General features: G+C 39.0%; 14 protein-coding genes and 3 long non-coding RNA genes across 74 annotated transcripts; 7 read left to right on the top strand and 10 right to left on the bottom strand.

The window, feature by feature from the left end:
* Positions 1-8667: 8667 nt before the first annotated feature.
* LOC110187026 (WSCD family member CG9164) lies at positions 8668-15012 on the bottom strand. Its single transcript, XM_020956391.2, has 5 exons — positions 14341-15012; positions 11090-11242; positions 10532-10658; positions 10105-10473; positions 8668-9916 (listed from the first exon to the last, which is right to left on the bottom strand). The coding sequence occupies exons 2-5, from the start codon at positions 11222-11224 to the stop codon at positions 9594-9596; spliced, it is 954 nt and encodes a 317-aa protein (XP_020812050.1). The 5' UTR covers positions 11225-11242; positions 14341-15012; the 3' UTR covers positions 8668-9593.
* Positions 15013-16651: 1639 nt separating this feature from the next.
* On the bottom strand, positions 16652-78737 carry Cngl (Cyclic nucleotide-gated ion channel-like). Of its 3 annotated transcripts, XM_086840847.1 has the most exons (20): positions 77932-78737; positions 54945-56546; positions 47736-48010; positions 40428-40472; positions 37268-37403; positions 37001-37204; positions 36198-36305; positions 35981-36121; positions 35760-35912; positions 35571-35701; positions 35283-35366; positions 34284-34437; positions 33819-34219; positions 28184-28540; positions 27778-27997; positions 26015-26221; positions 24121-25634; positions 23363-24060; positions 21447-21796; positions 16652-21358 (listed from the first exon to the last, which is right to left on the bottom strand). In XM_086840847.1, exons 2-20 carry the CDS (start codon positions 55095-55097, stop codon positions 20447-20449), a joined length of 6243 nt encoding a protein of 2080 aa, XP_086696973.1. In that variant the 5' UTR covers positions 55098-56546; positions 77932-78737; the 3' UTR covers positions 16652-20446. The 3 variants fall into 3 exon arrangements, with proteins under 3 accessions (XP_086696973.1, XP_086696940.1, XP_086697005.1); XM_086840814.1 differs by having other exon boundaries at positions 23363-25634; XM_086840879.1 differs by lacking the exons at positions 16652-21358; positions 21447-21796; positions 40428-40472; ... (1 more) ...; positions 54945-56546; positions 77932-78737 and having other exon boundaries at positions 21952-24060; positions 28190-28540; positions 37268-39656.
* On the bottom strand, positions 41192-45169 carry LOC147645170 (uncharacterized). Its single transcript, XR_015273461.1, has one exon. It is a non-coding gene; the product is annotated as an uncharacterized LOC147645170 (long non-coding RNA).
* A 7626-nt stretch (positions 78738-86363) lies between the features above and the next one.
* On the bottom strand, positions 86364-91659 carry Scamp (secretory carrier membrane protein). Its single transcript, XM_020956384.2, has 5 exons — positions 91252-91659; positions 90832-91056; positions 89966-90167; positions 89392-89521; positions 86364-88011 (listed from the first exon to the last, which is right to left on the bottom strand). The coding sequence occupies exons 1-5, from the start codon at positions 91312-91314 to the stop codon at positions 87600-87602; spliced, it is 1032 nt and encodes a 343-aa protein (XP_020812043.1). The 5' UTR covers positions 91315-91659; the 3' UTR covers positions 86364-87599.
* Rab18 (RAS oncogene family member Rab18) lies at positions 91551-93218 on the top strand. Its single transcript, XM_020956392.2, has 3 exons — positions 91551-92096; positions 92218-92650; positions 92710-93218. The coding sequence occupies exons 1-3, from the start codon at positions 92038-92040 to the stop codon at positions 92809-92811; spliced, it is 594 nt and encodes a 197-aa protein (XP_020812051.1). The 5' UTR covers positions 91551-92037; the 3' UTR covers positions 92812-93218.
* A 284-nt stretch (positions 93219-93502) lies between these two features.
* On the bottom strand, positions 93503-97985 carry LOC110187061 (uncharacterized). 6 transcript variants are annotated; one of them, XR_015272901.1, is made up of 8 exons: positions 97661-97942; positions 97459-97586; positions 97145-97389; positions 95812-97081; positions 94954-95746; positions 94613-94879; positions 94272-94479; positions 93503-94179 (listed from the first exon to the last, which is right to left on the bottom strand). XR_015272901.1 is itself a non-coding variant. In XM_020956448.2 (7 exons), exons 2-7 carry the CDS (start codon positions 97522-97524, stop codon positions 94084-94086), a joined length of 3078 nt encoding a protein of 1025 aa, XP_020812107.1. In that variant the 5' UTR covers positions 97525-97570; positions 97880-97985; the 3' UTR covers positions 93503-94083. The 6 variants fall into 6 exon arrangements, 4 of the variants coding, with proteins under 4 accessions (XP_020812107.1, XP_020812106.1, XP_086694433.1 ...); XR_015272898.1 differs by having other exon boundaries at positions 97459-97942; XM_020956448.2 differs by having other exon boundaries at positions 94272-94879; positions 97459-97570; positions 97880-97985.
* A 277-nt stretch (positions 97986-98262) lies between these two features.
* On the bottom strand, positions 98263-101340 carry pie (pineapple eye). 2 transcript variants are annotated; one of them, XM_086840439.1, is made up of 4 exons: positions 100924-101119; positions 99734-100065; positions 99520-99670; positions 98263-99466 (listed from the first exon to the last, which is right to left on the bottom strand). In XM_086840439.1, exon 4 carries the CDS (start codon positions 99422-99424, stop codon positions 98360-98362), a length of 1065 nt encoding a protein of 354 aa, XP_086696565.1. In that variant the 5' UTR covers positions 99425-99466; positions 99520-99670; positions 99734-100065; positions 100924-101119; the 3' UTR covers positions 98263-98359. The 2 variants fall into 2 exon arrangements, with proteins under 2 accessions (XP_086696565.1, XP_020812104.2); XM_020956445.2 differs by having other exon boundaries at positions 98263-99670; positions 100924-101340.
* OtopLc (proton channel otopetrin-like c) lies at positions 101279-113795 on the top strand. Of its 2 annotated transcripts, none has more exons than XM_020956444.2 (7): positions 101279-101413; positions 101998-104118; positions 107956-108753; positions 108819-108936; positions 109004-109100; positions 109160-109345; positions 109411-113795. In XM_020956444.2, exons 2-7 carry the CDS (start codon positions 102287-102289, stop codon positions 110715-110717), a joined length of 4338 nt encoding a protein of 1445 aa, XP_020812103.2. In that variant the 5' UTR covers positions 101279-101413; positions 101998-102286; the 3' UTR covers positions 110718-113795. The 2 variants fall into 2 exon arrangements, with proteins under 2 accessions (XP_020812103.2, XP_086694315.1); XM_086838189.1 differs by having other exon boundaries at positions 101279-101518.
* A 3773-nt stretch (positions 113796-117568) lies between these two features.
* OtopLa (proton channel otopetrin-like a) lies at positions 117569-142967 on the top strand. Of its 47 annotated transcripts, none has more exons than XM_086838862.1 (12): positions 117597-117669; positions 125201-125393; positions 126825-126958; positions 127311-127349; positions 134603-134713; positions 135995-136179; positions 136277-136440; positions 136699-136810; positions 136867-137027; positions 138888-140362; positions 141106-141454; positions 142099-142967. In XM_086838862.1, the coding sequence occupies exons 2-12, from the start codon at positions 125262-125264 to the stop codon at positions 142237-142239; spliced, it is 3003 nt and encodes a 1000-aa protein (XP_086694988.1). In that variant the 5' UTR covers positions 117597-117669; positions 125201-125261; the 3' UTR covers positions 142240-142967. The 47 variants fall into 47 exon arrangements, with proteins under 47 accessions (XP_086695222.1, XP_086694988.1, XP_086694773.1 ...); XM_086838647.1 differs by having other exon boundaries at positions 125201-125411; XM_086838565.1 differs by having other exon boundaries at positions 125201-125411; positions 141106-141466.
* On the bottom strand, positions 127735-136121 carry LOC147645169 (uncharacterized). The gene is made up of 2 exons (XR_015273414.1): positions 135980-136121; positions 127735-129778 (listed from the first exon to the last, which is right to left on the bottom strand). It is a non-coding gene; the product is annotated as an uncharacterized LOC147645169 (long non-coding RNA).
* Pop1 (POP1 ribonuclease P/MRP subunit) lies at positions 140570-151586 on the bottom strand. The gene is made up of 2 exons (XM_020956443.2): positions 148952-151586; positions 140570-141452 (listed from the first exon to the last, which is right to left on the bottom strand). Exon 1 carries the CDS (start codon positions 151485-151487, stop codon positions 148956-148958), a length of 2532 nt encoding a protein of 843 aa, XP_020812102.2. The 5' UTR covers positions 151488-151586; the 3' UTR covers positions 140570-141452; positions 148952-148955.
* A 1061-nt stretch (positions 151587-152647) lies between these two features.
* Mlc-c (Myosin light chain cytoplasmic) lies at positions 152648-156484 on the top strand. 2 transcript variants are annotated; one of them, XM_020956407.2, is made up of 3 exons: positions 152648-152863; positions 152986-153013; positions 155416-156484. In XM_020956407.2, the coding sequence occupies exons 1-3, from the start codon at positions 152861-152863 to the stop codon at positions 155826-155828; spliced, it is 444 nt and encodes a 147-aa protein (XP_020812066.1). In that variant the 5' UTR covers positions 152648-152860; the 3' UTR covers positions 155829-156484. The 2 variants fall into 2 exon arrangements, with proteins under 2 accessions (XP_020812066.1, XP_020812065.1); XM_020956406.2 differs by lacking the exons at positions 152648-152863; positions 152986-153013 and adding an exon at positions 154316-155331.
* On the bottom strand, positions 152742-154887 carry LOC147645168 (uncharacterized). Its single transcript, XR_015273417.1, has 4 exons — positions 154749-154887; positions 154281-154419; positions 153366-153549; positions 152742-153293 (listed from the first exon to the last, which is right to left on the bottom strand). It is a non-coding gene; the product is annotated as an uncharacterized LOC147645168 (long non-coding RNA).
* A 597-nt stretch (positions 156485-157081) lies between the features above and the next one.
* On the top strand, positions 157082-157853 carry LOC110187042 (shugoshin-like). Its single transcript, XM_020956408.2, has 2 exons — positions 157082-157506; positions 157581-157853. Exons 1-2 carry the CDS (start codon positions 157174-157176, stop codon positions 157719-157721), a joined length of 474 nt encoding a protein of 157 aa, XP_020812067.1. The 5' UTR covers positions 157082-157173; the 3' UTR covers positions 157722-157853.
* Positions 157854-159180: 1327 nt separating this feature from the next.
* On the top strand, positions 159181-161501 carry RhoGAP5A (Rho GTPase activating protein at 5A). Its single transcript, XM_020956390.2, has 5 exons — positions 159181-159459; positions 159531-160213; positions 160269-160746; positions 160805-160910; positions 160970-161501. The coding sequence occupies exons 1-5, from the start codon at positions 159360-159362 to the stop codon at positions 161133-161135; spliced, it is 1533 nt and encodes a 510-aa protein (XP_020812049.2). The 5' UTR covers positions 159181-159359; the 3' UTR covers positions 161136-161501.
* Positions 161502-161884: 383 nt separating this feature from the next.
* Positions 161885-163231, top strand: LOC110187035 (uncharacterized). 2 transcript variants are annotated; one of them, XM_086838098.1, is made up of 3 exons: positions 161885-161994; positions 162079-162464; positions 162533-163231. In XM_086838098.1, exons 2-3 carry the CDS (start codon positions 162088-162090, stop codon positions 163125-163127), a joined length of 972 nt encoding a protein of 323 aa, XP_086694224.1. In that variant the 5' UTR covers positions 161885-161994; positions 162079-162087; the 3' UTR covers positions 163128-163231. The 2 variants fall into 2 exon arrangements, with proteins under 2 accessions (XP_086694224.1, XP_086694153.1); XM_086838027.1 differs by having other exon boundaries at positions 161952-161994; positions 162530-163231.
* Positions 163232-166014: 2783 nt separating this feature from the next.
* Positions 166015-189664, bottom strand: Vsx1 (Visual system homeobox 1). The gene is made up of 3 exons (XM_086837878.1): positions 188666-189664; positions 174578-175374; positions 166015-168456 (listed from the first exon to the last, which is right to left on the bottom strand). The coding sequence occupies exons 1-3, from the start codon at positions 189231-189233 to the stop codon at positions 167218-167220; spliced, it is 2604 nt and encodes an 867-aa protein (XP_086694004.1). The 5' UTR covers positions 189234-189664; the 3' UTR covers positions 166015-167217.
* Between the last annotated feature and the right edge of the window lie 45498 nt (positions 189665-235162).

Raw genomic sequence — 235162 nt, 5'->3', positions numbered from 1 at the left:
TCCATTTAAAATGTGAATTTATCTCCGATTTTTGCAAATTTTCATGACCCCTTTTCCTTTTTTTACAAAAATGGGAAATTTCTGAAAAATTTGTTTTCGGCCGGAGATGGCTTTAAAGATTCACCTGTTGATGCTGATCAAGAAAATATATGATTTATAGGGTCGGAAACGGCTCCTTCAATGTCTCAGTGGCAAGGTGCTGACTGACATTATTATACACTGTTTATAAAAATACCAAGTATCGCATTTTAGCGATCGGGAGTGTTTTTTCTATTTTAGAGTAGCACGAGGTCTTTAATCCTTTTAAATTAAATTTAGTAATGCTTTTAGTTTTATTAAATAATAAAAATGTAGAGCCTATGAACCTTAGTTTGCACCAAGTATCATATACGCTATGGCCATATGTCGCAATAATAAATAACAATTAAATTGCAAGCCCAAATATGTTTATTTTTTTATAAAGCTATAAAACTATTTTGACGCTTGAATGAATATATTTCTATATTTCCTACAAACTTATGTTTCGTAAAACCATTATAAATAAGTAGTAGGAATTTTGTAACTGCATTAACCTGTAACGAGGTGCGTATAAAACGACCGAAAACCCGAACCAAAGTGGCAACAGTTTGTCGGCCAATAAGTTTAGCACCGCAAACGCACGGCAGTAAATTAATTTATGAATTAATATGCGCAGTCATTCATCAAATTATGCAACACCGGCGCCAGGAGCCGGGAGCTCTCGCTCTCGTCCTGGCCTGGCCTCGACCTAGGACACCAGAGGGAGAGGGAGGGCTGCCTCTGTCTTGACCTGCTCGCACACACACCCCCACACACACGGAGCGCAGTGCAGGTTGACACTTGGGCATAAATTCTTTATTAGTGTGAAAAATTAATCAAGTGAACTGTTATTCTTTTTTCCTTCTCTCTCTCTACACCAGTCTCTGTATCTATCTCTCTTTCTGTCTCGCACTTGTTTATGTTTGTGTTGATTTTCCTCTGCCGCCTCTGTGTGTGTGCAAACATATACATACGTATATATACATATGTACATATATATATAATTTGTTGTTTGCCTTTTTTCTCTGTTTATTTTTGTGGGAATTTAATATTTATGATGTGTGTAAATAGATACGCAATGCTGAATGCTTAATTTTATCGATTGCCGCGAACACACTTCCGAATTCTGGAGCAATTTCATTCAAATAAAGCATACTACTTTAAAACATGTTAAAATTTTTTTTTAATTTTAATATCCAAGCCTTGTTTTTCCCTACAACAACAATAATAACAACAATTTCATAACAACAGCATAATTAAATTTACAACAACAAAGGGAAAATAAATACATTAAATTAACTTGCAAATGTAAATTCAAATTCAAATAGACTATCAGTTCCCGTCCTATCAGTTAACCGACAAATTTGAATTTGAATTTGTTGTTGCCGGTCTCCTGCCGTTTCTGTTCGCCTGGTACTTGAAATCCAGAAATTGACGATTTTTTACTAAAAACGTCGATATTAAAGCCTAGTTTTTGCCTACAACAACAACAAACATAATTTGTACAACAACAACAAAATTCAAAAAAATATTAATTTAACTGCCAAATTTGAATTCAACAACAACAAACATAATTTGTACAACAACAACTCTTAAACAACAACAACAATTTAAAATTACAACAACAAAATTCAAAAAAATATTAATTTAACTGGCAAATTTGAATTCAACAACAACAAACATAATTTGTACAACAACAACTCTTTAACAACAACAACAATTTAAAATTACAACAACTAAATTCAAAAAAATATTAATTTAACTGCCAAATTTGAATTCAAATTCAAATAGACTATCAGTACCCGCCATATCTGTTAACAGCCAAAATTGAATTCGAATTTAATTAGACTGTCATTACCCGCCATGCAACATTTAAATACTGTGTGGTTTTAGTCAGCTTTTTAATTTTTCGAAGATCGTGCAGCTTAGGTCTGCTGCCCGAAACAGTATGCTTACATTTAATACCAACACAACATTTTTTGCCCCTCTCATGTATGCAATTAAAAGCAATATGCTATGAATTCCAATAGTCTGGCCGTAAAACTTAGCATCTTTTGGGCTTAGTTAATAGCAGCTGGAACTGAAAATATGTGGCATGTTTTTATGGATAGTGTAGATCGGAGCACAGTTTGAAATGCTGCCCAAAACAGTATGCTAACATTTAATATCAACATCATTATATTTTTCGGCCATAAAACTGTGCATCTTTTGGGCTGAATTATTAGCAGCCGGAAGTGAAAATACGTAGCATGCTTTTATGGATAGTGTAGATCGGGGCACAGTTTGAAATGCTGCCCAAAATATTATGCTAACTTTTAATACCAGCACAATATGTATTGGCTATAAAACTGCGCATCTTTTGGGCTAAACTAATATCAGCCGGAAGTAAAAAATCTTTGCATTATTTTATAGATAGTGTAGATCGTGGCCCTAAATCGATGCATCTTTTGGGCTGAATTAATATCAGCCGGAAGTGAAAACACGTAGCATACTTTTATGGATAGCGTAGATCGGGGCACAGTTTTAAATTCAATGGTGCTAAATGATGATTTAATGGGTCTATAACCAAACAAATTATAACACCATCTTCTCAAAAATGCGAATATTTTATTATATATTCGTTATGAAACATAAGTTAACAGCTAAATTTAAATTGACGATCATTTCGCAACGTATAAAAAACAATTTCCTAAATTTGTATATATGATGTACTCACAATTAATTTAACTTGGGGTCTTTTGTGGCATCTCTGATTGAATCCCAAAGCTTTACAAAAAATCCTCTGAAAGTGCCACCAATTCTGTTAATGGCTTTGATTACACATATCCAAGGCTTAAATCTCTCAGATTCATCTAAAAGCTTATTCGTATTTAATATTTTGGCTGGCTTAGGCTCAATTTGATTTCAAATTACTTGTTTTTCCCTAAAGTCACTATTTATTTTTTAGCTTAAAGGTAATTTATCAATTGTTTTCCTGCTGGTTTCGTTTTAATTTCGGAGTTTGGGCGCATTTGTCGTGGCCATTAAATGCAGTTTATGAATATTTAAATCAAATTAACGCCACCGCTGTCCATTTAACGCGGCTGGCAAACAATTCAAGTGGCCACCCCCCTCTGTCCGGGGCTCTCAAGCCCCTGAGAAGGGGTGAGTTTTTTTCTGGGGATTTCTACGAGTTGATTTTCGGTTCATGGGATCGGCGACAAATTTCCATTTAATGGACTGCAAGGCGTTAAGTGTTTTCGTAACCAGCTGAAAGAGAAAAAAATGAACCAAAGGACAGACACCTTCCCCAGGATTTTCCCTGCTGGTTTTCTTGCCTCGCCTCCCCCTCTGTCCCTGCGTTCTCCCTCTGCCCTGCCACTCCCGGGTCTAGTGCCCAGCCAAGGGTAGCATATAAATCCTATAAATCCGCCGCTTTGATCATTCGCCTCGGTCCAGCAAAAAGCCGAAAAGTGGCTAACTGGCAAGTGAGCAAGTGAACACTGATGGCTCAGGGATATATCAGCCATCGGCCGGGATATATAGCCAGGCAGCCAGGCAGCCAGCGAGCGAGCGACCGAGGTCAGAAGCGAGGTCTAAATCCGATAAGCAAATGTAGTTGTTGCCTCTTGAAGTGATTTCCTCTCGTGTCTTTGAGTTCTTTTTTTTTCCCTCATGTTTAAAGTGCTTTCCCTGTCGGATTAATTTAAGGCCTTGCAGGGGGGTGAAAATAATACAGAAAAAAAAGAAGGGAAAGAAAAGCAGAGGTTTTCCCCCACTGCCAATCACCTGTTCAGGCAATCAACTTTTCTTGCCATTTCCCCAGTCTGTTTTTTAGCCGCGCGTTCAACTCATTATTTTATGCACATTTATGTTATTTTTTTTTTAGACTGGAAAAGGGTGGCGTAAGCCAGGGATAAATCCTACTCCTTGCAGAATCCTGCGGGTTTCCAAGCAAATTGAAAACTGCAAGACATTTAAGTTGGGGTTTCTTAAAAAGAAGTAGTGGCTAGGTTTAATCTTTAGTTCAGAATTTGTCTTCTTTTAAGTTTTTAACTATTTTATTATCTACTTTAAATATATTTGTGATTGATTAATATCTTCTAAGTTAGGATTCATTACAAATATATTTTTAATTCCTAAAAAAAAAACAGGGAATACTCTTGTTCATTCCCTTTTTTATAGTATTTTTTCGGTCTTTATTCTGGTGGCAAGCTCTTACATTTTTTATTTGTCTAGCTGGTCAGCAGCGCATACAAATAGTTGGTAAATAATTAATGCAAATGAATTGCAAAATACTTTTCAAGGTTACTGCACAGGCGGCCGCACGTTTCGCCAGATACGGATTTGTTCTCAGGAGTTTTGGGTGCGTTTTTTATTTTGTGGGAAACGTAAGACACCGAAAGTCCGGAAAACTCTTAGTCGACATTAAGGCCCCGTAATTAAGACGTATTATCGCGACCAGAAGGGAAAGTGGAAGCACCATTTCCCCTTATTTGCTTTGTGCTTTTCCATTTCCATTTCTGCGACCGTTTCCGTTTCCTGAATGTATCTTTTTTCCTTTTTCCTTTTGTATTTTTTTGCTGCCAGACTGGCATCAATAAACCTGTCTGAGAACTGTCAGTAATAACCATTTAATGTCTGCCCGTGTTCCCATTCAATTTTTAACTCAAAGCTCATAAAAGATTCAGCAGGACGGGCAAACTCCGAGACGCCTGCCAAATACTCCGGAATTATTCGTTATTAATGCATTCGGGCAGGAAAAACACGGCATTGTCCGTCGCTCCCAAAGCCCACCTGTATCTGTACACATATATATATATGTATATATATCCATGGCTCTGGGTCCTCCACGGCGAGATCCTCCATTGAGTCGCGGAATTTGAATGGAACGAGCAATTGCGGGTCACAGGGACGCACTTCTGGCACTTTCTCCTATGACTCGGTTATCCTTACACAGTCGAAAATCATTACAAAAATATGTAAGATAGGGGATATATCTTTCTTCTGATTGCTTATTGAAATATATCCGACTTTTGACAATCGCCTTAGCGCCTTGGACTTTCTATACAGCCAAGAAAACCTTAAGTATATAAAAACGATATTTTCATATGCTAAATTTTTGAGTAAATCTAAGTTTTTCAAATAGCATAACTAAGCCAAAAATGCATTAAATTCAATTCAAACTCTTTCAATGTTTTTCAAGCTTCTGACTGAAATTATAGTACCCTGCAAGGCGTATACATTTTATTAAACTAGTCAAAATCTTTCTCTTTCTTCACCATCAAATGCTTTAGAAACTCATTTTAGTTTTTCAGGGCTTACAAATGTTAAAAATGATTAAAGAATTGCCTTTACCTCGATAGAATCGCAAGATGATGACATGACAATCTGCAGAAGGAAGGTACATTATTATGATATGATTTTGCTTTGCGTTTTTTAATAAGGTCGAATCAAAACCCGAATTAATTTTTCACCTAACCCAGACTTTAACAAAAATGTAGACTAAAAGGTAAACACATATATTTATAGTACAAACCGAAAGCAAAGGACTATTTGATTTAAGATTAGTTCACAGAGCTTGATCATATTTCCACACCCGTATATTTAAGGATAAGTAAAGAACAAGTACATAACATATGTAGGTACTTTCCAAGCCTTGCTCCCAAGAGAAACCCCTTCATATAATCCCTTTTAGAATTGTGCAGCTTTTCAGCTAACATTCAGCTATATAACTGGATCGGAGGAGAAGATACTTACAGATGGATTTGGCATGCAGCGCCGCATTTGCTCCGAACTTCGATAGGAGGGACTGTAGCGTCCTGGAAAACAACTGGGCGCTGACATTTTCATTTTATCCGTCGTCGAGTACATCGACATTGTCATGCAGCCGCCGACGAAATCCTCCTCCAGCTTGAACGCCCTGGAGGCGTCGAAAGTGGTTGGCGAGTAAATTTTGAAGCACTTACTGGGACAGGCTTAGCGCGTGTCCTGCATGCAGGACATACGAAATAGGTTCCGAAAAAAAATATATAAATACAAACGAAATAATGACAAACAGAGTCCTTATAAGACAGTCCTTTCTCTGACTTTGCCGCCGGACTGACTTTGATTCGTTTTGTTTTCTCTTAGCTTTCTTGCTTCGCTTTTCTTGTGTAGGCACTGCACTGGGTTTTCGCGGTTTTCTTCGATTTTCTTGGGCTTTCTTTTCGACTTTCGGCGGTTAGTTTTACGCTTTAAACGCTCTTAAACATACATATCTCTTTGTCGTGACGCGTTTCGGGAAACTGAGAAAAAAAGCACAGGAAAAAAATGTTGCTGTCGGGACAGAGTGAGGGAGTGAGAAGAATTTCCGTGGCGGCTGGAGAATTGTAATGAAGACGCGTCTCTCTGGGTGATTTTTCCGGCGGTTTTTCCGCCCGCTACTTTTGCTCGTAGAGAAACGGTTATAAACGGTTGGGCCTCGGCGCTCGAACTGAGTCAAGCGGGGCTCTTCCGCTTTTCCGCTTTGCCGGCTTTTTCCTGTTTCCTGCTGTTTCCTTTTTCCGCTTTTCGCTTTTCGCTTTCCGTTTCCTGTTTTCCGCTCGGCAAACGCACTGGCACTTGGTTATGTATTTGTGGGTTTTAGTTTGGTGTTTTTGCTTTGTATTATTTTTAGGGGACTCCCGTCGGTACCGTCGCGTACCGTTGCCGCTCAATCGCTTTGTTATCGAAAACGTATCGAACCGAACTTGGGGAATATATCGAACCGCCTATTGTTTACTCCGTGTACCGCCCCGCCGCCAGCTGTGCGCTCAACTATTGTGGAAACTAAACGGAACACAGATTTCACAACTAGACAAGCGCGCGTGGTGTTGTGATAAAGAATTCTATGATGAGTTTCGCTAACTTCGGAGTTTATTTTCAATGGGGCATGGACGACATGTTTTCATTATTTATCAGCGTGGGCGTGGCCAGCCCCGCCTCTGCCCTCGGACGTATCAAAAATGGCAGCCGCGCTTATATAATAAGCAAGGCACGGCCAGGTCCTGGCTCTCCCCAGCCTGGGCCGGGCCTCTGATTGGCCGCAGCCCGGACGTGGCAGCGCTGCCGGCGCCTTCGTTCAGCTGGAATTGGGCATCCGGCGGACGTGTCTCTACCTGGCGGACGCTTCCAAACTTGACGAAGCCAATGCCAAAGCCAAAGCCCAGCGGCTGCGCAGTGCCATCCGTCGTTGTTGAGGGTCGGGTAGCAACCCCCGGCTGCGAGTCCTGTGGCCGCTTTTGGAAGTCCTTACCGAGCCGGACCGGACCGGACCGGAGCGAAGCGAAGCGGAGCGGAGCGGAGCATCGCAATGCCCCCGTCGACGTCCGGCATATGGCACAATTTCTCCTGGCCTGGCTGCGTGTTTTTCTGTTTCCCTTTTTTTTCCGGAATTTTCTTCCTTTTTCGTTGCTGCAGCGGAGGGAGGGAATTTTCCAACGAGATAGAGGGAGAACGAGCCACAGCCAGAGCGAGTGAGAGAAAGCCGCCTCAACAAAAGGCAGCACAAAACCAACGCCAACGCGGCCGAACAATGCCAAAACACAGGGAGATGGGCGTACTTTCCTAAGGGTGGTCCTCTGCCGGATCTTTCGCCTGCTCCTCCTCCGCCAGCTCCCCTGCGTGCCCCTCTCTTGTTTCTGGGAGGGAATGGGCCTGGGCAACCGGGTCCTGGCTGAGGCCTAGTTGTTGCAGTGCAACTGTTAAAAGCATGCAGCATGCCAAATCTCCTAGAGGGTGTCCCGCGCCGCAAGGATAACGGGTGCTCCGAACAGATTAGTTTTGCAAAAAAAATAGAAAAAATTCTTGGAAAACTTATTTACAAAAATATTCTAAATAAATATAAAAATACCAAAAATAAAATAGGCTTGTCTTGTAATTAGAAGCTTGCCACGGAGTGAAGGAGTCATTTCCGACCCCATAAATTATATATATTCTTGATCAGCATCAACAGGAGAATCTTTCTAGGCATGTCCGGCAAAAAGTAAAATTTTCATCATTAAAATTGTAAATTTTTGCCACCAAATTGAAATATTTGTAAATTGAAAATCGAGTATGCAAATTTGTTAAAGCATTTTAAGCTGAGTTATAATCAATTTTCTTTTACCTTAAAGCCCGATTTAATTCATTTGAATTATTCGATGGAATGCCAAGAAATATATTTAACTACATGTAAAACCATTTAGCTTAAATATATTTGAATAAAATATGAAATAACAAATTGAAATGAAACGAATATTATATAAAATGAAATTATTTTTATTATGATTTTTATTTCTGTGGCATTATTAATTTATATATATTTTTTTTTGATATTTTTATTAAAACCTAATTATCAATTTATAAATTATATATGCTAACTTAACAAAATCTATAAAATAATTCATGTTTTAATTTCAATTCTGATTTACAGAGCCATCTGTATGTGAAAATATTATGTTTATATATTGGAAGCTTTCAAATTGCGTCCTTAAAGCTTTTCCCTGGAAAACTTTAGTCCTTAAAGTTCTATCAAAACTTTTGACTCAACTGAGCTTCCCAAAGCTTCTCTCAAAAAAGTTGCTCGTTCTTAAAGCTCCTCCTTAAGTAAGTAAATAAAAATGCAATTACTTTCAGTTTTTAAATCCACTTCATTGTTTCACATTCGATTTGTTGTTTTCGTTTTTTCATTGTTTCTTTTTTGTGTTTTACTTGTGTGTTTCTCGTTTTTGTACAATTATCTAATACGTTTTGCGCATCGTTAATATTTCACAAGTTATTGTAGAGTTCGTGTATAAAACTTTTTACAAGGATAGTCTAAATATGGGAACTCAACGTGACCAGAGGAGAGTGATGGATGCGCGGATGGGTTGAGTGGACATTTTAATTTCCTTCTGTTCTCGGGTTGATGAGCGATGAAGCACAACATGGCCTATAATGAATTTCATAAATTCGTTCAGGAATCATAATACCTTGTTGCAAAACGCAAGCGATCGTTACCTACATGTATTTCTATATATAAATCTATGAAGAGCCTATCAATATCCATGTATTATGCCTCTAAATACCATACCTAAGGAGTGAACAAAATTTGAACTAATGCGCCAAGCGAGCCAAGCGAAAGGATAACGATCGGAATTCGGCCTTCCCTAATACGTATTGGGTCTATCTATGGTCATGGGGATTTCTGGATGAGATCTGTGCCAAAGATCCAGCAATAATCTGTTAAGATGCGTAACGGCCATGCATTTAAATTCGTGCTTCTTGCTTGTGTTGCGAGAGAGAGCGTCTACAATATCAACAGGACTACAAAAGGACTTTCTTATGTCCTAAGCCAAAGACTCTGTAGTAATAAGACAGCTGGTTCTTGCTTCCTCTGGTTTTTAGCAAAACTTCAAGATCGCTCGAGCGGCGTTACGGAACTTTATCTTTGGTCCTACTTTAAGCCATGATGATGAGCAGGGAATTTTCGATTAATGTTCGATTCCGGTGCTTTGCAATTCCGGGTTATCCATTGTGCATCGTTGCATGTATTCGTTTAAGGATTTCTAAGGATTCTAGGGCTCCTGCCGACCCAGCAAGCCGTAGACAATGCGCCGACGGGCCTGTACCTCTGCCCGCATCGCCTCCGTGTACGGATCAAAGGAGAGCAGCCGCTTCTTCCGCCGGAAGATGCCCTCCTTGCGCATGATGGCGCAGCGCATCAGCGGCTCGTTGACCGGAAATTGCAGGAAGTCCAAAATGGAGCGCAGCTCCCTCTCCGTATGGTGGACCAGATCGTCGTAGAACACAACCTTGAGGCTGCCAGTGAAATTGCGCGCCCAACTGAGGTTCATTAGCTCCCAGCCCTTGAGCTTATTGCTCACGAATTGCTGCCAATCTGCAAGAAATAACAATTAAGATTATTACTATAAATACTAATGTAAATATAAATAATGATATTTCAGGCAGTTTTATTTGACTGCATTAACCCCAACCTAATTGCTCGGAAAACCCCTCATAATTGAACTGAATTGCCATGGGAATTGTGGCTGTTTGCCGCTCTCAAAAAATATATGCTGTACGTACATTTGCCCTTGGTCCGCTTGTACCGATCCGGCGATGCGAAGCCAATGTGACCGCCGCTCTGGCGATTGAACTCGGCTATGATCGCCTTCTCCGGATCACGGACCAGGAGTATTGCTTTCGAGAACGGGGCCCACGCCTTGCCGCCCCATTCGTGCGTCTTCACCAATAATACTGAGCTGTTGCACACGTTCTCCGCCGGAAAGCCGGTCTTCAGCAGGCCGTAGTCCTTGTAGATGCTGCCGGTTAAAATGCCCGTCGCCTGCTGGAGCAAATACCTGAGCCAGGTGTTGCCGCTGCCCGGAAAGCTGGCCAGAGCGGTGAGAGCGGGCAAGGACTGCAAGGCGGCGCTCATGTCACTGGGCAGGGCAGCTATGGCAAAGGGATGAATGTTAGAGCGAAAGTGTAAGACACCATATAGAGTCCTTACTGTAAAAGTCGGCCTTGTAGTCCGTGTAGTTTGGAAGATCTCGATTTATGTACTTGAGGTCGCGACACCAGCGGATGGCCATCTTGCGGCTGGGCATCGGGAACCGAGGACTATGAAAGCTGGGAAACTGTGAAGGAAAAACAAGTGGGGAAATATTATCGTTAATATTAATAAATACATGGAAAAGGGTAAAGTATTCTTAGGTTTAGGCCTTTCTATTCAACAAAAAAACCCTAAATAAGTGTATTCCAAGTACACTCCTTCAATGTTTTTCAAACTTCTGACTATAATTGCAAGACTGTGCTAGGGTATAACAAGAATTTTTGGACAATTTTTAACTGCAACATTATTTTAACACACATTAAACTGGTTTCTTTAGCCTCGAACCTTCCCTAAAACAATATATCCTTCACTCTGCATCCTAGGAAATATTTTTAAGCTTCTTTCTTTCTGTGCAACAAATGCGGAAATTCATGCTGCAGTGCCATTTCCGTTGAAAGAAAATTCTAAAATATATATTGTATTTTAAACACAAGTGCGTGCTGCTGGGTGACTCACCTCGGCGAAGCGTTCGATGCGCGGCCTCTTGGGATGCGAGCCGGGTATGTTGTTCATGGACAGGAAGAGGACGCCGCCAATGTAGATGATGATGGTCGCCGAGACACCGAAAAAGCGCCAGCCTTGTAGTGCCATAACGCCGTCTTTGCATTACTGAAACCAAAGATTAGCGGCATTAGTCGGTTTATTCGGTTTATTCGGTTTATTCGGTTTATTCGGTCTGCTGGCTGCAGAGACCCGCGTCTCCTGCTCATTTATGCAAAAATAATTCAAAGGACACGGTCGCATTAATGAAGCCAATTATCTGCCGGCCTGTGTGCCGCCAAAGACAAGAAAGGAACAAATAAATGGAGACGGAATCAATTTCAGTTTTTGTTGATTTTGTTATGACAACGAAACAAATGAGCTGAGCTGCCATCGGAAGCTATTTCCCTGTCCCTATCCACTAGACGCCGCTGCCACATCCACGAGCACCCTCTCTCTTACTTGGCCAACTTGGCGAACTTGGCTAAGTTGGCTAACTGGTCTCTTCGTCGTCGTTCACGGTCCGTCCGTCTCGATATGGCCTGTAACCCGGGACGGAAACAGGGCCGCACTTGAGTTTGAGTCGCAAATGAAAATTCAGGAAAATTGAGGAAACCGATGGGGTGCGTTTTTCAGGCAAGCCAAGTCGAAAGGTGGATGCTCTCTCATTATAATATAGTATGATATATTGAACATATGTAAACCATAAAATATAGATAATATCTTTACTTTACTTTACGTTACTGAATCAAGGTCTCTATACTAAGAACAGAATATTAATCAGAATTCCATTCATTAATATATCAAATAATAGATATCGAATGCTTCAGATATCAATCATTTGTTGATTAGATAAAATTGTTATTTGAAGCGTCAACATATTGATATTATCGTTAGGCTTAAATCAAGATACAAATTTTGTAAGCAAATTAGAAATAGTTGTCAGTTTGAAAACATAAAGCAGCCAGGAAAAAGAACAGTCTAAGCCGCACCGCTTAGCCTTGTTAGATTCCGATTAAAAACTTATTCTCGCTAACAAACATTCTCTTTCTGGTCTGTCCTGAGCCTTAAGTACCCCCAAGAAAGGGCAAAAAGCGCAGGCTAAAAAGGAAAGAGAGTAGAAATGCCTTGTCATGCCTTCAACGGAATTCCTTGAGCTGCATAAAACGCTCACGAAATCCGCAAAAGGACACCCCATCGTACACACACACACACACACGGACACACCAGTATTGCACACATACGCCGTAGACAGGCGGCTAAATGCGAAAATTTATGCAACAGCTGGGCAGAGGGCTGCTCCAAGGGTCCTCGTCCTTGGCCCGCCATATATCCTTGAGGCGCCGATAAACATTCGGCTCAGGCTGAAGGAGACGAGACGAAAACCTCAGCGGAAAGCCGCTAGATGATGATACAAGGATACCGCCCGGCAAAAAGCCAGAGAATAGGCGAAGGAACACCCCGGAACTCCTCGAACTACCCGCCAAGCCAAGCCACGCCGATGCGACTGATGATGGGGGATGGCCCTGCTGCTGAATGGTGCTTATGGTGCTGCTCCTGCTCCTGCTCCTGCTGGTTCTGCTTCTGCTTCTGGTTCTGGTGGTGGTGGTGGTGGTGGTGGTGGCCCAAAAACTAGTCCAACGCTGAAACAAGAAGCAAACAAAAACACACAACCGAGGGCAGGAAAAAATGAGAAAAAAAACGAGAGCGTAATAAAAAATGGGAAAGCGGAACAAACACTGGCAGAAAAGGGGTACTCAAAAGAGAGCTGTGTGAAAATTAGATTTATTGTTTTGTATTTATCAATAAATTTAGATACCAATTAGCAAGAATTTAAGTTATTATGTATATCAATTTATATTTAAATAAATAAAAATCAGTCCGAGAATAAAATAATATTCGTCTTTTTAATTATTTTCTATGCTATTTTTATTCTTTTACAGGGTCTTTTAATTTAAGTCAGAAGCTTTAAAAACATTGAAGGAGTCGTTTCCGACCCTATACATCATATATATTCTTGATAAGCATCAACAGGAGAATCTTTCTAGGCATATCCGGTGGAAAATAAAATTTTTCAAAATTTTTCAAATTTTTATAAGGGGTTACATCATTAAAATTGTCTATTTTGTAGCAAAAAATTCAATTTTTTAGAATTTTAAATTGAATAAGCAGATTTGTTAAGCTATAAAAAACTAGCATAGAAACGCTTTTCGAATGGAATTTAAAGCATTTTTGGCTGATTTGTGACATATAAAAATATTGATAAATATTGATTCAGAATATGCGAAAATTAGCTATGATTCGATTCGATTTTATAGTTTAAGTTGAAACTTCAAAGAAACATTTATTTCGGTTTCTCGAAGTTAATATCCTTTATTTTTATCTACATTTCTGCCTCAGAAATATATTATTGTATAGTTGTTAATACCCCAATGTTTTATAAATGATGGGAAAACCTGATCCATTTCTCTCATATTATATATATTTCTATTTAGTTATCTGTACAAGTTTGTTGGGAAATTTCAAGGATATATATTTTTTAAAGTCTTCACAGCACTAGGAACATTTTTTCTCAGTGTTAGTTAGCGACTATATAATGAAATTGCGAGGCAGCCGCCAAAGCGAAATAGAGAAATATATAAAAAAAAAAAAAAACAGAACAAAAAATTGGGCACCATAAGCCGAATGGGTTAAGGGTTGGGGGTTTTTTATCAAGGGGAAAAGACCTATGGGGGGGGGGTCTAAGGCCTGGCTATGATGGAGAGCAACAATAATTTGATTGTTTTGCGGCATAAATCAGACAAAAGCCACGCACACTGGCACAGCCAGGTGGAGAGACAACGACCCAGTCCCAGTCACAGTCACGGGTTTACATAATGATGGGGTTCCCCTCGCCCCAAAACCCCACCAGAAGAGGAACTACTCACCCCACCCCAACTCTCCCCATGAATATGCATTTCCAAAACCGAAATAATCAAAAAGATTGAAAGAAAACTATGCCCTCGCAGATCACATAAACAATGGGCATCTCTCGGATTCAGATGGTGCTTTGTACAAACACTTTCCACACGCACACACACGTGCGTAACAGTGGGAAATGGGAAATGGGTGTGTGAAAACTGCGAGGGGCCTTGTCGGTGAAATGTAAACAAATAATTTTAGGGGGCCATCATCAGCTTCTGGTGTTGTGATGTTCTGGTGTTTTCAAATGATTGTTTCTGACTTACCGATACCGATTCCGGATCCACTCCTGCGACGCGCACACACCCTCTCCAAGGCTCGCACACACACACCCTCCTCTCGCCTCTCTCCTCTCTCCTCTCTCCTCTCTCCTCTCTCTGCTCTCTCTCGGGCTACATGTCACACACAGCCGTTGGCAATCAGGGGCGAACTACAACTGCGATTTGCTGATAAACGGGCAATCACAGGGCCCATTCGCAGCGATTATTTGCTTGAAAATCGGTTCAACAAATTTGCACATCAAACAAAAAAAGAAACTAAACACGGCAAAAAAAACACGCACACACAATACAAATTGTTGCTAAAATAAATACGAAAATACGTGAATACAACACAAAGTTGATATTCGCGAATGGCAACAACAAACGGCAGCGGCAGCAAAACAAATGTGAACTATTTATTCCGTGCCACACGGCGCGCTCGCTCCCCTCCCGTCCCACACGTCGTATGCGCAATATTGGGGCGCAGCCGTTGCCGCTCAAAAACGTCGAGCGTGTCGCGAGTGCTCCGTGCGTGCGTTGTTTCTGCTCACTGGCCGGATTCGGACTCGGACTCGGACTCGGAATCAGTATCAGAATCGGTGGCAGTATCAGAGAATCAGTGGCAGATTCACCAGCACCACCAGCAGCAGCAGCATCGCACGGGGGATGATGATGGGCAAAAAAAAGCTCTTGCGGTGGTGTTCCCTGGCGAACTTGCAACACGTTCCGCATCAGCTGCGAATATAATCGAACTCTTATGCGCAGGTCACCTGAGTTTTTCGCTCTGCCAAAGTAGTCAATAGATGGCGACCGTGACTGTGTGCCATCCTTAAGGTCAGGTCAAAGTTTAGCCAGGCTCAGAACCCAACTGAAATCAAATAATACGGTATATAGAATAAGTAAATATAGAAAAATTGTATAAGAAATAAATACATCTGTTAAATAAGTATATATAATTAGTAGGAAGGATGGGAAACCCATGTTTTAAGAACCCTGCAGTTCATGAAAACTATATTTTTACATTGAGCTAATCGGCTTCTGATACTCTCTGCCAGGTGTTCTTTTACAAAGAAAATATACCCATCTATCTACCTATCAATATCTATTAATTTATCAATCTATCTATCTAACTATCTAACTATCTAAGTATCTAACTATCTAAGTATCTAACTATCTAACTATCTAACTATCTAACTATCTAACTATCTAACTATCTAACTATCTAACTATCTAACTATCTAACTATCTAACTATCTAACTATCTAACTATCTAACTATCTAACTATCTAACTATCTAACTATCTAACTATCTAACTATCTAACTATCTAACTATCTAACTATCTAACTATCTAACTATCTAACTATCTAACTATCTAACTATCTAACTATCTAACTATCTAACTATCTAACTATCTAACTATCTAACTATCTAACTATCTAACTATCTAACTATCTAACTATCTAACTATCTAACTATCTAACTATCTAACTATCTAACTATCTAACTATCTAACTATCTAACTATCTAACTATCTAACTATCTAACTATCTAACTATCTAACTATCTAACTATCTAACTATCTAACTATCTAACTATCTAACTATCTAACTATCTAACTATCTAACTATCTAACTATCTAACTATCTAACTATCTAACTATCTAACTATCTAACTATCTAACTATCTAACTATCTAACTATCTAACTATCTAACTATCTAACTATCTAACTATCTAACTATCTAACTATCCAACTATCTAACTATCTAACTATCTAACTATCTAACTATCTAACTATCTAACTATCTAACTATCTAACTATCTAACTATCTAACTGTCTATCTATCTATCTAACTATCTTTCTATCCATATATCCATTTATCCATCTATCTAAGGATACATAGCCCCTTATCTGAGTCTCTAATTTGATGCCATGATTTGAAAATAGTGAAATCCCCATTCCCATGTTAAATAATAGAAACATTTGATTATTTTTTTGTCATATTTCGCTTTCGTGTTTTGTCTCTTTTATTCAAAGTTAAGTTCTGTTCGCTTCGTTTATTTTCGTTCATATTTCACCTTGGTTGCATGGGGGATTTTGCCTCGGCTTGTCGCGGGTTTTTCATTTAGTGTTCGTTCGCAACTAATTCGATCGCATTCGTATCGCATTATCGCACTTTCGTATTATTTGCAGCAACACATCATACCTTGTGGTGAGTAAAAGTTGATATGATGCACGTTTGGCACACACACTACACACAAAGAGTGACAAGGACTCGCAACCGAAGGCAAGTGCGCAAGTTGATCTCTGCATTAGTTTGGTTTTTTTATAGTTTTCATTTATTTTTGTTTTTTTGCGGATCTTTAACATGTGCTAATTTCTTTGTTTCGCTTTGCTTTTTAGTTTTTTTTTGTTTGTTTTCATTTGTTATTTTAAATTATGTTTTGCATATAATTTTTACTATAAGTACATTCTGTTTTTTGTTTCTTTTGCCTTTTTGTTTTTAGTATCTGTCAACATTGCGAAATTAGCAATTAGGAGAAAAAAAATATTTGTATGTATGTTTATGCATTTGTATTTTTATACATTTATATAGGAATTTTATCTCTAGACTCGTGGGGGGGGGCTACCTTAAGCTAATGTACAAAAATATCGATAACTTAAGGACGAGCAATTTAAAATGTAAAAACGTTTAAAATCAACAACGACAACAACAATTCGCGCGGTAATATAGTACAAATACAGTACAGAGAGTAGCTCATTATCGGGGCTCAGGGGTCAGGGGTCAGGGGTCAGGGGCTGCATCTTTTTAAAAACAATGTAATCCCTTTGTTAATTTATTTAAACTTTAAAATGATCCATTTACACATAATTGACTCACAGAGTGTGTTTCGTTGGCTGACAACAATTGAACTGAGAGCGAGTGGTGCGAAATCAATATATATCGATCGATATTGATCGATCAAAGAGTTGCGGGGACTTCTTCTTCTTCTTCTAGTGAGTGTTAAAACGGTGGCTAACGGTACATCGATGATTAAGTGACGGTTACTGTTAGGGTTACGGTTACTGCTCCTCCGGTTGGTTACCGCCTGGCATCTCTCTCGTTATTATCATTAGGTTTATTTTTTGCTAGGTTAGATCTCCTCCATTTGTGACTATACTTTGGTTTTTGTCTTTCGTTTTCTTTGTTTATATATATAAAAAAAAGAGACAAAAAACATTTTTGTGGTCCCTGGCGTATGTAATTCAATTGAAAAGGGGTTTTCCGCGAAACGAAGCACCCGGTAAATGAACAATAATAAAGAAAGATCCTATAAAGTTACATCTTCTTCCGGCTCCGAACTACTTTGAATTACATAAGTTGTGTTGTGCTTGTCGTTTTTGTCTTCTTATTACATTTAGTTGGACTGCTTAGCTGGCTGTGACCCATTTTGGTGTTTCTTGTAGTGTAGTTTATTTTCTTCCATTTGTTTTTTAGCATTGAACCCATTTGAGAATTTCATTTCCTTGTTTCTTTAATTTCGTTTGCTTTTTGCTTAATTAAATTGGAGGTGGAAAAGCATCGATGAACTTATCGATTATACAGCACACCCCTAGAAATTAATCGTAGGCTTGTTTCTTGAGGTGGTGCCACATTGATAGGGACTTCGAATTGCGAAATTCCAGCTCCAATCTAACTTATGTACTGGAATAGACTAGATATTTGTGTCTTTTACGCTTGTTGGTGTGTGTGTATGTCTGTGGGTTTGTGTGCATGGTTGTGTCTCTTAGTGCGCTTAGTACAGTACGATAGTTATCGATAGTTTGCGGCATTTGTAGAAACTAGAAACTACGAAACTCTAGGGGGCGTGCCTGCTCTGTAGATGGGTTCTAAACTTCTTCCTACGAACTCTACAACTCTAGGGTCTGGCTTAGCATTTAGTTAGAGAGACAGAGACAGAGAAAGAGAGACAGAGAGAGAGAGCAACCTGAAATCAAAGCCAAAGAATCGTTATCCTTATCGTTACTGTTTCTCTTGCCTAGTTTTCAGTTGCATTTTTTAAAGGAAGGGAAGCTTCAAGCTTACACAGTGCGACAGACTCGAGTCTTGAACGGCACTAAACTACTTAAGTGCTAGAGAGTTGCTTTTCTTATAACGCGATAGTGTCTCTAGTTCGGGAATCGGATGAACAAAAGGATTGAGGGGCTATTAAGGGTTCAGGGGTTAATGGAGGAGGGCTAGTCTAAGTTTTCAATAGGTTCGACTAACGCTTCGATAGTCCTAACAGCTCGAACTGAGGTTCTTCAACAAGTAAATCGCTAATCTATGCATATTATAGGCTCTATATTTAGGTATTTGTATGCGTGCGTGTGTGTTGTTGTGTGTGTGTGTGGTGTGTGTGTGTGGTGTGTGTGTGTGTGTTTGTGTATGAGGTGGTGGCTTGTTCTATTTCAAAAACATTTGTCCGAATCGATTAATATTTAAAACGTTTTCTTAAATAGTTCACTATATAAGTTATTAAAGCTTTCGGTTTTCATTACACTAGTTCATATATAGATATATTACTATGTATATTTCTTTGTGTATATATATATAAGTACTTAAAATATATATGTATATATATGTGTTCCATAGTCTCTAACAGTAAGAGGTATATACATCTGTAGGGAGAGCCACGCCCCGCCGGCTTCAAAGACAAATAAATGAAATAAAAAGTACATATACAATGGCGGAAATTAGAAAACGCTTTCGATTACGATTCAGATTCAGATTCAGAATAATGGCTGACGATTGGACACGTCGGGTTAATGAACAAACATGGACGTTTCTCAGGACGGTTTAATGTGGGAATTATCGTCATTCTTACACGCTCACACGCAGACGCACTCACACAGCTATACAAAAGTTTGCAAAAAAGCTAACGAAAACTATTAAGATTAAAATTAAAAAATCAATTCAAACATGAGTTTCCCAATCCACCTTTGCATACTAGACACTTTCGGTTTAAATAGTTGTTTAAGTAAAAACAGTTTTTAAACAAATCCATCCTGCCATTATAACTGGTTTCTCAAATTATATCTAAAATTGTTTATAAGAAGATAAGAAAGAAGGAACTTTTGAGAGCAGTAGATTTTATACCCTTGCAGTTTGTAATTGAATAATCAAGCATAACTCAATCTAAAATATTTGCATATTTTATACGATATTTTAATATCAAATTAAAATTTAAAAATCTCATAACTAAAACAAAAAAGCATTAATTTCAATTCGGGAAGCTGTTCTGTGCTAGTTTTTATTGGATTAATAAATCTGCATACTCAATATAAAAACTTAAAATTTTTCCAATTTTTGAATATTTTGATGATTGTAAAAATTTGAAAAAATGGGCAAAAAATTTGTTTCTCTATTTTATACCCAGAAAGATTCTCCTGTTGATGCTGATCAAGAATATATATGCTTTATAGGGCTGGAAATGATTTCTTCCCTGTTTTGTAAGCTTCTGACTGAAATAAGAATACCTTGCAAGGGTATAAAATTCAGTTGAAAAACTAAAAGAAAATAAATTTAATTTAGGCTCTACCTTGCTTTAATTATTATTTTTAGAAAACAAACCTAAACTAAATGGAAGCACTGAGGAAAATAATGCTAAAATGCAGTAATCCTACCAGACATCGCTTACTTTCGGTTAATCAAACTATTTACATTTTCAAGAAAACTACTATTGAAATGAGTATGAAAATGAAAAATTTAAGCCGGAATAGGGGTCGAAGCACTCCCTCTGGCTATCTGTGTGTTGTTTCTCGGTTTTTTAGTAGTAGTTGTTTCGTTAATTCTACAGTTTTTGTGTCTCATTCGGGTTTTCCTTTGGGTTTATATATGTATATCTGTATATGGGGGATCGTTTGGGCTAAACATACGTGTATAGAATATAGCTCTCTATATGTCCTCACATCTCTTTTTAGGTTCTGTATATCAAATACATATAGTTGTTGTACCATTGTAATACTGTCCGAATTGCTTATTGGTTGTCCGCTCCTGCTGGAGATGGGAATGGGGTTGGAGTTGGAGTTGGAGTTGGGAACTGGGTGATGGTTTGGATTTGGATTTGGTCACTTCGTCGATTACAGTTCTCAAAGCTTGTCTTTATCACGATCGATGCTCATTGCTTTAAAGATCCCGCGTCCGATGCCATAGCGCAGGTTAAACTGATCCAAGCTGGAGGCCCTCGGCCGCTGGCTGCCACTCTGATGGCCCGCCGAGGTGCCCGCTCCGGATGCGGATGCTGATGCTCCTGCCGATGCGGCTGCTGCCCGGGCCATTAGCTGATCGTCCATATCCGTCTCACTGAACTCCGTCTCCGTGTCGCTGAACTTGCGGCGACGCCGCAGCAGCGTGCTGCAGTGCCTCAGCTCGCCGAGATTGTCGGGATTAAGCGAGTGACCGCGCTTCCGCTCCTGGCGCTCCATCTCGGCGGCCAGCATCTGGACCTCCCAGTCGTTGTGGCCCGCTCGATTCGTTCCCGCCACCTCCTCCTCCTCGTCGTCGTCCTCCTCGACCACAACTCTGCTGCGCCGATCGGCGGCATTATTCTCCTCCTCCTCCTCATCGTCGTCCTCCTCCTCGGCAATGTTGATCTTGCTGGACGAGGAACTGGAGCTGGAGCTCTCGCCAATGTCCAGAATGACGCTGTCCGCCAGCCGTGTGAGATTCCCAGTCACATCCGATACCATAACGCCGCTAGTAGAACCGCTGCCACCGCTGACCAGACTTCCTCCTGGTCCGCCTCCGCTCCATTCGCGGTAGCCGCCACCACGACTGCTGCTCCGCCCGTTGCCCTGCCCGGAATAGAAACTGGGGTGGCTCTGGGCATGCCGGGAGCTAAGCGATCCTGGTCCGCCGTAGTAGCTGCTGGGACAATTCAAGGCATTCGCCGAGGCGGCATGATGACGGCTTGGTCCACGACCCGGACCCGGAGATATGCTCCGCCTGCCGCCCTGGATGGGTGGCGAGGATGTGAACACCGTGTCCAGGGAGTCGCCGCGCTGCAAGAGTGCAAGAGAGTGGGGAAAGGTAAGACAATTTCGTGGAGTGGGTTTAGTTGAGGTCTTTTTGTGTCGGAAAACCACTTACCATAAACAGAAGCTCCGCCGAGGAGCCGGAACTGCTGTTATCCTCATCCTCGGCCGGCTCATCGTCGTCCACCGACAGCTGGGACATCTTCTTCTGTCGCCGGCTGAGTGGCAGGACCAAGGCGGAGGACGAGCACGTGGCCACGGGTAGCGTCGAAGACGAGGATTTCTGCTCGATGGAGCGCAACTTGAACTGCAGCTGGGCAATGATGGCATCGCGTCGCCGCACCTCGCCGGCCATGCTGGAGAACTGCGTCTCGAACTTGGAGTGCATCTCGTTCATGTGCGTCTTGATCACGTGATTGATGCCGCTGAGGATCTGATTGAAGTAGTCCTGCGCCTCCGGGAATCCTTTAAGATTAAGACGAGACACGATTAGTTGGCAATCAAAGGATAGCCTAAGCACTGGTATACAGAGGAGCGAGGATCAGGGGGCACAGGACATACAGGTTACAATTGTGTTGACGTGAGTTTTGCATTTACGGTGAGAAAGACATTCAATAGTATTTTCCAGAGCTTAACTACATCAAATATTTAAGTTTATAGGCTGTGGGTGTAAAAGCGTTTTATTTTTTAGCACTACATGCTATATATTTTTGTATATAGCTCCACCGAAGGCCGATATTAGTACTTTATGGCTTCGACGCACAACGTAGACGAAGACTGTAAGTAATACCACAGCAAATGATGGAAAATATCTTTACAAGTTAAAGGTCTGGCAATTAATTAACATTTGTATAACATTTCATTTGCAGTGACATTACTCATTATCAGTTATTGTTATTATTTTTGTATTATTTACACATTCTCATTCCAATTGACATTAGTAATACCATTACCATTACCATTACCAATAAGCATTACCAATACCATTATCATTACCATTATCATACAATTGTGCTCCATCAAGGACTCAGCTCGGATATCTATATATAACACTTATATTAAGGGTTCTTATTTACAAAAGCTTTGTTACATGCTCGGGGAATACTTTCAGGATCTGTCCATTCCATTGCTGATCCTGGCACAGTTTCTAAGTAATTAAACTCGGGCTTTATTGCCTTCAAACCTTGAAAAGTTACAAATTAACACACAGCAAAAGAGCTCTGCTTTGGGCGGGGTTTATATATACATAGTTTAAAATATTTATAAATTATAAATTAAACTCTGCTTAAAAAATGATTAATGGTTAATGTTTATCAAACATAAAGGCTGATCTGGAATATTCCCAACTTAAGTCTAATTTTTGTAAGCATTTTTAAACCGAACTGAAAAGATTGCAAATTTTAAACATGATTTCAAGACATTTGTACAGATTTTAGGCGTGTCCTTCATGCGAAGAAGAGTTTAAGTAATGCAATTTAGATTTTAATTAGGATTTAGTTAGTTAAGTTTCAAGATCGAATAGTTTGAAATAGAAATGTAGAGTTTAACAGAGTTTCCAAAAAAAGCAGGGCAAAGCGAAGAAATAGAGTGTCTGTTTAGTAAAAACCATATACAGAATAAGATGCGTAACGAGAATATGTATCTATTGTTTAATTATATTTATATTTTAAATAATAATTTCTGGTATAAAGTTATATATTTAGCATCTTATTCTGTATATACCTCATAGCTTTAGTGTTTTAGTTTTTGCGTGTTTGTGACTCCCAGACATGCACAAGTGTTGAATGTTAGAGTGTGTTTAGTTATGTATAAAGAGAAATGTAGTATTAGGATTTATACAGCTCAAATAGATAAAGCGTGTTTTTTATACATATATTTCTTGTTGTTTTTTTTTTGGGAGTGACAAGCGATGCTTTGCTTTGCGTTGCGTTGCTCTTGTTCTGGTTAGCGTTTTGGTTTCTGGTTTTTCTGATGGTGGGGTTCTTTTTTTCTTGCTTTTTGTTAGTAACGATCTGAAGCGGATATATTTACCTTCGTGATGCGGCCCTGGACCCTGTCCCAGTCCCAGTCCCTGTCCCTGTCCCAAGCCCAGTCCCATCGCACTGGTCGTGTTCTGCCTGAGCTGCAAATTCAAATTCAAATCGGTTGTGGTGGTGGACTGAGCATGGAACTCGCTCTGCGACTTCGACTCTACGATGTATGAAGCGGACGCGGATGTGGATGCCGTTGCGGAAGCGGATGCAGATGCGGATGCGGATGCGGATGTGGAGGAACCGGAAACGCCGGACGCTGAGGCGCTGCCAACGCCAGCAACGAGTCCGCCATCGCGCTCGCGAAACTGCTGCAGCTGGCCGGGATTGGGGTGCAGCAGCTCGAACGCGAAGCTCTCCTGCGGCGAATTCGTGGGCGTTACCAACGTCAACGTCGGCGACCAGACACTCGTCTCGACGCCGCCGCCGCCGCCGCCCGGAACCGAGGCCGGTGGCGGTATGGGTGCCGTTATCGGAGCCGGAAACGTTGCTGAAATCGGAGACGGAAGACCGCTGACCGGAAGCGGAAGTGGAAGTGGATACGCATACGCACTGTTGGCCGCGCGCGAATTCGGATTAGGAGTAGGTGTGGGAGCAGTTGCAGTGGCACTCAATACATCGGTACCAACAAGGCTAACAACGCTATTATTAGTCCCACCGCCGCCGAAGGGATACTCCTCCTTGGCACTGGCGGGCGGGCTGGAAAGAGTGGAATGGAAGGTTACACTCTTCAAGAGCTTACTGTGCCTAGCCACGTACCCTTCCACGGTGGGCTCCGCGGGCAGCCCCTGACCCTGTCCCAGTCCCAGTCCCAAGCCCTGTCCCTGTGCCAGCCCCCTTGAGCTGCTGCCGTTGTTGTTCGCTCCTGATCCCGATCCTGATCCTGATCCTGATGCTCCTGGCTGAATCTCCTCCTCCTGCCCGCCGTTGCCTGTGCCCTTCTGCAGCTTCTTGAGTATGCTCTTCAGCTTCCGTCGCTCCAGTGTCTCATTCGACTCCGGACTGAGTGGCAGTGGGACATACTGCAGCAGCTGCCTGGAGTTGCTGTCCGAGGCAGAGGCGGAAGCGGATGCGGAAGCCGACGCCGAGGCGGATGCGGATGTATTCGTGGATATCGAGGTGGAGGTGGAACTGGTGGTGGACTCATAGGTGCTGAGGAACTGTGAGTAGATGCCGGAGGTGTCGCTATAACAGCGATACAGCGACTCCGTGATGGGCACCCGGCTATCGGGGCCGGACTTGGAGCAGTCCAGGCTGAAGCTGCGCGTCTGGAGGGCTCGCTCCAGCTCGGCCAGCTTCTGGCGCTCGTTGAGGATCTTCAGGCGCTTGACGAAGGGCAGGCCGCAGTACTCCGGCGACAGATCGAACACGCTCTGGTAGAGCTTCCTGCGACCGCCATTGCCGCCCAGCTCGGAGAGTTCGCCGTCGGGCAGATGCTGCTCGGGCTTCTGGAGGCGCAGGCAGTCCCGTCTGGCGGAGGTGGCACCATTGGCTGTGGTCCCCATTCCCATTCCCATCTGGTTGAGCTCCCGCCGCTGGCCACCGGCTCCCGAGGAGCACGTGGTGCTGGATGAGCTGTGGCCATGATGATGCGATCCATGGTGATGATGATGATGCCGCGGTGAGCGGGAGCTGCTCCTGGCGCTGTGATGACGCTGCGGCGGTCGCGGGTGCTGCTCCATCTGCTGCGGTATGTTGCTCAGCGAGTAGTTCTTCAGCGGCGTCTCGGGGTCATCCGTGGGCGAGCAGTTGGTCAGGCTTGTGTAGCTGGAGGACATGAGCGTGGCCAGCTTCAGCTTGGACCAGGGCTTGATGGGTGTGCCGTCGGTGTCCGTGTCCGATTGCATTGGCGGCGTCGTGCCCATGGCCATGCCTATCCGATGACCCGGCGGCTTCACCACCCTCTTCGATATGGTGGCTATGCCAGGACCTCCCGCTCCTCCCAGGCCCAAGCCCAGTCCCGCTCCAGCCGCGATCGGATCCTCGTGCTTGGCCACCAAGGCTAGCGACTTGGGCGGCTCCTTCTTGGCAATGGCTCCTGTACTCGGACCCGGCGAGCTGCTGGACATTCCTCCGCCACCGCCGCCCTGCAGCTGCTGGATCTTCTGCTTGAAGGACACTTTCATAATGGGCTTGATTTGGGCCACCGTCAGCGATTGTCCTCCGGAGGTGGTCGAGCTGGAGCTTCCGTTGGCTCCGCCGGGTACTCCCACTCCCGAGGCTCCTCCAAAGTGCGAGTCGATCTTGCTGCTTATGTTGGGCGGCGTGTTGACCTGGGATCATCAGGGATTTGGAGCAAGGATTAGAGAAAGAGAGATTGATGAGCATGTTAATAGGTAAGATTAATCGAACTCTCATTATCGCACGCTTCTTTTAAGTTGAGCTCTTAACCGGAGACTTGGACTTAATTTACTTCCAATTTAATTAAATTTAATTAAGTCAAACAGAAATAAGTTTTCCTTATTCTCTGGTTAGGTTCCAAGATAAACTTGGCATTTAATCAACTAATTTCCAGTTAAAAGTAACCAGAGGTTAAGGAAAAATTACAAACAGAGTACTAAGTATCTTTTCCTAAGGTTTTGTTAACTAATTTTGGCTATGAGTTATCTGTACTTTTGTTTTGTTTGGTTTTTCGATTTAATTTTTGCTTTACCATGACGACGCCGGGTTCGGCAACGATGGCCTGCGGCTCGTTCTTAATTTTCAACTGCTGCAGTCGCTGGATCAGGGGAAAGCCTTCGCTGAACTCGCGTTCGGGCTCCTCCTGGATCGATTCCTGCGGCGATAACGTACACGTTACATGTGAGTGAGGTGGAGATTTCTGTGGTGGTGTGGACTTAACAGCTCGCTCTTCGCGATCCTAGTGCAAGACACATAAAGACACATACAAAACTACTGTTTAGGAGCTGGGGATTAATTACATACAACACGAATTTCTGGGTCTCGGGTCGATTAACCGGTTAGCTAAACGATAGCAAAACGTAAACGTGGAAACGATAAATGCAAATTAAAAATTATGAGATGTCAACGGGTGTCCGTCCTACTGTAATGTATTCTCGGATCTCTATATGTTTCATATACATATTACACATATGACACATATATGTATCTCTAAAGACAGAGCTCCTGTTCCGTTGGAAAATCAAAAATGGTACAAGAGACACACATGTAAAAGTCACTAAAGCGGAAGCAGGGGGGAAAACACTATGGAAAGCATCTAGTAAAGCTCGGAAAACAGGAACACCAGTTCTAAGGAGGAGTCTCTGTTTTTTGAAATTAACCGATTGCCTGTAAATTTAATGTTTAGGGGTTTGAGGTTAAAGGCCAATCTTGGAATTTTAATTTGAGATCTTCGCTTAAAGAAGGGTTTCTAATTGTTCCTAAATACTTATTGCATTAGTTTGTTATTTTTTGTAGTATTTTTTCAAAAGCCTTAATTGCGTAACGTGCTGAATTGCAAAGATGAAGAAGATCGTCGGGACTAGCACACTGATCTTATGTGAATTTTGTTTTTTGTTTTTTTTTTTTTTTTTTTTGGGTGCACTAACAACTTGTACAAACTGCATTACAATGGTTTCGAAACAATGTATACAAATGCCAGAGTCAAAGTCTGTGTTGTGTTTCTTAGTGTTGTGTGTGAGTGTGTGCGGAGAGAGCCACTGTAAGTATTAATTTATTAATTAATTAATATTTATATTAAATCCTAAAATGGATGCAACAGTGTTTGCCAGCAGGGAACTGTCATTAAGGTAGTTTGCAATTAAATAAATGGATCTTAACTATGCTTAAATTATTCGCATTTAAAGAATCACTATTAATGATATTTCTTTATGCACATTTTTTTCGACAAATCAAAGTTTAAAAATCTCAAAACTAAGCTAAAAAAGCATTAATTTCACATCACAAAACTGAATCATGATGGTCTTTGTTTGGATAATAAATCTGACTATTATTTGAAAGTTGCCAAAATTTCCCTAAAATTTTCCGAAGCTCAAAATGTGAATGTTTCTTGCTACCTTTAACAGTTCCCCTCTGAAGCTCAATTTCAGTTTATCAATTATTTTTTTTTTGTCTTCAAACAAGAGGCTTTTCCGACTCTGTACTGTGGTGTGTGTGTGTTGTTTTTCCATCTGTCAAGCTCTTCATTCACTGCTCTGTGTGTTTGTCTGTGGGTCTTGTGGGAGAAAAACCATTTAAAGCCATTTCCAGTTGGGGGGTGGGGAAATGTGAAAATGCGAAAATGTGGCAAAATATGTGAGTGTGTGTGTGTGTTGGTTTTTGGATGTCAAAACGAAAGTCGAGCAAAGGTGAGTGTGTGTGTGTGTGTGTGTGTGTTAGCTGTGGGTGTATAACCAGGAGAGCTGTGGTTTCCGGTGACTTGGTGGCCTGTGCCCGTGGCAGTGCCTCGCCTCTCACCTGTTTCTCCTTGAGCAGCCGCAGGCGCTGCAGGAGCGGCAGCCCGGCGCCAATGGGGCTGGGGGTCTTGTCGTGCAGCTCGTCCTTGGCCTCGGCACTGTCCGCATCCTTTTCGTCGGATCGGACGCGGGACATGCGCTTCAGCATGATCTTGCTGCCGCGCGGCGATGTGTTATGCAGTGGCTGCATCTCCAAGGACTCGTCGCTCTTTCTAGAGGTCCTGCAGCAGAGGGAATAATGGAAAAATATATAATGTAATGAGAGGATAAATCATATTTCATAGTAGAACCAATATTTAAAGTCAAACTGCTGGGAATATGAATGGGAAAACTATTTTAAGGCTAAGAGATAGCTTAAAGGAAATTAAATATATTTAGCAAAATATTTATATAAGCTGACAACTCACTCCCACCTGGACTTCTTCAGCACGTTGCGGAACCCCTTGACATCGTGCTTCAGCTTGTCCACGATCTTCTTGGAGGCACTGTTCTCGCTGCTATCGCTCTGATGCACCTGTCCCTGGTGGTGACCCTGGTGGCTCTGGTGGTGGTGCGGATGGGCGGCTGCATAGGCTGCCGCCTCCTTGTCACTCTGCGCCTTCGCGTACTTCTTGTTCACGCAGCGGACCTCCATTAGCCGCTTTCGGCCCAGCGTCTGCAGGATCTCCTGGGCATCGGGATAGTCCTTCATGGCAGCCAGGACATCCTCGCGGGAGAGCGAGAACAGCTCCGAGTAGCCCACCGAACGGACATCCGCCGTGCGTCTGTAAGAAATAAATATATATTTATATAAATGTAATAATAGAAATGACAAGAAAGTAAGCTAAGTTCGCAAAGCGGAAATTGCGAGTCATGAGTTCAAGCTAGGTTCCACCAGGCGGATACGTAATATGAAGTGCATATTACGCATACGCCACGTTTGCCCACCAAGCTCAACTTTCGCGTGAAAATTCTTAACTTTTTAGTTGTTAAGTGTAGACAATCACTAAGTATCTTTCAACAGTAAGTAAGTCTGAACAGTAAGTATCTATGACCACTAAGTATATCTGATAAGTTATTAACTCTGAACAGTAAGTATATATTACCAGTAAGTATCAATGAACATTAAGTAACTATGAGCAGTTAGTAACTATGATCAGTAAGTAACTATGACCAGTAAGTATGTATGTATGATCAGTTACTAACTTTGAACACTAATAAACAATGACTTGCACCTTTTGTACACAACACATTTCTGAGACTCGCCCGGAAGAAGTCACTTCGTTCCGGGGATGTTTGAACCAGTTGAGAATCATAAACATGAGCGAAATTTGTTTTGAACCAATTGAAGAGCAAGCTATTGAATTAAAATATGGAGTTATTCTTCAATAAAATTATACAAGAATCAAAGCTGGAGCATGGCGAATCGGTGGACTATATATATATACATATATATGCTGCCATAGGAACAATCGGACGATTTAAAGAATTATGATCATTAAGTAACTCTGAACATTAATTAACTATGAGCAGTAAGTAACTCTGAACAGTGAGTATCTATGACCAGTAAGTAACTATGATCAGTAAGTATCTATGACTAGGTAGTATGAATGTATGATCAGCTACTAACTTTGAATACTAATAAACAATGACTTGCAACCTTTGTAACACAACACATATCTGATACTTGGCCGGCAGCAGTCACTTCGTTCCGGGGATGTTTGAACCAGTTGGGAATCATAAACATGTCCGAGATTTGTTTTGAACCAATTAAAGAGCAAGCTATTTCAATGAAACTATGGAGTTATTCTTCTATAAAATTATACTAGTATATAAATCGGACCATGGCGAATCGGTGGACTATATATATATACATATATATGCTGCCATAGGAACAATCGGACGATTTATAGAACTTTGATCAATAAGTAACTCTGAACATTCATTAACTATGAGCATAAAATTAAATTCGGAAAGCTGTTCTGTGCTAGTTTTTAATATATTAATAAATCTCCATACACAATTTTAAACGTAAACTATTTTGAAATTTTTCCAATTTTTTTAAAACTTTACAGATGCAAAAATGTAATCATAAAATTGAAAAAAAAAAATTTCAAAATTTTTTTTCTGTCTGAGATGGCTAAATCGACTCGGCTTTCGATGCTGATCAAGAATATATATGATTTATAGGGTCGGAACTGGCTCCTTCACATCGAAACAAGCTTCTGACTGAAATTATAATACCATTCTTTGAACCGATATTTACCATATTTATATGAAAATTTGTTCTACAAGTCAAAACCTAAAAAACTCATAACTAAGCCAAAAAAGCATAAAATTCAATTCGGAAAGCTGTTTTGTGCTAGTTTTTAATATATTAATAAATCTGCATACTCAATTTTAAACTTAAACTATTTTGAAATTTTTCCAATTTTTCAAAACTTTACAGATACAAAAATGTAATCATAAAATACAAAAAAAAATTTCAAAAAATAGTTTCCTGTCTGAGATGGCTAGATCGACTCGGCTTTCGATGCTGATCAAGAATATATATGATTTATAGGGTCGGAACTGGCTCCTTCACATCGAAACAAGCTTCTGACTGAAATTATAATACCATTCTTTGAACCGATATTTACCATATTTATATGACAATTTGTTCTACAAGTCAAAACCTAAAAAACTCATAACTAAGCCAAAAAAGCATAAAATTCAATTCGGAAAGCTGTTTTGTGCTAGTTTTTAATATATTAATAAATCTGCATACTCAATTTTAAACTTAAACTATTTTGAAATTTTTCCAATTTTTCAAAACTTTACAGATACAAAAATGTAATCATAAAATACAAAAAAAAATTTCAAAAAATAGTTTCCTGTCTGAGATGGCTAGATCGACTCGGCTTTCGATGCTGATCAAGAATATATATGATTTATAGGGTCGGAAATGGCTCTTTCATATCGTAAAAAGCTTCAGACTGAATTTATAATACCATTCTTTGAACCGATATTTACCTATATTTATATGAAAATTTGTTCTACAAATCAAAACCTAAAAAACTCATAACTAAGCCAAAAAAGCAAAAAATTTAATTCGGAAAGCTGTTTTGTGCTAGTTTTTAATATATTAATAAATCTGCATACACAATTTTAAACGTAAACTATTTTGAAAATTTTCCAATTTTTCAAAACTTTACAGATGCAAAAATGTAATTATAAAATTACACAAAAAAAAATTCAAAATTTTTTTTCTGTCTGAGATGGCTAAATCGACTCGGCTTTCGATGCTGATCAAGAATATATATGATTTATAGGGTCGGAACTGGCTCCTTCACATCGAAACAAGCTTCTGACTGAAATTATAATACCATTCTTTGAACCGATATTTACCATATTTATATGACAATTTGTTCTACAAGTCAAAACCTAAAAAACTCATAACTAAGTCAAAAAAGCATAAAATTCAATTCGGAAAGCTGTTTTGTGCTAGTTTTTAATATATTAATAAATCTGCATACTCAATTTTAAACTTAAACTATTTTGAAAATTTTCCAATTTTTCAAAACTTTACAGATGCAAAAATGTAATCATAAAATTACACAAAAAAAAATTCAAAATTTGTTTTCTGTCTGAGATAGCTATATCGACTCGGCTTTCGATGTTGATCAAGAATATATATGATTTATAGGGTCGGAAATGGCTCCTTGACATCGAAACAAGCTTCTGAAATTATAATACCATTCTTTGAACCGATATTTACCTATATTTATATGAAAATTTGTTCTACAAGTCAAAACCTAAAAAACTCATAACTAAGCCAAAAAAGCATAAAATTCAATTCGGAAAGCTGTTTTGTGCTAGTTTTTAATATATTAATAAATCTGCATACTCAATTTTAAACTTAAACTATTTTGAAATTTTTCCAATTTTTCAAAACTTTACAGATACAAAAATGTAATCATAAAATACAAAAAAAAATTTCAAAAAATAGTTTCCTGTCTGAGATGGCTAGATCGACTCGGCTTTCGATGCTGATCAAGAATATATATGATTTATAGGGTCGGAACTGGCTCCTTCACATCGAAACAAGCTTCTGACTGAAATTATAATACCATTCTTTGAACCGATATTTACCATATTTATATGACAATTTGTTCTACAAGTCAAAACCTAAAAAACTCATAACTAAGCCAAAAAAGCAAAAAATTTAATTCGGAAAGCTGTTTTGTGCTAGTTTTTAATATATTAATAAATCTGCATACACAATTTTAAACGTAAACTATTTTGAAAATTTTCCAATTTTTCAAAACTTTACAGATGCAAAAATGTAATCATAAAATTACACAAAAAAAAATTCAAAATTTGTTTTCTGTCTGAGATAGCTATATCGACTCGGCTTTCGATGTTGATCAAGAATATATATGATTTATAGGGTCGGAAATGGCTCCTTGACATCGAAACAAGCTTCTGAAATTATAATACCATTCTTTGAACCGATATTTACCTATATTTATATGAAAATTTGTTCTACAAATCAAAATCTAAAAAACTCATAACTAAGCCAAAAAAGCATAAAATTCAATTCGGAAAGCTGTTCTGTGCTAGTTTTTAATATATTAATAATTCTGCATACACAATTTTAAACTTAAACCAATTTAAAATTTTTCCAATTTTTCAAATCTTTACAGATGGAAAAATGTAATCATAAAATACAAAAAAAAAATTCAAAAAATAGTTTCCTGTCTGAGATGGCTAGATCGACTCGGCTTTCGATGCTGATCAAGAATATATATGATTTATAGGGTCGGAAATGGCTCTTTCATATCGTAAAAAGCTTCAGACTGAATTTATAATACCATTCTTTGAACCGATATTTACCTATATTTATATGAAAATTTGTTCTACAAATCAAAACCTAAAAAACTCATAACTAAGCCAAAAAAGCATAAAATTCAATTCGGAAAGCTGTTTTGTGCTAGTTTTTAATATACTAAAAAATCTGCATACACAATTTTAAAAGTAAACTCTTTTGAAAATTTTCCAATTTTTCAAAACTTTACAGATGCAAAAATGTAATCATAAAATTACACAAAAAAAAATTCAAAATTTTTTTCTGTCTGAGATGGCTAAATCGACTTGGCTTTCGATGCTGATCAAGAATATATATGATTTATAGGGTCGGAAATGGCTCCTTGACATCGAAACAAGCTTCTGAAATTATAATACCATTCTTTGAACCGATATTTACCTATATTTATATGAAAATTTGTTCTACAAATCAAAATCTAAAAAACTCATAACTAAGCCAAAAAAGCATAAAATTCAATTCGGAAAGCTGTTCTGTACTAGTTTTTAATATATTAATAATTCTGCATACTCAATTTTAAACTTAAACCAATTTAAAATTTTTCCAATTTTTCAAATCTTTACAAATGGAAAAATTTAATCATAAAATACAAAAAAAAATTTCAAAAAATTGTTTCCTGTCTGAGATGGCTAAATCGACTCGGCTTTCGATGCTGATCAAGAATATATATGATTTATAGGGTCGGAAACGGCTCTTTTATATCGTAAAAAGCTTCTGACTGAATTTATAATATCATTATTTAAACCGATATTTATCTATATTTATATGACAATTTGCTCTACAAATCAAACCCATGAGTGAGACTTGTTTTGAACCAATTTAGGAGCAAGCTATTGGATGAAACTATGGAGTTATTATTAAATAAAATTATACTAGTACATAAGTTGGAGCATGGTGAATCGGTGGACTATATATGTACATATATATAGCTGCCATAGGAACGATTGGAAAGTTTTAAGAAAAAAATTGTAACTTCTTCAGTTTTGAACAGATTTTCATCAAATTTGATATATATAGCCATTATATATTAATCCAAAATTGTGTGTGAAATTTGAAAATCGGACTACTGTATTATATAGCTCCCATACAGACGATCTGATCTGACGATTTGATCCGAGCTGATCAAGAATGTTTTCAATGTTTTGCAAGCTTTTGACTGATATTATTATACCCTGCAAGCGTATAGAAATAGGACTCACTTGTTCAATCCATCCAGATTGAGTATGCCGATCTCTCCAAAAAAATCACCCGCCTTCATGGTGGTCAGGACCTTGCCCGTCTCGCTCAGCACCTCCAGGATGCCGTCCGCAATGATGAACATCTCGCGGGCCACCTCGCCCTTGCGACAGATGGAGTCGCCCGGCGTAAAGATATAGGCCTTCATCTTGAGCACCAGGTCGTGGAGGAACTCCGGCTGGCACTCCTGGAAGATGGTCACCTTCTTCAGCACACTGAGATTGACATGTAAGGCCAGTTCGGTTTTCAGTTTGTCGGGAAGCAGGCCCAGCGCCGTGTTTATGTCACCACCGCCCTGAATCCTGCCGCGGGACCAGCTATAGTCGTACCACCGAAGCACGCGACGCTTCATGCCGCCGGGCACCTGCAGGGATATAGTATATCGGTTACAGTAATATATAGTAAAAATAAAATTATATAAAGAGCACCTTGTGGTGGCGCATGTAGGTCTTGGCCCCGTCCAGAAGGCGCTCGAACTCCAGGCGATTCGCATTACGGTTCGTTATCACATTGCCCACCTGGCCGACGATGGTCGCGAAGATAAAAACACCAATCAAATAGCTAACGATCGTAAAAATATATCTGTTGAAAAGAAAAGAGAGAAAGGCGCACAGGTGTGTCGCCATCAATTAGTAGAGCACACACACAAGACAGCAGGAATAAGGATGTAACATATCTATTTTGTGAAACAGATAGAGAGTGGTTTTTGGTAAAGGCTTCATTCCTAGAGCACTTTTCTCTGTTAATTTTGATTGGGAAAATAAATAGATGTCGTATACAAATACTTAGTAACACACTTTTAAAACAGCTTTATATATCTATATAAATTTCTTTTGATTAAGGTTAAATAACTTTTAAGACAGAACAATTATGAAATCATTCTTAATAAAATAATTGTATGAGAAATCATCAAGAGTTCTTTAATTTGCTATCTATACATAATTAAGTTTATCTAAAATTCCATTAGAATTTTTGAATATTTCTTAAAATAACCTGTATTTTAAGCACACTCTTAAATTATTTATGAATAAAGCCACCACTCGCTCTCTTTTTCAAACACTTTCTCCGTTTTGCAAGCTCAATCAAAGTTTTCGAAAGTCAACAAAATGTTGTGTTTGCAATAATATTATTTCCTTTTCTTTTTTTTGAAGTTAGCCAAAGGCACAAATATCAATGGAATTGTTCAAGGCTGTCGCACGCTTTCGAAAACTTTGATGCCAAACGCTTTTAGGGGGCAGGGCAGAGTTAGCAACAGATCGATTTGAGGAGTTAGAAAACAAGAACGCCAAGGAATCCGAATCGGTGGACAGCCCCCAAACAAATTGCATGATATTCGCTCGATTTGATTGACCTTGCCTAAGGCAGTGAGTTAGTTACTTAGTTGCCTTGTTAGTTAGTTACTAATCAAAGTTGGTTGAGTCTCGTACCCATAGCTAGAGCCAAACTGGAGCAGTCGCGACTTGATGCCTCGCCTAGGTATTGATCGTGGGCCGTCCACCGAAAAGTTCGGTCTGATTGGTGGTTTGTTAAAGGTTGATTGATTTGTAATTAATAGTAATTAAAGAAAAACCTCCCATGCTGGAGATTTTAAATCATTCAAACCCTGTCTAAGAGCATGAAACATTTTATATTTCATATTTGAAGACCTGATTTCGAGCGGTTTAAAATATCTCAGCAACTATAAATATTTTTCAATATTTCAAGTTAATACTCACTCCGCATTCGTCTCCGGCGTGGGCAGGTCCCCGATGGTCGTCAGGGTCAAGGTCGACCAGTACAGGCTGCCCAGATACTTGCGGGTCAGGGTCGCATAGTCCCCGGGTCGATATGGATACACCCAATCGCCCTGCAAATTCCGAAAAGTTAGTTATATAATTATGATAATAATTAATGCGAATCCTTACCTGAAAACCCTCCGCCTCGGAGAGTAAAAAATAGAAACAACCGAACCAGTGTGCCAGTATTAACAGGATATGAATTAGGTTAACAACGCGCCATAAATTTGGCCAAACTGTTCTACTCTCTACGATGTAATAAAATCTCACAGATCGATAAACCTGAAGGGGTTAATTCGAGATTAGAGTTCAGGGTATCTTAAGCTTAAGTCTTAGACCCGAGAACTTACTTTAAAAAAGCGCGTAAAACGCAAGAGCGGATGTGTGCCCATCTTGAGCTGCAGGAGATCCAATGGTATCAGCGCTATCATATCGAAGATGAAGTCACGCGAGTGGACATAGTGGCAGGCCAGCTTCCTGTCGTCGTATACCTGGGAAGATTTTTCGGATAATATTGATTAGAATATATAAATACAAAATCCAATTTAATATGCAATCGATACTCACCATTAGGCCCTGCTCCAGATAGCCTGTGCGTAATTGAACTATTATATCTAGGATAAATACAACATCTGTCATCGAATCGCAGATGAGCCAGAACGTGGGCACAGCTTGCTGTCCAGGAATAGCGCCAGAATTCAAAATGAGAAAGGATGTTACGTTTAACGGTCGGGCAGGGGAACTCCGTGCTGTGTGCTCTTTTTGGGTCTATTTTTATGGCCAGGTCAAGGGTAATTAAGCGGCGAATGCAGTTGACAATTGCAAATGCGGGACTACTTTTGCGGCCGGGCTAAAGGTCAAAGTCAACACGACTCCCCCGCTCTAATCTGATGGCAAACATCAGCTCTAACCAAAAACATAGCTAACTGGGCCATAAACAAACATTTGCCCAGGCCCAAGCGACTGCGTGTCTTATAATTGAGTCATTACTAGGCAAAGACCAGGAGCAAACAGATAAAAAAGCGGATAATTTTGTCGGTCACACACACACACACAAGCACACACACAGACACAGGCAGGTGACGACCCGGGGACTCCCCTTTATCCCATCGCAGGGAACGCAGTTGGCCAACTGTCGTTACCAACTGAAACCCTTTGCCGCGTAATGACAAAAGGGTGTTGGCTTACACAAAGGACGAACAAAGGTCCTTCCAAGGGAAAAAGGCGAAATGGAAGTCACAATGAAAGGAAAAACGGTACGGCAAAGGCTGGACAGGGACATGAACAAAAAAAAATAAAATAAATAAATAGAAAAGCGTGGCAACAAGATAAGCCGCCTCTGAAGCCACCGCCGCCACCGTGGCACTCACCTGCAGTTCGGGAAAGCTCTGCCTCACAATTAGGGTCCATAGGTTATATAGAACACATACAGTTAACATCATTAACCAATAGAAGTAAAAATTCTCATCTGGATTAACGACGGATCGTCGTTTCTGCAGATAGCGTCGCCGTCGCTTAACACTCTTGTCGACGTCACCAGAGGCACTTTCTGAACCCGTGTCTTCAACAGTTTCCTGTTTATAGTTTGTGAGGTGTTAATCAGTTGATAATGTAGGAATTCAATCGTTATCTCTCACCTGTGTTTCGGGTATCTGTCTAGTCGAGAAACGCTTCAGGAAGGAGTCTTCGCGCTTGAGCGGTGGTTTCTTCTGTATCGCCGATGAGATTTGCACGGTGGTGCGCAGCTTCATCCAGCGTTGGTTCGATCGCGTCCTGTTTTCCGTTTTAATTTCGCAGAAGATTTACACAAATAGAGACGTATATATATAAATATATATAAATTGGGTCCGTTACAGGTTTCTTTAGGTTCTTTAGAAGAGAGGAAAAAGGGATTGTCTCACACAAACTACGGTTAGCTACCAAATAAAATGAGTTCCTTTAAGGATAAGGGGGTTCAAGGTTATCAATGGTTGGCAACTAAAGACAGATCTTTCCTACTAAGCGTGTGCTCACGTTACGGGTTGTGCCTTATACAGAGAGATAGAGAGAGAGAGAGAGAGCTTAATCACTTACGTAACACGAAACATCAAACACTTACGCTAGTCGGTGAACGGTTACGGGCTACGGGTTACGGGTTACAGGTAAATGGGTTACGGGCTACACAACACGGACTATGTTACGCATACTTAGTGGCAAGACAAGGATGGGGTATAAACCCAAAGGACCGTAACACAAAGGCAGGCAACGGTATTGGTAACGGTAACCTTAACGCTAATAGTAACAGTAACAGTAGGAGTAACAGTAACGGTAACGGTAACATTAACAGCAACAGACAGCTAAGAGAGAGAAAGAGAGATAGAAAGAGATAGATGGGCATGCGGAAATACATAAATTGTTATGGCTAGTCTTCGATATTTCCATTAATCTACAAATGATATTTATCGATATTGATAGATGTGCCAGGGAGTTGCAAACGAAATCAACTCAAACTCAAATCGAATATAGAATCAAATGTAATCAAACGAAATCACAATCATAGGCGTTATGCAATCGACGGGAAATGAGGAAAATTGCAATTGGAAAACAATTTGAGCGGCAGCAATAGCAGCAGCAGCATCAGGAACAGCAGCAGTAGCAGCAGCGAGACAGAGACAGACCAAGAGCGAAAGAGAAAATCAGAGAGATAGAGACAGGGAGTGTGAGAGAGACAGAGTGAGAACAGGTCTGGGGGGGCGGGGGGAAAGTGGCCAAGAATTTTCCGCTATCGATATAAATAGCTCTTGGCGGCAGCGGCGGCCTTGGGTATGGGGTTGGAAAAGTGTTGAACTGTCTGCCAGGTGTTTTCATATTCTTCTTTCTTTTTTTTTTGGGGGGGGGGAAACCAAGCAAGGAAAAGCAAGCAAAAATAAACAAAAAACTAAAAACTCGCTTTTCTCGAGGTGAAGAAATGCCCTTAGAGAAAACTGAAACTAAAAAGTTTTTCACAATTAAAAGCAAAGGAAAAAAAAATGAAAATGAAATCAGAAGGATTACACTCCGGCAGACCGAAGCTAAGGATACTCTTGCCCCCGGTGAGGGTATATAATCTCACTGAGCTAAGTCTTAAAAACTTCATTAATCACACTTAAAGCTTTAGACAGGCAAAGGAAAATGTAGAAGGAATAACAATTAATGTTTTTATCATTTGAATATTTCCTAGCTTTAAAATTATTTAGTATTTTTTTAGTTTAGTAAAACTGGTTTTTAAAATTAAATAAATACTATTTCCCTTATCAGGGCTTAATGATTTTCTCATTGGTTTAAACTCTAGCTGTTATAATTATATTAATTAAAAATGAAATAATAATAATCAATTTCTGTTGCTTAAATTTAATCAAATATGAAAGCTATTTCTCCTCTGAAATGTAAATAATATTTCCCCAAGCTGGCACACTTGAATAACGTCCTGATTTATGGTTTTCTCAGTGTTCCTTCCGTCTGCCATCATTTATAATGCTTAAAATGTTTCAAAAAAAACGAAGAATAAACAAAAAATACGTAAAAAATATATATATACAAAATATTGCAACCGTCATCAATCAGTAGTGATTGTAATTTATGTACTTTTAAAACACAAACCAAACCCGGACAGGCGGACGACAATTACCATACGATACTCCAGCGAGATATAGAGTGACGGGGCAAGAGTATAGCTAAGCACTACGAGTACGAGTATATACGAACTCGATCTAGGACTAGATCTACAAAGGACAAAAGGACTAGGGACAGGGACTTGGGTGCGGAGACTGGGACAAGGACGGGGGTTTACCACTTTTTTCAACTTTTGCTCAAGCCGCGCTCAGGGTCGCCATTCAATCATCTGTTCTGCTATAGCATCTAGGGTACTAGGTCTGATTCAATTTGATTCGGCTTGTATACATATAATATATATATAGTATATACACATGGTTTATATGTACAGTTGAGTTATTTTGGGTTTTTTGAAAGATGATGTTTTCTGATGCATTAATTGTTTTGTTTTTTTGTTTGTTTTGCTTAATTTATTCACAATTATTGTTCGCATTCAGCATATCAAATGTTTCATACGGTTTAGGGCTTGCTTTTTCTGGTATTATGTTTTTAATTCATCTCCTTAGAGGTTATTTTATTGGTTTTTGGTTTTGTGGCTAAATTTCATTGTCTCTAGATATTTACAGCGGTGGCTAAGTTATTACGCATACGTCGTGTGGTACACGATGAGGTACGAAAAACGAAAGCGATTGGTAGCAATGCAGTTTTAGCTAAACGAAAGACAAAACCAAAGGAAAACAATGATAGCTATAGGTGTATAATGTGGGTGTGGTTGTGGGTGTGGTTGTGGGTGTGGGTGTGGGTGTATGTCCTATGTCTCCTTGTTTGCTTTTTACAGGGTGTACTTGGGTGTACTTGGGTGGGTGTATTTTGGGAGCTGCGGTTTTGGACCTGCTCAAATCCCTCTACTCGCTATTATTTATATATATTATTTATATGTATTTTGGTATATGTCATGTTGTTAGTAAGTATATATATGTATGTTTCTGTTGCTGCTTTTTGCGGCCTATTCAAATGCAAAGCGCGCACATGCCGAGATCATCCTTATCAACGGCCATCACCATCATCATCATAATAATCGCAATCATAATCAAATCAAAAGCAGGACAAAGCTCGTTATGTTTCCATGTGTGTGTGTGTGTTCTTTGTTTGTATTTGTTGTGTTTGCGTGTGTGTGTGCAGAGACAAAACCGAGAAATCATATGGAACGCAAGAGAATAAACTTACCAATCGGAATCTGGATCTGAAGCTCCATCTCCGATACGCGATTTCCTAAACGAGTTTCGAAAGTTTTTCATTTTCATTGTCATTGTTTTGTTATTTGTATTTGTTTTGTGTTTGTTTTTCATTTTATTTTAATTCGTATATATGTATGTATATATATTTTCTTTCTATTTTCTAATAGCTATTTTCTATTTGCTATTTCCTGGTTGATATTGTTTTTCTGGGCTTAAAATATATATATATATTTTTGTTTTGTATTCATTTGGTTTTGATTCAATTTGTTGTGTGAGTTGTTTGATAGAAATAGATATATATATATATGAAGAGTATATACATATATTTTCGCAGAAAGAGAAACAGAGAAAGAGATAGATAGATAGGTAGAGAGAGGGGGTAAAGGGATGACAGAGACAGATACGCATACATATGTATATAAATATAGGGGCTTTTTTGGCCGCATTTCCCGCATTTGCCGGCGTTAGTTAACCCATGGCTAGCCAGCTGCCCAGCCCATTTCAGCCAAGCGGAAAAAGGCTTGCTGCACGATAAGATTACCCCGCTCACACACACACACACACACACACTCATATATATATATGTTGTACAAGTGTGTGTGTGGGTCTGACCCCATTGTTGTTTTGGGGTCAGCTGAGCCATTTGTGGACTTTCGATTTAATATAAATTGAGAATGAGCTTGTTAGTTTTGGCGTTTCCCAATTTCTCTCGCTCCTTCGATTTCGATACGATTCGTTTCGATTCGGGTTTGGTTTTTGCGTTTGGCTTGGGTTCGAAAAGGTTAAAGAGCTGGGCCTTGGGTATTAAATGGCCTTCTTTATTGCACCACAAATCATCCAGCGAAATGTTAAAGGACTCTCCTGTTTGTTCAGCGTGTGTGCCGAGTGTGCCGAGTGTGCCGAGTGTGTGTGGCCATGTGTGGTCGCCTGAAATTGTTATTGTTTAATGGCTGCATGATGTCCGATTTGGGGGCGCCCTGGGGTTAACCGGCGATTCGGTGCCTAAGCCGGATTTCAATTAACGCCTCTATCTCGATTTCTGGCATCACGTATTGTTCGGTTTTCAGTGCTTTTACACTCATTGCAGGGTATGAGAAGTACGTTAGAAAATCACAACAAACTAAAAGACCAAAAAACCTACAGAAAGTGTTAATAATTAAGCTTTAATATTATTTCTTGCAGATTTGCAATTGATTCTATATTTTCACCTCCACTCTGTTGCTTTTCAATCATTTCTGTATTATTATTTTTTTACTCTACTTTCAGCCTTTAGAAATATTTATTTCCTTAAGAATGTTGTCCACTTTGTTAGTTTAAATAGCCCGTCGCCTAAAGGTATGCTATGATTAGGGCAAGCCTATGACCGGGTATTCTGCGGTCGAAACACTCTACTCATTCGGTTTTCAATTTTTCTCCCTTCTGCTTTCTGTTTTCGATTTTTGTTTTTCGTTTTTGGGTTTTTGCGGCCATCCCAGCCGCAGGCCATGACCGGACGGAATGCTAAACAATCGCGTTCGGTACGCCACTTGACTGACTGGCCGCACATCATGCTCCACCAGATGGAGCCCACACACTCAAACACCACACACAGTGAGATGGAACAACAATTGAAAAATTCCGCCAAGTCATTTGGCCAACGTCCTGCTCTTCCTGGCTCTGCCTTCCCCCAGCTGCTGCTGGTGGGGATAAATTTATAACAGTCTGGGGACACTTCACACCCGGCGAAAGTGTATGAGAGCCACCATCAGCTTCCAGAGTGTCACGGAAATTCTCGAGGGAAATCTACTTGAAAAGCCGACAGTTTAAAAGGGATTTCCATAAAGGTATTTTTTTATATGAATTCTTATTAATGAATAATTTAAAAGGTTACACGAATAATACAAATTATAGGACAAAGTTATTTAAATGAAGATACAACTTCCCCCTCAGTGGCTCCCAAACAACCTCCTAATGGGAGCACTTTTAAAATTTGTAAACCAAAAAATTAAAAGCACAAAGCACTTTGCTCTGCAAGTGCACTCGTAAATCGCAAATTCCCCGAATTAGGTTTTTGTGACACCCCCCAGAAAGCTGTGTGTGTGCGGCTTATTGCCCGTGAGTAATACCCCAATTATTTTGGGTCATCCTAGTTAATGAGCAGCCCGAGAGAGAGAGAGAGCTGCTGACAATGCGATAAAAGCCAACAAAATATATATATCATCGCCGGATGTGAGCGGCATTTCAAGTGCTTGCAAATCAAAACACAATCGCCGGATCGAACAAATGAATTTGATTGCGAATCAGGAGTCGCTTGTGAGGGAATTACCTAACCGCAGCACCTTCAAGGGGGGAGCGGGTGTAATTGGTGTGTGTTGTGTGTGCCTCATGCATGCATCAAATACATACATACATTCACATACATCTGTATATCTATGCAAGTGAAAGGGAAAGGGAAAAGTTGGCGACATCAAATGGCAAATCGGAGGACGAGGCAGGACTCTGGCTGCAATTGGTGCATAAATTCTGGCAGGCTCCTTCATGGCCTTCTCGGTGGCATTCTGTTCACTTGGCGGCTCCCTACATAAATTTGCAATTTTCTAAATTCAAATTCTTTGTAAGTTGTCAGTCAGACAGGCAGAGAGAGGGAGAGCATGCACAATGCCGGGGAAAAAGGGGTGGATTTCGTTGGCATATGCATAGGCGCATATGCTGGTGTGTTGGTGTGTGCTGGTGTGTTGGTGTATTAGGGCTGGTGTGTTGGTGTATTTGTGTCAAAAGTTCGCCTACATTGCAGCGCCAGCAGCTTAAACATATCGATTCAGGCGCACACACACAACACACACTGACAAAAGCCACTTAAACTTTCGACTGTTTGCCGAGATTTTTGCCAGCAAAAGTTCCTCATATACTGGCCTTACTCATGCACAGAAAGAAAAAAAGGGGTATACAATTATAAAAGAATTTCCATCCCTAAAAAAAAAGCGTTTTGTTTTGTTACTCTTGGAACATGTCCATAAATATGTAAGAGAGAGAGTAACTAAAGAGGAAGCCATTTTTTAATTACTTTGAATTGAAGGGGAAAGAAGAACCATTGCGTAGATCCGTGAAATATAATAATAATAATATATAAACTATTTCTCCCTCTGTACCTAGACACTTGAGTGTGTTCGTGTGTGTGTGTTGGCATCAAGTTGTTTAGCTGAAGCAAACTTTTTAAGTTGCCCTTTGCCAAAAATGAACCGAAACTAGAACAGAAAGTGGTAAAATGTATATCCTTCCAAGACACCTCTTGTCCCCTCTAACCCGGGTGTAACTTTGTTGCGGGGTTAACTACTAGTACAGTGTTACCTCTGCTCCCCACCACAGTAACCATACATACATAACTTACGCATATGGCTAATAAATGCGAATTCGCGTCAACACTTATTAAATGCGTAAAACCTCTTTGCACGGAAGTTGAACGAAAGTTGCCCCCAAAGTTTGCTCACTTGACAAGGATTAACTGTACCCAAGTGAAAGAGAGGACAGTGGGGCATATGAGAGAGAGAGAGAAAGGGCTAGTGGGAGAGTGGGATAGAGCTAGCGAACGAGAGCGAGCAGGCGATATTGAGTTTCAGTTTTAGTTGAGAGTTCAGAGTTGAGTTCAGTTCAGTTCAGAGAGTTGAGAGTGGCATTCGCTTACACATCAATGATATATGGGTTATATTATTAGAGTTACACATAGGTTTCATACACTACGGATTGGGTTAGTAGGGGGAACAGAGACAGAGACAGAGACAGAGTGAGATGGGAAGTGAGAGGGCGTGAGCGGGCGAGAGAGCGGGGTTTGATCCAGAAATGTTGCGGTTAGTTGGTTGGATGCGGTTAGTATTTATCGATTGCTCCATCGATTAACATTTATCGGGAGCGGATCGAGGACCTTACTGGGCCAGGATCTCTCCGCACACACCCGCACAGGAGAGTTTACACACACATATATATGTTATATTATGGGATGCACAGAGAATACAAAGAAGAGAGCCAGAGAAGAATTATCTTTTGTACTTCATTTGTAAATTTCAACTCTAAGAATAATTATAATTTTAAATTCAATAATGTTAGAATATATCTTCTTTACTTTTAGAATATTTTAATTCTTCAACTTTTAAATATTATACAAAGTGTTGTTGTCTCTGCTCTGTCCTTTCTGTCTCTGTGCCTTGTTGGTTAGTCAATGGCTAGGACAACGCGTATATAGGCATTACGGATATAGTGTGGAACACTGGTACATATGGAATATACGAGGGGGGGAAGGGGTAAAGGGGGGCTTTCCTCTTGATGCGCCTCAGCGAGCAGTAGTAGGCCATCACGGCTCGCAGGCTCTTCCACTTCGTTGTCTGCTGGCCATTCTGGTTGTGGTTGTGGCTGGTATTCCCGTACTGATTCTGATTCTGCTTCTGGCCATGGCCATCCGGACAGAGCTCCTCGGGATGCTCGCTGATGAACGAGGAGAGCGTCTTCATGGCGGGCAGCGACCTGCCACTGCCAGTGCCACTCCCCACCGGCGTGTACGCACTCTGGTCGGAGGACGGACTGTTCACATGGAGGCGCACCTGACGCCGCTGATATGGATGAGGATGTGCCGGCGCCAGTATAAGTCTATCCCTCTCTGTGTACCTTAAACTAGTGTTGTTAGTGGTGCAGCCACAAGAATGGTGCTGCGCACTGGTCAGCGACGAGCTGCCGGATCTATATGTGATCCGATCCGATCCGATCCGATTCGAAAAGTGGTTATATACGATCAGACACGGTTGCCATATATATATGGTTAGTAATAGTTTTAATGTCTCAAAATTGACTGGGCTTCCATTTTGCCACTAAGTCTCCTCCAAAGTAGAATGATAAGAAAGGATAATGGATTTGAAATCACTTTGAAACGGGGCAAAACGTATGCTTTAACCTGAATAAATAAAATGCATGCTAAAGGAGGCTTCTTCCAGGTATCATAATATAAAATAATTCCCAAAAATATGCTTGATAAATAACTAAGCAAAATGATATAACTATATATTTTGGAATGTCTGTTTTTGTATTCTTCAATTCCAATTTCACAGTTTAAATAAGTGGAATAATTCAAAATTCCATGAAAAACAAACCAAATAAAATTGCCGTAAGGAAATGCAGTAGAAATATAGCATACTTTCCAGCGCCCTTTTCAAGTGACTTCAAATCGTCATTGAGCAATACAGAAATAGGCTGTCTCTTATATGTAGACTCTATCAACTAAATAAGTAAGTAGTTAAAATGGAAGCCATGTTTTCTTTTGATTAAATTGTTGACTCGGCCACATAAACATTTTTGGGGACAACCGTGTGTGTGCGAGTACGTGTGTGTGGGCGTGTGTATGTGTGTGGTTTGGTTGTCATTCTGGAGTGGATTCTGAGCCAAGGGATTGGATTGGAGTGGCGTCGAGTGGCATGGCGTGTAGTCGTGTGCTCGAAGATTAACCCAAGGAGAGTGCACATTAGCCCAAGGAGCTGGTGAAACTTCTTGCCCCCAGGGGACGAGTGTAACTCTTCCGCTTTTCCCTTTTGTTTTGTGGGCCAAGTTAATTAATGAAATCATGTACACACACACACACACCTAGAGAGAGAGAGAGAGAGAACACACACACACCAAGACGGACATGGACAATCCCGGCTAATTGTCATTGCTAATTTCCTTTTTGCCACCACCACAATGGCACAATAAACACAAACACAAACAAAAGTTGTTACTGTGTGTCATGGTGTGTGTGTGAGTGTCCTTGCGACAGCTCCTTGCGACAGCTCCATTCAACTGCAAAGGCAAAAAAGTTCAAGCTTCGGGAAAACCTCAACATTTACTGGGCAAAGGACACAGTGCGGTTAGAGATTGTAAAGCCTCGAAACGGGCTTTAAATGTTGTCTTAAATTAAAAATAAAATAATTATAAATGAGAAGGAGCTTAATGTGAACATATATTTCCTTATAAATTAATTTATTTACAAGAATTTAAAAACAAACCCATTCAAGGTGTTAGCTCTTTACACCCCATCCAGATTTAATTTAAATATTATACTGGCTTACAGCCCTGAAACGCACTGTCTGCTGTATAGAACTGCCTCTGGACAGATCTAAGGCTGCTGATTAGATTAACCAGAAGCCGAACTGAAAACTTTTGATGTTGCTCTCCGTCTCCTATTAACATTTACATTCCCATTCGCATTCACATTCACATTCACATTCACACATTCCCATTCTGATTTCAATTCCCCTTTCCCCTTGGCGTACGAAACTCCGGGAGACCGCAAAGGATATATAGGATATGCTGGGGACCTCATCATACAGACACACACAGTTATATACTGACATATACGGATGTGAGGGGGGGACTTGCTAATTGCTAATTTAATTTAATTGAATTGAGTTGAACTGAATTGAATCGGTCCGGGCTTTTTTTATTTGTCTTATTTTCTGTTATATATAAATTCTCTTTTTTTACCAGGACTGGGTTTCATCTGCTGTCCTGCGGATACGGATGCGAGTACGGATGTGATGTCGCTTACGGTTGATCAAATATGGCGTACAACAAAGCTGCCAAGGCGAACGAAGCCCAACAAAGTATGCTACACATTTATCAATTACGCTTACGGCACGTGTCTATATGTGTGTGAGTGTGTCTGTGCGTGTGTGTGTATAGGTGTGGGTCTAGGGGTGTGACTGTAGTGTGGTGTATGTGTGTGTAAGTGGGTGTGTGTGGACTGCAAGCAGAGCCGGATTATGTTTATGTGTTTGGTAACAACTTGGCACGATTTGAATAAATCATCTTTGTTATGCTCGTTTTTTTTCGTTTCTCTTCTTTTCTTTAGCTTCTTGAGCTTTTCCTCTTATTTTTTAGTCCGCTTTCAACTTGTATTTTACAGCTATTCACGTCTTGGTGTGTGTGCACTGAGCGAAATGGAATTTACCTTTGCTACAACAATTTTAGGTAAAAATTATATTATTTTGCAACTTAATAACTTATGACAGTTTAAATTTTTTAAATTCTTGGCATAGACCAACACAAGGAATGCTGTTTTATGGATAATAGTTCGATTTTAAATAGCTCTAGCTATTTGAAAGCGATTTTATATAACTCTATCAATTCAAGTATTTCAATTTATAGGTGATTTAAATATTTCAACAATTCATAATTGTAAGATGTTTTTTTAAGTTTTAAGTTTTTAAATCATTGTCCTTTTTCGCTCAGTGCATGTGTGGGTGTTTATTCGGTTTCGGCAATAGGAAAAACGAGGTGAGAGACCAAAAATCAAACTTACCGCTGACTGGGACTTTTACTGTCCGAGGAGTGGGCCGCACTGTTGTTGTCGTCGTCGCGGGCCATCGCCGACGCGCTGCTCTTATGATGCCGCTTGTGGTGGCCGCCATCGCTCGTCCCGGGTCCGCCGCTGGCTCCTCCTCCCCCACCACCGCCGCCGGAGCTACTGGTGCCCGTGGGACTAATGACATCCGTGTCGCTGTTGCAGTCGTGCACCTGGCGGGCCACATCCTTGACGAACTTGCCCGCTCCGTGCTCGTGGTCGTGCGTCTCCATCTGCAATGATCACAGCAAAAAAAAAATATAAATATATAAAAAAAATATAGTTTGAAAATGAACTGATAGTTTTCACATATTTATACCCTTGCAGGGTGTCAAGCCTATGATCAGAAAGTATCTATGCCCAGTAAGTAACTCTGAACCGTAAGTATCTCTGATAAGTTATTAACTCTCAACAGTAAGTATATATTACCAGTAAGTATCAATGAACATTAAGTAACTATGAGCAGTAAGTACCTCTGAACAGTAAGTATCTATGACCAGTAAGTATGTATGTATGATCAGTTACTAACTTTGAACACTAATAAACAATGACTTGCAACTTTTGTACACAACACATTTCTGAGACTGGGCCGGCAGCAGTCACTTCGTTCCGGGGATGTTTGAACCAGTTGAGAATCATAAACATGAGCGAAATTTGCTTTGAACCAATTTAACAGCAAGCTGCTTGAATGAAACTATGGAGTTATTCTTAAATAAAATTATACTAGTACATAAGTTGGAGCATGGCGAATCGGTGGACTAAATATATACATATATATGCTGCCATAGGAACAATCGGACGATTTATAGAGCTACGATCATTAAGTAACTCTGAACATTAATAAACTATGAGCAGTAAGTAACTCTGAACAGTGAGTATGTATGACCAGTAAGTAACTATGATCAGTAAGTATCTATGACTAGTAAGTAACTATGATCAGCAAGTATCTATGACTAGGTAGTATGAATGTATGATCAGTTACTAACTTTGAACACTAATAAGCAATGACTTGCAACTTTTGTACACAACACATTTCTGAGACTCGCCCGGCAGCACTCACTTCGTTCCAGGGATGTTTGAACCAGTTGAGAATCATAAACATGTGCGAAATTTGTTTTGGAAGAATTTTAACAGCAAGCTGATTGAATGAAACTATGGAGTTGTTCTTCAATAAAATTATACTAGTACTTAAGTTGGAGCATGGCGAATCGGTGGACTATATATATACATATATATGCTGCCATATGAACAATAGGACGATTTTTAGAACTATGATCAGTAATTAACTAGGACCTGTAATTAATTATTATCAGTAAGAAAATATGATCAGTAAATATCTATGAACACTAATAAACAATGACTTGCAACTTTTCTAATGCGCGAGATTTTTATAAATATATAATCTAAATCTCTTAAATCTATCAACTCGGCTTTCGATGCTGATCAGGAATATATATAATTTATATGAAAATTTTTTCTACAAATCAAAATCTAAAAAACTCATAACTAAGCCAAAAAAGCATAAAATTAAATTCGGAAAGCTGTTCTGTGCTTGTTTTCAATATATTAATAAATCTACATACTCAATTTTAAAACTTAACTTATTTAAAATTTTTCCAATTTTTCAAAGTTTTACAGATTGAAAAATGTGATCATAAAATTACACAAAAAAAATTTCAAAATTTTTTTTCTGTCTGAAATGGCTAAATCGACTCGGCTTTCGATGCTGATCAAGAATATATATGATTTATAGGGTCGGAAATGACTCCTTCACATCGAAACAAGCTTCTGACTGAAATTATAATACCATTCTTTGAACCGATATTTACCTATATTGATATGACAATTTGCTCTACAAACCGAAATCTAAAAAACTCATAACTAAGCCAAAAAAGCATAAAATTCAATTCGGAAAGCTGTTCTGTGCTAGTTTTTAACATATTAATAAATCTGCATACTCAATTTTAAACTTAAACTTATTTAAAATTTTTCCAATTTTTCAAAGTTTTACAGATGTAAAAATTTACTCATAAAATTACACAAAAAAAATTTCAAAAATTTTTTTCTGTCTGAGATGGCTATATCGACTCGGCTTTCGATGCTGATCAAGAATATATATGATTTATAGGGTCGGAAATGACTCCTTCACATCGAAACAAGCTTCTGACTGAAATTATAATACCATTCTTTGAACCGATATTTACCTATATTGATATGACAATTTGCTCTACAAACCGAAATCTAAAAAACTCATAACTAAGCCAAAAAAGCATAAAATTCAATTCGGAAAGCTGTTCTGTGCTTGTTTTCAATATATTAATAAATCTGCATACTCAATTTTAAACTTAAACTTATTTAAAATTTTTCCAATTTTTCAAAGTTTTACAGATTGAAAAATGTACTCATAAAATTACACAAAAAAAATTTCAAAATTTTTTTTCTGTCTGAGATGGCTAAATCGACTCGGCTTCCGATGCTGATCAAGAATATATATGATTTATAGGGTCGGAACTGGCTCCTTCACATCGAAACAAGCTTCTGACTGAAATTATAATACCATTCTTTGAACCGATATTTACCTATATTGATATGACAATTTGCTCTACAAACCGAAATCTAAAAAACTCATAACTAAGCCAAAAAAGCATAAAATTCAATTCGGAAAGCTGTTCTGTGCTAGTTTTTAACATATTAATAAATCTGCATACTCAATTTTAAACTTAAACTTATTTAAAATTTTTCCAATTTTTCAAAGTTTTACAGATGTAAAAATTTACTCATAAAATTACACAAAAAAAATTTCAAAAATTTTTTTCTGTCTGAGATGGCTATATCGAATCGGCTTTCGATGCTGATCAAGAATATATATGATTTATAGGGTCGGAAATGGCTCCTTCACATCGAAACAAGCTTCTGACTGAAATTATAATATCATTATTTGAACCGATATTTACCTATATTTATATGACAATTTGCTCTACAAACCGAAATCTAAAAAACTCATAACTAAGTCAAAAAAGCATAAAATTCAATTCGGAAAGCTGTTCTGTGCTAGTTTTTAACATATTAATAAATCTGCATACTCAATTTTAAACTTAAACTTATTTAAAATTTTTCCAATTTTTCAAAGTTTTACAGATTGAAAAATGTGATCATAAAATTACACAAAAAAATTTCAAAATTTTTTTTCTGTCTGAGATGGCTAAATCGACTCGGCTTTCGATGCTGATCAAGAATATATATGATTTATAGGGTCGGAACTGGCTTCTTCACATCGAAACAAGCTTCTGACTGAAATTATAATATCATTCTTTGAACCGATATTTACCTATATTTATATGACAATTTGCTCTACAAACCGAAATCTAAAAAACTCATAACTAAGTCAAAAAAGCATAAAATTCAATTCGGAAAGCTGTTCTGTGCTAGTTTTCAATATATTAATAAATCTGCATACTCAATTTTAAACTTAAACTTATTTAAAATTTTTCCAATTTTTCAAAGTTTTACAAATTGAAAAATGTGATCATAAAATTACACAAAAAAATTTCAAAATTTTTTTTCTGTCTGAGATGGCTAAATCGACTCGGCTTTCGATGCTGATCAAGAATATATATGATTTATAGGGTCTGAAATTGCTGTTTCACATCGAAACAAGCTTCTGACTGTAGAAAATATCTTGGTTCCACTATGCGGATACGTAATATGACATGAATATTACGCATACGCCACGTTTGTTCAGCAATCTCACCTTTTGTTGCACAATTAAAAAGCTCAAAATGTCATCAAAACTATTGTTAATTATTTGTTTTCAAGGAAAAATCATAGCCAAAACTTCAATACTACCGAATATAGACATCAATAACACGAAGTGGGTATTGATTGATAAGGTATATAACGTCAAGACATCCATATTCGTACACAGCCTTAATACTGTTACCTGCCTCCACACCAATTCGAGATTAATTTGGCTTATCGCCAGGAACAACCGTCCCTGGAGCCTCATCAATCGCAATTGAGCGCATCTTAATTGCTAATTATGCAAATTCCTCTTTGATGCAGGGCAAAATGTCAATGGTGTCAATGCTATAGGTACAGTTGTGTACAAAATACTGGCACTCAAGGTGTACAAGGTGTGATTGTAAAATATATTCGAAAGAAACTGGGGAATGAAATAATTATTAAAATATTATATCTTGTATATGATATAAAAATCCATTTTATATGGGAAGTGATTTATGAAGATGCTACATTTTAAATTTAATTTAATCCTAGTGATTTTCCTCCTTGAGTTTTAATAACTCTTATTTTGCAAGATTCGTGAAATGTATCTGCATCTCAAACGACATTCGCATCTGTATCTGTATCTGTAACTGCAACTGCAACTGCAACTGCAGCGAGGCCGTTGCCACGTTTGGCCCACGGTGCATTTTAAATCGGATGATGTTGACGATAATAATTAAACTTTGATTTGATTCTGCCCGACACGAAAACTTGGCCAACAACTCGGAGGGCCTTCAGGTGAGCGGAAGCAGAAGGCAGAAGTCAGAAGTCAGAAAGCAAGGGGAGAATATCAGCGATAGAGGAGTGGCGGAAAATTCTTGCCTGGCTTTAAATATTATATTATTGATTGCCATCGAAAGTGACAGAAGAACTGAAACGGAAAAATCATATGACAAGTATTTAAAATACAATTATTTCGACCTCTCTACTTTAATACATAAAATTACTCAAGGAGAATATATGTACATGTAAAAGTCAGCACATTTTGAACTTCTTCATAAATCCAATTAAAGGAAATGGCCAGAAACTTGCTTTTGTCAGCACATTGCATAATTTGCAACAAGAATCGATTGACATTAACTGGCACTAATCGTGGCAATCGAACCCAATTCCATATCGCTAACCCAAATCCCAGATTCCCCGCTCTCCCATTCACACTTTGATTGGATCTGTGTCGGACCACTTGTTAGCCAGGCCGGGGTCAGGGCAGAGGCATTATTAATTTAACGCCAGTGGCCAAAAACCAACTTTAAGCCAGGTTCGTTGGGGCCCAAAAGTGCTCGCACTCGTAAGTACTCGAGTGCCACAAACTCGGAAGCATCGATTTGGCCATTGGGACAGTTGGCGGTGGTCCACGTTCATGTCCATGTCCCTAAAGCACTGCTAAAAAATTGGTTATTATTACCAAGTTTAAACTTTACATTCAGAATATAAATTAAATATATATTATAAATAGCTCTGCTAACCTTTTGTTTATTAACCAAATAAAGCTTTATATGTAGCCTTTATAAGAAATGGTGGTCTTTAAATGCTGAATCCTATATTCTTCTACATATTTTCAAATAAATATATATTACATACCACCTTTTCCCTTAGTGTACTAATACATATTCGTGACAAAACTGGCTAAATCCGTCCGAGGGTTTCAATTTAGCCGCCGGTCCCCGGTCCCAAATAGGGGAAACCACATAACATATCTGGTGGGATTTGTATGACCGTTCCCACCAATTAGTTGACAAATCGGTTCAGTGCCAGATTAAGCTTCACTTGTGAGTTGCCTATAAATATACACATATATATCTCCCTTGATATCCCCTGATTTCTATATTTACATATAAGCCAGCAGCATGGCAATTAAGTGCGCCAAAAATTATTGTGGCCATGGGGGAATCCCCTAAAAAATACACCGATAAGTGCTCATCGCTTTAATTAGTCGAGATGACAAATCGAATGGCAAGAGCCTCTCCAATTATTCCAATATTTCCGCATATATATATATATATAGGTATAAGCCCTGATTGTCTGGCGAAATTTGTTTCGCAAAACTAATTTGATAACTTTTAAGCAGCCTGGAAAATGTTTCTTTATAAATATTCATGCTGTGCCCAGCTCTCAAGCACTTAAATGTTTTAAAAGCCCGAAGCTGGCCATGGAGTTCAGGTAATGAGACCAAGTAGTTTCAGGAACTTATTTTGAGGTAATTATGTTAATCAAGCCTTCATTTAGATTTGAATAATGCCGGTTACTCTAGGATATATAAAAGTTAACTTTTATATAAATATATTGTATGGTAAGTCTGCATTTTATGGACTTCCTATAATTATTTTCCAGCTGTTTTCGAAACCCTACAATTTCAGGCTATTTATTTTTGGAAAGTAACTATATATAACCTTCACAAACAATGCCATTAAAGTGTAGCTAGTAGCTACTAGCTACCCTGTCGGACATAACAGTAAAGCTCATAATCAGAAATGTTTAAATTTTATGCGTTTGTTTGTCACACAACATTAATAGGGAGCATAAAGGATAAAGGAGCATGAGTAGTGGCAGGAAAGCCGGAAGGCTTCTCTGAATGGGATATGTGAGAAGGAAAATAAAAAAAAAGAAGAAACTCAAAGGAAAGCTTAAGGCACAGAGAAAAGTCCCCTCTGAAAAGTTCTGGCTTCAAGGGATGTGAGAAAATATCAATATAGCGAAAATTTAACTATAATCAACGTCAATCTATTTAAATCCATAAAAAATCAATAGGTTAAAGTTGATTATTCAGATTTAAAGAATTAAAAACTCAATATTAGTATTTATTTACCTACTAAAATCGAACTAAAAGCATCTCGAATTGAAATGAATGCATTTTTGGCTTAATTTCAATTTCTGTTGTTCCAAAATGTACATATAGTAAAGTGATAATAATTAAATGCAACATTTGAAATTGTTTAAAATATCGATATGTTTAAATTTACGATATTATTGATGTAAAATTAAGCGCTATGCAGGACTCCTGAACTCTCCCGATATCCCTAGTCCTAGGTCTTGTTAAGTCCTTAGCTTCGGATCAAGACCCTTGTGGCTATAGTCGCACACATATATCTGTTACGCGCCATTGCGATTATGGGAATGGGATGAGCTTGAGCTCCCAGGACATGGCTACACACACACACAGACACATAGAGATACATGCAGAAGGAGGACGAATTCACTGACACTGTCATGGGATTATCCTTGTGGGAATTAGGACTGGAGACTGCTTGCTGCCTGGTAATGGAAATGCAAACGGACATGAACACGGACATGGACATGGACTTGGACATGGGCATGGATATGGGTGTTGGGTGTAGGCAGGAGGACAGGGGGAGATACACTCTACACTCTACACTCTACACTCACCGTATATAGGCCCGTTGCAGTGGCCCCCGACGACGAGGAGGATGCCGCTGCCGCTCCAGTGCTGCCGTAGTTGAGCTGCGAGTGATAGCCGCTGGAGAGGATCTTCTTGTGTGCGGATGCATGCGCCCGATACGCGCTCACGCTCAGTTTCATCCTGACATCCACTCGCCAGCCGCCGCCCCCGCCAGCAGCAGCAGCAGGAACCCACGACGCCGCCTGCGATGCGTTGCGTGTGGGCGTCTAGCCTCCCTCTCGTTATCCTTGTACCTATCTCCTGCCGTACCCTATCCTCGCTATCGTCCTTGCTGCTATTGCCAAGTGCCGCCTACGTATCCTTGCTGTCCGGGGCTTGCTCCGGTTGCACTTTGTGTTGCTGTTGCTGTTGCTGCTTTTGTTGCTATTAATATTAATATTGCTGCTTTTGCTTTTAATGGGGTGCTGTTTCCAATTTTTGCAATTCTTTGCTCCTGGCGTAGGTGTTTTTATGCGGTTTGTTGTCGCTTTAACAATTGTTATTATTTCTGGTCGGTGTTCTGTAGCTCCTGCTCCTGCTCCTACTTTTCCATTTCCTTATCCTCCTGCTGTTGTTGTTTGTTATTTTATTTCCCCCACTGCTCCCCTCTTGTTTTTGTGATGTTTTTTAGCTGCTATTGTTTGCCGCGCGTCGCTTTCAAGTTGCGTTGAATTGGGCTTAATTGAGTGCCCAGAGGCGGCGACGTCTGATGACGAGGATGAGGACGAGGATGAGGACGACAGAGGACGACACCGTTTTCCCCAAAACGGAGGGCGTGCCGGCAGCAGTTTTCCTGGCTCAAAAGCAAAAGCAAAAGCAAAAACGAAAGCGAAAGCAAAAGTAAGCTGGCAATGTCGACACCGAGACGACACGACACGACACAAAGGCAAACTTTTTATTGCCGCCTTCGGTGGCAGTCAGTTGCAGATGGGTGTGGATTGGAGGTGGAGACAAAAGGTCCTGGCGATGATGATGGACTGCTACGGCTGCTCCTGCTCTTGTTGTTGTTGTCCAGGGGTAAATTCGTGGACCCGTGTCTGGGATCGCTGCTCAGTTTTAGTTGGCCATAAACGTTGAAGCATGTAGTAGAGCTATAGCCGGCTGCTGCTGCCGCCTGGCTTTTGTCCTTTTTAGGCTCCTCCTTGGCTGTGAGTGTCCTGTTCCTGCTGCTGTGCGTGTGTGTGTGTGTGTCTGTGCTGGGGGGAGGATGGATACCTATCCTTGAGCTCTCGCTTTTAATTGTTTGTAATTTGGTTTTTAGTGCCGTCGGTCGCTGTTTTACGCCCCTCAAAACTCTCTGCTGCTCTGTTCCTCCGGTAGTTTGCTTTTGGTGTTTCTGGTTGTTGTTGTTGTTGTTGTTGTTCTTGTTGTTGTTTTTATTGTTGTTAAGGCCTCATGTCACTTTAGTTACAAGTATCTGTAGCTGGTGCTGTCGTATCTGCATCTCTATCTCTATCTGTAGCGCTAACCGTATCTCTATCTCTATCTGTAGCTATGTCTCTGCCCTTGTATTTGTATCTGTATCTGGGGCTCTTTGGCTGAGTATCTGCTGCTGCTTTTGTTGTTGTTGCTGTTGTTGTTGCGGTTGCCTGCAGGCGAAGAAAACATTTAGTTAAGCAAACATTAAAGTGAAAATTAATTAAAATGTCCAACAATTTAGTTACGAAACATAAACTCAAGCGCACGCACAGTGAGAGAAACCTGTGCAAGTTCAAAGCGGCTTAAAAGAACAAAAATTGTTCTAAATAAAACTTTATAAAATATATACATAAAAACGAATTAAATAAAACTCTGTAGGATCCTCCAAATAACTATTACTCAAACTTAAATAATTGCATACTTTAGGCACATTACAGAGCTATGTATTTCCAAAAGGCTTTAGCTGAATAGTTTTCTCGCCAAAGCATCCAATTAATTAAAATCACCAATTAAGGAGCTCCAAAATATGCTGGCAAAAATATACGCAAGGAAAACACACCCATACAATTTACGGATAAATAAATAAAACCACTCAGATTAATATTAAATATTCTATTTATTAAATCTAATCTTTAAAAAACCCGTAAATAAATTTAAATATTCATTAATTTGTTCCTAAAAACCAATATAAACCACTTCTCTCAGTGACTAAACACTGGCACCTCATTAAATATGGGCTTCGCACCGAAACGATTTAGTTTTCACCGAATTTCCAAGAACCAAATGTCGTTTAAAGAGCAACCGCAGCTGCTTTCGTTTCGGTATTTGCCGCATTTTCCGCATTTTCCCCGAAGTCGCCTTGTTTGGCTTGCAATTCAAATTAATATTGTTGGAGCTTGGCAAACACACACACACTCTGGCACACTCTGGCACCCTGCCCCATTTGCAGTTAAATACGAAACTTTGAGCCCGAAAGTCATCCGCAATAAATAGTCAACAAGGCAGGTGTGGGCGGCGGTGTGCCACGCAGGTGCAAAGTTCATTAACTTTGCGGCAAAGTTTGATTTGTGCGTAATTGAACCCTTTGCAGGGACAGCGAGGAGCGGATAAAGTTGACCAACTATCGGTCGCCGTGATTGATGGCCAATGATTGATGGGGATCACGGGTGGCTGACCGTTGGGTGAATTATCTAATTAGTGATAGCCAATCAATCAGCCTGATTATCTGCAGTCTATTATCAATTATCAGCTTGTAAGCTGGCAATATTTAATATATATATTAATATGTCTTGAGGTAAATATTAACTCAAGTAGCTTGGTTACAAAAAAATTAAAGATAAAGGTAAAGCAAGCAGAGATATATATCAATTAATGCTTGTAATTCCTTTCCAGTTTATTATTATGAAACGAATACCTTTATTTTGATGCTTTCTTTCTGCTGTATTTGCCAATTAATTATAATTGTAAACCACTCATTACTCTCGGCACAATAATTAAGCATGGCTCATCAATCAATTAACCAACCCAATCGACTGCCTAACCTTTGAATATTTATGGGCTGCGGTCAATTGTTGTTCAGTAGCGATTTTCCCAAGAAATACATTCGCAAACCTGGAGTCAACCTTGAACTCAATCAAGCGCAAGGGCATCAGCATTCATTCAGTCAGCTGGTGAACCGAATCGAATCCGAAACTCCTCCATCTCGGAGCCACGTTAACACCAGACTCCAATCGAGCGAGGGACAATCATTGGGCAATCAATCGAGCATCGTCGCCCACTCAATCTGGGCCTCAAATTCATTCATTTCGAACACTCAGACATTCACTTGTCATTCATTTAGCATTCATTTAGCGTTCACTTGCCATTCACAACGGCATTCATTAAAATAGACAATAACCGACGCTCGCCGCTTTATGCCCCTCGGAAACGGATTTATTACGGACCAAGTAGAGAGTTTCCTCTTTTATTTTTTTATATTATGTTAGCTGGAGGACTGGCGGAAACGCCGGAAAAATTACAACGAATTTCATGTCTCCAAAAAGGTTGTAAACATGTCGCAAATGTAAATCAAAAGTATGACATTGCTCTGCGAATAAGATATTGCTCGGTCCTCGGATCCTGGCGGACTTGTATTTGGCAGAGGACAAGACCGATGGTGTCCCAGCAGCTTTTAAGTTAAAACCAGATCCTGGTTTCACTGACAGGACACGGCGATTGGCCATAAAACTCCATGCAATTACAACGCAGAATCCATTGAGCCGAAGGCAAACATTCAATAAAGACTTTAAACTAAATAAACGAAGACGGGAACCGAGATTGAGATGGAGATGGAGGCTCCGGAAACTGCCTTTGACGTGAGCTTTTACACTGCAAAACAAAATGTCTAATTAATTTAATAAAAAACTCAGAGGAGCATTCAATAATTGTCCAACTAAAAACATAAATACTCTCTAGTCTTTAGTCAACATTCTCCACAGTACTAAAGCATTTAATTAAAGAACGTCACTTAAATTGAAATGATTATAATGAGTAAAGTAGTAATTCCCGATTTTTCTGAGTGGCTCTACTTCATCTTGCCAAGTCGATGGATTGCACCTGTTGGCATCTTCAATATACACACAACGATGGCACATAAAATGTAATTATAAAGCATTCAAACATCCGCAAAGTAGATACAAAAAAAATAAAAATAAAAATAAAAATGGAGGGCTGCCGATGCTGCAGAGATGCTGGAGGGTCGGAGGGTCGGAGGAGGCAGAGGTCAGGGGTCAGGGGTTGAGGGTGCAAACAAAGTAAGAGACTTAACACTTTGTGCGAACGCTTAACCAGCTTAGAGGGCAGAAGGAGCCAAAGGAGCAAAAGCAAGCCGCAGCAAGTTTTATGAGTTTTTGCCTGGTCAGAGAGGCAGAGGCAGAGGCAGTGCCCATCGAATGCCCCAGGATGTGCAGGATACAGGATACAGGCTCCAGACTTCAGGCAGCTGGGAGTATTTAGTCAATGGGATATGGTGCAGAGATTAGCGATGACAATGGATACTTATAGTTAGTAGTTATTGCTTCTATTTAATATTGTAATCCCCATAAATGTCACCAAGAATAAAATAAAAGACTACAATTAAGAATTTAATTAGCAAAATTATTTACCATTTAATCCCACCAAGTTAAATATTTTTTGATTCATAAGATGCTCATTAAATGTATACACTTTATATATAATTGCTGGTAACTTTGGTCGATATATATCGATAGGAAACTCTTTCGATTTCCTCTCGATATTTATTTAAGTACATCTCAAACAGAAAAACACTTATTGATGTGTATGTACAGTATTTGCGGACGTATCTGCGCATTTTTCTACATAAAACTCAATGAAGCATCCACTGACAGTTGGGGAAGATAACGAAGGAGAGAGCTCTGGCAACGGCTGCTGCTGATGCTGCTCCTGATGGCGATGCTGATGTTGCTCCTTCGCCGACGTTGCCGCAGTTGCCGTAGTTGCCGCCTTCCCCTGCCGATTTCAATTTCAAAATGTACGCTCCATTGGGCAGTGAAAACCCCCTTACAGCAACCAGCCAAGCTCCTCCGCCAGCATCACAAACGGCACAAGAGCACAAGAGGCGGCAGCAGGGCCATCACAAAAAGTGACATTAAAAAATGGTGGCCACTTGTCAGGCGGAGAGCGGGGGGCGGAGAGCGGAGGGGGTAGGAGCGAGCGAATATTTATCAAAAACTTATCGGCGGGGTCACGCGGCGTATGCGTTATGTAAAATTCATATTTAAAGCCCCCGCCGAAAATCGCACAAAAAACAGGCACAAAGACAGCATTTTGATTGGTTTCTGGTCTCTCCTTCTCTGGGTCCTGGCTCCTGGCTCCTGGCCCCACGTCTCCTGTCTTCTGGCTTCTTTTGCTGGTTAATTAAAGGGACACGTGTCCCGTTCCAATCCGCAGAGCGGCAAGAAATTTACATTAAAATGCATGACATTTTCTATTTCTATGTGTTTTCCTTTTTATTTTCCATCTAGGCGTCGGGATTTTAAAATATGAGCGATGGTTGCCGAGATAAAGACAAGCGAGAAATACATATAGTAGAGCTCAAGAGATTAGATTTGATATTAAATAGGATTAAATTCAAGGAAGAAAGTGGTCAGATTAATATTCTATATTCTACTCTATAATTGATACAAATCTAAATATAAATATTTAATTATAAGTTTTAAGTTCAGTAAGCAGATTTATTTACTAAATAAAAACTATCAGAGAACAGCTTTCTGAATTGAAATTAATGCATTTTTGCATTAGTGTTGATAGATTTTTTCTAACCAAAATTACCCAAAATTACGTATACGCACGGGTATATTTATACCCTTTCAGAGTATCAGAATTTTAGTCGGAAGCTTGTAATCCAGTGAAGAAGTCATTTCCGACCCTATAAATCATATATATTCTTGATCAGCATCAACAGCCGAATCGATCTAGCCATCTCCGGCAGAAAAAAAAATTTTAAGCTTTTTTTGTAATTTTGGAGTACATTTTTACATCTGTAATATTTTCCAAAAATGGGACAAATTTTAAATCAGTTTAAATTATAAATAGAGTATGCAGATTTATTAATATATTCAAAAGTAGCTCAAAACAGCTTTCCGAATTGAATTTTATGCTTTTTTGGCTAAGTTATGAGTTTTTTAGATTTTGATTTGTAGAACAAATTGTCATATAAATATAGATACAAATCGGTTCAAAGAATGGTATTATAATTTCAGTCAGAAGCTTCTTACGATGTGAAAGAGCCATTTCCGACCCTATAAATCATATATATTTTTGATCAGCATCAAAAGCCGAGTCAATCTAGCCATCTCAGGCAGAAATTTTTTTTTTTCAAATTATTATTATTAGTTATGCGATTTTTAAACTTTAATTTGTCGCAAAAAATGTTCATATAAAAATATCTATAAATTTATATTTAAAGAATATATAAAACTCAGGATACATTTTCAATTTGATTCTATAATTCAATAGCAAACTGCAAGGGCATAAAAATTGCGGTTGCCCGAAGCTAGTTTTCTTTCTTGTAATAAAAATATTTAAAATTTTACCACACTTCTCCTAAGACTTTTAGGAAATGCTAAAATGTTGCCCACCGCTGTGCGAATGTATTTCCATCTCAACTTAAGTGACAGGGATTTCCCCAGATACAAAAAGAACAAAAAGAAAAAACGAGAAGAATAATAAGAGTCGGAACAGAGAAATATTAATGATGGACAAAAACATATAAGAGATGCGAGATACCGCCGATGTATGTATGTATATATCCCAAAAATAGGGCATCGATAAATCTGTCTGCCAAGAAAATCCTGCTCAGTGCTCAGTGCTTGACCCACATATTTCGCTTAAAAGTTTATTTTTTGTTCTAAGTTTTGTTGGCCCTTTTTGCCAAGCCAATTGCGATTCAGTTCAGTTAGGTAAGAAGGCTTCCCCAGAGATGGGAGAGAGATACAATTGTGCCTTTTGTCCTTTTTATATTTTCCTGTATACACTTTCGTATATATGTTTATTTCTTCCGCCTTAAGTTTTGGGCTCGTTGTGCTCCTTTTCGCAGTTTCTCCTTCGCTTTTCGGTAAGCAATCCCTTATCAACGATTATGTCAAATGTTTGGCCACTAAGTAGCCAAACTGCTGTCCAGCCTAGTGGCTTGTCCTTTGTCCTTCGTCCTCGTTTTGTGTGTATATGTGCGTGTCTGTGTTTTTCTCCACATTTTTTCCACATTTTGTTGTTGTTGTTGATATTTTTTGAGGGTTTTTCAGAGCGAATGTTGTCTTAAGACCGCAACAAGGAGACGAAGCCTGCCAAGGAAGCATGTATGTTATGAATATGAAGTTGGGTTGTTGTTTAGGCAGCTAAAGCCAAATGTTGCCATTGCCATGCATATAGCCGGACTTAAGTGATTCCGGAATGCGGTATCTGTGGCGAACAGTGGGGAAGGAGGGGGATGTGGAGTAGGTCAAGCAGCAGCAGCTGCTGCTGTGTCCTGCGTCCCGTGTCCTGCGTCCTGCGTCCCCCGAAAAGCAAGCTCATGTAAATTTTGTAAACTGAGCCGCAGCATAAATTAGGATGAGACAAGATTTGCATGAAAGAGCATCGCCTCGCTCCATGGATTAGTTCCCCCTCCGATTCTACCCAAAATACATATATACAGATATCCTGCTCCTCCTCCTCCTCCTGACCAAGACCCTCATCCACTTCAGCTTGCAAATGCCGAAGGAAAAAAGTAGGAGAATCAACGACTAGGTCCTACCCACTGATAATCCGATTAATATCAAACTAAACTGTAATTTAATCACCACAAATTCATAAATAACTAGTCATTTTTCAATGAAAATAAAATTGTAATTTAATTATCGGCATAACTGTGCTGTAACAATCTGTGTATTCTCTCACAGACTTTGTTGTTCAATTTTGTTATTGATTTCGAGTCAAAGATAATAAAGATTACAAAACTAAGTCAATTTGTATTATAAATTATAAAATATTCAATGAAATAAAACCGGGCAGCCAACGTTTATTGTTAGATTAAAGCCGGTTATATTTTCAAGCCAAAAATAATAAAGTCTGCAGTTGGACAACAGAAACGCAAGCGAACAAATTACGAATGAATAAAGCTTTAATAAAAGATGGCAAACAAACGGGGAAAAAGTTCAATTGAAAAATACAAAAGGAATGTATATATATTATATATAGCACATCGATTTCATCGACACTAAATACATTCAATTGATTCGCTCAACTTTTTCGCCAACGAACGAACGATTTAAATGAATCAAAGTAAGTGGAAAAAAGTTGATATACATTTTTGTATAAAAAATGGTGTTGAATTCCCTTAAACGAGGGAATTTATGATGAAATAAATAACGCAAATATTACACAAAATAGTTAAAATATATAAAATAAACTTGGTTAAAGTAATTATACTTTTCATAGGTCTTTTATGTGTATAATATATTAGGATTATTTAAAACACAATAGAAATGGGATTGGTTTTAGAAATCATATTTCAAATGTTATTAACATTATTAAACTTATGAAAAGTTATATTTTTGGAGCCTTAAACAGCGTTACAATATCTGTCGAAGGAAGCCAGGTAAAGGACTTAATTCTTCACCGAATCGAGACCCTTTTTTTCGGGTTCCCAAAACTTTCGTTATGCGTTGTGGCTTTCAGGCAGCTCGTTACGTGGATTGCCTCATGCATAAACATGACACTCAGTCAACGCCACGAGGTGCCTCAACCCCTTGAAGAATCCCCCATCCGGAGGAGCCTCCATCCCTCTCCACCTCACCAATCCTTCTCCTCATCCTCCTCATTTGCAATTTGTGTGCGACTGTGATTTTATATCAATTGCTGGGAGTTGCCTCCGATGCCCCCGGAATCGCTCATACGCCCCGTAAGCCGGCTGGGTATAATAAATTCCCCTGAAGACGCCGCGGCACCTCTTAAACCGATTTATTTATCGCCAAACCAAACCAAACCAAACCAAAGGCAAAGCCAAAACCAAAAACCCGCTCGCATATAATAAAGGTCATATATCAGGCGAGGAGGAGTCTCCTGCCTTTCCGTCTGTCTTCCTGTTTGTCTTCGATTCAAATCGGGGATTGCCTGCCGGTGATTTATATCGTCGAAGGATGGAACCCTTTGGAGACTATGTAAATAAGCCAAGTTACCAAGGCAGAGAGACAGAGAGAGAGAGAGAGGGCAGGCTGGGCTGCGTGAAATTCAATTAAAAGAAAAACTGTTTTCGCAGTGAAAGAAAGGAATAATGCAATTACCAACACACACAGACACTCCCTCCTCCCTGTGTGTGTTTGTGTGTCTCCTTGGAGCTTATTTCGTACGGCCTTCGGTCCGAGCCGAGCCGAGCATAAACCGTAACCGAAAGCAATAAAATTATTAAGCCACGGAGAGAATAAAGTGAGCGCTGGGGAAATGTGAGCACACATCATGGATCCCGGATGCCGGGCAGGATGTCGTGGATCTCGAGGATGTCGGGGAAGTTGGGGATGTCGAGGATGTCGGAGATGGTTGGGATCCTGTGCTGGCTGCCTTCTGCATGAAACATGATGCAATGAACGCAATCACCAGGCATTATCGTCTCCCCCATCGCGAAGGCAAAGTGAAAAATCATTCGCAGAGACGTTGAATTTTTAATGCACTTTGGCTCTCGTTCTCTGGCAGTCGATTTTTGTGGCTGGCTCTGCAGGCTCACCGCATCTCGGATGGCTGGATGTCCTGGCATGTCCTGACTGGGCCTGGAATGGATGGGACCCTGGCGACTGCCGCTTTAAGTGTGTGTGTGCCCCCCAGCTTACGTAATATGTATCATGGTTTGGCCTTACTTTTCGGCCACCTTGCTTAGCATTCGAATGGCACCACCAGGCGTATACGTAATGTGGCCCTCAGCGTATGCGCAATAAACTAAGATTCCAAAGCAGGCAGGAGTCTCTGCTGTCCACCTTAAATCCGAAGTCTTAAAGAGCAATGTTTACATAGAATTAGAAACAAAAACACACTTGCACGTAAGAGTTTTCCTTTACGTAATCTATACGTATGCGTAACAAACCAGCACTTAAGACCCTCAAATTGACCAAGAACTACTTAGAGCAAGTAGATTTACTCGGACAAAAGCATAAGCATATGCATAAGAGATTTTAGCAACTTGTTCTCATGAAAATCATGAATATTTAACACCCAACTGGATATTCTTTGCTTTACTTCAGAGTAACAACTATTATTTCTATTGATTGCAGCACACCTGATGCATTATCTACCATAACACCTGTTCTATTTCAGAAAAGCGCCTCACCTAGAAATGAATTGAATGGATTTTTACGCTTCATTTCGATTCTCACTTATAGTCGCTGCAATTACCTATCGCTAGGGTCTCGGGTGTCCTGATTTAGGAGGCCTCGCTCCCAATGTGCCAACGAGCACAGGTCCTTGCTTCGGCTTTCAGCTTGGCTAAACAATTTTTCAATGTCGGAACTTTCGCCTGCTCGCCTCTGCCACCTTTCTGCGCTGCCGTTTGAAAAATTGAAAAACGTTTTAATGGCAGCAAAGGCAACACCACCACCAACACCAACACCACCAGTAGCGGCAATGGAAATTAATGGCCAGCTGTTGGTGGCTGCCAGAGTTGTTGCAAAGGCGTTTAATTTCGCTCAATCGCTTCCAAACGCCATATTACGCATACGCCGCGTGGCACGCTAATGCAATTGGCCATAGAACGGCCACAGAGTGGAGCTCTGGCAGCAGGCCCGTCGCTGGATTAGCCTGAATTGGCTTACTTCAACTACAACCATCGCCACCGGATAATAAAGCATTCCCAGTGGAGCTGTCGCCGCGTTAACGATAAATTACGAAAAGGGAATTGCAATCGTTTTCACTCAAATACACATCACATTAGGGCTTTAATTGTGAACTCAGGGAAATGGCTGCTCTTATCAAATTAAATCATATTTAATCAAATAACCTAGTTTTTGGTCATTAAAAAGCGGTCTCCTAGCTTTAAATTTTATATTTGTTATCAAAAAGCTGGCAAAAATCAAAGTCTTTATTTTATACATTTTTAACCAAGCGAAACTGAATGAAATTCATGGTAAATTTCAAATAACTGCGGCTTAAACGCACACCCAAGCTAACCGACAAAAAATAAGAATTCGTATTTATTTATTTAAGAGCCGCATGAATTATTCCAACGACCGTGTCCAAAAGAATGAACATAAATGTAACATAACAAACACTGAAAGCGATGCTTTCGGCTTTAGGCTTTCCGCTCTCGGCTTTCGGCTTAGTTAAGCCCAATCCAAGGACAAGGACACGCACGGAAAAGTGGCCATGAAATATGCATGCCTGGAATTGTCCGTCTATCTGCGAGTATTTTTTTTTTTTAAACCCGAATTGATTTGTCGGCTGCCGTCGCATAAATAAGTTATTGACAAGTGCCGACGCAGGCTGCTCCTTCCTACCCTCCTTCCTTCCGTTTCGATTCAACATTTTTGGATAATCAAATCTGAATATCTGAATCCTCAACAATGGCGTCTTAGCATCCGCCTGTCACTTTCACTTTCCCCCTTAACACACACACCCACAGACACACACGCACGCTCTGTCACCCTTCCGCCATTTCCGCTCGCACACTGACACGCTTCATTGGATTGGCCCCTTAATGCCTTTGCACTTAATTGCAGCTTCAGCAGGAGGAAGAGGGGAGAGCTGAGAGCGGAGGGAGGTGCCGAAAGGAGCATAATTATTTAACGCCTCGCATCAATCAACTTTTGTCTGGCTGCCAAGTGTAAGCTAATTAGCTTAAATATTTAATTGAGGCAAATAAAATCTGGGCGCGGGAGTGACTGAAAGTATGCCAGGAGCATAATATTCCCGAGGCAAAACGGAGCGCGGCATGGCACGCACACACATAATTGGCGCACACACACACACTCACACACACTCTGGCAGAGGATCCTGGCTGGCTCCTTGCCGTCAATTCGCATTCAAATGATGAACGGCAGTTGGGCCGGGCGCAGGACCTTTTTGCGGGGGCTAGGTCACAGTTAGTCAGTCGTCGTCACAGGAGGACCCCCCGCATGTGCGTCAAATTACTTCCGCTGGATTTGAATTTGTTGTTGAGGCTGGCGACACACAGCGGGCACTGAGAGAAAAAGCCTGGGTTGAAAGCAAGCCTTTAAATTGGGCAAGAAAGGGGGTTTCCCAGATTTTGCTATTCCCTTAAGGCGCCATCCTTTCCCTGTCAGTATTCAAAATAATATATATATGGAATATTTAAGTTGCTTTCATTAAATTTTCATAAGCATACCATTGCTATTTTAATTGGTTAATACTTTTTAATATTTAAAATCTTAATTTTTTTCAATATGAACAAATAAAATGAACTGCAGCACATTTCGTGACAGTGTGTGCACTGTGAGCGTAAAAGGATAACCAGCTCAGAGCAGACTCAGCTGGCTGAGCTTGTTCCCATCAAATGGCACACACACACACACACTCGCACACACATACCCTCTCCGCACACTCACACAATTACGCGAATGACAGGAAAAGTGCGCACAATGCGCATGAAAGCATGAAAGGCAACATGGAAGAGCGACAAGCGAAATGCGAAATGCGAAAAGGGAAAGTGCCACGGCACAGGAAGCTCAAATGTGAAATGTGTATGCAATGAGCGCGGCGAAGAGAAATGGAAAAATTATAAAATACGCACACACACATCCAGAGAAGGCAGATGAATGCCAATTAAGCCTACACTTGAACCCCCAGCTTCGTCGAAGGACGAAGGACGCCGAATGAAAGGACTCTTCTACAGTTTCCAGCTCCTCCTGCTCCTCCTGCTCCTCCTCCTCACTGGCAATCAACAAAAGACGCTCGTCGAAATAATAAATGCGTTAAAAAAGGCAAGCACACACACGCCACACACACAGAAGGACACACATACCACACGCATGCAAACATTTATGCACTTGACAAAATAAAAGTATAGTTAGTAACTAAGAAAATCGTTAACTAAATAAATAGAGTACAACAGTTTTAATATATATATATAGGTATTGCAATCAAGTTGTGTTTTATAATTAAATTTAAATTAATTTAATGACTGTTTAAATATCAATTAAATCAATAAACACAATTGTTAAGACTTTGTAGATATAGCTGTCAGATTGAGGTACAAAATCATCATTCATTAAATAACTTAATTGATTTTTCTATTTTTCTTACTACATTTTAAATGATATTAATTTTGTTTCGTGTATTGGCATCCTGACATCCTTACATGTGTAGGTTTTTGTGTAAAATATAAAGAACACAGTGCAGGGGCGTGACGAAGTGCCGCTAAAGGGGGCTCTAGGGGCTGATGGGCTCTGCCTGGGTAAGGGGGGGTATGAGAGGTGGTCCCGAAGTCAAGTCGAGGCGAGGCGCAAACACAAAAAAGAAGGGAAATTGTAATAAAAATAATTGACAACTATTTGACATGCCTCATGTCCGCACACACGCAAAGGCCATGCAAACACCCCTCGAAAGAAAATGATGTGTGTGCCTGTGTGTGCCTGTGTGTGCCTGTGTGTGTGTGTGTGTATTTTGGGTCCCTGGTGTGCATTTACGGAGGCTCTTCCAGTCATTTGGCAGCCTTGTACCCTAGGAAAAAGCGTATAAAGATGATATTTCATCGCAAGCTAATTGATGGATGCTTCACAAATTATGTTTCCCACATTCCGAAAGCTTTTTCTTGCCAATTTTTCAAAGAAAACGGAAACTTTTACATCGTCCTTGAGACTAAACAGACAGAAAAGTTTTGTTAACTTTGTGTGGCATTTCAATAGATTTTAAAAGATATACATTCCATATAGTTAGGTTTCTGTATGTAGTAAAAATATTATTTTAATTTATTTAGAAATTAACTTTGGTTACTCAGGCGCGTTTTATTACATAGTTTCAAGACAATTAAAGTTATTTTAAAATAAAGTTCCTGTTCCTTTATTGTCAAACACTCAATAGAGCTTATTATGTTTTCTCAGTGATAAAGAAAACATCTCAAAAATGGATTCTTCTTATTATAGCCACTGACCCGAGTCCTTGTTCGAGTCCTTAGAATGTATGTATGTTATGTTAAGGTCTGAAACCCTTTTAGGCCAAAATGCCTTGATTGATTGCAGCTGGCCCGGCCAGTGTACAATCAATTTCTCGGCAGCAGCATAATTAAATCAAAATCGTATAAAAAAATTGTATAAAAATTGTACAAAAAGAGGATGGATACAGTTTTGCATAAATCAGAAAATTATGTTTGATTGATGTGAGCGCCTTCATTCCTTTTCGGTTTCTTTTTTTTTAAGAGCAAGATGAAACAAAAAAGGTCAGAGAGCTGGAGTCCAATCAAAATGGAAATTAATGGCGAGAAGTGTCTGTTACACGGCTCGATCCCCTTTGCACTCCCCTCTGCCCCGGGCAGGACATTCGAATAGAACACGTTCCGGCTAATAGGCACGTACCACGCTACTACCACTTCCCTGGCCAAGATGCGGCGATAAAGCCGACTGGCAAATGAGTTAGTTGCGAGGTTCCGAAAGGACATCATCACCCTCTCCCAGCCCCCTGCCTGAAGATGCTCCGTGTTTCGTGTTTTACGGTTATGGTTCCGGGTATTTGGCTTCACGGCTAATCGAAAGCCAAGGTAAACACAACGACCCCAGGTAGCCAAAATAAAATAAAAGAAAAGAAAAGAAAAGTAAAGAGAAAGAAAAGGAAAGCCCAGTTAAATTAGAGAGAATGTGAAGAGAAGTGGAGCTGCTTAAGTGGGTGGGAAATGCTTGTTAAGGACTTGGGAATAACACAAGCTATTTTGTTGGAAACAAAATTATATGGAATATTGGATAAATATAAAATAAAGGATTGGAATATGGAAAATAGTTTCTAAAGATTATTTTTTTGTTAAATAAATATATTACTACTACTATGTAATATAACTTCAGAGAAATGGTTGTAAATGTAGAGGTAAGTAAGTAAGTATAGTGTAGAGGTAAGTAAGTATCTTTCAACAGTAAGTAACTCTGAACACTAAGTATCTATGATCAGTATTAACTAAGATCAGTAAGTATCTAAGATCAGTAAGTAATTATGATAAGTAAGTATCAATAAACATTAAGTAACTAGAGTCAGTAAGTAACTCTGAACAGTAAGTATCTATGACAAGTAAGTAACTATGATCGGTAAGTATCTATGACCAGTAAGTATGTATGATCAGTTACTAACTTTGAACACTTGTAAACAATGACTTGCAACTTTTGTACACAACACATTTCTGATACTTGGTTGGCAGAAGTCACTTCGTTCCGGGGATGTCATCCTGGTCATCTAGATCCATTGCATTGGCCAAGTCATATTTCTGGTCTCGAAGGCTGATCACTTGCACTATCACTATCGATGTTAACACCAGGTACCCCTAGGACAGACTGAGGCGCGCGCGACCTCTGCGCCTCTATTTATAGTTCCCGAGGAGAGAGTGGAGCAGAGAAAGTGAGTGTGAGTGGGCGGGAGAGTAGGAGTTGCCTCTAGAGATTAACATAGAGCGATAGGCATAGAGAGAGAGGGGGAGAGTCAGAGAGAAACAGCGAGCTATTTAATTAAGTAACTATGATCGGTAAGTATCTATGACCAGTTAGTACGTATGTATGATCAGTTACTAACTTTGAACACTTGTAAACAATGACTTGCACCTTTTGTACACAACATATTTCTGAGACTCGGCCGGCAGCAGTCACTTCGTTCCGGGGATGTTAGAACCAGTTGGGAATCATATGCACAGATGTGCGAGATTTGTTTTCGAACAAAAGCATTTGAATGAAACTATGGAGTTATTCTTCTATATAATTTTACTAGTATATAAGTTGGAACATGACGAATCGGTGGACTATATATATACATATATATAGCTGCCATAGGAAAGATTGGAAAATTTTATGAAAAAAATATTACAATTTTTTCAGTTTTCAGCATATTTTCTTCAAATTTGATGTATAGCCATTATATTCTAGAACTTTGTGTACATTTTTATGAAAATCCGACTGCTATATCATATAGCTGCCAAACGATGGTTAAAATAGAGGAAAAATGCAAAACGATGTATGTAAAACTGTAAATGATGTATAGGTAAATGAAATAAAGGCAGGCATTAGTTTATTGGTTTTAAACATAATAATAATTCGATATTCAAGCCCCAGAAAGACACTCTATATCAGCTACTCAGCTACTACCCTTCTTTGTTTTTCTTTCATATAATAATTGTAATCTCCATTCATTTTACCCATATGCTTTCTATGTTCTCTATATTCCCATCATTCTCCAATGCAAACAAAGCTAAAAAATATACTCAAAAAAAACTATACACATGGCAAAAACTCTTTTCGAGCCATCAAATCTCGTTTTTCTCACACATTCCCTCCCTTGGGGGCTCCTTTACATTCTCTCGGCAGCGTAATAACATTTATAAATAATCTCTATAAAACCTTTTTCAACTTGGCATCCATTTCGGACACATTTGTCCGTGCTCTGGACTCCGGACAGCGGACTCCAGGCTCACACGCTCACTCGCTCACACGAGGACACAGATCCTGGCAGACCATAAAATCAAATCAACTGAAAAGTAACAAAAAACTTGGCCAACTAAATGCAATTTATGAAAAAGCACACACTATCGGTGTCGGCTACAGGACTACAATGCAGTCCTTGCCTTAACTTGCCCGCACACATATACATATACATACACATATACATATACATACATACGTGTGTGTGTGCCTGTGGCTGTCTCTGTTTGCGTTGAGTGCATTTCGTGCGTTGGCAGCTCATCGTTGGTCTCCGTAATTTCATTAGGGCAGTAGGACAGCACACACACCCGGAGAAAAGCTAGTTTCATGGGAATTTGCAGTTCAATATACTGCTATCAAGTTGCAAACTTTTTAAGCCCTGCATCAAGCGCCAAAATGTAGGCAATGAATACCGCAAGGCGAAGTATGCGAGCCATAGCATACTTTTGAGGGCTGTCTGCAGCGCAGAATAACAAGAGAAGGTTTAATCGTTCGTGTAACCCATAAAACTTGCCTGATTTCGTTGAAACTTTGTATCTACCATAAAAAGAAACTAAGAAGCATTTGCAAGCAAAGAGCAAGCTCACATAACCTTTATGAATGTGAGATAGACGAACTTGAAGAACTATATATTTTTTGTAATAATAATATAGTAACATTTTACTTGGGAAATCTGTTTACGATTAATGCTTATTATTTTTTATTTCTTGATATTTACATTGTATTCTAGTAACTTGCAGAATATCAATTTTTCCCTGTTTTTATTGTTTTTATAAATAAATACATGTTTCCATAAAGATGGACTAATTGCTGCTTTCAGGGTTAATGGCAGAGCATGGTTTTTACATGGGATTCAGAATTTTAAGCCAATAATTTCCGCATATTATATTGTAATTCCAACTGATGACCGATACGAAATATATAGCCCGGTCAGAAACCAAAGGAATTGCATTGCCAATTAAGAAACCTTTTGATATTAAAACTAAATAAAATGAAGGTAAAATATTTATCAAATTTATATAAATTATATGGAATTCCTTTGCAAAATTGTTCTATTTCTCTCTAATATTTTCTTTCTGTGATGGAATGCACACAGAAACACACACACACACCCGGGCAGCGCTCAAAGGACGTGTTAAGGAGCTGAGCTAAACTGAAAATTCAGTTCACTTTCACTTGGTGCCAACACCCTCACTCCTGTCCCGCTCTTAGTGTCATTCAATCAATAATAAAAAACGAGGAAAAGAGGAAAAGCGAGCAACAAAAAGAAAAAAAAAAACAAGAAAGAAAAGTGAGGAAAATCTCCGCCCGGCTTTGGCATAGTTTTCTTCCCTCTGCAAATGTGCACGATGGAATCAAAATCAAAAAGGCTTTAACAATACTTTTCGTCTTATGCGCGTACCATATTATGTAATTGTAGGGCTAACACACACACAGACACACACATACAGAGTCAGCCTGTATGTGGTGTGTGGTAAATGTAGGTGGAGGGAGGTGAAGAGGGAGAAGCACTTCATTTCTTGGCATTTCCTTTTGGCATTCGTAAAGAGAGAAGACGCACCACACACATGGTCTTGTATTTTTGTGCCCGCTTCTAGGTTTTTATTATTATTGCTGTCACACACACATACACAATTACTAACACATACGCATATGAGAGAGAGAGAGAGAGAGAGAGAAAAAAAAAACATAGAGGCCAGTACAGTGAACTGACTTTATTTTCTTTAATATACTAATACTTATAAATACAAACTACATTAAGTTTAATATTTAAGGAAAAATGTTTACTTCTCAATTTATTATCCAATTTAAATAATCAAATTATTGAAACTTAAAATACTTTAAAGTAAAATATTGAACATTTTATCCTTAGCGTAATACAATAGAGGAACCTTTTAAATTTTTCGACTGTGAAATTTAGGGTCGGAAATGACTGACTGATTTGAAAGGATACTCAAATAACTAAATAATTTAAACTTAGAAAAAAAACCAAATTTAATAAAATTATAATATTTTCATCATAGCCTGGTCGACCTGTATGCATATACAAACATGTCCTCGTCTGCTTTTGCCATTGTCCTTTCCTCATAGTCGGCATCTTTGGCATTTTTCCTTGGCGCGCTCTTTGTCCCTCTCTCCCCGACTCGCTCTTGCTCACTTTCTCTCCCATGTGGGAGAGAGCTTTCTCCCTCTCGCTCGTTTGTTCTTCTTCTTATTTTTCTACTTCTTAAGCATCTCACTGGCAATGTGTAAGTGTGCGTGTAAATGTGTGAGCACTGTGTGTGTGTGTGTGTGTGTGTGTTACTTTTGCCGCTTCTGCTTCAGTGTTTATTTTGCGAACATTTCGAATGTGAGTGTCATTTTATTCTCCACTCTCTCTCTCTCTCTCTCTCTCTCTTCTCCCCCTTTTCGCCACCTTTCTCTGCTCTTTCTTCTCCTTAATCTTCCACTTTCAGCCTGTCTCTGTGTGTGTGTGTGTGTGTGTTTGTGTGAGTGCTTGTGTCATTGCCATTAATTAAACACGTTTATGGCCGAAACAGGCCAAAGAAATGACGAAAAAAAACAACAACAACAAGAGGAGAAGCAACGCCAAAGACACACAAAAAATAAAATAGAAACAGAAACAGAAATAGAAACAGAAACGGAAATAAAAAAATATATAAATAAAAGGGAAGAAAATAAAAGTGCCGCAGGCTCGAGAGCAGCAGCAGCCACTTTGCACATTAAATTATCGATTATGACATTCATTCACAGCTCAGAACGAAAATAGCATCAGCAGCAGAAAACACACAATAAAAAAAGGAAAAAAAATCAGCAGCCAATCTGGCTAAAAAGCTTCCCTGTCCTCCCCCCTTGCATACATTTTGGGGCCATCAAAGTCGACACAACGACCAGCGGCGAGCAAACAAATAAGGCAAACATTTTCCAGGCGGCGGGCACACACGGCGTATGGGCAACGTCACTGTCACCGCCGCCATTGCAACATGGGGCAAGGGCCTCCACGTGTGTGTGTGTGTGCACAGTAATGGTGAATTTGGCAACCATCAAGGTTATATTTTTTATCTTTCTCACCAAAAAATAGGAAATAAATTGACATTTTTAAAGAAATTATATACCAACATTGAGGTTAAAAAGTTTCCTCTTTTTAATTTGTAAGCAACTTAATCAATTTGATTGTTACAAATTCGAGAGCTTAAGATTTTAGAGCCTTAAGCCCAAAAGGCAAATAATAGGTAAAAAATAAAACAATAAAAAAAATTAAAATTATATATAGGGGATTGTATAGATACCAGTATGGCTTGGTTTATTAAACCATTAAAATGATACCCTGTAGAAATCCTAGAATTTTTAATTGAGTTTGATACCTACAATACTAAAATTTATAGAAATCTTAAAGTTCCCAGAGATATCTATTTAAAGAATACAATATTGCCGTTTTATTCACTTCCTTACTAGCCTGAACATAATTAAGCTTAAAAGCATACATTTGTTCTAAAATATTACATATTTACATATATTTATATTTATTCCCAGATTAATTTTACTCCCCACAAAAATCCGCAGAAAATCACTCGCTCTATCCCTTTTAATTATCCAAACAAATATTTATAATATTTATTAAGCATTCCGCCACTGTGCCCCGGATCCCATCCATTTATGTTTCGTTTTTGTTTCGGAATTAATATTCGACAAGCGACGACAAATGGCAAAAATGTTCAGGGACAAACAATGCGAAAACCCTATTTGGCCAATGCAGAAATTTACATTTTCAGCCATGTGGCAATTAAATTAAACTCGGCATCGTATTCCGTATTAATTAAAATGCAACAGACCAACAACGAGGTCTGACGTTGCCGTTGCAATAAAGTTTGTTTAATTGGTAACACGACTCCACACGACTCCCTTGGCGGCCAATATGTGGCCTTGAAAAATCTTTGAATTTCGCTTAGGCCCCGATCCCGGTGCAAACCACCCACGACCCACTCATTAGAGGGACTAACAAAATAATGAGCTGAAAATATTTGGCATTAAATGGCTAAATGCAATCGGAAACCTACACCAAGGTGCATCATTAATGAGGCTTCGCTTTACACTCCACTCGAGTTTTTGAACCACTCAAAAATATGTGCAATGAAATATTGTAGCACCATTTTGAAGCGCTTTTTAAGGGTTTTATAAAAAACCCTCAATCTATTGATATATAAAAGGTTAAGTTTTTAACTATATTTAAAACATATTAACATTAAGCTCAACCAAATGAAAAGTTTTTAGGTTATTAATTAATTGGAAAATAAATTTTTTTTGCTCTTTCACAGCTTTACAAGTTTCTAAGTAAAATTATAGTACCATTCCTTGAACCGATATTTATCTATATTTATATGACAATTTGTTCTATAAAACAAAACTTAAAAAACTCATAACGAAGCCGAAAAAGCAGAAAATTCAATTCGGAAAGCTGTTCTGTGCTAGTTTTTGATATATTAATAAATCTGCATACTCAATTTTAAACGTAAACCAATTTAAAATTTTTCAATTTTTTGAAACTTTGAAAGATGTAAAAATTTAATCATAAAATGACACAAAAAAAATTTCAAATTTTTTTTTCTGTCTGGGATGGCTAAATCGACTCGGCTTTCGATGCTGATCAAGAATATATATGATTTATGGGGTCGGAAATGGCTCTTTCATATCGAAACAAACTTCTGACTGAAATTATAATACCATTCTTTGAACCGATATTTACCTTTATTTATATGACAATTTGTTCTACAAATCAAAATTTAAAAAACTCATTACTTAGCCAAAAAAGCATAAAATTCAATTCGGAAAGCTGTTCTGTGCTAGTTTTTAATATATTAATAAATCTGCATACTCAATTTTAAACGTAAACTAATTTAAAATTTTTCCATATTTTGAAACTTTGAAAGATGTAAAAATTTAATCATAAAATTACACAAACAAAATTTCAAAATTTTTTTTCTGTCTGGGATGGCTAAATCGACTCGGCTTTCGATGCTGATCAAGAATATATATGATTTATAGGGTCGGAAATGACTCCTTTACAGCGTTTCAAGCTTTTAACTAAAATTATAATACCCTGGAAGGGTATAAAAACCATCTATAAAATAATAATAATACAATATAAAATATGCACTTAAAAATAAACCAAAACCAAAGCAATTTATATATTTTACTCAAAAAGTGCCAAATTCCTACAGAGACTTGCATAAAAGATTTAAAGTGACCATTTCCAGTATTTTATGGCGCCCAATTATGCTTACAAGAGTAAACAAAAATTAGTTTTATGAACTATATAAAATATATTTTTATGGCCGACACTTAAGCCACCGCCAGTAAGGCTCACTCGCATTAATTCAATAAATACAAAACCCCTTTTTTTTAGCCAGACTGAAGTCCTAAAAATACGCACAGAATTTGAAAGGACAGCAGCAGGAGCAGCAGCAGCAGGACATTCCGACACAACACCCATAATCACTCAATTTTCGAGCCATCCCATCTCATCAGAGATTTCCCCTCCCCGAAGGAAAACAACTGCTCGTCGACATTGAAAATTGCCATACAAAAATATTGTACAAAAAGAAGAGAAGAGAAAAATATCATTAGGACCGCCTCGAACGAACGATGGAGAGCACAAAAAAAGGGAAAACTTTATTAATAATGAAGCTAATAGAGTTTTGAGGACCCTCCCAGGACCCCTTACGCTCTCAAAAATAAGCAAAGCAAAAAATATATACATATACATATATATATATATATATATGTAGGAAGAAATAACGAAAATTTGGTCAGTGGCTCAAGGAGCTGTAAAAATAACAAGGCGCAGACAAGAGGCGGCAATGGCAAAAGGCCTAAATCGGGGGTGGCAACACAGACAGACACACTCCCACCCACACACACACACACACACACACACACACACCAAAAACGATTGAGTAATTTTTTTTTTTCTTCTGGCTTTCCTTCTTCTCAGCCACACAACTTCATTAGGGTCGAACCGAGATGAATATGGAGGTTTGGTCGGTTTAGTCGCCATCTCGGGGTGAGCGCGATGGTCCACCGTGGTTATATAAATATAAAAATGCTGGAAAAGCTTTTTGTTTGGGGGGGGGGAAATGCTACCACGGGGAAACTCAAGGAACAATTAAAGGGGCTGTTGCCAGAGGCCTTAGTTTTGCGTAATCTGTCAACTAATTGGCAGGACGACAACAAGGGACACACATGTGACAGTCTATATGGAACTCTCTCTAGCCTTGACTTTCTGCCGCAAATTGGATTAACCTAAAGTCAAAGTTCTCAAGGGAAAGGCACAACAACAAAACAAACAAAAAATATATATATTGTATAGTATATTTAAATTATATTTCCAAATCTGTGTTCACATTTCACGCACCTTTGCAGCAGCTTTCAAGCATTGTTGTTTTTATGGGAGCTATTGTTGTTGTTATTACTTTTGCTTCTGGTTGTTGTTGGTGTGATTGTTGTTGTTGTTGTTGGTGATGTTGTTGTTGTTGTTATTATTATTGTTGGTTTAGTTGTTGTTGATGTTGTTGTTCTGTTCGCACTCGTGTTCAAACCGCACAAGAACAAAAAATCTCACAAAAACAAAAAGCAATCCGATGGCTAACATTTTGTAACTCTCTTTGTAATTTATTTATTTTTCGGCTGAGGCACGATTTAAATATACTAAATATATGTATATATATATTTAATTTCTTTTTGTAATATATTTAATACTTCTTTCTTTTCAGCTTGGCTGGATGGGTTCCGGTTGGGTTTTTGTTTCGCGTAATCTCTCTTGGCACTCGAGCACTTTGCCTTTAATATATTTTCGTAATATATATTTTTTGTTGGATTTATTTTTGCTAGAAATCAAATCAAATGGTGGCAGAATCTCATCTCCCTTTCAGCTCAGCTTCGGCTTGGCTTGGTTTTGGTTTTGGTTTGGGTTTGGATTTGGTTATGGTTCTGGTTCTGGTTCTGGTTTTGGTTCGAGAGGCTCGGACTGAAGACCACTCAGAGGGCGATGATGATGGGAGGCGGGCGCACGCTGGCTCCGCACCACATGACCGCACTACACGATTGACAGTTTGGCACTGAGCACCGAACGCTGGGCAGGACCAGGGCCAGGACCACAGCCAGGACTCAGCGCCGTCAGGAGCCAGAAGCTTATCAGCCGAGCCGAAGGGGATCCCGATTGCTCAACAGCCCGAACGAGCTTCGGTAGTGCGAGCTCTCGCCTCTCTGCAACTGTGTGTGTGTGTGTTGGCCAAGGGTGTAGCATAAATTTTATTAACTAACAAAAGAGGGTTAAGCCCTATGCACACATATTCGATTTTCTAAACATGGAAATATATTGAAAAATAAGAAAACAACTTACCACTTGAAGCGTTTAATATTAATACGTTTACTTTTCGGGTTTTTACGCGACGCGCGGGTTCTTCGATTTATGAAACACTGAAAAAAAAGAAAAAAAAACACTTTTAACTTCTCACTTAATACGATCACTAATAACACTTTAGTTTATCCCGTTTTTACGCGACGCCCGAGTTAAAAGAGGGGTAAGTACACATTCCCATTATTAAATATTTGGAAACATATTAAAAAATAACCCTTTTAACATCTCACTTAATTCGATCAATAAAAACACGTGAACTTATTGGGGTTTTTACGCGACACGTGAGTCTCTTATCAGTTCGAAAGGTAAATGCGTATTAACTTTGGCTAACTTTAGCATAAGCTTTTGAGAGCGGATTGGAAAGTTAGCTTTAGCGGACTGGAAAAGCGGGGGGGAGAGAGAGAGGGTGCAAGAGTTCATGGAATGATATAGCGGGATCACACTGCCTCTTAAAAATAAGCGCCCACTTGGCTTGAATAAATAAATGCAAATTAATGGTATCACTAATAAATATTTAATAGTAATAGATCAACAGCAAGATTACAAACAATAATGGGCTAATAATTTCTACATTTTGAAGCATTTTGAAATTTTCTTTTAGCGGATACGTAAATTTATTGTTTGTTTTCGTATTTCCCAAGATGCTCATGTGCGAGCCGGTTTTACGCGCACTGTAGACGGGAGCAGGTGTTCAGAGAAGCTTTCTTATCTACGATGATCTACGATCTGCTGGCTTTACTTCAAGTTTAATTACTTATTTGGGGCAATAAAAAAACTAAACTAATATGAAATTTATATAGAAATTTGCGCGGTTTACATACTACTTAATATATTGAATTAAAAATTATTTATTTATTTAAAAAGAGGGGTGCTCTTGACCCCCCAAACCCCATGCCCCGTGCACCCCACTGTCTCTCTCTCTCTCTCTCTCTCTCTCTCGCTCTCTATGTGTGTGTAAGCTGGCTTGCGGGGGCAGAGTGTCGCTGCTAGGATGTGCGCGACTGTTACAAAAAAAATTTGTAGCCAAGCCCAAGGCGAGCACTGTCGCCTCGCCTCATCTCCACTCACCTCACCTCGTCGCGCATCCTTGCTGGCACCCCGTGCCCCCCTACTCCACACATTGTTCATTGAAGAAAGCCCCAGCAGTCTCAGCATCAGGACTCCGGGCGAAACGAAACGAAACGAAACGAGACGAAACGAAACGAAAGGACACCGAACGAAGCGAACCTGAACCGAAAGCCGAGAGTCAAACCGAACCGAACCGAACCGAAATCCCTGTTCTCCTCAGGCTCAAAGGGCCCTCTGGGAAATGCGGCAAATGCCAGAAATCCTTTCCGGATTTTTCTAAAATTTTATATTATATACATACTAAATAAATTTAAATTTTTAGTTTCTTTTCTTCTTCAGAAGGCAAGGAAATTTGTGGTTTTCATTCGCTTAAGTCTAAATTGCTTAATATTTTAATGGTAATTAAAATATATTATAAATATATTCCAAATATTTTCCAAAAATAACTACAATGTCAGACCTTGGGGGAATTGCAAACTTTTTTTTTGTCCAAACCCACCTGAGATCCTTGCCACCTGCATACATTACATCTTCCCTTTCCTGGCTCCCGACTTCCGACTCCCAGGTCCATTTGCCAGATGAAACTTGTCCGGATTTCCAATTAAGACAATAAGAGAATCATATCCGAGGACCGCAAAAGAAAGAAAAACTCAAGTGGTCGCTGGTGGAATTGAATTGAATAAAGATAAAAAAATATTTGTCTGCCGCGGGCGATGCGCATTTCCCAGCGGGGACAAAGCCAACAGAAGACCCCCACAGCAGCAGGAGCAACAACAACCACAGGCTACACAGCAGCCGCCGCAACACAGATGGAAACAGAAGTGGTACACTGGCAAAAATTAGGTGACCTTTTCAAGGAAATTTTTTAATAAAAAAAATCTAAAATTAGCATAACTTAAATTTTAAATTATGAGAAACTGTGCCTAGAAATAGGCTTGTATATATAGAAGTTTTCCCAAAGAAAATCTCTTTTTCCTCAAGAGTATTCCACGCTGAACAGCTTCAATATTGGTTGGGAATTATAGTCTTAAAACATATGTATATTTGTACCCTCCATAAGTATTTACTTTAAATTAAAGTAATAATTTAACTGTCGCTAATTTCAATAGAAGAATTTAAAGATGCTTGGTTATTATAGAAAAAGATGTAAAAAAAATAAAAATTCGTATTAATTTGTATCCTTAAAAAATGTACACATTAAATATATGTAGTATAACCTATCATCATCATTCATTCTTCATAAACTATAAATGTGTTTTGTAAAGCAATTGAAGTATGAACAATATTTATGAATAAATAAGAGAACTTTTGTTATACAAATTATCTCCAAGCCTAATTTAAATGTAACAAAATAATAATATAATATAATACATTTAACAGTAAATAGTCTAATACACTCCAGTTTTTCTCTCTCTGTATGAGTGGGAAACGAAGGCGCAGCGCCAAGTGCCATGTGCGGCGCTTTGTGTCCGCGCCTCGGTGTATGTGTTCGTCCTTGCGGTATACGCGTGTGTGTGTGTGTGTATATGTGTGAGGATGAGAGGCGGCAGCAGCCGCAGCTGAAGGAAGCGAGAAGCAGGAGCAGGAGCAGAAGCAGGAGCAGGAGCTGGATCAGGATCAGGCGGGGAATGCCACCGAAGACAACGACGACGTGGCACGAAGAGCACAAACAGCAAACGTGATGAGCGCATGTGTTTTATCTTCAATCTCAGCTGAAATCATCTAGCCGCCGCCGCCGACGCCGTCAACCCCACCGAAAAATCCCAACCCAACCCCACTCTCCCTCCGATGGGGCATCTCTCGACCCTGGGGGCGGTGGTGGCATTATGAAGGGCAATAGGTTGTGTGCGACTTTTGTGGACTCTCCTCGGGTCGGCCATCGGTGTCGGGACAAAGTTCGGGTTGTCGGGTCGACAAACGCCTTCGGCTGTGACTTAGCTCTGACCAAGTCACTAAGCCAGTCCCAGCCAGGACACCACTGTCCCTCCCCCCCCCACTTTCCCACCGGACTCCTCCGTTCCCCACACTACCCACTCCCCGTTTTTGGCGCTTTGTAACATCTAGAAATTTGTACATCCGCCAGTGGGAAGAAGATTTTAATTAAAAGCAGCAGGAAATGTGACCCAAATAATACTTCCGTATAGTGTGAAAAATTGGCCCCGCCGCCGTCGTCGTAGCCCAGCTATTTGCCATTTTCTTCCGCCAACGAGCAGGACATCATCATCATCATCATCATCACAGGACACACTCACACCGGGCGGGCAAGGGGCATTGGCTGCCTAATTTGTCGCAGGACAACCGGCCGCCTGCAGGGCGAGCGTTTAGCTGCCAACGGGGCAACGGAATATATATGTTTATATATATAAATAAATATATCTATAAGTATTTGTATAATTTAAGTGATTCCTAAGCTGGCGACTGACAAGCAAGCGGAAAGCGTTTATCCATTGAGTGGAAAATGACACGGGCAAAGCTTCCGATACTTGGCTCCCATATGTGTGTGCCGGGAAAAATTTGATTCCGAATCTGATATATATATATATGTATATAGAAACCCGTGACAAATTTTCTTTGATCGGAGTGTGTTTAATTTCATTATTTTTATACCCCTTGCTTGGTATTATATGATGGTGAAGAATAAATATGACTTATAGGGTAGAAAAAGACTCCCTCGTTGGTTAAAAACTTCTGACTTAAGTTAAAATACCAATACTTGAGTCGAACAATTATGAATAATTTTCTATGGCAATTTTTCTACAAATCAAAGCTTAACAAGAAAGGAAGCTAACTTCGGCACGCCGAAGTTTATATACCCTTGCAGATAGAACTTCTATGAATAGGAATCCATACAATATAAATTATATATACTTGTGTTAAAAAACAATGAAGTAATACCTGCTTTCATTTCATTCACCTATACATATTATATTTGCAGTTTTACATTCACTGATTTGCATTTTTCCTCCACATCAAACGATCGTTTGTATGGCACCTATATGATATAGTCGTCCGATTTTCATGAAATTTACCACAAAATTTAAGACTTAAATTTAATGCCTATACCTAAAATTTGATGAAAATCAGTTGAAAACTGAAAAGGTTATAAATTTAATTGTATTAATTTCTCGATCGTTCCTATGGGAGCTATATGATATAGTAGTCCGATTTTCATAAAATTAAATGCAAAATTGTAGAGTATAGTAAAATGGCTATATCTCAAATTTGATCCAATTGTATTGAAAACTGAAAAAGTTAAAAATTTTTTTGTAATAATTTTCCGATCATTCCTATGGCAGCTATATGATATAGTCGTCCGATCCGGCCCGTTCCGACATATATACGAGTGAGAGTATATAGAAGGCTAACTACAAAGTTTCATTCAGATAGCTTCAAAACTGAGAGACTAGTTTGCGTAGAAACGGACAGACGGACAGACGGACAGACGGACAGACGGACAGACGGACAGAAGGACAGACGGACAGACGGACATGGCTAGATCGACTCGGCTGTTGATCATGATCAAGAATATATATACTTTATATAGTCGGAGGTGCCTCCTTCACTACGTTGCAAACTTCTGACTGAAATTATAATACCCTGCAAGGGTATAAAAATATCTCATAACTAAGCCAAAACAGCATTAAATTCAATCCGAAAAGCTGTCCAATGTTAGTTTTTACTAGATTAATAAATCTGCATACTCAATATAAAATTTAAGATAATTAAAATTTTTATACATTTTTCAAAGTTCAATTGTCAAAATTCTAACACTTATAAAATAGTGCAATTTTTGAAGCTAGATCGATCCGGCTGTTAATGCTGATCAAGAATATATATGCTTTATAGGGTCGGAAATGACTCCTTCGTGAGTTACAAGCTTCTGACTTAAATTATAATTAGTAAACACTTACATACTAAATATGCTTATAAAACATCTGCATAAAAATTTTAAAATAATAATAGCTCAAGGAAATACTGTAAGAAACACAGAACAATTAATAATTTATAAATTTGTAGATGTTTTATAACTAAAACTATGTAGCTGACTTCGAGCTCAGAGTCCAAAGTTTATGGCAATTATTTATAAATCTTTAAATAAGGGTCTAAAAATAATTCTACAAAAATCATGTAAGATCCGCTCAAACTTCTACAGAATCCGAAAGCATTGAAGAAAAACTTGTTTTATGGAAACTGCCCAAGTTATTTCTCAGTCCTCCGTGATAATCGAGGATCGACGGCCTTGAAATGCATTTTCAATTACAAAACTTTGCGATATATAAAGTCCGCTCTCGAGGAAGGGGGAGGAGCGAGTTGAGTTACGTGGCGCTCACTTGGTTATTCTTGGCACGACACAAAATCAATATGGTTACCTTGTCACAGCGTGTCCTTTGACTTCGCTCCGTGTCCTCTTGGCACGCAAGCAGCGTGAAAATGCAATCAATAGCAAATCGTTGTCAGCAATTAGCGTCCAAGCCCATGATGAAACCCGATCCCCCAGACCGATCCCACCCACCTGCCGATGCCGGCCTCCCGCCCAGGTGCTTGGGTTAACCATTCATTCGGCGGCAACACGTGAGCAATGCAGTCTGCTCTCGACTGAAGTGTGCCAAAAAGGATTTGCCACTAACGATGGCAGCACCAGCACCAGCACCAGCAGCACTGCATCTGCAGGACTCTCGAGCGTGTATGCTCATCGTTCTCGCTTTTTACTGCATACCCAGTGTCCTGCCGTCTCCTCCGTCCCTTGCGGACTGCCTCGATTGCCAGCAAAATGGCAAACAAATCGCTGCAAATATTCGCCCAACGTGGCGTATGCGCAATTTTTGCCCAATCCAAGCGAGTGTCTCTCTTCATATACATACGTATGACTATATATATGCCACACGTATCTGTCTAGCACAAATATTTGATGGCAGTCTGAATCTGAATCTGAATGTGTGTGTGGGTGTGGGTGTGGGTGAGTGTGGACAGAACCATTTGCTGTTGTTGATTTAATTCAACATTTGCCGAATGAAATTTTCATCTTGGCATGACAAAACGGAACGAACGTCTTGGCGACAGCCGCCCATCACACTTATGGGAATATCAATCAAGCGTGAATCCCAGGGATCTGATTTATCAGGGTTTAGGCTTGGTCTCCAGCCGATTCTAGGTATTTTGGGGGGGATATCTTGAAATATTAGCTCAATTAAAGGATTATATTTAGATTTTTTTTTTTGTCCAGTTTTAGAGTTGTAAAAATATTATTGTATTACATTAAATATATATATTATTATTGGAGAATATAACTTACACCAAGAATGTATGTATCCTTAGCAAAAAAAAAAGTTTAGAAAGTACATTTATGCAGAAAATCAATATATGTAGAGGATCAGTAAGTACCTTTCAACAGTAATCAATTAAGAGCAGTAAGTAACTATGATCAGTAATTAACTATGACCATCAAGTAACTATGATCAGTAAGTATATATGACAAGTAAGTAACTATGATCAGTAAGTATCTATGACTAGTAAGTATATATGTATGATCAGTTACTAACTTTGAACACTTATAAACAATGACTTGCAACTTTTTTAACACAACACATTTCTGAGACTCGCCCGGAAGAAGTCACTTCGTTCCGGGGATGTTTGAACCAGTTGAGAATCATAAACATCTGCGAAATTTGTTTTGGAAGAAATTTAACAGCAAGCTGCTTGAATGAAACTATGGAGTTAATCTTCTATATAATTTTACTAGTACATAAGTTGGAGCTACCGAATCGGTGGACTATATATATACATATATATGCTGCCATAGGAACAATCGGACGATTTATAGAACTATGATCATTAAGTAACTTTGAACATTAATTAACTATGAGCAGTTACTTCCGTTCTTGTTTTTACTATAAAATAAGACTTAAAGGATTAATTCGAATTAATTTAATAAGGTTTACTTTACAGTGAAGTTGTTAATTAGATTCTCTGCAAACTCATTGTTTAAGTCTATTTTATATACTCCTCAGTGAATCGAAATATTGTAAGCTGTTGAGTAGCTTAATAATAGCATCTATATAATTTTGAGCATTGAAAAGGTTTCACACAATTCTTGGTACATCTTTATACTGTTTCATTGTTCCCACACAGCTTCCTTGAATCCTTGCTTCTCGCAGCGCCCTTCAAACTCAATGAAAGGTAATGCATTTCGAATTAAATTGAAGTTCAGGCAATATTCCGTCTTGAGTAAATGAAGGTAAGTACAACTAAAGAGTATCCTGATCGTAGTTCTCAAGTGAAATGCCTCTCAGGACACAAAAAGTAAAAGAAACCGATTTAGATTTAGGCCGCTATTCCCACTCAACAAAAGACATCAGAGATAGTGTTACATCTATAAGTATTTGTATATTTATTTTTAATTTATCATCAATTTTCATTTTGCTTGAATTTCAAATACACATCGATTGTTCGTTCCTCTCATCGCATAAATTTAATGTAAGTTTTAAGTAGGTTGTAATATATATATTTATAAACATAACTTTGATTTGCAAGCGATAAAAAACAGAATCGGAACGGATTTATCTAAAAAATAAATGTGTCAATATATATATGTATATATATATTTTATATATGCGCTGTCTTCTCATATACATAGATAATATATAACAATTACGATTACAAAAATACACGACAAACAGAGGGTGGGGTAAAGACGTATAGGGGAGGGCGAGGGAAGAGCGGAGGCTTGAATGAAAAATTGATTTCTGAATTTTTAGCTTTCCTGTCGTCGACGACCAAGAGATAGTTTTTTTTTTATAATGCAAGCTTTAAATATATATTATTTTGTATATCTTTATATATATATATATATACATATATAAGATCGTTTATATATATGTATATGTATGTGTGTATGCATGCGTTGTGTATTTGTGTGGGGAAGTTGGGAGGTATGCCTATATCGTTTCAATGACTTAAATAACTAGAAAACATCATCATCATCATCATCATCATCATCATCATCATCATCATAAGCAGCAGAAGCTTACTTCGTCAGCCTGGTTTCCGTTTTAACTTCTATATCCTTTTCCGGTTTTCTTTTGCAGACGAATTAATACTCGAGCCTAGCCCAAATCCTGCAGCTTTTATGCCTTTGCTTATGCTTCTCTCTCTCTCTCTTACTATCCCTTTTCATTCTCTTTCTGTGTCTCTGTTTTTTATCCACTTTTAGCCTAAGTTCCAAGTTCATTTTTTTGCTTTCTTTTATATATAAATATTGTTAATGCATTGCATGTGTGTATGTGGTTTCTTGTGTGTGTGTGTGTTAACATTACAGTTAATTATAATTGTAATAAAGACGACGGCATTCTAGGAATTGTTGATGCACAAAAGCAAATAGTTATTAGGTTAATGCGCTCGTGTGTGTTTGTTTTCATTTGCTTTCTAATTCACCGAATCAAGGGGGATTCCTTCCATCCCTCTCTCATCATCTCCCTCTCTCTGTCTCTCTGTCTCTCTGTCTCTCTGTCTGTGTTTCAGCTTCCTCTGCCTCTTGCTTGAGTTTTCATCGTGATTGATTGATTGATTTCATTTCCCGGATACACGAAGGCACGTCCTTAGTATCTGCTGCTGTTGTTAAACTGCGAATTAATGGCGGTATTGACCGCCGAGGATGCCGCCTCCTGGACATGCTGATTCCGCAGAAACTCCGTGGTGAACTCCGCCTGGGCCTTGGCCATGCTGGCTCCGGTGCTGCGATAGATCGTATGGATCTTGGTGATCATCAGCACATTGGCCACGGCCACCGCCGCGAAGGCAAAGGAGATGTTCAGCAGCAGAATGCCCACAATGATGCCCGACGCCTCGCCATCGAACTGGGCAATGGACGTGATGAAGCCGCAGTAGCCCATCTTCTCGAAGCCCACTGCCTGGACGATCGAGTAGAGGGTTTGAAAGAAGTAAATGAAGAAGAAGACCATGAAGTTGAAGCTCGAATCGTTGCGGAAGGCCTTGTACGCCGGTCGGAACCTGGTAAGCAAAAGGGCAATTTCTTAATATTACATTATAAATTACGTTGGATCTTAATGTCCAATCGTAATGTAGCTATAACGTTTGGATTGACTGGAGCATCTTTTGCCCCAAAGAAGACCTGAAATGTTCGCCTTATTTAAATAGATTTGTATCTATGACTATTTTTTCTATAAATAAAAACTTGAAAAACTCATAACTAAGCCAAAAAAGCAGAAAATTCAATTCGAAAAACTGTTCTGTGCTAGTTTTTAACATATTAATAAATCTGCATACTCAATTTTAAACTTAAATCAATTTAAAATTTTTCCAATTTTTCAAACCTTTACAGATGTAAAAATTTAATCATAAAAATACTACAAAAAAATTTTTTAAATTTTTTCCTGTCTAAAATGGCTAAATCGACTCGGCTTTCGATGCTGATCAAGAATATATATAATTTATAGGGTCGGAACTGGCTTCTTCACATCGAAACAAGCTTCTGACTGAAATTATAATACCCTTTTTGAACCGATATTTACCTATATTTATATGAGAATTTCTTCTACAAATCAAAATCTAAAAAACTCATAACTTAGTCAAAAAAGCATAAAATTCAATTCGGAAAGCTGTTCTGTGCTAGTTTTTGATATATTAATAAATCTGCATACTCAATTTTAAACTTAAACCAATTTAAAATTTTTCCAATTTTTAAAACCTTCACAGATGTAAAAATTTAATCATAAAATTACGAAAAAAAAATTTCAAAAATTGTTTCCTGTCTAAGATGGCTAGATCGACTCGGCTTTCGATGCTGATCAAGAATATATATGATTTATAGGGTCGGAAATGGCTCTTTCACATCGAAACAAGCTTCTGACTGAAATTATAATACCATTCCTTGAACCGATATTTACCTATATTTATATGAGAATTTCTTCTACAAATCAAAATGAAAAAACCTCATAACTAAGCTAAAAAAGCATAAAATTCAATTCGGAAAGCTGTTCTGTGCTAGTTTTTGATATATTAATAAATCGGCGTACTCAATTTTAAACTTAAATAAATTTAAAATTTTTCCAATTTTCAAAATTTTTACAGATTAAAAAATTTAATCACAAAAATACTAAAAAAATTTCAAAAAATTTTTTTTCTGTCTAAAATGGCTAAATCGACTCGGCTTTCGATGCTGATCAAGAATATATATGGTTTATAGGGTCGGAAATGGCTCCTTTCCTGTGCGGCAAGCTTCTGACTAATATTGTTATACCCAGCAAGGGCATAAAAAGAACTAAAACCAAAAGAATCATTGTTATCTAAATTCAATTATTTTTTTCAGGTCTTACGAAAAAGAAACCTAACTCTAAGAAATCGTTGAGCTTTTTATAATTAGTGACTCACCAGCAGACATAGGAGGCAGGCGAGAAGAGCAGCGTGTAGAAAATGGCCAGGAAGAAGGTTTCAAATTGGCCAGCATGGAACAGCAAAATGAGACCGCCGATCACGTTGGCCAACAACGTCATGGTGTAAACTGTAACAAGAGCAAGAATTTAGTTTACTTTCAAGGTATTCAGACATAAAATAATAAAAATATATGAGCCCTTGATTTTGAAAGTGGTAATTAGATAAACATTTTAAAAATATTGTTTCCTAATAACATATAATAATCTGTAGAGATTAGAAATTTCTAAATTAAGGACCCAGATATTTAATCTCTATATAATGATTGTTTTAATGTGTTTATAAGCCGCAAAACTGCGTTGCTGTTCAGCTTAAATAACGCCCCGTTTTATCATTTAAAGAAGGCCCCCATCGCCTCGTTTCTGCACAAACAACGAACACACCTCCGAAGCCATTAGCTCTACATCTATTCTGATTAATCATTTCACCTGACGACCATGGGCAACACGCGATGACTAATCCTAAGCCCACACGGGTCGCCTTATCAGCGACAGACAGAAACAGCTATACTCACAGATCCAAATGTAGTACAGGCGCTTGACCAATTTCTGGAACTCGGGCGGTATCTCCACCTCAAAGTCCTGGTAGAAGCATGGCTTCACACAGAAGTTATCCGGCAGCGGCGGCCAATTGTTCAACTGCGACACATTGCCCTGCAGCTGCTGCTCGCGACGGTCCAGCTCGGCTGCCTTGCGGTCCAGTTCCTCTTGGCGACGCTGAAATATAAATAATACATATAAATAATATATTTAAGAGCAATCCATACTCTATGATCGGAACAGCAGGTAAAACTTTACCTTTGTTCGGCTATTAACCTTTGATTCATAAAACCATTAAAGTTTGAAGTGAAGATAAGGTACAATGGTTGTAATAATGCTAAGTATTAATAATGAGGCTATTTTTAAATTTGTAAATCTTTTTCCTTTGTTTAAAGAACTCTTGGTTTTACTTGTTTTCACTAGGTAAAACATAGGTAAAAAGTTATACACAATAATCAATTTATCAATAAATTTATGATGCATAACAAGTATTTACTTTGATTCAATTTGAAAAGCCCATTCTGCAAATAAGCCATGAATGGTTTTGGTTACTGGCAGGTAACAGCCTCTGGTGGGCTTAAGTGAAGCCCGGCAAAGGCTAAGGGAAACCGCAGTCAGTGTGGTACAGTGAAGACCCGCAGCAGCACGCGGCAGCTAATCTTGGCCAGATACAATGAGCCTCATGTCGGATTTATCAGATGATGATCTCCTTATCTGGTTATCTTGCCACGCCACGCGATATGCGGCGTTTTTATGGGCGTTGTGAGATTCGTTACAAAGACGCTCGCTGGGGGCCTTCACTGTACTCTCGAGTTTCCCCTCAACTGGCTAACTGGGTTACCTGCAGCTCCTCCGAGGTGATCTGTATGCTGGTGCTCGGCGCCGAGGCGCCCAGCGAACTGGTCTGCGGGGGCGGTACATTCTGCGACAGCGGCTGCACCACCGCCGCCGTGTTCGTCGAGTTGATCTGCAGCTGCGGCTTCGCTTGCTCCTCGAATGGATTGTAGTCCTCCAGGGAGACGAGGGCGCCGCCCTGCAGACGCCGTGCCTGCTGGATGGCGGGGTCCTAAAATGGAGCGGAAGCGGAAGTGGTTCGCAATTTTAGCAAAATTATTTCCCAATAAGTTCAACATATGTGACGAATGCACCCACACCAACACACCCACACACACGCGCACACACGAACGGACACCCCAGCAGTCAGGTCGCCTACGTGTATGTGTGTGTGTCGGTTTTCTTCTCTGCGTTTCACTGCTCTCACCGCAAACGGATTGTCCAGGTTGGGCTCCCCGAAGGGATTCTCGTCGAGACCGGAGCCGGACATGGTGTCTACTCTTGAGTTCGGACTGTGACAAGGGGAAACGCTAGCGATTCGCACTCAACTTTTAGCTGTGGCCTGTGTGTATATTGTATATTTTCCCTGATAACTTGAAAGCTGTGTCATCTAGAGGTGGTCCCGCCTATCGATTGCGCCTATCGATAAGTGCAATCGGGCCGGTATTCGTGGCTGCGCATGGCTAAATAGCGATGGGTGGCGGCGTGTCACGGCGCAAGGGCAGCATTAAATCACCACTAACTGGAGTTTTAAAGATATTTTCTGAATTCACAATTTAATTTTCATTAATCCGGACACAACCTTTCACTTCAGCAACGAGCGCGCGACTGGCGCGAGGGAGCGAGATGGCATTGCTTCATATACTGTTTGTGTGGTGGGAGCGAGAGAAGGCTTCTCTTGCGCTCTCGCTTGCTCTACAGAAATGTGCCGTGCCTCTTTCTCTACCGCTCTCGCCCTATCTCTTTCACTCTCTTTCTCTTTGAAGATAAAAAATACCACGTCAGCCGATGTGCCATCTATAGCTACACTAAACTTATCGGTGCGGTGGACCATACCTAACGTGAGAATGTAAACAAACCAACCAGGTGGCAACTCTGTAGCACATATTTCGCTGTGAGAATAAATAATTAGCAATTCTCGGCTCTGATTTCGTAAATAATAGTAGATGAGCGCAGCGAAACGAACGAGAAAACATTCATAAACCAAAGCACAATGGCTGATCGCGCGATCAAGCTCCTGGTGATCGGGGAGAGTGGCGTGGGCAAGTCCAGGTGAGCCATAGTCCAGCTCCGTTTCGTTATTATATATTTTGCTGCGTATATTGCGCGCTTGCATCATTGTTTTCTATTTTTTCTATTATAAAACTTCCCTACCCCCGTCTTCACCCTACAGCCTGATACGTCGCTTTGTGGAGAACAAGTTCGATGATAACCATGACGTCACGATCGGCATGGACTTCAAGAGCAAGGTAATGAACGTAGACGGCATCGACTATAAGGTGGCTTTGTGGGACACAGCGGGCGCGGAACGCTTTCGCAGTCTGACGCCAAGCTTCTACCGGAAGGCGCTGGGTGCCATACTTGTCTACGACATCACCAGCCGGGACTCGCTGGTGAAGCTGGAGACGTGGCTGGCGGAGCTGGACAGTTACAGTGACAATCCAAACATAGCCATCATTGTGGTGGGCAATAAGATCGATCAGGAGCGGGAGGTGGATCGCGAGGAGGGTCGCAAGTTTGCCCGCAAGCATCGAGCACTCTTCATCGAGACGTCGGCAAAATGCGATCAGTTTGTGAGCGATGTGTTCAAGGATATCGTGGAGAAGGTGGGTTGGCACACGCATTAGATAATAATTCCCTTGTAACTCATCTTAATCTTCTATAGATTGTCTCCTCGGAGTACTTTAACAATGGCAACGGCTCGACGGGCATGGACATTGGCGGTGATCGGGATCTGGAGGCAAGCGCTTCCTCGTGTTACTGTTGATATCCGGCTGTGTGTTTAGTGTCCCTTCGTCAAACAAATTTCTAGCGTGTATTTATTAATCGTTCAATATCATAGCATAAAGCCAAAACCTCAACGTTTAATCTAATACAATTCTTCAAAGTTGATCCGGGAATCAATAGGATACACGTATTTACCAAATTTTCTGTGTGATCATTGGAGGCTTCCCTATATCAGAAAGTTTCCTTTTAAATACATCTATGTATGTGTCTTGCATTTTTCTGTAATCTCTCCGTAATTTGTTTTTGTTATCGTTGAGGTGGAGTCCGTTTAGTTAATGCCCTTAAATGTGTACTAAAATTTGTATAATAAGTACCCACAGCAATTTAATCGATTTAAGTCCCAACTAACAACTTGTTTATAAATTAAAGAAATTACTCATTCTTAAATTGAGTTCATTTCATCATTGGTATTGTGAAAGCTATCAGCGGTTGATCAGAGTTCAAGCAGATACAACACGTATGCGTTAAAAGTCTATCTTAACTTGGTTTCCGTTTTGTTTTTCTGTAACTCTCTTTAAAAATAAACTTGAAGATGAAGTTTATGCATATTCAGTGCCTGAAGAACCTCAAATAATTAATTAATAGCAAAAATACTTTCAGTTATTGTAAACCCATGCCTAAGACTTAATTTATTGCCCTTCGTCTGAGGAAATCAAAACTCCATTAGTGACTTTTCTTTTCAATGTTTTTATTTAAATGAAGACAATTATTTATTTTTATTTCTATTGGCTCTCAAGTCAAACATGGTTCTTGTTGGAATTTGAAAAAAAATTTAAAAATAATGATGCCAAGTGCGTAGAGTTGGTAAGAAACAAAGAAAAGTAAGGGAAACCAATACGTACTTCGGTTGGTGTCTCTATGTACGGTTTCTGTTTGTTTTCTTTGTTTATTTGTTGCTTCTGCTTGCTGTTCATGATTGTTTCGTGTCTCTTTTGTTTTTAAACGCGAGTTTAGTGGGTGTATTTACAAATATCGATGATTAATTTTAGCCATTAATGCTAGAGCAAGGTGGGATCGTGGGCACATCGTAAAGGGTGGCGGCTATTCTCTTCTCCTGGCTGCTTACACTCTTTTGTTGGCTTGGAAGAGCGAGAAAGCAAAACCAGAAACACGCCCTGTATGTACAAAATCTGTTGTAAATCGTATTGGTTCCGCCTCCTTAGGATGTTGCCCTTCGATCCTTACCCCGTACCCCGCCCAATTTCCCCAGTGGTTAGCGGGTAACTGCCTCTCCTCCTTACTCCTCTATCATCTATTTACCCCCAATGCCGCTCTTCTTGGCATCCACTTCGTAGATGAGCAGTCGCCACATTTTCACCACAAAGACCTCCGCCTCCTCATCCAGTACCTGTGCGCCAGCGAATAAGAGCGAGAGGGAAGAGAAGCAGGGATTAGTTTCAATTCGTACACCATCAGGAAGAGATTTAATTGAGCACTCACCATTTGGACATCGTCGAGGATGCTCTGGGGCGGGCTGCCGGCCAACACTTTGGAACATATAAAGTCCACCAGGGTCGGCTCGGGCTCACCGATATACTCGATGATTTTCTTATTGATCCATGGACGTATCTTGCGTTCCATTAGACCGCTGTCGATCTCGTTGCGATCGAGCTTATAATTAAATAGCTCCTCCTTTTGCGTGGGTATCCTGTCAATAATGCTTTTTATATGCCGCCGTTTTTCATCATACACCTTAGCACCATTCTCATCCCTTTTGCTGCTCGCAGCGGCAGCATCTGCGCTGCTGCTACTGCTCGCAGATGCAGCTGCCTCATTCTTACCGTGTTTGCTGGCGGAGCTGCTGCTGCTGTTGCTATTATGTTTGTTGCTGCTGCTGCTGCTGCTGCCGTTGTTCTTGCCGGAACTGGAGCCGGAGCCGGTGCCAGCCAGGGCTATCTTTTGGCTAACGGCAGCTGCGGCAGCGGTGGCCGCCGATACCGCGGAGCTCTGGCGATCCGCGGAGCTCATATTGTTGCTACTGTTGCTGCTGTTGTTGTTCGCAGGGTGGGCGGACGATGGCGTACTGTTGCTCATGTTGTCGTCGTAGTCTGCGGATGGATGGATAGGAAGCTTTTGTTAGAAGAGATCCCTGGGAAATGGTCAATGGAGAGGCTGCACTCACCTAGCGGCACTAGTTTGCGCTTCTTGGGATTAATATTCTCATCGTTGTCATCGTCATTCACAAAGACGCCAGTGGCCTCGATCTTCTTCTTCTTGAGATTGTTGCCCAGCGTCAAGGAGATGAGCGGCATGGTTACGGGCGGCGTGGCCGAGGGCAGGTGGGGATCTAGCGATGCCTGGTGATCATTCAGCATGGCACTCTGCGTGGGCGTGTGGATGTGGGCCAGGGAGTCGCGCGATTCGCTGTTCTGCCGGCTCAAGCTGTCCGACAGGGACTTATCATTGTTATTGTTGTTCTTGGCATAGCCACTGGCATTCGAGGCAGTGTCGGCCATGGAGTCATGGCCATCGTGGCCATCGTTCGATATGGAATTGTCATCTTCACCGGCCAGATCCGGATTGTAGCTGTCGGGCGGCTGATTCTTGCGGCCCTCGGCCAGCTTTGGCTGTGTCGTTGCCGAATCCGCCCCCATTTCTAGATTCACGTTGATCAGAATGCGTGGCTCGTACAGCTTCTCGATCTCGCGTCGCGCCTTCTCGTACTCCAGCGATGGATTCTCGTATTCACCGCTGAAGAACTTGGTCTTGAGCTCGGCCAGCTCGTCGGCCTCCTTCTCACGGTCCTTGGAATCCGCGTCTGCTTCGCGCACTCGCTCCGCCAGGCGCTGCTGCAGTTCGCGGCCGCGGTAATACAGCGAATCATCACGCTCATCGTCGTAGTCCTCAACGAACTCCTTCAGGCGCTTGGCATCGCTCTCACGCTCCTCCTGCCGCAGCAGCTCCTTGAGGCGGTACTGCAGGGGAGTAAGAATGTGTTAGTTAAGCTAATGTTAAATCGAAGAAGAACTCCCAAACTTACCTTCTCGTTCTCCTTGGCCCTGCGCTTCTCGCGTATCTCCCAGTTGGAAAGGCGCTCCTGGTAGGCGGCCTCCTTTTCACGCGCCTTCTTCTCGGCCTTCTTGCGCTCCCGTATCTCCTCCTCCATTTCCTTTTCGCGCCGCGAATCCATCAGTGGCTTGAGCCGTTTCTCCTCCCGCTCCCGCTCACGTTCACGATCCCGTTCGCGCTCCCTCTCCCGCTCGCGTTCCCGTTCCCGCTCTCTCATCTCCACGCGTTCCCTTTCGCGTTCTCGCATCTCAACGCGCTCCCGCTCCCGTTCACGCTCCCTCTCACGCTCTCGTTCGCGCTCCCTTTCCCGCTGCTCACGGATCTCCTGTTCCCGGTCACGCTGGCGGTCTTTGGAGCGCGACTTGGAGCGACGGCGTCGCCGCTCCTTGGAGTCGGAGCGACGCTCCTTGTGTGTAATATCAATGACGCCGGGCTCCTTGCGACGACTGGCAGCGGCGGTGGTGGAGGAGGAGGACTCCTTGAGGTCCTTGACGGTAGCCATGTCCTTGACTACAGTCGAATCCTTGGCTATGGACGATGACGTCGTCTCCTTGTCGACAATCGATACATCCGAATCACCGCCAGCAGCGGCAGCACCTCCAGCTGAGGCGGAGGATGAGGCATTTGTGGCACTGGCAGAAGCGGTGACAGCATTGGCCGAGGACGAGGAGGAGCCTAATGCTGCTGCGGTTGAGCTGTTGCTGCTGCTGGATTTGCTGGTCGACGACTTACGTTCACTCTCACGCTGCGCCTTCTTGCGCTCCTTGTCGCGCTCCTTCTCTTTGCTGGCCGCCAGCTTCTCCTTCTCCTTTTCCTTCTCCAGCTCCTTGCGATGCTCGTCGGCCTCGGCCCGCTTCCGGAACTTCCCGATCTCGCTGCTTATGAGGTTGCGCTTTTCCTCCTCCAAGGCATTGTCGTTCAGCACCTTGATCTTGATGTCGTCCTCGCGTCGGGTCTTCTTATTACGATTGGTGCTGCCATAGAGATCATTACGATTGCTGCCATCGAAGCCGTCGAACTCGTGTTTGTGCTCCTCGAGCAGATCGTGCATCTTGCCAATGGCATACTGGTCCTCGGTCTTCTCATCCACCGAATTGGATCGGTCGCCGTTCTTGCACTCCTGCTCTTTGTAGTCCTCGATGAGCACCTTGTTCTTGGCATCCACTTTGGCCACCAGCTTCTTGCCATCGATCTCCATTTCGCTGAGCAAGCGTACGGCACGCATGGCTGCAATGGGGCCGCTGCAAGAGAGATTTATAGCATTTAGGTTAGACATTCAGGGGATTGATGCTTTCTTAACCCACTCGAATTCGCAGAAACCAAAGGTGGAGACTCGCTTCCAGTTGATCACAACGCCGCAGGTGGAGAGGATGCGCTTCAACAGCACCTCCGGCACACGTTCACTGATGTTGCCCACAAAGACGGTGATGATGGGACCGCGGAACTGTGGCTGCGGCTCCGGTGGACGATGGTACACCTGCGGCTGTGAGCTGATCGTGGCCGAGTTCCGAAAGTTGCGCGGCGGCGCATTCCCCATGTTCGGCATCATCTGAAAAGCGGATAAAAGAACCTCCTTTAACATCCAGAATCCCGAGTTTTCGATGGCGATTTGCCTTACGTGCGGCGGCGGTATCGAGGCATTCATAAACGGCGGCATGGGCGCCCCCCGTGGCGGGTACGACATATTGTCCCTTTTGAGCTCCTTAGATGCCCAATTTTTAACGAAAATCCTTCAAAAACTAACAACTTTTAGCGTGTTTGCAAAAATAAAAGAAAAAAATTAAAGCCGACAGTTCACACACACAGGGGCACACACGTACAGGCACACGCACAACCACACGCAGGCTGGCTGGTCGCAAACGCCACACGGAGTGGGAATGTGAATGTGCTGTGTGTATTTGGAGGCGCTCTGAGCCTGCGTCCTCGAGGATCACTGAGAATGCAATCGCCCGATGTCCAATTCGGCTTGCCGGCTGTTGCAGGCAGGGGCTGGTTACACCGGCGCTGGAGAAATGTGCACGTAAATTAAAGGAAATTACCGAATTTTCACAAAACTCTGCAGGCCGCTGTTCTAGTGGTGGAAGCTGCGCGAGCAAGCTGCTATCGGTTCGTGGCGTACGAAAAAATCGATGGTGCCGATAGTTCGACAGACGTTCCCAAGTCCGATGTCTGGCAACGCCGGGCAATGTTTTTCAACACTTTTTAGAGGCTAATAAATTAATTTTATATTTATATATTTGAAATTTTTGTATTTTACGAAATTTTCTAAAGCTTCTTTTACTTTTTGTTTTTGAGTCTACAGACCCTTCCTATACCAAATAGATCATTTGTAAGGTTTTGGCTTCAATTCAAATTGAATTTAAATAAATCATAAACCGTTAAATTCTATGAAGACAACAATTTAATTTGAGACATGGCCTTCTTTGAGCATTATAGAATTTCGGCTTTTTTTTAATGACGTTACTTGTTTTTTTCTTAATTTCAATATTAATATTTACGCTTATTTTATATAATGTATGTTAAAACATATCCATGTATTTGTGAACTATGGCATATAGCCCGCAGTCCTTGTTGCGGAACCAAACATCCTCTGGCCGGATTTGAACTCGCCTCAAGGCTTCTTCCGAGCGGTCCTTGATCCTGGGATCCTGATCGTCGAAGCGCAGCAAGCAGGAACCCTTGCACATGCCATGCTCGTCGAACTCGTAAACCACCAAATAAAAGAAGGGTTCGCCCGGACAATTGAAGGATTCGCGCAACTCCAACAATTTCACTGACGACGGATGTGGCTGCGAGTCCTCTAGTTCAATCGCTTCCGCCTGCGGTGGCGATACCATAGGGCTCATGGAATCCTGGCTGGATGCAATGGATTGCCGGTTGTCGTTGGGAATCACTGTGACGGCGCTGGCATCTATGCTGTAATCCGTCTCATCCTCGGAGAACACGGGACCCTGGGATTCGGAGAATCGGGAGCCTGGCAGTTGTGGCCCCTCCTTGGTCACGAAGAGCGCGTTGTCCACTCTATCCTCCTTATTGGTTTCCAGGCTTAAGGCGGAAGACCGCCCCAGATTTCTCTCCTCCAGATTCTTCTCCAACTTCTGACAATCGATGCACTTGAACTCGATGGGTTCCGGTACCTTAGCCAGCTGCATTGACTTCGCCAAGCATCGGGCATGTGCCCCCGTGGAGCCACACACCTTGCAGGCGTATATGAACCAGATATTCTTGTTGTAAGCTCTGCCATGTTTACAAAGGCAATCCTTCTCGTCGCAGCGAATGCTTCGCCTGTGCAGCTCCCGGTAGGCATCCTTCTGCCGCTCCCATTCCGCATCACGATCGGGGACAAAGATGCCCTGCAGTCGTATGCTGTCCCGGAACTTAGACGAGCGACACCAGATGCAGGAGAGGTAGTAGCCCGAGGAAACGGCGTACCTTCGCATGCACATCTTGTGGACGAAGCCCAGACGACAGCACTCAGGGAACACGACGGTATGGAGCCCGAAGAGCACAATTGGCTCCATGCAGATGTCGCAGGTGGCGCCTGTGGGTGGATGGTCCACCAACTGCTGCCTGTATTCGTCCATCGGCGGACAGTCGCCGCAGTAGCTGTGGAACTGGCCAGCGAACTGCAACGTGCAACAATTAACGACGGTGCAGACAAGATCGAAGTACTTCCCACAATTATTGCACTGGATGGTGGCCCCCGGTGTTTCACAGTAGCAGCAGATCCTTTTCTGGGCGTCTGCTACCTCCTTGCGGATGTCACGTACCAGGAAGCCCATTATTCCGCTGGAGTCGTTGCCCCGCTGCTGCAGATTGGTGGACAGGAGCTGGCATAGAAGAAGGGAACATCAGTGAGTTTTAATTTTATTTCAGGTAGCTTAGGTACTTACCAGACAGAAGTAGTGCACCGTCAGATTCATGCGCCGCATCCACTCGCCAAAGACCAGAGTGTCGTCGCCACTATTACGACTTGATTTCCTGCAAATATCGCAGGTTACCATCTCGGCTGCGTTGGTCTCCATTTCCGGAATTCCTTGCCGTAGCCGGAAAATGGGAAATATGAAAACACGGCCAGCTTATTAAGATCCTGAGGATCACCGATCATTAAGAGATGGAAGCCGCAAGGTTGCTGTTATCGATAGAACGATAGAACTATCGTGAGCGGTATTTTGCCGGCAATGGGAATTATTCAAAACCTTTGGCACTCTCTCGATCCGAAGTTCTAATGGTTGAAAAATTAACGGACGAACAAATGGCAATCTCAATATATAGCACATAATAAATACAATATTTGTTAAAAAAGGGAAAACATTAATTTTGATGACAAAATTGTCTTTGCAGAAGCAAAAACAATAACAAATTTCTCTCTCTCTCTCCCGGTACAAAAACCACCATAAACAATTTCTCGCTGCGCAGAAACTACATAATTTTTGCGCAAAGAGAGAGAGAGGAAGAAAGAGTTTTTATTGTTTGCTTTCAGTTTTGACTACTGTTTGACTGCTAATTAAAAAGCAGTGCGTTATTGTTTATATTAAGTAAGCCATAATTAGCAGTCCATATTTAAATACATGTTTTTGTTTCTTATTGTGTTTCTTTCTATATTTTATAATTCAATAAAATACACTTCAATATAAAATATAAATATCTTTATATAAAATTTAAATATAAACAAATTTATGAAAATGATTTCATTTGTTCAGGGAATAGGACATGACATGAATTGTTCTTAATTTCTTTTCTTTGTTGATCCGGAAACAAATAACACCATAGTTTGCATACCCTTATCCTTTTACCACACAGCAAATTTTAGGACAAATACTAACAAATTAAGTTAATAAAGTTAATACCTATTAATATTTGATTAATAATTATAATTATAATTATAATAATTAAAAATTACCTTCTGTGGTGAATTGCAATGTGGTTTTGATTGGTGCCTAAAAGTATGCAATAAACTGTTGTGTTCTTTTTGAATCTTAGGTGCAAGTAATATCAGACTTTGTTATTAAATTTGTACTTCCTAATATATTTCAAAAGATATTTTGCTAAAAAGTGCACTTAAAAAATGCGACGCACTTACGTGCTTCACAGGACCTTCTGTACTCCGTCTGCACGGCGCACTTGACTTTCTACCCTACTTTCTATGGGTCGCTTCTACGTCGCGAAACCGCGGATTACGGCTGGCGATTACGGCGAACTCGAAACTTTGCGAAACAAAGCAATTGGAATCCGGTCAAGTGCGTTGTTGTATTCCATGGCAGTAGTGTTGTAGTGGCGTTCGACAACCACCGCTGGCGTTACACCGTGGGCATCGCAGTCACAGTTACCGGCTGCCCCGACGGCAGCTGCGCACAGAGAGGCAGAGGCTGTGTGTGGCGCAGCTCATTTTGATTTCGATTTGGGATTCCGCTTGCGGACGCCGCCGCGTCTTCCTCATTCTAAATTTAAGTGCCGCTGGAGCAGCAGGAGTCGCGGCACTCGGCATAGCAATACAAGTGAATCGAGCACAAGACCCGTGGTTGTTGGGACGGAAACGGAAACGGGAGCAACGGAATACCGGAACACGAACCGTAACAGATTTTGGCTCCTTCGTGTATTTGTTGTTTTTTTTTTTGTGTGTTGTGTGTGTACATAACGGTACTCTCTGACTTACTTTCACAAAAGTGTAAAGAAAAGTAAACAAATTAAAAATTGTAGCTGCGGAAATGCTAAACAATTTATTGTTATTACAATTTACAATTAATAATTATTGTGACTGTGTTTTTTTTTTCATTTACGCAAATGTTACTTTACACCCCCCTTTCCCCTTTATTCCAGTTTTCCCTACCCTTTCCCTGCCCCCCTTTATCTTCTCCTACTGCCTCCTTTCCCCCACCTCCTTGCTTCCTACTACGCACTTTCACGCTCGCACACACACACACACAGATTATTGCGTAAAAAGCCAAGTGCGCAGCTAACTGCACTAGTCCTGCCACGCCCCTTCGCCCACATCTTTGGAGTCCTGGTCCAGGACTAGCAAGAGGAGGAAAGAAGGAGAGAAACCGACACACACAGAAAGAGAGAGAGAGAGACCGTCATGAGAGAGGGATGCTGTGTGTGTGTGTGTGTAGCGTGTGTATGCGTGTTTTTGACACTTCTTCCTTGTGCATTTTAGGGATACACACAATGTGCGTGTGCAGTGAAATGGAGTGAAAACGCCAAAGACCAAGAATTAACAACCTAATAAACTTATTAAACAAAAAAAAACCCCGTGTACGCAGTATTTAAACAAAACACAGAAAGCTCCCCCGAAAAGAACAACAGGACACATACACACACACACACACACACACACACACGGGACTGTGTGCGTGCGGGTGTGCGGGTGCATGAGTGTGTGAGGGAATTTCCTGCTGGCAGATAGAAATACCGTTAGATAAAAACAGGAAACGGAAGCGAGCGAAATGGACAGCTCGCCGGATTTGTCGCTGAAGCTGCGACGCGGCAGCAGCGATTCGCGTGACAACTTTTACATGGACTTTGCCCAGGGCATCGACTCCGACATCGAAGAGGTGGACACAGCCCAGTCGCAGGGTCAGGGTCAGGAGGTGCCTCCCCCGCCGCCGCCACTGCCCACAGTCTCGCTGGCCGAGGAGGTGATGCTCCTGGTGGCCCCGCCGCCGCCGCCACTGCCCACGCTTCTGGGCCAGCCGCTGCCCACGCTGGCGGAGACGGATGACATACCGCCAACGCCCACGCCGCCGCCACAACAGGACGAGGAGGGGGAGGAGGAGGAGCCCGAAGAAGATGAAGAGGAGGAAGAGGAGGAGGAGGAGCCGGAACCCGAGGAAGAGGGAGCTGGCTCTGTGCTGGAGCTGGACCTAATACCACCGCCGCCATTATCCCCGCTCGATGATGCCGGCCTGCGGACCGATGACGATGGCGAGGGCGAGGAGACCGATGACGCCGAGGAGCCAGTGCCCATGCCACTGCTCCAGGACCAGCAGCAGTCCCAAGGAGCCCAAGAAGAGCAGGAAGAGAATCCCGAGGAGGAGAAGGAAGACTCCGATGACGAGGACAAGTCAACGCCACCGCCACCACTGCCGCCGCTGCCGTCGAATCTCTCCTATGTCCAGGGACACAATCTCGGCCAGCCGGTGGTGACACCGCCGCTCACCAAGTCGCCATCCACTTCCCCCTCGCCGCCCGTGACTCCGCCGCCGTGTCCCGAGCTCAACCTTAGCCGGATGGTGTCCTCGCCACCGGCTCAGCACATCAGCCAGATACCGCCGCTGACGCCCTCGTCCGAGAGCGAGAACGAGGCCGAATCCCAGCCCAATTCGCCGCCACTTCCCAATCCTCGACTGGAACCCGAACCCGAAGCCGAAGCCGAACCAGAACCGGAACCAGAGCCCGTGAGTGGAGCTCGCGAGGATTACAGTCGTTCGTTGGACAACGAGGATGAGTCCACCACGATCACCACGCCGCCAAGCAATGGCTATTCGGCCTCCTCGATCATAGCGCCACCGCCAGAGCATTTCGGCGAGTTGGACGAGGACAGAGGCTTTATACCGCCACCGCCCTTGGACCAGGCGGATGAGGAGGAGGTGGAGGAGGAGGAGCCCGAGCAAGACCCCGACGATGATGAGGAGGAGGAGGAAGAGCTGACCAAGGTGGAGACGGATGAGCTGTCTGTGGACAGGGAATCACTGCAGGAGCATCACGGTGATACCATTAGCTCGCCTCGAGCGGCCAGCATAGCTAGCGGTGCTCTGGCCGGCCTCACTGGCTCCATATCCGCGTCCATCGGTGGCGGATCACCGAAGCCCGAGAGCCGCGGACCCAGTCGCAGTGGCAGCCAGCGATCGCAGCAAATGAGGGGATCACAGCAAGGATCACGTCCGGGCTCACAGCCGGGATCGCGGGCTGGCTCTCAGCCTGGTTCCCGCATTGGCTCACGCACGGGATCCGTGGCCTCGGCCGCCCACGCTGCCGGCATCCTCTCGCCACAGGCCTCACTCAAATCCCAGACATCGGTGCGCAGTCCTGCGGTGTCCATCAAGTCGGGATCACAGCGCCAGAGCGTACAGAGCCCGCCGGCCGGTGAGGGTGCTCCGGCCATGCCATCGCCACCACTGATGCGTAGCCCGCCGCCGGAGCTGGCACGCCAGATGCACAGTCCGCCAAGGATCACCACACCGCCGCGGGTCTGCAGTCCGCCGCTGGTCAGCAGCCCACCCAAGCTGGCCGAGACGGCAGCCGCCGCAGCTGCAGGAGTCAGCAAGGAGCAGGCCAGGTGAGTTGAAGTTCTTGGATACTATAATGTGCTTCTAAGGATAGCCATCTCAAGTCTTGTCTTAAATTGCATTAGAAATATTTTAAAGTGAAGCCACTCAAAAGATCCTTCTCGGAGTAATCTTCTCCTTGAAGATTCCCTTGCTTCATTTTGAGATTAAAATCCTTGGCATGCCTGCCTTGGGCTGAGAAAACTTGTAGTCCTGCCAACGCGTTCGTTCCTTGTCGCGGCTCGTATCTATCTGTAACATCTCGTCTGGCTTGGGCTTCCCGCGGGCGCTCCTCTAATTGCATAATCGTCCTCAGCCCACTCCCACTCGTCCTGCTCCTCGTCCTGACCCTCCTTCCCACTACCTCGTCGTCAGCCTCCATTAGTCGCTGCTAATAGCTGAACAAAACTGTTTAACTTATGTGCTCATGTTCTCCATGCTGCCTCAGCAGGGATGGGCACCCATCCTGCTCCATGCTCCTCCGCTTTGGTGTTGTCTGCCATCGCCTGCCTCACTTTACATTAATTAAACATCACGTTTCCAGAGCAACACCCGGACAAGTTTCACGCCGTAAACAGAGGCCGGAGTTGAGTCACTGAGAGAAAATGCTCTAGGGAAGTTCTTTTCAAATGCAAAAGGGAACTAAATTAAAGCATTTAAATTGAAATTGAAAACCTAGAAAGATTTAAATAAGCAGAAGCTAGCAGATATTACATTTGAAGTGGACAATTATTTCTAACAATTTAGAGAGTCTCTTTCCAAAATGAAATTTGCCACATTCCATTAATGATCAGAGTTTCCCTCATAGTTTTCCCCACGACTTCCAGTGCAGGGCCTTCGTGGCGTATACGTAATGCGCGGCCTTTGAGTGCGTATACGTTACACGGGTTCAAAGGCACACGGGCTGGGCGGCTCCGCTCGATTGGCCTGACAGGCGCAAATTGTTGCAGTAAATGGAAATGGAAACTAAAAAAAAGAAGAGAATAGAAAGGTGAGGGGTGCAGAGCTGCGACAGCAGGTGAAAGGTGAGCCCCGCTTGCCTTGGCAGGTTGTTGTCCTCGTCCTCGTCGAGGTCCTGGATGTCACCTGTATGCACGCTGCCTGCTGGCCCGTCTGGCCCCATTGCCACGCCCATTATTGTGGCGCTAAATGCATGTGCGACTCGGCAAATTGCCCGGAGCCAGCCACAATCCGCCGGAGAAGCCAAGAGAGACCCCTCAGTCCCTCAGTCGCTCTGTGTGCAAAATGGGTCAATTGAAAGAGCTGCCTTGTTTCTGCTGCGGTTTTTTGTATTTGCTCTCATGTCCGAATGCCCAGGTGCTCCTCCTCTCCCCCACCCCCCTTTCAGGCTGGCCTTTGTCCGGGTCCATGTTTCCGTCCGGGTCCCGGACCTGATCCCTGTCCCTGTCACGGGGTGAATGCATTCGCATGAATACCGCATACGGAATGAAATGCCTTCCGCCCCTTCGAGCCGGAAATTAATCGCTGACTTTAACCGACAAACGGACGGAATATATCGACTTGACTGGCGGTCGGTCGTCTTCCGGTCAATATTGACATAGAATTCTATATCAGGAAATGTCACAATAGGTTTTTATTTATTCATTATCAAAGCAGTTCTCTTGAAAGGTTATGAAACTGTTGATAAGTGCTGAGTAAATGTTCTATATCCTTATATAACCTTTCTTTGCAACATGTTTTTCATATTTTTATGATAAAAAATAAGCATAGTTCTTCTCATTTATATTTCTTTAAATAATATAAATGGTTATCTCTATGAAGTTCCCCCTACGAAGTTGGAAGCTTAAATGGTGGGTTTAAATATATATTTCAATCAAGCCCTCTTTTCGACCCTCCTTTTTGTATAGTCAAAGGATAATGTAAACAAATCAATTTCTGCAACAATATGCAACTTTGCCTGGGAGTGTTCAAGTGTTCACTGTACAGTGAAGTTCGTGCTGGTTGGGGAAAAATGGGGAACAGAAAGATGAAAAGCAGGTGCACAGGCGGGTGGCTTGTACTATCCATCCATCCATCCATTTATGCAACAGTCAAGCTCACATGGGGCACAAGAAGGTGGTTTGGTTTGTTCGGTTTTGTGGGGTTAACAACCCCTGCAAAATAAAAATAATACACATACATATGCACAAAAAAGCACGCCCTGAAGTATGCAACACGCTTTTAGAAATCAGATTACAAGTGCGCTCGAGTGCATGACCCACACAATTGCAGAGGCACAGGGAGTCCTTGTTGCCGAGGATATGATGTGTGTTTCGTGTGTGTCCTGATGTCAAGGTTATTTACAAGCTCCGAGAGCTCTTCCCAGCACAACACTTGTTGCAAATCGTCATAAAATTAAAAATGGTTATGACATTATGAACAAAGTTAAATATGTTATGTTATTATTAATATTTCTTACATGTTATGCTGAGCATAGTAATGATATTAATAAATTTTAAGCTACGTAATTATGTTTTGAAACAATTTTCAAAGAGAATGCAATTAAGTATATCAAGTTACCCAAAATATAAGTCTCTCTTCACACGACATTTGCCTAATTAAATGGGTTATTATAATGACTTTTAAGTGAATATAATATTTAACTATTTAAGTAGTAAAGCTCTCATTCTTGACCATATTTTCGCTCTGTGTAAAACCTCAGCCAGCTCACGTAATGATGCTCTGGTCTTGCTTTCGAGTGGCTTTTTGGAGAGCACACGGCAAAGAGTATTTGAATCTAGCCCCGATTCTTGATTTGAATGCGAATAAATGATGATGCGTGGAATACTCTCGTGGCAGGGCAGGATGTCGGATGCCCCTAAGGCTATATCCATCTCCTCCTCCTCGGAATCCACCTGGTTTCCGACATGTGTCATGTGTCATGTGCATGCGCTGCTCCGTTCCGCCTTAATTAAACATCCCAATCACGTACTGGAATATATTTCACATTTCCATTACGGCACGACACACATCATCAGATTTATGCTAAATATATATGCATTAGGTACAGTCAGTACTTGATAACTTGGGCTTAAAATATGGGAAATATCTTAAAGATTCATCTTTGAAATGCAAGTTTCTTGGGCTACAGCTTCCTTTTTGTGAGGGTTGAACTGGCATAGATTTCAATAAATGATATGAATATTATATATATTATGAAACGCACTGTTACCCAGTCACACTGTGAGTGTCTGTGTGTATATATCCACTAGACGGCGATTAGTTTCAATTGCCCCGTGGGGCCTTTTCATTAAGTTTATGCTTTTTTTTCGTGTGGTCTCTCTAGTCTGGGTTTCAGATGATAATCTCTGGGATTGGAATCTAAAACGGAATCTAAAGCTTTGTGCGTTATTAAAGGCATGGGATGGCTTTGTGGGTGGATTGGGATGGATGGTGGGTATTCCCCGAAGGTCAAGGAGATTCCAGTGATCTGTGATATTCGTTCCCTGGCGAAGTTCAATGCATTCGCGGAATGGAATGGAACGGAAATGTCTGGCATCGGATACAATGAATGCCCCAAAAGCATCCGAGGGGTGACCATTATTTAATTAAGTGCTGCGGCCGCCTATATATCCGTATCTCTGTGGCTGTAGCTGTAGCTTTGTATCTCTGCATAGCTGTATCTGTATCTGTGGCTCCGTATCTCTATCTGCACATCGGTATCTCTGTATTTGTATCTGCAAAATCGGGTGCGGGGCCTGAATCCAATGTGAAAGCCTCTGATGGTTCAGTGAGCCCACGTCGGTCAGCAGATCCAGCCACACGCATATATATATCCATATACTATATATATATATCTCATTCATGTCGGACTTATCATCATCCTCCTCCACCTCCTCATCTTGCAGCTCCTTAAGTTCCGCGGCTGCTGCTGCTGCTCCCGGTGAGCCCTTGGAGCCACCTCTGGCCACCATTAGCTACCAGGATGAGCAGAAGCCGAAGTCAGCGCCTGCACCTGTCCCCGTGGTCACCAGCCAGCCGGCCCGGGCTCACTTTACAAGCAGTCACCATCACTACCACTTGCCGCACCAGTTCCAGCATCCCCACCATCAGAATCATCACACGCACAGCGTCCGGGTGCCCACGCCCACGGTGCCCAGCAGCTATGCCCCACCGCCGCCGCCGCCGGCATCGTCTTCGGAGGGAGGCAGCTCACCCGGTGAACAGCGACGTCGCCTAATGACACCCGCTTCCGTTTCCGTTTCCGGTGCCGGTGCCGGACTGCTGGCCGCCACATCCGCATCCGCGGCTGGCCCAGATCTGGCCGTGGCCGTGTCGCCGGGCAGGGTATCGGCTCGCTCCGGTTCGCAGCATCATGTGACCATCGATGAGTCGAGTTTGCCGCGCAAGAGCAGCATCCAGGAGACACCAGGACCCAGTGGCTTGATCGTGGGCTCCGGTGAGGGTGATGGAGATCGGGATATTGGAGGCGGAGGCGGAGGCGGAGGCGGCGGCGGAGGTGGAGTCGATAGCTCCGATCCGCCATCATCACCGGGAGGATGTGAGCTGGGAGGCAGCCAGCGGGAGGAGGGGCAGCTGGCATTGATGTATCACTCGCACCAGTTGACCAATTATCCAGTGCTGCCAGCCATCAAGCGGACCCATCGACCATCCTTTGTGTATCCTCCAATGCCGAGGGTCAAGGCGTAAGTAACATGATTTTTAGGTTCCTAATTATAATCTTAGGGTTTCCTAAATATATTTTTTATAGTGGCGATGCCTTGGCCACTTTGTTCTCGGCACTTTATGGCAAACTGTTGGTGGTTATGGGCATAGCCTTTCCCATGGCCGAGGTCATCTCCACATACATTCCCCCATCGTTCTATGAGGTGAGTCTAGACTCTTAATAAAACCTAGTGAAATATGAATTAATGATACAAATGTATTTCATTTTAGGTATACTATTTGTATTTGTACATAGGCAGCATGATCTTCCTGCTCTTTATGTACGCCACCTTGCTCTGGGGACGTCCCAAGTTGCCAGTGCCCATAGGTAGGGATCTCTGACACATTAATAATATATTATAAATATAATGTATTCCCTTCCCATAGCCACCTCCCCCAACAAGTCGACGACCAAGGCCAGTGGCACGGACAGCATGGATGAATCGGATACGGATAGCAACTCGGTGCATCGTCGTCTTCCTCCGCCGATTCCAGTGCGGCGTCCATCGTTGCTCTCCCCCTTGGGAAGGCAGCACCACTATGGCAGCTTCTATCTGCGCATGGGAGCTGTGGGTGAGTGTCCTGAAGGGAATCTAAATGATAGGACTCCTTATGATACATACTCTCCCCTCTGACAGCCTTTGGCATTGGCAGCATGATCTATTCCGGCCTGGAGTTTGGTCAGTACTTTGAGCTAAATCCGGATACCAAGTGCCATAATGTCCTGCTGGCCTTGACACCGGCCACAAGGATGGCCTTCATCTTCATCCAGATGTACTTCATCTTTCTGAACAACGAACAGATCAAGGTGTATCGCTACAAGATCATCGCTCGCTTCGGCCTGATGCACATGATCGGCACCAATCTGGCCGTTTGGCTCAATGTCCTCATCCAGGAGACGAAGCACGAGATTCTCACCTTCTACAATCCGGAGAATCGAACGCTGAGGATCTCGCACAGGATACCGGGACATTCGCGTGGACATGCCATCATACCGCACGATCCCACGGCGCATCTGAGGGTGCCGCGTGGCCTCAAAGGACCGTACCAGATCTTCGAGTGCCGCCGCACAAATATCATTGGAACTCTGGTGCAGGACGCTTCCCCGTTCCTGTTCCCCTGCACCATCGAGTACTCGCTGATCTGCGCCGCCATCCTGTATGTGATGTGGCGCAGCATCTCGCGGCCACAGTCACCGAATACACCCCAGCGTCCGGACATGATCAGTTCGCCGATGAAGCGTTCGCCGCATCACTACTCCGTGGACTGTGCCCGTGCCCACAAGGGCCTCTTCGTGGGCATCCTCATCCTGGTGCTGACCATCATCTCGCTGATCATCTTCTTCGTGCTGATCTCGCGTCCGGAATTCGTGGCCATGGCCGTGACGGAGGTGACCATTTGTGAGTTGCTCATCTATGGCACGGCCACGATTGCCACGCTCCTGGGGATGATACAGATCCGGCACTTGCAGTACGATGCATACAGGAGCTTCTCCCTGGACGACATCCTGTTGGTGGGCGCCCAGACGGGATCCTTTCTGTATAATATTTTCACGGTGATTGCCGGACACTTTACACTGCGCAGCGACGACATGCTGGTCCCGATCAATGCCCTCGCCTCGATCGTTCAGACCGCCTGCCAGACGATGTTCATCCTGGACGCCAGCCGGCGGCAGGCCGTCAGTCCGGAGCACATAAGGAAGAAGCCGGGACGGGAGATAGTCACCTTTATGCTGGTGGTCAATCTGGCCATGTGGGCCATTAGCACGCTGGAGAAATCCCGAGCGGAGTCGCATCCCATTCAGTTGAACTTCTACGGGCTGTGGGCCTGGACGATCATTACGCATGTGTCGATGCCTCTGGCCATCTTCTACCGATTCCATTCCACGGTGTGCCTCTGCGAGATCTGGAAGAGGGCCTACAAGCTAAAGCCCACGTACATGTGAGAGTTCGCCCGCTCGCGCATCCAGAGCATTGCGCAGCAGCAGCAATTCTGTGAGGATCTCAAGACGAACCTGTCCTACTGCTATTGCTCCACAACGCTGGCGGGCGGTGAGCTGGAGACCGTCGAGGAGGTGGACAGTGGCGAGAGTAATTCAGCCGAGGAGCAGGCAACGGCCGGGGGAGGAGCAGCAGGAGCAGCAGGAGCAGCAGGAGCGGGAGCGGGAGTAGGAGCAGAAGCTGGACAGGATGAGGAAGGGGAGCAAGGCGGCGACAGCTGTGGACTGAGGGCACCCATCCGGGCGCTGTCGCCGCAATCACTCAACACGGAGAAGGCCTTCTGTCCGGTTTACGTGATCAATGGCGAATGAGTTTACGCGCATTTTGAGTTCATCGACGCCCTCAGCGGCCATGAGCTCAGCTTTGTCTAGGACAGGCTCCAGCACCACCATTAATTAGCACCACCATCACCCACCAAGACACCATTTGAGATACCATTTGAGAACCACCAAAGAGGAAGAACCAACCACCAAGCCCCCCCGGAAGCGGATGCCATTTCCCCCCCAAAAACATATCCCAGAGAAGAGATATAGAAAGGCAAAAACAAAAGGAATAAGAGAAGAACAGAAAAGCTTTCGAAAAAGTGGTTGCGTATACGCAATATACGAGCAATACAGCAAATAATGCGTATACGCCCTGTGTGCCAGGGTTTTGAGCATCAAAAACGAAGTTCGAGGAAGAAATCAGGCGGAAATGCCAGTTATTTGTAGCCGTAGCAAAGAGAGAGAGTATTCATGTTCAGCATCCCATATATATATATTAATGGAAAGTTACAACAAAATTCACACGAATATATCAAAACGGTTAGGCTCGCAAATGGAAAACAAGCATTTTATATGTTTATATATACACTATATAGAACTGAAGGAGAGACAGTAGCAGAATCAGGATCAGAATGAGCGGGTTGTTGCCTCATCTGTAGGCTAAACTAAGGATCAGCAAAGGCATGGCAGCCATAACCAGGATAAAAGGACATTTACTCGATATATTTCCGGAAACCAAAGAGGTTAATAAGCAAAGCAATCGTAGAAGAGGATAGAACCTCCAGGAGAAGTCATTGAACCCCACCAGAACACACACACCAGACGAGGAATCGAAGAAAAGCAAACACTGGACTACCAAGTAGACAGTTGACACACACACACTCTCCCAGTTTAGCACCTAAGGATATTAAAACATATATATACTCACACATGCATAATGTAGATGTTCGATGAGAGTCCTCTTTTGGAAATCCCCTCCCCCTTATATATTGTTGAGATATTACGTTGATCATTAAGCGAATCTGTTGAAGCAGCCGAAGAGGATGTTGTTCGGTGTTGTTAGGAACCTTGTTTCCTCCCACTTTTCATTCTTTATATTATGTGATAGGCAGCGTTTGTGTTTGTGCTTGTTTCCCTCAAAATACACACATAATTCAGTATTAAAAAGGCTCAAAACTAAGAGAAAACAAAAAAGGAGAATACAACTGGAAGAAGGACAAATCAGATTGGAAAGGAAATCACTTACTGTAAGACGCGCACAAGAGTAACATTTTAAGGAGATAGAAATGAATATGAATGTCTGTTCTTTTTTTTATATAGTCTACCATAATGGTATATAAGGTATCTAGGATATAGACGATGATTCCACTTACGACGCGATGTTTGTATATTTTCACAATGCCAAAGAGTTCTTTACGTAGCCTATGTTATGATTGCCAGAGATTGGGTTTTCCATTTGAATCTACTCACTCATCCATTGTATATTCAAGAGTTATATGTATTACGAGAAATGCCAAAAAAAAACGACGAACGGAAATCATGGAGTCAAGGAGCAAACGAGAAACAAGTATATTATAATATAAATATATATTTAAATTAAATTAGTTATTTCAATTTTATACTCGTACTAAATTTTTAACTAGAATTAACTGTAAAACTTTATATGCATTTTCTTACATGTATTTATATATTGTACACCGACTCGGACCGGACACTGCTCTAAAGAAATCGAATAACGAAATCAAATTGAATCCAAAATCAAAATTTAATATTGAATTATATATATATGGATATATATTTACAGCCCGATTGTATTAGAATTTATGGGAAACTAAGTAGTTACGATGAGCGATAGTTATCGAAGACTCATTAGAGGAACTCCTATTCCACGTAGAAACCAATAAAGTACGATAACAAAAAACCAAAAAGCGAAATAAAAGTTTGAAAGCAAGCCGAAAAAAATATGAAGTTATACCCGAAACATTATTTGTTCACATTACTCAGTAAAAAACAAATGAAAATCGAGAATTAAATGTAACAATTGCAATTGTGGGACTCACTTCATAATCTGTAATCGATAGGCCTTCTTCATAAACCTTTTTTCAGAACTGTCCAAGCTCAAGGACTCTTGGGAAATTTAATTTAAAATATTTCCCTTCACTTCTTCAAGGTTTCATTTCCTAAAAATGTAAGCTGTTTTTCATACATTTCAAAGCTAAAATTCTTCCTTTGGTCCCATTAAAAAATTATTCAGGTATTCATTAGGAATATCTGCAGACATATATTCAAGTAGTTTTAGATTAAGGATAGAGTTTTCCATATTTCCCTTTCGAACCAGACAAACTGTTGCAGTTCCTTTTTCCGTTTTTCAATTAACTTTAGGATCTATATATTTCTTTCTAATAAAAACAGATTCAATTCTCCTTTGAATTTCACCTGAATTTCGCCCCGAATAATACTAAAAACAAAATACAACTTGGACTAAGCCTAGGAAAAGCAGTTTGTATTAAGTGTTACAAGTATTAATATGTATTTACAATAATGGCTATGAAGATAAAGTTAAACACCCATAAAAATCCAAAATAACAACTAGTCGTCAATGTTCTGTGTTCCCCAGCAAATACACCACCACCCAACCAAAAAAATAAATACAAAATAATAAACGAGACAAAACAAAAAACTATAATGACTATAAAAGAGCAGTAAATATGCAATAAATATTAATAATAAATTGAAACGTAATTCGATTACTATGCAAAATGCTGCCGCCCTTTTGAGTTTTTCTTTGGGTAAATGGGTCAAGACACCGAGAATGTTCCACATACTGTTCCATAGCACTAGGATTTGGGCCTCAGGGTGGGGTCTTCAAGAGGTCCTGCCATCGGAGGCTTCTTCGGAGAAGACGCATAGCCCCCTCTTTTTTTGAATCTGTATCTCAGGCTGGGGAATATGGGCGCAGGAGCAGATACACACGCATACGGATACAGATACAGATACAGATACAGTGCTGAAGCCCTCCAAAATATACTCGCAGTTTGCAGTACAGTAAAAGCTCAGCAAATGGAAGGTTGTTTTTTTCTTTTCAAAAGACTTTTAGTATGTTTTTTTTACAGGTCAGTGAGAGTGCCCCCAGAAACTGAGGTTTAGAGATATTTTTAAGCATGTTGTGCTTACTTCTTTTAATGTTTTTATATTAAAAAGATATTAGCAAGCTTTAAAATATATTTTTTCAAGTGCCTTTTCAAAATGTTGCAAGAAAGAGAGATTTAAATGACACTCAAAGGAAGTATGTGCTCTTTTAAAACTTTACTCTTGGTTAACTATAGCGAACGTGTACTGTACTTTCGTAGGGAGGGAATGTGTATCTGTCCTTTTCACACAAAAGTGCGTGCGGGACAAACTAAGAAGATTTCCCCTCCATGGCCTCTCTTTCTCTCTCTTATTTTGTATCCCTCTCTGGGGCTGTGTGGATGCTGTTGGTACGCCCCTGATTTCCACTGCAGCCCTACTGTGGATGCTGTTCTTCTCCACCTATACATACATATATATACATATATATATATATACGTCTGTGTGTTTCTCTGGATTCCACGTATCCGGGGCTATGTACCCGGGACACGCGTACCGACCGGTTACCCGGGATGTGAACCACGCCCTGGCCAACCGAAAACTAGGTTAGCTCCGCTCCGAAAAATACACGCTTAAACACACACACACACACTCGCACACAGTGTAAGGATGTGAGCACAAGGATATATAGCATAAAGGATATAGTACATAATACAGCCGCAGATACAGATCCTCTCAAGACAAGCCTCTCTTAGACGGTGGGGCTGGGGACATTATTTATTCAATTTTTTGTAGCGTCTAATTTCCCTAATTCAATTAGGCTTTTTCCATCCATTTTCCCCAGGACCCCCTGCTGTTCGTTATGTTTATTTTCCGTGAATTTTCCTTCACGTTTTTGTTGAGAGTGGGCGCGCCTGCAATTAGATACAAATACGAGTGGTTCGCATACACATAAATGCACCCCGTTTGGCGGCAAAACCGAAGCCCAGAGGTGAATGTCCTTTGGCAGGACTCGAACGCATGCGCCGCGCCCACATTTGCCCACTGCCACTCCTCTTTTCGCACTACCCAGCAAGCCAACGCACCCTCCTCCTCCTCCCCACCCGAGGCAAGTTTTTTGTGTCAACGCCTTGGCTGCAGTGCATCTTGGCCGAACTTCGACTTGGACTTCCTGCCCTCAGCAGTCGCACCTTGCATGTCCCATTAGTGCACGCGGTTCCCAAAGGGAGTTGGCCAGGTCCCTCGATGGCGATCCGATGGCGATAATCTGATTACCCAGCCGGACAAGGGGACCCTTGGCCAGCCGGCCAGCCAAGAACAATGGACGCAGTCTTGGTCGGGTTGGGAGTCCACTGCAAGTCCTTTCTAGTTCAGCAATTAGCCTTTAGCCCAGTGGGGTTGGTGAGGCTACAGGGGAAGGGTAAATGGAACAACAGGCCTTTATGGGAAGATATCTATTCAATTTAACACTCTAGATGATTTAGGGGATATTGTTCTTTATGATTTAATTACTTTTTAGAGGGATAAACTCGTAGTTCTAGCAGTGCAACTATTAAGGATTCTCACAACATTCATAACCATATGTTTCTAAAGAAGTATGAGCTACATATATATATATCTTAATAATAAATTCAAGATAATGTTATATATATTGAATATTTAACAAGTAGTACTTCAAATATTTTATCAAGTTTAAAGGCATTACAAATATTTATCTAGAATTACTTTACCCTTGCAGGCTTTTATAATTTCAGTCAGAAGCTTGTTTCAATGTGAAGGAGCCATTTCCGACCCTATAAACCATATAAATTCTTAATCAGCATCGAAAGCCGAATCGATCTAGCCATCTCAGAACGAAAAAAAAAATTTTCATTTTAATTTTAGTTTTTTGGGTAAATTTTTACATCTTTGAAAGTTTCAAAAAATGCAAAAATTTCAAATTAGTTTAAGTTTAAAATTGAGTATGCAGATTTATCAATATATTAAAAACAAGCACAGAACAGCTTTCCGAATTGAATTTTATGCTTTTTTGGCTAAGTTATGAGTTTTTTAGATTTTGATTTGTAGAAGAAATTGTCATATAAATATAGGTAAATATCGGCTCAAAGAATGGTATTATAATTTTAGTCAGAAGCATGTTTCGATGTGAAGGAGCCATTTCCGACCCTATAAATCATATATATTCTTGATCAGCATCGAAAGCCGAGTTGATCTAGCTATCTCAGAACGAAAAAAAATTTTTGAATTTTTATTTTAATTTTTTGGGTTAATTTTTACATCTTTGAAAGTTTCAAAAAAAGGAAAAATTTTAAATTGGTTTAAATTTTAAATTGAGTATGCAGATTTATTAATATATTAAAAACAAGCCCAGAACAGCTTTCCTTATCGAAATTTTTGCTTTTTTGGCTTAGTTATGATATTTTAATATAAAATTATATTAATATATATGTATATATTATATATATATTATATACAAATTATTTAAGAAATTTATTTAAGAATTACTGAATTCAAACTTTTCTCTTCATGAATATAATAATTAAAACAAACTATGTTTATTATATTTTTTTTACTTGATTAATATTATTTAAGGTTTTGGTAATTCGTAATATTTATTACGTTCGTATTTCGCTTAATTATTCAATCTGTCGCATAGACATTTGCTTTTATTCACGTGCTTTTTTACGAGATATTTTGGCTATTATCACTTCTCCCCTTTTGGCCTTACAATTCGCGAAAGTCGTGTGCAACGAATAATGGTGGCAAAAGGGAGAACTAAGCCGCAATAAAAACTGGTAGAAGGTACACATAAAAAAATAGTTGTGACATTTCTTTCTTCAGGAAATAATTTCTTTCGACTAAAATAAAAAAAAATATTTACAAATAAAATTGAATTAAAATTGATTTATAATTCATATCTTTGTTGTCTGTACGAAACGATAACAAAAACAAAAACAAGAGCAACAGTAACGATAACAACAACAAGAAGCAACAGACAGAGACGTTAACCGCACGAATATCGTAAGCGCTTACGATATACACTGTTGTTCTGGCCCTGCGTCGACTGCGATGCGGCGTCGCAGCAACGCACAGTGGTAATAAAGCACATTGAAAATTATGTTTCACTTTTGGCAGTGTGAAACAGGAAAATACAGCAATAATTCTGATATAACGAAAACATGATGAAAAATAAAATATATATTAACCTATTATTCATTCGAACTCCTAGGAACATCTTAAAGAATCGTTTAAAAAATATTTCCTTTTTATAAACTGCCTTCGAACCAGAATTATTAATATGTAGCGCTATTGAAATATTTAAAAGAGCTCTTTTTAAATACCAAATAATATTATATATATAATATATGGATGTTTTTACAATAGCCCATCTATAAATCGACTATAAATCAATGGTTCAACCCCACTGTGCGTCGCTGTCTTTCCAGTCTCTTGGTTTCTGCTTTGCGTTCGGCGTTCGGCGTTCGAGCTTCCGCTTTTGCGTTCAACTTTCAGTCAAAAGCGAACTGTTCCGAGTGATGGAAGCGAGTGGTGCCTCTTCAGACCGGTGCTCTTTTTTTCTAACCAATAACAATAATGCTTTGGCAACTATAAATAATAAACCTAAGGCTAACTAATAAGTACACGATAGAGATCAGAGAAAAGACAACGTTCTCTGGGCCGGGAACGGGAATAATAGCAATAGCTGGAAAGTTTGTTTCGCTTTTTTTCCCCTCTCCCCTGCTTTAAAGCCAGTTTTAGCAACAACAAAGTTGCATTTTTGTAGAATTGCCTCTAGTAATTGCTATTATTCTTGGCTATTTGTTGCTGTAATTGCTTGCATTTCATTTAATTTTTTTTCTTGCCTGGTTCTATTTTTTTTTTTTTTTTGTTGTGCAGTGAACGAAAGAAATAATAATAATAAACAGAAGAAGGAAAAGTGCCAATCACGTTGAAGTTTTTTGCATTTTTTGTTGTTGTTTGTTTATGAAGAAGTGCGTCGTCGTCCATTTTGTCTGCGTTGCTTGAGTGTGTGCGTGTTTTGTGTGCGCTTCCTGGCTGCTTCAGTGCGTGTATGTGTGCGAGCCTGTTTCCGGTTTTGTCAATCAACAAATTCTATTTTGTTAACCAACAAAAAAAACAGGACTCTACAACAACAACAACAACAACAACAATAGAAAGTAACAAACATAAAGAACTCCAAAAAAGAAGGAAAAGAAAAGGAAAAACCCAATAAAGAAACAACAAACAAACCGTAAAACGCATAACGCATAATAACGGTATAAACGCGCGCGCAACAGACGCCATCACGCCCCCCGCCCACCATCTTGATTCTACTTCTTCCTCGCGAGGCGGAAACAAAACAAAGGAAAAGAAACCAGGACAGGGGAAGAGATCGAAAGGCGGAAAGGATACTAAAAAAAACGCAGAGAGGAAGCACCTCGAAAGGGAAACGCCGATGAGCTGAATGGCAGGATAAATCCTCAGCCTTCCCCCCACACAAAATAAAAAAAAGTAAGTCAAGTGATGGTTCCTATAAGATAAGATATATTTAGGAATTTTGAAGTTCTCATATTTTTTAGTTTTTAAAGCGTATTTTCAGAATAACAACACATTTTGTGCTGCTAACATCTCATATTTTACGGTACCCTTAAAATATTAAAATATTACTATTATAACTTCCTTTTGATCAACTTTTCTGAGAGTATTTCATATGAAAAACCATCTTCAATTAGTAAAATTAAAGGCCATGCCATAAATTTCATTACCTTAAATTAATTTTAAAACTAAAATTCTTTCTATAAAGATTTACCTATAATCTTTCAACCTTTGCAAATGGGATTAACTTGGGTGTTGGTAAAGTTGTCAAAGATATATAGTTTGGGTTTGTGGTTCGAGTATCACATGGGAGGGGCTCCACTGTAACTAAGCTCTTTGATGATCCCCCAACACCCCCTCGGCACTCGGCACTCGGCACTCTCGAATGCTATCAAACTGGCGGCTGCCCTTCTCGGGTTACCAACACATACATTTCTTGGTCTTCCATTAGAAAGACATTGGGCGTATGTCGTATATTTTTTCCTTTTTCGGATTTCGCTACCTTCTTCTTTGGCCCAAGGAAAACCCATAGAAGTGCCGCTGGGGCCAAGTGAGGGAAAATCTTAATTGCACAAGAGGCGCTACACAGGGGACAAAGAAGCACGAAAAAAATAAAACGCGGGCGGATATATCTGGGAGAAGTAACAGAATCGGTACCCAGAATTGGGTCACCCTTGGCAGGGCGACCGTCCAGGCATAATCCTCACTGATCGCACAATCTCGTGAATTGCCAGAACAAGAGCTACAGCTATAGCTTTCCGTCAAATTGGAAAATGACTTCATCTTGTCAGAGATCTAATATGAACTTGATTATATAGGTTTCAGTCTAGAATTGTATACCATAAATCATTGAACCGAGAAATGGTTCATAGTTATCTCAGATCATTGTCATCTTTACTTTAATAACTAAGTAAATGTAATGACTGATCTAGTGAGTCACTAGACCTACTTAAAAATGTAGAAGAAATATCTATTTTATGTTACCCTCATAGAGCTTAATGAATATTTAATGTTGTTCATTGATCTCGTGATTCACTAACCTCCGTAACTAAATACTTATTACTTAAGTGAATCATTGCCAGCAGAATTTATTTTCACATAATACTCATACTTTCACGATGTCATTAAATTAAACAAAGCGATCATTATCAGAGGCTGACATATTTATCAGATTCTTTGATGGTGATGCTCGGCAAATGCTATTAACATAGCTTATTGGTTGGCTTATACTTCAGAAACCATCGATTTCCATCGATTACTATCGATATAATATATATATCGAATGCCAAATTACTATTAGACAACATTTACCAACTGGTTGATCGTGATTCTCACCGATTACCATCGAGCAAAAATGATATATCGATGACTGCGTTTTGGCATTGATTTTGTCCGATTTATATCGATCTAAGCATAAATATATATCGAGCACAATCGAGGCAAATGTTGGGATTCAAGGGAAACGAAATCCGGAAAAGTATTCGCGAGGGTTGAAACCGCGACACGCGATTTCCAGCGGTGGTTAGTTCTTAGTTCGGTGGGTGGTGGTGCTGCCGCCGATGATGATGATGATGTGGTGACGGGGGTGGCACTGGACACAGCATAAAATATGGAAAACAGGATCAAAAACGCAAAACAAAGCACGAAAAATAAGAAGCACAACAAAACGGAATGCATATTCTGCATGCGAGAGTGAGTATCGTGTGCCAGAGCATATATTAACTAATGAGCCGACGACCTCCGGGGGATGGACAGCTCTCTGACGGACCGAAAGACTGCGACTGGCACTGGGACTGGGACTGGGAGTGGGTGATGAATCCGTGGGCAATGGAACGGACCTCGAAACCCACCCACCATTCCTCACAAAAAAAAATATCAGAACCCATAGTGCATCACGCACTCAGCATTTAATTGCTACCTTTTATGGAAGTCTGTCATTAAAAAAAACCAAGCTAAATGGACTCGGTATAAGCGATTTTTAAAAGCATTTCAGAGTGTATTTTAAGGATATTTAAGGATTTAAAATTTTGTTGAGAAAATGCATCAACTTAACAAATTATATTTTTGTTCCAATACAACACATTTAACAAACCTATGACCGTATTTTTTCATACGCTTTTTGTTGGAGAATTTAGTGTCAAAACTTTATACATTATAGTTTTACTTTATTATCATTTCTTGGGATATTCTAAAATCTTTAAATATAATAAAACAAAGATCCAATCTAAGAAATTCAAGTTAACCATTGCAGGATACTATAATTTCGGTCAGAAGCTTGTTTCGCTATGACGCAGTCATTTCCGACCCTATAAATCATATATATTCTTGATCAGCATCAACAGCCGAATCGATCTAGCTATCTCAGAACGATAAAAAAAATTTGAATTTTTATTTTAATTTTTTTGGTAAAATTTGACATCTTTAAAAGTTTAAAAAAATTGAAAATTTTCAAATTGGTTTAAATTTTAAATTGAGTATGCAGATTTATTAATATATTAAAAACTAGCACAGAACCGCTTTCCGAATTTAATTTTATGCTTTTTTGGCTTAGTTATGAGGTTTTTAGATTTTGATTTGTGGAACAAATTGTCATATAAATATAGGTAAATATCGGTTCAAAGAATGGTATTACAATTTCAGTCAGAAGCTTGTTTCGATGTGTAGGAGCCATTTCCGACCCTATAAATCATATATATTCTTGATCAGCATTGAAAACCGAGTCGATTTAGCCACCTAAAACAGGAAAACATTTTTTGAAATTTTTTGTTGTATTTTTATGGTTAAATTTTTCATCTGTGAAATTTTCAAAAAATGGAAAATTTTCATATTTGTTTAAATGTTAAATTGAGTATGTAGATTTATTTATTTGTTAAAAACTAACATAGAACAGCTTTCCGAATTGAATTTAATGCTTTTTTGGCTAAGTTATGCGTTTTTGAATTTTTGATTGGTTGACAAAATTGGTTGTGATCGATTTCCGATACTATCCTATAATAACTAACTATAAACAGTAAAAGTAACTATTATAAACTGAAGAAAGAAACTATAAAGTATAGTGATATATATTTGTAGAGCCCCTTTTTCTTTGAGTGCGAAGAGCGGAGGACAGACTGTGTTTTTTGTTTATAAGGTCACCCTATTTCACGGATTGCATCCATCTGTCGCCGCCAGTTCTCATGCTCATTTCCATACCCATTTTCATTCCCATTTCCACCAGCCTCCCCCTTTGTCGTTTCCATTTCCATTTCCACAACCATTTTCATTTCCATTTCCATTTCGATTCCGATTGGGATTCTCCCAGTTTGGCATTCTTTCTTTTCAGTATACAATTGCATATCCGGTTCTCAATGTGGGCGCCGTCTCCGTCTCCGTCTCCCGTCTCGGTGGATTCATGGATCTGCATAGATCAGATTTTCCTACCCCCATTTTCACTTTTATTATTATTTTTTGTATCGTTTTCTGCGGTGTGTTTCCTTTTGTTTTTCCCCCCGATCCACTGAGCTTCTGGTTTTTATTTTTTACTGTGGGCGGGGCTTGTGGAGAGGTGGTTTTATAGAAGGGGGATGGGGTTTTCAGGGCATTATCCGTCTGCCGTCTGTCATTGGACACTGTCATAAAGTAGCAACATCGAATGCAGCGCCATCTCATCACGACGATGATCTCCCAAGCCAATTCCAGTGGCACAGTTTTTGTTTACAACAAAAAGCGGAGCAACAAAAGGCAACCAACTGCACTCATATATTCATAGCATCGATTGGAAAATGAAAAACTATGCTTAATTATGCATAAAATATGGAAAAGATGTTTGTATTCAAGGGAGATTAATGCTATTATTTAATGGTTTATTTTTTTATTTTATATTATTTGAGCTTTGTTTATCTTTAAAGTGTATTTTTATATTATTTTTGTGAGAGCTTAAATAAATACTATCTACCTTAGTTCCCCTTCTTGTTTATTTACTTATTTTCCCAGCCATAAAAAAATAACAAAAACAAATAATAAACCAAGTTCTGAAACCTTCTCTTCCCTTTAGTTGGTCAAAATGAACCTTGTCTTGAGACCTCCTCTAAAATATATTTAAGAAACAATGAAAAAAGAGCCATTTCAGCTGTAAAAAAACATAAGAATATAATAAAAAAGCATTCTTAGATCAGTTAGAAGTAAGAAATAGAGCCATCTTAGAACGTATTAAGGCAATGTCGGCGGTCATAAAAGGCCATAATGTTGCCGACGTCGTGGTACTGCATATTTCTCTAGCTTTTTCTATGTAGTTTTTTTCTGTATTTTACTTTAGTGTTTTCTGTATTTTTCTTGATTCTGTTTCTGCTCTGTTCCATGGCCAGAATTGTCGCATGTTCTCGTTCAAACAACCAACACAGTATCGCAAATTGAAAGCTTGGCTAATACCATTAACATTTGATGGCTAACATCTCCCCACACTCGCGAAACCGGCGCAAAAACTAACCCAACGCTGTTAATTGCCCAAAGCTTGCCTTTTTTATTTTTATTTTTTGGTCAGTGCAACAAACATTATTGGCAAGACGAAACAAAATGCAACCAAAACGAATCGAAACGCTAATCGTTAACTTGACCCCATTAGCCAAGAATCGATCAAGTTCTTTTGTGACTTTTGGGATTTGTCTTTTTTAAGTATACAAATATATATGATATATATACAATATATATTGCATTTGTAACTTTTGAATAAGAATGTTATTGATAAATTTGGTTATTAAAATCTTTGCTTAACCATTTTTTAATTTTATTTGTATTATTTCGCTTATTTTCGGTCATTTCCGACCCTATAAATCATATATATTCTTGATCAGCATTGAAAGCCGAGTCAATCTAGCCATCTTAAACAGGCAAAACAATTTTGAAATTTTTTTTGTATTTTTATGGTTACATTTTTACATCTTTCAATGTTTAAAAAAATTGAAAAATTTTAAATTTGTTAATGTGTTAAATTGAGTACGCAGGCTTGTTAACCTATTAAAAACTAACATGGGAAAGCTTTCCGAATTAAAATTAATGCTTTTTTGGCCAAGTTATGAGTTTTTTAATATATTATTTGTTGACAAAATTGTTATATAGAAATTTCGATAAATATTGATTTTCAAACTTTCTTCAAGTCAAGTATGTAATTTTTCTTGACCTCCAAAAAACATTTAAATTATGTTCACTAAGCGTAAAACCATTTGCCATCAAATATTTGAAGGCTATTTTAAAATTTCGCTGAATTGGAATTTGGAAACTTGCATTGTCCGAGGCGTAACGGAATATTTGAGTTTTTATGATTTTTTTCTTCTTGCCAAATTCCGAATTCCAAATATTTGGTTCAATCAAGAACATCAAAATTTGCTTGGAAATTAAAAATAAATTTATGTGAGCCTCCTCCATCAGCCGCGCCCTTGAGAGGCGGCAGCATCAGCGGCAACAAGTGGAAATTCCAGAAGGAAAAACTAGCGCAATTTTTATGACCCTCCCTCGCGATGATGATGAAGATGATGATTACGACGATGATGTCCGATGCTGATGGATGAGTGCCAAGTAGAGGCCACTGAAGCCATCCGGGATCTTGACAGATTGATGAGGGTAGCTGAGAAAATGCTCTTTACTTTCAATTACTCCAAAACATATCTCTAGTCTTATCCAGATTCATGGGAAGCCGCCACATAAGACTACATAATTGACAAGCCAAGGAAGAGGAGGGGTGACTGGGAGGCAATTGCATGTTGCAAAATATTATCCAATATTGTTTATGTTTTTGCGCATGGGAAAAATAGAATCAGAGGTCGTGTGCCATTATATATGTATAATGCTGCCCCCCTTTTTGCAGGCCTCTGTAAATAATTTTGGGAATGCGTATTAAAACAAAAACCAGGCAATGCGAAACGCTTCGATCACTATTTTGGTCCATATTTGAATTTGAAAATAAATGCATAAAGTTTCTGGGTTGGGTAAATGAATTGATTTAATGAAAATATGCTAAACTTGTCTGGGCAACCATCATCATCATCATGATATTATAATGAACAAAATATAAAGTCCTAAAAAGTCTCAAAAATTTAAAAATTTTTTTCAATGTATCGTATTATTTCTTATATATTTTAAAATATTCATAGATATTCCAATAATTCTCTCTCTCTCCGTTTTCAGAACGACCAAATTGCGCAACCAAAAGTCTTGAACAAAAATCAACTGCTGCTGCAAACCGTATGACTGATTTATAACACTTGAGCGTACTGTAGCGATTACCTCCCTAAGAAAACTTTATACTAACTTACAACAGACATAAATATATATACATATATAGAGATATATACAGGCGCATATACGGCCGCATATATAGGAATGGCAGGGCAATAACTTTCAACTTTAAAACGTATTAAAGTCAATCAACGCTAGAAGCTTTGCTTAGTACCCACCATCCCCCTCAACAAATATATCCGATATACAATATTCACTGGCCGATAAACGGTAACCGATATATCCGATAGATAGCTGAGGGCAGAGTGAAAGGAAGCAGAGGAGAATCTACGGAGAGGCCCGAAGAGAGGAATGCAGCGGTGTCCCTACATTCATGAGATGCGAGAACGATTACTGGACCAGCCGCGGGAGACACTTCAACTCGATAACATGGAGCGGGCCAATCTGCTCGACAATCGCCAATCGGCATCCGAATCGAATCAGGTCGGCACTGTGGTCAAGGTACGGGCTATTCGATATACTCGCTACAAGGATTACCCATTCCGTCCAACTCATATGCAATATGTATCTAATATACCATATACCACATCCAAATCGAACACACACCACCTCATTAACACACGAAGCTCATTATTAAATATTAATTACTAAATATTGATTCAAGAGAATATAGAAACGAAGCTAGAGAATTGAAATCTCCTAAAAATGGTGCCTTCAAGAACGCTCCACTACATTGTTCAAGCTAAATGTATGATTCTACAAGAACTAGATATTTCAAATTTCTTTAAAATATTGTCTAAAGAAATGTCACAGAACATTATTTGGAATGAGTTTGTAATTTTTTTAAAGAGATTTCAAATCTCTAGAATAATTTACACAATAACAATTGGAGAATATTTATCTTGAAACTTTTTAATGTAAAGGCAAAATAAAATAACTATATGTTCAATAATAATTTTATAATTTTACCTTGCAGAGTAAAGGTCTTACTAATTTATACTATAAAAATTATATAATTATTTCCTTGAAATATATTTCCATTTCATTCACACAAAACATAAACACAAAAAAAACATTCCTTAACAAATGTAAATATGGAAATTAATCAATCAGACAAAAAAACAACAACAGCAGCTTGTAAATATTGCATATGATTTTTAAACCTAATGCAGTGTATGTGTGTGTGTATCGGGATGTGTGTGCGTGGCAGATTAATCATTTGTTTGTTTTTCCAAGATTTTTCTATATAGCCAAAGAATTTGAACCGGATCAATTTAACCAACAAAAATCCTTGCACGAGTAACCGATTCGCCCTTGACTTTAAGTTCCTCGAAAATCGTAATCGAAAACGTTTATCGATAACCAAAAAAGGCGATAAGTGCCATAATTTTATGAGTAATATCATTTTCTTGCAATAAATTGGAATTGTTTCACTCTAAATATGAATTATTTTCAAAATGCATGCTTTTAAAAACGAATTGTTTTATAAGTAAATATGTAATTTATTGTTTTGCTTTGTGAAGGTTGTGCAGAAATGGATTAATTAAAATTTAAGAAAATATAATTGTTTGAAAATCCAATTGCCCACATAATTAAATATTTATAAATATTTTAGTAAGGTTATGGATTTACAGAGATATTATTTGCGAGAAAGTTTTGTAAATATTTCTGTGAAGCCTTTTCATAAAATAAAATATACATATTAAATATATACAAAATATAATCCCAAAATTCCCATTTAAAGTTGAACTATATTTCTGTGACAATCCCTGGACTAACCTTGTACATAATTGTATAAAATATATATATATATATATACATAAAATTCCAATTTATTGTTGTGAAGCCCTAGGAAGACATATTGATCTTATTACCCAATTCTAATAATTGTTCTTTATGGTTAATCCCATGCAGCTGCAGGGCGATGGATACCACACGAGTCCTGCCCATCAGAGGACTCCACTAGTTCCCCACGATCTTGGCGAGGACTTTAATTTGGATTTCGATGATGACTTTCCCATAGATGCACGACGACCGAAAAACGCCAAGTAAGTGTGTTCCATGATTTCTCTAAACATTAAATATATTACATATCATCTATATATGTATTTGTGATAAACCCAAAAAAAAAAGAAAAGAAAACCACCTATCTGCCAGCACAACTTTATGTGTGTTTCTTCATCCACTGAATGTGTTTCTTTTCGTGTGTCTGCATTATGCCATTTCCGTTTCCGTTTCTGTTTCACATTCACATTCCCAAGAATCCCAGAAAAAGAAAGATCATGATAAAGCTAGAGACACTCTGTCATTCCTCTTCCTTATCTTAACTATATCGATCTGAGATAGAACCCCTTGGTAGAGACGTAAATTGACAATTTAATCAGATAGAAACTGTTACAGCGGCAAACATCCACCGGTTCTGACGCGTCCACAGCAAAGGTCAGATTTGCTAATAATATAACCTATCCAATCTATTCACTTCCTAAATCCGTAAATATAAATTATGCATATATAGCGACTCTCCTAACCGTACGAAGTAATACCTTTCCTACTAACTCTATGAGAATCCAGACACCAAAACGATATCCTAGTTTAGTTTTCACCGGAGCGTAGTAGATCGTGTCCTTCACCTACATCTTGCGATGGCATCTTATAGCTGTAGTTATATAAATATATTTAGTTACACCTGTTCCAAGCACCGCTAACCAAATACTAAGAAAACTAACTTATCCTTGGGGGTAGCGTAAATATAGATTAGAAATTGAGCATAAAATTGTGGAGAAAGTCAACAGGTTGGCATCAGAATATAAATTATTATAATGTATTTATATGAAATATTTCTTTTAATAAGTTTAATAGAATGGAACAATCAAGGTATTAGGGGAAATTCAATATGAGCCATATATTCTCGGGTTACCACTCAGGTTATTACTCCCAATAATCATTTACCAAAGGCGTGTCTTTCTCTCTAACAAAAAATATAATCCAAAATTAAGCAGCATATCCGCTTAGGGAGTCACAAAACTATCATTTAGCCCTTCTTTGTACGTGGCTTTATTTGATTCTTGTTGTATTCCATTTTATTCTTATTTTATTTGGCAACAGCCGGGATTATAATGTCAACGAACTGGACGCCAGTGGGGCACATTGCCTTACATTTCCGATCTTTGTTCGGGGCGGGGGACGGAAAGGAGCCCGACATAAAACAAATAAGTGGGCGGCGAGTCATCCAAAATCGCTTACACAATGCTGCAAGTAGGGTGGTCCGGGGTGGGGTGCCTCGTTTTACTCGTTTTGGAGTTGCAAACAAATTACGCAACTTGACAAACCGACAATGCATTACACTCGGCTGGCTGGCTGGCTGCGGCATGAACTGTCAGCGATGCATGGAAAGAGAGATCTCTGGCGTCTTTCAAATACCACTTGCACCCCAGCATCTGCAGGGGAACTCGGGGAATCCCAGGGAAACCCAGGGAAACTCAGGGAATCTCAGGGAACTAGGGGGTATAGGAGACATGGCTTTGTCTCCGCCGCCCAAAGTGTCATTGTACGAATGACTTACATTCGTGAGTCGCAGCAATTTGCTAACAATGGCAGAAGGCAATGCCGGAGACAGCGAGAAACTATCGATGCTTGGCAGATGGCCAGAGACGTCTCACTGTGAGAATATTGTACTCAAACGGAAAGTTTTGAACAAGGACATCACTTTGAAAAACATATCCTATACATGTTACTATATATTTTTTAGTAGGATGTTACTCCTTTAGAGAAGAATTCGGTAAGGAATACTAACACACTTTCTTTTCATATGTAGTAAACTTAGAGCTCAGATCTCAGGACCTTTTGTGAGCTAGGGTTAGGAAATGTGTTATGTTGACTTGGTTATCATCTACCTACCTATATACCAAAATTTGTTCAAATGGGAAAAGTTTTAAGAAACATATCCTCTTTTTGATACAACCCTATAGTCTTAGTAGACTTTGCTTTTAGGTATCTGAGGTTATACAATATTTAATAAATAATTGTTATATTTTTGTACCCTTGCTTAAAGCTCAATTCTCCTATTTTATTATATACGACAATGACGACAACTCCTCTCAATCCATAGATAAAAATGTCCTCGCACCTATTTATCACCCGATTAGGCACAAGGTTTTTTGGAGCAGGCTCTCAAGGCTCTGTTCACTTTGTTTTAAAAATAATATTAATGAAAATAAGCCAGGCCTAATGAAGACCTCGTCAATGGCTAGGGGTAGATAAAGATATAATTAGGAAAGCCGTCAGCAGCCCCTGTGCTGTGCTGTGAGTGAGAGCAACCCTTCTTCAGGAGATGAAAGTCCACAACAAATATAGCCTGATGAAGGGTGGTCTTTCGTCATTGATCCAAATTAGGGAAGACAACAAGTCACTGATTTATGCATGTTAACTAACAGGGAGGGGGAATTTGAAAAAAAAAAAAAAAAACATATTTTTGAAATTGAGAAGGAAGAATATTGAGAACACTTACCTTGAAAATAAGTCGCAATTGGAGAATCTCTTCTGATTACAATGCTTGATAAATTATCCAATATTAGGCATTACATTCAAGGGTTTTCTTTCCCATTTTTTCTGCTCCTGCCTGCTCCTGGGATTAGTGAGTGAGTGAATGGCATTTGGGTCACACGTCCTCATCTGGCTGGGATCAGGGTGCGGCTGCCAGGACTCGATAAACCACCTCCTCCCGGCAGCTACTCCCCAACCTTCCCACCTTTAACCCTCTGCTGGCCGTCTGTTGGCCGATTTTCCGGCCTTTCTCCGCCTCTTGAATGTGCAACTGCGACGCAATACCGCGAGTTGCGGCGCAAATCCTTACATTCCACTGTATTACACTGAAAGAAATTAAATAATGAAAAGAATATATGAAGAAAATACATAATTTAGTATATTTTATATATAGAAACTAATGCCCCAAGTGGCTTAGACAATTTTTCTCTCACTGCACCTTCATGGTTGTTGTTTTTTTGTTGTGTGTTTCTTCCACTGCAACCCCTTGCCCACAGTTCACTGTTCTCCTTCATCGATGACTCGGGAGTTGGGAATTCGAAGGGGCGACGGCGAGTGCTACGATGGGGGGGGGAACTCTGTCGGCGAATGCGCAACCAAAACAGAATGCCGCAATGTTGTTGTGAAATGCGCACAAAGCGGACGGCGCAACAGCGGGCAGAGGGCAGAGGGTAAAGGACAGCGACACAAAAGGAAGCCGCAATGGAGTTACGATAAACGGGGCTAGGACGACGCCGAAGGAGCGAGCGAGTGAGAACGAAGTGCAAGCGCAGACAGCATGACGGCGACGTCGGTCTTTATCGTAAGCTCTGCGACAGCGCACAGTGGGCCACAAAGCGAAACTCAAGAGGGATTAGAAGGAGCTGGGGGGGGGAGGGACAAAAGGATGGGTTTAGTCTTCAAAAGGATGTTGTGAATAAGGCAATCACCTTTGGTTGGTCTGTGGATAAGGGTAAATAAGTGAGTTTGCTGTGGGTATTGATATTTTTTTTTATATCCTCTATAGGATCTAAAATAATTTTATATATTAATTATTATTATATATTAGATATTAATTTTAATGTATTTCAAAAATTCTTTAAAAATTTGCAATTGAAACTTGTGGAACATGAAGTTCTGAAAATATTATTAAATATATATATTTGAGCTCCAAGTTTAATATTTAATGCGCAATTCTGCTGAAAGGATTATATCTTGACTCTTTCTTTAAATTTAATAAATTATTTTGATGCTTTAATATTATATTGCTTTTCCTAATGCTCAATAAAATATTTTTTAATAATGATCAAGTATATATATCAAAACAATACTTAAGTCCACATTTTCGCAGCAGAAAAATAATCAAAAATTACAAATAATGTAGTGCATACAAATATTTCACTTGATATTTTTATGGATTGCTTCCACTGTGTAGAAAAGTTGCCTGATTTTGGGTGATTTGGGGGGTGGTTGTAACACGTCGCACCGCAACAACAACAACTAAAACAACAACAACAACAACTACAACAACAACTAAAACAACAACAACAGTAATAACAACAAGAATCGGTAGTAGTAAAATCAGTAAAGGCTGCCCAGAGCATCGTGACTAAATTGAGTTTTGGGCTGTTGCTTTTCGATGACTGACTCCTGCCGCCTCCTGTGCCTGTTCCATTCCATTCATTCCATTACGGTAGAAAGGACCCCCTCCTGGGCAGGATGCAGTTGGTAGTTGCAACTGGGCGCTGATTGGCATGTTGCAGCCCCATCTTCATCTCTGCAGCAGCTCTCACTTAGCTCGGGACTACGTAAATTGACCCATTTACAACGCGACTAAAGAGTGTGCGAGTGTGAGTGTGCGAGTGTGTGTGTGGCGGCTAAAACAAAAAGAGTCCTGGCTGCCAGATGAAGAACTCAATTAAAAGATACGTATTTTTCGACAAGGAGTGCAAATTAAAAGGCAAATATGGCAATGCACGGACAAATTAAAATTCAATCACAAAAGAAAAAAACTAAAGGAAAGGAAAGAAAGTTAGAAACAATATGTATATTAAAAAAAATACAGAACTCCGAATATTGGAAGAACTTCATGAAATCCTGCTTAAACATTTACGATTGATAAACAATAAAAGCTAAAATAAGAAGCTATACAAATATCAATATATTTTGAAATGCAGAAAATAAGAGTCCTGGCTGGCTATTTTTAAGATAATTAAATTAAAAACTAAAAAAAAACCTACAAATAAATGAGTTCACAGCTAAACAAAAAACAAAGAAGGGCTTTAGACTCTTATTAAAAAATATGTTAAAAGGCACTTTAAGCCTAAGTAAAAAACAACATACAAAAAAAAAATTGCATAAATTCCTGCAAGTAAAAAATAAATATCACCGCTTAACACAAAAGGATATAAAGGGAAAAAAATCGTAATGAATGGCGAAACCGAGAGCAACAGAGCGCGCACCTAAAATGTGTCCTACTTTTTGGCATACAAACAGGACCGCTTTTCCCCTACGTCCTGCGTGCGAGCAGAACCGCCATATAAGCCCAGAAAGAGAGGGAGAGAGCAAACAGCAGGGCAGAGAGGGAGTAAGCGAGAGAGAGAGAGAGAGAGCGAGCAAGGATTCGGCGCAAATCGAGGGCGGCTGCTGGCCAAAAAGGATGCTGGCTGCTGGCTGCTGGATTCATCCTGGCAGGGCCCGTTTCAGTTGTAGTTGGATAGTAAAGGGTCTTGGACGTGTCGAAGCGAAGCGAACCGAACCGTTCTTTCGGAACCAGGTAGCCAGGTCCTCCAAGAGGCATCCTCTTCACAGAGGCCAGAGCCTTGCCAGAAAAGCTCGCCGAATTTATAAGTTAAATCAAGGAAACAGTTGAAAAGAACCGATGTATTTTTTTAAAGTGAATAAAAAGTGATTTGTGGCAAGTGCCGATTGCCCCTCTAAAGTGAAACTATACATAAACCAAACAAGGATCCATCCGGGACTCCAGATATCCTAGGAAATATCGAAACGTTAAAGTTTTTCGGGAAATCGAAACAATTTGCAGGGATTCTAGTAATATGTTGTAGAGGAAATCCTGGGCCAGGCCTCCAAACAAAAAAAAAAAAAACGAATACGGAAAAAAGCAAGGAAGCAGGACTTTTGATGGCACCGGGCAATACACACAAATACTTAGGCTCTCGCACACACAAACACACACACACACACACACACACACCCAAGTTAAGCAGCTTATTATACACACAGAGAAGGCCTGCTCGCTGCTCGCTCTCGAGGACTCCAAAAATGTGAAAAAGGATGCTGTGGACGCTGCTTTGGAGGCAGCTCCCTTACATGGGTCCAATGCATACACACGGGAGCACCGGAGCACCGGAGCACCGGAGTTTTCGAGCTCCACAGGATACACTTTCCCCGCCGAACTTGCAGGGTTGATTCCGGCTTGTTTACAAGCAAAACGACGGAGCAAGAGAGCGAGCGAGAGGGAGCGTTGAGAGAAAGAGAGAGAGGTCACTGGGTCGCTCCCATCCGGGATGCAGTCCGTTTCGGAATCCTGGCCACGCCTCATCTGCCTTATCAGCTTTTCGGCCCAATTGCCAAATGCATTTCAAATGCGTTCCACACAAAGTCTTGTCAAAAATCGCAAGAGAGAGAGAAGGCTTAAAAGAAGAGCGAAAGAGTGAGTTATATATAGGGGGGGGGTTCTGCTCGGTGCCAAAAGAGATAGCTATATACTAATACTATTCTGTTGCATTCCGGATCGGAATTCAACATAAATAACCCCCCTGCAAATTGTTTCGATCTAGTACATAAATACAAAAACAACAGAAATTACGCACAGCAAAAAACACATAAAAAAGGATAAAAAGGAAGCGAAAAGTGACAAGTGCACTGCAATCGGCGGCCGCCTATCGATAGTTATCGTAGGAATCGAAAAACCAAATAGAGAACCAGCCAAAAGCCAGCACAACGGAGACCGAAACGGAAACGGAGACAATGGGCGGCGGTGAAGTGAAGGTCGCTACCGTCGACGTGGAGGGCGGCGATAACATGGCCACGCTGCCGGTATCCCGTTCCCACACCGCCGGCAGCACCGACAGTGCAGAGAAGAACAACGCCGCCAACAAGGAGATGGAGCTCAAGAACGTCATGCCACAGCCGCTGCAAAGGTGCGATAAGCAATAACCGATAACGATAAGTGATAACAAGAAAACCTATTTCGGGGAAAAAATCGGGGTTGTGGGAAAAGGATATCGAAACTTAAGTGGGGGCGTACATATTTTCTTATGTCTTTACCTTGTATAAAGTCAATCAGTAACTTAAGAAGTATCATATCGATAATGATACAAATTTTGAGTTAAGAATCAAGGTTTTTCTTTCTTCTTGAGGTACTTATTTGGATAAATCCCTTTTTACATCTCTGATAACCAGAAGATACTGAAATTCATAAGGAAATTAAAGCTCATTTACAAATTAGTAATAAGAACTTGGTTTTCGAGAAGGTTTTAGAAATTCTTAAGATCCCTAAGAAGATCCTAAGAAAAAACTGAGTTTTAGACACCCTAATGTCCTTGATATCTAAGAAAATAAAATAAAAGATTATAGAACAAGAATACCAAAAGATATAGATCTTATTCATGGATTCTGACAGTGTAAAGCATTCATGTTTTTCAAAGCATAAAATAAAGAACTAGAGTAACTTAAAATCCATGCCAACTGTTAACTTTTGACACGATATACACTCAATTTCCGGCAGAACTTAGCACCTTATTTAAGGGGACTTTTCTTTGAGGCAAAAGGAGTTAAAAATCAAGGCCGTTCCCTGCTCAGAATTAAGCTAAGCTAATCCCTGTGTATAACAGCTTCACCCACTCACTCGCCGATACACACCACACACACCCACTTCCCTGTACATAAAGTATTGCTAATCCCAAGTACATATATAACTAAAGGTGCAATCCCTGCTCTCTCTTTCTCTCTCTCTCGTAACGAGGTGTAACCCCCCCGAAAACGGATTTCCGCTTCCGTTTTTCCGTTTTTTTTTGCGTTGTGTGCTTTCATACATATTTATATATCCACCTCGTCACAAAATAAATAGTGATGTTTCCCGCCGTCTCCCTCTATACCATAAATTGGAAATCAAACTATATATGTTTAATTCAAATCGAATCTTATAGGGTTTGCTACACATTCAAGCCAAATCCAAATAAGTACAGTTTTATGCCAGCGAAAATAACGGTACAGGGCACATACGAAACAAATCCGATAACGGGACCAATCGAACTATGGTAATGTGACAAGAACACCATGACCTACCCTAACCAAAAAACAACCAAATATATTATAATAATTATAAATATTAATCAAAAACCATGTCCATGAACCTCTGTTTCATAAAACCCTAAAAATCACACACAAAATTCTATCGAAGCTGAAATATATATCGTTTTTGGTTATATAGATAAGGATAATTAACTTGGGATTGGTTTTATTTGATTGCAATGTTTCTGATACAAGTAATAGTTCAAAAATATATATATCCCTTTTCACTTGACACCTAATTAAATGATTTTAAATACTCATCATAGAAAACTAGGGGAATACATCTTTCAAGCATATAAATTCTGCAATATATTCTCTTAATCAGGAATACTGAAAATCAAGTTTGATGTCCTGCATAATTTAAGGACTCTTCTCCTTCAATGCAAACAGATCGGATTTGATTCAGTTCTTGCACACACACTCACACAGAGAAGGAAAAGTGGGTTTTGGGGGTTGGGAAAAGCTGTGTGTGTGTGTGTGTGTGTATTTAAAGCAGTAACTAAACTGGGTCACAAAATAACTGCAAATAAGGCACAGTGGTTAGAAAATGGTAAAATACTTTAAAGTATTAATATAATATATAATATAATATACAACATTTTAAATGGGAATATATTGACTGAGTAAATTTAATTAATATAAATAGTGTAAACTTTTAGAAAGCACAAGAAACACTCTTTTAATCTTCATTATACAAAGATAATAATTAATTTTGTTGATGTTATGAGAGTTCTATCATTTTAAAGGGGAATCCTTTATTGATAATAATATTATCTACCGAAAACATTGCTTAGATTCCACTGTGCAGTTCGAGGACTGTCTCTGTGGCTAATCAAACATCAAATGGGGGCTAATTCAGGGCGGTTATGCTCTCGTGTCGTCAAGTGGAAATGCACTTGAGACCTTAGTTCGCATGCCAAACACACTCTTACACTACACTACTCTTTCCCGCACACCACACACACACACACCCACTTCCCTCACATTGAGAAAATCAAGACCTGCCAAGGGAGATGGGAACTTAGCGCTCCGCTCGACAAGGAAGCGGGACAGTGGGTCAAATGGTGGATCCAACACAACTCACACACACCCGTACACATCCGTATTTTTACACACCCACCACACACACCCACACACCATAAGTGCACCACCCCCTCGAGTGTTTACTCTTCTGTACATAATCGAATTGTGAAGTGGCATTTTTCGCAAGGCAAGGACTAATGGCTCCTTACCTCCATCCTCCGCAGGACATCGCTGTTCATTGTGACCAGTCTGGTGTATGCGATCCTCCTGATCGTCGTCTGCATCGCCTATGTAATCAGCGATGTGACCACACACCGACTGCCAGTGCTCTACTACGAAACGTTCTTCACATATCTCTACGGCGTCAGCATACTCTTCCTCCTCTATGTCTTCTGTTTCCTGCTGCAGGGTGAGTTTCCTATTACAAACGAAATGAATATTATAAGTTTGATATTTTCGATATGTTATTAATCATATTTAATCGATACATATTTCTGTTGATACAGAGAGCTCTTGCTGCAATGGCGGCAACGGCAATGGGGGCAGCAAGCCGAAACCACAACCCAAGGAGAAGAAGTCCAAGAAAGCCAAGAATGCCGATCCCGCCGATTCGAAGGATGCGAAGGGCTCTAAGGACTCTGGCAAGGCAGCCAAGGGCGCCGCATATCAAGTGGGTTTTCCGATATTATATTATACACTACAAGTCTTAAGTTTTAATGGATTAGCTTCCCATTAGCATTACTGCTAATATAACATCATTTTTTTTTTGTGTTAATCTTTGACCCTCAATTGTGATACATTTCACATGACCCAGTGTTCAATTAAAGGCAAAGCCTTGGCCAGAGCTTAGCTAATTAAAAGCCACAATTGGGGTTGGTTGGTTTTTTTTTTTTTTAATTCCATATATCTGTCGTTGACCTACCCCCAGGAAGCACCCGTGGACGCCGAGGTGGCCGTCACCCCGAAGAATGTGCGCAAACGCAAGACAACCCACAGTGATCCCACGCATGGCAGCTTCTTCCTACGAGTGGGAGCCATCGGTGAGTCCGCCTAATGAACTCCCTCACATCCATGTAACTCTGTGTAATGCATTCAGCTTTCGGACTGGGCGCCATGATCTACATTGGACTGGAATTCGGATCGTTCTTCGAGATACCCTTCGACTCGCCCTGCCACCACATCCTGATCGGAGTGAATCCGCTGCTTCAGATGATCTTCACCTTCATGCAGATGTACTTCATCTTCATGAACGCCCGGGTAAGTCTGAGGGGTCTCGGAGCCTAGCTCTAAACTAAAAAACTAAAGAACACTGTAAGCATATGACTACTACCTACTAAAACTACTACTCTACTACTACTACTACTACTACTACTGCTACCAAATACTACCTACTACTGCTATTATCTACGGCTATTCTATATACTCGTATGTTAAATGTTAAAGCCATCATAAGTACACGATACTCCCCATATACTCCCAAGCTCCTACTCAGAGTCCCCTGGCCCCGAAGAAGGGTAGGTCGCGAGGCGAGGTTAGTGTTAATTTACAGTCAAAGGATAGGTCGCGGCATTGTCAAAGTCAGGTTTCGGTTCCGGTATCCGTAAATGTATCTGTATCTGTATCTGTATCTCAATCGAACTCAATCCAAAACTCACCACGGACCTCTTTCAATTGGCGTGCTAATTGGCAGTTTTTTAACTTCAGTTCTCATCCATCCGCATCTGTTAGTGTATCTGTATCTGTATCTGTATCTGCATTTGCAATCACATCACATCTGCCATTATCACTCGCTTGCTTCTCTCAATCAATCAGTCAATTTCCAATGAACATGATAGCAAACAGACAACAGACTTTGAAACAAATAACTATAAAAGATCAATCTGATTTTAGCACTAAATAAATCAATCAAAAACTTGTTAATAATAATACAAAGTACTTGATAAAAATACATAAAATATTGTTAATAATACAAGATTGTTATTAAAAGTGTTTTATATTTATTAAATGTCTTAAAGATTCAAGTTTAATGAAAACAAAAATTGTATAAAAAGAGTAACTAAACATCAGATTGACCTCACATCGGGTTTATCCTTGATCCTATCTGTTTCTGAACACTATAACATTATAAATATATGTAGTTCCGATACCCCAGCACCTCAGCACACACTCACACGCCCTAGGACCCATTGAAACAGCCACAGCTCATTCATACATATATCAATCCATATTCATTCATTCACATTCAACCATATTCATTCCATCCAATCCAAAATCAAACGCATAATCATTCTTAAAATAAAAAATTTCGAAATTTTGCTACGTAGTTAATTTAATGAACCATTTTTGTGTACATAATCCCACAACTCCGCCCCATTCGATCGCGATCGCAGACTAGGCCGCCATTTCAGGTACGATATGCAACTCATTTTCTACTCTCTACTCTACTCTACTCTACTGTATACTGTACCCTCTAGCCCTAACAACTCAACCCGTACACCTGTACCCAAAACCCGTGTGTACCTGTACATCAACCTCCCCCGAAAACCCAAACGCTCATTTCGCTCTCACCATAAATGTGCATACCCATGTATATGATACTATGAACTAATCTAAACTCTATAAATATAATATGCATATGCTACGATATACGATAATCCATAGTCTTAAAAAAAACAAGTTAATATATATATCTCTAAGGGTTCGACCGTTTGGTTTTTGTTCTTTGGTCACCAGTGTTCCTGCAGAGATCGGGGTTTTCTATATCATAATATATCATACATAAATGAAGCTGTGGTCCGATTTAAATAAAGGGATATAAATGTCTCACTTTTAAAGATTAATCCCTATAGATTCAATGTAGGTTTTTTAAACGAGATCTATCTATCTAGATCTTGGGCGAAGTACCCATCTCTGGAGGAGCACTGGCCGACAGTTCTTGTTTTCTTCGAACTGAGTTTTTTGCCCGTAATCCATAATCTACATATATTTTATGTAATCAATGTACTCACCATGTCCTGGCCGCCGAAAAGCTTTCCGCCGTACTCAAGCGCTCTGCGCACTCCTTCTCTTTGTCTGTCTCGTTTTTCTCCGTCTCTCTGGGATGATCTCCTCCTGCAGCTGAACATCCACCGCTTCAAGGTGATCGCCCGCTTCGGTCTGATGCACGTGGTGGCCACCAACATCTGTGTTTGGATCCGCACCCTGGTCAAGGAATCGCTGCTGGAGATTACCATCTATCATCAGAAGAACGCACCGGAGCCGGGTGCCTCCTCCATTGCTCACTCCATACGGCAGCATGCGCTCCGTCATGCCGGCACTGTGTTACGCACCCATGCGGGGCCGAACAGTGAGTTCGAGGTCCTGGACGGCGAGGATCTGCTGCCCAAGGATGTGTACAAGAGCGACAATGTGCTGTCCAAGCTGGTGCGCAACACTGTGGACGGGATCTCCAAGAGCTTGGGCATGGGTGGCGATGCCATCACCACGACCACAACCACAACGCGGGCACCGTACACCACACCGGGCTACCAATGGCACAGCACTACTATGGCCCGCAAGCTGAAGAAGTTTATCACCAGCACCGCGGCCAGCACGGCTGCGGGCAGTGGCGGCAGTACCACCGCCTCTCCGGGCACCACCATCACCACACCGAGCACCACCTTCAGTCCATTCACCACCACCAGTTCCATCATCAGTTCCACCACAAGCACAGCCAGTTCCATCATCACCGCCAGTACCACAGCCAGTCCCCTGGAGAGCAGCAGCAGCAGCAGCAGCAGCAGCAGCATCTTTGGCAGCGAATCATCGCCCTTTGGCGGCGGCCTGCAGCGAATCCTTTCCAGCGCCGCACCGCCGAGCCTGGCGCCAGTCGATGGGTTCGGTTCCGCAGCAGCCACGCCCGCCGGCGGCAACTCCAATTCCAACTCATTTGTGGACTCATTCCTGGCCAGCACACTGAGCCCGGCCATCAGCAGCACCACCGAGGGCGGTGGCGCCGGCAGCATTATGAACAATCTCTTTGGCCAGGGACCCATGGAGAATAGCTTCCAGACGTATACGGATCTGGGGCACGAGGAGTCCACCGGTCTGGTTAGCTTTGAGAATTTGGAGAGCCTGGACAATATATATCCGGCGGCATTGTCCTCCAACATCGGCACACTCAACTCCACCGCCTGCGGACGGATCGACATTATGGGCACAATCGTTTACGACTCGGCGCCGTATCTGTATCCATTCATCATCGAGTACTCGCTGATCGGGGCGGTGGTGTTGTATGTGATGTGGAAGCACATTGGCCGCTATCCGGGCAGGATGAACGATGAGGATCTGGAGCATCGGCTGGAGGTGATGCTGTCCCGCCGAGCGGTGGCCATGGCCCAGCAGGCGCGATCCGGACGCGTCGACTGCGTTGGCTCGTCGAAGGGCCTGTTCTTCGGGCTGCTGCTGCTGGTCGGGGCCCTCATCTGCCTGATACTCTTCTTCGTCTTGGTGCGCCATCAGCAGTTCTCGCTGTTGGCCATTTACCTGGCCGACGCCAGTCACTGCATCCTGATGGCCTTTGCCATTCTAGCCATCATAGTGGGCTTTATAAGGTCGGCATGCGGTCACCCATTCGAACAATGGCTGTACAGTGAAAATATAGAGAGATTACAAGTGCATATCGAGAGGGAAAAATCTAAAGAAATATATATAGAAATATATATATTGCACTCGAAAATATCAATGCAATTTTAAATATCGATAATTATCACAGTTAACGTAAAAATTATCGATATTATGGATAAAATATTAGAAACAAGTTTGTTTATTATTTTAATCAGCGTTTATTTGAACTCTTTTTAGTAATCAGTTTATATTAGTTTAGAACATCAAACCGAAAGTAGGTTTATCAAAATTTTAAGAATCGAATTTAGCATTCAGCAAGCAAATTAATGTTTTGAATATTTTGAATTTTGCATATCGATATATCAAACAGAATATCAATTTAACGTTTAAATATTTATAGCAAAGTAAAATGATCGCCTTATAAATCGGCCTTCTTTTAGTATTTTCCTTTTTTAAAGGAAATGCAAATTTAAATAACAGTTTTTGGCTTTATATTAATGATTTGAATATATTGACTCGATATATCAAATAGAATATCTTTTTAACGTTAAAACATTTATCGCAAAGTAAAATTATCGCATTGTTTCAGTATTTTCCTTTCTTAAAGGAAATACAAACTTAAATGAAAGTTTTTGGCTTTATATTTTCGCTGTGCAGTCCATTTTATCCACGATCCTAACTATCAGCTAGCTTTACTAATAATTAATATTTTTCCTTAAATAAAAAATAGGGTAAAGAACCTGAAATTCCGCTGTGAGGAGCAGTCAAACCTGAACGACATCTTGCTGCGCATCTCGGCCTTCGGCCTGTTCACCTACTCGGTGTTCAGCATCATTGCCGGTAGCTTGAAGGTCCTGGAGAGTGAGCCCAGCCTCCTGGTGACGACCACCGGCGGCGTGGCCGTCTTCCAAGTGATCCTCCAGCTGCTGTTCATCGCGGACGTGTCCCGGCGTCGCGTCCACCTGCCGGAGCATGATCGCAGCAAGCCCGGCCGCCAGATTGTCACCTTCCTACTCATCTGCAACGTGGCCATGTTCGCCATCTACACCTTCGAAGCTCAAAAAGTATTCGCCAATCCTGTAAGTAGATATGTACGTAAGCGAGACTGAGTTAAGTAAGATGATTAACGCTCTCGTTCTCTACTCGTTGTTCCAATTGTTATATCTAACCGATATCTGTACTCATTAATGCATGCTTAGGATTTATAAGTATTAAGAGCAAGGAGCTTTAATATTAAACATAAACTTAATTATTAGAAAATATTTAAACTAAAATTAATCGTTTCTGTAATGCTTTTCGGGTTGCTTTAAAAGAAATACATTTTTAATATTTACTACCAGCTAGGATTGTACATATATCGAGAGAAAAGTTATCGCAGTTTGATATTTGAAATATCGAAAAATATCATTTTGAATCGATTAATTTGAATGAATCTCTTTTTAAACATTTAAAAGGTTTAATAAATGGAAAGCTAGGAAAAACTTTGATATTTGTACTTAAAAGAAACTATTTTTACATAACCAAATAGGAAAAGCTTAGATTCCTTCATTTTTAACAAATAATAATGTTAATGTTATGACTTTCTTGTACTTGTTTTCCTGCTATATCCATATATATATTAGCCCTATATAATAGCCCTGCATGATTAATTAATGTTTTAGCTGAGAAGTACCTTACGCTTAGGCTTATCATTAACCTTGAAACCACACAAATACATCCACAGGTTCAGCTGGAGTTCTACGGCTTTGTGCCCTGGTCAATCATCCAGCGCATCACACTGCCTCTGTGCATCTTCCATCGATTCCACAGCGCCGTGACACTTGCCGAGATCTGGAAGACCACCTACAAGGCACGCCTGGAGTAAGATGGCACACATGGCAGCGTCTACAGCCTGGAGGAGGCTCTATGGGATGCGGATGTGGGAGTTATGATGAAAATGCACCAAAACCAAAATGTAGCGAACCCAAAAACAAAACAAAAGCAAACGCAAAAAACCAGAAATCAAGTGAAGGAGAAGAGTTAGTTTCTAATTACGTATTAAAACAAAAACAAAAACAAAAACATATGCATACTACATATAATATATACATTAATGCAGATATGAATATATTCTGATTTTGTGTTCTTCGTTTTCGTTTTTTAGTTACTAAGTTCACGAACGAAACGAGATCGATTAACCCAAAAAGAAATCCGATGACCGATAACGATAGCACGCGCCTTCTCATTTGCTTCCCATTATTTTTTTTTACTTTGTTAAAACTGTGGAGAAAAAGAACTTAAGAACTAAGTCATAGCGTTTACAGTTTCGCCCGCACGCACCCATTATTGCATCTGAGTTAAATATTTAATACTATTAAATTAAATACCTATGTTTATAGTATACATTATAAACCTTATTGTTTAGTTTACACTTTAGTTTTAGTTTCGTCTCCAACACCGCCGCAATATCCATTGTTACTAACGAAGCGAAGGTTAATATATACATTTTATATTTGTTTTAACCCATTAAAACCCCAAACGATAACAAAAACTAAAAAAAAATCGATTAAAAATTCACATTGCGAATAAGATGGAAATTATTCGATAACAAAATGGTTGTTTACTTTTCGCGTTGTTTCGCGATTGCGATTTTTGGGGTACAATACAATACACTTACACACTCATACACATTTTGAGGGAAAACACATACACAGACACTCACGAACACACCTTAAGCAATGCCATGAAGAATGCAGCCACAGGAAACGGAAATGGAAACGAAGCGAAACAGGAAACGATAACAGTTGGAACATGTTCACACTCCTGCATTCGGAATCAATTTTTCAACTTGACTTTTTCCACTTTTTCAACAACAAAACAGTAACAGCCGAACAACAACAACAAACTGTGATGAATTCTATGATTTGTTTCACAATTTTACACCTATTTTTGTGTTATTTTTCTTATAGTTTCTCAGCCGCAATTAATTCACCAAACTTTTGTAAGAATTTAGAAACCACAATGGCGCTAAGACAACTTCATGGCCAATTGTAAAAACAAATTCCCACAGAAAACAAAAAAAAAAGAAACAAAACAGGAAAAAAACAAAAAAGAAGAAAAAACATACAAAATTTGGGGCGCATTCAAAGGGCCAAAAAACACACAAAAACAAATAAAAAAATGAAAAGAAAAACCGAAAAAAAAAACATTTTTAATATATACATTATATAAAAGTTTATAAATGTCCATTTTTTGATTATTAGTAGTGATGTTAAAGAGCAAAACAACATATAATTAAACGGTAAACAAATAATAATAATAATAATAATAAATTGAAATATGTATGTATGTTATAGGAGAAGAATCTCGGCTAAAAACCATTGAACTTTCAAAAACAAAAGAGAAAATCAACAAAATACTTGAACGAAACAAAATGATCAACTTTTTCCCAGTGAATCCCCGCATTTATGATCGAAACGAAGAAAAGATTGAGCAAGGATTAAGGAGCTCCGAAGCAGGATTGAAACCATTGACAAGCATCAAATTGTTTACAATTTACAATGTTAAAACAAAAAAAGAATGGAAGAGAATGAAGTTTGAGACGAAGCAAAAGCATTTTGAAAAGAAAGATATATATTGCCACGTATATCTATAAATATATGTATACTAACCCACCAAATTCAAAGTATTTCAAACGTTTTATACAAGGAGACGGAAGTCGAGTCACGAAGAGCCGTCTTTAGCCCCCCAACATTATTATAAACATTATCTTCTCCCCCAAAGAAACCTTCAAACTTGTATTCCTCTCCAGAAAAAATAACGAAATGAGGCGGGAAAAGACCAATGAAAATGGAGGGAATTTCGTTGAAATTTGTTGGCAGAGAGAAGAACACTAACTACACACTGCCCACTTGCCCACAGAGATCGGCGATTTATAATCTATATACATATATATATATATAAAGCATTAACTGTAGGCGAGAGCGCAGCAGCAGTTCAGAGTTCAGTGTCGCAGAATACGTATTCAATACTCGTCGTAATCGTAATCCAATCAAATGTAATGTGGTAGCAAAGCCAAAAGCAAACAGAATTAAAGCCATAAGTATGTAGAGTTCAGCACACACACATACACGTACACCCACACACAAACACACAGACAGTCAGTCATTAATCACGGATCAAGGATTCTGATACCGATCGATATTTACGATATATTCAAAAGTTTGCGAATCAAATTCAGTTTGAAACTTGTACTTGCGTGTAGGCCCTTAGAGATTGTACTTGAAAGCATATATAAGCCACAAAACATTATATTACATATACATATATATAATATATAGTTATATATTAATATAAAATTATAATTATTAATATATAAATATATGATTATATAAAAGCCATTGTTTTTGTCCTTAACATTTAGTTTAAACGTAAGATCGAATCATATTTTATGCCGTACAACAACGTGAACCAGGATTGGAGCAGAAATATTTATTAAATGTTTCAACTAAGTTGTATAATTATAAGTGAGAGGCAAGGGAAGTTTACATAATGGAATTATGTAAGGAGAAAAGGATCATGATAAGTAGTATTCAAACCAAAAAACAACCAAAACTCCCAAGCAGACAAAAACTTAACGCACAATGATAACAAAAAACAAAAAAACAACAGCTAAAGCCCAACAAAACACACACAAGATATATATATACATATATATATATAGGCGTACTTATATATATATACTCCGTAAGTATATAGACAATTTCAATAACTGATAAAATATATATGCATATATATATATATACAGAAGAAAAGCAAAATTTACATGCATCTCAAAAATACATTTTCCGCATTAACCGCATCGAAAACAAAAGAAAACTTAACAATTACGACGACAAAAATGTGTGTACGCGATGGAAGGAATATTATAAAACCAAAAATTACAACCACAACAAAATTACAAATTATTAATTACAAATTAAGGATAATGATGGCTCAGCAAAACCAAGAAAACAACTCAACAAAATATCCAAAAATTGTAAGCAATTTTTTAAAAACATTCGTCGTATTTTAGATACGAACAAAAACAAATCCAACAATTAACAACATTTCCACATTTCCTTTTCTGTTATAAACATTCATTCATACACCACACCATACCATACACCATTCATACACCATACATCACATTCATACATTCATACATCACACCCACACTCGCTCAGTTGAGTTCCATTGCATAACGAATACAAAATGAGAAACCAAAAAGAAAATGAATGAAAGTAACAAGTTTATGGTAAACGAAGACAAGAAAGGCATACAAGTAATTTTAAATTGAATAAAAATTAGTATTAAATATGTACAACAAAAAAAAAGTGTCTTTTTATTTGTTTCCAATGGGGTTCTTCTCTGTGATAAGGAAATCAAATCAGTTTGGTATTTATAACCCTGAGTGGGGTAATTCTACCGAAAAACTGTAGAAAAACAGGTAATATCTACAAAAAAAAAATTGAAACCCCTTTTTTTAAGCATGTCTAATCCCAAGTGATTAAGTAATGTGTAGGTCTGATTTTTGTATCCCTGAGCGAGCAGTACAAACAACTTCTTCCCCTTCAACTTTCCTCTTGTTAGAATCTTGAACTAGAAACCTTATGCTTTATAAAATAGTTCATGACAAGTTTATTTATATAAATAAATGTATATTTTTCTTTTTCACAGAACTTATAAAAGCCCAGTGTTTGATGCAAGAAACTTTATTTGATCAGTCTTGGACTTAAGATTTATTTTTCAATGTCTATTTCAATTCTTAGTCTACACTTTGAATAAACCAGGAATGGAAATTATAGGGTCTTTCACATCGTAAGAAGCTTCTGACTGAAATTATAATACCATTCTTTGAACCGATATTTACCTATATTTATATGACAATTTGTTCTACAAATCAAAATCTAAAAAACTCATAACTAAGCCAAAAAAGCATAAAATTCAATTCGGAAAGCTGTTCTGTACTAGTTTTTGATATATTATTAAATCTGCATACTCAATTTTAAACTTAAACCAATTTAAAATTTTTCCAATTTTTCAAACCTTTACAGATGTAAAAATTTAATCATAAAATTACACAAAAAAAATTTCAAAATTTGTTTTCTGTCTGAGATGGCTAGATCGACTCTGCTTTCGATGCTGATCAAGAATATGTATGATTTATAGGGTCGGAAATGGCTCTTTCGTAAGTTATAAGCTTCTGACTGAAATTATAATGCCATTCTTTGAGCCGATATTTACCTATATTTATATGACAATTTGCTCTACAAATCAAAATCTAAAAAACTCATAACTAATCCAAAAAAGCATAAAACTCAATTCGGAAAACTGTTCTGTGCTAGTTTTTGATATATTAATAAATCTGCATACTCAATTTTAAACTTAAACCAATTTAAAATTTTTCCAATTTTTCAAACCTTTACAGATGTAAAAATTTAATCAAAAAATACAAAAAAAAATTTCAAAAAATTGTTTCCTGTCTGAGATGGCTAGATCAACTCGGCTTTCGATGCTGATCAAGAATATGTATGATTTATAGGGTCGGAAATGGCTCTTTCGTAAGTTATAAGCTTCTGACTGAAATTATAATGCCATTCTTTGAGCCGATATTTACCTATATTTATATGACAATTTGCTCTACAAATCAAAATCTAAAAAACTCATAACTAATCCAAAAAAGCATAAAACTCAATTCGGAAAACTGTTCTGTGCTAGTTTTTGATATATTAATAAATCTGCATACTCAATTTTAAACTTAAACCAATTTAAAATTTTTCCAATTTTTCAAACCTTTACAGATGTAAAAATTTAATCATAAAATTACACAAAAAAAATTTCAAAATTTGTTTTCTGTCTGAGATGGCTAGATCGACTCTGCTTTCGATGCTGATCAAGAATATGTATGATTTATAGGGTCGGAAATGGCTCTTTCGTAAGTTATAAGCTTCTGACTGAAATTATAATGCCATTCTTTGAGCCGATATTTACCTATATTTATATGACAATTTGCTCTACAAATCAAAATCTAAAAAACTCATAACTAATCCAAAAAAGCATAAAACTCAATTCGGAAAACTGTTCTGTGCTAGTTTTTGATATATTAATAAATCTGCATACTCAATTTTAAACTTAAACCAATTTAAAATTTTTCCAATTTTTCAAACCTTTACAGATGTAAAAATTTAATCATAAAATTACACAAAAAAAATTTCAAAATTTGTTTTCTGTCTGAGATGGCTAGATCGACTCTGCTTTCGATGCTGATCAAGAATATGTATGATTTATAGGGTCGGAAATGGCTCTTTCGTAAGTTATAAGCTTCTGACTGAAATTATAATGCCATTCTTTGAGCCGATATTTACCTATATTTATATGACAATTTGTTCTACAAATCAAAATCTAAAAAACTCATAACTAAGCCAAAAAGGCATAAAATTCAATTCGGAAAACTGTTCTGTGCTAGTTTTTAATATATTAATAAATCTGCATACTCAATTTTAAACTTAAACCAATTTAAAATTTTTCCAATTTTTCAAACCTTTACAGATGTAAAAATTTAATCAAAAAATACAAAAAAAAATTTCAAAAAATTGTTTCCTGTCTGAGATGGCTAGATCAACTCGGCTTTCGATGCTGATCAAGAATATGTATGATTTATAGGGTCGGAAATGGCTCTTTCGTAAGTTATAAGCTTCTGACTGAATTTCTAATACCATTTTTTGAACCGATATTTACCTATATTTATATGACAATTTGTTCTACAAATCAAAATCTAAAAAACTCATAACTAAGCCAAAAAAGCATAAAATTCAATTCGGAAAGCTGTTCTGGGCTAGTTTTTGATATATTAATAAATCTGCATACTCAATTTTAAACTTAAACCAATTTAAAATTTTTCCAATTTTTCAAAACTTTACAGATGTAAAAATTTAATCATAAAATTACACAAAAAAAATTTCAAAAATTGTTTCCTTTCTGAGATGGCTAGATCGACTCGGCTTTCGATGCTGATCAAGAATATGTATGATTTATAGGGTCGGAAATGGCTTTTTCGTAAGTTATAAGCTTCTGACTGAATTTCTAATACCATTTTTTGAACCGATATTTACCTATATTTATATGACAATTTGTTCTACAAATCAAAATCTAAAAAACTCATAACTAAGCCAAAAAAGCATAAAATTCAATTCGGAAAGCTGTTCTGTACTAGTTTTTGATATATTAATAAATCTGCATACTCAATTTTAAACTTAAACCAATTTAAAATTTTTCCAATTTTTCAAAACTTTACAGATGTAAAAATTTAATCATAAAATTACACAAAAAAAATTTCAAAATTTGTTTTCTGTCTGAGATGGCTAGATCGACTCGGCTTTCCATGCTGATCAAGAATATATATGATTTGTAGGGTCGGAAATGGCTCTTTCACATCGTAAGAAGCTTCTGACTGAAATTATAATGCCATTCTTTGAGCCGATATTTATCTATATATATATTTATATTATTTCTAATTATTTTCCCAATAAAATAATAAAAACGAAAGAATACTTTACCCCATCAAAAGGCTGGACTGGCCACATTCAGATTCAACTGGAAGCTGGCCCATCTATAGTCACGGCTATCCGGGTCACGCACCAGGCACATCAGTGGCGTCGGCTTTCCTCCCTTGGCAGGTGGTAGTTCGCGGATGAGCTCCTGAAGACCGGCGGCCGTTACATAGCCCACGGCACAAACCGAGGCCTCCGTCAAGCTGAACCCGGCGGATCGCACATAACCAAAGACTTCGCGGCTGCACTGGCGGCGCACGCTGTCCCGCATCTCCGAGGTATCGGTGGGCAGCCACAGGCGGCACATTGTCTCTAGTTGCGACCGCACCAGCTGTGCTGTGTTGGCCGCACGGATGTGCACCCGCTTAGTGGCCGTCTCCTGAAGGCGACGCTTCTCGCGTACCCTTTGCGCCCGCAAGCGCTTCAGCTTGAGCTTATGGCTTTGGCGCAGCTCCTTCCGCTCCCGCTCATTCAGATCCGGCAGCGAGGGCTCCACGTGCACTGGTGCCGCCTCATCGCGCTTCAACTGGCGCCAGCGCTTTTTGTAATCCGCAGCCGTGGGAAGGCAAAGCAAAGCATTGTCCTTTACATGGCCACGGGCCACGATTCGAAGTTGGATCTGGATGATGGCCTCCTCGGGGAGGGGTTCTGGCAGAGGTTGGCGCTGCTTCAAGCACTCAGCGATCGCCTCCAGTTGCTGCCGATGCCGCAAAACGTAGAAGCCCATAGAGCCACTGGCAGCTGGAGCGTCAGATGAACGCCAGTCTCGCACCAGGTGTTTCCAGGGAGCACTGAACGGACTGGCCACCGCCAGTTTCCTGTAGTTTGTGCGCTTGTTGGGCGGCAGTCGAAAGTAGCGGCCACGCAATTCATCGGCCGACGCAGCAGACTCTTGGGCACCTGCTACTGTGTCGGGCAAGTGCATCTCAGCGCCCGCCTCTCTGGCCACCGTATCCAGCTCCCTCAAGCCACCGGGCCTGGCGCCCCACATAGTCAGCGTCAGCCAGACGATCATGCCATAGCCAGCCGGTACAATCACATCCCAGCCGCAGCCATATGCTAGCCTCTTGTAGCTGGAGTTCTGAGAGCCTGGTCGCTGGATCAGTATCAAGGGCACTGTCTGCATTTCCTGTTCGAAAGCACATGGTGCTCCTGGAACCACAGCATGCTGCTGACGCAGCTGTTCGTACGCCTGCGTGGTCATTATTCCTGTGGCCAGTCTCTTCCGCGCCTCCTTGTCCCACAGGGGACTCCCTGGTAGACCCTTTGGCTGACGCATTAACAGCTCTCCGGCAGTGCAGCTTGGCTGTTCTGGAGTTCCCTCGGCTTTTGTACGCTTCTTTGGTCGCTGCAGGCGTGGATCGACGACTTGGTAGCCCATCACTAGGTTAGACAGCAGCTCGCTGGGCGAACTCAGCTGTAAAGCCGCCTGGCAGTAGTCGGTGGCTTCGTCATGCAGCTCTATCTGTCTCGGACGGAGGCTAGCGGCCAAGACGCGTTGCGCTCGAGGTCCCGTCAAACGAAACCGATTGAAGGCATGCTGCAGCAGCACCAAATGAATAGTTTCGTCCGAATTGGAGTAGCTGGGCTGCGGCTCAAAGGCCTTGGTATGGGTCCAAAAGCGCAGGGGTTTCTCTGAAGGTTTCTTTCCATTGAGATTCTTCTTCTCCTCGCTTGGTACCTCCATTTCCTCGTCAACTTGCTCGTTCAATGGTAGCTTCTGTTGTTTCTCTGACTTCAGCTGAAAGACTTGCAATAATTGATCAATGGTAGCTTGAGCAGCACTGGGATGCAGCCACAGCCAGAGGGTGCGTTCTTGCTCATCCTCTTCCTTTGGTGGACACCAGAGAAAGCTTGCCCGCTGCAGAGCTCCGTGCGGATACTGGCCGTCTGCGAAGAGCTCCACGCTGCCCTCTCGCCGTCCGCTAACATAGGTCTTGGCCGCAATGCCCAGGCCGCACTCGGAACTCGTTAGCCTGGCGAATCCTTGGCGCAATGCATCCAAACTGCCACGCAGCTCCACACAGCCGTAGAAGGAGATGTCCTGCAGCAGACAGTGCTGGGCACTGGCGCGATAGCAGGCGCGGTAGGTCTTGTCGCAGCTGGCGAGGGGCAACCGGTGACCCCAGCGATCGACCATGTGAAAGCGCTTTGCGTGCCAGATGTGCGTCTCCAGCCAGACATGTCGCCTCTGCCGGCGTATGTACTCACGAAGCAGGTTCTTCGGCCGGCGGCGATACTTCCTCGAGGGACGCTTGCTGTTCACCGGCTGGTTGCCGCCTTTGCCCATCTGGGACTTGTGCGCCTGGCGGTACTTACGTGGCAGCCGCTTCGGGTGGTGCGACATCGCCCGGCGGCGCATGTGCTTGGGCAGCGTCTGGAAGATCAGCTTGCTGCTGCGCTGCGTCGTCTGCTCGGCGTCCGCGATCAGGCTCCGGATCTCCTGCAGCGCTCCGGCCGCATAGTGGTACGTGGTCACGTGTGACGGCAGCGTCACTCGGCCACCCAGGCTGGAGTCGTATTCCAGCTTCTGGCTGCTCATTGTTGTGAATTTAAATTTAATTCAAATCCAATTCGGAGCAAGAAAAAAAAACAAACTAAAAGCGCGGACATGTGCCCGCTCTTTTTCGTTTACAAGTGTGACCAAAAGTCGTTGAGCCAAAACATTCGTCACAGTATCGATACTATCGTTGTTTATTTAGATAAATCTATATATATATTTATATATCCCAGCATGTTTGCTTTCATTTAGATAAAATAATTTGATTTATTTGAACAAAAAAATATTAAAATGAATTTACAATTTAATTCATTCAATAGCCAGAACACATATATTAAAACATCGATACTATCGACAGTCAATTTTTGTGAATATTTGACATTTCCAATAAGAATAAAATTTACAAATATTTTCACAATTGATTATTAATTGAATATTTATTAATATTATAATGTTTTTGTTAGGAAATATTTCATAACTATGAATATTTTTGGTAAAAAAAAAATTTTAAAACACATTATACATATAAAAAATGTTTTTTTTTATCTAAATGAATAGAGTTTATTATTAATATGGATATAAATTATATAAGTAACTAGAAATGAATGATTAAAAACATCAAAAGTTACAAAGCTCGATATTTTTGCACAACTAGCTCTAGTTGCCATAGCAGATCTACTCGACTTGCTCTTCGGGTGAAAAAATAGCTAAACTTTAAATTAAAAACCTTAAACAGAACAGAAAATGTTAATTTTAGGTAAAAAGAATATAAACCAAACGAACTTCGATATTTTTGAGGTACTACCTCTAATTGTTATTGGCAGATTTACTTGTTTTGTTCATGTGGTCATAAAAAAAAGCTAAACTTTGAAAATAAGCTACAAATGTCCACGAAATTATTATGGCAGGTTAAATATGATATAAAATGTGATTTTAATACTTGTGAGATTTTGTTTTTAATATACTGTATTGAATTTTCACTGATCTTCACTTAAAACAAAAAATTTTCTCAAGTTCGTTCTCTATATCAGTTGCATTGAAAAATTAATTTAATGATTGTCTAGATGTTCAGAAGGATACAAATAATTTTAAAACATAAAATTAAACTAAATTCAATTGGAAAATAACTATAATTCTTGCTTGCCGAGGTATTTCGCACTTGTCAATTGAAAAACTACAGAAAACTTGGAAAACAGCTAATTTGGCAACACTAGTTGTGTGCTTACGTTACCAAAAGAGTGTGCCCAGCTCCCAAGGGGGAGAGAATCCGCTGTCTTCTGCAGCATAGAGAGTATTAGATCTAGACTGCCACACTGCTCGATTTGTCGCATAAAAATTTGCTTGCGTTTGCTTCGTCGAATTAAACCCGTGTTTTTGTGTTGTTCTTTCCCCCCAGCCAGCTAAAACCAATCGATATGGTGAGTGGGTCATCCTCCGGTTACTATTTATTGTTTATTGAGGCCTCCGGCCATGACGCCCTTCCGCCGCCTGGAAACTGACACTCATGTTTTTCCTTTGTTGTTTTTCTTTTCCATTGCAGGCAGCTTACACCGAGGATCAGTTGGCTGGTGAGTGTGTGTGTGTGCGCGCGGGGAAAAGTGTGTGCGAGTGTGGGTGTGGGTGTTGGTTTGGAATTGGAAACGGTATGGAAATAGGCGCAGAAGTTGCAAAGTGCCAACAAAACGGAATAAATTGCAAATGCGCTGGCACATCGCGCTCCCTCGTCATCTCTTTCTCTTTCTCCCACCGCCGCTGGGCGGGCGGTCGCTCTGCATTGGAATGCGGGAGTGTGAAAGCGATGACACGAAAGTATGTGTGTTACACATCTTCATAGGCGGCATATATATGCTGTGTGCATGAATCATTGATAAAACAAATACTCTGGAAAGCAGCCATACGAATACGATGATCGTGACTCACCGAAGAGGAAGAGGCGGTTCAAAAAACAGCAACTGGCATTCATTTCCAAGGCATTCCAGCAAGTCGAAGTTGTTAATGCCCTTCCAGTTATTGGAAAGAGTACCCGTTTATCTGTACTTCGATACTGTTAGGTATTCCAGTGGAATTGTTTGTTTTTGTTTGACTTGCGATTTTAAAGCGAAATCTGCAAATATAATTAATTGTTCCTATAGTAATGGCTGATTTCAAATGAGAACTGACAGTTGTTTAGAACTGTATTTCCCGGTTAATAACTATGGAAATGATCCATTTTCGATGTATGCTATGTATTAGATTCAGCTATAACTTATGTATAGGAGTTCGATTTTTAAATCCCCTTCCTCACGTCAAAATGATTGCAATACCCTTGCAGTAGGGTAAGGTTGAAGAAAAAAAAACACTACTCTCAGGCGAAAGGAAGTCTGAGCGATAAGATATAGATAAGGGGGGTCTACAAAATGGGATAATCACACGGTTTTTCGACACGCCGGCTGCTCGTTTCAAATAAAACTGCAATTGCAGTGGCAAAAATCACTCAATGCGATAAGAGCCGGCTGCCAAACCAGCTCCAAAATGAAACCAAAAAGAATAAATAAATAAAAGCCGAAAGCCGAAAGCCAAGCTTCCATTTATGGAATGTCAACCGACTGTGGGTCAAAGGCAGGGTAATTCGCACTTTGATTCTAATTCCAATACCGATTCCGTAGCCTTTCCAATCGCTTCCAATCGAAATCTTTACGCAATTGATAACTTAATCGAAGCCAATAGAGTGTGAGTTTTCTGATAATTCCAACCATGCTCTCTGACATTCTGACGTCAGCCCTCAACCGCATTCGACCATAAATATGTATATGCATATGTATAGATATATATATTTCGATTCCAATTCCAACTTACCTGGCCTCCGTTGCGTTGCAATCTTTAACTTTTAGCTGTTCTCGCCATTCGTCGCTGTTTTGTCATCGCCTAAAATGGACAAAAATGTGCTGGAATCGTTTGTTTTTATTGCCATTTTAGGATCACGTATTCGGCGCCGCTGTAGCATGATAACCAAACAAAAAAAAAAAAGTTTTAATATCTGTACAGGTCATCGAATGTCACACACTCTTATTATCGAGACTAAAAAAATATTGAATTCTGAATTAAGGTAGAATTTTGTAGGCTTAAAACGGAAGGTATTCGAGTAATTTGTTAATTTTAAAGATTCTACAAGTGTTATATTCATCTTGTAATGATTTTTAACCTTAGCCCGGCTTAAATCATTGTTATATTTTAATAATTGAAATTCAGAAACTAGGGAAAACATGAATAACTTGGTCCTTATTATCTGTAAGGTAAACTCAACAAGTTAAAAGAACTATTTACCTATTTATGATTTTTTATATATTTAAAATTTCACAAGAAAACCGTCTTTAATCTTTACTCAATGTATTCAACCTATTTTAAAGTATTTAATCCCGAAAATCCTCGCACAACTTGCTTATTCACTTGTTTATTAGCGACTGTCGTTAGCAATCTTAGGAAACTGAAGAATAGGGCTGCCTTCTTTTCTTCTTATTTCGCAAACTGCAATGCAGTTGCCCAGAAACCGAAACCTTGGCTTAAAACAAACAACTTTTTCCGGTCGATCGGTCGGTGAATCGTTTTGTTTATCAGAATTATAAACAAGAGCGAGCTTTGGCGCCAGACTTAAGGGGAGTTATGCCGGCACTTAGCGGCTGGCTGTGGAGCACTTCTCTGGCGAAGTGAGGGTATCGCATGACCAAGGAGCAAGGCGGGCAAGGGGGAGCAGGCAGGCAGGCAGGCACACTAGATTTCCAAGCCGATGGCCAGCCGCCAAATCCGGGCAGGCAGGCAGGCAGTCAGTAGCTGGCAAGGCGGTCATCGGAGCGGTTCAAGATGTATTACTACACGGCACACGTAAAGCACACCTTTACCACCCTGGAAGGTGACAAGAAAGGGGGGATTTGGAGTTGTTTATAAACTTATTAATTCTTTATACTAATCCCTGTAATATGTATCTGCCCCACAGAATTCCAGGAGGCCTTCAATCTGTTTGACAACCGTGGCGATGGCAAGATCCAGCTGAGCCAGGTGGGCGAATGCCTGAGGGCCTTGGGCCAGAACCCCACCGAGTCGGATGTGAAGAAGTGCACGCACCAGCTGAAGCCAGATGAGCGGATCTCGTTCGAGGTCTTCCTGCCCATTTATCAGGCGATTTCCAAGGCCCGGTCCGGCGATACGGCCGATGACTTCATTGAGGGACTGCGTCACTTTGACAAGGACGCCAGCGGTTACATTTCCTCCGCCGAGCTGCGCCACCTGCTCACCACGCTGGGCGAGAAGCTGACCGACGAGGAGGTGGAGCAGCTGCTGGCCAATATGGAGGATCAGCAGGGCAATATCAACTACGAGGAGTTTGTGCGCATGGTAATGAGCGGTTAAGCCAGCTGCCGCTTCCTCCTATTTCCAGCTCCTCCAGCACCAGGACACACAACACTAAACACACACACACACACACACACTCCGAAGAACCTGCCAAGCTAGCTGAGCCATTCATTCCGCCAGAAGTTCCAAAAACTCCGTGATTCCCCCACATTAATCCAGTCGACAGGCAACGAAGGACACATCGAAGCAAGGATTATTGGAGCAAATGCTATTCCCACACTTCCAGACTAACCAATCAATCATATAGATTCTTGATTAATCACTAATCGAAGCTGAAGCGTCTGTTGAAATGCGTATTATTCTAAAGCAGAACCGAAAATATAGAGAAACATTAAGATGAAAGTAATCAGTAATTATATCCCGCATAGTCCAGGCGTTCTTTTGTACCAATATCATATAACTATATCTATATTTCAACGGGAGACAGCGAGAGTATCACGAAAAGTATTTCTAAACTATACATAACTTGATATACGAGCGTGTGTGTCGTATGTCTGAATTTAAAGGCGCATTTTGAAGTTTTACATGTTTATTTTTTTTTTAATAATTTAATATTTGTATTTAATAAATAATTGAAAAAAGAAAACAAGTGAATGTGTAGGTCTTTTTACAAAAGAAAAGTACTTAAATCTATTAAACCAATTGAAACCTAAGCAACTGGTGTTTTTTTTTTGTTGGTTTTTTGAAGGATCTGGATATTTATATACATTAATTTTTCGATTTTAGCTTTAACAAATTCCGTGACTTCCTTAATATTGTAAAAGTTTGTTCAATTCTAAATGATATTTGAATATTTCCAATTAAATAGAAAATATCTTTGATAATATAATATATATAATTATCTTTTCATATTCCAGCTTCAGATAGTTCCGCGATTTCCAAAATTCTGTATAAGTTTCAAAAAACTAAATGTTATTTGTATTATTTAAATTAAATTAGTTATTCTCAAATTATAACTCCAAAAAGATAGGGACTTCCCCTAATTTTGTAAGAGATGGTTAAGAACTCATTATCTTAGTATCCCTAAATCTTAATCTTAACGTTTTTTGTAAGATTAGGATTTTTTTTATTTATTCAAAAATATTTTGATATATTTCCAGATCATTTGAAGATAATTTTAAAACTTCAAATTTAAATATAGTACTTTTAGTATTAAACTGAAATACTGTCATATGTATGACAGTTTCTTACACCTAGTATTTAAATACCTTCTTTGGGTATTTTTCCCAGCTCGTCTCCATGGATTGATCTCTTTGCCAAACTACAGTCACACTTGTGTACCAAATTCAAATAAGCTTAAAACTGAAAAACTTGTCGCGGATATAAAAACCAGAACTAAACAATGTCAAACAATAAGGAGTCGTACCAAGTGCTAAACGCCGAACTAATGGCCGAAGTGCAGAAGCTGCGCCTGCTGGTCGCTGCCTACAAGCGACAGGTGACGACCCTTGTGCGGGAGAATATGGGGTTGCGGGAGGCGCAGATTCTGCAGGGCGGTTCCGGCGGTCAGCAGCAGAGTTCACCCAACGGAGTTAAGAACATGATGTGGCGCTGGAAATTCAACTCCAGCTGTCTGGGTACTTCTTCGGTGTCTCGCCCGTCCAAGGCCAATAGTCGCCGCTACGGCGACATAGACATCGCTGTGGAAGAAGCGTCTGAAATCGGAAGACCGAAGGTATCTAATGTATACAGAGTAGGGGCTCCCGCCTTGCATATCTATTTGATCCGTCTCCCGATCTTTCTGGACAGATTGCGACACCGCCAGTAAATCCAACCATTCATGAGGATGGCGTCCCCAGCGATGAGGACGACGGGTGGAAACCGAAGAACAGGGATTCGATAATGCGCAAAATTGCCCGCTTGTGTGGGCGCAGGGTCAAATTTCTATGATTGGTTCTGGAAAGGTTGATCCGGCTCTAATGTTGGTCCCAAGGAGCTATCCCCAAAAGCCAAGATGCAACACAATAATTTATAGTCCACATTTGAAATAAACATTTAAACGTCATAAGACGTAATATTTAACCACTCTTCGTTTTATTATTCACTTGGGGCTTTAGTAATATTACATTCAAAACAATAAACGAGATTCCGTCAACTTTTAATGATTGGATTTAAAAGATTTAGGAAAGGGCTTTAAAAAAATATATAGTAAAAAATTATTAATGCAATACGTCGATTGAAATTTAAATTCACGTTCACAATATTATGTTTCATAAGTTCGGAAAGTCGAACTTTATATACTCTTGCAATTTGAAATTAAAGTTTAGAAAGCCCAAATGTGAATACCCTTGCAGAAATCGAATTAAAAATACATATATTCTAGGTATATTGAATATATATTTAATTGAATAATATATTTTTATATGTTAATTTTGTGGGTAAATCAGAGTTTTTCAAATATCACAACTAAGCCAAACATGCTTTCATTTTAATTCGGAAAACTGTTCTGTGCTAGTTTTTATAAAGTTAACAATTCTGCTTATTTAGTTTTAAAATTTAAAAAAAATCCATATTTTAATAAATTTTTGTCAACATTTTATCTGTTGAAAAAATTAAAAAAAAAATTTTTCCACCGGACATAGCTAGTTTGATTTAATTTTTAATGCTGATCAATAATATATATGATATTTAGGGTCAGAAATTACTCCTTCATGACATTGCTAGCTTCTGATTGAAATTATAATACCCTGTAACACCGTTTAAGTGTGCATATTTGGCACAGGTGGTTCTAGACCGAAGTCTTATTTCTAATACATAATCTATATATGTAGATGATATAATTATCATGGTTAAGACTTACCGCAGTAGAGGACATCCTTTTCTCCATTTCTTAATGCCGTCCAGTGTAGACTTTAATTATGCTTTTCATGGTTTCCTCTAGATGAGCTTCTTCCTGGTTATCCAGACATTAAGTATTGCCCAGGAGACTTTTTTGGGGTCGGAGGGCAAATCATTATCACTACCACTATCACTAGAGATGTTAACTGCAGGGAGGCCACGTACACACTGAGGGCGGTGAGACGGTAGCGGCTGTATTTATAGTCTCCGAGTAAAGAGAATAACAGAGATAGTTATAGCGAGAGCGAGAGCAAGAGCGAGAGCGCGAAAGAGAAAGCAATATCTCTAGAGATAGAGAACAAAATAACTCAAGAGGTACACAGAGAAAGAGAGAGAGAGAGAGAGATAAACTTACATTTAACATTAACATTTCTAGTCGCCCGATTTTAATCAAATTAAAACCAAAATAATAAAATAACACCTAATGGCTTAAAAAATATATTTGCAGATCGTTTTCGTTTTTGAATTCAAATTTCAGAGATCCAATCGATTTCATTGAGAATCGATTACAAAGTATTCGTTCCGGTCGTTATCGATTACATTCTTCATATCGATTTACTTAGACCAGGTGGCAGCACTGCTTGCTCCAAAACAAAAGCTTTGGAATTTAATTGCAACTGCAATTCTTGTATTAAATTCTCGTTGTTACCCGCTTTTATTTGCCGGAAATTGTGGTCCAAGGAGTGGAGCATGCCCAGGAACACGGTGGCGGGCGGCGGGAGTGGAGCCGGTGGTGAAGGCGGTGCCCCGGAGCCAAGTTCGCCCGTGCAGAAGGTGTGGAAGCCGGAATGTGAGTCAATGAGAAGATGGAAGAAGGATGGGCCACTAATCTAATCTCTGTTGATTCTCTTCCTCTTCCAGTGTACAAGCTGCAGCTGGAGGCGCCGGCTCCCTGTCCCCTGCGCTGCCAGCGCACGCTGCCCCTGCCGCCGGCCAAAAGCACCGCGGAGGCCGTGGAGGCCAACAATGCGGCTGGTCGCCTCTACGGCTCCGAATACCACGGCCTGATGGGTCACCTGGAGGCCGAGCAGCTGCTGGCCAATGCCCGCGACGGCAGCTATCTGGTGCGGCGCAGTCCCCAATCCGATGGCTATTACACGCTCAGTCTGCGCTTCAATAAGCTGGCCAAGCACTACAAGCTGCTGCACAAGCCGGGCGTGGGTCACTACCTGCGCGGCCAGGACAAGCGCTTCGACACGGTTCACGACATGGTGGCCGATGGCCTAATTAACTTCCACATGCAGCTCCATGCGAGTCCCATTATCCAGCAAATCAATCAACAGACGCGGAATTGCTACCAGCAGTCGCCCTACATGACATTGAATGGCCGCAAGCTGAGGGCTTTGTCCAATGAACTGGGTGGCAAGGCTGCATCCGGAGCTGCTCCAGCTGCCGCTCCTGCTGCTGCTCCCACCTCTGAGTCAAATGAGGCTCCCAAGGGAGAAGAGGCAGCTGTAGAAAAGCAAAAGTTCGAGGAGGAGGAGACACCGCTACCAGCCCTGGATCCCATGCCGCTGGTGTACGAGAAGCTGCATCACTTCAAGGTAGGATTTGGCCATAGAAATCGCAACTATATTTATATCTACATCCATCCATCAGGTGCACACCTTCAAGGGCCTCAATTGGTGCGAATTCTGCGCAAACTTCCTGTGGGGCTTCACCGCCCAGGGTGTCAAGTGCGAGGCCTGCGGCTTTGTGGCGCACACCAAGTGCTCCGAACTGGTGCCGCCCAAGTGTGTGCCGGATCTGAAGCGTATACGCGGTGTGTTTGGCACTGATCTGACCACCATGGTGCAGCTGGAGCCGCATCATCTCATACCGTTTGTGGTGCGTCGCTGCGTGGAGGAGGTGGAGGCCAGGGGTATGCTGCAGGAGGGCATTTACCGGGTGTCCGGCTTCGCAGATGAGATTGAGGCATTGAAGCTGGCCCTGGATCGGGATGGCGAGAAGACGGACATGTCGGAGACAACGTATGGGAATGTGAACGTAATTGCCGGCACATTGAAGTTGTATCTGCGCCTGCTCCCAGTGCCGCTTATCACGTTTCAGGCATATCCCAGCTTTATGGCCGCAGGACGTAAGTGTTCTCCATATACTTCATGCCGCTCTGGATTATCTCAGTTTATATGTTTCAGGCAACGGCAAGCAGGCGGAGCAGCTGCAGCTGATGACGGAGGCAGTGCGTCATTTGCCGCCAGCCCATTACAGTTGCCTGCAATACATGCTGGAGCATCTGAAGCGGTGAGTGAGGGGAGCTCCCTAATCCTTATTAGCTTCCTAAATAATCCCCATACCCACAGTGTGGCCTCGCACTATGCCGTGAACAAGATGAACGAGCACAATCTGGCCACCGTCTTTGCCCCCACGCTGATTGCCACGCCCCAGCACATGACCAATCTAACGGAGGAGATCTTTATGCTCTCCTCCCTCATCGCCCACTGCAAGACAATCTTTGCCAGAAACTGAAACGGAGAGCGAGCAAACACCAAACAGAGCGGAGCCGCTTCTGTTCTGTCTCTGTCGGATCCGCATCCGGATGTCCTTAAAAGCACAGAATCCTTAATTACACTTTGCCAAGCATCCAATATACTTATATATTTTACTCGTAACCCGATGATTCCACCAAAAATGTAGCCTAAGATCAAAGGAGAAGATTTTATAGTGTCTTTTTTTATTTAAGTATTCCAAAAAACAAGAGAAAAACTAAGCAAGCAAAAAGTACACATTCAATGTTGTAATTTACGAATTTAACGAATCTCGAAATATTTTTAGAACAAGTATTTTACATATATATCACAATAAATGTATTTATTTTATTTATAAATTAGAAAACAAGAGCTTTTTCAAGAGTTTTGAAATGAATTTAAAGGTAAATACCCGATTTTTAAGAAAAAATAATAGGAAAATTAAGAAATTGTAGCAAAAACTTGATGAATTTTTGTTACAAATCGAAAAAAATTTGAAAATTGTTTATAAATTTGAAAAGTTTGTGTATAATTTAGGGAATATATTGGAATTGCCTTGAAAATTTCATTATAATTCAAATTTCTTATAACTTTTTAAAAGTTTTATTAACAAATATGTTAAAAATAGTAATGAATCGATAACGCGTTATCGATTATATTATAAACACAAGACTTTCTAGGAAATTGCTATCAAAATAATATTTTACAATAATTTCTTATAGATTCTTGATATACTATATTTTATTTCAGAATTTACGGTACGTATAAATATATTAAAATCATATATACAAATATAAAAGGCAGGCTGTGACATACTTGTCACCTTAGAGGCATATCCACATTATCATTCTGTAATCAAAGTCAGTCGAAATCGGTTCAAAATAATAATAATATTAATATTTCCTTAATATTTTTCCTTTCTTTACGATCAATTTGAACTGTAGCAAGGCGCGATGACTGACAATACTCAGTTGGAGGTGGAGGAACCACAGAAAGTGGAGAAGGCGGTGCCATCATCGCCGGGCTTGGCCACCAAGATGCGTCCCACACGCTCCACTGCAGAGGAACGGATCGATCAGAAGCTCAAAGAGGTCAAGCAGCACATGCCGCATTTCGACGACATGACCAGCTACATGAGCACTCTGCTCAAGCCGGTGAATGGCATGACCATGACCACGGCCAAAAAGACTGCTCCAGTTCAGCAGACCTCGCCGGGTAAGCCTTCATCGCCGGGCAGGGCTTCTTCGCCGGGCAGGGCCTCACCGGCCAAGCCCACTTCGCCGGCTAAGCACACCTTGGTACCCCCTCTGAGTGGGAATTCCTTGGTCAAGTGAGTTGCTTTGTAATTTCTTTGTATTTCATTGTAATTACCTAATTTATTTCATTTCATTTGAGGAGTTTGGTCTGCGGATGCAACCCGGAGACACAGTTACCTGGATCTCCAATACTATATCCATTTGACGATTCAATGGGGGTGCCTGGATCTCCTGTAATGGATCCATTCAATCGGATTAACGAGGTGGAGTTCATTCCGGCGATAATTACGCCGCCGGATGTCGAGCCTGATGCCGAGCCGGATGACGAACCTGTTGCCGAGCCGGATGAAGAACCTGTTGTCGAGCCGGATGACGAACCTGTTGCTGAGCCTTTTGTGGAGCCCGTTGGCATTGAGCCCGCATACGAGGCGGTAAATGCCTGGGAGTGCGCTCAAGTGGACTCGACCGTCGAACAGGTCAGGGTGGTCGCCAGCGGTCTGACCATGTTCGCCCGGAATCGTGATGGCACCTATGACCTGTATACAGGCCTGCAGCCTTCGACGCCTGAGATGGGGAGTTCCAATTTCCGGGAGATAACGTTCAACGATGGGCCGCTGGTCATATTGACCCGCGACGACGAGGGCAAGCTCACTTACGATCCCAACGATGCGGTGACAATCGATATTGCGGACAACAGTCTGTTTGTTCTTAACACCGACGAATCCTCAAATACTTGAATAATTGACAATCGATATTGCGATATTAACAAACTCTCGAATACTTGAAAAATTGGTTACTTGTACAAAACTAGAATAAAATAAGAAGCTTTAAGAAATGTAAATATTTTTGAAAACATTTTGAAAATGCCGCGTTAAACTTCGAAAGCCTGGCAACCCTTGCTTTTCTATAAATAGTTTTCCTTGCATTCGCCATCTATTTGTCGAGTTTAATCCTTTATAGCAGTAGAATGTACTGCTTAATCTGTTATACTAGTCAGTAAAATGTACTGTAGAAAGTATATACATACAGTAAAATGTAAATATTAAAACGATTTTCCCGACAGATGGAGTCACCTTTGCTTTTTAAAACTGTAAAAAAATTGAGTAAAATGTTGGTTACGAAAATTTCACAATTTAATATTAATTTAATTTTTTACCTATAAGCGAATCAAAGCATACATATATGAATTATTGCCGTTTAGTCTTGATATTTATAAATTAACAATTTAACAATATTTTACTTTTATGTTAGATATTTAGCAATATTTTTTAAATAATATATATCATATAGGATAGTTCAGGAAATTGATTTAAAAAAATTGTAACTTTGTATGTTTTTAACATATTTTCATTTAAATTAAATTAAATGATTTTTTCAATTTTTTTAGAATTTCTGTTTTAATTTTATGCAAATCGGACGATTATATTATATAGCTGCCATACAAAAGATCGTTAAATGTAAAGGATAATGCTGTGAATGCTAAACTGTAACTGTAAAACTGTAAATATAACATTTATGATGAATGTTATTTTAACACAAATATATATAATTTTAATTATTTATTAATTGTTTATAACAATATAAAATAATAAAAGTTAATATAATTTTATATAATATAATATAATGTAATATTATACATATATATTATATTTATTATTACATAATTATAATATAATAATCTGCAAGGGCATCCTGTCATAATTAGCTTCCTTCCTAGTTAAATGTATTTCCATATTTCAAAAACATTCATTTGCGCGCCTAATAGCAGACTTTGGCGCCTTTATTACTCTCCGTGCTCTCGCTCTCTCCGCTCTCTCGCTCTCCTGACCACTGGACATCGCTTTCAGTCACGTGATCTTGCCGCTCACCGGCCGTAGTGGAAAGAGGAAAGTGAAAAAAAATGCGCGCAATTGCGGAGTGCTCCTGTTAAAAATCGTTTTTAGTCGCGAAAAAGTGCTTAATAATATCAACTAAACTAGTAAATCGGTTAAACTAAGTGCACTCTATGCGGGAACAATCAAAAATTCACCAAATATGTGGATTTTCAATGATTAAAGATGAAATGAAAAGTGAGCGTCGCTTCTGCTGCCAATTGGAGTGGCGGCAGCGGCTAACGGAATGTGAAAAAGTCATTTATTGTGCAAATGCCGCTGTGAACTTGACAAATAAGTTAATAACTAACTAATGTGACAACAAAAGAAGATATTTGTTATAGATTTATCAAGAACATATCGGTTTTAAGCCACTAAATCAGCAATAGAAAAAGTGAGACACCCGCGCACAATGTGAGACACCTGCAGCCGCCGCGGCGCGCGCCGTTATTTGCATGCATACATGCATACACACACGCGAATGTGTGAGAGGAGTTGATGCATAGAAGAAGAAGGAGGAGAAAAGAAATTGCGTGCGTTGCTTTGTGTGTGCAAATTTACCGTTTCTTTTCATTCCGTTAGATTTCTTGTTGTCAACGCGTTCGTTTTGTTTTGTTTCTTTTGTTTTTTCAAGTGTAAACATAAAAGTGAAATGCTAATTAAATGTACGAAAGGAAATTGTTGTGTGTGTTGTGCAAGAAGTTTATTTATTTTTTTTTCAAGTGTAAATGTGAAGTGCAGTGCTAATTAAATATGCTAGAAGTAAATTTCAATTTTTTAAAGTGTAAATATGAAGTGCAATGCAAATAAAATTTGCAAGAAGTAAATATTTATTTTTCTTTATTTTTTTTTAAGTTTAAATATAAAGTGCAATGCAAATGAAAATTGTCAGAAGTAAATTTCAATTTTTTAAAGTGTAAATAAAGTGCAAATTAAATTTTCAAGAAGTAAATATCTATTTTTGTCTATTTTTTTCAAGTGTAAATAAAAAGTGCAATGCAAATGAAAATTGTCAGAAGTAAATTTCAATTTTTTAAAGTGTAAATAAAGTGCAAATTAAATTTTCAAGAAGTAAATATCTATTTTTGTCTATTTTTTTCAAGTGTAAATAAAAAGTGCAATGCAAATGAAAATTGTCAGAAGTAAATTTCAATTTTTTAAAGTGTAAATAAAGTGCAAATTAAATTTCCAAGAAGTTAATATATATTTTTGCTTCTTTTTTTTTAAGTGTAAATATGAAGTGCAATGGAAATGAAATATGTCAACGCTTCATCTGCGTTTATATCAATTTTTGTTTTTTGTTTTTTTTTTAAGTGATTAATTAATTAATACAAGAAGTGTTATTGTGTGATTTAAAAAATGTTAATAAATGGAAGGAAAGGAAATCGATAAAATCTCATAAGTAACCGAAATTGGATTAAAGAACGAAACAAATATAAACAAAATGGTAAGTGAAGAATTAATTTAATATTTATACTTTATGCATTTCGATTTCCTCTTACTTGTAATGAATAATTTGTGATCTTTGACCTGCGAATTTTGGTCTCTACTTTTATATGATCAGAAATTTAACCTTGATTGCGTATATATCTATAATTTTAATAGATATATATAAAAGCTCATTGAATTCTTTAATTTTACTTATTCGTAAACAAGTTACCTCTAAAGTTGAAGTTCTCAGAAGTTGCTCTGCCAACTTAATCCATTAAAAAATTATTAATAATTATAATAATAATTAAAAACGCTTTGTATATATATTTTTTTAATATCATCCATTTTATTTCATCTAACTTTCATATATATAAGTATGTGTTGTTGTATGGTATGTGGATTTGTTGTGTTTTTTGTTTTTTTTTTTGCATTTTGTTTTATGTTTAATTACACAATTTGTAGTTAATCTTTTATTAATCTGTGAATTATGCTTGACAAAAATAAAGGGAAAATAGAGAGAAAATAGCAGCAAAGGGCAGTGGAGTTGAGGGATTTCCATTTTAATATTTATACGTTTTATTCTCAATATTTGATTGCGTTGATTGATTGATTGCGATTGAACTGGGTTGTTTTTCTTCCTTCTTTTTTTTTTTACTTTTTGGTATGTACATTTTTTACAGCAAAAAAAAAAATATCTTATTAAATTTAGGCAAAAAAATTGGAGTCTTAAATGATAAAAAGCCTTCGTTCAGAGAAATGACAACTAAATTAAATCACATTTAGCATATATATATTTTAAAAATTTTCCTCGCTTAAATGCTATTATTTCGTGTCTGTGTGTGTGCTATTTATAAATAATTTAATATTTACATTACGCCGACGACAAAAAAAAAAAAAATTATATATATAAGACAATATTTAGAATATACTATCGAATATAATATATATAGATTTATGTAATTATTTTTAATTAATTATATGTGTTGGTGTGTGTGTGTGTGCGCCTTAGGTGTATGAAAAAAATTGTTTCGTTTTGCTTGGTTTTCCATTTCTTTTTTTTTTTCTTATGAGTTTGCTGCAATTAATTAATTTATTTCAATTAATTTAATGCTTAGAAAATGTTCATTGTGTTCATTGCATGGTTAAGACGGGGAAAATTGAGAAAATCGGGGAGAGTAACATTTAATTCAGGAGAGAGTTTGCTTGAAGATTTAAGAAATGCAGATTTACATGAAATCAAGCTTGATTCAGGTGGGAATAATATTAGTTAGCTTGGAAGTGATTGAAAAATAGGAAAAATTTAACTGAAATCCAGTTTAAAATATTGTTAAAGGGTTACAAAATTCCTTTCCATGCCAGAAGATATTAAAAAAGTCAGGATTTAGACAGGATTTAATCCAAAACAGGGCTCTCTCTCCGATTCAACAACTGTTTCTCCCTCAATTCTCCCATCGCCTTGTAAAATTTTTTATTTTTTGTTGTTGTTGCTTCGTTGTCCTTAGAACAACACATCGATGTACATGTTTCATCTGGGCCCACTGTTGCTGGCCTGCTCCTGCTTCACCTTGAGCAGCAGCTGCTCCTGGAGCCGCACCTCGTCGTCGTGATCATCGCATATGTCGATGTCCCCCTCGCCATCCGCATCCGGATCCGGATCCACCTCGTTGTGCCCATCGACTTCGTCTAGGTCCCCATCACCGTCCTTGTCCAGCTCCATATCCTCCAGGTCGTCCTGCTCCTCATCTGGCTCCGATTCGGCAATGGTCACCGATACAGCGGCCGCTGCTGCTGCTGCGGCTGCCGCGTTGCGTGCATTTGCTGCGGCCGCCACTGCAGCAGCTGCTGCGGCAGCGGCAACTGCTGCCTCGGCATAACCGGCGGCAGCACCATGATGGTGCATATGCTGCAGTGCAGCCGCATGGTGATGATGGTGGTGGTGGTGGTGTTGCTGCTGCTGCTGCTGCTGCTGCTGCTGCTGTGCCTGTTGCTGTGCCTGTTGCTGCGCCTGCTGTTGCGCCGCAGCAGCCGCTGCTGCCTGCTGCTGCTGCTGCTGGGCCTGCTGCAGTTGCTGCAGATGATGCAGGTGCTGCTGCTGGTTGTACGGATGATGTGGCTGCGGTCCAGCTGAACCCGATCCTTGCTGCTGCTGCTGCTGCTGTCCCTGTCCCTGTCCCGGTGCCTGTTGTCCCTGCTGGCCAAGATGCTGCAAGGCGGAGGCATCAGCTCCACCACCAGCCTGGTGCAAGTGCTGCTGCTGCTGCTGCTGCTGCTGGTGATGATGGGCGGCTGCTGCGGCGGCGGCTATGTGGGCATGAGCCTGCGCCTGGGCCTGGGCATGGGCGTGGGCGTGGGCGTGGGCGTGGCTGTGCTTGTGATGATGATGATGATGGTGATGGTGGTGGGGCCCCTTCCCCGAGGCCGGCGGCGGGGCATCGAAGAGGAGACGCGAGATCGAGAAGCTGGAGATGGGCGAGTTGTGGGTGCTGCCCGCCGAGTAGCTAGTGTTGGTATCATCCGAAGTCGGTGTCTCCCTGTCGCTCTCGTCGCTCTTGAGCAGCTCAGCGGCTTCCAGGGACTTTTTGTGCATCCCCAGGAGCCAGGGTGCCACGGACTCGTCCTCCTTGGCCGACTTGATGATGGTCTCCGGCAGCGGCAGCGAATGCCTCACCATCGCCCCATAGAGGCCATATTCGGCCATTTTGGTGCTGTGACCCCAGCACTTTTCCGTTTTGCGCCACTTGGCCCTTCGGTTCTGATACCACACCTGTAAAAGTCCAAAAGAGAGGGATCCACAATTAGTTTGGTTTATTAGTAATCGTTATTTGTTAATTAATTGAGATATATTTCCGGTCGGGGTTGTAATTATCTTCTTCGCTTTGCAATTCAATATGCAATTAAAGGCGTCAGAGGAAGGAAAGTCCCCTTTTTCTTTTGGAAAGTTCATTCAACTAAATATAGGTTGGAGGGTCCTTGTTATTATTTTTAGCTTAGCTTTCTTCCTTTCTCATTTCTGGTTGAAAATCAAACATATATGGCATACTCTTACAATTCTATTAAATAATTTTACCCACAATAAACAAAACCCTTATAAAATCCAAAGTTTGAAGTCATTATTCCCATAACAAGTCGATCGTGAAACCAAGTTATAAAGTTCAGGGTATAAAATTCGCTCATAATGATTAATAGACACAGAAAATGACTGATAAATCGGGTTTCCTACAAGTTAAACAGAAATTAATTAAGAAATGAAGTGGGAAGAGCCATTGAATCTTTATATATATAGATATTTTTCAGGGATTAAGCCTGATTGTTTCCAGAAAGAAAGAGAGACCAGGACAATAACGATTACCAGCACAGCACCCAAAACTAATTAAATTAACATGGAAAGGGGGTTTTTTCCATTTTCCCCCTTTTCTCTCTCTCTCTCTTAGACAGACAACACTTGTCACGCATCCCCTGAAAACACGAAACAAAAAAATTGCAATTCAAACTCAAGTACTTATTAGTAACAACATTAACATTAACATTAAGGGAAATGCTGCCAGCCGACGCTCGACGCTCGACATTAAACGGTCAATTTTCAATTTTCGCAGACAAGTTTGCGGGCCGCCCTTTTTTCCCCGGGGACAACTTAATCTTCTGTTGTGAAAAGTTCAACTTTTCCCAGGGTTGCTGTTGCCACTCTGCTTCTGTGCTGCATGTGCCGCAATTCTCCAAGGACCCAAGGAGAGAGTCCCTTTTCTATTGCCACGCGGCCACGGCCTCTACTGTCTATTTTGTGTTGTTGTATATATACACATATATTTGTTGCTGTTGTTGTTAGTATTTTTAAATTTTATTCCTCGGTGTGATGTCAACATTTGCATTTACAGTTGTTTGCCTTGTTTATTGTTGCACTTGAGCGGCGGCCGAGACGAGCACGAAAAAAAGCAAAGTGAAAACATGGCAAATTAAATCTGCTTGAGTTGACAACACTTAACACACCCCCGTCCCTCCCTCCCTCCCCCCTTCCTTCCTTCCGTTTCCTCTAATGCTCAATGGTGGTGTATAGTGTACTGTGTAGTACAGTGTACACTGTCCCAGGGGGCAGGGGTTGGGTTGTGTTTTTTGGGCGGACAAACTCAATCAGTGTTGCTAATGCGCTGATTAATGACTTTTTAAAATGCGCCTAGCCTGGCGACCGTGTGCTGCTATTTATGAAATTGGCACATTATTTAAATATTTTGTAACACACTTTTTGTCTGGGGTTAAGTGAAAATTTATGCATTTTTTAATTCTTCATACACAAAAAAGCTTAATTATTGCTACACAAGTATTTATTCAGTGTTTAATTAACGAAATTTGATAGTTTCTTGCACTTTGCAATAGAAATATAGGAACACAGGATTCAGGGGTTAGTTTTAATTAGATAAATCTAATATAAATCTGGATTTTCATTTTAAAACAAGTAAAAACTCATAACTAAGCCAAAAAAGCATAAAATTCAATTCGGAAAGCTGTTCTGTGCTAGTTTTTAATATATTAATAAATCTGCATACTCAATTTAACATTTAAACTAACTTTAAATTTTTCCATTTTTGGAAATTTCCACAGATGGAAAAATTTAATCATAAAATTACACAAAAAAAATTTCAAAATTTTTTTTCTGTCTGAGATGGCTAGATCGACTTGGCTTTCGATGCTGATCAAGAATATATATGATTTATAGGGTCGGAAATGGCTCTTTCATATCGTAAAAAGCTTCTGACTGAATTTATAATACCTTTCTTTGAACCGATATTTACCTATATTTATATGAGAATTTGTTCTACAAATCAAAATCTAAAAAACTCATAACTAAGCCAAAAAAGCATAAAATTCAATTCGGAAAACTGTTCTGTGTTAGTTTTTAATATATTAATAAATCTGCATACTCAATTTTAAACTTAAACCAATTTAAATTTTTTCCAATTTTGCAAACCTTGAAAGATGTAAAAATTTAATCATAAAATTACACAAAAAAAATTTCAAAATTTGTTTTCTGTCTGAGATGGCTAAATCGATTCGGCTTTCGATGCTGATCAAGAATATATATGATTTATAGGGTCGGAAATGACTCCTTCACATCGTAACAAGCTTCTGACCTAAATTATAACATTATATTATAAGGGTATTATTTTTAGCTCAACTTTTATACTAATATTATTATTCAAGGAATTAAAGTCCTATAAAAAATATAAATTTTTTACGTTTTTAAGCTTTACACGAAAAGGAACAAAATTATAATAATGCGGAAAGGGAAGCCAGAGGGATAAAAAATGCAAATAGCAATTTGTTAAACGCTTTTGTTGCCAGCCATAACCTCTTTTGTTTAAATGTTAATTACATAATTATGCATAATCATTTTTAATTCCATTTTTTCCCCCTCTTTGTGTGTGTGTGTGTGAGTGTGCGTTGATATTAACAGCTCATTAAAAGCGCAGGAGAAAAGAAACAGCAGAAGTGTATAATTAATGCAAGCGTTACAAACAAGGAGCAACAAAATTATGCAAAAATAGAAAACAAAAAACAAAAAAATTATTACGTACAGATGGCGCAAGCAATTTGTAATTTGCAATTTCAGTTGCAGTTTTTTAGTGTTACATTTAATTTGAATGCTTGGCAAACAACAATATGAAATGCAATTTGTGTTTTCTTTTAATTCGAACTTATAATGGATACTCTAGGAAAAAACTCAAGGATAACCGGAATCTATGGAATGGATTGCTCGAAATAATTGATACTCCATTGTTTCCTTTAATTGGAAGTTTTGGAATCTTGAGATTTCCGTTCAAGGATGCTCGAGGAGCCTCGAGAATTTACAAATGCAACTCTCTTCCTCTTCCTTTGATGTGTGCAAGTGCAGCGATTTCCTTTGACAGTTTCTTTTGTGCCTGGAAAGTTGAGAACTTTGGTTGGAAGTGGCAATTTCCATGCAATTTTTTTAGGTAAATTCACACAATTTGAACATGCGGTTGAGTGCAATTTCTTTGCTCTTTTGCAATTTTAATGCATTTTTCTTTGTTTTTTCGTTTTGCGATTGTATCAAACGGTTATTCTCTTTGTTTTTCCCCTTTTTCCCGGGTAAATTAGCAGCGTAAGAGCAGCGAGGTAAAAAAGTCCAGGAGAAGGAGCAGAAGTAGAGTAGAAAAAGCATTAGAAGAAGGAGCAAGAAGAGGGGAAGAGGCAATTGCAAAAAATTGGAAAACAAAAGAAAAAGAAATGCAGCTCCTAGCTTCGTCCTTGTCGCACCTTGAGGTTATTATTATTACCTAAATAATTTATTTTTAGCGCAATTAAAGCATATTTATATGTAACTTTAATTAAGAAAACAATTATCTTGATTTATATTTTTCGATTGTGACAACTTTGTCGCCTGATCGCTGACTTTTGGCAGTGGCTACTTTTTTGGCAACATCCAAATATCCAAAAAGCAGCAAGAGCAAGGGAGAGGGCTCGAAAGCAAAGCTTTTTTCCAGTGTGCGAGCGAGAAAGCGGAACATGTTTGGCCATGTTTCTTTTTCTTACTTTCAACGGGCAAAAATAAGCAAAAAAAGAAGGTTTTTTAAGAAAAAAACGGGGGAGAAATGCATAAAAAAAATACAATATATGTATACAGAGAACAGAAACAAACACACACACAATACGGGAAACGCACGCAAAATGGAATGCAATTAAAAACGGCAGGCAAAAAAAACACAAAAAACCCAAGAAGACTGGAGGAAGCAGGAAGAGCGAGAGCGAGAGCGAGATGGAAGGAACTTTTAATGGTGGCTTCGATTTGCCGTTGTTTTTGCATTTGCATGGCTGCCGCTGCCGTTACTCTCTGCCGGCCTTCTCTTCCCTCTTCCCTCTTTCCACTTCCTCTTTCGGCTTCCCTTCCTTGTAGTGCTGCTAATGATTGCCTTTACCCCCCTCTTCTTCTGCTTCACCTCCCCCCACTTTGGCTCTTTCTCGCCTCCCTCCTCTCTTTTTTTTTTGCGATTCCCGAGCGGCTTTTTTTTTCAAGCTGTGCGCCATATTTGCACTTAATTGAAGTGTATTTGCATGTGTGTGTGTACGTGTTTTGAGTTATTTGCGTGCGTTTTATATTTACTGCAGCTCTCTTCCCTCTTTTTCCGCACCTTTTTTTGTTGCTGCTGCTTCTGTTGTTGTTGCTTTTGTTGTTTTTGTGTTGCCTTTCAGCCAATTGTGCTTGTTAATTTGATTTTCGCACACACACACACACAGAGGCGGAGAGACACACACACAAATAGCAGGATGCACTCAGAAAATGATGCATATATGCACTCACGCAACGTGGCGCCATCTTGCGGTTTATCAAGTGGTTAATGGAATAACGGGAGTTACGAATTGGAAATTATAAAAGAAAGGGGGTGGGGAGCACCTGCAAAATGGTCGATATCGGGGAAAGCTTTATCATTAGCCTTTTTAATTGGCTTTATTATGACAATTAGGGAATTACCTTTGTCTTCTTGATAATTATAGTAATTTATTGGAATTTAATTCATAAATATAGATCGATTATTATTCCATTAAAACCAGAATAATATGCTCATCACACCATTTTTATCATATTGATTTTACCAACACTGTAAGATCGATTTTAAACTCCTTAAAAAGTATTTCTATAAGCTTCTAATATGTGAAAAGCAAAGAAATAATTAAAATTTGTCTTCAAAGATTTAAAATATCTAAATTTCTATAAAATCGAACTTGGGAAATGGGTTCATAAATTGGAAAAATAAAGAAAATAATTTCACAATCGATATAGATTATATATTTTTTTTGAAAATCATTGCATCTTGTCTTAGATTTCTAATATATTCATTTGATTTTTTGTTAAAACTATTTATTTCAAGCAATGGGCACATTATTAATAATCGAAAAGTACTATATTTAATATTCTTATATCGCTTTCTGTAAGTTATCGATGTTTTCTAATATATTTATCGACCTATGCATGCTCTACTATCGTTCTAATTTGTCAAACATTAATTATGAGCTCATTTAAGTCTCTAAGAATACTTGCAACATTATTAAAAACTCTTTATTATTATAACTAATAAGATATTATAGCTAATATGCATATTATATATATATCCCTTTATTCTCATACGATCCCAGACTGAGGCCTTTAAAATCCCCTTGAGTATATGACATTATGTCAAAGTTTCCCTGCGACCCTTATTAACGCCTTCAGCAACGATGGCTTTCATCATTACAAAAGTTTAATTTGCAATTTTGTGGTTCACACCTCGTCTGCCTCTTTTGCTTTTCTTGTGAGTTTCGTTTTTTGAGTATTTTTTTGTGTTGTTTTGTTTTTTTTTGTGTTTTTTTGGAGTGTCGGCGAGTGCCGCTTGCCACGTTTTCTTACTTCTGTTTCCGTTTTTGTTTCGCTACTTGGACGTTGCAACTGCGATTGTGTGCACTCGTAATTATGTAATCAGCGGAGGCCTCATTACGTGTGGCAACACTTGCAATGCCATTGGGGGGGAGTTCTTATATAAGGACTCGGAAAGCGGCACACAGACTCCCCTCGAATCGAAGATGCCTGGCCTTTGATTGCAATCTTTACGAGTGCGGCCATAAAAAAGAAAGCCATAAAATGGCAGAAAGGCGGAAAGGCGGAAAGGCGGAAAGGAGACCTGCGCATCCTCAGTCAGATTCTGCATTGCTACGTGATGGACCCCCAGTTTCTGTTCTTCATCGAAAAAGAAACCCCAAAATGGAGAACTTGATTTACACAGATGTCAATCAAGGACTAAAAGAAGCTCTTTGGGGTTTGGGAATGCTAAAGCAATCAATAAGGAGTTCTTCCAGGATATTTCCCCGCTTGAATATACGTATTTATCTTGAGTAATCACCTGAATTCGATCCTCGGCCAGTCCAGTTTTCATTGACAACAGCTCTCGGGCGCTCACATCCGGATAGTGGGCCTCTTTGAAGGCCTTCTCCAGCTCCTCCAGCTGGCTGCTGGTGAAGATCGTCCTGCCATGTCGTCGCTTATTTTTCTTCTTGCCACCGGGACCTGTGCCTCCAGGACCCACAAGGACATCGCCTGCATGGGCACCCAGCAGGCCACTGGGATTGCCACCAGCACCGCCGGCGGCGCCAAGGAATGCCGCTGCCTCAGCATGATGCACATGGGCATGGGCGGCGTGGGCGGCATGGGCATGCACATGGGCGTGGGCATGGGCATGGGCCTGGGCATGGGCATGATGGGCGTGGTGGGCGGCGGCCGCAGCAGCGGCATGATGATGGGCGGCGGCCGCGGCAGCCGCTGCATGCTGATGGGCGGCCAGAGCGGCCGAATGATGGGGACCGGCGGCGGGCGAAGAGCGATTGGCCGAATTGCCACTGCCAGCGCCACCACCGGAGGCGGAGGAGCTACTGCCTCCGGAGCCAGAGGCACTGGTAGCTGGCCCCGAACCCGAACCGGAACCAGCGGCTCCAGAGGCGCCATTACTCGTTGTGGGTGAGCCCAGGTGACTTAAGCCATTGCTGGCCACCTGGTTGGCTCCTGATCCTCCCGATCCTCCATTTGTCGATCCGGAACCATTGCCATTGCCCGATGAGTTGCTATTCTTGCTGGGCGACTGCTCATCGCCACTGACGTTGGCCAAACTGCTGGCGTACTCCTGACCACGAGCGGCAGCTTGTTCTGCGGGGAAGGGTGGAAAAAAGGATCAAAATCAGACTGATATGTGGCTCATAGTTGGGATTTATAATTAAGAGGGGTCTAACCGGGTTTTAATATACCTAACATACTTAAAACTTACCTTAAAATGTACTTATTTATATAATTTATATTATTATTTACTTATTTATTCTACGATTTAGATTTAGAGGAGTTTTAACCCTCTTTTTTGGACGCCTCTTTTTCCTCATAGAATTTGTGGCGCTCGCTAAACACATGTCGTAGGATATGTTCCTGCCCCCCCTCTTCCTTGGTCCTTTGTCAAACCTCGAACCTAATCCCTGTCTCAATCCTATTTCCTTTAAATGCCAGACAATGGCCCGGACAGAGGAGATATTCGAGCTGCTGCCACCACCACCGACATCAGCATAAAAAGTTGATTTTTCGCACACGATAAAGCCGGCAGCTGGAAAATTGTTCCATGTTCCATGTTCCATCCTTGAAGCCCCTTTCAATTGAATGTCGCGCAGATTTTGACAAGTTGCCAGGATTTTTATTCAAATGTCAGCGAAGGGTTAACCCATGTTTTCATGTTTCCATGTTTGCACCTTCCCAGAAAATCGAGAAAATAGCAGCACACACAGAACAAATGTTTTCCTTTTGGGCCCGCCAGCTCCTTGGAGGAAAAAGGAAAAAGGAGGCAGGAGCAGGACGAATGTCGGTTTCGTGTGTGCTGGCTTTGTTTTGACAATTAGGGTGTTAGGGTGTTAAGTGGTTTAGCCCTTTTTTGGGTCTCAAATTAAACGGGAATCGGCTTAGGCGTGTTGGCACAGGGCGTTCTATTGTGAGTGCCGATCCTTGAGGATAATGACGATAATAGGGATAATTCAACCTCTTCAGTTGGTTGCTGGTTTCCGGCCACCTAATTTGACCAATATGTATCTATTGGTCCAAGATCCGATTACATTGTCTTATTAAGAATAGGGATTTTAAGGGAACTCTGGAGTTGTTCCTTTGAAATTACCAAGTAATTCTCAATACTAATGATAATAACTATCATTAATTGAATTATTATTATTAATGTTAATGTTAATTATTTGTTAAAGCCTCATCATTTTATGATTGACCACTTAAAGGCATTATATTCCTACCCCCCGCACTTAATCATCATCATCAAATGAAACTCTGGTCAACTTTCCAATAAATTAGGCACCTGCCATAGCAAACTAATTTGACCCTACGCATCCTATTCAGTTCTGTATATATACAATATACATATATATAAATATATGTAAATAGCTCGAGCGTTGCTTTTATTGCCTGGCTACTTTGGCGGCATAATTAGACACACATCAATTAACAATTAGCTGGTCAGCGAACGACAGCTGACCACTAACCCCGACCCTCACTATACCGGACTATATATACACATATATATATCTATACATATGTATAGATTGACTCAACCAGAGTCAGACCCTCGCAAAACTGCTTTAAAAGCACTCTCATACACTTATAAATAGCCATTATATTGCTACATAGAGTATATATATATATATATCGGAGAATGGTGATTGTAGCGGGGGGACTGGTGAGTGGTCAGCCACTTTGGCCAGCTATCGATATCGTCTACACTATTCAAAATTGGGTGTACTCTTCAGAGCGAGAAAAGGTGAAGAAAAAATGCTTGTAATTTGGATAGTAAATAGGAGAAAGTTGGGTTTAAATATAAGAAGAAGTGACTGAATCAAGGAACTTTAGAAAATCTATTTTAAAATTAAGAATTCTATAGATTTTTTTCTTTAATATACTAAAATATAAAAGGCAGAAGGACCTACAGAGATAGCTTTAAAAGTAGCAAAGCTATAGGACTTGGAAAACTATAAAATAAATAGGAATAACAAATAGTTAAAAGTAAATACTATTATAAGAAAATCTCCTCCATTAGGGATGCAATTTTAAGGCTATAGAATTTCTCCCAGTGCTCAGAGCTCTCGTGCCTGGTCCAGCCTCGAGTTGAGTTCAGTTCTGAGTTCTGTTCGGTTCGTCAACTAATTTAATTTGCTGCTCGGGTAAGTCAATCGGGGCATGAGTTGCTTGATTTTCCGTCATGCGATATTTTGTGCCCCCCGCCCCCTCCCCCCTGCTCTCGTCTGCATTTTGCCATTTTCCTCATCCATTTTCATTCCCATTTCGCTGAGTTTTCCTCTCTCGTTTTCCGCCTAAATTAATTTGATATGTACACGCGGTGTAGTAGTTCTTTGCGGAGTGAAATGTATACGAGCGAGCCTTGGGCCGAGTCCTTTTGTGTGTCCTGGAGATCCTTGGACATTGGCCTGCCATTGTGGTTCGATTAATTGTTCAATTAAGCAATATTTTGATCGAATGGCTTTTGTTTTCTACAGCGAGGTGAGGGAGGTAGCAGCATTCCATGAATTTTCATTAACTGCCCATCGAATTGGTCACGATAATGTGCCAATTTTATTATTATTATTTGCCATTTGTTACCTGTGGGTGGGAGTTTAATTGGTGGGGAAATAAAACTATTCTTCTCACATGAGTATTCTTCTTGAACTTGGATAAGGTTTATCCCATGTAGTATTTATTGTTTTAATTTCTCCTGGCTGGAACTGGCTCCCTTAACCTATCCCCATTGAGTGAGTTAAATTTATGATTCCGACTCCCTGTAACAAGTCGTCCTGATAAATGGCAGCCGTCCAAGGAGCAGCAGCAAACTACTACTACAACCCGCAAAAAAGGACCAAGTCCTAGGACCAAGGACCGAGGACCCCCCGCCAACGTCCACAGACGAAATGTAAAATTACCAATAAAGTCAAATTGAAATTGCCAGACATATTAATAAAAGCCAAGCAACCAACCACCGCCATTGCCAACGAGGACCACCACCATTTGGGCATTGGCATCAGGAGTAAAGTACTCCGCAGGAGCAGGCACAGGAGTTGGATCTATGCCTCTTCTTGGGCATCTTTCTATTCCGATTACACTGTTCCAAAAAGCAGGAATTGCAAGGCATTTAATATATTTTTCCAATTGAAAATCCTTTTACATATTTTCAAGTGCCTGCCCTTTTAGGTATGCTACATATTTTGTCCATAAAGTATTTCTTTTATAGTCGGGGGCTTTTCTCTTTAGTTTTTGCTCTATTTTTTCTAACATTTTTTTAAACATTTTATTATTTTTTCGAGTGCATTGCGTAGGCAAACGATTCAGTGGATGGGCCACGCGGGTGCCACCAATGAGCTCGGTGGCAAGGAGCAGATGAGGCAAACGGAAACCGACGCCCCCTTAGGCAGCCTCCCCCTATCAACGATTTATTTTTTATTTTCCCTCCTCTTGGCTTCTCTTTTTTTACATTTCTTGTGTTGCCTTGCTTTTAATTTTATTTTCACCGCCGAGAGGGAAAAAGAAGGAAATTTCTGTTGACAGGAAATACACTCGAAATTGGCAATTTTGCATTTACGTTAATAATACTCAAGCGTATTTACTACTTACACTTACACAGGGACGTGGGAGGGGGTGGTGAGTGGGGGGGCTGGTTGTCTAGGCGGAAAATGGGGACACAAACCGTTGGGTGGTGGGTGGGTTTTTTCTCGATTTTTCCCCCAGCCGTTTTGGCTGTTTTTTCTTGTACTTTTTTTTGTGGGTTGGTTCCGAAATGAAAAGCGTATTTATTCGCGCCAAGAAAAGGGGGTGGTTCTATGGGGCTTCTGGGGGTTGGCTCGGCGCAGAAAGACGAGGGCTAAGTATAGAGCTGAGCCAATATGACGCGCAATTATTTGTAATGGAGACGTAAATAAGTTGAAGAAGCAAAGTGGCAAAAGAAAAATGGCAAGGAGGCAGGGAGGCAGGGAGGCAGGGAGGCAGGGAGGCAGGGCAAGGCTCTTCTCGGTGGGTGGTTTAGTGGGTGGTTTTCTGGGGCTCAACTTGTTAGTTGTTACACAACGGAGCGCACAGCACGTTGCCTTTTGTCTTTTGGGGTTGCTTTTTCGGCTTGTCTCCCAATTTTCCCCGGGTGGTTGAAAGACAACAGCATTTTACGGTGGGGTTTTCCACCAGTGGGTGCCTCCTTGCCACGGAGGTGGGTGGTGTTAAGTGCGGGCGAGAGTGGACGTCCCGCAGTTAGCTCGTTAACTCGATTTGCGCTCCGTTGCTATTGCTATTGCTTTTCCCTTTTTCCCCCCATTTGCCGTTGCTGTTGTAATAAATACGAAAAGGCGTTGTTTTTCCAAGATGGCGGATGGTGCGTGTGTGTGTGTGTGTGTGAGGGTGAGGGTGTGGAAGCGGGACAGACAAACAAATGAAAGTTTTCACTTCAAAAACCCAAAAAGAGTTTTAAAGAAGAAACTCAATTAGAGGGAGTTTTTGCTAATTAATCTATTAATTTATCTTAAAGCTATGAAAATCATGTATTTAGGTTTGTAAAACAATTTATTTTAATATTGTAAATATTTCTTTTTATATTTTAAATTATTTTTTCATAACAATTGAATGCTTCAATTAATGTATGACAGTGGAAAACTTTACTTTTTGACTAAGTTTTATTTATTTTAACTTTTCAGATTTAAGACTTTTAATTGTAGACTGTTTTCTAAGTTAAATATCCCCATAAAACATATTTTTTAGAAGTACTATCTTTGTATTTATCAAACCCTTACAGGGTACTATAATTTCATTCAGAAGCTTGTTTCGATGTGAAAGAGTCTTTTCCGACCCTATAAATCATATATATTCTTGATCAGCATCGAAAGCCGAGTCGATCTAGCCATTTTAGACAGAAAAAAAATTTTGAAATTTTTTTTGTGTAATTTTATGCTTAAATTTTTACATCTGTGAAATTTTCGAAAAATGGAAAAATTTGAAATTTGTTTAAATGTTAAATTGAGTATGCAGATTAATAAGTATATTAAAAACTAGCACAGAACAGCTTTCCGATTTGAATTTAATGCATTTTTGACTTAGTTATGAATGATTTTCTCGCAAGTATATTAATTAAAATTCAACTTCACATATATTTATATAATTCCCAAAGTAAGAAATACAAAATAATAAACTTAAGCTAAGATAAATATATTATTCTATTCTATTCCTGTGACTGCATTTGCTATTTTTTCATTTCTTCTTCAAAAGCAACAATCAGGCGATGACAATTGAAAAGGAAAAGCGCTGCGACTGGGGGAAAAACAGGGGCGAGGGGCCTTGAATAGGTGTTGTGGAGCCGCGGGCTTTTCCCCGGTTACGGTTTTGTGTTACGCTTATTTTCCAATTTCGCTGCTGCTTCTTTTTGTTTTCTTCTCTCTGTTTTCTTTTTTTTTTTTTAGCTTTGCAGCCATTGATTTTCTGTACTGTGCTTAAATTTGCTTACTCGCCTTGAAAATCCCCGACGACAGCGACGACAACAACGAATTTCCCTACATTTTCCCCCCCACACCAGTCGACCACTTGACGCATTGTTGTTGTGTATTGTATTTCGATTTTCAAGCTGATTTTCTTCTGCCTTTTCCCCCTGTGTGTTGTGTGTGTGTGTTGTGCTATTTGAAAGCTTTCCGTTTCTGGCGGAGGAGAGCGCAGTGAAGCCTGAATGAAATAATTGGGTAGTTAGTGCGATTTTTCCTTTCCTTTTTTGCAGTTTTTCCCTCTCGAAAAGCGCTTCTTCTGCCGTCTCGCTTTGCATTCTTCCGCTTTTAATTTATTTATACGCCCGACACTTGAGGCAGGTGCTTTTCCTTCCCCTCTGCTTTCCCAGCGATTTCCCACTCTGCCTCTGTCGCTGCTGCGCACAAACGCTTTTCCTCTGCCTCCTCTGGCTTTCCTTATAATTAGACATTATTTCGCGTTCAGTTGGCCTCCGTTGTTGTCGACAAAGTGGGCGTGGCTCTAGACCAGAGGTGGCTATTAGCTAATGAAATTCAGGCAGAAATGGTATATATAGTCTTTGGGTACATAAAACATCGAATAGAGTCGAAGCTGAATAACTGATGGCTGCGAAAATTGTGCTATTTATCTTTGTAGTTTTAGGGTTTAAGAAATGCTTACTTTAAATAAATAAACCATTAATTATATATAAATGACAGAAGGCTATGGCAAATGTACATATTTTCTATGTGATTTGGTATTATTTTAAACTCACTTATCTAACCTAATTTAAGAACCCTTACCAGACTTAAAAATGTCGTATTTTCCACCATTAATTATTTATATTTTTCTCTTTACTTAATAATAATAATCAATACCAATAACCGTAAGTCTCTTAGCCAAATTGTGGTTAACATTTTAGGTGACTATTATCCTCAGGTTTTCTATTCTCTGTTTTATAAGTTACTGGAAGGGAGTGGAAAACAAGTTTTCCGGAATCAGAAACCAAGCCAAATTGTATGTTTCACTTTTGTAAAATTCATTTGGCCATAAAACAGGACCCGTATGGGTTTTGGGGGGGCCGTTAAGGCTTTAGGAAATGGCTGGAACGTTGTTCCATTTAAATGGGCACAAAAAACAGTTGGGAACCCAAAACGACCGACGAAAGCAACCCTTTTGTGGTCTCTGTCCATTTCGGCAGCTGGCAACGTTTTACAACACTGTAAATGCTGTGCGGAAATAGCGGTAAATATAAAAATACACAAACACACACACACACACACACAGACAGGGTGTTAAAGGGTGTGCTCAAATATTTATTAACCCATCAACACATGCGGAAGTTTTTCCGGCCGTTTCAGTGCCTGAAAACTTTGAAGGGAAAAGGGGAAAGGACCAATCCCATCCCCCCTCCCCCCTTAAAAAAAACACACACACATCTGTACTGTGTGTGTGTGTGTGTGTGTGTGGTATGTTTTTTGGTGGTAACAAATTCGTGTAGCGTTGCAAATTGCTGTCAACAGGGAAATTAATAAAAAGTCAAACGCCTTTTAAAGGCAACAAAATACACACATATATACACCCTCGCTTCGGTTAAGATCGGCAAATAAAACAAGGACGAAGGACCAAGGACCAAGGACCTTCCCGGCTGTGTAATAAAATGGATTAACACGTTTAATATTCAATTTGCGTTGCACAAAAAATGCCGCAAGTGCGTATTTGCGTATTTTGAGTGCGAGTCCTAGAAAGAGGCCAGGACTCTATGCATATATATTTTATTGGGTCTTTAAGTGGTCTAAACTCTTAGCCAAGGGTAATTGGTAATTGAAATTTCGATCATTTTCCCTTTCTACCAAGTAATTATTAAACGCTACATAACTTGATCTTTGAAGCTGAATTCCCAGTAGTTTTGATGGCTAAGGAAACCACTAAGGATAATAAAGCTTGAAATAATGTATTCTAAGAAGCCCAATAACTTCATTTAGTACAAATACTCAATTGAATTGAGTTTCCCTTTGCCATTTCCTCTCACATTCATCAAATACCTTTCCCATGGTGATGATGGCAAACATTCTAATGAATCAGTTTCCCATTCTCAGGACCCTTCCTTATTGGCTCTACTCTTTCCATTTTTCTGTGTGGATTTTATGGATTTCCACCGATTTCAAGTATATATAAAAAGTTGTCCATCATTCGTTGTCCGTTGCCAATTCAAATGCACTTTTTCCCCCAAAATGCCACTTGGCCCCAAATGCCAAAAAGGAGGAGAGATGGAAAACCGGGGTCTTAACTGCAAAATCATGCAGAAAATGCTCGAAACGGAGGGGGTCAGTGGGATTTTCAAGTTAAACTGGCGAACAAAGCCACTTAACTGATGCGCTGACTAGCCTTGTAGGTTTTTATGGCTTGGCTCCAATCTTCCATCATCCAAAGAGGGGACAGTGACTAGTCCGCAGACTCCGACTCCAACGTGGACTCTTTGAGGAGGAAAATCTGTGTGTTTACATGCCGTCCTCGAGTGCTTCCTAGGAAAATGACGACGATTGCAACTGCAGAGCCAGAGCCTCCTGAAGTGGTTGAGATGAGATGAGGTGCATTTGGCTGATCATGCAGCTGGCAAGGAGATGGAGGTCCCGAACTCTACTTTGGACTCCTTTCAATGCCTGCCACTTGTTGTCATCAATTTTCCCCTCTCTCTCTCTCTCTCTCTCTCTCTCTCTCTCTCTCTCTGTTTATGCAGCGGAGCCACTTGCATTTCGGTTGCACTTCGCTGGAAGTTGATTATTTTTTTGGGAAAAACCACATCAAGTATCATCATCATCGTCTGTATTTGTTTTCGTTTCTTTTCGTTTCATTTCGTTGAAACCCAAACTTGTAGTTTTCTAATTAAAAAATTATTTGGAAAATAATAGCTTCTCCCTGCCTTTATTTTTTGTGTACTTTTGACCGACTCATTGTCACATAATTAACACTTGATATAGCAATTACCAGTTCTTATTTTTTGGTACTTTTTCCCTCCAGTTTTTTCTTCGTTTTTGTGTTTGGGGGAAAATGTGCGAAAAACTATCGAATTTCCATTGTCGTTTTTGGTGGGCAGGAAATGTGCGAGAGGATTTGTATCGGAAGTGCCACACAATAATATCGCAAATATCTCGGGCATCTCCTCATCTTTTTGGTTAGATTTCCTCTTTTTGTTGGGGGAAACTCTTGAGATTACTATCAAGGCCGCTGCTATTTTTTTTCGAGGTTTTCTTTTCATTTCTTTTACTTATTCCCTTTTTTTGTGGTAATTATTGGAGGGTTTGCCGAAATTGGTGCGATTGATTTTCAGTTGGAAAAGGACACGCGCGACAGGGAAATATTTTAGGGAAAAGTTTCAAAGGAAATAAGAAATATAATACTCAAAAACATCCTTTCAATATATTATATATATCTATAAATAAATACAGAACACTTGATAATAATTTTTAGCAAAAGAAATACGTTTAAATAAAGAACATTTCACATGAAACATCTTTTTTGAGTGACTAAACAAACCCCAAGAAATCTATTTAAGATACAAAATCAAACGTTAAACGATTAACTTTAATTCCACAAAGTTTTTAATCAATTGTAAATGAGGCTAAATACTCATTCGCACATTCATGGCTCATCCGCGGTAATCTTCTTGAAGGGAAACCCAATTAGGGAAACCAATTTGTCTGCAATTATCTGCCATTAAGACAGAATCCACTTTGTAGAGGAGCACAGGGAAACGGGGACTCTAACCATGACTAACACAATGGCCAAGAAAAAGAAGGCGCTGACAACGAAATGGCCCAAAACCCAGATGTGTGAAGAAAAATAATAACAGAAGAGACAACAAGTTGAGAGAGTACAAAAAAAGAAAGAAAAGAAAGCAAAATAGTTGGCGATACGGACAAAAGGACATAACATACGCCAAGGATCTGAAGAGAGTCTCGGGTAAATATTTATTAGAGCCGAGGAAAAGGAGCTCTCCTCAATGGCCACTCAAATTAAGGCTAACAACGTGCAGCAGCAGGAGCAAAGTAGCAATTTTCCTGGAGAAAAAGAAAATTGAAAGGATGCTGCTCCTGTCCCAGCTGCGGTTAACCACTCGAGTCGATTTATTTTGTACACAATTTGCCTTGAAAACTAACGCCCCGTGTCCCCGAGATCCAGGATCATCCAAGGAGCTCAAAAAAAAGGACACGATGCGCCATTTGTTGCCTTTTTTACAGCTCACAGGAGCTGCCCCGGGCTGCTGCTCCTGCTGCTGCTCCTGCTGTTGTTGTGCAAACAAAGTGCGAACGGACCTTTGGCAAATAGAACAAGGATAAGCAGGGTCCTGGTCCTGGACCTGAACCTGGTCATGGGCATGACTCTTTGGAATAGGAGTACCGCAAGATGCACAAGTATGCAGGGAGAGAAAATACTTGGGAAAGAAATGGAATATATATATTTAAAATCAAGAAATGAAGTATCAATAACATTAAATATATCACAACTATATAAGAAAATCTCTCTCCCTTTGAAGATATTTTTATTTTCAATAACTAGACCACATTTTCTTGCTTTTTGCTATACATTTCTTGCTGTGCATCGAACAGATAAAGACCAAGTGGCTGGCAACAGCTCCCGGAAAGGTCAACAGTGACAACAATGACAATGGCGGAATGACTGAATGACTGAATGACAAACTAAAGAAACCGAAACGAAACGAAGAACCAAAACCACACAACGGAATGGATGACAAATAAACAGATGTAAAGTGTGAAAATTTAACAAATGAAGTGCGTGTAACTCTCGGATACAATTGTATCTGTGGAAAATGCTGCGGAAAAGAGATGCGGAGAGGCAATTCAGGTGAAAATTGCTTAATGTGTGGGGGCGTGGCCATTTAGGGAAGGTGAAGGAGACATGTGCGAGAACAACACATCAAGAATAATATTGCCACAAAATAAACAACAACATTTGATGTGGCTTAAGAAATGTGGCCAAAAAAGAGGCTCATGAAATAATATTAACAATAGGGGTTAAAAAAGGGAGTTACTTGAATTAAAAATGAAGAAAATTAAAAGCAAATTGTCTATATAATATTTATTTGTCAATTTTAAAACGATTTGCAATAAATAATCAAGAAATTCGCTCAACTCTTAGAAGAAAATTTAACTTTATATTGTTAAGGTGTTCTTAAAATATTTAATTATTTATTTAAATAATTTTTGGATGAAAATTTAAGGGGGAAAAAGATCTGAAACCCATAAGTAAGCCTTTATACCACATTTTCTGTACCTTTAAATGTCTTTTCCTGAAGCTCCACTGGCTATCGTATTTATCTGCTTATTTTTTAATGGATGCTCGTGCCAAGTGGAGTTTGCTAATTTCACAGAAAATTATGCGCTTAATTAGCGATACACACACACAACACACACAACACACACACATCGACACCGAAATCGTGCCCCGAGTGAAGTGTGTGTGAGATTTCACACTTTGCTGACAGGACGGCTGCCGCCGCGCCCCTTTATTCCTGCCCCCCGATTCCTCCTCCTCGTCCTTGTTCTCCTGTTTAAAAGCTCACTGAGCGAAAAATAATTGCGAAATATTAATTAATGATTTAGCTAAAATATAAACAATAGAAAATTGTTCTAATTATCCCTGACAAAGTTCATTTTACGAAGGAATACAAATATTTAAGGTATTAGGAGTTTAAAACCTGAGTTAATGAAAATTTCAGAAGATTTTATGAGTTAAAAAATATGTTTTAAATTATTTAGAACAATATTTAGTAAAGCCATTAAAAAATAAGTAATATAATAAAGCAAACTTGTCGTTTAGAATTTAATATTACTGATCATCTTGGGGAAAAAGTAATATTACTGATCATCTTTGGGAAAAAGTGCAAGATCCTCTCTCTCAGCATGAAAATTCTAATCAAAAGCCCATGTATATTAATTTCTTGATGGCTTTTTTTTCTGTCAGTGTACGAGTGTTATTAATAAGCTCGGACCGCCAACCCTCCCTTTGTGCCGTGTGCTTAATCGTCTCGTTTCATTGTTTTAACTCCGATGAGAGGACGCAGCTCAATTGCTCAGCTCAACCCCTTTGAGCTTATTAGTTGCGCCTACGGGTGGGCACAGGACACAGGACGCAGGACACAGGACACAGGACGCAGGACACAGGGAAGCTGTGATGCAAAGGAATCGCTGTACAGAGTATAGAATACAGAATATGACTATATATATGCGGAGAATACGGAGACAGATGCGGTTGCCACTTGGCTGCACCCGTTCAGTTGCAGATGCAACAGAGAAAGAGAGAGAAAAGGAGGGTCCTTTGCACCGCTCTCCCCTCCCGTGTGTAATTAGCCTCCTGTTTTATTATTATTATTTCTTTTTGTCTTTGTGACGCCCCATTCGAAGCAACTCACTTGCAAAGTGCACGTGGAATATGCTTTCAAAAAGCCACCGATTTTATAAACAAAACAAAACAATGGCAGTTGAGGGAACTAAGGAATGAATGTATAAGTTAGCCTAGAAGAATAAGTCAAGGATTCTAAACAAGGAAAAACTCAAGCTCAATAATTTATAATGGGTATTAGAAACAGAAAAAGTAATTGGAAGTTCAACAAGAAAGTCAAAGCAAGCCAAAACTTATAGGATATTTTCGTTATTTTTATTCTATAATTTTTTCGACAAATCAAACCTTAAAAAACTCATAACTAAGCCAAAAAAGCATGAAATTCAATTCGGAAAGCTGTTCTGTGCAAGTTTTTAATAGATAAATAAATCTGCATACTCAATTTTAAACGTAAACCAATATAAAATTTTTTCAATTTTTCAAATTTTTACAGGTGTAAAAATTTTGTCATAAAAATACAAAAAAAAATTTTCAAAAATTTTTTTCTGTCTAAGATGGCTAGATCGTTTCAGCTTTTCATGCTGATCAAGAATATATATGATTTATGGGGTCGGAAATGACTCCTTCACTTTCTTTTAAGCTTCAGACTGAAATTATATTACTCTATAGGGGTATACGAAATGTATCGAATTAATCTAGACATATTAAGCTTTTGAATCTCTTAATTGTATTAATTATAACTTTATCTCAAATAAGGTTTAAATAATTTTTTTTCCATAGTTTCTCCAAGTAATTAACTATCTTCGAATATTGAGGTATTTTTAATATTGCAACGATAGACATATTTAAAAAATATAAATATTTGTAATTAGTCTAAAATATACATATATACTACATATGTATGTATATTAATCTTCTTTCCAACTAACTATTTGAGTGGGGATACCACTAGACAATGTATAACTTAATCTTTATAAGATATACGAAATATACATAATATATATAATGAATATATTAGGCAAAACGCTGTCAATTTGCTTACAAAATCTTTGTCTCTTCTGTTCCACATTTTAAACATTATTTAACAATAATAGATTTTTTAATGTTATTTAAGTTGGCTTTATAAAGATGAGTATATAATTTGAAATATGAGACAGCTATATGATAAATATAAATGATATTAATCAAATGGTTTAGAACATACAATTTCTTATTTTTCTTATTTACTGAAATGTGAAATATTTCCACAACTTCAATGAATCTGTTTATTTGTTTTATTGAAATATAAAAAATCGACGGCTTAAAGCTTATTATTACTTTAAAAAAAGTTCAAAACTAACTTGAATTAATTATTCTGGAAAGTACATAAGCCTTTTGAAATATTCATTTATCAGTTTTATTAATGAAATGCTTTTTAAATGCAGTTAAACTCATTTTAAAAACAAAGCTAACTAAACGACATAAAGTTTCCTAACAGATCCCAATCCTTTGCTGTTTTTTTGGGATATTTATTAATCTGTTTTCGAGTCACAAGTCACCGTTACCAGTCACCTGTCACGGTCACAGTTCACGGACTTACCTGCAAACTGGGCGCCAAAGTGCTGCTGAAAGTGTCCACGGAACTCGTGCGGCGTACTGAAGCCGGGCGGCAGGAAGCCCCTCAGATAGGCGGCCGCCGCCAGCGTGGTCATGTGATGGTGATGGGCGGCAGCGGCGTTGCCCGGATCCGCGGCGGCCGCATAGCCGGCGGCGGCATAAAAGTTGGCCGGATTGAAGACGGGCAGCTGGCAGTGGGCGGCTGCTGCAGCCGCGGCAGCTGCTGCGGCCGAGAGTCTGGTCACATCGGGCGACAAGGATCGCGAGTCGCGGAGTCCTTCCAATTGCTCACGTTCCCGTTCCCGCTGCTCCCGCTGCTCCCGCTGCTCCCTCTGCTGTTGCTGTCCGGCGGCGGCGGCAACGGCTGCGGCGGCTGCGATCGTGGGCTTTAGCTGAAGCGGCGTACTGGCCGGCGGCGGTGGGGTGGCCGCCGGTGATGGTGGCGCCTCCGAGGGCGTGGCATTGCCGCTGGCGGCGCTTTGCTGCTGATAGGCGCCCAGGCCGAGAATTTCCTGGATGGCGAACGGCGTTCGCATTTTGGTGGCCTGCATTTTTTTGTTTTTTGATTGCCGACGGCTTTCTTTTTTCGGGGGGGTCACACTAAAAGTCGAAAGGGTTCTTCTTTCCGAGTTCCGAGTTCCAAGCTAACTTTATTGCACTTTCATTGCAAGGCAGCAACGGCAACGGCAGCGGCAGCGGCAGCACTGGCAGCGGCTATCGTACCCATACAGGCGCACTCACATGTACACGCGAACGCACACTGGAAAAAAACGGTCACTTCACGCACTTTTTTTGGTTTGGCTTTTTCGGTTTTCGGTTTACTTTTGCTATTGCTGCGTGTTTCTGTTGTTGTTGTTGTTGTTTACTACTACTTGTTATTTATGCTTTTAAATGTTGTGGCGTGTGTGAGTGAGTTCTCTTTTTTCGTTTGGAAATTGTAGTAATTTTTCAACCCGAACGCTGCGGCGTTCGAAAACTAACTGAAATTGAAAAGCGAATTGCACGCCAGCAAAAGCGTCGCGTCGGCGTCAGCGTTGGCGTTGGCGTTGCCCGGTTGCGTCGCCGTCGGCGTCGCAGTTAGCTCCCACACACGGAGCTGTAGGAACAAAAATTCTGCCCGCTTCGCTGTCGCAGCGGCCGCAGCGCCATCTTTGCGAGCGCAAGGGGGATGGCAAGGCGAAAACGAACCACAGCCGTTGTCTCGCTCGCTCTCTTCGAACTTCCAATGGAGAGGGGTAACCTGCAGGCCATTTCACTCGCTCTCACTGCACGCGCATAGTGCTTTCTCTTTTCGCCCTGGAAGTCCGCTCACGGACAGTGTAAACGCTGTGCATGAGATCTGCCCCACTGTGTGTGTGTGTGTGAGTGTTAATTAAACGCCGTTTGCATTTTGGCTTCGAGATTTTCGGTTTTTCGATTTCAGTTTGTTTTGCAACGCCAAGCTATATGTCCATGTGTGTGAGTGTGTGTGCTTGCGGTTGTTTTTTTTTGTGTGCTTAAGTTATTTGTTTCTGTTTGATTTTTAATGTTTATTTAGTGGGTTAATAAATAAATAGTAGCTGGGGAAATGTCTACGAGTTGGAGAGTTCCACAGGCTATTAATTCTTTTGGAAACTGAAACATTTCCCGCCAAAATGTTGCCAATAACAAGATATTCGAAATGTTTTCAAAGTTTATTTGTGTTTTTATTCCCTGAATTCATTATGCCATAATTATTATTTACTAAGAAATTATTTAGATTTTTAATAGTTTTGATAAATAAAGTATTTAATAAACAATATCATTGTGTGGCAACGTGAACTTTTTTATAGTTTCTCCATGAAGAAGTCAGCTCTTCGTAATTAAGATTTAAACCTTTATTTAAATTGTACTTTCTTCTTACCAAACACAAAAATACCACACACAAATTGTTCTTAACTAATTAAACTTTTAACTTTACGGAATATAAAACACACAGGTTGAAAATGGACGTCCCTCTCTCTTTCCTTTCGCTCTTCATCTCTCTTTCATTTCTTCCTCTCTGAAAGTTAAGTTTTTCCAGGCGTTCTCCCCACTTTTCCGCCGTTTCCGCTTGCCGCTTTCCACGTTTGTCCCCAAATTGCGAGCATTGTTCAGGCCAAAGTTGGTCATGTTAATTAAGCCTCGCTCTCGCCCCCTCTCTTTCCCTCGGCGCTATGTACGTCTCACTCTTATCGATTAGCTCATTCTACCTCTCCCACCGCTCCCTCTCTCTTTCTCGCCTTTCATCAGCCCCTCTCTCTCTCTCTCTCTCTGAGCTGCACTTGCAAACATTAATTAGTCGCATTGCATAACAATTGCATAATCAATATGCCATTTCAATTAACTGCTTGGTTAGCAATTAGTCAATCTAAAGAACCACCTCGAAACCCCATCCAAAATGAAGCCAAATGCAACCCAAAAACCACCCACAAGGCCACCCATTAGGCCTTGCATACTATTTTTGTAGGCCACTGTTGGCATTATTAAGTAATTAGCACTTAATAACTAAAACTACACAGGGAAAATTAGTAACTAGAAATATAATTTGACATTTTATTATTTAATCCAATCCTTTTTACTTGTTTAATGGTATTAAAGTAGAAATAAATTAGAATAATTAAGAACAAGAGCTTTATTTAGGCTGAATTATTTGCAACCTAAATAGTTAAAGTTTATAGAAACTCATCAAATTCTATAAAATTATATTTAATCATTAAAATTTTTCAAGTTATCTATAATAATAATAATAATAAGAACCTATGAGATGTAATCTTTAATATTTTAACTTTGCAATTGATATTAGGCTTTGTTTTTGCTTTACCATCTTTGTAAATACTCTTTTTTTTGCTGTTCCTTTCTTTATATGTTTGTTATTATATGTACATATATTCTTCTATACTTAAACTCTTGTTTTTTGTAATATTTATCTCATCTTTCATCTTCACAAGTGCATTATTGAAACACATTAAAAATGACAATTTTGAAAGAGTGATGGTTTTCCATCTGCCTGACTTGAGAATCCGCTTTAATCTCCACACTCGCCGTCTCGAGTGGCTTTTCTCTTTATTTGATTTAAGAGTGGATCTGAAATGAAATAAATCTAATTGAGAGATGGTCGGAAGCAGTTACTAAGTGACTATAGGAATGGGAACATTAAATAGGGAATATATGGGAAAATATAAATATTATGACTGAAGAACTTGCATAAATTTTAAAACTTAACTTGACAGAACACCCAATTCTTTTAGTTCCATGTATTCCAAACTATTGCTAGATGCAAACCAGAGGTTTATCCATTAATTCACATTAATAATATTAATATTATTATTATTTTAACTAGCCAAAAGGAACACTAATTCCCCTATAAACTTGCAGGAACACGTTTTACTTAGAACTTGAAATTTGTTCTGATCCTTTTGGTATATATTTTCTAAAACAAAAATCTCTTGAAACCAATGAACCTTTCCAGGTGCGTTTTTTTTTTGGGTCCCACTCTCCATAGTTAATTGGTTCTGCCATTCTAACACACACACACACACACACACAGGATGCCGGGGCAAAGTGGTCAGAACACAAAAAAAAGTTCGATAAAAGGAATTTCCGTCTCGCATTGTCCTCGAGGAGCTGGCGTCGCACATTATATCCCATTTCCCATTTCCCATTTCATATTTATAATGTAATCTGCACTTGAGCCTCAAAGAGACGTCGCATAAATCACGAATATATGCGAATGGGATTCATACTATTCAGATTCTGATTCCATATGCAAGTCCACTTCTTGGGCTAAAAGCCTTTGTAATACTTGGAGTCCTTACTTGTATATATATATGTTTTATTTCTTCATTTGTGGCGCTGCCTTTTCTGTTTGATGTTCGACGGCCACTTGAGATGCATTTGGTGGAACTTGGCTTCTCCTCGGCTCTCCTGAGTTCGCTGGCGAGGTGTGAGCTTTCCTTTGAATTCACTTCGATTATTGGTTGATTGATCCTTTGATCCCTGATACCGCACCCATATACGCCATATACTCATTAGGCTAAAAGCCTATTATTGTGGCCCAACTAATTAACCCAAACGCCAGATGGCATCTGCCATCGATTGCAGCGGTTTTCTCATTTTTATTTCCCATTTTTCCTCTTTTTTTTTGCTTACTTGTTTGTTTGTCTTTGCTCACTTGGGTTTCCCTTGGGGACTGGCACGGTCTTATTGTCCTTTCGGCCGCATATTAGCCGTGGCCATTGTTGTTGCTTAGCCAGCAAGGAGCAGGCAAGGAGGAGGTGCCAGGATGCACTGCCATTTGACTAATTACAAAAATCTATAGTATCCCAAGAGGCAGGTATATATTTTTGGGTGGAATCTTATCAATAGAGAGTGATAAATTTGGTTTTAAAGTTTGATATAGTAAAGAAATTGCAACTAAATATGGGATTAAGTGGTTTCTATGCTAGGGTTTTCTTGTTATATTTAATATTTCTTGAAAGAAGGTTAAAATCAAGCCATGCTTAAATTGTTTAAAAATTTAGTTTAAGACATATTAACAAAAGTAAGTTGATAAATTCAAAATTAACTAGGTATGAGACATATTTAAAGCTTTTTGAGGCACAAAACCAATGTATATCTTAAGGATAATATAATATAATATTTTCTTGCTAATTATAAAAGTTTTGCAGAGGAAAATCTAATATTTTCACTTTTAAAAACTAAAAATCTAAAGACATATTATCAAAGATATTTCTGTTAGCGAATTTAATATTTAAAAGATTTCAAACAAACTATGCAAATATATTTCTAAAGATAACTAATATATTTCTCTTAAAATTATATTATAATATATATTTTATAACTTAACACCTTGGAAATTCCCCTAAATTCTATAGCTAATCAACGGTTGGTCCTTGGAAAATGGTGTGCTATAGCCTGGACTGTACCACGAAACAAATCCAGCAAAATCCAACCCAAAGTCAGACCAACACTCCCACCATTTACACATTGCCACAAGGCCATTGTTCCTTCCATCGTTGCCCCCGTCGTTATCCTGCGCTCCTCTGACACGCTCCCAAATGGTCGACGTCGCTTTGAGCCACTTGGAAATCGTTAATTTCATAATTACATGTTTCATGCACACGCTCCGTGCTCCGTGCTCCGCACTCCGGACTTTGCGACTCGAGACTCCAAAATGGGGTACATATATGTTTGTATCTTATATATATATATATATTCGTATATCTGTATGTTTCGGGGCGTGTGTGAGTGGCACATAAGTGGCAGCCAGCCAGAAAGCCAACACCATTTTGGCCATAATTTAGTTTTGCCCGTCCATTAGCAGTTCAGGCCACATGATGAGGTGAGGTTTGAGGGGGCTTTTTCGGTGCCGGGGTTTCCTTTGTTGCAATGCCACTCAGCGGGAAATCGGCACCCAGGGAGGGGGGGTTGCTGGGTCGAGGGGTTGAGGGGGGGTTAGGTTCGGGACGAGGACGAAGTGGCCTCGAAGGAGCCACAACAACAACAAGGAAGGAAACACAGACAGAAAGTTCTTGGGGTTTTTCCTTTACTTGACTTAAAATCAATTTAAAAGAGGGTTTTGTATTGGATTTTAAGTTATTGAGGTTCAATTTTTAAGTCTTAATTAATAAATAGGTTTAATTTATATTATTTAAGTGAAATTTTAAAGTAAATTAATCAGAAATCTATTTAAAAAGTTTCTGAAAATCTCTGCAACAGAATAGTTTGTTAAGTTTAAACATGTCTTGCTTCTATTTTAAGCTTAAGTAATCAGCTTAAAGGAGCTTATTTTATATGTTTTAAATACTGAAAATATTTTATATATTATATTTATTTTATATATTTTTTTTTTTTGTGCATCTGAAAAAGAAGGGGAAGCGGCGGGCCAACAGAAGAAGCAAAAGAAGGACGAGTGGATAATTATTAATAATTATCGCATTGACGTGTTTTCGTTTACAGTTTTTTTCCTTTTCTTTTTTTTTTAGCTCTGCAGGGGTGTATATATATGTGTGTGTGTGTATGTGTGTGTGCGTAAGGGTGTGTGTGTGCATGTGTGCGTATATAACAGTGTGTAAGTGGTTTATATAATTGGTCAACTTCTCGGCTCCTTTTCTTGCTTTTTGCTTGGCCACTTGGCCGATTCTGGTTTTCTTTTTAAAAGATTTCTTTGACATGCTAAATAATTAAAAATAATAATAATAAAATTAAAAATAATAGTAAAACTAATAATTTATAAAAGTTATTTTCCCAAAAGGATAAAAAAGAAAAGGGGAACAAGTGAATTTTAACTTCAGCTTTTACCTTTTGTGTATTAAAGCTTAAATAAATATTTATACAACAAATAAAATGCAAAAATGCTGCTTTATATTTTTTGTTTAAATATAGCTAGAAGTCTTTACAATATATTTCTATATACATGTTCTTTTTATACAATTTCAGTGTATTATAAATACAGTCAGAAGCTTAAAACGCAAAGAAGGAGTCGTTTCCGACCCTATAATTCATATATATTCTTGATCAGCATAAAAAGGCGAATCTTTCTACACATAAAGGAGAGAAAAAATTTTTTAAATTTTTTTTCAACATTTTTTAAGCCTTATTTTTCATTATTAACATTTTGAAAAATCGATGAAATTTGAATTAGTTTAAAAATTCAATTTGAGTTTGCAGATTTATTAACCTATTAAAACAGAAACTAGAACAGAACAGCTTTCCGAATCGAAATCAATGCATTTTTGGCTTAGTTATGAGTTTTTTTAATTTTGATTTTAAGTAAAAATTGTCATGTAAATATAGACAAATATCGGTTAAAGAATGCCATTATAATTTAATTCAGAAGCTTGTTACGATGTGAAGGAGCCATTTCCGACCCTATAAATCATATATATTCTTGATCAGCATCAAAAGCCGAGTCGATTTAGCCATCTCAGACAGAAAAAAAATTTTGAAATTTTTTTTGTGTATTTTTGTGATTAAATTTTACATCTGTGAAATTTTCCAAAAATAGAAAATTTTAAAATTAGCTTAAATGTTAAATTGAGTATGCAGATTTATTAATATATTCAAAACTAGAACAGAACAGTTTTCCGAATTAAATTTAATGTATTTTTGGCTTAGTTATGATCGATTTCACTCCTGTGAGTAACTACAAGCAATAGAGTCCTTATATCTTACATCTAAATATTTTAAATAATAATTTAAAAGTTACTTCCATTTATCTCTAATAATTTTCGTTTATAATTCCTGTCTTATGTTTATTAAATTTAAATTGCTTAGCCTGGCTATGGTTTTGTTGCTGATTCCCTTTGATGGGATAATCTTTACTGGCTTAAAGGCATTAATTCTGTGTTTATGCCCCTCTCTCTTGCTCACTTGCTCACCCACTCTCCTGGCCTAATCAGCAGCTGTCTCTCCTTTCAGTGCGAGTTGTGGGAGGAAGGATATATATATATATATGTATATCCTTCAATGGTGGACGTGGGAGACCTTCACCCCTTGGCAAAAGCCGGAGAGCTCATTAAGCTTTAGGCGTATTAAGCGAATTCCGCTTCTTTTCGCTGCTTCATCTCCCTTTTTTTTCAATTATTTCACCAGAAACAACATTTAAATGGAATTCAAAAACGCTCATAATTCAAAATTAATCCCCGAGTTGGTCGCCGAATGAAAGGAAGACGAGCCAGAGGCAGGGGTCCCGTCCTTTTGGTCCTTTGTGGACATTGCGCCTAAATGAGCACCGCTCCCCCTCTCTCTCTCTTCATCAGCGATTCAAATGAATCAGAATCAGGATCTGCATCTGAATCTGAATCTGAATCTGAATCTGAATCCGAATCAGACACAGAATCATCAACTTCAAAAAGGCGAAAAATGTGGGGGGGGGGCTTGTCTGCTTTCTGTTGACGTGGCTTTTTCCCTTTGACCATTTAAGGGATTTAGGAGCCATATAGCAAAGAAAACAAATTAAAAGTAAACGCGGCTTCTGTCTATTTAACATTTAAATTGCCGGAGGTTTATTTTCTTAATTAACGCAGGAAAAAACGCATCGCGTCTGCAAATTATGTGATTTCAGAATTTTTCAATTAAAAAAAAAAGGGAAAAACCGTTGAAAGAGAAATGTCTGTGGAAACTGTCATTAGTTTTGGCTTTTGTTTACAACTTTTTCTCAGCAGATGATGCTCTAGAAAAAATAAAACAAAATACTACTCATATTTCGCTTTTCAGTTTTTATTTTAGAGGAGAAAAAGAAATGTAATCAAAAGGCAGAAAAAATAGTTTACAGTTCGTCATCTTCCTCCTCACATCCTCTCCTACAGTTTTTATGGCATCCTCTCTTTTTTATGGCAAAGTAGCTGGCTTGCAATAGATGGCGCCACCTGGGAAAGGATACGAGTCCTTGCAAGCTTATGGTAATTTTGTGGGGTGCATGTGCCGACTGAAGGCCACCGAAAGCTAACGGAAAAGCTTCACAAAGCTTAATGTAAACTTGATCATTTTTGATATCCTTTTGAACTATGCTAATTATTTAATGTATTTATTTATTAGTTAATATTTCAGATACTATATATAAGTCCTTGAATCAAAAATAGAAAACCTTAAATCAAATAATTTAAATTGTAGAATAAAAATTGTTGTGCAATCATATATTCTTTTAAAGATTAGCTTTTCAAAGTTTACTTCTATAAATCTCTTATTTTTTCCATTTTAGTTTTTAGGATCTTTTTTCTAATCAAGTTTCTGTGAATAAATTTAGAAATAAATCTAGTTTTTCCAAGTTTTAGATTACTTTTGGTAATTTTTCCGAGGGAATTCAATTCTGTTGTAAATTAAATTTTGTAAATTTAAGGACCTTACTAAAAGTATAATGGTTTAGTTACTTAAATTACCATTAATATGCTCATTGCAATAACCTAACTAATAGTTATCATAGCCTACTTTTTGGCTTGTTTCCCAGTGAATTCAAATCCTTTCTTATCCTTTTGGGAAGCCACACTTAAACTTAATATAGTAAATCTATACAGAGCTGAATTTAAATTGGTTAATTTGCAGAGGCGTGCTCTCCAGAGGGGGGCGAGGGGGCTTGCGAACCTGATATCCTGATGCCTGACGGAGGACTGCCAACATTGGATGGATGCGTGACAGATGACACAGCACTACACACACACACACACACACACAGCACACACACAGCACACACTGAACACACATTGCCAGGCAAGCTCGTCTGTATCTGAATTGAATCAACTTTATTTCGAAATGATGCCACTTAAGGACTCTCTCCCACTCTCTCTATATGTTCCTCTATCTCTCTCGCAGTTACAGTTTCGCATGCGACACACACACACACACGCACGCACACATAGAGCCGCAGCCGAATCCGTAGCATACTTTTTGGCATGTGCAACGTGCCAACCGAAATAAACTTGATAACAAGCAATTTCTCACGTCTCTCGAGCGTGGCAGTTGCCATTTTCGGTCGCCTCCGTTGCCTTCAATCGCCTCAGTTGCCATTTCCGACTAACAATCACACATGCCAAATACACAAGCCAACAAAAGCTGGAATAATTACACTGCACGCAAATACTATGGAGGCTTTTATGGGGAAAATGTATTCATTACAAGAAAGATTAAAATTACATTCAAAAACTAGTTAAAAATGGGTAAAAGGATAATTTTAGGATAATTTTGGTTAGAAGCTTGAAACGCACTGAAAGAGTCATTTCCGACCCTATAAACCATTCTTGATCAGCATAAATAGGCGAATCTTTTTAGGCATAAAGGAGAGAAATACATTTTTGACATTTTTTTTTCCCTCATTTTTAAGCCATTTTTTCATTCTTAACATTTTGAAAAATCGACAAAAATTGAAATAGTTTAAAAATTCAAAAATGTTGAAATTTTATTTTGTATTTTTATGATTAAATTTTTACATCTGTAAAATTTTCCAAAAATTGCAAAATTTGAAATTTGTTTAAATGTTGAATTGAGTATGCAAATTTATTAATATATTAAAAACTAGCACAGAACAGTTTTCCGAATCAAAATTAATGCATTTTTGACTTAATTATGAGTTTTTTAGATTCTGATTTGTAGAACAAATTGTCATATAAATATATATAAATATCGGTTCAAAGAATGGTATTATAATTTCAGTCAAAAGCCTATTTCGATGTGAAGGAGTCATTTCCGACCCTATAAATCATATATATTCTTGATCAGCACCGAAAGCCGAGTCGATCTAGCCATCTCAGACAGGAAACAATTTTTTGAAATTTTTTTTTGTATTTTATGATTAAATTTTTACATCTTTCAAGGTTTCAAAAAATGGAAAAATTTGAAATTTGTTAATGTGTTAAATTGAGTATGCAGATTTATAAATATATTAAAAACTAGCATAGAACAGCTTTCCGAATTGAATTTTATGCTTTTTTGGCTTAGTTATGAGTTTTTTAGAGTTTGATTTGTAGAAGAAAATTGTTATATAAATAAAGTTATTTGATATTTTCAAATTTGAATTTAACCGAAAAACTTAGCTTATAAAAATATGTATTTAATATATCTAGAATACACATATGTTTTTGGGTAATATACATTTATTTATTGATATTTTTATATACTAATATTTATAAATATATTTTGATATATTTTGACTTGCAATCAAAATCTTGATTGATAAAGAATAAGGCCTAGTTTTGTAGAACTTCACACTCTGCTTTCGTCACACTGTTTTGTAAATAAATCAATATTTTATATATTCTTTTGTATTTTGTTCTGAAATATCCTATTCTTAATATAGCTTCTAGTGCAATGTTATCTTTTTTTTGTCCAGTGTAGACCCGCTTTGCCTTTCGACTCTGGGCCTTCATGTTTTGACTTTCGACGCTTTCCATTTGCGATCCGATGCTCGTTTTGCTTATCATTAGTTTAATTGGTGGCATGACGACATCATTGACATCTATTTAGCCGTCGTCGTCGCCCCTTTGATCCGCTGTCTTTTGCCATTTAATTGGATGTTGGCCGTGGTAGGCACAGCAGGTGGGAGCGAGGACGAAGGACGAAGGACTAAGGACGAAGGACGATGGAATGGGGATGGGCTTCTATTTTGACATTTGACACAATTTGGACAGAGGGCGGGGCCGGAGGCATCAACAAACCTCCCCCTTTGTTGGACTTTTAATTTGTCACTAATTTTCCACGTCTCGTCGAATTTCATTTTGGGCTTCATTAACGCCTTCGAAGGCCAGAAAAAAAAGAAGAAAAACACGAATCCAATTTCGCCAACTTAATGAAAGTGTCAACTTTAACGAGCCTCAAATTGTTTTCATTTTCACTTACCAACAATAGCGGCCATATAATAATGATAATAATAATAATAACGATGTGCCGGCAGCGGATTTCCTGTCCCCTCAACGATATTGATTGCTTCATCAGTTTTTCTTCTCTCCCTTACTTTTCCTGGGTATTTTCCTACATTTTCCTGCGAACTGCGAACTCGGGAGCTTTGTCACTTGATTGATTGGAAAAATTATTCAATCTGGTCTCGTTATTTATTTGGGGCTTATGTCGGGGAAATTATTAATAATATTTGAGAGGAAAATTGCTTCAAGATGAGAAGGGAAAATATAATAGTGCTTAAAAAGATATCCTTTCTTTACCTGTACACATTTCTTACTTGCTTAATTTACGCTTCCCAGAAGAACCTTTTTTTAGTGGGAAGAGCGGGAGCGGGGAGCGGGGAGCGGGGAAGTGGTGGCCGAAAAGCTGCCTATTTAGACAATTGCTGTCAAAACATTTGGTAATGGATACGAGGCAGCCAGCCAGGATGCCAGAAGGATGGGAATGATGCCCAACTAGGACACAATGCCACTCGCACAGAAGTACAAATAACCACAACGAAATAAGTGGAAGGAAATGCGGCAAGTTGATTAAATTGCGTGAAGAGCTAAACGACAAACTGCCAGGATAATGGATAATGGCAGAAAGGATTAAGGATTGCCCGTGTCATGACGATCGGGTTTCGATTACACAAAAAGGAAATACCTCCGCCTAAGTTTATTATACTTCTATATATTATTTTGGATCCAATTCAATTGCCGCTTCCGCTGGCGCAAATGTCATTCGTCCTGGGGCTTGGGACAAAAGGGGTCCTTTGGTTGGTTTTTAATTACGCCAAGTGATTCGCAATAAGCAAAATGGAAATCAAATGCGCCATCTTGCACATCCGCATCTCGAGTGACATTTATCGCGTGTTTTGACAGCATTCTGATTTCGTTTACCAATTCGAAAATCCAACCCCAAATAATTTCCCATGGAGCTTCTGAAAAGGGGGAAAATGGCGTTTTATTATCCAAATTAATGCCTTGTAAAGGGAATAAACCGCAGACATCTAGCAGAAGTATTGTCTCTTTTAAATGTATTAAAATCAAGTTGGAAACTAAGGGGAGGTTTAAAATCACCTAAAAACCATTTTAAAAAGTATACAATGAGAGATTTGATTTAGAATTATGATGTATATATTAAAGAATGCATTAAAATGCTTAAATATTCATCAATACCAATTTATTTCCGTGTATTGGTCTCAACACTGCAAAAGGGACACAAAGGACAGCCTCGTTTTCCACTCGAATTGAGCCGCCTGGCGGTGGGTGGCGTTTCCCCTGCCACATGTTTTCTTTTTCCCACATTTATGCAATCATTATATTTTCATGCCTATTAACAAATAAATAAATCTAAAGAAATTTGCATAAATATTGCGCAGGTGATTTGATCAGCGGAGTGTGCAGCGATGATTGCGATTATGACCACGATTACTCCTGAATAAATTTGATCATTGTTTACTCAATTGGAATTGGGGAAAAATAAGAAAAAAGTAAAGGAATAAATAGATATGTGAATTTATTTAGAAGAGTGTTTTCATTATTATAACAAATTGCTAGATATAAACCTTTTAGCCACACTTTTCCGCTTTAGATTATGGTAAAAATGTTCAATAATTCAAGGATTTTCAACTGATATATAATTATTTAACAAAAACATTGATTAATAATTAAAAATAAATGTTTAAGAATTAAATGTACTCTCTTCTCTCTACAAATCTATTCTTAAATGCAATAAAAACTCTCTCAAATTAAATAAATGACAATTTTAACATAAAATTCAATTCCTCGAAATCTATTACAATACCAATTTTGCTCATTTCCTTAAGGGATGGCATGAATAGATCCTTTTTCCTGGCACTATCCTCATTTTTTTGAAGTGGTTCAACCAATTGAATAGACAAAACCAATCACACATCCCTTCAATTTGACAATAAGTGTCCGAGAAATGGGCGAATAAATGATCATCTGGGCGGCAAATCGAGTTGGCACTCACTTAGCCGTAAGGACACACTTTTCCGGATTTTCACACACCAGATGGGGCGAGGCGAGGCACCTTTCTGCCCGCTTCCGCTTCCTCCTTCCTCCTCCTCTTTTCCCCTTTGTTGCTCAATTTGTGCCTCAATTTGCTCATTTATTCCCATACACTTGGCTTGCCATTTTCACACTTGCCAAAGGACAAATTGAGTTGGACATACAGGAAACAGGATATGCACAGGGAAAATATTTGGATAAATTGGTAAATTATGTATTTTGAATTTGTATAAATAGTGCATTGTGCATAAATTCTAAATAATTTATATTTGTACCTCTAAAAACTTAATCAAATCATCGAAAATCATTTCTGATAATAGAAAAATGTATATAAAATGTATAGAAACATTTAATTAATTCGAAATTACATGAAAAACCTGCAATCTTTGTTCCAAAAACAATAATTGCTCTATGAATATCCCACTTTTCGCCGTGTCCTTTGGGGAAAATTCAATTGCAGTTCACATGACAGGACAATTGGAGTGCTGGCCGCAGCTGGGAAATGCGGAGGATGAGTCCGGATATCGTTATCATTATCATTATCGTTATCCTTGCACCTTGCAACCGATGCCGCCAACACTCCCATTGAATTGCTGACTAATTGCTGCCTGCTCTTTGGCGCCCGCCTTTCCCGCGGAAAAGCGGGAAAGTCAGCCGTGAAATTTTAATGATTCGTAAGCTGATACGCCTTGTGAAGGCTGCCGGGTGCGGGGGATGCAAATTAAGCGAGTTTTCCTCTCTGCTTCTCGCCTTTGTCAACCTCTCACTAATCTGGCGAAGGACGACACCTTCTTATTGAGTATCAAAGGCGAGTGGAAAATGCCAGTGGAAAACCCGCTGAGGCAGAACAAAAAAATATTAGATGGGAGACAACAACAAAAAAAAACAAACTCGACCGGAAAATCTCGAACCTGTGCGGGGGTGGGGGGTCACGTCAAAAGATTATGACAATTTTCCCACCACAAATGAACACGAAAATCCGACAGGCGACGGGCGACGGGCGACGACAGCCAAAGGAGCAATCGGCCCAGGACGAGGCAGGACTCGGGGCCATTGTTAGCTGCCGTTGACGAGGATTAAGGACATTAGTGCCATGCCAGGCCATGGAAAATAAGAAAATGACAAGAAAGCGAGAGAAAATCCGCACAACGGAGAATAAATGTAATCAATGTGGAAGGAAAACAGCGAAAATTATGATTGATTTCGATTGTTTGATTGGTCGAGGGAAATAGCAAAAAAAAAAACTGGTTGAGGGAGTATATCGAATGGTCTTCGATCGCAGAAGGTTACCTATTCCAATCGGAAAATGGGTTTTACCCGAGAAAGATATATTATTTCAATGCAGTTTATGTTTTCTTAAACAAAGTGTTTTTTAATATTTGGATTGTGTTATTGTGGTATTGTAATTAAAGTTAAAATATCATTTATTATTATTTTAAATATTTTAGAATGTATTTAAATTGATTTCATAATTATACAAGAAATATTTATTATATTATTATTCTCAGGGTATTTTACATCAAGTCAGAAGCTTGTAACTCTCAAAGGAGTCATAACCGACCCTATAAATCATATATATTCTTGATCAGCAGCGAAAGTCGAGTCGATCTAGCTATCTCAGACAGGAAAATTTTTTTGAAATTTTTTTGTTGTATTTTTATGATTAAATTTTTACATCTGTAAAGGTTTGAAAAACTGGAAAAATTTTAAATTGTTTTAAGTTGAAAATTGAGTATGCAGATTTATTAATATATCAAAAACTAACACAGAACAGCTTTCCGAATGGAATTTTATGCATTTATGGCTGAGTTATGAGATTTTCAAGCTTTGATTTGTCTAACAAATTGTCATATAAATATATCATTTCAAAGAATCCGAATATTTTAAGCTTACTTAGTTTCTTTTCTTGCTTTTCGATGAAACGAACTTTTACAGATACGTTTTATAGTATCAAAAATAGTTAAAAGGTGTCTATGTTTATCTGAAATATAATATATTTGGAAATCAAAATTTAAAAGATTGAATAAGCATAATTAGACATTAAAATTTGTAAAAATAAAGCTTAGTACATATTCTCCACCCGAGTACAACCTTATTTTCAAGTTGATTATAAAGATTTTGCCACTCGAATTGCAACTGAGACGATGTGAAGGACTAGGGTTGCCTCCTGGGAGGCGTTGCCACTTGAGAAACGGCGGCGCCGGTAGCCCTGGCTCTCATTAAAAATCATTTAGGAAACCCTTTATCAGGACTCCTTAAGGGTAACACGACGGGGGGCGTGAACCGAGAGCGCCAGTCAAAAGGGGGGTTGCAAATCCAAAAAAATGCAGCATAAATACATATATATCTATATAGATTTCTATGGAGGATTCTTCTTGAGTGCATGCTGCATGCTGCAAGGAGGCCAGAGAGGTCCTTTTGATCGAATTAAGGCGCCCAGCATGGCGTCCAAATATGGCCAACTTGGGTGCACGAGAAAAACCACCCACTTTCCACTGACACCTTCCATTTCCACTTCCACTTCCGCTTCCATTCCACACCTTCCACCTGCCCCGTGCTCGAGTGCAGTTTATTGTTTGATTTCGCTCTTTTGTGCATTTGCTCGCCCTTTGAAATTCAAATTGAGACTCAAATTAAAATCAAGAGCGGCCAAAACGGTTTCGCCATCGTTGGCGGCCATCATGGCTTTCGTTACCTTTTGTTTTCTTTGATTTTTGCTTGGGTATCCGCCCAATTCGTGGAGATCAAAGTGGAGCTTCTCCCATGTGAAATGTGGAAATGTGGAAAGCTCTGCCTCCTTTTGTGATTGTGCAGCTCGCCTTGCAGTCGCCCCCAAAAAGGCACAAAAAAATGGTAAAGAAAATGCAAATAAAGTTGAAATAAAGACAGCAAGATGTCTGAAAGGCTTCACGCTCTGATGCGATAGACAAATGAAACTTTTCCCCTGCCTGGCTTTTGGTGGGAAAAGAGGGGCCAAGGGCTAAATCAAAAGGCCATTTTAAAAAATGGCCAACACACTTTGAAGTTCAAAAAAGCCACCAGAGCGAGTCTTAAACGGCTTTAAAGTCTTTCAGAAAATTATATTCATTAATTTTGTATATTTTAAAGAATAGTTAATGTATTTATGTTGTTTATTAACAATATCTGGCAAAACTTTTAGGGTTTATATTGCTATACATTTGTACAAGTCAGAAAAGGCTTTAGGAAATAAATATAGGAAATATCTTATTAATGATTGCAGCAACTGTTGAAAACTTGTTATACATAAATGGAGAACCAATAAAAACAATTTTAAAGTAATACTTGCCAAAAATTACCTTTAAATTTAAAAATAGGCCACATTTCTTTTATTTTGTAGGAAGTAAATCTCAATTTCTCATGTTAAATAATAAAAATAAGGAAAAAGCTATAAAATAAATAAATTAGATATTTGGAAAAGCATTAATTTAATAGAAACATTCCAGAATTTCGAAAATTCGTTTTATTTTGTAAATTATTATAACAAAAATCAAAATCGATGTACATTTACATTACTTTCCTGGCCTTTTTGAGGCTTTTAATAATGTTCTGATTTCCCCTGAGCTTAATATATAATGCATCCAAATGTCCTTTTCAAGTTCTCCTCATCCAACACACCTCAAAAGCCTTTGGGCAGATTAAATGAATTGGTAAAACAAACAAGAACGTCGCAAAAAGTGCAATAAGATGCACTCCTTTTTGGTCCTTTGTAATAAACACACGTGCCACTCCGCCATACATGAAATATATACATATATACTCGCATATATATCCCCGAAGGACGTCCGTCCGTCCGTTTTTCAAAGGAATATTGCACCTCAAAGCGTTATGCAAAATAATTGTTTATGGTGTTTTAACAATTTGCACGCGAATCCTTCTTAATCCTCAATCCCCATTGGAGGAGGCTTCGAGCTCAGCTGGAGATATATAACAATTATGTGCAAGGCAGCCAAGGATATCCGCGGGGATATGGAAAAATGCGTCTCATTACATGATGATACGAGCATACTTATGTATATATCCTTACACCCACACACACACACACACGCACTACAAATCCGCACTCGAGGACGACGTCGTTATCCTTAATTTATAAAAGTGTGCGTTGCCGCCCGTCGTCATCTTGTGAATATGCATAAAACTGGAAGGAATTAAATTTCCGACTTACTAACAGGATGCACTGAGGAAGATTAAGGAAGAAACACTAAATTAAATCATTTTTCTAATGAAATTATAAAATATAGAAAGTTTTGAGCACTTTTATGTTTGGATATAACGAAAGATTTCCATTAAAACTTATATTTCTTACAATAAATACTTCGAAGGCCATGCAATATTTCTTTTTATACTGTAAAGCTATCAACAATATATATATTTTCTTAATTTATAAAATAATAAGATATTTTTTGATTAGATTTTATACTGGAGAAGTTTCTGTAAAAGGTTTTTGGAATGTTTAAAGCTCTTTAGTAAATATTTCTGAGAAATGTAAACCTTTCTTTGTACTTTTAGGGTTAAGAATAAATTGGTTTTTATTACAAAATACTCTCCTGTAATAATTACTGAAATTACTACAATTATATAAGCATTTTTCGCCGTGTATAATTTTGCCATTGCTGCCATAATGAAATGTAATGCAATGTAACCGAATAACGAACCAACCAAGCGCAGCCGTTGTGGCCCCCAGGCCACCAAGAGCCACCCAACCAGGCAGAAATCCCACCCACAAAAATCTATGAAGATTTGCACCGCATTTACCACCTGCAGGCTGCAGTTTTTTGTCTTTCTTCTCTTTTTTCTCCCCTTTGTGGCTCAGTAATTTGCATATATGCATTAATATGCTTCAAGTGTCCCGTGTCCGTATTCGCATATCCTTATCCGGGCATGTCCTTGAGTATGAATAACTGCTTTTGGTCCTTTGGCTTCTGTGCACTTGTGTGGAATCGCTGCAAGGAGAAGAAGATCCTCCCTCAGCCTCAGAATGATGAGGCGGCAGAAATCGGTGGCGGCGGTAGGAGGTGTCCTTTTAATGGTCCTCGTTAAGCGATTCTTCTTCCACTAACTAAGTCGCAAAAAGGATACTTGTATTCATCATAATAACCAGCCACAGGAGACTATTGCAGTTTTTCAAGGATTAAGTCATATTTGTAAAGCTGCGACAGGTTAGGAATGCTACGAATGTTGCTAGAAACTGATTAAAATTATTATTATTATTTTAAAAGAATAATTTAATTTCAATAGTATTGCTCACACATATTTGTATTAACTTTATTTTTATAATTTGCTTCCGTTTAATCTCCTTTCTTTTTTGTTTCTAAGGTTATAAAAGTAATATAATCACAAGAAATGTAATTCTTTGTTAGAAATATTAAATTCTTAAAGCCTTTCTACATTTTTTTAGCCCATTTTCTAGATATAAATACACTTAGAGCTATGTTAGGGATAATAAAAAAGAAACTTACTTCGGAAAGCCTAAATTTATATGCCCTTGCAGTCTTAGTCGAATTATAGGATTGATTCGGATATCGATCATAAAGCATTCGCATCCTTTGGATCCTTATTTAGCAAATCAAAGCTTTAGAATCTCATAACTAAACTAAAAATGCATTAATTTCAATTCGGAAAACTGTTCTGTGCTAGTTTTTAATATATTAATACATTTGCATACTCAATTTAACATTTAAACAAATTTTAAAATTTTCAATTTTTCGAAAATTTTACAGATGTAAAAATTAAATCATAAAAATACAAACAAAAATTTCAAAATTTATTTTCTGTCTAAGATGGCTAGATCGACTCGGCTTTTGATGCTGATCAAGAATATATATGATTTATAGGGTCGGAAATGGCTCTTTCACATCGTAATAAGCTTCTGACTGAATTTATAATACCATTCTTTGAACCGATATTTGTCTATATTTATATGACAATTTGTTCTACAAATCAAAATTTTAAAAACTCATAACTTAGCCAAAAAAGCATAAAATTCAATTCGGAAAGCTGTTCTGTGCTAGTTTTTAACATATTAATAAATTTGCATACTCAATTTAACATTTAAACAAATTTCAAAATTTTCAATTTTTCGAAAATTTCACAGATGTAAAAATTGAATCATAAAAATACAAGAAAAAATTTCAAAAATATTTTTTCTGTCTAAGATGGCCAGATCGACTCGGCTTTTGATGCTGATCAAGAATATATATGATTTATGGGGTCGGAAATGGCTCTTTCAATGTTTTTTAAGCTTCTGACTAAAAATAGAATACCCTGAAACAGTATAAAAACATTAACTTTTTAAAAAGTTTTTTATAATTTTTGTATTGTTTTTTTTTCTTAAGTTAAAAGTTGTTTAATTAAAATGTATCCTTTTTTACTTGCTCGTAGTGCCCAATATTATTTATTTATTGATAAAAGGAAAAATTAAGCAAATAAATTAATTAGCATATTTAGCCAAATTTAGAGCTAACAGTTAACCGCTAACAGTCCCGTTAACCATTAACTGTTTACCATTTCCCAACCCCTCTCGTCCGAAATGAAAATTTATAATGGCTTCCAGAAAGAGAAAGAACGTGAGGCATCTCCTCAGCCACTGAGAGAGAGAGAGAGAGAGAGGGAGCGAAAGAGAGAGCAGGATAGAGAGAGCGAGAGAGAGAGAGGGATAGTGACAGGGGCGAGTGGTGAGTGCGCAGGTCGCAGTGAGTGCGAGCGAGAGAGCGCGAGGGCGGGAGCGCAAATGCAATTCATAAAATGAAAATGAATGAAGCACATCGTGCAGCAAGTGCGAGCGAGAGGCCACTAGGCGGAGCGAAAGAGAGGCAACGAGCGAAATTAACTGGGAGGGGCGAGCAGAAAAAAAAACAAGCGAAAAGAAACCTCCTGTCAAGGATGATTGCAAAAATCAGCAGAGCAAGAAGTGCGCCAGGGGTTGGTCGGCCACTCTCCCACCCCACACACCCCACACTACACACCCCTCCCCCCTTCATCTTGGAAAACCCACCCCACACACCCAGAAGGGGGAGCAGGTGGGAAACAACCACCAGAAGGTCGCCACCTTTGGTTAAACAGAGACAACAACCAGTGCAGTCCATCAACAGGACCTGGACCTTGGCGCCAGTTGGGGTCCTGGTTGGCTGTTTCGCCTGTCCAGCCTTCTCGTGTCGATATTACCATCGATGATTGCGGTTATGAGGGATCCAGGGATTCCCACTACCAATCCCCATTCGATTCAATTTGCAATGCTCCTTTCCTTCCCCACCTCTGCCCAGAGTCCTAATGAGGCATATCGCAGGCCGACTTTTAATGAGAGAGGATTCTTCTTCCACCGACTGCCTGCAATTAGACTGATTGCGGTTAAGTGCAGTCAATTAATCGAAGGAGGAGGCATAATGCACCGCCAGATTCAATGCCCTTAAAAATGTTGTTAAATAGAGGAAGAAGCTTCTTAAATATTAACTAAAAACTCACAATTCATAGGCTAATCTTTAAAATCAATCAAATATCAAGCACATTTATATACTTTACTTAAGGTTAAGCCTTATGAAATACTAGGTTTATATTGCAAAAGATTGTAAAATGAAATCGATAATGTTAATCGATTTCTTCTCTACTAAAAACTGGATTATTATAGTTTTTTAAATTAATGGGAATATTTACACAACATCTAGTTTCAAGCATAATTAGCTAGCTTCTTAAATATTAACTAAAAACTCACAATTCATATGATAATGTTTATAATCGATAAAATATCAAACACATTTATATATTTTACTAGGTTTGTATTGCAAAAGATTGTAAAATGATATCGATAATGTCAATCGATTTCTTCTCTACTAAAAACTTGATTATTATAGTTTGTAAAGTAATGAGAATATTAACACAACATCTGGTTTCAAGCATAATTAGCTTAAAATGTAATTTCTACACACTGATAATCATAAACACTCTGATTCCGATTTCGATGACAAACTTATCGAGTAATGCCTGTAAATCGAAAGGAATCGAACTTATCCAATATTCAGTCCCCAGTCACTTCATTTGGTCTGCTGATTTCAGAGTTTTTCCCCACACACACATATTTCCATGCAATTTTCACTCTTAATTTTTGGGAAAGAATCCCCGAGTTCGTCTTCGTTGGTTGATTATGGCGTTTGGGGATTCGAGTTTGGGGAATTATGATGCGTGAAATATGTGAGAAGGAGGAGAAGGAGACAGTGAAATCCATATGCAAATCTCGTTAGTGGAGTCGCAGTCCCATCCTTATTTTCGAATAGCAAATCGTTAGCAAAAAAAACTGCAAATTGAATTTTGTAACTTTTTCATTTTTTGTATTTTGTGCCCCCCACAATGGCATATTAATTTCAGATTCGAGATTTCATATTTGAGATTTCAGATGTGGCATCATCATCATCGTCAGCCGAGTCCTGTAAGCCATATCGCCGAGAGTCCTTCAGCGGAGTCCTACACACCGCCTCCTTTATGTTTTATGGCCTAACGAGTTGCAGCATCTCATTCATTATACGACGATTTGCAGTATTATGGCCTCGTTTGCAGCCATCATCCTTTAGACCCATCCCTTTGGGGGTTTTCATTTTGTTTTCCACTGGAAATAAAATTGTAGATAAATATTTGTGGAATTTATAATATTAAGAGGGAGTTTCTGAAAATATATTCTCTAAGGGGGTTCTTATTTTGAAATAAGGAAATCTGAAATAAATTGAAACTTGAACTTTTACTATTTAAATGATTTATTTTATTATAGAAAATTAATATTAATATTGCTTGAGGAAATTTAAAGTGGAATTTACCTTTGCAGGATATTCCAAATTAGTCAAAAGCTTGTAAAATAGTAAAGGAGTAATTTCCGAGTAATTTCCCTATAAACTATATATATTCCTGATCAGCATCGACAGCAGATTCCATCTAACTATATATGTTATTGTTGGACAAAAAATGTACAACATTTTTCAGAATTTTTTAAATCGTTAAAATTTGGAGGGAAATTTTTAAGTCAGTATGCAGATTTTTTAAACCCTGTAAAAAATAACACAGAAAATCTTACCGAATCGAATTTAAAGCTTTTTTAACTGAGTTATGACCCTTTTAAATTCTATTAAATGATCCCTAAACATCGATTTATCTTGTTTTTAACTGAAACCTAATTTAAGAAACTTTTTAATATCTTTCGCATTCTTAGACTTCATTTTTTAGCTGCATGTTCACAACATTTAGGAGATTGTTTCATTATTATATATATTATATAGTATTTAGTAGATTTATGTATATTTTTGTACCACTTTTTTCTCGCGGTGTGGCCGCACTCATCAAATCTAACATTTTTGCCTCCGGCCGAATGAAAATTTGCATTAAGTGAAGTAGTCATCAGTTATCGGCATTAACATCGGCGAACATCCAGCGTCATGATGATAGCAACGCAGCAAATTTTTGAATTCAATAGAAAAGCCTTGGGTTCATCTGGTTTTCTTTTTTTTTATTATTATTTTTGGTTGGTGGTTAAGGCGGTGCACGGTGGTGCACGGTGGTGCGGCATTGTTTGCTCGAAACTCAACCTCATTTGGAGCAGAAATATGCCAACAGCACTCGGAATAATAGAGCAAACTTCAGAGATGGAAAAGGGGTGCCATTACCATTCAGAGAAAGGTAAAAAAGGGGAGACTTGCGCCTCCTCAGTTGCCTGTTAGTTTGAACGCAAAATCAGTGACATTATAATCGTCCTCATTAACGGTCGTCCCCATCCTTTAGCCCATCCTTATCCTCATCCTCGTTGTCGTTGTCGTTGTCGTTAATATCCTGGAAAACCTACCTCGTCAACTCATCAGCGTCATTAGCGAAGAGCAGCGGAAGGAAGGAAAGAAAATTTCACTAAAAATGGAAAAATGTATGCGGGCCAAGGGGAAATGTGTGATGCTCTAACGATATTAACAGAGAGGATGTTATAAAAAAATATATACAAAATATTTAGAAAGATAGGGGACTATTAAAAAGGCGAAAAATATTGAAATTTATAGATGGGTAAAGATTAAAAATAATATTTTAAGGCAAACCTGCATGCATTTCTATTTGTTTTTGATTTTTCGGGATTTTTAAAATACTTTTCAGCTCAAATGCTTTTAAATATTCTAAGTGAATATTATTTTTAATAAGTACTTAATTAATTATTAAAATACATATATAATAAATACATTTTCAAAGGTTTAGATATTGTTTTTGGGAATTATTTTAGGGATAAAGATATAGAGGAGACAAAAATTGGTTTTATACGTTAGAAAATTATTTATATAAATATATATTTAATTAGAAAAGACGCCTTATCTTATTTAAACACATTACAAATTTTATAATAACAATAATATATGAATTATATTTTATAAAGCATTAAGTTTTGGGAAAAGGCTTACAATTTCCAAGGATATATCGCCTTGGAAAGTTAAGCCTGGATGCTGAGAACCTAACCGACCTCGCCAAATCAATCCATTTTCAATCCAATCCAATTCCCGGCTACCTGGCAAGTTCGTTGAGTTTTCAATTGATAATACACTTGACTGAATCCAGGAGCCAGGATGGGGGCCACACCCCCACTAGGATCCATTCAATGCTCATTCAGACAATTGCACCAGCACTGTTACAAAAAAGAGGGTTCTTTTGCCAACTATTATAATAAAATAAATAAAAAATCAAAGTTTATATATAGATGAATTTTAAACCACTTTAAAAAGAGTTTTCCATCAAGGAAAATCTGTTTAAAAATCTATTTCCATCTCAATTTCCTTTGTTATTTTTTTTTGAGTGCACAAATCTCTCCGTTTGACAGTCAGTCGATTTGTCAATCAGTCAGTCAGTCAATTTGGGGAACGCAATTTTCTATTGGCAGTCAGCGGCAGGAAGCCGGGATTTCAGGACTTTAGGACTCCAGGACTTCAGGACTTTAGTACTCCCAGAAGAGGAAAATATTATTTCTGCATTTTTTTTGCAGCGCTTCTATTTATTATTATATTGTTGCTCTTAAGTGCACTTTCAAGGGGTTGTGTAAATTATTCAGCTTAATTCGGATTCGGATTTGGAATCGGAACGGCAACCACCCGCCATAAAAAAAAAGGGGGAACCACCCTTCGGGCGTATCCTTCATATTTCCCTTTGAATCATTGCGATTCGCTTTGGGTGCTGCTGCTGCTCTCTCGTATTTGTTTTCGCTTCTTCTCCGATTTTTTTTCTATAATTTTGTCCTTGTTGTTGGTGCTCTCATATTTCGCTAATGGCTGCCAGGACTCTGTATATATATATAGACATTTTTTTGTATGTTGCTGCTGCATTGCATTGCGCACAGGAAGTCATTATGGCGCACAACTGCAATGGGGAATTATATTGACTGTTGTCCTCGAGCTCGGGCTCCTCCTCCTCCTCCTCCTCCTGGCTTTTCTTTCTTTCCGCCAAATTGAATGATATCGAATTTGGAATTTCGCAATTTGTGCCCGGTCCAAGTTAATGGATTGCCGGAAAATCGAGGCAAGGCGGAGGAAACCAATTATTATAGGGAGAGGGAGAGTGTGGAGAAGCTGGAAAGTTCTGGAGTTCTAAATGAGCTTTCTTTTATTTTTAGACAATATTTATAATGTTATTAAATGCAATCTTTAGGTATTTTGACAAAAATTTATTGTATAATTAAATGTTATAATATTTTAGAATTAGAAAATAAACATAAATCATTTGAAAGTATAAACTTTTAAGTTGTTATTGAAGTTGTAGCATTTACTTTGTGATTTATTATTTATATAATTTTCTTTACCATGATATAGTAGTACGATTTTCATAAAATTTAACACAAAATTCTAGATTAATAAACAATGTCTATGTATTAAGTTTGATGAAAATCTGTTGAAAACTGAAAAAGTTATATTTTTTTTTTTAATTTTCCGATTGTTCCTATGGCAACTATATATATGTGTATATATATATATAGTCCACCGATTCGCCATGCTCCGATTTATATAGTATAATTATATAGAAAAATAACTCCAGAGTTTCAATCTAATTGTTTAAATTTGTTCCAAAACAGATCTCGCACATCTGTGCTTATGATTCTCAACTGGTTCTCACCTCCCCGGAACGAAGTGACTGCTGCCGGCCGAGTCTCAGAAATGTGTTGTGTTACAAAAGTTGCAAGTCATTGTTTACAAGTGTTCAAAGTTGGTAAGTGATAATACATACTTATTGGTCATAGATACTTATTGATTATAGTAACTTAATGTTCATTGATACTTACTGATTATACTTACTTACTGATTATACTTACTTACTGTCCATACTTACTTACTGCTCATAGTTAATTGCTGATCATAGTTACTTTGTTCTTAAAATCTTCCGATCGTTCCTATGTCTGCTATATATATATATATATATTTGTGTATATATAGTCCACCGATCCATCATGCTCCGCGTTATATACTAGTAAAATTATATATAAGAACAGCTCCATAGTTTCATTGAAATAGCTCATAAAAAAATCTCGCATCTATGCTTATGATTCCCAACTCGTTCTAACATCCCCGGAACGAAGTGACTGCTGCCTCAGAAATGTGTTGTGTTGCAAAAGTTGCAAGTCATTGTTTATAAGTGTTCAAAGTTAGTAACTGATCATACATGCATACTTAGAGGTTATAGATACTTACTGTTCATAGATACTTAAGGTATATTGATACTTATTGATCATAGTTACTTACTCGTCGTAGATACTTACTGATCTTAGTTAATTACTGCTTTAAGTTAATTACTGATCATACATACATACTGATCATTGTTACTTCCTGCTCATAGTTATTTGCTGATCATATACTTTATATTTTACATAGTCGCATATGACTCCTTCACTGAATTGCAAACTTCTGATAGAAATTATGAAACCCAGCAAGGGTATAATAATACCTTGAACCTCAACAGGTTTTCCTTAAATAAATTTTAGAATTTTCCGCCTTGATATTTTTTTATTTTCCACTTGCAGTTGACGCGAAGCTATTTCCTTCGATCTCGTCGACATAAATAAGTTGTTGCATGGCAAATATTGGCAGCTTGAAAGTGGGCCAAAAAGGGGTGAAAATACGGCTAAAATGGAGTGTGAAAAGTTGGCTTAGAAGGGGGGAAAATGTCAAATGCATTGAACGGAAAAGCGTTTCGAGTGACAGAAGTTATTAAATCGAATCAAGTCGCAGGTGCTGTGCAATCATCATAACAATATATTTCCTGCAGGAGTCCAGGAGTCTGGAAAATTCCTCCTAGTCCTTCGACTGCCACTGACAGTCGCTGGGCTTGGGGAATGGAATCCTTCAAGGATCTTAACTAAACGCATTTCTCTTACTATTTCCATTTGGCATTTTGTTGACTTTTCAACTGTTGGCACTGCACTTGCCACCGAGAATTACTTTTCTGGCTTCATTTTCCGCCAAACGCCAAGTACAGTAGGCATTCGAAAAGGGATAAAATCATAATTTACTTTATTAAAATTATTTAAAAGAGTTGTAGAATAAATAAAATGTATTTTGGGATTTATAAAAGGAAAAATAATTGGGAAAAATAAGCAGATACTTTTTGTTTTCTTAGAATTCGCCAATGTTGAGTTAGTAAAAAAGCTTATTTATAATTAAATAAATACATTAAACAAATAAGTAAATAATAAACAAACTAATAAGTAAACTATTGAAGAAATATAATTATTTTTTAAACGAGAGCAGAAAACTTATTAAATTGTTTTTAAAAGGTAGTTTTTCCTATTTAATTGGAACAAATTTTCAAAATATTTATTATAAAAAACCTGGGAATTTTTTTATATAAATATTTAAATATTCTAAATAGTTTATAATATTTAATTAAGTTAAATTAAACTCCCAACTTGTTACCTATTTTAGGCAGCTGAATTGTAAAAAAAAGCCACCTGAAACCCAATTTTAATGGCGAGAAAACCAATAACAGGCCACATCTAACCCCCGTTTCCCCGACAGTTTTTCCGGCGGTTTTCCCCCTTGTCCCCCTCCCCGCCCCGCTCCGCCCGGTGGCACTTCAGGGGCGACGTGTCAGAATTGGTTGACATGTTTGTGACGTGAGCTGTTTGCACTTCATCCTTTTGTCAGTCGATGTGTGTGCGATGATAAAAAAAGTGAATAGAAAATAGAAGAAGCGGACCATTGTGCGCGGCATCTGTATCTGTATCTGTATTTGTATCTGTATCCATCAGATACGCTCGAGTATCCGCTGTCGCTGCCGCTTCTTTATTTCCATTTCCATTTTTATATTTCCATTTCTATCTATTTATTTGCTCACACCGACAGATGTTGTTGCATTGCATTCACCGGTTTCTGGGAAATCGTCATCGCAAATTGCTTAATTTCTATTTCATTTCATTATTTATTCTCGATTATGGAACAGTTTCAGCTGCTCCATCAGCAGGAAAAAATTAATAACAAAGATGCGTGGGTTGAGGAAATTCTCATTTGCATGGCAAAGCCAAAAGAAAATCGAAAGAAAACCTTAAGAAAACATAAAGGGAAATCAGCATCAAAAGAAATATATTTCTTTGCTTTTCCGGTTGGGGAGAGGCGGGGGGTTAAATCCGGAATTAATTCATTTACAAATTTCCATTTGTGCAGCGGAGGATGAAAATTGCCGTTAAGCAATTTCTTTAATTTCTTTTCCTTTCATATGCTAAAATATTGGGTGGAGCTTGGTCAAGATTTATGGGGGCGAAAATTACAAAGTAATATATTAGTACATGTTATAATTTATTTTCCTTAAAATATTTAGAAATAAGAAATATTTAGATGTTTAAAAAACAATTTCTTGTTATGCTTACTTATATTTTTTAACTGAAAATACTCGTAAATTGAGAAACTAATTGAATTTTGTGAGTATTTTGAATCAATTTCACACAAAAGGCTTAAACTTTGACCGCAGCCACATGACAAACCCCGAAAAAAAGGAGATAAATCCCCCAAAAATATATCTTCTATATGTCTGAGCTTCTGAGCTCCCCCTAAAGGATATACATTTTGGCCAGACTTGTTGACTGTGTGTTTGACTGGACCGCAACGAGTGTAAATAAATCGAAGGGAAAACGGTTTGGCAAGAGGATTACACTGGAAACATAGGAAGGGAATTACCTAGGAATTTAATTATGACAAAAAGATTAGAAGAATGTGTTAAAAAGCCTAAAAATAATATTTAAAAATGGTGTTTAGTATTTATTTGGCTTTAAGATTATTTTATTTTCTAGTTTAAAGTGCAATTATATTAATCCAACGGTTTAATTGAGTATTATTTAATAATATTACATGCAGGGATCCTTGATCTTGTATATATTTTCATTTATTACACTTTATCCTTAACAAATTTCCTTGAATTATTGCTCGCAGTGTGCTAGCACAAGGATAACACACGCTCAGAGTCCTTTGCTAAACAACTTCTTGGCCCATTGTCAAGGGGCTCTGAAGCTTTTAGCTTAAACACACTTTGGGCCAACTACTTGGCGGAGGAGGGTTGCTGCCATTGACATATTTGGCTCGTCTCTCGTTTAATTTCATTTATCGTTTTGATTGTGCCAAAGTGGATTGAAATTGAACAGAAATTAAATGCAACTTAACGAAATTGCCAACAAATCACTGGGCGTTTTGGGGCAGGAGAAAATTAAATGAAAGCCTCAAAGTTACGCATACGCAGCGTGGGCCCATTCCAAGGGGCAGGCGCAATGGCCACACACATTGTCACTCATTAACATTCACTCATACAGTGGAAAGAAGAAAAAAACAAATAACAAAAACAACAAACAACAACCCTTTGAGTCCTGCGGCAAAAAAGCTCCCCCTACCCTCTGACTCCTGCTCCTGTTTTTCGTGTTGACACTCGAAAGCTGCGTTTGTTTGCAAACTTTTCAGCGCTCGCAATCAGCAATCGTCCTGTTAGCCGATGCACAAACCCAATGCTAGCTGCCAGCATCCTTTGAAGTCCTTGCAGCATCTGAGCAATAAAATCATGGCTATAAGGTTTATCCTTAAGGGGACGGGGAGAATACTCAAAAGATTTATTTATTGCATTGAAGATTCTTATAGCTTAACCCTTAATTAAATGTGTAAAGTTTATAAAGTATATGAAATAATAATTTTTGGTTTATTTAGAAACTTAATCTATGAAAGATCTTCACAAAAAGTATGTGTATAAAATAATATTAAATTGGTAATTAAGATACATGGAAATTAAGTGCCCCTTGACACTATTTTCATTAAATATACTTAAAAGAAATGATTATATATTTACTACAAATGTTATTATCAGCTTTTATTAAATATAAATTAGTAAATTACAAACATTTAGAGCGTGCCTTATTTAAAATTATACAGAAATTACTTTTATTTCATTTTAATTTACAAGTTAACTTAAATTTTATTAGAAATGTTTTGTTTTGTTTTTTTTTTTTTGTTCGAATTGGAAACTGATTTTAATATTTAAATGTGAAAACCAAATTATGCTGACATAAACATAACCAGAAGGACTTAATATATTACGAGTTCTTTCTATTTAATATATTTTCTTGGTATAATATATTTTCTTTAATAATATATATTATTGTTTTAAGAATTTCTTTAGGAAAACCAGAATATATGTACATATATTCCTACTAAGTACCAAGAAAGCAGTCAAAACATTACTATATTTTCAGTTATGAAAATTTAAGGAAAATTTTGGTTAAATAAATATTTAGGAGCAAGAAAAACTTCACAAAAGTATTAAATTTTATGAAATGAAATTTATTTAAGCAAGATTTTATGTTTTCTTATTAAAGAAGCACTTGAAATGAATAAAAAGAAATTTATTTAGGCTTCCAACTATCAAATAAATATTGAAGGAATTTATTTCTTTTTGTTTCTAATTAAATAACCATATACAAACTCTTAGGGAAATGTATCTAAACCCTGAACATATAATTATTTCAACAAACTTTTTGAATTTCGGACTGAAGAACTGCAGAAAATGTAATAAAGACTTTTTGTTAAACCCAATTGTACAGCTTCTTTTCATAGAACTACAACGAATATATAAATGCATTTTCTTGAAACAAATCTTAATAATTTGTAATTAAATATATGTAATTTCCCAAGTCTTAAAGTCTTAAGTTTAATATTTTTTTTTTGCTTATTTTCTGAGACCCCTTTAAGGCCCCAATTGGAGTTATTCCTGTAGTAAAGAGGCTCTTTTGAGACAATCAGCCAGAGTGGGATTACCTTGATGATTGTCGCGTTTAATTCAGACTTTTCTCTGTTTTATTTACTTCTCCTTTATTTTGTTCAATGTCTGCTGTGGGAGTGGGTAGCGTTTTTGTCGAGTGCTCAACCACTTCAAAGTGCAAATGCCAAATGCACTTGAGGGCACCGAATCATCATCGCTTGATTACTTATTTAGCATTTAGCATTTAGCATTTGGCATTTAGGACGGCGCACCTTCCACGACAATTGTCTAATTGCAATCTGCAAATGCCTATTATGCAATCAAGGATGAATCCCAGAATCCTGAATCAGAAGCCTGAATCAGAAGCCTGAATCCAGAATCCCGAATCCCGAATCTGAATACGATTTTCCCGCTGTTCACGCCACTTGCGCATTATTCAAATTTTGCAATTTTCAAATGAAAAACAAAAGCCAAGGCAGGCTCTATTCAAAAAAAAAAAAGAAAAGAAAAGAAAAGAGGCGGCGAGGAATGGAATGAATTGGAATGGAGAGAGCACAGTCGCCGTTGCCGCAAATCCTTTTATGATAATTTCTCAAGAGTGTCGTCCTTTGATCAAGCAAGTGCCTGGCCGGCACCGTGGAAAAAAACAAAAAAAAACTCATTCAAGCATGAATGTGAATATATGATTTCCAACCACACACACTCGTCGTCCTCATGAGGATTTAATAATTCGTTAAGCGAGATTAAAATTGCCAACTGCAGTCGTCGTCGTCGTCCTCGAAGACGGAATGAACCCTGGGTCCTGGCACCTTCAAAATTCTTCAATTTCTTGGAATATATTAATTTTAATTGGGGTAGATTTTCAATGAGATTTCTAATCGAAAATATAACAATTTGGAAATATATAAAAATGTGTTTAAAGAAAAATATTTCAAATACATATAAGATGTTATAATATGAGTAGGTAAATGTTACGTATACTTTCACTCTTTTCTTTTATAATTTGGGTTGTTTATAAATTATTTTTATTAAAAGAAATAATTATTATTTTCAGGTACTTTACTTTACTTACTTTTCATGCAATTCTATATGCAATTTTGGTTGCTTTCGCTATATAAAACTTGAGTTTGTTGAGTTCTTGCGTTATCCAGCTTATTTTCTTGACTATTCAATATTAGATTTTTATTTTTTCCCCTATAGTTTTCTCAATTTTGCATTTTTGCAAAAGATGGTCTAGAAAACCCTTTGTATTTGCCTAATTTATGCATAATTTATCATTTATTTATATAGTTTTTACCATACTCTATATAATACAAATAATGCCTTATACCCTTTCTCTTCGGTCAGAAATTAATTTACAACATTCATCATGCACTGCCTGCGCTTAATTTTCGCGCATTTTGTGGGTGTGGCGATGAAGGACTCAGGACTCAGGACACAGGACTCAAAAACTGAGGACTGAGGACGGAGGACACGGTCGCAATTTCCACAGCGAATACAAACACACGAATTCATTTGCATAATTTTTTAATACTCCATTTCGCTGGCTGCAGGTGCTTGGTGGAGGTGGAGGTGTAGGTGTGGGTGTAGGAGGTGTAGGTGCAGATGCGTCGGCGTCATCGTTAGCTAACGAGGTGAGGATGTGGATGTCCTGGTGGGTGTCCTCATTATTATATTTCGCTGCACTTACACATGCATACATAGATTCCTCCTTCACTTTATCCGTTTATAATCCCCATCTCACTCTGGTCTCTGTCTTTGTCTCTTTCTGGTGCTGCAAAAATTCTGGAAAAAAAAGGAAATAAGAAACTAAAATTTAACCAAATTAATCTTAAAATATGTTGATTTCCTTTGAAAGATTATACTGCTTATAGATTTTATATTTTACTAAATTTTGTACACTACTTTTACTGTATATTTGAACAGTTAATTCCTTTTTATGATTACTTATTTTAAGAAAGCCAAAATTATGGCAACGATTACAAATTCTTGACTACTAATTATATTTCCGTAAACTCCATATTCTTATGAGATTATTCAAGTCTTAAACTTATTTAAATTACTGATAAAACACTTAATTATAATTACAATTAAACTCTGTGTTAATTACTTGAACTTTTTTATGTAAAAATGTATTTTGTGAGCCACTTTTCTCACTTTAAGTACAGCAATTGGCCGGCAATTAAGCCCAATCGATCAGTTTAGACATCGACCTGAGTGCACTCACTCGCTAGTTATTCATTATCCATTATTCATTATTCCTCCGCCAATTATCCAATCAAAGAGGCGTGTGCAAATTGCTTCATAAGAAAATAAAAGAAAATAAAACCCGGGGAAAAACCGAATTAATTCGATTTGAATTCACACCTTTCGATGCGGGGGCGGATCTATATATCCACGATTTGTCTGTGAGCAGATACATTCTATATGTACATGTGGTTAGGAGGAAAAAAAGAATTTAATTGGTTCCAACGAAAAAAGTGGCAGACCCTTGGAAGGCAAAGCATTTTCGCGCCGTCGGCTGCCTCGTTAAAAAAGGTGAAAAACTGTTGTAATTGTTTTTACAGCCAGCCAAAAGCAGAAGCAGAAGCAGAAGCGCTGCCAAAGAGCCGTCCTCGAGAGTGTGTGTAATTGGTTCTGACTGCTAAATGAACCATTTACCAATTAAACCCGAGACCTGAGAGCCATGAGTGCCCATGTGTGGTGCTGCCACCTGGCTTAGAGAGGAGCTCGATACCGATAGTTTTGCGTTGGCCAGGCTTAAATCGATATAAATCGATCGATTACATTAAGATTAAGTGCTGCTTCTTTAAAATACTTCTTAATTTATTGTCTATATCTATCTTCTCAAGAAAGGCAAATATCCCTTTATATTCGTTATAGGTTTTTCCATATAAAAATCTTATTTTAAAAGGGAATATGGGTTGAAATACAGTGAAGGAATCATTTCCGACCCAATAAATTATATATATTTTTGATCAGCATCAACAGGCGAATCTTTCTAGGCATAAAGTAGAGAAACAAATTTTTGAATTTTTTTTCAACATTTTTGTAAGCCTTTTTTTCATTGTTAACATTTTGAAAAATCGACAAAAATTGAAACAGTTTAAAAATGCAATTTGAGTATGCAGATTTTTTAACCTATTAAAAACTAGAACAGAACAGATTTCCGAATCTAAATTAATGCATTTTTGGCTGATTTAGGAGTTTTCTAAGTTTTGATTGGATGAAAAATTGTCTTATAAAAATATCGAAATATCGGTTAAAAAATGGTATTATAATTTCAGTCAGAAGCTTAAAAGAAAGTGAAGGAGTCATTTCCGACCCTATAAATCATATATATTCTTGATCAGCTTCAACAGGCGAATCTTTCTTGGCATTCAGAAAAGACAGAAAAAAAATTATTTTTTTTTTAACTTTTTTTAGGGGTAAAATTTGGAAATTGAACTTTGAAAAATTGATAAAAATTAATAATTTTAAAAAATGTATATTGAGTATGCAGATTTATTAACCTATTAAAAACTAACTTAGGACAGCTTTCCGAATTAAAATTTATGCTTTTTTGACTTAGTTATGAGAATTTTAAACTTTAATTTGTCGATAAAATTGTCATCTAAAAATATCGATAAGTATTTCGATTTCAATTGCATACTTCACGGTTTTCTTTTGATGTTTTTTAATTTAAAAATTACATTTGCATACATTACAAAATATTTTTATCACACTGTTATCTCTAAGAACTCCGCTCGTTAGCATCCCGCTGGAGAAACTGACTGAAGAGTCACGGCTGAGAGCCAAGAGCCGAGAAAGCGGAGAATTGAAAAGGGGCAGAGCTCCTTGTGTAGCTTGGAGTTGGGTAAACGCTGGCAGTTTGCTGGGAAATCGTTGGAAAAATATATATACAGAGCCGGAAAAGTTGCTGAGCCATCCAGCAGACCATTTTCCACCTGTGCCAAGGAGCGACAAAAGGTGGAAGAGATTCTCAAGTGGTTGGGTGAAAACGCTGGCGAGGATCTCCTTCCACGAGGGTAATTCCAGGCCGATTTGCGTTAATCATGCCATTAATTGGGCTATAATTCAGTCTGCTGAAGAAGTTAGCTGCAAAGTCACCATTTCCCTCGTATTTCCCACATTTATTCAAAGAGTTTTCTTTAATTTCCAAGGACCCTTTCCACGGCAAATCTCTGCGCTCAGCTGGCCAAAAACCCAAGGGTCATGGCTTTTGTTTGTCTTGGGCCAACTGTTGCCCTGCAGGATTTTGTGTTATTCTTCTGCCACTCGAGGACCTCATCACACCTTTATCGTAGGGGGGAAAGGTCAATGCCTAATCCCTAATCCTTCGCACCTCATCGGCTTATTTACATTTGCCACTTCTCTGGTTTGGCCAGGATTACGATTATTATTATATATCCAGCATATCCTGGTTGTGTTTGTTCTCCAAATAATATAATTACAAGTAATTGTGGGCAGGACAACGGACAATGGCTGGAACTGGAACTGGAACTGGAATGTCCTGCCAAAGGACAAGCGACCTGACAGCCTGACAACTGTAGGGTCAATATTTTGACAGAAGAATGCCAAAAACGTAGAGAGTTCCTTTTGCTGATTCTTTTTCCCTTTTTGCACAAAGCAGGAAGAACCGCAGGAAGAAGAGCAGCAGCAACAGGATCCCAAGGATCGCAAGGATCGCAGGAATCGCACTGCTGATGAGTCAGCTTGCAAATATGCAGACAGGAAAAATATATATACAAAATATCTATAAAAATTTAATTATTATTCATTTTTTTACAAAAAATTCGAAAGAATTTGATTTCAAATTGTTCAGATTTGAATTTAACAAGGAATTCGAGTTGAAAATTTATAGAAAAAATTATTTCAAATTATTATTGAAATAGTTTTATGTTCTGTTTTACCAGAAAATTCGAATATCGTTGAAAAAAGACTCTTAAAACACACTTGCCTATGGCCATCATATATCTTAAATATAAATATAACATATATACAGATATAGATATAGCACTCTTTCACTTAACAACAATTGGAGCACACACACACACACTTATACATTTGCCAAGTGTCCACATCTACACACACTGGCAAACATTTGCATGAAAAGACGTTATAAACAGCAAACTAAAATAGAAAAAAAAAAATAAAATAGAAATTAAGAGAAATTCAGGCAAGGATGGGAAAGAAAAAAAAAACATAAACACAAAGTGCAACTCAGATGGCGGAAATGAAAAGAAATTGCATATACATAAGTATGGCTACACTGAGAACAAAAGATGGTGTTACCTGGAAGAGGTTATGAGGAATTTTATAAAAATAAGTAAATGTTAAAATAAAAACACGAAGATATATCAATTCCAGGGTTGTCATCTGCATTTGTGAATTAAATAGTCCCCAAAAGGGGTTGGGAATTGCAGTGAAATTTAACTAAATCTTAAATAAATCTAGTATTTTAGAAATTAAATATAGTATAGTAATATATTTAATTATTTTCCACAAAAATCTCATGCAAAACTAGCATAAAACCTCTGAAAACATGTATTTGTGACACTGCCAGGGTTGCTATCTATATCTCTGAAGCAGATAACTTTTATTTAAAATAGTTTTGGAAATATTTAAATATTTTAAATAGTGATCTCTCTAGTTTCTTTCCGTACACTAGTCCCTGTGTGTGTGTTTGTGTGTTTGTTGTGTGTGAGAGTGTACATAATGAAAAAGTACTTCATTAAAAATCAACAACAACGCCTCGCCCAAGTGTGTGTTGATTTCCATATGAAAAACAACAAGTAGAGAAGAAAAAATCCCACCGAGGAAGTGCTAAGTACACGTACCATGTAAGTGTGCCGTGGGCGGGTCCCTAGGTGGGGGGCGTGGCAGCTCACATTGTCACAGGAAATGAGTTGAGCCATAATGCCGAGGAGAAATGGAGAAAGCCCCTAGACTTTGGCTCAGAATTGAAATTAAAAATGTGTAAATGAAAAAATGAATAAATATGCATGATAGAAGGCAGAGAGAGAGAGAGAGGGGGAGAGAGAGGGAGAGAGAGAGGGGGCAGTGCAAGAATATAATTGCTACATTTCGCATTAAGCAGTTTGCATTTCCATCTTCTCCCCACCCATTGAGAAAATCCACCCCACTTCCGCTGCTGGGCAAATGGCAACAATTGAAAACTTTCTTTGATCTTTCGCATGGAAATTAATTTTCTAGCGCCTTTTTGTTTTGCCGCCCAACTCAGCCCCACTCAGCTCAGCAATTATTATTCGCATTCGTATTTATTCCCCGATAATGGAGGCTGTAAAGTGAGCAGAGATTGGAGCACTCGATGGGAGGCAGCTCGTCCTTTTGGACAATAAAAAGTTTACATAAAAGGTTGTTTGGGTTTACGAAAGCATATTCATAGCATTGGGGGTAGGGCAAGGACAATGACTTCTTTGTTGTTTATTTCTATTAACAGAGGCTTAATAGAATGTTAACTTAATTAACTATGCATATGTGATAAAGAGTTCCATTAATATAACCTGTAAAGGAATATATTGAAATTCTAAATCCTATTATTGTCGAGTTCTACTAATAACAAATGTAATATCAGAACAAAATACAGAAAATAATTAAAAATAAATGTATAATATAAATAGTGACAAGCATTTAAAGAAAAAAAATAAAAGAATGCATTTATAATACGATTCTGTTGGTTATTACTTCATCTATATTTATACTACAATTTTATTCACAAATCCAAATTTAAAAAACTCATAACTAAGCCAAAAATGCATTAATTTCGATTCAGAAAGCTGTTTTGTTCTAGTTTTTAATTGGTTAATAAATCTGCATACTCAATTAAACATTTAAACAAATTTGAAAATTTTTCATTTTTGGAAAATTTCACTGATGTAAAAATTAAATCATAAAAATACAAAAAAAAAAAAATTTCAAAAAAAAATTTCCCGTCTCAGATGGCTAGATCGACTCGGCTTTCGATGCTGATCAAGAATATATATGATTTATGGGGTCGGAAATGGGTCTTTCGTAAGTTATAAGCTTCTGACTGAAATTATAATACCATTTTTTTAACCCATATTTATCTATATTTATATGACAATTTTGGTATACAATTCCAAACTTAAAAAACTCCTAATTAAGCCAAAAATGGATAAATTCCAAATCGGAAAGCTGTTACATGTTAGTTTTTAATAGATTTATAAATCTGCATACTTTATTTTGAATTTAAAAGAATTCAAAATTTTGACAATTTTTACCATTTTAAATATGTAAAAATTAGATGATAAAACGTTGAAAAATTTTTTTAAAAATTGTTTTCTTTCCGAGATGGCTTAATCGAATCGGCTTTCGATGCTGATCAAGAATATATAGGATTTATGGGGTCGGAAATGATTCCTTCACTGCGTTTTGAGCTTCTGACTGAATTTATAATATCATTTTTAGTAGATTTTTCGATATTTTTATATGACTATTTTGTTCTTTTAGTCAAAACTTAAAAAACTCATAACTAAGCCAAAAATGCATTAATTTCGATTTAGAAAGCTGTTCTGTTCTAGTGTTTAATAGGTTAATAAATCTGCACACTCAAATTGAATTTATAAACCATTTCAATTTTTGTCGATTTTTCAAAATGTCAACAATGAAAAAAAAGGCTTAAAAAATGTTGAAAAAAATTTCAAAAATTTGTTTCTCTCCTTTATGCCTAGAAAGATTCTCCTGTTGATGCTGAATATATATGATTTATGGGGTCGGAAATGATTCCTTCTCTGCGTTTTAAGCTTTTGACTAAAACTTTGATTACAAATTAAATAATTAAGTGACCTGGATGTAAATGAACAAAACCTAATAAAATCAAACCCTGGGGCTTAAAAAACTAACTAGTTTTAGGAAATTTACGCTGAATTTTTGATGACAAGCCAAAAATTCCATTCGCTTGGCATTATTCCTGTGCTATGCAAAAATCACGTTTATATATTATGAGTCTCTCCCTGTCTCTCTCTGTCACTGGTTTTATCCTTGGCCACAGCATCCTTCCCCATCCCCCAGGAGCTTTGAGCTCCTCCTTCTCCATGGTATTTTTTTTTCTTCCTTTTTTCACAGTTGCATAATCAGACCATTGCATAATTTTAGACCCACACACACACACACACACGCACACACACAGTCAAGCAGGCAGGACGAAGGATGCAGACCTCACACTATGCCTTACATTAATTATAATTTGCAGCCTGTGAGTGAGAATCGCAGCTTATAATTATGCGAAAAAGTCTGCAGTGACACGCCCACCTCTTCACATTATTTTTTCCCCAAGAAATAATTGAAAATTGCGCAATTCTCACAAGTGGGAAACAGAGCAGAGAAAAACCCCCATCTCCGTTCCCATTCCCATTCCCTTTTCCCGGCATTTCCACCACAATTAACCCACACACATGCCACGCCCCCATTAGAATTATTTCGCTCTCTCTGTATTTTTTTTTTTTTATTTCCCGGATTTACTCGGTTTTTTCCGCCGTATATATTTCTTTTTCTCTTTGGAATTTCTCCAACAAGCGCCAACGCCCTGGCCTGAGGTAGGAAAAAATATATATAGTATATATATATATATATATATATATATATCCCCCTGCATACTTCATGTGTGATTATTATTATCATGATTATTATGCGCAAATTGCAAAATTTCGCGGCAGCCTAAGTAGAAGCCGGCAAGAGAAGGAGTAAGTGAACACTAAGCGAAAAATACCAGGAATTGGGAATGATTTAATATTATTAATCCCAGGGGATGAGGGCGTCTTAGTTTCCCTATAAGTGGTCTTAAAAAACCTATGAGTGATCGGGGTAATTTCATTAAATAAATGTTTTTATTAACAATTCCCAACAGAGGAAACATTCCCAACCTTGTTTAATATCTAGACTATAATTATTTAGATTCAAAAAATAATTAGTTATATTAATTAAATTTCCAAACTCTAAATATTCTCAAAAGCTATAATTTTTGGCCAGTGCAGCAAAGTCCCCCCATATCGTTGGCTTCGGTTCAGGCCACAAATTGCTGCGGTTTCTGGCTGCATTTTCCATTGTTTCACAAAATGGCGTGGTTTAGGCCATGGAGAAGAAGGGGAAAAACATGGCCCAACTGCGGCGAAGGTTGCCTTTGTTTTTCCTCACTTGTTGTATTTTTCTTTCTCGTTTTTTTTTGTGCTTCTGCATAATTGTAATGAAAATTCACACCCAACGAACTTGGGGACAAATCAGCCTCATCATTATCAGGATTATTATCAGACAAGTGGAAACTGAACAGCCGCCTTCCTGTCTTGCCATCAGAAAGAAAGGATATATGGAATAAAAGTGGAATAAACGATAATTGTTTTACAAGAAATTAAAAAAGGAATTTAATAATATCCACTTCCACTTGTTACTCTTAATAATTAAGTGTTTATCTCAAAAATATATAAACTGCAGAGACAGCATTTCCGCAGATTGATATTCATTGTCCTTCGGGTTGTTCCCGGGAAAAGCCTCATAAATTCCAAGGCCCTTGTGGAGGAGGTCCTTTTGCCATTGAATTCTGCCACAAAATCCGATTCGGGTCGAAGTGGTAATCTCTCACTCTCCGTTCGGCGGGGATTTGCTTTGATTGCGATTGCGTGAATGAATATTCCACCGACAAACGGAGAACAAAAAAAAGCGGAGGAAAAAGCGTCACAAAAACAGGAAATTAATCAAAATTCGTGTCGAAAATTGTGGGATTTTTTCTTTTTTTTTAAGAGGAGGATTCGTGTAGGCAGTTTGATTGAAACGCCTCCTTGTGGGTGGTTTTTAATCCTGGCCTTCATGCACTTTCTGGCACAAAGAATTCCGAATGCAGTTGGGTTTTTTCTTCAGGTTTTTTTTTCTTCCTTTTATTTGTTTGTATTTATTTAGAAGAAAGGCTTGTTTTTATTTATGATAACTGCAGATGTCAAAACAAAGGTCAAAGTTGGAGTTAATTGCGAAGGTACAAAAAATGCAGCTTTGTTTAAAGTTCTTGAAAGGGTTTTCATTGGAAATGCTAGAGAAAGAGTGTGGAAAACTTTATAGTTAAGGTATTTTGCTCTATTTTTGGCTTAAGTATAATTTTTAATATTTGTTTTCAGCTTAAACTCTGCCTTGATAGTTTTCTTATACAAAATCTGTGCTTTCTACCATTCAAACATTTTTGAAATATCTTTAAAATATACAAATTAAATAAACAAATAAATAACTTTAGCTCAGAACCCTTGAAATTATTTTAAAAATGATTTTACTTTAGATTTGATTAAGAAATCAGACTTCTTCTTTTTCTCCTAGGAATTTGTTAATCTAAAAGTACTATTTTTTAATATTTTCTATTGCTACAGTCTTTAAATTTTATTTTTGCTTTTGAAACCTAGTAAAAACGTTTAGAAATCTGAACCTAAAAACCAATTACTGGACCCAGGACATCGCCATCACCATCATCTCTTCACAATACTTCAATTTCTGAATATTTTATTATTCTCATATGCAAATCCTAGAGAGCTGTGGCCCCTTGAATGGCTCATTAGCAGCCACCTCCTAACAAAGGACATTTCTCACAAAAAAAAAAAAGTATATATATATATAAAGCAAAGCAGGACCTCTCGTTGGCAACTCTGGCAAAGGACATGGGTCACAGCTTGAAGGCGAAATAATCAAATTTGCGTCACGGGACTCTGTGCTTTTTTTTATTATTACATATTTTCTGCACGCGACTCTGATTTGAAAATTAACAAATCGGAGAGAGGAGAGTGTGGCAAGTGGCAAGTGGGGAGTGTGAGGGGGGGGTGGTGGTACTTTTCGAATAATAAGTAATGATGGCAGCGGCGGAAACGCCTGCAATTTGCCACAATTGAAAGTGGCTGCCTTCCCCCTTTTTTCTTTTTTCTCGCCCAGCAAGCTGCCATGTTTTTGGTTCACTTTTTTTGTTGTTGTTGTATTTCATTCTTTGGTTTTGTGTGTTTTTTTTTTTCCTTTTTTTTTCATTATAGTACTCCCATTTTTGCCGGGCAAAGTGTGTGTGCGCCCCTTTTGGTTGGCTGCCAAGTACCCGCCACCATTGAAAACATCAAAAACTCGGGCGTCTAATTGAAGTCATTCCCAGTTCCCATTCCCAGTCACCAGTCACCAGTCACCAGTCACCAGTTACCAGTAACCAGTTACCAGTAACCAGTTCCCTGTACTCATCTCCCTGTCCCAGTCCACTCCCATTTAACACCCCCTTGCCCCTGGCTGGCTGCTTTGCATAACCGAAATCCCGCTCATACAATTTGATTAACCCATAAACGAGGCGCGGGACCTTCCATCATCATTAGCGAGACGTCAACAGGGCAATGCACTGAGCGGAATTTGGGGGGAGAGAGAATTTGCAGGAAGTTTATTGGGTTTTGTAAGGCAGATTTTAATAGGTGGAATTTATTTTATTATATATTTACTTTAGATATTTTTAGCATTAACTCAGAGACCTTTTTTGGTATTATGAAAGCATGTGTTTATTATAATAACATTTTTCTTATATTTATTATGTAAGTAAGAGATACTTAATGGATTTTTACAGCTTTTAAAATGGTTTAAATTATATAAAGCTGTACAAATATTTGATCTATGAATGAAATTATGATGAAATTATGAATAAATTATTATGATTATGAAAATTGAGCTGTTTTATTCACTGTAAAAAAAGTTAGTCTGAATTTACTTTCATTTATTCTAAAACTATACTGTTTTTGGAATTTATTTTCAATGCCTAATTATATTATAATTATATAATTGTTGTAATTTTTCTGCTCTCTATTTGTATTTATTTCTGTTTTATGGTTATAAAAAATTGAATTTCATGAAAAAAGTAATAAGAGTTTGTATTATTTCTTTAAACTAACAAATGTTTTGGTAAAATACAGTTTAAATTATTTATAATTGATTGCTTAAAATACTATTATTCGTATTCAAAGAAACCCTATTACTTAATACAGCTTAAAATTTAATTAAATATAAATTTAGTACACAAAACTTCACTCTTTAAATAACAAATAAAATTTATTCACCATTTTCTCATTTTTAAATTATTTTGCGACCCCGTCTAGCATTATATGAGTTTCGAAATACCCCTAATTTTCTCTCAGTGCATCGGCCATCGACGGTATGCAGCTGTGCTATGTAAAATTCGGCGGCTGGCCACTTCTTCTGTTACACTTCAATGGAAATTCAAGAGTTCACCGTTTGTCGTAGTTGCGGCCATTTTGGAAATCGCACCCCTCGTCCTTATTCGTTATTATTATTACAGTTTTTTCCCTTCTTTCTTTTTTGTTGCCACTAATTTGTTTTGGCTCTGCATCTTTTTGTTGCCTATTTTCTAATTTCGAGGCTGCTTGCAGCAGCAACCACCCCTAATCACACTCTCCTCCCCCTTTGGCTTGTTGTGTGTGTGTGTAGTGTGTGTGCTGCGTTTAGTGTTTGCCTTTCGGTTTAGTCGAGTGTCTCGAACTCAAAGGCCTGTCCCATAAATTGGTTCGTCGTCATTGTCGAGCACACACTTCGGCCACTTCGGTAGCTCACACATCTAGATATGGTAGATATAGTGATGTACACTGAAAAGAAAAATTATAGAAGAAAGTAAGGCATGTTATTACCCATTATTTATGACAAATGGGTACCAGAAACCTTGGTTAAATGAGTTGAAATTGATTTCAAAAATGTATTTATACATATATATTTAAAATTTACACAAATTCATTATAATGTATTATAAAACGAACTTTTATTTAGAAGAAATAATAGGATATATGTCGATTAAATGTATAATTTGTATAAAAACAAGTGAAATACAATTTTAATATCCAGTAAACATTATTGCATTATCATATTTTAATATTATCTTCTTAGATGATTTAATATCTATTTAATGAATTGATGTTTTTGAGAAACCTTTCTGTTTCTATTCTACTCGATTCTGTCTTAAAGATTTCTATATATAAAATTCTTATAGATTTTTAAGTTATATTATGGTGTTATATGAACTATAATTGTTCATAATTTTTCCCAGTGCATATAAAAATCTAAATAAGCATAAATTGCATTATCATATTTTAATAATATAATATTTTCTAAAGTAAATAGATTAGTATTAAATTAATTGATGTTTTTGAGAAACCTTTCTGCTCCTATTCTACTCTTTTCTGTCTTGCAGATTTCTATATATAAATTTCTTATACTTTTTGAACTTATAATATTGAGTTTTATATTAAGTAAAATCGTTCATAATTTTTCCCAGTGCATATTTTAGGCGAAAAAAAACCCATCTCAGTCCCTGTCAGAGAGCATCCTCGTTGTCGAGTGTTCTTCAATGATAAATCATTTTTGCCGTCGCTTTCATACAAAGCAATGATCGAGTTGTTTCAACGGCTGCCCAGCACCTTTTTTCCCTAATTTTTTTTACTGTGTGTGTGGAAATTAGTGCAGATAATCCCATTAAATGGTATACGCCTATATATAGAGCGTTAATCTGGGGTATCGTCTGTGTATATAGGATGCGATGAGCCAGAGATGAAATTATACGATTTATAAATAGCAAGAAACATTACAATAATAACATAGAATTCTACTATTGAACATAGAATTTTACTATTAAGCATCTAAATTAACAAAAATAGACTAATTCAATTAAAGGAAAATTTAAATTACACTACCATAATTGTTTCTAATAATCAAAAACAAAAAATCTAATTAAAAAAGAGGAGAAAAGGGGAAAAATATGAAATATTATAAATAAAATGTTTTCAATAAAAAAAAGTAAATAATAATTAATACACGTGAAATATAAAATATATGGGTTTTAAGATTAAATCTATAAAATAAATACAGTATTCTCTAAATAACAAATCCAAAATAAATATCTCGTCATAAAATAAACCTTTTTCCAGATATTTTCCTTAAAAATAAATAAAATAAGATGCAAATTAAGCCTATAGCTTAAAACGTAAAGTCTATTAGACTTTTATATAACATTTGAAACGTAATAAAAACGAATTCCTAAAATACTAATAATAAATAATCATAATAATGGAAAATATTTAGCTTCTGTTTTTGATAAATATATGTTTGCACACATTTATTTTCACACAATTGAAATTAAATATAAACTTGGCTATAAACTATTTAATTTACAGTATTCCCTGCCATTTTGGGGCAATTAAATTTGAAAGAAAACTTTCCCTAATTAACTTTATTTCTGCTCCTGCCTTAGCTGGGACACAAACCACCGGCAGGATGCAGGACTCGCCCGTTCGTGTTGATTGCCTTCCCCGAAATTAGCCATAAAACGAGCTGCGCTCACTGCCGCCATCTGTGGGCTTTCGTTTGTAGTTTTTTTTGTCATTTTATTTTTGTTTTTTGTTCCCAAAAGGCAGAAATTAAATTCTGCGCCAGAAATTAATTTTCTCACGTTACCCAAGCGGCGCAAGACAATGCGCGTAGCCGAAAAAAACAATTAAATAATTGAAAACTAAACTCGAAATCAACGGCACAAACAACAATGGACAATGAACAGCAATAACAATAACAATAACACAAACATTAGTAAGTAATAGTAATATGATAATGACGATTATAATTCGCGGCTAATACAAAATGTCCCCTCTTTTCCCACTTTTACGGTAAATGCAATTTAGGGTATTCTTTAATATGGGGAAAAGGCGATTTTTAAAGTGTTTTAGTAACTCTTTGAAGTTTAGTTTTATAGTTAATTTAATATTAGAAAATAAATAATAATAAAATTAGCTTTTAAAGCTATTATCTGGGTATTATCAAGGGTTTTATGGGTTAACTAATTTATTACTTACTTATTACTTATTACTTATAGGGAAAAGTCGATTTTTCAGGTGTTTTAGTAACTTTTTGAGGTTTAGTTTTATAGTTTATTAAATATTAGAAAATAAAATAATAATAAAATTGGCTTTTAAAGCTATAACCTGGGTTTTAACAAGGATTTTATGGGTTAACTAATTTATTACTTACTTATTACTTATTACTTATAGGGAAAAGTCGATTTTCAGGTGTTTTAGTAACTCTTATAGTTTATTAAATATTAGAAATAAAATAATAATAAAAAAATCTACTTTTAAAGCTATAATCTGGGCTTTGACAAGGGTTTTATAGGTTTACTAATTTATTAGGTACCCAAAATATATAAAAAACGGCTCTGCTATTTTATAAAAATGGTATATTATTTATTTGCATCACCAGGCGACTCAATTTAGTATTCCCAATTTATTAATAAACTAAATGATAGACTCTAAATTTCAATTTCCCCTTTGAAACATAGAGTATTCAAGTTTTGATGCCTTCGCCCCGTTGTGTTTCTTTATTTTATTATTACTATTTTTTTTTGTTATTTTTGAGCCCATTATCGCCCGCTGCCATTATGCCATTGTGTCGCAATTAAAGTTTCAACTAATCACACGGCAACAATTGTGTGACAATAATATTTTTAACAAGATTTGTTCAGTGCCCGCTTGGGCACTTGGGGCCGACAGCGAAACAACTTAATTACACAACAATGAATCGGCTGCCTGTTTGTTGTTATTTATGCCATTTTATTTATTATTATTTATTACTGATTTTTCGTGCGATCTTCGTTTGGCCAGCAAGCCTTGCCCGTCACTCACTCATCTCTGAAGCTATTGCCCAAAAATAATATTAAAAAAAATCATATAAAATAACAATCGAGCGAGGGAAGCCCACACAAAAAGTAACTGAACTTTAATTGTTCATAATTAAGTTTGTCCAATTGTGTTGTA

This window comes from Drosophila serrata, unplaced genomic scaffold (genome assembly GCF_035046125.1).
Source record: "Drosophila serrata isolate PLE 108 unplaced genomic scaffold, ASM3504612v1 contig_3, whole genome shotgun sequence".
NCBI classification, from domain to species: domain Eukaryota; kingdom Metazoa; phylum Arthropoda; class Insecta; order Diptera; family Drosophilidae; genus Drosophila; species Drosophila serrata.
This window is presented reverse-complemented; position numbering and strand designations above follow the sequence as displayed.

What these genes read in the sequence shown, in the direction of transcription:
- Mlc-c (XM_020956406.2), top strand. Translation starts at nt 155,283, where the DNA reads ATGTATTACTACACGGCACACGTAAAGCACACCTTTACCACCCTGGAA. An exon ending in CACCTTTACCACCCTGGAAG is followed by an intron (nt 155,332 to 155,415) that starts GTGACAAGAAAG and finishes TCTGCCCCACAG; the next exon opens with AATTCCAGGAGGCCTTCAAT.
- Vsx1 (XM_086837878.1), bottom strand. Translation starts at nt 189,233, where the DNA reads ATGCAGGCCACCAAAATGCGAACGCCGTTCGCCATCCAGGAAATTCTC. An exon ending in CTTTGGCGCCCAGTTTGCAG is followed by an intron (nt 175,375 to 188,665) that starts GTAAGTCCGTGA and finishes CCTTCCCCGCAG; the next exon opens with AACAAGCTGCCGCTCGTGGT. An exon ending in TGGCCGAGGATCGAATTCAG is followed by an intron (nt 168,457 to 174,577) that starts GTGATTACTCAA and finishes GGACTTTTACAG; the next exon opens with GTGTGGTATCAGAACCGAAG.
- RhoGAP5A (XM_020956390.2), top strand. Translation starts at nt 159,360, where the DNA reads ATGCCCAGGAACACGGTGGCGGGCGGCGGGAGTGGAGCCGGTGGTGAA. An exon ending in GAAGGTGTGGAAGCCGGAAT is followed by an intron (nt 159,460 to 159,530) that starts GTGAGTCAATGA and finishes TTCCTCTTCCAG; the next exon opens with TGTACAAGCTGCAGCTGGAG. An exon ending in AGAAGCTGCATCACTTCAAG is followed by an intron (nt 160,214 to 160,268) that starts GTAGGATTTGGC and finishes TCCATCCATCAG; the next exon opens with GTGCACACCTTCAAGGGCCT.
- Rab18 (XM_020956392.2), top strand. Translation starts at nt 92,038, where the DNA reads ATGGCTGATCGCGCGATCAAGCTCCTGGTGATCGGGGAGAGTGGCGTG. An exon ending in AGTGGCGTGGGCAAGTCCAG is followed by an intron (nt 92,097 to 92,217) that starts GTGAGCCATAGT and finishes TTCACCCTACAG; the next exon opens with CCTGATACGTCGCTTTGTGG. An exon ending in TCAAGGATATCGTGGAGAAG is followed by an intron (nt 92,651 to 92,709) that starts GTGGGTTGGCAC and finishes AATCTTCTATAG; the next exon opens with ATTGTCTCCTCGGAGTACTT.
- pie (XM_020956445.2), bottom strand. Translation starts at nt 99,865, where the DNA reads ATGGAGACCAACGCAGCCGAGATGGTAACCTGCGATATTTGCAGGAAA. An exon ending in CGGTGCACTACTTCTGTCTG is followed by an intron (nt 99,671 to 99,733) that starts GTAAGTACCTAA and finishes CTTCTATGCCAG; the next exon opens with CTCCTGTCCACCAATCTGCA.
- Cngl (XM_086840814.1), bottom strand. Translation starts at nt 55,097, where the DNA reads ATGAAACTGAGCGTGAGCGCGTATCGGGCGCATGCATCCGCACACAAG. An exon ending in AGAGCTTTCCCGAACTGCAG is followed by an intron (nt 36,306 to 37,000) that starts GTGAGTGCCACG and finishes ATTCCTGGACAG; the next exon opens with CAAGCTGTGCCCACGTTCTG. An exon ending in AATCTGGATGGATTGAACAA is followed by an intron (nt 28,541 to 33,818) that starts GTGAGTCCTATT and finishes TATTTCTTACAG; the next exon opens with ACGCACGGCGGATGTCCGTT.
- LOC110187035 (XM_086838027.1), top strand. Translation starts at nt 162,088, where the DNA reads ATGACTGACAATACTCAGTTGGAGGTGGAGGAACCACAGAAAGTGGAG. An exon ending in AGTGGGAATTCCTTGGTCAA is followed by an intron (nt 162,465 to 162,529) that starts GTGAGTTGCTTT and finishes ATTTCATTTGAG; the next exon opens with GAGTTTGGTCTGCGGATGCA.
- Scamp (XM_020956384.2), bottom strand. Translation starts at nt 91,314, where the DNA reads ATGTCCGGCTCCGGTCTCGACGAGAATCCCTTCGGGGAGCCCAACCTG. An exon ending in TCACCTCGGAGGAGCTGCAG is followed by an intron (nt 90,168 to 90,831) that starts GTAACCCAGTTA and finishes TTTATATTTCAG; the next exon opens with CGTCGCCAAGAGGAACTGGA. An exon ending in CCTGTACTACATTTGGATCT is followed by an intron (nt 89,522 to 89,965) that starts GTGAGTATAGCT and finishes CTCTTGTTACAG; the next exon opens with TTTACACCATGACGTTGTTG.
- LOC110187042 (XM_020956408.2), top strand. Translation starts at nt 157,174, where the DNA reads ATGTCAAACAATAAGGAGTCGTACCAAGTGCTAAACGCCGAACTAATG. An exon ending in CTGAAATCGGAAGACCGAAG is followed by an intron (nt 157,507 to 157,580) that starts GTATCTAATGTA and finishes CTTTCTGGACAG; the next exon opens with ATTGCGACACCGCCAGTAAA.
- OtopLa (XM_086838565.1), top strand. Translation starts at nt 125,262, where the DNA reads ATGCAGCGGTGTCCCTACATTCATGAGATGCGAGAACGATTACTGGAC. An exon ending in CTGACGCGTCCACAGCAAAG is followed by an intron (nt 127,350 to 134,602) that starts GTCAGATTTGCT and finishes CGAATCTTATAG; the next exon opens with GGTTTGCTACACATTCAAGC. An exon ending in CCTACGAGTGGGAGCCATCG is followed by an intron (nt 136,811 to 136,866) that starts GTGAGTCCGCCT and finishes TAATGCATTCAG; the next exon opens with CTTTCGGACTGGGCGCCATG.
- LOC110187061 (XM_020956448.2), bottom strand. Translation starts at nt 97,524, where the DNA reads ATGTCGTACCCGCCACGGGGGGCGCCCATGCCGCCGTTTATGAATGCC. An exon ending in GCGCAAACTAGTGCCGCTAG is followed by an intron (nt 94,880 to 94,953) that starts GTGAGTGCAGCC and finishes ATCCATCCGCAG; the next exon opens with ACTACGACGACAACATGAGC. An exon ending in TCCTCGACGATGTCCAAATG is followed by an intron (nt 94,180 to 94,271) that starts GTGAGTGCTCAA and finishes GCTGGCGCACAG; the next exon opens with GTACTGGATGAGGAGGCGGA.
- Pop1 (XM_020956443.2), bottom strand. Translation starts at nt 151,487, where the DNA reads ATGAGCAGCCAGAAGCTGGAATACGACTCCAGCCTGGGTGGCCGAGTG.
- OtopLc (XM_020956444.2), top strand. Translation starts at nt 102,287, where the DNA reads ATGGACAGCTCGCCGGATTTGTCGCTGAAGCTGCGACGCGGCAGCAGC. An exon ending in TTCCCCCATCGTTCTATGAG is followed by an intron (nt 108,937 to 109,003) that starts GTGAGTCTAGAC and finishes ATTTCATTTTAG; the next exon opens with GTATACTATTTGTATTTGTA. An exon ending in TCTGCGCATGGGAGCTGTGG is followed by an intron (nt 109,346 to 109,410) that starts GTGAGTGTCCTG and finishes CCCCTCTGACAG; the next exon opens with CCTTTGGCATTGGCAGCATG.
- LOC110187026 (XM_020956391.2), bottom strand. Translation starts at nt 11,224, where the DNA reads ATGGCACTACAAGGCTGGCGCTTTTTCGGTGTCTCGGCGACCATCATC. An exon ending in CTACAAGGCCGACTTTTACA is followed by an intron (nt 10,474 to 10,531) that starts GTAAGGACTCTA and finishes CCTTTGCCATAG; the next exon opens with CTGCCCTGCCCAGTGACATG. An exon ending in CAAGCGGACCAAGGGCAAAT is followed by an intron (nt 9,917 to 10,104) that starts GTACGTACAGCA and finishes TATTTCTTGCAG; the next exon opens with ATTGGCAGCAATTCGTGAGC.